This window comes from Dendrobates tinctorius, unplaced genomic scaffold (assembly GCF_039654945.1).
Source record: "Dendrobates tinctorius isolate UK_male_01 unplaced genomic scaffold, ASM3965494v1 ptg000196l, whole genome shotgun sequence".
Classification (NCBI taxonomy): domain Eukaryota; kingdom Metazoa; phylum Chordata; class Amphibia; order Anura; family Dendrobatidae; genus Dendrobates; species Dendrobates tinctorius.
Genome location: NW_027361863.1, coordinates 4,630,067 through 4,918,424, shown reverse-complemented (window position 1 = coordinate 4,918,424; position 288,358 = coordinate 4,630,067). Strand labels below are relative to the sequence as shown.

Below are 288,358 nucleotides of genomic sequence, written 5' to 3'. Positions count from 1 at the left end.
TAAACTTTTGGCCATGACTGTAGAAAAGCTAATATCTCTGATTACTTTGAGAGTAAAATCTGTCTAATTTTGACCTGCTGACATTGGTAAGAATTACCTGTAGTGTTTAAGTGGGGGCGTGTAAGGAAATTACCTCCGCCTTTTCTCTCCCTTTCAAACCTAAGAAAACCTTTATAATGTGTTCAGTTTTTTTTTTGTTTTTTTTTCTTCAGTTTTGTGTAGGTTAAAAAACAGAAACTCTCACCATATATCAGTAGTAGTCATTTGGATGGAGCTGGTCAGAATTCCCCATACTTTAAATATTAGATTTCTTCTAAGAATTCCTTAGTAATTGGACTGTGGTTCAGACCCAACCAGATAACCAAATGAGCATTACATGGTAGTACTCTTGTGATCCCAAGGCAGCTGACCTGGAAATAATGAAAACTATTCATGAGCCACAAAATGCACTTCACAAAAAAAAGTATATTTTTTCCCCAATATATTTGCATTTTTCCATTTTCTTTAGTACGCTCGCCCATCTCCAATAAATATTCAAGGGGGACGGCACATACCTCACTAAGTCCCTCCCATGAGGGACTCTGGAGCAGCTACTTGCACTGGGTCTGGAAATTTTGTTCTTCACACTTGATCCCAGTTCTTTTACCCATCTTTTTTTTAGTCTGTGGTCATGTTGCATTTTTGTTTTGTTTGTGTTTTTATTTGCAGTAGCAAAAGAGCAACAGTTTAATGTGATTTTCAAAATTTGCAGTCAAAATGATGCTTTATAGTGACCATGGCAAAAAAAAAAAAACTGCAGCCTTGGTGTGTGATCTCCGCTTTAACCTTGTATGAGCAAGCGTGTATCAGAGGTGAGATGATTGCAGATGTATAGGGGGCAGACGGCCAGTTCTTCAGACCCTCATGGTATTGTAGGAGAGGTGGGGGCTTAACGCTCCATTACAGCTGTGCTCACAGGCTCTGGGTGTTCAGATGTCTTCATGCAGATTTTCAAGATTTTTCTTTTTTCCTGATGGATAATTTTGAGCATTGAATTGTGGTGCAAATGATGTTTTAAACATTTCTTAAATGTGCAAATTTTATACATTTTTTTTTGTTTTATTTTTATAAACAGTTTAACATTTGCATTTATTATATTGATATTTTTTATGAAACTGTGATCATTTGAAAAAAAAGTGTTTTAGAAATGTTCCTTGTATTGTGTTTTTAAATTAAGATTAAACAGACGTGACGAAATACGTGTGTCAAACAAAACTTTTTTACATATTGAAAAAGAAACCGTGCCCATGCTTTTTTTTTTTTTTTTTTTTTTTTCAGAGTTACTCACATCTGTATCTGTCTATTACCGCACAACCTGTTGAAAATGTATGGTCCCGCTCGCTAATATGTCCAGTAACTGCCCTAATTCTCATGCTCTATAGCTTGCCATAAATTCTGTTTCAGGTGATGGTTCCTTTCATTAGCATTTTTCCAGCAGGAACTTCATTTCACTTCCAGCCCAATATGTGCAGGAACTTCATTTCATTTTCAGCACAATATGTGCAGGAACTTCATTTCACTTTCAGCCCAATATGTGCAGGAACTTCATTTCACTTCCAGACCAATATGTGCAGGAACTTCATTTCACTTCCAGACCAATATGTGCAGGAACTTCATTTCACTTCCAGACCAATATGTGCAGGAACTTCATTTCATTTTCAGCACAATATGTGCAGGAACTTCATTTCACTTTCAGCACAATATGTGCAGGAACTTCATTTCACTTCCAGCACAATATGTGCAGGAACTTCATTTCACTTCCAGCACAATATGTGCAGGAACTTCATTTCACTTTCAGCACAATATGTGCAGGAACTTCATTTCACTTCCAACACAATATGTGCAGGAACTTCATTTCACTTTCAGCACAATATGTGCAGGAACTTCATTTCACTTTCGGCACAATATGTGCAGGAACGTCCTTTCTGTTGAAGTGCTATGTCTCATCTACCAGCATGCCATTGGCTTGCCTGCTGTGAACTAAAGCAGGGTTCCCCAACTTCAGTCCTCAAGGCCCACCAACAGGTCATGTTTTCAGGATTTCCTTAGTATTGCCCAGGTGATAATTGCATCACCTGTACAATACAGGGGAAATCCTGAAAACATGACCTGTTGGTGGGCCTTGAGGACTAGAGTTGGGGATCCCTGAACTAAAGGAATCCCTCTATCCTGTCTGTTTGCACTTTGACTGGAGAGCTGAGGATCCACTTCCTGCAGAGGAAAAAATGCAAAGGGATGGGGGGTAAAGATGGAAATGGACGACAGTGTGAGTAAGGAAATGTGACCTTTTGTTGTGGTTTATTTTAAATTTCCGTAAATCATTTAGTATTTGAGATTTACAGCTATATACAAGCATGCACCCAGGCCCAAGAGCGGTCTTTCGTAGTTGAAGAGCACCATGCAAAGGAAACTGGCTGAGGTTCGCTAAGATACTACAGCAAGTAAAAATAACTTCCTCCAGCATGCCTTTAAATCTCAGCTAAATTCTGCAAGTCATGTCAACCAGATCTTAGCGTTTTGTTCCTTTGTATCTATACATTATATATGTCATGGCCGAAAGTGTTGGCACCCCTGAAATTGAAACAAAAAAACCCTATGACACGGTTGCTAATTTCCCTGGACATGGACGGCAGAGAAAAATTGAAGAAAGGTTGTAACGCAGGATAGTCCGGATGGTGGATAAGCAGCACCGATCAAGGTCCAAAGAAATTCAAGCTGTCCTGCAGGCTCAGAGTGCATCAGTGTCAGCTCGAACTATCCTTTGACATCGAAATGAAATGCTGTGGCAGGGCGACCCCACTGCTGACACAGAAATAAAAAAAAAAGGTAGACTGCAGTTTGTCAAAATGTATGTGAGTAAGCCAAAATCCTTCTGGGAAAGCGTCTTCTGGACAGATGAGACCAATATGGAGCTTTTTGGTAAAGTGAATCTTGTACACTCTTGGGCAGTATGGTAGCTCAGTGCTTAGCACTGCAGCCTTGCAGCGCTAGAGTCCTGGGTTCAAATCCCACCAAGGACAACGTCTGCAAGGAGTTTGTATGTTCTCACTGTGTTTGCGTGGGTTTCCTCTTTTTTCTCCCACATTCCAAAGACCTACTGATAGGGAATTGAGATTGTGAGCCCCAATGGCGACAGCGATGACAATGTCTGTAAAGTGCTGCGGAACATGATAGCGCTATATAAGAAAATCATAATAAAAAAAAAATTGTACTATTTTCCAAAAATGGAATAACGCCTACAAAGAAAAGAACAAAACCTACAGTCAAATATGGTGGCAGTTCTGATATTTTTTGGGTTGTTTTGTTGCCGCTGGGTGCCTTGATTATGTGCAAGACATCATGAATTCTGAAGATTACCAAAGGATTTTTGGTTGCATTGTAAAGCCTAGTGTTAGAAAGCTGGGTTTGTGTCTAAGGTCATGGGTCTCCCAGCAGGACAATGACCTGAAACATACTTCAAGAAGCACCCAGAAATGGATAGAAACAAAGCACTGAGTGTTTGTGTGGAATAATGGGCCAAAATTACTCCTGAGCAATGCATGTGACTAGTTTCTCCATGCAGGAGGCTTCTTGAAGCTGTGATTACCAACAACGGCTTTTATACGAAGTATTCATTACATTTCAGCAAGTGTGTTCTAGACTTCCCTGTTTCATTTCTCATTTTTACACACAACTTATGTTATGGACATCTATGACTTGATTTATTTGCCTGTGTAGATTGAATGGGTTGTTACCGATATCTGGTGAGAATGTCATGTCAATAACACCTCTAGAAAAATATATAAGTATTTGATCACCGACCAACCAGCAAGAATTCTGGCTCACAGAACTGTTAGCTTTTCTTTAAGCAACCCTCCTGTTCTGCATTTATTACCTGTATTTAAAGACACCTGTTCACACAATCAATCACACTCCAACCTCTCCTCCATTGCCAAGCACAAAGAGCTGTCTAAGGACACTAGGGACAAGGCTGGGATGGGCTACAGAACAATAGGCAAGCAGGTTGGTGAGAAGGCATAAACTTGGCACAATTATTAGAAAATGGAACAGGAAAGATGTATATCTTTGTACCTTGTTAGCCAGTAGATAGAAAAATATTCAGGATTGAGAGTCCTCAGTAGTTGATACCTTTTAATGTCTAACTGAAAAGATGGTAACACATTGCAAGCTTTCGAGACTACTCAGGTCTCTTCATCAGGCTAGACTAATACAAAATCTGAAGTCACATATTTATGCACAATACAGCCTAGTAAAAATGCAATAGATAAGACAAGTGACGTGAAGCAGAACTATCAATATGGGAGAGGGAGAAATGTTTATATTTATGTTTCTCCCTCTCCCATATTGATAGTTCTGCTTCACGTCACTTGTCTTATCTATTGCATTTTTTCTAGGCTGTATTGTGCATAAATATGTGACTTCAGATTTTGTATTAGTCTAGCCTGATGAAGAGACCTGAGTAGTTTCAAAAGCTTGCAATGTGTTACCTTTTAATGGCTAATTGAAAAGATGGTATCAACTACTGAGGACTCTCAATCCTGAATATTTTTTTAGAAAATGGAAGAAACACCAGGTGACAGTCAATCTTCCATGGTTTGGGCTCCATGCAAGATCTCACTTCATGGGGTAAGGATGATTCTGAGAAAGGTCAGGAATTAGCCCAGAACTACACGGGAGGACCTGGTCAATTACCTGAAGAGAGCTGGGACCAAACATTTCCGTTAGTAACACACTACACTGTCATGAATTAAAATCTTACAGCACATGCAAGGTCTCACTGCTCACACCAGCACATGTCCAGGCTCGTTTGAAGTTCGCCAATGATCATTTGCTGTATTTGGAGAAAGAAGGATGAGTACAACTCCAGAATCACCTTCCAAACCGTGAAGCATGGTGGGGGAAACATCATACTTTGGGGGTGATTTTCTGCAAAGGGAACAGGATGACTGCACTGTATTGAAGGGAGGATGGATGGGATCATAGTTCACAAGACTTTGTCTAGCAACCTCTTTCCTCAGTAAGAGCATTGAAGATGGGTCGTGGTCACATCTTCCAGCATGATAATTACCTCAAAGACAGCCAGAGCAACTAAGGAATAGCTCCGTAAGAAATATTTCAAAGTCCTGGAGCGGCCTAGGCACCCAATAGAAAATCTTTAGAGGGAGCTGAAACTCAATGTTGCCAGCGACAGCCCTAAAACCTGAAAGATCTGGAGAAAATCTGTATGGAGGAGTGCGCCAAAATCCCTGCTGCAGTGTGTGAAAACAGTCAAGATTAGAGATGAGCGAATATTTCAATGTTCGGTTTGTATTACGTTTGCCGAAATTGCAATATTTGCAGATTAATTAGTTGAATATTTGCCGAATGCCATTCGCCTCAATGGGAGGCAAAAACAAACGCATGAACAACACCTTAGAAAGGCCCGAAATGCTGCCAAAACACATCAAATGAGGGACAGACACCAGGAAAGTGGCCTCAATTCACCCACAACACAAATTGCAGCATGGCACTGCAGCAATCAGCCGGGCATGAGGTATTGGGGTTTGGGGCAGCATTTACAGCTTTCAATTGAAAGTCACAGTAAGACATGGTGGGTGAGGGATCGGTGTAGGACCCCTTTGCTTGGAGCCCTGATACCACATGCAACGCCTCTACCTGCTTTCATGCTGAGCCACACTCAGATGGCACAAATATGTTTTGTAGGCTACCATCATCAGAAAAATGTAAGGATAGTAACGCAGATAATTGAGTCCAAGGAGGTGGAGGCCTGACGATGTTGGAGGCCTACTGCTACAGGCAACACGTATGAAGGAGACCCAACCAGGAGTGTTCACATTTCCAAGGATTACTGGCAGACACCACAAAGTGGCATCAATTTCACTACAGTAGAAATAGTATAATAGGGACCGACAGTTCTTCCATTACACCCAATGCAGCAGATGGATCCCCAACAAGGAGTGTTCACGTTTAAAGAAATGAGGGCCTTACACCACAGAAGTGGCATCAATTTCACCACAGTATAGATAGTCTAATAGGGACCGAGAGGTCTTCCACTACACCGTATCCAGCAGATGGACACCCAACCAGGAGTGTTCACTTTTTAAAAAAATGAGGGCCTGACACCACCAAAGTGGAATAACTGTCACAAGAATCGAAATAGCATAATTGGGACCAACACGCCTTCCACTACAGCGAACCCACAGATGTAGACCAACCACGACTGTTCACATTTGCACAAATTTGTGTTAACAGCAGCAGTAGCCACAGAAGCGACACTAAAGATATCACAAAGTGCAGTAACGGGACATTAATTCATCACACTAATAAAATGCATTATCACCTAGTCTGTACAGTCTGCGATTGGGGTGCAAAAGTCCTTGGAGATGCATGACTTGTTCATGTTAATGAAAGTTAGGCGGTCTACACTTTCAGGGGGACAGCCGGCTGCGCTTATCCATCAGGTCACCACCAGCAGTGCTGAAGACACGTTATGAGAGAACGTTGGGTGCTGGGCACGATAAAACCTCCAAGTCATGTGAGGTGACCTCACTCACTCCTCCATTTTGGAAGACCAAAATGTGAAAGGGTCCAAACCCTCCCTGATGGTATTGATATTTAGTTCTAGATACTCCTGCACCATCCTCTCCATTCGTTCACCACGTGTAAGACTTGGACTCTTAGTTAGACCACAAGTTGGTCTAAAAAAAAGTCAAAGGACTCACAGAAATTGCTTCTTCCACCACTGCTCTTGATACTGCTGCTAATGTTTTGGCGTTGACGAATCGATGGGCCGGAGGTTGGAAGTGTACAGCTGCGATGTGAACTGTATGCTTCCCTGATGTCTTGGGGGAAAAGCTCTCTTAAGGTTGTATAAAAGGAGTGTTTCAATACTACAGCATTCGCGGATCCCTTTCTAGGGACGAAATCTGGCAAAATTTGGTTTTATAACGTGGATCTAATAAAGTGGCAACTCGGGAAATGCATATAAGGAGAGGCATAAGATGAACAATAAAAGTACAATACTTCATTAGAAATAATTTAAAAGACAAACAATGTTAAAAAAGTGCCAATGTAGTGCAAGGTGATGAGCCAAAGAAAGTAAGTGGCACCACCAGAAGGCAGGTGAGAGCAAGATGTAATGCTAATAAACAACGTAGTCAAAAATTGAAAATACATAAATAAGTACCAACATAAATAAAACTTGCAACCAGAGACTAGAAAAAAATCATAGTGTATTGACTATATTCCCATAACCCTCAAAATTACAGCTAAAGTGCCTGTAATACACATTGGATAGAACACTGGAGCATAGATGTGAAGACCATAGTATCCTACATTGATGTATTGAATGTAATAAACATCTTACCTTGCCATGAAATGGTGCCACTTCCCCTGCGCGCGTTTCCGCAGCGTTCCAGGGCAGATAACTACGCCTGCGCAGGAGCGTATTGCCAGGGAACCATGAAGCAAGCAGGAGGGAGGAGTCACAAGAAGATGGGAGGCACCGGACCCAGACCGCATCGGACCACCGCCCCCGGGTGAGTATAATAAAACGTATTTTTCTTATCTTGCAGGTCGGATCGGGAGCTTATCTACAGTATTATAGAATGCTGTATATAAGCCCTGAAAGGCGGTGGCCGTAACGTATATCTGCCAAAACTGCTGACAGGTTTGCTTTAAAGTCTTCCTTCAACCTTAAATACTATGTCACTATGTAAATATTAAGTTCTGTTTTCCTATTGTATCAAATACTTATTTCAAGAAGTAAAATACAAATTAATTATGTAAAGATCATAAAATGTAATTTTCGGGATTTTTGATAAGATTCTGTCTCTCACAGGTGAAGTATACCTATGATAAAAATTACAGAATTCTCCATTCTTTGTTGGCAAGAAAACTTGCAAAATCGGCAGTGTGTCAAATACTTATTTTCCCCACTGTATATGTGTGTATAGTTTGTTCTTGTTTTCATCATACTGAATAATCGGTATCCGATATTGTTTGGTCAGCTCTCTCCACACTTTGACTCTTTGATATTACCAAAATGCGCTGCACACCCCGGTCACCCTCTGGTTCTTGATCTTGCTTCCTTTATGGATTTTTTTCTACATAAACCTTTATTCGTCACTACATGGTAAGACGCCGTGTGAAATTGCTTTCTTTTATAAGTTAATTCTGTTTCCCAAGGTATATCCAATATAATTAATGCATGTCGGTGAGTTTCATTTCCTGCTTAAAGGGAATCTGTCACCTACCCTTTGGCGGGTGATGAAAACGAGGTCGGTCCAGTCCGATGGGCGGTGTTCCTGATGTGTGCTGCCTCCCCATCCTTGCCCGCCGTCCGCAGGTTATTGCAGAATTGGAGTAAGTGTACGCCATCTTTTGCGCGTGCGCTAAGCATTCATAGCTAGCGCACACGCAGTATGCTTTGCCCAACTGCGGGCAAAGCCGGACTGCGCATGCACCGGTTAACTAAGCCCCGGAACACCGCAAAATACTTCCGGGGCTTAGTTAACCGGCGCATGCGCAGTCCGGCTTTTCGGCTTTGCCCGCAGTTGAGCAAAGCATACTGCGCGTGCGCTAGCTAGCTATGAATGCTTAACGCACGTGCAAAAATTGGCGTACACCTACTCCAATTCAGCAATAACCTGCGGACAGTGGGCAAGGATGGGGAGGCGGCACACATCGGGAACACCGCCCATCGGACCGGACCGACCTCGTTTTCATCGCCTGCCAAAGGGTAGGTGACAGATTCCCTTTAAAAGAAAACTCCGCCTAAAGGGGCTCATTGATCAAAAATCAACTTGTTTTTAAGTGAGCGATCACTCTATTGGTTAGGATAATCACTATTTATATTCTGCAAGTGTAAAAATTATAGGCGAGAAGTTGAATTAATCATAACCTGCACGACAGTATTAATATACCGGCACCTCAGCATCGTCATCACGGGTGTTCTAGTGAACCTGAATTTTTTTATGTTCAGTTTCCAAGAGCCAAAACGTTTTTGTCTTTCCATTGTCGCAGCAATGGCTCCTTTAATTATCCCATATATTTAAAAAAAAAGATAAAAATATTATTTTTGGATGGAATAGAAAGAAAATTGCCAATGGTTTTTTTTTTTTGGATTCTTTTTTTTACAGACGTTTATTTTGTGGGGGAAAAAACCCCAGCAAAATCTGTAAGAACAAAACCCCCCAAAAAATGTATATTTGGTGAATGAGTTGATCAAGGAAAAACATACTTATCCAATAGTAACCTGTGTGTCAGAACACTCTAGCGGAGAAAAAAGAGAAAGAGAGCACACCCTGTGTAAGGGTGTGTGCACACGCTGCGGATTCTGCTGCGGATCCGCAGCGGATTTCTGTTGCATTGCACAGTACCTTTATTTTCTATGGAAAATGAAAAACGCAGTGCACAAGCTGCAGATTTTTCCGCACGGATTTGCTGCGGTTTCAGATCCGCAGCACGTCACTTCTTTGTGCGGAATCCGCAGCGGTTTTACACCTGCTCCATTGTACAGGTGTTAAACCGCAGGGGAAAACCGCAGGCTAATCCGCAGATAAAACGCGGGTCTTTTGACCTGCGGATTTTACCAAATCCGCATGGAAAAATCCGCAGCACAATCCGCAACGTGTGCACTTACCCTAAAACTGCAAGGTGAGTGGGAAGCTGATGGCATATGGGCCGCTTACCTGGTTGAGCTGTACGCAGCACAAACTATAATATGAAGACAAACAATGGGGGGCATCCATTGGTCCCATCCGGCACTACAGCACTGCCGAGATCCACTATAATTCCCTCATGCATTTTCCCATCTGTCTTCCTCTGTATGGAAGGAATTAAGGCACACTTCCCAAGGCCTAGTTTGAGCTGTAGGCCCCGATAGAAGAATTTTTGCTGGAAATTTTGTATGACCTCATGTCTCTAGAACGATATGTACTCTACGTGCCTCCAGCCCACTCCAGCTTCACTTCCATTTGACACGAACCTCTATAACTGACTAAACCAGGAAATGATTCCCCTTTTTACTCTATCCTGACCCCTCACATGCTGGGCTGGTCCAAAACATTTAACTGTATCCTACACTATTCCTAGCTATCACTACCTAAGCACTACACTATGTTCTCTATTTTCCCTACCTCTGCTGTGTGTACTAAAGTTACCTTCTGACTGCAATATTGATCTGAGTTGTCTCCTAATCCGGCAGATACAGAAAGTGTTACTTGAATTAGAGAATTGGCACCCACTACATTTGGGATGGACTTGTGGTCTAAATCTGCTCCATGCCTTGTGTAGATGTTCCTCACCGGTCACTAAGAGGTCAACATGTCAATTGGATAAAACATTCCAGGCCCCGTTGCATTAGGTTACGTTCACACGTATTTCATTTGCCGCGACAAACTCTTGTACGGACCTCGTTATTCTTAATCTTTCATGTTGGCACGAAGATACCTGTAATGCTGCCTGAAATGACTTTCTGATAGAAAACACAATTTTTATTTTAATGTTTAATTCCATAAATTAACAATTCTAATTATGAGCAAAATAAATGTACTAAATATACCGATACGTGAGCGATGATCGCAGGGGATGATTGATGCCCTTTGTAAAGAAGCAAGTTAAGCGTAAACTTTCTTCTCTTTGTAAGAAATGAATATGAAATTGACAAGGCATAAAAATGATTCTCGGTTGTATTCAGTAATTGCCGCGCACCCACTTGCCTGTACATCACATCATTCGGGAGAACGGCAGAGCTCTAGGTAGATGGATGTAGTGACAAAACACCTTTGCCTGTCATGCCCTCCTCCGTCACGCCACCTTCGTCGCCTCCTCGCACGTGTTTTACCTAGAGGAAAGCTTTGCTTTTTTGCACCTTAAAATTAATGTATCATGTTAATTTTTTTCTGTGTCATTGTGGAGGATGTAGTGGGCATGCTCTCCGAGCCGCAGGGGTCACTTTGCATGCAGTTGGAACTGAACTGTTACCATCATTAATCAATGGTGGATCCAGTGTTATCTGCGTCTAAAAGGCTAGTTTCACATTAGCGTTTATGGCCGCAGCGTCAGGCTGCGCACGGCCGCCGCTAAGCCCCACCTACGGGAGCATGAGAGCGCAGGTATGCATTTGGCGGCGCATGCGTCCTTTTGACGGTGCGCCGACCAGCGCCAAACGCAACCTGTAGCAATTTGGTGCTGTTGGCGCAGCGCAGCGGCTTAGTTTGAAAATATATGGAGGAGAAAGGTTATAGATGGCTTTGTAGGTCAGTGTTAGTAGTTTAAACTGGATACATTGGGAAATTGGGAGCCAGTGAAGGGATTTGCAAAGATGGGAAGCAGGAGTGTAGCGAGGAGAGAGATTAATTAGTCGGGCAGCAGAGTTAATGACGGACTGGAGGGGTGCGAGAGTGTTAGCAGGGAAGCCACAGAGGAGGATGTTGCAGTAGTCAAGGTGGGAGATGATTAGGGCATGCACAAGAATTTTGGTAGAGTGAGGGTTGAGGAAAGGACGGATTCTGGAAATCTTTTTGAGCTGGAGATGACAGGAGGTGGCGATAGCTTGGATGTGCAGTTTGAAGGACAGGGCAGAGTCAAGGGTTTCTGGGACATGGGAAAGTGTGGATTCATTTATTGTAATAGATAGATCAGGTCAGGAAGGTGTGCGAGATGGAAGAAAGATAATTAGTTCAGATTTGTCCACATTGAGCTTGAGGAAGCGAGAGGAGAAGAAGGAGGATATGGTTGATAGACACTCTGGGATTCTGGAGAGCAGAGAAGTGACATCCAGGCCAGAGAGGTAGATCTGAGTGTCATCAGCATATAGATGGTACTGGAAGCAATAGGACTTTGAGTTGTCCCATGCCAAGGGTATAGATTGAGAAAAGAAGGGGGTCTTAGGACAGAGCTTACACCAACAGAGAGGGCGAGATGAGGAGATAGTGTGGGAGTAGGAAACGCTAAATGTGCGGTTGGTAAGGTATGAGGAGAACATTACTCACCTAACTACATTGTGCCCTCTGTACAGTTTCGTGGAGGGCTTGATAACAGGGGGCGGCCTCGGCCCTTTGTTTCAGTGAAGAAAAGTCTTAATCCTTCAGTACAAGACATTGTGGACAATTCGAAACATATCCGTGCGCACAGAGCCTGGACCTCAGTCCCATCCAACACCTTCGGGATGATTTACACATTGTAGCCTGGCCTCTCCCCAACCTCACAAAAGCTTTGCTGGACGAACGGGCAAAGATTCCTACAGACACCTCCAAAATCTTGTAGAAATCCTTCCCAAAAGAGAGGAAGCGGAAGAGTGTTGTGACCGCAACATCTGCACCCACGATGGGTTTGAACTAGAGTGGAGCGACTTTTGGTTTTTTATGGTCGAGTTTCGTTTCGTGAAACCCGACTTTTCCAAAAGTCGGGTCGAGCAAGATCGGCCGATTATAGGGAAAAGTCGGGGTCGTCCCGAAACACGAAACCCAATGTAAGTCAATGGGGAATAAAAGTCGGCAGTGAGAGGAGGACAGGAAACACACCTACAGTGCTCATTTGAATGCCAAAAGCATCAATTCTTCTTACTTAAGCTGGTCAACCTTAATTAACTTCATAATACAAGTTACGCACTGAAAAATGGGGGTTATTTGGCTAAAGTTGTGGGAGGGTAGGGCTGGCTCCAGGTTTTCATGTGCCCTGGGCGAAAGAGCGCCCCTTTAACACATAATACCACAACTCATCATGCTCCGATACGGCAGAGAAATAGCGGTATAGTACAATGAAAAATACTTCACTTTTTACATCTCATGACGAGGCCCATCTATTTCTCCATACAGAATCATTGGTCCCATATAATGTTTGAAACAGTATATGATGAGCTCCACATAATGCTACAGTATATGTTGGTCCCCATGGATGAAGCTCCACTGTCTTATGGGCCCAAATAATGCTCCAAACATAATGGGCCCCATTTCTAATGCTCTAGTGTATAATGGGCCCTGTAAATGCTGCTCCAGTGTCTGATGTCCACCTTTGGAATGTTCCAGTGTATGGTGGGCCCCATCTATCATTCTCCAGAGTATAGTGCTCCCCAAAAATTGCTGTCCCAACATTGAAAACAATCAAATAAGTCTCCTCGCTAGGGAATCCCTGTACTAGTCTGGACTCCTCGTCGTCCCCATCTTCCATCTCACTGCACAGTATTTCAACCTTGCAAGTGCTGTGATCCTGAGCAAGCAGGGGGGCCCACTCGTTGGCGACGGCACTGGCACAGGGCCCCTGATAGTACGGTGGTGTGTCTGATGGCGGGTGGGCCGAACCTGCACTTTCATCTGCAGCTTCCTCTTTGTCACCGTGTAAGATGGAACTGTATATGGGAAGGGTAACCTGAGTTTCATCAGGGTCAGATTCAGGCCGGGTAGCGTGCGAGGGGAATGTAGTGGTCTGGGTCAATGTACCAGCAGATTCATCGAGCAGTGGCTGGGCATCAGTGCACTTGTGTCGCCCCCAGGAGTAGGGTCGCCACAGTGGCATTACCTTCTTCCTAGGGAGTGTGATGTCATGCTTGGGAGCAACGAAGGATCTCTCTAGCAGGTTAACTGATTGGGCGGCGTTATTCCCACGAGTCATGACCCTCCAAACAGCGTTCATGAAGACAAAGTGTTTGTTTTACGTGGGCAGTATGGTTGCAAAGCTGAACCTTAAAGGAATGTCCAGAAGGGCACCACCAGGAGTGGAGCCTACGGTGTAATTTGACTCAACACGGGCAACCTCAACCATGCCAGCTACAGAACAGATGCACACATTGCAAGCTTAATTCCGTTAACGAACGAGACTCCGTCATGCCCCGCGGTCCGAGTCTGGCTTACTAGAGGGACACGTGAGGCTCTGACACATGAGATTGGCCAATAACTGGTGTGTCATGCCCTTACATGTCCGTGGCTGCATGTGCGCTACACTGAAAAGGCCAGCGTTTGTCGCTTACAGGTGCAGATAACCCGCTGAACAACGTTAGTGATGGGGATCACTGATTACAATTATTACTCGCGAACGATGATTTCCCAGTAAGTGCAGGTCAACCGCAGTTCCGGAATTAGGCCTAACCGTCATTCCTGAAAAAAATGAAAAACTTACGTGTGCAAACCACAGGTGCTGTAGCTTGCTTTACAGCTCGCCAGCCTTTCTCACGCCCAGTATGGGTTACACGTGATTGCACAAAGGTGAGAAAGGGTACCGTATCCCCGGATAACATGTATGGATAGCGTACACATTCAAAATATATGTCTATACATCAGGAGGCAGGCTCAGACGGTGTTAGGCCCAGTATGGCTTGCACGTGATTGCACAAAGGTGAGAAAGGGTACCGTATCCCCGGATAACATGTATGGATAGCGTACACATTCAAAATATATGTCTATACATCAGGAGGCAGGCTCAGACGGTGTTAGGCCCAGTATGGCTTGCATGTGATTGCACAAAGGTGAGAAAGGGTACCGTATCCCCGGATAACATGTATGGATAGCGTACACATTCAAAAGATATGTCTATACATCAGGAGGCAGGCTCAGACAGTGTTAGGCCCAGTATGGCTTGCACGTGATTGCACAAAGGTGAGAAAGGGTACCGTATCCCCGGATAACATGTATGGATAGCGTACACATTCAAAAGATATGTCTATACATCAGGAGGCAGGCTCAGACGGTGTTAGGCCCAGTATGGCTTGCAAGTGATTGCACAAAGGTGAGAAAGGGTACCGTATCCCCGGATAACATGTATGGATAGCGTACACATTCAAAAGATATGTCTATACATCAGGAGGCTCAGACGGTGTCAGGCACAGTATGGATTTGACGGCCCAGACTACACAGCGGAGGAGCAGGGAGAGGTAAAGATTGCAAATGCTGGGGCCCTGCCCAAGCAAGGGGGGCCCACTCGTGGGCGTCGGTACTGGCACTGGGCCCCTCATAGTACGGTGGTGTGTCTGACGGCGGGTGTGCACCACCACCGTCAGAGACACTTGATTGCACTACGAGGGACCCTGTGCCAGTGCCCACGCCCAAGAGTCGGCCTACCCACCTGTCCAGGGCAACGGCACTCGCACGGTGTCGTGCGCTAGGTGGTGACCCCGGCCATGGGGGGGGGAAGGCAGCACAGTTAGGGAGTAGAAAGTGGCATATGTTGATGTTGGACATTCAGCTGATGCAAAAGGCGAAATAGGTCAAGTCCCAGGAAGAGGTGGACCAAAGCAAGCCATTTTTCTGTCACCCTATGTGTCATCAGGGGAAGGTGGTACAAAATCCTTGGAAACCCATGCATGGTTCATTTTAATGAAGGTTAGATCATCCACATTTTGGGTTGACAGACGGGTCCTTTTTTCTGTCAGGATTGATCCAGCTGCACTGAAGATTCTTTCCGATAGCACACTTGCAGCTGGGCAAGCGAGCTCCTGTAAGGCATATTGTGCCAATTCAGGCCAGGTGTCCAGTTTAGCAGCCCAATAGTCAAAGGGGAATGACCTGTATGGGAGAACATCGATATGGGAGGAAAAGTAGTTTGTAACCATAGTTGACAACTGCTGTCTCCTGTCACTTTCCATCGATGCTGTATTACCAGTTGTGTGAGCGGTACTTGAAAAATCAGTCCACAACATTGTCATGAAACCCCTGTCTCCAACGCCACTTCTGCTGTGTGCACCATGAACACCTCTGCCAATCTGCCCCCGGCCCGTACGGCTCGTGTGAGAACCATCACCGCTGCTGTGTGCTGGGAATGCCTCATGCAACCGATTTACCAGAGTTGCTTGTTTATTAGCCAATATTAGGTCAAGGTTCTCCTGTGGCATGATGTTTTGTAATTTGCCTGTATAGCGTGGATCCAGGATGCTGGCCAACCAGTAGTCGTCATCGTTCATCATTTTGGCAATGCGGGGGTCCCTTTTTAGGATCCGCAAGGCATAATCTGACATGTGGGCCAATGTTCCCGGTGTCAATGATGCACTGCGAGTGCTTGTTGGTGGAGCACTTTCTGGCAAATCCACATCCCTCCAGTCACGCACAAACCCTGTACCAGACCTTGCCACGCCAACATTTTCACTTGCCCCACGAGATGCATTCTCCTCCCCTAAGTAATCATTCCCATCATCATCCTCCTCCTCCTCTTCTTCCTCCAACTCGTCCAGGAGAGGTCCCTGAGCAGACAATGGCTGAATGTCATCAAGGATTCCCTCTTCCTCCTCGTCAACATTGGCTGCAGACGCCTGCTCCTTAAGGTGCGTCAAAGTTTGCATGAGCAGACGCATAAATGGGATGCTCATGCTTAGGATGGCGTCGTCTGCGCTTACCAGCCGTGTGCATTAGTCAAAACACTGAAGGACTTTACAGAGGTCTTTCAGCTTCGACCACTGCACACCTGTCAACTCCATGTCTGCTCTCAAAGTGCCTGGCCGTGTATCCTCCCACAAATGCATTATGGCCTGCCTCTGCTCGCACAGCCGCTCCACCATGTGCAGGGTGGAGTTCCACCTTGTTGCAATGTCGATAATGAGGCGGTGGTTGGGAAGGTGGAGCAATCGCTGCAGCTTCTGCATACGAACGGAGTGTACAGGCGACCGGCGGATGTGTGCGCACAGTCTTCGCACCTTATGGAGCAGGGCTGTTATCTCCGGATAATTTTTGAGGAAGCACTGCACCACCAGGTTCAAGGTGTGAGCCAAGCAAGGTATGTGGCTGAGTTTTGAAAGGGCTATGGCTGCCACAAAATTACCGCTGTTATCACTAACTACCTTGCCTGCCTCAAGATGTACACTGCCCAGCCATGACTCAGTTTGTCGTTTCAAGTACTCGGCCAGCACCTCGGCGGTGTGTCTGTCGCCCAAACACATCATCTGCAACACAGCCTGCTGACGCTTTCCACTAGCTGCTCGATAGGGGGACACCTCGTGTGCAACAGTGGCAGCTGCAGATGGAGTGCTCGTACGACTGCGCTCTGTGGACGAGCTTTCGCTTCTGGAGGAGGAGGAGGAGGAGGAGGGTGGAACGCCTACAGCCAACTGTTTCCTATACCGTGGGCTAGGCAGCACTGTCCCACCACCGCTGTCCCCTGTGGACCCTGCATCCACCACATTAACCCAGTGCGCAGTGATGGACACGTAATGGCCCTGGCCATGCCGGCTGGACCATGCATCAGTTGTGAGGTGCACCTTTCCACTCCCTGACTGCTTGAGTGCATGGACAATGCGGTCTTTCACATGATGGTGGAGGGCTGGAATGGCTTTGCGAGAGAAGAAGTGGCGACTGGGTAGGTCATAGCGTGGTACTGCATAGGCCATGAGTTCGCGGAAAGCTGCGCTTTCCACCAACCGATAGGGCATCATCTCAAACGAGATTAGTTTGGCAATGTGGGCGTTCAAACCCAGTGAACGCGGATGAGAGACTGAGTACTTTCTTGACCTACTCATAGTGTCTGGGAGGGTGAGCTGGACTTGAGAGCTGCATATGGTAGAAGTAGCGGTGGACAGGGCGGACTGAGAGAGGGTTGATGATGGTGATGGAGTTGGTGTTCTTTCTGATGGCCTAGATTCAGTATTTCGTTGATATAACAGTGGGATTCCCTGACTGCTGTGGCCTTGCAACGACACCTCAACATTTGCTGCTGTGCTAACCGGTGGGCTTACAGTGGGGGAAACAATGTAGCATTGCTGACTACCTTCTTTGTGATCAGTTGCACATGTGGCACTTGAGGTTTGGTGTTGTGTCCATGCTTGCAAGTGCATGCTGGTTAAATGTCTAAGCATGCAACTGGTATTCAAATTTTTCAGATTTTTCCCTCGGCTAAAGGTCTTTGCGCACTTCTTACAGATAACCTTGGCCTGATCATGAGGATTTTGTTCAAAAAAGTGCCACACTGCACTCTTCCTACTTTGGCAGACATTTTGCGGCCTAGCACGCTTGTGATGTTTTGACCCTCTGGACAAGCTGTCCAGCAACTCTTTTGATTTTTGGAACCTGTCTTTGGAGTGCTCCGGGCCTGCCAGATAACAGCTGTTGCGATGTTGATGTCTGCTGTGGATGCTCCTCATCTGAGCTATTGGAAGCAGCACCCTCTTCCCCCAATGGATGCCAATCTGGGTCAACAACTGGGTCATCCATCACCTCCTCTTCAATGTCATGTGCACCTTCCTCTGTGTCACCGTGTATGGTGATATAGTGTGCGGGAAGGGGCACCTGAGTCTCATCAGGGTCAGAATCTGGCTCTGTACACTGCGAGGACAATGTAGTGCTCTGAGTGAATGTACCAGCAGAATCATCCATCAGCGGCTGTGCATCAGTGCACTCCATGTCAGATTCATCTTGGCCTGGGTAATTCACCATTTCACTTGATAATCCAGGCATGGTATGTGTAAACAGCTCCATGGAGTAATCAGTAGTATGGCCTGCGTCATCCTTCAATCTTGGTTGTGGTGAAGGACACAAGGAAAGGTGTGGTTCATGAACATGAGCCTCCAATGACGACTCAGTGCTTTTACTTTTTACAACTTCAGAAGAGGAGGCGATAGAGCTGGAGGCTGAGTCAGCAATGTAAGACAAAACTTTTTCCTGATGCTCTGGCGTTAAAAGCGGTTTGCCAACTCCTAGAAAACTAAGCCTTCGAAGCCTTATGGAGCCAGACGATGACGCAGGCTCAACACCTCCTGCATTCGGTCCTATTTTGCTTTTGCCACTACCATCAGATCCACCACCAACACCATCATTACCAACTGCCAACCCCCGCCCAATTCCACGGCCTCTTCCACCAGCCTTCCTCATTTTTGGTAGAAATGTAGACAAAATCCAACAAACTATATAGTAATGTAAAACAAGGCACAAGGTGTCTATAGGACAGGGGAGATTTAGATTTTCTGGACACACTAGTGGACACTGGACACTTTTGGATTGTGTGAGGCCCACTGAATATCAGAGCGCTATGTCACAGGCTCGATGGCACAGGTGTGAAAAAAGTGACTACAGGATAAGGGAGATTTTGAATTTCTGGGAGATTTTGAATTTCTGCAGACACTTGTGGACACTGGACACTTGGATTGTGTGAGGCCCACTGAATATCACAGCGCTATGTCACAGGCTCGATGCAGCAGGTGTGAAAAAAGTGACTACAGGATAAGGGAGATTTTGAATTTCTGCAGACACTTGTGCACACTGGACACTTGGATTGTGTGAGGCCCACTGAATATCACAGTGCTATGTCACAGGCTCGATGGCACAGGTGTGAAAAAAGTGACTACAGGATAAGGGAGATTTTGAATTTCTGTGAGATTTTGAATTTCTGCAGACATTTGTGGACACTGGACACTTGGATTGTGTGAGGCCCACTGAATATCACAGCCCTATGTCACAGGCTCGATGGCACAGGTGTGAAAAAAGTGACTACAGGATAAGGGAGATTTAGATTTTCTGCAGACACTTGTGGACACTGGACACTTGGATTGTGTGAGGCCCACTGAATATCACAGTGCTATGTCACAGGCTCGATGGCACAGGTGTGAAAAAAGTGACTACAGGATAAGGGAGATTTAGATTTTCTGCAGATACTTGTGGACACTGGACACTTGGATTGTGTGAGGCCCACTGAATATCACAGCGCTATGTCACAGGCTCGATGCAGCAGGTGTGAAAAAAGTGACTACAGGATAAGGGAGATTTTGAATTTCTGCAGACACTTGTGGACACAGGACACTTGGATTGTGTGAGGCCCACTGAATATCACAGCGCTATGTCACAGGCTCGATGCAGCAGGTGTGAAAAAAGTGACTACAGGAAAAGGGAGATTTTGAATTTCTGCAGACTCTTGTGGACACTGGACACTTGGATTGTGTGAGGCCCACTGAATATCACAGTGCTATGTCACAGGCTCGGTGGCATAGGTGTGAAAAAAGTGACTACAGGATAAGGGAGATTTTGAATTTCTGCAGACACTTGTGGACACTGGACACTTGGATTGTGTGAGGCCCACTGAATATCACAGCGCTATGTCACAGGCTCGATGGCACAGGTGTGAAAAAAGTGACTACAGGATAAGGGAGATTTTGAATTTCTGTGAGATTTTGAATTTCTGCAGACACTTGTGGACACTGCACACTTGGATTGTGTGAGGCCCACTGAATATCACAGTGCTATGTCATAGGCTCGATGGCACAGGTGTGAAAAAAGTGACTACAGGATAAGGGAGATTTTGAATTTCTGTGAGATTTTGAATTTCTGCAGACACTTGTGGACACTGGACACTTGGATTGTGTGAGGCCCACTGAATATCACAGTGCTATGTCACAGGCTCGATGGCACAGGTGGGAAAAAAGTGACTACAGGATAAGGGAGATTTTGAATTTCTGCAGACACTTGTGGACACTGGACACTTGGATTGTGTGAGGCCCACTGAATATCACAGCGCTATGTCACAGGCTCGATGCAGCAGGTGTGAAAAAAGTGACTACAGGATAAGGGAGATTTTGAATTTCTGCAGACACTTGTGGACACAGGACACTTGGATTGTGTGAGGCCCACTGAATATCACAGCGCTATGTCACAGGCTCGATGCAGCAGGTGTGAAAAAAGTGACTACAGGAAAAGGGAGATTTTGAATTTCTGCAGACTCTTGTGGACACTGGACACTTGGATTGTGTGAGGCCCACTGAATATCACAGTGCTATGTCACAGGCTCGGTGGCATAGGTGTGAAAAAAGTGACTACAGGATAAGGGAGATTTTGAATTTCTGCAGACACTTGTGGACACTGGACACTTGGATTGTGTGAGGCCCACTGAATATCACAGCGCTATGTCACAGGCTCGATGGCACAGGTGTGAAAAAAGTGACTACAGGATAAGGGAGATTTTGAATTTCTGTGAGATTTTGAATTTCTGCAGACACTTGTGGACACTGGACACTTGGATTGTGTGAGGCCCACTGAATATCACAGTGCTATGTCACAGGCTCGATGGCACAGGTGTGAAAAAAGTGACTACAGGATAAGGGAGATTTTGAATTTCTGTGAGATTTTGAATTTCTGCAGACACTTGTGGACACTGGACACTTGGATTGTGTGAGGCCCACTGAATATCACAGTGCTATGTCACAGGCACGATGGCACAGGTGGGAAAAAAGTGACTACAGGATAAGGGAGATTTTGAATTTCTGCAGACACTTGTGGACACTGGACACTTGGATTGTGTGAGGCCCACTGAATATCACAGCGCTATGTCACAGGCTCGATGGCACAGGTGTGAAAAAAGTGACTACAGGATAAGGGAGATTTTGAATTTCTGCAGACACTTGTGGACACTGGACACTTGGATTGTGTGAGGCCCACTGAATATCACAGCGCTATGTCACAGGCTCGATGCAGCAGGTGTGAAAAAAGTGACTACAGGATAAGGGAGATTTTGAATTTCTGTGAGATTTTGAATTTCTGCAGACACTTGTGGACACTGGACACTTGGATTGTGTGAGGCCCACTGAATATCACAGTGCTATGTCACAGGCTCGATGGCACAGGTGTGAAAAAAGTGACTACAGGATAAGGGAGATTTTGAATTTCTGTGAGATTTTGAATGTCTGCAGACACTTGTGGACACTTGGATTGTGTGAGGCCCACTGAATATCAGTGCTATGTCACAGGCTTGATGGCACAGGCGTGAAAAAAGTGACTACAGGATAAGGGAGATTTTGAATTTCTGCAGACACTTGTGGACACTGGACACTTGGATTGTGTGAGGCCCACTGAATATCACAGTGCTATGTCACAGGCTCGATGGCACAGGTGTGAAAAAAGTGACTACAGGATAAGGGAGATTTTGAATTTCTGTGAGATTTTGAATTTCTGCAGACACTTGTGGACACTGGACACTTGGATTGTGTGAGGCCCACTGAATATCACAGTGCTATGTCACAGGCTCGATGGCACAGGTGTGAAAAAAGTGACTACAGGATAAGGGAGAGTTTGAATTTCTGTGAGATTTTGAATTTCTGCAGACACTTGTGGACACTGGACACTTGGATTGTGTGAGGCCCACTGAATATCACAGTGCTATGTCACAGGCTCGATGGCACAGGTGTGAAAAAAGTGACTACAGGATAAGGGAGATTTTGAATTTCTGCAGACACTTGTGCACACTGGACACTTGGATTGTGTGAGGCCCACTGAATATCACAGCGCTATGTCACAGGCTCGATGGCACAGGTGTGAAAAAAGTGACTACAGGATAAGGGAGATTTTGAATTTCTGCAGACACTTGTGGACACTGGACACTTGGATTGTGTGAGGCCCACTGAATATCACAGCGCTATGTCACAGGCTCGATGCAGCAGGTGTGAAAAAAGTGACTACAGGATAAGGGAGATTTTGAATTTCTGCAGACACTTGTGGACACTGGACACTTGGATTGTGTGAGGCCCACTGAATATCACAGTGCTATGTCACAGGCTCGATGGCACAGGTGTGAAAAAAGTGACTACAGGATAAGGGAGATTTTGAATTTCTGTGAGATTTTGAATTTCTGCAGACACTTGTGGACACTGGACACTTGGATTGTGTGAGACCCACTGAATATCACAGTGCTATGTCACAGGCTCGATGGCACAGGTGTGAAAAAAGTGACTACAGGATAAGGGAGATTTTGAATTTCTGCAGACACTTGTGGACACTGGACACTTGGATTGTGTGAGGCCCACTGAATATCACAGCGCTATGTCACAGGCTCGATGGCACAGGTGTGAAAAAAGTGACTACAGGATAAGGGAGATTTTGAATTTCTGCAGACACTTGTGGACACTGGACACTTGGATTCTGTGAGGCCCACTGAATATCACAGTGCTGTCACAGGCTCGATGCAGCAGGTGTGAAAAAAGTGACTACAGGATAAGGGAGATTTTGAATTTCTGCAGACACTTGTGGACACTGGACACTTGGATTGTGTGAGGCCCACTGAATATCACAGTGCTATCTCACAGGCTCGATGGCACAGGTGTGAAAAAAGTGACTACAGGATAAGGAAGATTTTGAATTTCTGTGAGATTTTGAATTTCTGCAGACACTTGTGGACACTGGACACTTGGATTGTGTGAGGCCCACTGAATATCACAGTGCTATGTCACAGGCTCAATGGCACAGGTGTGAAAAAAGTGACTACAGGATAAGGGAGATTTTGAATTTCTGCAGACACTTGTGGACACTGGACACTTGGATTGTGTGAGGCCCACTGAATATCACAGCGCTGTCACAGGCTCGATGGCACAGGTGTGAAAAAAGTGACTACAGGATAAGGGAGATTTTGAATTTCTGCAGACACTTGTGGACACTGGACACTTGGATTGTGTGAGGCCCACTGAATATCACAGCGCTATGTCACAGGCTAGATGGCACAGGTGTGAAAAAAGTGACTACAGGATAAGGGAGATTTTGAATTTCTGCAGACACTTGTGGACACTGGACACTTTTGGATTGTGTGAGGCCCAATGAATATCAGAGCGCTATGTCACAGGCTCGATGCAGCAGGTGTGAAAAAAGTGACTACAGGATAAGGGAGATTTTGAATTTCTGCAGACACTGGACGCTTTTGGATTGTGTGAGGCCCAATGAATATCAGAGCGCTATGTCACAGGCTCGATGCAGCAGGTGTGAAAAAAGTGACTACAGGATAAGGGAGATTTTGAATTTCTGCAGACACTTGTGGACACTGGACACTTTTGGATTGTGTGAGGCCCACTGAATATCAGAGCGCTATGTCACAGGCTCGATGGCACAGGTGTGAAAAAAGTGAATTGTAGAATTGGGCAGAATAGGAATCTCCCTAGAGTGTAGGTCTGTAAGAACGGAACAAGTCCTCCACAGTGACACATAGATAGCTTAACTGTGGCTGTGATAACAGCCGTTACACGGTACTGTGTGAGGAGCGTACACTGCTGTATGGTGTGAATAAATGCACGCTCAGTACCTTAGCAGGACAAAAAAAAAATTGGGATTGCTTTTAAAAAAGCAGTTTGCAGAGCAGTGGGGAAACAGCAATGCAGCTGTCAGGAAGCCTTAGAAGGCAGCCTAACAACCAACACCGCTGATCCACCACAATATAGCCTCCCCTTGCACTGCACACACAGTGACTGGTGTGTTGCACAGGCAAAATCGCTAGCAGCAGAAGCAGTTTTTTTTTCTTCTTCCCTGCCTAACGCTCTCCCTACAGAATCAGCAACCTCTCCCTATGCTAAGATCGGCAGAAGTAAGATGGCGGTCGGCGTGCACGCCCTTTTATAACCCCTGTGACGCCCACCAAAGCAAGCCAATCACTTGCATGCCCTTCTGAAAGATGGTGGCGACCCCTGCCTATGTCATCACGTTGCCCACAGTGTCCGTGGATCCTGATTGGCTGAAAAAGAGCGCTAAACAAACTTTTGAAACGCGACTTTGGCGCGTAAGTCGCCGACCTCGTGGCTGACCTCATCCTAGGGTCGGGTTTCGTTTCATGAAACCCGACTTTGCCAAAAGTCGGCGACTTTTGAAATTGTTCGACCCGTTTCGTTCAAAAGTATAAAACAAGCTATGTACGGAACAAGGTGTTCTTGCAGAATCATTTCAAGGTTTAGTAGGACTAGTGCAATAATATTGCCATTTTTTAGATGTACAGTCATGGCCAAAAGTATTGACACCCCTGCAATTCTGTCAGATAATATTCAGTTTCTTCCTGAAAATGATTGCAAACACAAATTCTTTGGTATTGTTATCTTCATTTAATTTGTCTTAAATGAAAAAACACAAAAGAGAATGAAGCAAAAAGCAAAACATTGATCATTTCACACAAAACTCCAAAAATGGGCCGGACAAAAGTATTGGCACCCTCAGCCTAATACTTGGTTGCACAACCTTTAGCCAAAATAACTGCGACCAACCGCTTCCGGTAACCATCAATGAGATTCTTACAATGCTCTGCTGGAATTTTAGTCCATTCTTCTTTGGCAAACTACTCCAGGTCCCTGATATTTGAAGGGTGCCTTCTCCAAACTGCCATTTTTAGATCTCTCCACAGGTGTTCTATGGGATTCAGGTCTGGACTCATTGCTGGCCACCTTAGATGTCTCCAGTGCTTTCTCTCAAACCATTTTCTAGTGCTTTTTGAAGTGTGTTTTGGGTCATTGTCCTGCTGGAAGACCCATGACCTCTGAGGGAGACCCAGCTTTCTCACACTGGGCCCTACATTATGCTGCAAAATTTGTTGGTAGTCTTCAGACTTCATAATGCCATGCACACGGTCAAGCAGTCCAGTGCCAGAGGCAGCAAAGCAACCCCAAAACATCAGGGAACCTCCGCCATGTTTGACTGTAGGGACCGTGTACTTTTCTTTGAATGCCTATTTTTTCTCCTGTAAACTCTATGTTGATGCTTTTGCCCTAAAAGCTCTACTTTTGTCTCATCTGACCAGAGAACATTCTTCCAAAATGTTTTAGGCTTTTTCAGGTAAGTTTTGGCAAACTCCAGCCTGGCTTTTTTATGTCTCGGGGTAAGAAGTGGAGTCTTCCTGGGTCTCCTACCATACAGTCCCATTTCATTCAGACGCAGATGGATTGTACGGGTTGACACCGTTGTACCCTCGGACTGCAGGGCAGCTTGAACTTGTTTGGATGTTAGTGGAGGTTCTTTATCCAACATCCGCACAATCTTGCGTTGAAATCTCTTGTCAATTTTTCTTTTCCGGCCACATCTAGGGAGGTTAGCCACAGTGCCATGGGCTTTAAACTTCTTGATGACACTGTGCACGGTAGACACAGTAACAATCAGGTCTTTGGAGATGGACTTGTAGTCTTGAAATTGCTCATGCTTCCTCACAATTTGGTTTCTCAAGTCCTCAGACAGTTCTTTGGTCTTCTTTCTTTTCTCCATGCTCAATGTGGTACACACAAGGACACAGGACAGAGGTTGAGTCAACTTTAATCCATGTTAACTGGCTGCAAGTGTGATTTAGTTATTGCCAACACCTGTTAGGTGCCACAGGTAAGTTACAGGTGCTGTTAATTACATAAATTAGAGAAGCATCACATGATTTTTCAAACAGTGCCAATACTTTTGTCCACCCTCTTTTTTATGTTTGGTGTGGAATTATATCCAATTTGGCTTTAGGACAATTCTTTTTGTGTTTTTTCATTTAAGACAAATTAAATGAAGATAATAATACCAAAGAATTTGTGTTTGCAATCATTTTCAGGAAGAAACTGAGTATTATCTGACAGAATTGCAGGGGTGTCAATACTTTTGGCCATGACTGTACGTTTAGTGATTTGTATGCACTTCAGAGAAGGGCAAAAGAAAACGTTGCATTCTTGTCTGCTGAGGTGTAAATACGTACAAAGCCCCTGTGTCACATCGGCTTCTGGAAGCGATGCCCTATTTGAGGAATGAAGATTATTTAAAATATGTGCAGACCTGAAGTGGTTACCACAACCCGGACTAAAAACTGGTTGACTTTCCTCCATTATAAGTTGATTTTCCTGCCAACACATTTAATAGCCGTTCCCAGTTACTAAGGTCCTCATTGAAGAGCTGCCTAAACCGTCTCTTCTGCCGCCCTCTGCCAACAAAAAAAATGTAGATCTTTGCCTGCGGAGAACAGAATGTATGTATAGTGTCTACTCAGATGCTTTCAATGACTTATTTTTGTGTTATTTTTTTTTTTTTGTAAAATCGTACGTGGTATTTGTAGATGTTAAACCAAAGTCAAACTTTTGGAAATGTTTTCATTGCTTTAACTTGATAAAAATGTTTGTGTTGCAGAATGTTAATATGACAGATGTTGAGTCTGTAGCGTTAGTACGTTTCCGATCTCTCCCGTGCAGGTGGTGTTGGGTCGGTAGATTAGTAGGAAGAGAACAGAAAAACTTTCTATCCTAGACAAATAAGTATTAAATGATTACAAAATAATTTGTACGGGAAGAAATAGAGATGTTATGGCCAAGTACACGCTTCGCAGATTTGCGATGCAGATTTCACATTGCAAATCCAAAAGGAATTTACAGTACAACGCAAGTAACTTGGGTTTTTCAAAGACACTCAGGGAGAACTGTTATCAGCAGTCTTTAACCTGTATGGCCATATTAATAGTTTAGATAGGTCAAATGTGGTGACAGATTCCCGTTAATGAGGTACAACCACCCCACTGTCAGCCATTATCAGCTATAACCGCCACACCGTCTACCCCTTACACCATGGCTGTCTTCTCTCCACTGTCTTCCCTAACACGCTCTATAGCTCCACACTGTCCCCCCAACTAGGTTAACCTCTCTTCATACTGTGCCCCCATTTCACACTGCCCCCACTCCATATTCATACTGTGCCCCCATTTCACACTGCCCCCACGCCATATTCATACTGTGCCCCTTTTTGCAATTGTTTCGCATGTCCCTATCTTGCTCACCACATTGTCCAAACTGTACCCTCTCCTCAAACTGTCCTCCTACACAGTATGATGGTCTCCACAGCCACCCATACAGTAAAATATCCACAGCAGCCCCCAATAAACGCTATGATGTCCACCACAGCCCCTCATTATATACTGTAGAATGATGGTCCCTACAGCACCCCATACAGTACTATGACCCCCAGTCACCAGTATAATGACCCAACAGCCCCTTATATACAGTGTAATGTCCCCCACAGCACCCTACATACTATCATATCTACCACAGCCCCATAAAATACAGTATGGTCATCCTAGCCCCCAATATAAGATCCCCAACAGCACCCAGTATGGTCACCTTATGTCCCCACAGCCTCGCTTGTAAAGTCTGCATACCAGCCCCTATTGTAATGTCCCTATTGTCAGCTCCTTATGTCCTTATAGCCAGACCCCTCTTGTAATTGCCATAGCCAGCCCCTATTGTAATATCCCCATAGCCAGCTCCTTGTGTATATGTAATAATACGGTCAGGAGGTGGACACTTCAGCACAGTCTGTACTTACTGTGCTGGCAGTTGCTTCTTACCTGGGGATCAAATGATGGGAGGCAGTGCCCAGAACAAGTTCAAACAGTTCAGCTTTATTATCTTCCGGACACAGAACATTCAATACACCATTTGCACACTCGATACGGCACCAGCAATACATCTTCTACAGCATCTCTTAGCTTCCTCAGCTACACCAGAATGGACCACAAAGTAACAGCGGAATGAGGAGCCCGGTGAAAACGGTACTTCGACCTCTCTCCCTGGAACCGACTTCAGTCCACGGAAATACTCGTCTACTAGGTCGCCCACCCCCTTTTGGTTATCCTGTCTGTGCACTCGCTGGTGGCCCACTCGACTACTTCATCAGCTCCCAAATTCTGGCTGATGCTTCCACGGTGACTCATCCACTGGCTTCCCACAGTGACTCATCCACTGGCTCCTCACAGTGACTCATCCATTGGCTTCTCTATTTCATCAGCACCCAGACTTTGGCTGACGCTTCCCACAGTGACTCAACCACTGGCTTCTTTGCTGCAGATACCATACTTCTCTGCTCTGCACAATTCTCCCACGAGATTCACCCTCAAACTTAATGTGGCAGCCCTACAGCTCAGGAACAGATACGTCCGAGCAACACATGGGTTCCACCCCCCCCCCACTGATTATAATCAGGAAATGTCTCTCACTAGTTCCCGGCCAGCACTCCTACATTTAACCCCGAAGTGAACTACAATTGTGCTCTATTCTTAAATGTGCTCAGTGCCCCATCTTGTGTCCTTTCTTACTAACTACACCGTCCCTCACTTACTTATATTAATATGGAAATAAACACATAATACACAAATAAGTAAATCAGAGACATTCAAGTATAGCAAATAGTAGTATAAACTTCTGACCCTCTTACATATACATAGCTAGTCCCCTCTTGTAATGTCCCCATAGTCAGACCCTTATGTCCCCATAGCCAGTCCTTTTTGTCCCCATTGCAAGCCCCTCTTGTGATGTCCCCATAGCCAGCCCCTTATATTGCCAACTCCTCTATTGTGGTCCCCATAGCCAGCCCCTCTTATGATGTCTCCATAGCCAGCTCCTCTTGGAATGGCCCTAGGTATAATAGCCTCCATTCATTAGGGAAATATTATAATAAATACGCTTTTACTCACCTAATTCAGGCTCCCTGCACAGCGCAGATCTGTCTTCTCTGCGACCTGGTGCAGCAGTGGGCTCTGGATGGCACGATGACGTCACTGCATCGCAACAGAGTTCCCAGCAGAGCAAGGAACTGATTACTGATTTCTGTCCTGGGAGGTGCCAACATCAATTGTATTTGTGTCGTGTCTTACAAAAGACAAAAAAAGAAACCTACAGCTCTGGCAAAAATTAAGAGACTACTTTCAAATGTTCAGTTTGTCTGATTTTTCTCTTTATAGGTATATTTTTGAGTAAAATGTAAATTGCTCTTTTATTCTACAAACTTCTGACAACATGTCTCTGAATTTCGAAGCAATAAATTTTGTTTTTTTTTCTGAAAAGGAGAAATGGTCAAAATTTAAAAAAAAAAAAACAACAACCAGTGCTTTCCGACCTCAAACAATGCAAAGAAAACAAGTTCATAATCATTTAGAAACAGCAATACTAATGTTTTACCTCAGGAAGATTTCAGAAATCAATATTTTGTGGAATAACCATGATTTTTAATCACAGCTTTCATGCGTCTTGGCTGCTTTCCACCAGCCTTTCACACTGCTTCTGGCGCAAAAATGTAAGCAGTTCTTCTTTGTTTGATGGCTTGTGACTAGCCATCATCCTCTTGATTACATTCCAGAGGTTTTCACTGGGGTTCAGGTCCAAAGAATGGGCTGCCCATGACAGGGATTTGATGTGGTGGTCTCTTAATTTTTGCCAGAGCTGGTATATCCTATTGCATGGCTGTAGAGGAGGTCAACTTTACAAATTAATATGCGGGTTGACAAATTTGACTGTCAATGGGAATCAGCAGCAAAGTGTCATGATGGGTGCGTACACCACATGATTCAATACTGTCTTCATTCATAGTTAAGAGTTGCTTTTAGAGTTTTATACACTTTTTCAACCCTAGCGTTAGTGTTATGGCTAGTGCTAGGGTCAGGTATAGATTTAGGGTAATAAAATACTTACCGTACATTAAAAAGAAATGTCATATAAAAAATGTTCCCAATGTATGTGTTTTGATTTTAAAAAGGCAAAAAAATTATCTTTGGGCATAACAGGTTCAATAAAACTGGTAGGATGAAACTAACAGTTCATGGATTAGGGGGCAGAAAATACTTACCTTGCTCCGGAAGCTGAAAAATCCACACTACTGATTGGAATGTAATTAAGAGTAATGGCTCATGCAGGCGTCCGTGCAAATCGATTCGAGGATGGACTATCCATGGCTCTAACGACTCCGTGTCGCAGCCTCATAGATATACATAAAGCTATCACACTTGGGTTGGAAGATCTGTGGCCGTGGCTTGGAGCAATTTGCTTGGATGTCAGTATGAGCCCTAAGAATTTGGGGAATAGGAAATGGAAAAGCCAAACAACAAAGTGATGGAGGATCTGATAGCATTGACCCAGATGATACGGGGAGAATGGTTGAAAGAGTCTGGAGGGTGTGGATCCCAAAAGAGGGGAATGTGGGGGACAATACTGGGGAATTGACTGATGATGTTTTTGCAAACAACATCTACATATGTAATCACCAGTTGGCCGCTGTCACCGAATCCCATAAGGCACCACGGTAGTCCCACTTGCGCAGGCGCAGTTCGTAAACGGCCTTGCGGCCATGAACTGCGCCTGCGCAAGTGACATTCACATCACCGCTATTCTCACGCAGGAGCATTAACAGCCACGTCGTTACTACGCATGCGCAAGAATAGCGGTGACGTCAATGTCACTTGCACAGGTGCAGTTTGTGCAAACTGCGCCTGCGCAAGTGACATTCACATCACCGCTATTCTCGCACAGGCGCAGTAACAGCCACGTCGTTACTACGCATGCGTGAGAATAGCGGTGACGTGTATGTCACTTGCTCAGGCGCAGTTCGCACAAACTGCACCTGCGAAAGTGACATTGACGTCACCGCTATTCTCGCGTATGCGTAGTAATGACACGGCTGTTAATGCTCCTGCGTGGGAATAGCGGTGACGTCAATGTCACTTGCACAGGTGCAGTTTGTGCGAACTGCGCCTGCGCAAGTGACATACATGTCACCGCTATTCTCGCGCATGCGTAGTAACAACACGGCTGTTACTGCGCCTGCGTGGGAATAGCAGTGACGTGTATGTCACTTGCCGTTCGTGGCCGCAAGGAACAGTCACTGCGCCTGTGTGGGGATTACCTCAAGCAGATTTGTTGGAAAGCGCAAACGGTGTGAGACATGTCCGCTGCTCCTGTCAACACCACTAAGCATACAAAGATTGTTAATTTCACCGCACTCCCGATGTGATAGCATCGGGCCTTTTTCTAGTTATTTATAATAATATATATTATTGCATAGAACCGTCAATACTAAAGGAAACCAAGCCTTAATGTGGCTATAACAATTTTTACTTTAGCATTTTTGGGGGTTTTGCTCCTTTATTCTAAGGGCGTAGCTATAAGGGATGCACATGAGGACTGAGGGCCATCTTACAGATTTTGCATTGGAAACCAAGAGCTTCACATTACATCTTTACTTTATCCCTTTGTCTTCTGGTGGCGCCATATATTTGTTTCTCTTTTTTGTTGTTTTGTTTTTTAATAAATACGTTACTGTATGATTATATAACGGAGGCGTCGAGAATTGTCATTAAGTGTCGCTCTGGGGGAAACTTCTTCCTCTGCAGATTTGAGAAGCGTCGTCTACTTTCCCCTCCTTCTCTTTGATTATTGCTATGCAAAAACTTTTTGTCCTTTTGAAGTTTATATTCTATAAAGTTTCCTAATGAGATTGTTTGATTTTATCGTTATGTACATTCAGTCTATGCCGGGGATGGTAATGCGCAGATGAACCCCAGCGAGGGGTCGCTGCTTGTTCTGTTTATTTTAATGATAATATTTTGATGTCCTTGAAGCATGTTTTGAAACGGCCTCATTATCCACTGATCACACAGTCAAATATTTAGCTGGTAGTTGCAGATAACATGTACATTTCTAAATCTATTTTTTGGTTTGTGTCTGATATTGGTAGCAGCAGAGGCGTAGCTAGGGTTTTGGTTCGGGGGGGCGAAACTTCTGAGTGGGCCCCTAACCAGGTAACTTTGATTACAACTTGGTGACGCACCCTAATAGTGGATGTAGGAGATGACTGTGCTGTTACTGAAAATGACCTTTTACATGATAGTATAATGCAGCCCCCATAGGCAGACTCTACAGTATAATGAAGCCCCTCCATAGGCAGACTCAATAGTATATTCCAGCCCCCCCCATAAGCAGACTGTAATGTAAGGCAGCACCCCCCCTATAGGCAGACTGTAATATAAGGCAGCAGTCCCCTCATAGGCAGACTGTAGTATAAGGCAGCCCCCCATCCCCTTTAGGCAGACTGTAGTATAAGGCAGCCTCCCCATCGCCTATAGGCAGACTGTAGAATAAGCAGCACCCCCCATCCCCTATTGGCAGGCTGTAGTATAAGGCAGCCTCCCCATCGCCTATAGGCAGACTGTAGTATAAGGCAGCAACCCCCATCCCCTATAGAAACAGAGAGAAAGAACAGAGAAAGAAAGAAACAGAGAGAGAAAGAAAGATTCTATAAAGATACTATAGCAGCCCGGCTCCCTGAGCCTCCCGATGCAGGACATATCATGATCCGTTCACATGGCCAGCATCCCTGATTCCAAGGCAATCCTGCTGTCTGCGCTGTCAGAGGACATGGTGATGGATCTGAAGCATTCCCTTAAGTGCCTACATGGTTCCGTCACAATCTCCTCCTAAAATTACCTCATTTCCACTTCCAGCACATGACTTCCGGAGGAACGTCACGTGCGAGTTTTAAAGTGCTCCTCGGGGCTCCGCCGTGTACTCCTGTGTCCGCGGGAAAAGTAAGCTCCCGGCCGACATAGCGTGGCAGACTCTCAAAATCGGGACGGTTGGGAGGTATGAATGCTCCCCACCATACACCTTGTACACGCACGGCTCCGCACACCTCATACACACACGGTTCCGCTTTGTATGCTTCGTACACACATGGCTCCGCTCTGTAAACCTTGTACACACACAGCTCCACTCAGTACACATATGGTTCCACTCCGTAAACCTCGTACACACACAGCTCTGCTCCGCTCCATACACACACGGCTCAGCTCTGTAACACTTCATACACACATGGTTCCGCTTCGTACACGGCTCCTCACTGCACCCCCTATACACACACGGCTCCGCTCTGTAAACCTCATACACACACGGCTTCGCTCTGTACACCTTGTACACAAACGGCTCTGCTCACCCCATTCACACAGGACTCCGCTCCGCACACCTCATACACACATCTCTGCTCCGTACACCTCGTACACACACGGCTCTGCTCTGAACACTTTGTACACATGGCTCCGCTCCGTACACCTCGTACACACATGTCTGTTCTGTACACCTTATACACACATCTCTCGTACACCTCGTACACACCCGGCTCTGCTCTGTACACACGCAGCTCCGCTCCGTACACCTCGTACACACGCGGCTCCGCTCCGTACACCTTGTACACACGCAGCTCCGCTCCGTACACCTCGTACACACGAGGCTCTGCTCCGTACACCTTGTACACACGCGGCTCCGCGCCGTACACCTCGTACACACGCGGCTCCGCTCCGTACACCTCGTACACACGCGGCTCCGCTCCGTACACCTCGTACACACACGGCTCCGCTCCATACACCTCGTACACACATCTCTGCTCTTTACACCTCGTAAACACGCGGCTCTGCTACATCCACACACACGCACTGTGAACCCCTCCTGACCCCACACAGAAACTTCACCTCATCCAGCACCATGACAACCAGCACAGCAGAGTCCTGCAGTCACTGAGGCCCCTGATCATGTGACCCCTGACTCCTCCCCTCCTGTGACCTCATCACAGGTCCTGTGTGCAGTGCACACAGAAGAGAGCAGCGCGTTATTGCTGGCAGTGAGGTGGGAGGACCACTGCTGGCACAGGGGCCCCCTGCCTGCTCAGGGGCCCATAGCGGCCAGGCGACAGAGTAAGGAGATCGATTCTCACTGCTCGCAGAATGTAAATGTATCGACGTTGGGCCCGGGGACACCCCCCTCTCTGCCCCCACGGTAGCTACTGGGTCGCCCTCCCAGGGCTGTAGGGTACTTGGTACCAGGCCGGTCTCTCAGAGGGGAATGTCACAGCAGCGGTGACCCGGTCCGTGGCCCTGGGCTCCCATGTAAAAGGGATGAAGTGATGGAATAAATTTTATGAGTGAATGATTCGTGATGCCACCTGTGGTGTTCGGCAATGAAGATGTTAAGCCGATGCTGCAGACAGATCCCCCCGGGACAGATAGTGTGGTGCAGCAGTGATGTTGTGGCCCTCCACAGGTAGGGCAGTAGTCCCAGGGCAGTGAGGATAGGTGTTGAGGAAGAGGGTGTAGTGTCTGGCACCGAGATGTAGCAGTGCTGACGGGGTTGCAGGAAGACGGCAATGACACAACAGGGTGCAGTTTCTTTACCTTTACTTTGCTTGGCAAATGCAGTCCAGGGTCCAGATTACAGATGGCACAGGAGCTGGCTAGCCTGGAAGCAACTTAGGAGTCTCTCTAGGCAGATGGGTTGTGTAGTCTCTTTCCTAGCGCTTAGTTTTAGGTACTTGCAGTACTGAGTTACACTGAAGTTCCACTTGCTTATTCTCTCTAGAACTCCCTCGCATGGCAGACAGCTGTAGCCTTCCTCTTCTGGCTCACACGTCGCTGTTGTGCCTCCAAGTCTTATATGGGAATAGAGCATTTACAGCTTCCTATTCCTCCGGTTTCTGTTGCATGACCATCAGTGTCCGTACAGCCTTGGAGACCAGATCATGCGCTATAGCTGGGAATGAGCCTGAACTCTCTGCTCAATCTCCCAGCTCTTCTCCTCACATCCACACACGTTGCCCTCCTCACACGAACTCCTAATTCTCCCTTCCCGGCCCCCAGAGAGTAGCTCCTCCCCAGTTTTGGTTCAGAGCTCCCTCTGCTGGCCTGGAGTGGGAACTGTGCTGTGTGTTGTGGTTAACTGCCAGAGAGACCCTTTATTGCTTCCAAGCAAGATATCACACTCCCTAGGAGGAAGGTAATGCCACTGTGGCGACCATACTCCTGGGGGCGCCACATTCCCCCTAGTGCAATTCAGTACTCCCGCACTGAAGGGAAAACATGTAAACATATAAACAATTATAGATACTGTATAGCAAGATGTAAAAAAAATGAAAAATTACAAAAACCACAGCTCAAAAAGAGTCATGATGACGATTAGTCTATGCGTCAATGTCCATGGTCCATTTCCTGAGCAAGTTGGTGAACTATTTACAAGTAGAGTTTTGACCACACATAGTCCTGTGGTCCAATTGTCCATCAAAACAAAATAAGATCTTCAAAAAGGTTCTTACAGAGTCTCTGTAGGCACAAAACTTGAAAACGTTGCATATTTACATTTTAACAATTGCAAAACTTATCTATATGCGGAACCTTAAGGGTGGTATACCTTGGGTACTATGGACAGACCTACGTAGCACTGGTGTTGTTGGGGATCTTACTGTTTGCCTTGTGCTAACTACTACTGGTGTAGTGTGTGTTGTACTGGCTACATGACTGTTGGTTCTGCGAAGCACAGGTAGACTAGATTTCCTAGGACCACTTCTACTCACTGTGGGCATGACAGATTCACCATTGGCAGGGTGAGAATTCTCTTGTTCCACTGCTGGTGTGCCATCTGCTGCTTGGACTTGCTGGTTTTCAGGGTGGTCTTGAGTCACTTCTTCTTGCACTACCAGTTAGGGAAAGGTCAAAACTGGCTCCACTATTGCTTGATTCGCTTCAGTCCAATTTGCAGGGATTTCTCCAAGTATAGTGCTGACATTTTCTTCTTCTTCCTCTATGGGCTGAAGGTTGCTTTGCTCTTCCATTCTGTCCTTTAGTTGGTCAGGGCACAGTTTCAGATGATCCCTCGATACTGCTGATGAGGTTTCTCCTCCATCCTTACTGATAAGGCACACTTTGGTGTTGTCAAAGTTTGATGTTAGGACGGTGTAGGTTTCAGCTTCCCATTGGCCATCCAATTTATGCATCCTCCTTTTTCTCTTTAGGACTTGTTCTCCTGGTGACAAGGGAACTGCAGGTGCATGCTGATTGTAGTTCTTTTCTTGTTTTTGTCTTGCCTGCGCTAGACTCTTTTCTACGCACTCTTGTACTCTACGGTACTGTTGCTGCCGTTCTGTATCCCAGTCAGCATCTGGTGATGTCACCTCAGGTGTCAGGACTCCCATATCCAAATCAATAGGCAACTTGCCAGGCCTCGCTCTCATTAAGTAGGCTGGAGTGCAGTTGGTGGAATTCACAGGAATGTGATTGTAGAGGTTTACTAGATCTGGCAACTTTTCTGGCCACAGATTCCTCTCCTCCAAAGGCAAGGTCTTCAGTAGATCGATCACCACCTGATTCATCTTTTCACACATGCCATTGGTCTGTGGATGGTACGGTGTTGTCCTGATCTTCTTGCAACCGTACAAGTTACAGAATTCCTGAAACACTTCTGCCTCAAAGGCTGGACCTTGATCTGTAAGCACTCGCTCGGGATATCCATGTGGTCGACAAAAGTGCTGTTGGAATGCTCTGGCTGCTGTTCTGGCTGTTTGATCCTTGACAGGCACGACTGCCAGGAATCTCGAGTAGTGGTCAACGATGGTAAGGGCATAAACGTAGCCTGAACGGCTTGAAACCAGCTTCACATCGTCCAGGGCAACCAACTCGAATGGCTGTTTGGTTATTATTGGCTGCAAAGGAGCTCGCTGGCTGTTACGGTCCTTCCTGCGCAGGTTGCATTGTCCACACTCCCGGCACCAATTTTCAATAGCCTTCCTCATACCAACCCAGTAGAATCTCTCCCGGAGCAAGGCCTCCAACTTCTTCCATCCGAAGTGTCCAGCTCCATTATGGTATGCTTCCAAGACCATTGATGCCTCCCCCTTTGGGACTACCACTTGCCAGACCAGCTCATGAGTGCGGGCATTGATACTCCTCCAACACAGCTTTCCCTCATAGATGAACAGCCGGCCTCTTTCCTTCCACAACTGCTGGGTTTCTTCAGGCGCATCTGGATATGGGCGTGAGTCAGCTTGTGACAGTAGCTCCTTTACCAGGGAGACTGCGGGGTCGTTATCCTGCGTTTCTGCCCAGTCATGATGAGGCAATGGATTTAGGGTGGCCTCTTTCTCGATAGACCATCCGTTTCTCACTCCTTGGGCACGTTGGCCTGCAATTGGCCGGTGGAAGGCAGGTAACTATTTCTTCAAGTGCCTCAGGGTCTTCTCCTGCATCTGGCAGATTGGGCATTCTGGACAGCGCATCAGCGTTGGCATTCTTGTGCCCCGCTCGGTACTTGATGGTAAATTCATAGTTAGACAGCCAGGCCATCCATCACTGCTCCAGTGCACCTAGTTTTGCAGTTTCCAAGTGAGTCAACGGGTTGTTATCCGTGAAGATGGTAAACTTGGCTGAAGCTAGGTAATGCTTGAATCGTTCAATCACAGCCCAGACTATGGCGAGGAACTCCAGTTTGAAGGAACTGTAGTTGTCAGGGTTCCTTTCAGTGGGATGAAGCTTCCTGCTGGCGTAGGATATCACTCTTTCTTTGCCATTCTGTAACTGTGACAGTACTGCTCCCAGTCCCATGTTGCTGGCATCAGTATACAAAACAAATGGTTGGTCATAATATGGGTAGGCCAGAACTTCATCTCCTGTGAGAGCCATCTTCAGTCAAGTGAAAGACCTCTCCAGTTCCTCATTCCATTCAAATGTAGGACTCTTCTTCCTGGCCTTCTTGGGCTGGCCCACCAGAAGATTTTGCATAGGCGTGGCTATTTCAGTGAAGCCTTTGATGAACCTTCGGTAGTAGCCTACCAACCCGAGGAATTGACGTACTTCATGGAGGTTGCTGGGCTTCTGCCAGTCCCGGATGACTGTGACTTTGTCAGGATCTGGTGCCACACCTTCTGCACTCACTACATGACCGAGGTACTGTACCTTGGGCTTCAGGAGGTGGCATTTGGATGGCTTCACTTTCAGGCCAAAGTTGGACAAGGCTTCAAACACCTCAGCCAGGTGCTTCAGATGGTCTTCATAAGTCTTGGAGAAAACAATGACATCATCAAGGTACAACAGGACTGTCTCGAAGTTCTTGTGTCCAAGAGAGCACTCCATTAGCCGTTGAAATGTCCCTGGGGCGGTGCAGAGCCCGAACGGCATGTAGTTGAACTCGCAGAGACCCATTGGTGTGGTAAACGCTGTTTTCTCCTTGTCTGCCTCTGCCACGGGAACCTGCCAATACCCACTTGTGAGATCTAAGGTGGAAAAATAGTTAGCAGTTTTAAGTGCGGCTAATGACTCCTCAATTCTGGGTAATGGGTAGGCATCCTTATGTGTAATGCTGTTAATTTTTCGGTTATCAACACACATTCTCATTGTACCATCTTTCCACAAAGACTATTGGGGCTGCCCAGGGGCTACAACTGTCTCTGATCACCCCAGCCTCCTTCATTTCCCGCAACATACTTTAGGCACATTGGTATTGTGTCGGGGGTATAGGCCGGTACCTTTCTTTAATAGGTGGATGATCTCCAGTGGGGATATGGTGTTGAACCCCTTTTGCCTTCCCAAAGTCTAGGGGGTGTTTACTGAATACCCGCTCATACTCCTGAGTCACTCGGTAAACCCCACTCTTTTGGTATGAAGGGGTGGAGTCAGTTCCCAAATGCAGCTGCTGACACCACTCCTCCAGCTGCTTTACAGAGCCATTGTCCTCCACCTGGTCGGATGAGACCAAGGACTCTGCTGCCCGTATTGCATTGTTACTGACAGTAAGCAGCTTAGCAACTGTGGCATACCGAGGTATTGTGGCCTCCTCCTCCCCACAATTCAAGAGGCGTACAGGTACTCTCCCTTTGCGAACATCAACTACCCCTCTGGCTGTCAGGACAGTGGGCCTGCTATCAGAGTACACTGGCTCTACCAATGCTTGGTAATCTTTTCCTCTGAGGCCTATGGCTGCCCGACACCAAATTAACATTTCACATCTGGGGGGTATTGTAATGGGGAAAGGATCACTCACTCTGACGCTGCCAATTTCTCCGCCAGAGAGTTCCACCTGTTGTCTTTGCATCAGGGCCTTGAGGGCCTTGATCTCCTTCTGCAGGACTCGTTGTTCACTGGAACCAGCAGTCTCAGCCACCTGTTGCAACAAAACAATAACCTCGGCAAGACAATTTTCAATCACATTAGTACCTAGGGTCATCATTGGGTTACATTCTCGTCGATCAATGTCTACAACTATCAGACCTTGAGATTTGAACTCTACTCGCCCCACTTTAATGGTAATCTCTTTACATCCTACTTGCGGCAAAGGCTGACCATTGCTGGCAACTACTGTCAGTTCTTCACTTGGGCCACGGGTAAGTTCAGAGTCAGCTCAATACTGCTTGTAAAGGATATAGGGCATAGTTGTCACCTGGGAGCCAGTGTCCAGCAAAGCGTTCATGGGGATGCCGTCAATCACCACTGGGAGGACCAGTCGCCCTCCAACATACTTAGCTCGCCAGTTCTTTGGGCCTTGTGGTCCTACTCCTGGGGGTTGGCCCTCTGCCCCAGGGGTTGCTCGTTTAAGTAATAGAACCTTGCGATGTGGCCGGCCTTGTGGCAGTGACGACAGATGGGACGTCCGTTCTGGTCATAGCGATCGTTGTCTCTCCCTTGGCGTGGCGGGATCCTCTTCTTCTGTAGCCACGAGACATCCTCTGGACTGGAGGCCAGCTGGATCTTCTCCTTTGGTGACACCTGCAGGGACTGCACAGTTTTGGCAAGTGCACCCATATTTTTGGTCAGCTCCTGGACATGAAGACGCAGTTCGACTGATGGGTCTTTGTCCAGAGTCTGTACATCAGCCTCCACAGGGCTGAGAGGGAAAGATGCTGATTCTTGATGGTATGTGATCACTGGGCGCCTAGGGGGCGCTGGGCGGCTGACATTTGGTTCATGCAGCACTTGAATAGCCCTGTCTTTGAAGTCTGCAAAGTCTAGGTCAGGGTTTTGTAGGGCTATGATGCGCAGCTGTGCTCTGTGGGTACTGGACAGGAGGCCCTCAATAAATTGCTCCTTTAACAGTCTGTCTCCATCTTTCACACTGTCTGGATCAATCTGCTTGATGGCTTGCAGCGCCTCCTGCAGGTTAAGAGCATAATCCCGTATACTGTCCTGCACTCTTTGCTCACACCCAAAGAATCTCATTTTTATTTCAGCTGCAGTACGGGTGTCAAAGGTGCTTCTTAGCTTAGCCAGGATCTTTTTAACAGTCTCTTTATCAGTGTCCTGCCAGGCTTTTACTTCTCTTTGTGCTGCACCAGTTAGCTGCCCAATAAGGATGTTCACTTTCTGGCTTTCAGACAGAGGATACACCTCAAACAAACTGCACAGTCTCTCTTTAAATTCACTCAGGGTATGTGACTCCCCTGAGTACTGCGGTAGCCAGGCCGCTCCCGGTATATAGGGCATGGACAGCGGCATTATGGGGACCGCTGCGGTGGGTGCTGATTCTTGTGGCACTGTGGAGGCAGCGCTGGCTGCTGGATGCAACGGCGCTATGGGAGCCGCAGCTGCGCTGGGCCCTGCGGCTTGTGGCACTGTGGGGTTTGCAGTGGCATCCGCCGCTGCGTCTGCTCTTGCTTCAGACATCCTCTTCCCCCCCAGTTAACGTTTGCCAGGCCCTGCGTTGCGCTGGCTTACCGGTTCCTGCTCCACCGGCTGGACGATCGGGGGACGCCGGGACTGCAGGCCTCGGCTTCTCACTTCTCGCGCGCTGGCCTCTTCCCGCGCGGCACTTCACTTTTTCGCGCTTTTCGGCTAGCTCCGCCCACGACGGCCCGCCCCTTTTGCTTCCCGCGCGCACCAAGCGGTGTGGTAATGGCGGCAATTACACAGATAGTCTATAGCACAAAACACAGTCTCTGGCACACAGGACCCGGGGGTACCGGGCTCCGTAAATCCTGTTCATGACGCCAAAATGGGTCAGGCCGGTCTCTCAGAGGGGAATGTCACAGCAGCGGTGACCCGGTCCGTGGCCCTGGGCTCCCATGTAAAAGGGATGAAGTGATGGAATAAAGTTTATGAATGAATGATTCGTGACGCCACCTGTGGTGTTCGGCAATGAAGATGCTAAGTCGACGCTGCGGACAGATCCCCTGGGACAAATGGTGTGGTGCAGCAATGATGTTGTGGCCCTCCACAGGTAGAGCTGTAGTCCCAGGGCAGTGAGGATAGGTGTTGAGGAAGAGGGTGTAGTGTCTGGCACCGAGATGTAGCAGTGCTGACGGGTTGCAGGAAGAAGGCAAGGACACAACAGGGTGCAGTTTCTTTACCTTTACTTTGCTTGGCAAATGCAGTCCAGGGTCCAGATTACAGATGGCACAGAAGCTGGCTAGCCTGGAAGCAACTTAGGAATCTCTCTAGGCAGATGGGTTGTGTAGTCTCCTTCCTAGCGCTTAGTTTTAGGTACTTGCAGTACTGTGTTACACTGAAGTTCCACTTGCTTATTCTCTCTAGAACTCCCTCATATGGCAGACAGCTGTAGCCTTCCTCTTCTGGCTCACACGTCGCTGTTGTGCCTCCGAGTCTTATGTGGGAATAGAGCATTTACAGCTTCCTATTCCTCCGGTTTCTGTGCAGGACCATCAGTGTCCGTGCAGCCTTGGAGACCGGGCTCCAGATCATGTGCTATAGCTGGGAATGAGCCTGAACTCTCTGCTCAATCTCCCAGCTCTTCTCCTCACGTCCACACACGTTGCCCTCCTCACACGAACTCCTAATTCTCCCTTCCCGGCCCCCAGAGAGTAGCTCCTCCCCAGTTTTGGTTCAGAGCTCCCTCTGCTGGCCTGGAGTGGGAACTGTGCTGTGTGTTGTGGTTAACTGCCAGAGGAAGGTAATTCCACTGTGGCGACCATACTCCTGGGGCGCCACACTACACTACTGGGTTGCAGTGTTTATATGTGGCACCATCAGGGGGTCCATGAGAACAGCAGCCCACCTGGGTGCCATCATGTGCAGTAGCATTTAACAAGTTAACAGCTGTGGGTAGAGCTCAAGCTAAACTCTACCCATGACTGTTATAGGCAAATAATGGCTTATTAGCACAGCCATCATATTCCGGCAATTGGGTGGGTTCAGCTCCTGAGCCCACTCCATTAATCCGCCTCCATGAGTGCTGTACGTATACGGCGCTCAGTGTTAAAGGAACTTATCCTCCAGTCAAAATGATACCTAGTTTGTAGAGATACAATGTCCCAGTCATGAGAACTCTTGTGTAGAAGACATTTGCAAACTAGGTTGAAAGTGCAGTGGCGTCATTTCATTGTAAGAAGAACCAATTCAAGTGCACTGACATGCCCCCATGCACATCCTGGCTGATTTGCATATGGCTTCTACACTAGATTGCTCATGACTGGCACATGGGATCTCTTCAAAAAGGGTATCATTTAGATTGGGGGATAAGCACCTATACAGCCATATTACTTCCTCCATATGAAAAAAGGATCTGACATATTCCCTTTAACCTCTTCATGACAAGGCGACATTTCCATTTTTTCTTTTTTGCTTTTCCTCCCCTTCTTCTAAGAGCCATAACTTTTTTATTATTATTCCACATTAAGACTCGTTTTTTGGGGGATGATTTGTACTTTTGAATGGCACCATTCATTCTGCCACATAGTGTACTGGAAAAGAGGGAAAAAAAATCCAAGTGTGTTTGAAATTGTAAAAACAAAATGTGCAATTTTATAATTGTTTTTAGGGTTTTTTATTTACCATGTTCACCATATAGTAAACCAAACTTGGCAATATGGGTCTCCAGATTAGTCTGATTATACAGATACCAAACATGTATAGTTTTTTTTATTTTTTATTTAAGTGGTGAAAAAATATTTGGAAATTTGTATAAAAAAAAAAATAAAAAAAGTTTTGGCTTTTGTCTCCATTTTCAGAGACCCTTAACGTTTTCATTTTTCGGAATCTGAGACTGGGTGAGGGCTTATTTTTTGCGCTCTGAGCTGATGCTTTTACTGATACCATTTTGAGGTTGATATGGTGTTTTGCTCACCTCTTGCTGTATTTTATTGCAATGTTGCGGTGGTCAAAAAAGCTTAAAGGGAACCTGTCACCCCCCAGGGCATTTTTAAGTAAAAGAGTCACCTTCAGCAGCACTAAGGCTGCATTCTGTGATGGTGGCTCTTATGTTTCTGATCCCTAGTAACACTGAAATATTGGCTTTTATAACTTGCTCCCCATACCTGTATTGAGTCCCATAGGTATGGTGTTTCCCCCTGTGTCTGCCGCCTCCCAGCCATCCATCATCCCCCTCATGTGTCTGTGCACCGCATCCTATGTTGCTGTTACATGCCCGGCGCCTGCGCTGTGCCAACAGTTCTCGGGCATGCGCAGTGCGCGCTGCCCAGGGACTGACATCTGGCTATCATGCCTGTGTGTTGCGGAGGCCCCAGATTCTGCCCTGCAGTGTGTTATGATGTATTCACACTGCAGGGCTGGGAATCTGGCGCCTGCGCAGTGAGCATCTATAGCTGCGTCTGCCCCGATCTCCCTCCTCCTCTTTCCTCCCTCGGCAACGTCTGATGAGCTGACCTGCCAGCTGAGCTCCCCACATGCAGTTCACTATAGCTGGGGGCAGGTGCAGCTATAGATGCCCACTGCGTAGGCGCCAGATTCCCAGCCCCGCAGTGTGAATACATCATAACACTGCGGGGCGGGATCTGGGGCCTCCACAACACGCAGGCACGATAGCCAGATGTCAGTTCCCGGGCAGCGCGCACTGCGCATGCCTGAGAGCTGTTGGCACAGCGCAGGCGCCGGGCATGTAACAGCAACACAGGAGGAGGCGGCACACAGACGCAAGAGGGGGATGATGGACGGCTGGGAGGCGGCTATTACAGGGGGAGACACCATACCTATGGGACTCAATACAGGTATGGGGAGCAAGTTATAAAAGTCAATATTTCAGTGTTACTAGGGATCAGAAACATACAGTGGCATTTAAAAGTTTGGGCACCCCTGGTCAAAATTACTGTTATTGTGACCAGTTAAGCAAGTTGAAGATGGAATGATCTCTAAAAGGGCTAAAGTTAAAGATGACACATTTTCTCTGGATTTTAGGCCAAAAAAATTATATATTGTCATTTTTTACATTTTAAAAATTACAATAAGGAAAATAGGCCAATGCAAAAGTTTGGGCACCCTGCATAGTCAGTACCTAGTAGCACTCCCTTTTAAAAATATCACAGCTTGTAAACGCTTTTAGTAGCCAGCCAAGAGTCTTTCAATTCTTGTTTGATGTATTTTCATCCATTCTTCCTTGGACAATTCTTCCATTTCTGTGAGATTCCTGGGTCGTCTTGCATGCACTGCTATTTTGAGGGCTAGCCACAGATTTTAAATGATGATCGAATCGGGGGACTGTGAGGGCCATTGAAAAACCTCTAGCTATCGCCTTTTGAGGTAGTCTATTGTGGATATTGATGTGTGTGATTATTATCCATTTGTAGAAGCCATCCTGTTTTCAAATTCAGCTTTTTTACACATGGTGTTATGTTTGCATCAAGAATTTGTTGAAATTTCATTGACTCCATTCTTCCCTCTACCTGTGAAATGTTCCCTGTGCCATTGTCTGCAACACAACTCCAAAGCATGATTGATCCATCCCCATGCTTAATGGTTGGAGAGATGTTCTTTTCCTGAAATTCTATGCAATTTTTTCTCTGCACATACCTTTGATCATTGCGACCAAAGAGTTTTATTTTAACTTCAACGATTCACAGGACTTGTTTCTAAAATGCATTGGGCTTGTTTAGATGTTCTTTTGCATACCTCTGATGCTAAATTTTATGGTGAGGGTGAGAGGGTTTTCTTCTGATGACTCTTCCATGAAGGCCATATTTGATAAGGTGTCTCTGAACAGTAGAACAATTACCGCAACTCCAGAATCTGCTAAATCTTTCTGAAGGTCTTTTGCAGTAAAGTGGGGGTTCTGATATGCCTTTCTAGCAATCCTACAAGCAGCTCTCTCTGAAATTTGCTTGGCCTTCCAGACCTTATCTTGACCTCCACTGTTCCTGTAAACTGCTATTTCTGAATTACATATTGAACTGAGGAAAGGACAACTTGAAAACGCTTTGCTATCTTCTTATAGCCTTCTCCTGCTTTGCGAGCCTCCACCATTTTCATTTTCAGAGTGCTAGGCAGCTGCTTAAAAGAACCCATGGTGGCTGTTTTTTCGCACAAGGTTAGAGGAGGCTATGTGTTTCTAAACCTGTGGAATCTGCATCAGCTGGCCTTTCCTAACATTGAGGGTGAACAAGCCATATCCCTTACAGGCTAATTAAGGTCTGAAACCTTGGTCAAAGTTATCTGAGCACACAAATCTCCAAAGGTGCCCAAACTTTAGCATCGGACCATTTTTCTTTTTGTAATTTTTAAAATGTGAAAAAATGACAATGTGTATTACTTTTTAGCCTAAAATACAAAACAAATGTGTCATCTTTAACGTTAGGCCTTTTAGAGATCATTTTATCTTCAACTTGCTTAACTGTTCACAATAACAGTAATTTTGACCAGGGGTGCCTAAACTTTTGCATGCCACTGTAAGAGCCACCTTCACAGAATGCAGCCTTAGTGCTGCTGAAGGTGGCTCTTTTACTTAAAAACGCCCTGGGGGGGGGACAGGTTCCCTTTAAACCGCTGGCTTTCACAAGAGGATTGTAATTACAGGTATGGGGAGGGTCATCAGTAGAGCCTTGGCTGTAATGACAACCCATCAGCACCCTACAAAGACATTACGACCCCCAATGGGTGGGTAGAATGACGAGAATGCATTAAATGCAGTTGTCAGAGATTGACAGCAACATTTAACTGGTTTATAGCCACGAGCAGAGCACCACTCCACTGGCGGCTGTTAGAGGCACATGATGGCTGATTAAACAAAAAAATCTGTTGGGAAAGATGCGTGCGAGCCCACATCAAAGGTAGGGATACAATATTAGACGAACGTGCCATTCTGACTCACCTTCCCCAGAAGATTCAATACAAAGTTGTCAAAATTTTGTGTACCCCAAAATGGTACCAATAAAACTACAACTTTGCACTGAAAAACTAAAAAAGTTATTTATCTAAGAAAACAGCGACTGAACAAATATTTCTTTTATCGGAATTTTTATAAAGCTGCTAAAATAATAATAATAAAAGAAAACTTTACAAGTTTGGCATCGCCATTTTCATGTGATCTGGAGAATCGAGTCACTGGGTCATTTTTAGTACACAATGAACACTGTAAAAATGGAACCTAAAAAATATTGGTGGAACTGAATGTTTTTCATCATTTCACCTTAATTTTTCCTGGCTTTCAGTAGATTATATGGTAATGAACAAAACTGGCTCTCGTCCTGCAACAATGAAGCACTCATATGGCCATGTCAATGGAGAAATAAAAAAGTTATGGCTCCTGGAGTAGGGGGAGGAAAAAAAAACAAAGCGTAAAAATTAACATTGGGAGCCCCCACCAATTGAACGATTGTTTCCAATTCAGTGCTGGTTGCCTTAAATTTAGTAACCTGCTCCCCTTTGACAATTATGTGACTGTTGTACCCCAAAGTTTGCTTGGGGATCGTCCATTTTTATCATCATTTTAATCCAGCTGGTTTGGGAGTCAATATCCTAGTTTTTCCTTCTCTGATTACTTTCCCGATGTGGAAAAGTTTCCAGTTGAGCATTAGTCGAAATTCCAGAGCAGAATCCTACTCTAGAAAATTACATCTACGGTACTTGATGAGCAAATTCTTTGGTAAAAAAAAAATTGATGGCTCAAAATCTTACTGTTAACCAGAAAAAGAATTCTAGAAGTAGGTACGCCGACTTCCAATGAGTTCGTCAGGAAGAAGTCTGCCCGATGTTATGACGTTATTTGACCCTTTTATTTTTCAATTATATTAAAAATCAGTTTGAAGAAAATTGTCAGAAAGAAAAATTTGTTCTAAATTTCAGCTTTTCAACTTTTCACCTTGCGATGGAATGGTTTTTTTAAATGGTTCAAACTCCGAGCTTCATCTTTGCCCCCGACACATCTAAAGATGTCAGAAGTGGTTGATAAATCTGACCTTCCATTCTTAGGGTACGTGCACACTTTCAGTATTTGCAGTAGAAAGATTTGTCGCAATTACTGGAGTATTGGCAGGAAAATCTTTGCATAAAATACAAGCAAAAATGTAACATGTGAACAAGTCCTTACTTTTCCTTCTTAGTACAAAAACAATGGATGTAAAATTATACCAAAACGGAACCCATAGTTTTGTGTGGGCACCGTTGTGTGTCTATCGGGGCGGGCTCAGTATTTCGGTAGGACATCATCATCACCTCTCTATGGATATTTCTCTTTTCACTATTGAAAAGTTCAAAAATTTCAGTAATGTGATTAGTTGAGACCAGTTCAGACAAAAAGTAACTGGTTGGCCACCAGTGATACGGTGGCCGAGTCCAAATAAAGAGCAACTTCTGCTGTGGTCGACCTGGCCCATCCATGAGTTACATGGTCAATCAGTCACTTGAAGTACTATGCTTCCCCTGTAGCCTTGAGATAGACCCTGAGCAAATAGGTATTTACCAAGGAGGACATTTAAAGGGACACCTAGAAGACAGTGACTGCACCTCACCTCCGAGCCCCCCTGGATCGGGTCATGATATTGGGACAATGTTATGGGGCGTCAACACTATTTTTAGAGTTTTGTCTTTTTCTCTTTATATACATCTAACGGATCAGATCAAGTTTGTTGAAGGACCATGGGAAAAAAATAAATTGGTGGGAGACAACTCCCTAAATCATTTGATCAAGCAGGAGATACATTTTCTTGCACCTGCTTCACTTACTGCAATGAAAATGCATTTTTGATCTCCAGATTTCTCTGCATTAGCAAAGACAAGGAATGAAGCGTCGGACGAAGAATAATAAAAAGTGCATAAATAGGTCAAAGGCCAAGGTCAGACTCAAACTCGCACGATTCTCGCACGTCACTACCCGGCACTGCCACCGGCACTCGGGATCGGAGTGTTCAGCTGCATAGAAATACATGCAGCTGAATGCTCCGATCCGAGTGCCGGTGGCAGTGCCGGGTAGTGACGTGCGAGATTCTTGCTAGTCTGACCCCGGCCAAATTCAGATGTCTTGCTTTTAGCTACAGAGTGGGCAGTATTAACTGTACATTTGGCCATGTATTGGTAGAGACAATTTGGTAATTTTATGACACATAACAGGCACCTGTCATTGGGTCGCCCATTCAGGTACCCTCTTCCCATTTCTTGGCTTAGTCCTGTAAGTTTTCTAAAGTTTTTCATCTACCATAATTTTCTCCATACTTCAGGGAGTTTCAAGAGTTTCAAGATGAAGGACATTTAAAGGGTTGTCCACCTTCGGGACCAATATTTATGTGTAAAAAGTAAGTAAAAAAATACATATTTATGGGAAGAGACAGATCCTCTTAAAAGAGTATATACAGTTGTAGGGGGGATGAAGAGACAACGGGTACCTGCATGCCGGGTCTGGAACTTGAGAGGTTGCATCCACTGTTCCCGGGGGGGGAAGCTTGAAGGAGGTGGCCCTTCTCCTGCAGCCTGGGGGAAACTTGAGTGAGCTGGACCTTCGTCCTGACCAAGGGGGGGTGGGGAGAGCCAGAAAAGTGTGCGCAGCAGCAGAGGGAAAGAAGGAAAAAGCACGCAAAGCCGGTCAGTGGGGCACCAGCGCAGAGCAGTGAGCAGCATGCTCTGCTTCCCCCACCAGAGAGTGCCGGGGCTCAGACAGGCCGTGCTGCAGCAGACCTGAAGAACGGGGACTGCTGCATTGAGGGGAGTAGTGTGCCCGGCAACAATCCGGAGAGAGAGACCGCTGCAGAGCAGAGCCGTGCAGAGCCGCGCACACAGAGCAGATCTGAGCGCGGTTTAACAGCAGCCACAGAGAGGAGCACCAGTGTCATGCAGACCAGCGTCGTCCTCCGCCAACAGCGGGGACCAGGAAGATCGGAATGTGCAGTGTGTGTCCAGTGACTGCCAGAGAACCGGGTGCCATACACTATGTGACCGTGAGTACCGCACACGTGCTGCCCATGAGGGACCACATATGAGACTGACACTTGCGCCCTGACGTTGGCAGCGAGTAGTTGCCCTGGCACTAGTGAGCTGACTTCACCAGTGAAAAATAGTTGTGGAGCCATGTTTGGCTCAGACAGTACCGTGACCCACACCCCTTCGGCCACAGTAGTATATGGACTAAGCGTAGCGGAAGGTGCCGGAAACCGACCGCTGTCACCAGAAGATTGGGTTTTGTTGCACACAAGACCTTCCTGGAAGATACACCATGCCAGCCATTGCCGGCGCTATTGAGCTGCAGTTTAAAGACTTCCTGAACCACGTGCTAACGAACTGCCGTTATCTGAAACATTGTTCTCCAGTTCACCATATCCTTCGCCTTTTATTCTGTTTAATCCACTGTTTAACCCTTTACCTCCTTGTGTGGAGTATTCCCTGTTAATAAACCTGTTAACCCTTGCTCTGCTTTCCGCCCCATCCGTCACTGCATCCCACGTTCTTGCTTGTATCTTATACAGTCATGGCCAAAAGTGTTGGCACCTTTGAAATTGCTCCAGTAAATAAAGTATTTCTCCAAGAAAATTATTTCAATTACACATGCTTTGTAATACACGTGTTTATTTTCTTTGTATGTGTTGGAACAATACAAAAAAACAAAGAGAAAAAGGCAAATTGGACATCATTTCACACAAAACCACAAAAATGAAATTTTTGGAAAGGTGCCAACAATTTTGTCAGGCCCATTTTTGGGGTTTAGTGTGAAATTATATCCAATTTGCCTTTATTCTCAATTTTTTTGTGTTGTTCCAAAGGAAATAAACATGTGTATAACAAAACATGTGTAATTGCAATAATTTTCTGGGAGAAATACTTCATGTTCGTTAACTATTTCAAGGGTGCCAACACTTTAAACAAAACTATTGGCACATTTTCAAAATTGTTGCTAAATAACTGTTTCAAGCATGTGATGCTCATTCAAACTCACCTGTGGCAAGTAACAGGTGTGGGCAATATTAAACTCACACCTGAAACCAGATAGAAAGGGGAGAAATTGACTAATTTTTGCATTGTGTGTCTGTGTGTGCCACTCTAAGCAGGAAGAACAGGAAGAACAGTAAGAGGAGAAGAGAACTGTCTGAGGACTTGAGAACCAAAGTTGTTGAACAATATCAACAAACTCAAGTATAAAAGTCCATCTACAGAGATCTGGATGTTCCTTTGTCCACGGTGTGCAATATTCAAGAAGTTTACAATCCATGGCACTGTAGCTAATCTCTCTGAAAATGGACGGCAGAGAAAAATTGATGAAAGGTTGTAACGTGGGATAGTCTGGATGGTGGATAAGTAGCCCCAATCAAGATGCATCAATGTCAGTGCAAACTATCCATCGACATTTGAATGAAAGGAAATGTTCTGGCAGGAGACCCTGGAGGGCCCCACAGCTGACACGGACATAAAAAAGCTAGACTGCAATTTCCCAAAATATACGTTAGTAAGCTAAAAATCTTCTGGGAATGTATCGTGTGGACAGATGAGACCAAGATAGAGCTTTTTGGTAAAGCACATCATTCTATTTACCAAAAACTGAATGAGGCCTACAAAGAATAGAACACAGTACCTACAGTCAATATGGTGGAGGTTCAAAGATGTTTTGGAGTCATTTTGCTGCCTCTGGCACTAGGATGCCTTGACTGTGTGCAAAGCTAGAAATGAACCCGGTCTAAAGGAGCGCACACACTGGAAGGGTGTTAGAAGTAAAAAATTACAGTCCTTTATTAAATATCCACACCACAACGTGTTTCGACAGACAGAAGCTGTCTTCCTCAGGTGGCACATTAGACAGGGAACAAATATTTAAAAGAATAGTGACCAATGAGGGGCAGTGGGCAATTAATGACATCATACATTTTAAAATCAGGATAAAACAAAGCCATAAAATTAATATATAAAAAGTTAAAACAATCACAATAAGCTTAAAAAGGAAATACAGCTGTAGGTAATAAAAATATTCAAAGAGATAAAAAAGAGACATATAGATAACCAGCGGGCCTCAACTAGTTTTTTCAATTGTGAGATTTAACCCCTCAGGGGTTAAAGTGCCAAGGTTGAAGATCCAAAATCTCTCTCTTCTGATAAGATTAGTATACCGATCTGTCACGTCATCTCGAATATGGTCTATAATAGTGAGTTTTAATGAATTTGGATTTTTATTATGTACTAAAAGAAAATGTTTAGACAGACTATGCAATAAAAATCCGTTCTTAATATTATGGCGATGTTTATTGAGTTTGTTGTGCATGGCCTGAATGGTTCTACCCACATATTGTAAACCACAGTCACACTCGATAAGATAAATAACATAGCTTGACTGACAAGTGACATGACAATTAATTTTAAAAGTAGTTCCAGTAGTGCGAGATTTAAAATGTTGTACCCCATTCAAAATGGAAGTACAACAGAGGCATTTTGGGGCCCTACAGGCAAAACACCCTGGGTTAGGTGAACCCTGGGAAGTGGAGAGGGATGGCTGCCTCACAGAAGTATTGCTGGGAGCCACAAGATTCCGAAGGGAACGATTTTTCCTGAAAATGGTGGTAGGTTGAGTCGGTAAGTGTCCTGACAAGATCAGATCACCCTTTAAAATAAACCAATACTTCTTGAGTAGATGTTGTATATAGGTATGGGATTTATTAAAAGTGGTGGTGAGGCTCCACTTCACAAAATCGGAAAGTTCGACCTTCTCTTGAGGGTCAATTCTGTTTTTACTTCTGTTTTTAATTCTCTCAATACAGCTTTTTTGTCTGAAACCACTAGTTGTAGTGAAAGCATCTTGCAATAGTTTCTTGGGGTAACCCTTATTTATCAATCGATCTTCCAGGATCTTGGCCTCTTTTATAAAGTCGGTGTCATTGGTACAGTTCTTGTGAACCCTCCAGTATTGCCCATAGAGGATGTTAGAGATCCTTTTTGGGAGATGGCCACAAGAGAAGCTTAGATAACTATTGACGTCCACTTTTTTAAAATGAGTGGAGGTGGAGATTCGGCCATGATGGTCAACGTTAATCAAGAGATCCAGAAATTGAATTTGTGTGTTGGATATGTTGGAGGAGAATTTCAAACCTCAATTATTCAAATTCAAAGATTGAGTGAAAGCGTGTGCTTCTGACTCGGTACCGGGCCATATTATAAAAAGATCATCGATGAAACGTCGATACATTGCTATCTTAACAACCGCCAGTGGGGACTGCGTGATGAAACTGGACTCAAAAGCCCCCATAAACAGATTGGCATAACTGGGGGCAAATCTCATCCCCATTCCGCAGCCCCTCACCTGGTGGTAACACATGTTCTCAAAAGAAAAAACATTATTATTGAGGACAAACATTATGGCCTTCTTTAAAAAATCTTTCTGTAAATGGGGTAAAAGGTTATCAGTCAAGAGAAACTGTTGAACCGCCTCCACCCCCAAATCATGAGGAATGTTGGTATATAAGGCCTGAACATCAAGGGTTAGTAGAAAGCAGTTAGCTATATTAGGTGGAGACAAAAGGAGGTCAATCAAATGGGATGAATCCTTTAAAAATGAGGCCAGGTTTGAAACATATTTTTGTAGGAACAGATCTATATAATGAGAAAGATTACAAGTAATGGACTTAATCCCTGAAATAATAGGATGGCCGGGGGGGGGGGGGTTTCTGATCCTTGTGGATCTTGGGTAAAAAATAAAAGAACGGTAATTTAAACTTGGAAATATTAAGGAATTTGAATTCCTTTAAGTTTAAAATTCCAAGGGATCTAGCATCTCTGATCAGTGCAACGTATTCGGAGAAGATGGAGGGTGATGGGTCATGTGTGAGTTTATTATAAAAATCCGAATCACTCAAAAGTCTAATACCCTCCTGATTATAATCATATCTGTTCATAATAACCACCCCACCCCCTTTGTCAGCATTTCTTATGATAATCTCTTTATTGGCTCTTAATGACTGAAGCGCCTTTTTCTAAGCAGAACTTAAATTAGAGGATTTTTTTGATATGGGGGAAAAGGAACGCAATTCTCTAAATATGAGTTGTTGAAATGTTTCAACATGTGGGCCCTTATGATGGACGGGGAAAAAATTACCACAGCTGCTTTTGGGTTTAACATGAGCATATATATCAGAGTCAGTACCGTGGGTTTTACTTCTAACACCCTTCCAGTGTGTGCACTCCTTTAGACCGCATTTCTAGCTCTGCAATTTTTTTTTTTCCTCTGTTGAGGTTCCCGGCTGGAGCTGCACCTTTTCCTTAATCACGCCTGGCTGGCGCTCCTTTTTGGACTGTGTCACTTATCGCCTTGACTGTGTGCAAGGCATCATGAAATCTGCAGATTAACAAAGGATTTTGGGTCACAATGTAGTGCCCAGATTCAGAAAGCTGGGTTTGTGTCATAGGTCTTCCAGTAGGACAATAACCCCAAACATACATAAAGAAGTCCCCAAAACTACTCCCCCCTTATCTCTTCTTCCCACAACCGCATACAAGACTTCTCCCGTGCTTCCCCCATACTCTGGAACTCCCTACCGCAACACATCAGACTCTCACCATCAATGGGGACCCACCTGTTCCGACAAGCCTACAGCCTGCCATGATCCTCGGTCTACTGAACCACCGCACGACCTGCTCTACCCTCTCCTACTGTATCCTCACCCATCCCTGTAGACTGTGAGCCCTCGCGGGCAGGGTCCCCTCTCCTTATGTACTTGTGTGTCCCTTGTCCCTTGTCTTACACTTGTGTATTACTCTTGTATATATTACCCTTGTCTATATTTCCCCTTTTCACATGTAAAGCGCCATGGAATAAATGGCGCTATATAAATGCATAACAATAATAATAATAATAATAATAATAAAAATGGATGGAAACAAAGCGCTGGAGGGTTCTGAAGAGGCAGCAATGAGCCTGGATATAAATCCCATTGATCACCTGTGGAGAGATCTTAAAATTGCTGTTGGGTAAGGCGCCTTCGTAAATGAGAGACCTGGAGCAGTTTGCAAAAGAAGAGTGGTGAAAAATTCCAGTTGAGAGGTGCCAGAAGTATACTGATGGTTATAGGAAGTGATTGATTGTAGTTAGGTATTCCACAGGGTGTGCAACCAAATATTAAGTTGAGGGTGCCAACAATTTTATCGAGATCATTTTTGGGGTTTTGTGTGAAATTATGTCCAATATGCCTTTTTCTCCTCTGTGTTTTTTTGTGTTGTTCCAATGCTCACAAAGGAAATTCTTTTTTTCCTTTTTTTCCTGTTTTTCCTTTTTATTTTTTTCCTTATATATATATATATATATATATATATATATATATATATATATATATCAAGAAAAAATGCAATTTTAATGATCCCCTCACTTGTAGAAATCACTGTCATTTTAACAGTGTGTTGACTCCTAAATAAACTGCTCCTTCAATGCATTTAGGTCTTACAAATACAAAAGCAAAAATGTAATTGTCATTTTTTTTTTAAAAAAAAGCATGACCATGATAGCTTTTTGTACAATGTTTTTATTCTTTAGTGATTTTCTTTTTCTAAAAACATTTTTCATTCTTTGTGAAAAAGTCTATGTAATAGTCTTCATCTGCAGGTTTTATTCGGTAGCTCTGATGAAGTTTTCATTACTTGTCTACAGGTTTTATAACAAATGCGGACTGCACCTTTAATAGAAACTCCGATCAGCACAAAATGTTGCTCTCTTCTCCTCCCTGTAAGACAGCAATAGATCCGGCTGGAAGACTGAAAATGTATATAAATACTATAAATACTATACTTGTGGGGTAGTTAAAGAGTAAGTAAATTCCCAGTCATTTGTTAATAATTTTGTCCTGCATATAAAGTTATTAAAGTTTTGCAAATCACTTTATTAGGAGATTTGTCTTTACTCCTGTAAAAAAAAAAAAAAAAAAATTATACAAGTGGTTTCCAAACCCCAGTTTATTTGCCGCCCTCAGCTGTATTGATATCAGTACATACTCCTGTGGTGTACAGATGATGGCAGTGAAAGATGAAAGGGGTCAGCGGTGCACTTATCTCATCCTGAGTGTTGTGCGGATCAGTGGAATCTCCTGCAGCAGTTTATTCTCAGTGTTAGTGAGACACGGGCTGACCTGAACCATCACTGCCATCATCTGTACTCCAGTTCTGATATCCATGCAGGCAGCCGTTTGGAAGCCACGTCTAATTTTTTTTGCAGGAAGACAAGTTATTTTCAATATTTCATAATTTTCCATGTAGATAACATTTTAAAAAAAGAAATGATTAAAAAAAAAATTCCAGTCTTAATTTACCCAAATTTTCTAGTTTGGGTATAATTTAGTTATCACATGATCTGTCCTGTAGAGGAAGGTAACTGACATTCGGCTGACACATTCTTAAAATAATTGTGCAATGGATTGCTTGCCAAAAACTTGTCTTCCTTCAGGTTCAATGGTAAATTTTTCCAACGAATTTCTAAAAATTTCCAATAGTTGATTGTCATCTTCCCAGTCCCAAGTTCCGTTGGCCTTTTTGTTGTTTGTCACAAGATGAATTCTTAGGGACCTTATATGAAGTAGAGGCACATGACATGCCCGCTGTATTTTAGATGGGCAAGTTTGGGGTCCAATGTCCTATATCAAATGTGATTATCAATTTTGACAATTTTGAACACCAGATGCCTCTACACGAGGTTGTTTGTAAGTCTTTGCTGGCTCTCAAATTCTTCTTCCAGGTCTGTGCTGTATGCATCACCTTATGAGAGACAAAAAAAGAGAACAATGATGCGTTTTAAGAATGTGGCATTTAAGAATCTGGTATTTTCATGAAGCCAGATCGTTGAAGAAGACCTATCACCAGGTCAAAAATGTCCAGTATCTGTTCTTACTTCATTCTTGATGTTCCCCTGAGTATTCCGTGTTTTTTTTTTCCTTTTTAATCCATCATACGGTTCCAGAGATATGGGGCTTTTTATTTACTTCTAATTTTCATTGGTCTTTAGCAATAGGGTGTGGCTTATAGGATCCTCTGGGGCGTGTCTTTATGGTGCTCTGCGTAATTACCTCTGTGAGGAAAGCCATCTTTGGTAAAGACCATAAAAAGTAGCACCAAATAACAAGGTCCCATATCTCTGGAACCGTATGGCAGATTTAATAGGAAGAAAAAAAAGATTAAAATGGGTGGTGAGAACCTCATTTTAACAGGTGGTGATAACCTTGACAGAGATGTGCGCACAAATTTTACCCGTAAAACAAGATGGGGTAGTAGGAATGTGGACTACAGGTAACTGGGAGAGTATTGGTGTCAAGCAGCTGCTGAAAGGGGCCTATTTTTTATGATTACAGTTTTGCTCCCTTCCATATAAAAGTGGCCATTAGTGTTGAGCATTCCGATACCGCAAGTATCGGGTATCGGCCGATACTTGCTGTATCGGAATTCCGATACCGACTTCCGATATTTTTTCAATATCGGAATTCGGCATCGGAATCGGAAGTTCAGTTGATTGACGGCCTGACGTCATCATGATGCGCGGTGTGTGCGCATCATGATGCGCCGTCATTTCGGGCCTTCCGGGGGTCTCTGCCGGCCTGCCGGGGGGCTGTGCCGGCCTGCCGGGGGGCTGTGTGGACTGCCCGGGGTCTGTACCGGCCTGCCGGTGGTCTGTGCACCCTGTGGGGGTCTGTACCGGCCTGCCGGGGGGCTGTGCCGGCCTGCCGGGGGGCTGTGCTGATGTCCGGGGGTCTGTGCAAGCATCGTCCGATGGGACTACAAGTCCCATCGGGCGATGCCTGCTACCATGACAGTGATTGACACATTAGCCAATGATGTGACAGTAGTAGTCCCATCATCCGGCTAATGTGTTAAATGTTAAAAAAAAAAAAAAAAAAATACTACATACATACTACATGCATGCTACATACATACTGGGAATTTCCCACGCAGCAATGGCATAAAGTGAGACTAGGGACTTTTTTTTTTTAAAGTGGCGGAGGAATACAGTGCGGAAGGATACCTACCTTCCGTCATTGGATTCCTGCAGCCCGTAGAGAACGGCAGCAACAGCTGATGCTGCAGTTCTCTACCCAAGATCGTCGTGGGACACACTCGTGGACTGCTTCGGATCGTGGGTGAGTATTTTTGTGGTTTGTTATGTTAATATTTATCCCGGAAAAGACAATGGCTTCGGGGAACAATGTGACAAGTATTGGTAAGTATGTTACTCTATGTTATATGTACTGTATGTCTATGTATGTATTGTATGAATGTATTGTATGTATGTAGTATATATGTGGTATGTATGTAGCATGTAGTATGTATGTAGTATGTATGTAGCATGTAGTATGTAGCATGCATGTAGTATATATGTAGTATGTATGTAGCATGTAGTATGTAGCATGCATGTAGTATATATGTAGTATGTAGCATGTAGTATGTATGTAGCATGCATGTAGTATATATGTGTTATGTATGTAGCATGTAGCATGCATGTAGCATGCATGTAGTATATATGTAGTATATATGTGGTATGTATGTAGCATGCAGTATGTATGTAGCATGCATGTAGTATATATGTAGTATGTATGTTGCATGTAGTATTTATGTAGTATGAATGTAGCATGTATGTAGTATGTAGTATGAATGTAGCATGTATGTAGTATGCATGTTGTATGTATGTAGCATGTAATTTTTTTTTTTTTTTTTTTTACATTTAACACATTAGCCGGATGATGGGACTACTACTGTCCCATCATTGGCTAATGTGTCAATCACTGTCATGGTAGCAGGCATCGCCCGATGGGACTTGTAGTCCCATCGGACGATGCCTGCACAGACCCCCGGAGCCTGCACAGACCACCGGCAGGCCGGCACAGCCCCCCGGCAGGCCGGCACAGCCCCCCGGAGCCTGCACAGCCCCCCGGCAGGCCGGCACAGCCCCCCGGCAGGCCGGCACAGCCCCCCGGAGCCGGCACAGCCCCCCGGCAGGCCGGCACAGCCCCCCGGCAGGCCGGCACAGCCCCCCGGCAGGCCGGCACAGCCCCCCGGAGCCTGCACAGACCACCGGCAGGCCGGCACAGACCACCGGAGCCTGCACAGACCCCCTGGCAGGCCGGCACAGCCCCCCGAAAGGCCCGTACAGACCCCAGAGAGGCTGTACAAGGGCAGGAAAGGGTTTTTCTTATTCCGATACCGGAAGTCCCATAGACTTGAATGGGACTTCCGGTATCGGAATCGGCGATACCGATACTTTTTTTTAAAGATCGGCCGATACCATCCGATACGATACTTTGAAGTATCGGACGGTATCGCTCAACTCTAGTGGCCATACAGATTAAACTAAAGTCAACCCGGCAATTTCTGTAGGACTGGACGACCACCTAATATGTCTAAGAAAGAATGCCATAGAAGCAGACTTCATGTTGAATTTCAGCATGCCCAGTCCTTCAATATGGTTAAGCTAAAATCATACGCAAAGTAGATGACCTAATATGTGTTAGTTTTTCAACTGACAGTCAAATCGAGGAAAAAAAAAAGGAACTGGGCATCATGAACTTCAACATGCCCAATCCTTCAGGTATGATAATCTAAGATCATACACAAAGTAGACCACGTGAATTGTTTGTATGACATACAAAACAAGGAAGAAAGGATTGGGTATCTTGAACTTCATGAAGGATACTCTAAGTTCATACACAGAGTAGACCACCTAATATGTATCAGTTTTTCAGATGACATTCAGACTGAGGAAACAAGGATTGGGCATGTGGAACTTCAACATGTCCAATCCTTCATGAAGGTTAAGCTAAGTTCATACACAAAGTAAAACAACCTAATATGTGAAAGTTGTTGGGATGGAATTTAAATAAAGGAAAAAAAAAAGGATTGGGTATGTTCAACTTCCACATGTCCAATCCTTCATGAAGGAATACTTACGTTCATACATGAAGTAGACCACTTAATAACTGTCAGTTTTTCAGATGTCATCCAATCGATGAAAAAAAAAGATTGGGCATGTTGAAATTTAATATGCCCAATCCTTCATGAAGGATAAGCTAAGAACACACACCACGAAATAAATCACCTAATATGTGTCAGATTTTAGATGACTTTACAAACTGAGGACAAAAGGATCGGACATGATGAACTTCAACATGCCAAATCCTTCAAGGGAAAGCTAAGGTCATACACAAAGTAAACCTTCTAATGTGTCAGTGACATTCAATCGAGGTAAAAAAAAAAAAAAAAAAAAGATTGGACATGTTGAAATTCAACATGCCCAATCCTTCAAAAAAGGATAAGCCACCACAAGAGGTATCTGATAGCAACTTAATCCAATTTCATCATTTTAAACAAATGCATGCTTGGCTGAACTGAGCGTGCATGTGTATGGGGGAAGGGGGATGGGAATACAACTAATAAACGTTAAAAATCATCTTTACCTGTGTGACAACCATGCATCCAAATACGATGGCCGTCGTACTTGCACCGACATCTCATCATGTTGTTTCTGAAATCCGATTCTGCTACTTCAAATTTTGGGTTCAATACGACCTATAAATAATGAGGAAGAAGCGGCCGCGTCTTTATATTATTCATTTTACAACGTAAGAAATAAAATTCTGCAATCTAATAGACTGGATAGGAATCCCATTCAGCCAATCTGCTAGATGCATGGAACAAGCTAATATGGCTGTAAACCTTAGACCCAAGGTCAGCACATACAGTATTCCGTTAATGGGCCCGTTATATATCAAGCAGCTGCGCCATGAATTGTATCTTTACCCCGGTGACATTGTGGGTAATGACTATAGATTTATGAAGAGTAATGCGGTGCAGGAGACCAGGCCGGGGAGAAGCTCTGGGTCATATTTATTTCATCTAACTTGCAAACTAACATAAAAAATTCTGGACTCGTGATTTACTGTCATCTCAGGGGTTTTCACAATGGATTTGGACACGTTTCTCGTTTTCTTCTCGCATCTTTTCGTATGTTATTGTTGCACCCGCAGCTCGCTTTGTCGTCTTTGGGTGGATTTTTTGGACTAGTTTGTACAGAGCTAAGTCATAGATTCATAGTGTAGGGCCCATAATGGCCCATGATGTACCCTCTGTGTGCCAACTTAACTGCCACCACCACGTAACTCCTCACTTTTATGGACATATATATAAACTTTCTAAAGGAGACACACAAAAAAAAAAAACACATTTTGGAGCATGCGCTAGACTAATAATCTGCAACCAGTCCTTTGGGCGGGTCATTCCTTTGACTAGTCACAATGTCTGGCTTGTAATCACACCCATTATGGCGTGATTGACCAGTCAAGGAGGGTCCAACATGACCAGAATATCTTCTGAAAACCTATTTGCGGGGCATGAACAGTAAAGTCAAGCTGAAGTTCATTGGCACACTGCGCATGCGCCAGGATGGAACTCTGCGACTACAATCCGACTCATGCGGTTGAAGCACAGGCAAGGGCACCCACGTTCTCATGACCTCCTCAAATCCCACTTCTTGGTCATGCCCACTAAAGCCAAGTGTATAATTCTGCTCACTGAGCATGCGCCAAGAAAGTGAGGGATGCTAGGACATTCTGACCCCTGGTGTATGTGCAACGTGCAAGTATATCCAGCTTCACATGCCAAGAAAATTCTGAGGATGTCAGACTCTCTATGATATATTGCAGGAGCCTATTCCGGCAGCCACGTCAGTAGTCCACGGCCAACCAATGGGATCCTGGTGAACCGGCATCCCCGGAACCTCTTCCAATTCGCAAGTCAGGTGCAACGCAGTCATTACTTTGGAGGTGGTATTGGCCCCCTTAACTCCAGGAACCCTGTGCGGCTGCAATGATATTTCCGCCCCTGGGCATGACCAAGAATACATGCATGTGACCATGTTTCCACCCTTTCCCAGGTAAAATGAAAAAAAAAAAACACAAGACACTATGTGCAAAATGTCAGAAACACCGCACTGAACTTGCTCACTGAGCCAGTGCACGTCCTGAGTAAAGCGAACTGTGCTCAAAGATACCAGTGGAGCGGGCAGCAGCCGAGTAGGTGCGTACTTCAGAGCCGCAGGACCTGAAGCACGTGACTGCTAGGGGCGTGGCCTAAACTCCAGAGAGCTAGGAGCTGCAAGACAATTCCTAGCAGGGTAACTGCGAGACAAAGTTACCAAGGGGCATAGACAGGGAGAATAGTCACGACGTAGCCAATGAGTCACACACAGAGATAGCTGCAAGGTACAAGAGGGGCGAGCAGAGAGCAGTCAGATCACAGGCAATGAGTCATACACAGAGAGGATAGCGCAGTACAGAATCAACAGGCAAACTCACAACGGGAAACAGAACCCGGGTCAGAACCATATAAACAAGCTATAACAACAAACAGGCACACAGAGGTCAGCACACTCGGCCAAAGGCAAAAGTATAACTGGCAGGGATTGGAGCTTCCCAGGGGTTTAAGAAGCTCTCCCAGAACCAGAAAGAGGCCACAATCATTTACCCCAGGTGTGCAGGTCAAAACCTGCACTGAGCTCCAGACATTAACCCCTGACGTGCAGCTCAAAAACCTGCACTGGGATCGTGACACAAAACATACAAAATGGTGATGATATATTTATTAACATATTTACTGAAAAGTCATAGTTGATCATAAATAATGTAGTAGCAAATCAGATAATAATCCCAGAGGTTGGGCAAATCAGGACAGTCCCTCCATGTGCAATCACAAATAATGTACATGAGAAATAGAAAAATGTGGAATACAACTAGTATCCTGGTTAAACAGAATGGTAGTGTATCCAGCATTATGTGGTGTGTATATGTAAGGGGTCACAGAAATGGTCTAATGCCCTAAACACATCCCTGTTCTGAATGTCTTACTTTGTAAATAATGTTATGTACTTTATGTTGCTATATGTATATTATTGTTCAGGGATAGCGTAGTAATCTAGTTAGCCCACCATAGGGGGCATTTTAGCAAACTTAGAATAGGATAGGCAACAGTTAACTTAGGAGGGGCCAACTGTGGGTAAGCCAGCGAGTTCCCGGCATTTTAGTCAGTAGGGCCAGGGAACCCAGACAGTCCTGTAGGGCTTAGAGCCTAGGCAACACAGTAGACCACGTAACATTTCAAGTTAGGAGCCCAGTTGTCCAGTGTTTGGGAACTGAAGGACACAGCCGCAGAGGAATGCAGGGCAGCACCAAGATGTGGCAGCTGACTATGTGGGCAGATGCCCTTATGTTTGGGGCAAAACGGATAGGGGAACTCCTGAAAGTAGTAAAGCTGGACAGAAGGAACGCTGCGGTATGACCCGGGAGCATTCTAGAAGATGTGGGGAAAAGCACAGGAATAGACAAGGATGTGTACTGTGATGTTCCACGTGATGTTGCTGTAACTGAGCTGGACGTACTGCGAATGGAGTCAAGTAAAATTGTTTGCTACAAGTTGAAATTGGACTCTGTCTCTCTTTGTGTGAAACCGACAGGAGTGAACTCACAGGAGATAAGAGGGGTCCCTGATGGTTCAAAAGGTGTTAAAGAAGGTACGCTGCAAAGGGGACATTGTATGTATGTGACGGCGGACCAGGGCGTGATTGAGCAATTTATGACAGCCAATGCAAAATTGATAAAGTGTAAGTAAAGAAAGTAGAAGGATGAATAATGGGGCCGAGATATTATAAATAAGGTATCAGGGCTAAGAAGAATACACATGATAGTGCAACGGATGATTTCTGGATATGTTGCCTCAATTGAGGAGCATCTCAAGGAACAACAGTAACGAGAACGATGCTGGCATATAAAAGGGGGAATAAGCAGAATGAGTGGTGATTAGGGAGCATTCAATGGTATCAGAGAAAAGAAGTAGCAAGAAGATCGGGTGAGACAAGGTGGAAGACACATGTCACGCCGTTCTGTTTGTATTTGGTTGTCGGCGTGACAATGCATGTTTTTTGCTTTAACCCCTTACTCCTTTCCCCCTAATTGAGCTGGGATACTGCTGGCTTTTACCTGTATGGAGCCTGCTCAGTTCCCTGCTCTGCTGCGTAGCTGCACATGTGTTGTTAGGTCTTTGCTCTGCTGCTTGACCATTCGCATGTGCAGTCCTTGATCGCCGCTGTGGAAGCTGTCCGCGGGTTGTGAGGTCATTTGCAGCCTGTGCATGACTTTCCACGTGTGTCTAGGCTTGCAGACAATGCCAGGTGCTCTAAGCTGCAGTTCCTGCACTGATATGCTGCAATGGTTTCTGTGTGTGCTTAGGGCGTGCGCAGCCACACCTTCCCTGCTTTTATCACGGTTAGTGTGTGTACTTGAAATGCTGTCCCCAGCCAATTGCTGAGGGGCAGCCCCTTTATAAACTTACCCTGCCCTATGGGCAGGGCCAGAGCTTCGTATTGAGTTCCTGAACCTAGCCATGTGAGTTTGTGTTCAGTTCCTACTCTGATTGTGATGAGTTCTGGGGGAGCTGTTGCTCCTCGTCCCTGTCTGAATTGTGTTTTGTTTGTCCACCTGCTCTGGGGCAGAAAAACCCAGACCGCCCTTCCTGGAGGCTGCATATCCAGGCCCGTCCATGTTGTGTCTTGTTTCCTGAATCCCTGATCCTGGATCTGTTTCTGCACCTGACCCTATCTGAATTGTGTCTTGTTTCTCCGCCTGCCTTGGGGGCAGAAATATCCAGACCGCCCTTCCTGGAGACTGCATATCCAGGCCTGTCTATGTTGTGTCATGTTTCCTGAATCCTGGATCTGTTTCTGCACCTGACCCTGTCTAAATTCGCCCTGGCCTATAGGCGGTGTTTCCAGGCTTGAATCCTTGATCCTATACCTATCCCGTACCTGACTATGTCTAAACTGTCTGCTGTGTTATGTTCCTGGAATCCCTCTGTGTTAGGAGCCCCGCACCCAGTGACTCTGAGACTCTTGTAACCGGTGTTCTTGCTGAGCATCTACTATCCTGTGCTCTGACTACCATGCGGTGCTAGTGTGGCGCCCCTGAGGCTTGGTCGCCACAGAGGTACTGCACCTTCTCCAAAGGTGTAGTACCCCACCATCCAGGTAAGGTGGGAACCCCTTTCCACACTCCAACACTAGCACCCCACACACAACAGGGTAGTTCTGCACAACCACATTGCGGCTCAGTGCTTAGAGAGTAGCAGAGCACCTTTGGTGGTTCCCTGCTTGGAACATTGGATGTGCTGGGAGGTGGGTGGAGTTTAGATACATAAAAGAGTTTGAAAGTGTAGGATGACAGGTCAGTCTGACAGAAGGTCAGTCGGGTAGGAAGTCACTCAGACAGGAGTGAGGATCCCTGGAAGAAGGGATGGAGGAAGGAGTGCTGCAGCTGCCTCAGTGATCTGAGCCAGCTGGCACGGGAAAGGAAAAGAAGGAGAAAGACGTAGAACTGAAACCTAAGCTTCCATAAGAGAGAGAAAGACAAGTACGGAACGAAGGAGTAGAGAGAACAGAGAGGACGTGGGTGAGAAGAGGAACCCTGCCTATAGGTTCTTAGCGCAAGGCCGGGGCCCGGTCCCCGAGGTTGTATGGACACTTATGGTTCTTCAGCAGACACCGGTGGAGTAGTTGGCTGTAAATGCATTACTCCCATCTAAGACTTGGGGCACAACAGCAATCGGATAGAGAGCCGGGACTCAGGAGAAGGGAGTCCCCGAAGCAGGCTACAGCTGTCTGCCGTACAAGTAGAGTTCTTGGGAACATCTGTCAGGAGGAACTCCAGAGTACCACGGTACTGGAGATCTTCACACCTAAAGGCGCTATAGAGGAGACGTTCAGGAAAGGCACATAAGTTGGCGGAGTGTTGGAGGGGAGCTTTCCATCTTGCCTGGAGGTTGACAGAGTCCCAGACCCGGAGGACACGGCACAGAAGCGGGCATTACTGACTGTGAGTAAAGCTTTGGAACTACATGCCCTGGTGTCCTCCATTCCTTCCTGCGTCCGTCTGCCTGACACTGCTACATCCCCTGCGCCGGACACTACACCACCTAAGTGTCCCCACATCTACACTGCCCTGGGACAACAGCCCTGCCTGTGGAGGGCTATACCATCCTCGCTGCACCACACCATCTGTCCCAGAGGATCTGTCTGCTGCGTCGGCTTAACACCTCCCTTGCCGAACACCACATGTGGCGTCACAAACTATTCCATTCCACTTAAACTACATTCCCCCCATTAATTGGGCGCCCAGGGCCATGGACCGGGTCACCGCTGCTGTGACACACTCCCCTGACACCGGCCCGGTACCGAGTACCACACCGCCCTGGGAGGGCGACCCAACTTGGCGTCACGAACAGGATGACGAGACCCGATGCCATCGGGTTCTGTGTGCCTGAGATTTGTTGGACTTTGAACTTTTGAAAATGTGCAGAAGACCCAATTTAGTAGACTGTGACATGAACATTAAAAATGGCCGCTGGTGCGGAGAAGAAGGGCGTGAAGAGATAGGAGGTCCTAGGAAAAGACCACAAAGAGTCTTGGGCCTCCCCTGCCTGAATTACTATGTGACAGCAACATGGCTCACCCCCCGAGGGGTTCGTATACTGGCTTGGTATGGAGGCGCTGGAAGAAGACGCCACCCCCGGAAGGAGGGGCAGGAGAAGCCAGTGGCAGGAAAGGGGCCAGGGCAGGGAGAAGAACGCCAGAATGCCATTTTGGAGAGAGAGGGAAGGAGGCCTGTAGAACGCGCGGAGGTTGAGTTGGATCGCCCTGGCACCATAGCTGAAGGCTCCGACCCCGTCTCTGAGATGAGCCGCCAGCAGCTAGAAGATGACATTGCCCAGCTGACGCACCGCCTGCAACTGAGGCAGGAAGCATTATGGACACTGAATCTGCAGCGCGCCCAGGAGGGGCCTACACCTGCGGTACCTGCGACACCGGTACCAGCCGCTGCTGCACCGGACCCCTTTCCGGCAGACCCAGTGGACCCTGCGACCGCTGCCATGTCGCTGGCAGCATGCCCTGTTCCCTCTCTGCCGCTACTATCGGAGGAGTTGTACACGGCCCAGGGAGCAGAGGGAGGAAGAGAAGCCCATGCCCGGACCTGACGCGGCTGCGCAGGTCCCGCCAGCGACCCCTGCGGAGCCGGTGCTGCCACTGGCTCCACCGCCGTTCCCGGTGTCTCACCGGGCAACGCCCGTTGCCACCATGCCTGCACCGGAGCGGAGGCCACACCGCCAGGAGGCACCAGGTATATATCCCGGCCCTCCTAATGGGTTGACCTCCGAATTCACGTTGTCTGAGGCGGGTTTGCGACAACTCGAAATGGGGCAGTTGGAAGAGTCCGCTGGGGGCGCTAGTCAGTCAGAGATAGGGCGGTGGAAGAGATCCCTACTGAGAAGGGTACGGCTGGAAGAGGTGCGCACGATTCGACATCTTCGGGGAATAGATGAGTCTCAGTCGCTTTGGGATAGCGACCTCGGGATCCCTTGGCGGCCGAACCCTCGTATAGTTGCTTATCAGCACCGACAAGCTGCGGAGTCCCTAGGTGCTAGGCCTCGTACCAGAGCAGAGGAATCACCTATTGAGGAGGAGCAGTTGATGGGCATTGAGATGCATCACGGGTTCCCTTTGCCACATCTTCAGTGCCCTATAGCCAGAAACCAGAATCAAGATGAAGATATGACATCTGGTAGCAGTTGCCAATCGGCTTCCAGAACCCCAGGAAGGGACCAACACTACAATAAGTTGTAACTCTTGTAACCCAGGAGGGTATTTAGCACTGTTGTGCCTTTTTGTTTCCATATCATGGTTTAGTTTTTGGTTTTCCAGAGTTGCCCTGTTTTGATTGGCAGCGTTTCTACAGTACATTTGGAACTGTGGAGATCATGAACGCTGTATGATCCAAAACTGTTATTGTAAATAGTTGCACCTCTTTAGGTGCCCTCTCTTGGTTTTACATAAGGACACTTTGCGAAGATGATGTCTACCTAAAAGGACACTGCAATAGATCCCGGCTGGGAGCGGTGTCCAGCACTTACAAGAATAATTGTTGAAAGTTTTAATGTGAAGTATTTTGATAATGATGTATCTTATGAGAGTATTAGTAACTAGGAAATGGCTTTTATATAGAATGAGAAATGTTTTGATACGGAGATGAAAGATTTTAATAAAGAGTTGAAAATGTAAATGGTGAACTAGGTCACAGTTGTCACTTGAAAGAAAACAGAAAATGTGCACTAGAAAGAGAAGAAGAAATGTGTACTAGAGAAAGAAAGATGAAGAATACTGAAGTAATAGTGAGTCACAGATAATAGCACTTAGAATTACGTAAAGTATGAAAAATTGCACTTTTGACTTGAAGTTTAGATAGTTAATTAAGAATTGTTTGCAACGTTCCAGAAACAATGCCTTCTATATTAGGAAGTTTAGTATAGGAAATGTTTATGCAGCATTACAAAAATTTTGTGTTCCTGTACTGTCAACTTTGTTTATCTTGTAGCCCGCGGACGTGCTGTGTTTAACGGGGGGGTATGTGGCACCCCTGAGGCTCGGTCACCACAGAGGTACTGCACCTTCTCCAAAGGTGTGGTACCCCACCATCCAGGTAAGTTGGGAACACCTTTCCACACTCCAACACTCGCACCCCACACACAACAGGGTAGTTCTGCACAACCACATTGCGCCTCAGTGCTTAAAGAGTAGCAGAGCACCTTTGGTGGTTCCCTGCTTGGAACACTGGATGTGCTGGGAGGTGGGTGGAGTTTAGATACATGAAAGAGTGGGAAAGTGTAGGATGACAGGTCAGTCTGACAGAAGGTCAGTCGGGTAGGAAGTCACTCAGACAGGAGTGAGGATCCTTGGAAGAAGGGATGGAGGAAGGAGTGCTGCAGCTGCCTCAGTGATCTGAGCCAGCTGGCACGGGAAAGGAAAAGAAGGAGAAAGACGTAGAACTGAAACCTAAGCTTCCATAAGAGAGAGAAAGACAAGTACGGAACGAAGGAGTAGAGAGAACAGAGAGAACGTGGGTGAGAAGAGGAACCCTGCCTATAGGTTCTCAGCACAAGGCCGGGGCCCGGTCCCCGAGGTTGTATGGACACTTATGGTTCTGCAGCAGACACCGGTGGAGTAGTTGGCTGTAAATGCATTACTCCCATCTAAGACTTGGGGCACAACAGCAATCGGATAGAGAGCCGGGACTCAGGAGAAGGGAGTCCCCGAAGCAGGCTACAGCTGTCTGCCGTACAAGTAGAGTTCTTGGGAACATCTGTCAGGAGGAACTCCAGAGTACCACGGTACTGGAGATCTTCACACCTAAAGGCGCTATAGAGGAGACGTTCAGGAAAGGCACATAAGTTGGCGTAGTGTTGGAGGGGAGCTTTCCATCTTGCCTGGAGGTTGACCGAGTCCCAGACCCTGAGGACACGGCACAGAAGCGGGCATTACTGACTGTGAGTAAAGCTTTGGAACTACATGCCCTGGTGTCCTCCATTCCTTCCTGCGTCCGTCTGCCTGACACTGCTACATCCCCTGCGCCGGACACTACACCACCTAAGTGTCCCCACATCTACTCTGCCCTGGGACAACAGCCCTGCCTGTGGAGGGCTATACCATCCTCGCTGCACCACACCATCTTTCCCAGAGGATCTGTCTGCAGCGTCGGCTTAACACCTCCCTTGCCGAACACCACAGGTGGCGTCACGAAATATTCCATTCCACTTAAACTACATTCCCCTATTATTTGGGCGCCCAGGGCCATGGACCGGGTCCCGCTGTTGTGACACACTCCCCTGACACCGGCCCAGTACCGAGTACCTCACGGCCCTGGGAGGGCGACCCACTAGCTCCATGCAGGCCCAGCAATCCTAGGTCCTATGCCCGGAGCCTGTCGACCGCAGTCTGGAACCTGATGACCGCTGCCTGGAGCCTGGAGCTGGATGACTGCAGTGGTGCCTGTAGGTCGTGTTGGATGTCCAGAACCAAACGACTCCCGTCTGATGTCTGCTGGTGACCCTGATGTCCTGATGACCTCGTGTACCCTGATGTCCTGATGACCTCGTGTGTCCTGATGTCCTGGGTTCCATGTTTGGTCTCATCTATACCCAATTTCTCAATTCCTGATCATCATGTGATCAGTTGAATAACCAACTGGAAACATTAACCTTGTGGCTTAAGTTTGCAGTCACCTTTTTGGAGCTGGAGGGAGCGTGATCAAATAAATGCGGTCACATGCCGACTAGACATGTGCGGCCTCGCTCAGTACAATGAACTGAGTGAGACTGGACATGTCTAGTTGGAATGTCGCCGGTATGCAAATCAAGTACTTGTGGTCACATGACCGCCCGATCCCGACACCGGAGAATCCTAACCTGGCAAGCACTGTGCCGGCTGTGAGAATTCACATGTTTGCAGTCATATAAAATGTCAGCAGCCTGGACAACCCCTTTAGGGGTTGCATTATTGAACGTTTGCATTTGAAATGAAGGTAGCTGTAATAAACCTCAACTTGTCTCCTGTATGCCCATCAGTCTTCATTCTTTCTCAATCGTTATACACTAATGGGGCCTAAATCCTAACTATAGTTGTGTCCACCTTTACCTTATCTAGAATTTGGTTAAAGACATCAATGTCTCAAGAAGCAAAATCGTTACAATATTTTGATTAGAGACCAACTTCACCTCCGACAGGCTGTAATGCACAGCACAACCACTAGGTGGCTACATACAGATACATATAATGCAAACCTCTCCCGATAGAGTATCATGTTTATTACAAAGCTTGTGCCACAGATCTGGGGATATTTTCAGTAAGGAATCATAGAATCGTAGAGTTGGAAGTGACCTCCTGGGCCATCTGGTCCAACCCCCTGCTCAAAGCAGGATTCGCTAAATCATCCCAGTCAGTTGTCTGTCCAGCCTCTGTTTGAAGACTTCCATTGAAGGAGAACTCACCACTAGGAAAGGTTCAGTTTTGTTCATTGATTGAATATTACCGGCAAAGTGTCTGATCACCCTGACGTGATGGCCTTACCACATCGTCCACCGATTGTTTACAGCTCGCACCCTTCTATTTGGGGAAAAGCCGATCTACAGTTACATTGTCTTGGCCAGAAGCCCCTAAAATCGCTCATCAGCAAACAAAACATTCTAAATTCTGTAGAGAACCAGTCACGGGAATGACTGACACAAACAGGCGGCTCAACGCACATTTTTGCATATTAAGTAACCCGCGAGATGTCAGTGGAATCGTCTCATTCTAGGATATTACAAACAGCCTGTAACTTTAAATAGAACAGACGTGAACATGAAACAAAGTATCTGTCACATTCACAGTATCCAAATTTTATGCTTCGCTTCTCATCGCAAAGACATGTGCATAATGAACCCCACGGATAGAAACAAAGCGGAGCAACCAATCCTATCTCAGATTGGACCTAGTGAGCATGCTAAGATTATACAGCTGCTTGCGAAAGTATTCAACCCACTAAAAATTGATGCCATTTTGTCCATATTTAAGATGTCACTAATGCAGATTATTTTTTGTCGGCAGTTGGGCTTTATTAAGAATTCTTCATTGCTTTCCTTCTACAGCCGGAGTGTTACAGTGTATATTTCCTGGCTTCAGAATGAGTTTACTTAGAATCCATCAGTGAGCTAGATCCGGCAGGGAGTTTGTAACTATTTCATTAGTCTTTTCTGAGCTCCTCTAAGTTAATTTTTCACCACAGACCACATCAAAGTTGATCTAATCTTTGATGTGGTCAAAAAAATCAACACTGAGAAGTTTGGAAAAAGACAAAGGTGTTAGATTACATTCACATAAGTGTTTTGACATTCCATTGGCATTTTATTTTATTTTTTTTTTAGAACAAATGGATTTTATGTCAAAAACTGATTCATTGTAGGGTTGATGCAATCAGAATCAGAGGGTCCCCATTGATTATTATGGGGTCTGTATATGATCGGTTATGCCTCCGTTGTAGAACAAAAGAAAAGAATGCATCATGTGGAACTTTCTCTTTCACTCCAAAAACTGACACATAACCAAACCCAGGCACACCCTAAAATGCAAGTGTGATCATAATCTTACAAATTCCCTTGTTCGAACAAGTTGACAAAAAGCCTGTAAAAAGCCAAATGGTGGAAAATTTTTAACAAATGCAGAACTTGAAAAAATGTATTTTTATCCCAATGAGCATGTATTTAAAAACTAGTCTCCAAAGTTGTTCATATCCTTTAAAGAGAATCTATCTGCCCTCTCGAATTGTTTTTTTTTTTTTAGTTATGTCTCTCATAGAAATAACAATTCTGATCTTTGTTTTCTGTAAGAGTTGATTAGACAGAGTTATATTTTGTAGCATCCACCCCCCAAATTGGTAACGCCCCATTGTCAATATATTCCCACCTTTCCTGTCCAGGTGGAACAATAGAGAAACAGCACAAAACAGAATTGTAAAGAAAAGATTTGGAATTTCATGGGGAAGACACTTATTTAGCAAAGAAAATTCATGTCAGGAGATTTCACAGATCCTCTTAAAGTGGTTGTTTAGTTATAATATATTGAGGACCTTTCCACAGAATTAGTCATCAACAAGAGACAGATAGAGGTCAGACACCTGTTTCCCCCATGTATCAACTGTTACAAGCACTGGATGGATGTAAACACAAAAAATGGAGATGTAGCAGCCTCTGCCAAGTCCTGCAGAGCAGCACCTGTTCTGTTGAATAGAAGCTTTTCTGCTGAACCTTGAAGTGTCCACTACACGTGGAATGGATGGAGCTGCACAGAGCATGTCCATGTGTTTACATCTGTCTCTAACTGGAGCTTGTAACAGCTGATTGAGGTGGTCCAAGGTATTGGACCCCCATCAGTACCACTGATGACCTATTGATCTAATATGACCCCAGTTCCTTTAAAAATTAGGGAGTATTTTAAATTATTCAAATATAACCCTACAGTTTGGGCAATATATTTCTAACAAAGGGGGTGAATTCTTCTGCAAAAAAATAAATTGAAATGTTAAAATTTAGTTTAGGATCATTCTGTCCATTTCGAACTGAATCACGTGTAATCTGAACACGTTTATTTTTGTACCTTTTTAGGTGGTTGAAAAGTATTAACACCTGACCATCAGTACTATATGTGATAGGTTTGCCCCTCACTTGTCAATGACAATAAGTGTAACCTAATGGGGGGAACCAAGCACCAGTTGGACTGGAATATTTCTTGCTAACCAACTCCATAATGCAGTGTTAGGCTATGCCTCAAGCCATAAACATGCAAGACCCTCTCACCTGGAATATATAGTCCCCAGGGCGAACGTCTGTGATATCCACCCACTGGCAGTCGATGTCGTGCCGATAGGTATCCCAACAGCCCACGGTTATCCCTTGTTCCCCGAAGTTGGCGCATTCATACCTCTTCTGTATTCCTGTATATTAAGGGCAGCATTATATTCGTTAAACGTGCAGCGTAGCATTCTCCTATTCCCAACACAGACAAGTAGTATCAATTAGCAGAAGAGATGAAAAGCAGAAAGGAGAAAGAGACGTATTCCAGTTTACAGGCGACAATGCATAAAATTATCATTGCAAAATATTAAAAGGTGATGTAAAAAGTAAAAAGTACAAGTGAAAGTGCTGAGAGAGTCATATTTTTAGAGAAAGAGCTAGGTTGCAAGTTTTCTATACTTTTTAATATAAAGGAAGAGGACAGTGGATAAGAAGAACAAAAATAATACAAACAGAATAAACAGACTTGTTATCTAACCCAACAAACTTGTCAGTATCTACCCATTAGAACAACACCTGCCTGGCATTTCCAATAACATCTAATCTGTGAATTGGCCACTTGTAATACCACAGTTCTCCTGCAGTGGCCACTGCAGAATAAACGTGTGGCTAGCCACAGGATTCCCTGGCGATCACAACTGATCAATGTGAATTTCCGCTGCCAGACCTATGAAGATAAGCTTATGTCCAGTGGGTTCTTTCCTCACATTACACATAGGGACACTGTCTTACTGAAACAAAAATAGCTTTCTCCTGGGATTATTCCTCATCCTTTAAATTTTTTAAAGGAGAGGAGATTAACTTGTTGTCCCAACATGCAAAAGTATCAGGTTTGATCTATGGTAAGGTCAACATTGTACCGACCCATGACCTTTGGTGAGAGGTCCGCTCTCTGTAATTAGAAATCGTCAACAAGTTTCATGTCAGCTATACCATAATATCTTTTCTGAGATTTTTCCTACATGAAACAAAATGCTGGCAGAGTTCAGCTCTGAAGCCTACAGTATTGTGAATTCTGCTCTTTACTATAACGAACGTTGTATTTTAGGTCCTGTATAATACGGGTATTGAATTTAACTCTTTACTTTAACAAACATTAACTTAGTACTTGTATAATATGGGAAATTTCTAAGTCACTCAACATTTTATGTTGAGTTATTTGGATCATTAACTGAAGCTGGTTCATATATGCTCTTTTAGAAGGATCTGTCTCTTCCGATAAATCTCTATTTTTTTTCACTTGGTGTAAATGTTGCTGTTCTCCTGAATCCGGCGCTGTTTTTCTTTTGTTCCTGTGCTTCTCTATTCCTGAGATATGGCCCTGTCTTAAATCTAGTCTTGTTAGCCAAGGAGGCGTGATCCTCACCTCTTTTTTGTGGGTGTGTTTTTGAAGATCGTGCCCCCTTGCTATGAAGACTACATTTAAGTACAGTGAAAAGGGCGTCATATCTCAGGAACGGAGCGGAGCAGGGGAAAAAGAAAAACAACGTCGAATTCAGGAGAATAGCGGCATTTACACCAAGTTAAAAAAAAAACATATTTACGGCAAGTGAAGGGATTCTACATTGAACTCTCTGCAGTAATAACCTCTAGGTCAGTGGTCTGAGTTCGGATCTGGTAGATTAGTGGAGGATAAGCCATATGATGCGCTATGGCATATGTTGCAGCACATACCTTTTCCACAGTTGGTGTCTTCTAGGCAAAAGCTAGCTTTATGTCCTTCAGCGACTTTGGACCCATTCAATGTCAGGAGGTCGTAGTAGGTGAAAACTTCAATACTGTGATAATGCCTATAGTATAAGATGTGACAGTCATGTCTGACGCTCGCGATTAGGTGCAGATATGGGGGCAGGGATAGCACATGTGCAGCAGAGCATCGGTTATGCTAATTGCCGGGTGTTTCAGATACTGTACTCGGAGTCTAGGTACCGAGACGTTCAGGACCAAGGAGAGAATATAAAGAGAATCCACCCACCCCGTGCTCTAAAATATCTTCCAGCATGGGTGCATTGTACAGACAGGAGGGATGTGTAATCGTGCGTCTCCTGATTTATGGGGAATAAAAATAGCGAATATCAGAGAAGGAAAATTCCAGATTTTTACAGTATCTGGTACGCTGGGGAATGGGCAGAAGGAAATCACAAAGCATGCAGCAAAATAATCACACACTATATGTTCCATCATTAAAACGGTACATGGAAAATGGTAATTAGAAAGTGTTCTTCACCTACTTGTGTTACTACAAACATCTGATTTATACAGCAAGGGAGAGAATGAGAATGAGACAGACTTCAGTAGCATTTAAATGGGTATTCCCATCTCCAAGATCCCATCTCAATATGTAGTAGGTGGAAATAATAATAATATTAGCAAATACCTCCAATTATAATTGTAGCATAGTTCTCCTGATTCTCTTTGTCCCTTACCTCCTATGCAGGGCATTGCAGTAGCATAGGTATCCACGGTTACGGCCACTAACAGCTAACTAACTGTTGTAACCGTGGATACCTAAGCTACCGCAATGCCCTGCATATGGGGTAAGCGACATAGAAAACGATAAGAACTATTTTACATTTCTAATTGAAGATATTGGCTAATATTATTATTATTACTCGTACACCTACTACATATTAGGATAGGATTTTGGAGATGGGAATACCCCTTTAAGTCTTAAAGGATTATTGTATCTTGGCAAATAAGGTAGAAACTGGTTGCTATGGATACGTTTTCTTTAACAAATACAAGACAAATTGGTTGCTATGGACTCATTTTCCCTGGAAACATATGAGAAAAACTGGTTGCTAAGGACATGCTTCTCCTGGCAAAATATGTGAAAAACTGGTTGCTATGGACTCAAAACAACCTCTGGAAACATATGAGAAAAACTGGTTGATAAAGACTCGTTTCCCCTCATAACATACGTAGGATAAAAACTAGTTGCTATGGACTCACTTCCTGTTGAAGCATATGTGACAAACTGGTTGCTAAGGACTCACTTCCTGTTGAAGCATATGCGCCAAGCTGGTTGCTATGGACTCACTTCCTGTTGAAGCATATGCGACAAACTGGTTGCTATGGACTCACTTCCTGTTGAAGCATATGCGCCAAACTGGTTGCTATGGACTCACTTCCTGTTGAAGCATATGCGCCAAACTGGTTGCTATGGACTCACTTCCTGTTGAAGCATATGCGACAAACTGGTTGCTATGGACTCACTTCCTGTTGAAGCATATGCGACAAACTGGTTGCTATGGACTTGCTTCTCCTGGCAAAATATGGGAAAAGCTGTATGCTATGAACTCACAACCCCTGGAAACATATGAAAAACTGGTTTGTATGGAGTAATTTTCCCTCTCAAATTATGAGACAAACTGGTTGCTATGGACTCCCTTTCCCTGGTAACATATGAGAAAAACTGGTTGCTAAGGACTCGTGTCCCTTCACAACATATTAGAAAAAGTGGTTGCTATGGGCTCACTTCACCTGGAAAGATATGAGAAGCGTGAGCGCTACGCCAGTCCTGATGAATCAGCAACGATGGGTATTATAGGGTCCTAAAAGGGTTCCTACAGATGTAGCAGCATGGAGCTCGTCCATTGGCACTATGTGTTAGCCATAGTTCACACTACATCTCAGATATGCGTTTAATGTCCAGTATATATGTCGGGAAAAGCTCCGTAATTTCCCATGCTACTTTCTTTTTGGCTTCTGTTGGGGTGCTGTACCTTTCCATTCTTAGGTAGCCACCTCAGAAAAAAGTTATACCATCCAGGTACATTTTATCTAATAATCGGGCAGTACAGATGAGTCCACCATTACCTTTTCTTGAATTTGGTTAAGGCCTCCACGGAATAGGTGATAACTAATAGATCTGTGGGAATCCAACCACTGGGGACCGCATCTGACCTGCCGCTCTATTTTGTAACATGGCTAAAAATGCCCCGACGGGGATAAAAAATCCACAATCTTCCATTTTTGAGTGAGTCCTAGCATTTGGACCGCCCCACGATGGTCATCACCTATCCTGCAGGAAGCCACTTTAAACGGGTTGTCTGGCCTTGGGGTTCAAGTCTTCAGTCTGACTCTATGTGACTGCGGACTTGTGAATCCTCAAACTGCGTGCTGTCAGGATTCTCCTGTACCGGTGTAGAGAGAGGGCGGTCATGTGACCGCAAGTATTCGATTTGCATGCATGCCGTCACATGCCTACTAGATGTGCACGGCCTTACTCACTACAATTGTATTGTTCGTGTCTAGTCGGAATGTGGCCTGGAATAAAATATTTGCAGTCACCTGACCGCCAGCTCCTGGCACTGGCACAGGAGAATCCTGGGAGTGAACAGCATCCGCTTTGAGGATTCACAAGTCTGCAGTCATGTAGAGTCACTTTAGGCTGAAAAACCTCTTTAATATAATATCGCAACATACTAGCTGGCTGCCATGCACATCACAATCATTAGGTGGCCGAATAGAGACACATGTAATATAAACATCTCCCGACAAAGTATCACAAAATCATATTTTTTTAAATAGCTGTTCATCTTACACCACACTTTTCAGGAGACGCTGATCTAACAATAAGGGTAGATCTGCACGCGACTACATGCCAATTGTACACAAACCCTTATCGCTGGGTTTACCTACTTCTCCTGCAGTCAAACCTACAATGAGTTAAATGACAAATCCAACTCTACTTCATTGTGTGAGTCACGTACTTTTGCTTCTTTAGTTTTTTTTGTTGTTTTTGTTATTTTGTTAAAGTCGAAAAAACAACAATAACAAAAAAACAGGCGCCATTATTTCATCTGTCACCGTCTCCAACGTCTGTTTGTTGATTTTTCAATGTGTCGAATTCAGAGCGGCGATGAAGGAGCGCAACAAAAAATATTTGTTCTTAAGAACGTCAGCCCACCATCTCGGGGTGTAATGTAGTGCTTTGTGCATTATGTCAGCTCCGGGTTTGGTATTCCTCTGAAGCTAATTGCTGGAGCAGGCAGCCGTGGGCTCGCGGCTCTGATGGAACACGCTGAGGGGAGCTTATATTAGCGATGAGCGCTTTTTTTCTGCTTATAGAAATCACTTTTCCCGGCGCTTCGACGCTGCCTGCTGCTCCCGACACGTTACTGCTGTGACAAAAGCCTCGTTAGAAAGAAACTTATCTGACATTATCACAACTTTCGTATTATTCTCTTCAGCGTGAGCTCCTTCCATGGCTGAAAATCCAATATAATCAAAGAGAAATATAATTGGACCTTTGTGCCGGTTTTGTAATTTTATCCCGGACGTTAAGACGAACGACGGGATGGAAGGGATCGGAAATGCAAAGTAATGTTTATGGAGAAAGCTGACAGATACCCTGAGGTATATACAGTTTGTCACTAATTTACATATTCATAACCTAAAACGTTTACCCCCAAATGATAAAAAAAAATAGCACTTAGATTAAGTCAGTCGCTCCATAAGGTGCCCACCATGCATTCGATTTGCCTACTTGTAATTGTGTCTTACAATCCCACTTGTCGATACTTGTAGGCGACCACTTTCACAGGTGCAAATATTCGAGAAGCTTAAGAACTTCAATCTTGAGATTCACAAGTCGCTGCGTGTTTTTTTTAGCCCCTGCCCCCCCCCAAAAAAATCACTTTTATTATCCCCCCATATGGTGCTGTTTGGTCCGATGGGTGTCGCTGGTCTTCCTTCATCGCCTCCTCTATCACTGCAATTGCTGTCCTCCTGCTTGTTTCATGTGGATGACATGTCCTACATCATCCCCAATCACGCTCCTGCGCAGGTGCACATATCTCTGCCCTGCCGAGGGCAGTGCACAGTACAGTGTATGTGCATGCGCAGGGAAAGGTCAAAGAGCACCATTGACCTGGAACTAAAGCCGTCGCATGCGCGCGACAGTACTGTGCTCTGCTTTCAGCAGGACACACCGACGTTTTCTCATCTTCTGAAATATGTAAACTTGCAAAGTGCAAAAATTTGTAAAAAAAATAAGCAAATTTGCTATTTACGCCTTATTAAAAAATCTTCTAAAAAAAAAAAAAGGTGGATTTTTAATTTCATGGTTTGACCTAGGTTATCAGCTTCTGCTGCACTCTTTCAGAAGTGGCTGGTTTCCAAGGCAAGGAGCACAGCGCTTGTAAGCTCTTTCTAATACAGCTTGCAAGTGCTGCTCTGAAGCTGGCTGGAATGATGGATCAGTGTCTCTGAACTTCTCATACTGTATGATACTTAGGGAAATGCTAAGTCCCATAGCAGAATCGTAGAGCACGCAGTTCAGATGAGCAGTGCAACCTTCCCAGTGGTCTGGACTGTCAATCATCAGGAGCGCAGCGCTTCTGCCGGGCAAGGAGGAAACTGGGAGGAAGGGGAGAGAGGCACTCCTGAAGATTGAATATTTAATTTTCTTGAATAGAGAGTGACTACAATAAGTGTTTCACCCTCTGGAGGACTCATGTGCTACACAGATAATCTCTCCTGGTGGTGCTATAGGGATTTGAAGACTTATTACCTGGTGGCCGAACATATTATTGATGGGAATCCCGAAAGCAGGACACCAAGTGATCATTGTATCGATGGGGGCTGACAGCTAGGTGGGGGGATGAGTTGTTAATTACTGGCAATCATCAGATATGTTAATTACATCGGTAGATTACCTGTGACACTCGTGCCATACCCATGTGTGTCTCCCGTTTCGAGGAGTGAAGTCCGCCCTTCCAATGTTGTGTATTTGTGAAGAGAAGCGTAAAAGTCTCCGGTGTCCGTAGGGCCAGGCCATGTCATCCGCTGATTTGGACAAGCACTCTTCCTCATGGGCGCACTCCAGCATGCTCAGAGGCCGGTCTTCGAGGTAGGACGACTCCTGCACCAAGTTTGCATTCAGGATCAGGTCGGGCGCATCTAACAGGACATTGCAGATGTTACTCTACATTTCGGGCGATAATGATATAGTGAAATATATCATTGCTGTCCGGATAAATAATTCACAAAGGAAATACAAATCGAACTCCTCCTTGTACCGCCGCCTTAAGAAGATAGTGGATAACAAGAAACCCAACAATTGGCTTGAACAAACTGGACAAATCTGGTGTTTAGCTATAGGGGATGCAGTATAGAATATGAGGGCTTTTGTTTTTTGCAGGACGAATTATAGTTTTTAATGCCACCATTCCGTTTACAATATAATGTACTGAAAAATGGGAAAAAAATTCCAATTATGACGCAATTTAACCATTTTTTAAAAATTTTGTCATGATACCAGTGCTGGGTGACCGGCACTGCTGGGGTTAATGTTCTGACCTCAGTGCAGACTCTCACCTGCACGCCTGGGACCTATTATGGTGACCTCTCATTGGTTCTGGGGAGGCTTCTTATAGCCTCAGGACGCTCCCATCCCCCGTCAGTTATACTTTCGCCCTTGGCATTGTGTGGTGACCCCTGAGTGTGTTAGTGCTGTGTTCTGGTTGCTTGATTCTCTGTATATGACTCGGTCTGTTCTCCGGATATTGGTTTGGATTCTGCTTGGTACCTTCTACGTCTGTTTGGTTTTGATCTCTGCTTGGCCCTGACTATCCATTCTGTCTCATCCCTGGTACTTTACTGATATCTTGTGTATGACCTTTGGCTTTGTCTGACCTTCCATCTGTTTATCCCTCCTGTACCTCGTTTGCCTGTACTGTGCATGACCCCTGCTTTGCCCGACTTTGAGTTTTCTACCATCTTTGAAAGCAGGACGCTAAGCCCCGCCCCCTTGCAGTCACATGACCGTAGGTCCTGTGCCGGCTTGCTAAACTTCAATATATTGTATAAAAAGGTGTGGGGTGCACCAAACAATCAATGGGTTCTATATATGAGGGTGCAAAAGCCTTGCATGGAGAGAACCATGAAATGTAAGAGAAAAAAGACCAAGCAAAGAATGGCCTGCACAACAATTAAATCTGATAACACATAATAACCGTAGAAAAATGCTTTATTGGAAAACACAACACACGTGTTAAAAACAATTAAAAAGGACAAAGGAAGTCCATGTAACACCCCTGCATATAATGGTCACATACAGCCATAATAGGTATAGAGCCCTTTTTGTATCATTAAGAGTACAGACAATGAAAAGCCATCACAATACACCATGTGTGCAGAGTTTTTTCTGAGAAAAAACCCTGAAAGCCATGTGTGCAGTTGTAGCTACATATACTCAATGAAAGTGACTTCCCCTGATGAAGCTGCTTTAAGCAAGCGATACGCGTGGGGTTGCTCCTCACACCCCAGCTCCATGTCTTCAGCCCTGTGTTAGCTTTATTTTGGATGCCTATGGGCATTATTCCCTTGGCTATCCACAGACTTCATGGGTGCCTGGCCATCCACCAGCACATCATCTGGCAATATTGAGCTGGCTTTAGGGTTTTTGCTCATTAGGTGGTTTAGTGAGTATGTAGCTACAACTTCTCTTACATTTTAACAGCCTTATTTGTTTGCAGGCTCCTGAATTGTGGTCCTGGAAAGTTTGTACATTGGGCTGGTATATAGGAATCAATTTGGAGACTACATATGTCTCAGAAAAAACTCTGCACACATGGTGTATTGTGATGGCTTTTCATTGTCTGTACTCTTAATGATACAAAAAGGCTCTATACCTATTATGGCTGCATGTGATTATTATATGCAGGGGTGTTACATGGACTTCCTTTGTCCTTTTTAATTGTTTTTAACACGTGTGTTGTGTTTTCCAATAAAGCATTTTTCTATGGTTATTATGTGTTGTCAGATTTAATTGGTGTGCAGGCCATTCTTTGCTTGGTCTTTTTTCTCTTACATTTCATGGCTTGCTAAACTTCTACATTCAGGTCCTGTGCATCTTTATTTTCCGGCTGTTCTTGTCCCCAGGGGTCCCTACGGTGCGGGTGAGTTCCTTGCTTAGCGGAGGCTGTACGCCGGCGCTGTCAGGACCCTGACATTATAACTGACCATTAAGTTTTTGGGGTTTTTTTTTATGCAAAGAGTTATGGATCCCATACAGTCTCTGGCTGACCAGATGAAAAGTCTGAGTCAGATGTTTCAGGGTTTATCCCTGGAGCAGCAAGCTCTGGCTCGTTCTCAGCAGCAGGTTTCTGAAACAGTGCGGGGAGCTCTAGCTGCTGGGTCTCTGGGGGCTGGGGCGAGTGATGTTATTTTGGTGTCCCCAGAACCACCTGTTAAACTGCCTGACTTTTTTTCTGGAAACAAAAAGGAGTTCAGGGTCTTCATGGAGGGGTGCAAACTTTTTTTTAGTTTGAGACCACGTTCCTCTGGGGACGAAAGTCAGAGGGTTGGGGTCATTATGTCTCTGTTAAGAGGGTCCCCACAAGCTTGGGCTTTCTCCCTTCCTCCCACTGCCCCTGAGAGAGTGTCTGTGAATGCATTCTTTGAGGCCCTCGGGCACATTTATGATGAGCCTGACCGAGTTCGATTGGCAGAGGACATGGTGATGAGCGTCTGTCAGGGGAAACACTCGGCTGAGTGGTTTTGTACTGAATTCCGCCGCTGGGCAGCAGAGGTCTCTTGGAACGATGCCGCACTCTGAGGACTCTTTCGCAGAGGCTTGTCTGAGCGGCTGCAGGCCTTGGCGGTACATCCCCCACCTGACTCTCTCGAGGATGCCATGACCCAGGCCGTCCGGATGGACCGCAAGCTGCGGGCCAGAGGGGTGATGCAGGTGGAAACTCCATTGTTCCCCAGTGGAAAAGAGACTGCCCCTGAGCTCATGGATGTAGGCGCCCTATCCCTGAAGGATACAGAGAGGAAACGCCAGAAGGACAAGCAGTTATGTTTTTACTGCGGTAAAACGGAACATTGGAAAAGGGAGTGTCCTTATTGCCCGTCTTCAACCCGGACGGCGGGAAACGACTAGGTCTGGGTAGTCAACGGGGAGACTACTCAGACCCTCTGGTACCCTTTTCCTCGTTTTCTAAAGTGTTACTGCATGTGGAACTGTTTGTGGACGGTAGTTCTTTTTCCTCTACGGCCTTCGTGGACTGCGGATCATCTATTAACCTCATTGACTCCCAATTGGTCACACACTGTAAGATAGGGACAGTTAGGCTCAAGGTTCCGATCAAGGTGATGGCCATTGACTCCTCTCCCCTCTCTAAGGAGGGAATTCTCTTTATGTCTGACTTGTTTTCGCTCAGAGTGGGCGCTACTCATGTGTAAAACCTAAGTTGTTTTGTTCTGGACAATCTACCAGCAGGATTGGTGTTGGGCATGCCCTGGTTACAACGCCATAACCCAGTTATTAACTGGAAAACGGGGGAGATTGTTCAATGGGGGTTTAAAGATTTTAAGTTATGTGATAAATCCGCACTGCTGGTTGAACCTGTTAAATCTGTGTCTGTATCATCTGTCGAGCTGGAAGGTATTTCGGAATGCCTGAAGGACTTCGAAGATGTATTCTCCGAAAGCGAGGCCGAGACATTACCGCCACATAGACCCTTTGACTGCGCTATTGAGCTGGTCCCGGGGGCTAAATTACCTAAAGCCCGTCTGTATAATTTGTCCGGTCCTGAGTAGAGTTGAGCGATACCGTCCGATACTTCAAAGTATCGTATCGGATGGTATCGGCCGATCTTTAAAAAAAGTATCGGTATCGCCGATTCCGATACCGGAAGTCCCATTCAAGTCTATGGGACTTCCGGTATTGGAATAAGAAAAACCCTTTCCTGCCCTTGTACAGCCTCTCTGGGGTCTGTACGGGCCTTTCGGGGGCTGTGCCGGCCTGCCAGGGGGTCTGTGCAGGCTCCGGTGGTCTGTGCCGGCCTGCCGGTGGTCTGTGCAGGCTCCGGGGGGCTGTGCCGGCCTGCCGGGGGGCTGTGCCGGCCTGCCGGTGGTCTGTGCAGGCTCCGGGGGTCTGTGCAGGCATCGTCCGATGGGACTACAAGTCCCATCGGGCGATGCCTGCTACCATGACAGTGATTGACACATTAGCCAATGATGGGACAGTAGTAGTCCCATCATCCGGCTAATGTGTTAAATGTAAAAAAAAAAAAAAAAAAAAAATTACATGCTACATACATACAACATGCATACTACATACATGCTACATTCATACTACATACTACATACATGCTACATTCAACATACATACTACATATATACTACATGCATGCTACATACATACTGCATGCTACATACATACCACATATATACTACATATATACTACATGCATGCTACATACATGCTACATGCTACATACATAACACATATATACTACATGCATGCTACATACATACTACATGCTACATACTACAAATATACTACATGCATGCTACATACTACATGCTACATACATACTACATATATACTACATGCATGCCACATACATACTGCATGCTACATGCATGCTACATACATACTACATACATACTACATGCTACATACATACTACATATATACTACATACATACTACATACATACTACATGCATGCTACATACATACCACATACATAACACATATATACTACATGCATGCTACATACATACTACATGCTACATACATACCATATACATACTACATGCATGCTACATACATACTACATGCATGCTACATACATACTACATGCTACATACATACTACATATATACTACATGCATGCTACATACATACTACATGCTACATACATACTACATATATACTACATGCATGCTACATACTACATGCTACATACATACTACATACATACTACATGCTACATACATACCACATATATACTACATACATACAATACATTCATACAATACATACATAGACATACAGTACATATAACATAGAGTAACATACTTACCAATACTTGTCACATTGTTCCCCGAAGCCATTGTCTTTTCCGGAATAAATATTAACATAACAAACCACAAAAATACTCACCCACGATCCGAAGCAGTCCACGAGTGTGTCCCACGACGATCTTGGGTAGAGAACTGCAGCATCAGCTGTTGCTGCCGTTCTCTACGGGCTGCAGGAATCCAATGACGGAAGGTAGGTATCCTTCCGCACTGTATTCCTCCGCCACTTAAAAAAAAAAAAGTCCCTAGTCTCACTTTATGCCATTGCTGTGTGGGAAATTCCCACGCAGCAATGGCATAAAGTGAGACTAGGGACTTTTTTTTTTTTAAGTGGCGGAGGAATACAGTGCGGAAGGATACCTACCTTCCGTCATTGGATTCCTGCAGCCCGTAGAGAACGGCAGCATCATCTGATGCTGCAGTTCTCTACCCAAGATCGTCGTGGGACACACTCGTGGACTGCTTCGGATCGTGGGTGAGTATTTTTGTGGTTTGTTATGTTAATATTTATCCCGGAAAAGACAATGGCTTTGGGGAACAATGTGACAAGTATTGGTAAGTATGTTACTCTATGTTATATGTACTGTATGTCTATGTATGTATTGTATGAATGTATTGTATGTATGTAGCATATATGTGGTATGTATGTAGCATGTAGTATGTATGTAGTATGTATGTAGCATGCATGTAGCATGTAGTATGTATGTAGCATGCATGTAGTATATATGTAGTATGTATGTAGCATGCATGTAGTATATATGTAGCATGTATGTAGTATGTATGTGGTATGTATGTAGCATGTAGTATGTATGTAGCATGCATGTAGTATATATGTAGTATGTATGTAGCATGTAGTATGTATGTAGTATGTATGTGGTATGTATGTAGCATGTAGTATGTATGTAGCATGCATGTAGTATATATGTAGTATGTATGTAGCATGTAGTATGTATGTAGTATGTATGTGGTATGTATGTAGCATGTAGTATGTATGTAGCATGCATGTAGTATATATGTAGTATGTATGTAGCATGTAGTATGTATGTAGTATGTATGTAGTATGTATGTGGTATGTATGTAGCATGTAGTATGTATGTAGCATGCATGTAGTATATATGTAGTATGTAGTATGTATGTAGTATGTATGTGGTATGTATGTAGCATGTAGCATGTATGTAGCATGCATGTAGTATGTATGTAGCATGCATGTAGTATGTATGTAGCATGCATGTAGTATGTATGTAGTATGTATGTAGTATGTATGTAGCATGCAGTATGTATGTAGCATGTATGTAGTATGTATGTAGTATATATGTAGTATGTATGTAGCATGTAGTATGTATGTAGCATGCATGTAGTATATATGTAGTATGTATGTAGCATGCATGTAGTATGTATGTAGTATGCAGTATGTATGTAGCATGTATGTAGTATGTATGTAGCATGCATGTAGTATGTATGTAGCATGCATGTAGTATGTATGTAGCATGTATGTAGTATGTATGTAGTATGTATGTAGCATGTAGTATGTATGTAGCATGCATGTAGTATGTATGTAGTATTTTTTTTTTTTTTTTAACATTTAACACATTAGCCGGATGATGGGACTACTACTGTCCCATCATTGGCTAATGTGTCAATCACTGTCATGGTAGCAGGCATCGCCCGATGGGACTTGTAGTCCCATCGGACGATGCTTGCACAGACCCCCGGACATCAGCACAGCCCCCCGGCAGGCCGGCACAGCCCCCCGGCAGGCCGGTACAGACCCCCACAGGGTGCACAGACCACCGGCAGGCCGGCACAGCCTCCCGGCAGGCCGGTACAGACCCCGGGCAGTCCACACAGCCCCCCGGCAGGCCGGCACAGCCCCCCGGCAGGCCGGCAGAGACCCCCGGAAGGCCCGAAATGACGGCGCATCATGATGCGCACACACCGCGCATCATGATGACGTCAGGCCGTCAATCAACTGAACTTCCGATTCCGATGCCGAATTCCGATATTGAAAAAATATCGGAAGTCGGTATCGGAATTCCGATACAGCAAGTATCGGCCGATACCCGATACTTGCGGTATCGGAATGCTCAACACTAGTCCTGAGCGCTTGGCTATGAAGGAGTACATTGCTGAAAGTCTGCGCAAAGGACACATACATCCTTCAGTCTCACCTGTGGCGGCAGGTTTCTTTTTAGTAAAGAAAAAAGATGGCGGGTTACGTCCCTGTCTCGATTTTCGGGAGCTTAATCAGATTAGATTATGGTACGGAATACGTACCCCCTTCCGTTGATTCCCGATTTGTGTAACCAACTATCAGGGGCAAAGTGGTTTTCTAAACTGGATCTTCGAGGGGGGCATATAATTTGATAAGGGTCCGAGAGGGGGATGAATGGAAAACCGCGTTCCTCACGACCGAGGGACTGTTTGAAAATTTAGTCATGCCGTTTGGTCTTACCAACGCCCCTGCCATATTTCAGAATTTCATCAACGTGGTATTCTCGGATCTCATTGGTCATTTTGTCGTTATCTACTTAGATGATATTTTGATATACTCCTCCGACAAGCATTCTCATTTGGAACATGTACGAACTGTTCTCCAAAAACTGAGAGAAAATCATCTGTATGCCAAATTGGAGAAATGTGTATTCTGTGTGCAAGAATTGTCTTTTTTGGGATTAATTGTATCCGGTGAAGGTTTTCGCATGGACCCCAAGAAGGTGCAGGCCATTGCGGATTGGGTGCAACCCCGAGATCTTAAGGGTCTTCAGCGCTTCTTGGGGTTCGCCAATTATTACCACAAATTTATCCGGGGGTTTTCGCAAGTGGTCAAACCTCTCACGGATCTAACATGCAAAGGTGCGGATGTGAGAAATTGGTCCTCACTCGCAAAAGAGGCCTTTGCGACACTAAAAAAATGTTTTATGTCTGCTCCTGTCTTGGTACAGCCAGATCCTTCCAAACCATTTGTGGTGGAGGTGGATGCCTCCGAGGTGGGGGTGGGGGCAGTGTTATCCCAAGGGTCTGCCACTCTAACCAACCTCAGGCCATGTGCTTTCTTTTCCAGGAAGTTCTCTGCTGCTGAAAGAAATTATGATGTAGGCAATAGAGAGCTTCTTGCGGTCAAGTTGGCGTTTGAGGAATGGAGGCACTTTTTGGAGGGGGCCAGTCACCCGGTTACTGTGATCACTGATCACAAAAATTTGTCATACATTGAGTCTGCTAAAAGATTAACGCCCAGACAGGCCCATTGGTCACTTTTTTTTTCTCGTTTCCAGTTTACTATTACATTCCGTCCAGGGTCAAAGAATGTCAAGGCTGACACCTTATCTCGTAGTTTTCACCCTGTGTCTGCCCCTGAGCCACCGTCCTCCATCCTGCACCCTGGGGTGGTGTTAGCAGGGATCTCGTCTGAATTGGAACAGGAAATTCAGGGGGCCCAGTCGCTGGCTCCTGCGGCCAAGCCAGGGGGCAAGTTGTTTGTCCCAGAGCAACTTCGCCTTAAACTCTTGCAAGAGTTCCACGAATCCAAGTTGTGTGCTCACCCTTGTATATCAGCCACGCGACTGGCGGTGGCTAGGATCTTCTGGTGGCCTACCCTTGGTTCTGATATAAAGAAATTTATTTGTGGTTGTGGGGTCTGCGCTCGTTCTAAAAGCTCCCATAGCCGGCCGGCGGGGGAGCTGATGCCCTTGGAAGTTCCCGAAAGACCGTGGATCCATCTGTCCATGGATTTTATTACCAATCTTCCCTCTTCCAGGGGTAATACGGTGGTATGGGTAGTGGTGGACAGATTTTCAAAGCAGGCTCATTTTGTACCCCTGTCCGCATTACCTTCTGCTGAGACCTTATCCAGATTGTTTGTGCAGCATGTGGTCCGCTTGCATGGGGTACCCCTGAATGTGGTGTCTGATCGTGGTGTGCAGTTTGTGGCTAAGTTTTGGCGTGCTTTCTGCAAAAAATTAGGGATATCTCTGTCCTTTTCGTCTGCATACCATCCTGTGAGTAATGGTCAGACGGAACGCACTAATCAGTCTCTGGAACAGATCCTCAGATGTCTGACTTCTGCTAGACAGAATGACTGGTGTGATATACTGCCGTTGGCTGAATTTGCCTTCAATAGTCGGGTGAGTCAATCCACTGGTATGTCCCCTTTCTTGATCAACTATGGGTTCAGTCCTCATTTTGGTGAGTTTTCTCATCTGGATACGGGGTGCCCCGGGTCTGAGGACTCTGTTCAGCGGTTAAAAGATACATGGGCAGAAGAACAGCGGCGTATATCTAGGTCCCAAGGCAGGTATACGTTTTTCGCGGACAGGAAATGAACACCTGGTCCCATGTTTCAGGTTGGAGAGAAAGTTTGGCTCTCCACGCGAAACATTAAGTTAAAGATTCCGTCAGCCAAGTTGGGCCCCAAATTCATTGGCCCGTACAAGATTGTGGAAAAAATCAATCCAGTAGCGTACAGGCTGTGCCTTCCACCCTCTTTCAAGATCCCTAACGTCTTCCATAGATCTCTACTGAAACCGTTTGAAGCAGTCCGGGGAGAATCCGAGTCCGCTGCTCCTCCGGTTTCGGTTGAGGGACATGTGGAATATGAGATTGGTCACATCGTAGATTCTAGGTTGGTACGGCGGTCAGTACAGTACCTAGTTCATTGGAAGGGGTATGGGCCGGAGGACAGGTCCTGGGTGCCGGCCCGGTTGATGCATGCAGATCGTCTGGTTCGGGCTTTCCATGCTAGATACCCGGGCAAGCCTGGGGGTCCAGAGGCCCCCCGTTGAGGGGGGTACTGTCATGATACCAGTGCTGGGTGACCGGCACTGCTGGGGTTAATGTTCTGACCTCAGTGCAGACTCTCACCTGCACACCTGGGACCTATTATGGTGGCCTCTCATTGGTTCTGGGGAGGCTTCTTATAGCCTCAGGAAGCTCCCATCCCCCGTCAGTTATACTTTCACCCTTGGCATTGTGTGGTGACCCCTGAGTGTGTTAGTGCTGTGTTCTGGTTGCTTGATTCTCTGTGTATGACTTGGTCTGTTCTCTGGACATTGCTTTGGATTCTGCTTGGTACCTTCCACGTCTGCACGTCTGTTTGGTTTTGATCTCTGCTTGGTCCTGACTATCCGTTCTGTCTCATCCCTGGTACTTTACTGATATCTTGTGTATGACCTTAGGCTTTGTCTGACCTTCCGTCTGTTTATCCCTCCTGTACCTCGCTTGCCTGTACTGTGCATGACCCCCGCTTTGCCCGACTTTGAGTTTTCTACCTTCTTTGAAAGCAGGACGCTAAGCCCCACCCCCTTGCAGTCACATGACCGTTCACATGACCGTAGGTCCTGTGCCGGCTTGCTAAACTTCTACATTCAGGTCCTGTGCATCTTTATTTTCCGGCTGTTCTTGTCCCCAGGGGTCCCTACGGTGCAGGTGAGTCCCTGCTTAGCGGAGGCTGTACGCCTGCACTGTCAGGACCCTTGCAAATTTATTTTCTTTTATTGATTGTTGATTTTTCGGATCAGTTTGATTACGGTGATACCAAACTTATTTATATATATATATATATATATATATATATATATTTTAGTGGTTAAAACCTTTCCGAACTTTGTTACCTAAAGTTTGGTATTGCCATTTTCAGGGACCTGTAACTTTTTCTTTTCTCCATTGATTTTGGTATGTGTCCTGGCTGCAATACCTTCATCACCCATCTCTCCTGAACCCCAATCAATCACCCCTGTATCTGTTTCCTATCAATGCTTTATCTGTCCTTTTAGATCTGACCTTTTTTTTTTTCTGAGTTCTAATTAATTGTCTCCTGTGTCTGGCCGGTCTCCCTACTGCTCTCCCCTCCTGATCACACCTGGCTTGTTTGATGTGCAATTGACTTCTTATAAATTCAGACTCAGAGGTCTGGCTGTCATTCCAAGGATGTCTTCTAAGGATAATATCTGAAATAATGCCTGAAATGAGCCTGAAGTGACCAGAAGGTACGTCTAACCGCTGCGTTTAAATGTACTAAATTTCTTTTGCCTTCTAAATTACTCTCACCATGCTGACATACGCTCTAACAGTTTTGGCTCCTTTAACCCTCACTCTCCTTTACTATCCGCAAACCCCAGCACCCGCTAACCAAATAATAATCTTTCCTTCCCTCTTGTCTCCCCACCTGACCTCTGCTGACCTGATCCTCAACCTCAGAGCTCTCCTAATAAAATACAAAACAAGCCACCCACTCTCCTTCTCCCACATGCTCTCCCTCTCTCTGCTTCTCCTCACTGCTGGCGACATATCTCCCAACCCTGGACCCCCACAGCTCATACTTCCCATTACTACCCCCTTCTATCGTTCCCAATTCAACACAAACACCAAAAATCTTTCCCACCTCAAATCCGTGCCCCTGACAACCACCACCCTGCTCCCATTCTCTGGATTACTCTGGAATGCTCGCTCCGTCTGCAATAAATGCCATGTGATTCACGACCTCTTTACCTCTCGTAACTTTTCCTTCCTTGGCCTCACCGAAACATGGCTGACACCCTCCGACACCGCCTTCACTGCTGTGCTATGTTACGGCGGCCTCCACTTCACCCACACTCCTCACCCTGGCAACAGACATGGCGGAGGAGTGGGCCTTCTCCTTTCTTCCAACTGCACCTTCAACCCAATCCCACCTCTTCCCTCCCTAATCCTCCCCTCTTTTAAAGTCCACTCTGTCCACATCTACTCCCCCTCCAACCTCCAAGTGGCCGTCATATACCAACCTCCAGGCCCGACCACTGCCATCATTGACCAATTCGCTACCTGGCTCCTTCACTTTCTCTCTGCTGACATTCCCACCATCATCATGGGTGACTTCAACATCCCCATCGACACCCACCAGTCGGCAGCCTCCAAACCCCTGTCCCTTACTTCATCCTTTGGACTTACTCAGTGATCCTCCTCAGCTACCCACGCAGACGGACATACACTAGACCTGGTCTTCACCTGCCTCTGCTCTCTTTCTAACTTCACCACCTCCCCTCTATCTGACCACCATCTACTCACTTTCTCATCCCTGTCCTCCTCACCTGTCACCCATGTCCAGCAGCATGCACACCCCCACATAAAGCTTGCACATCTAGACACTCACACATTCTCTGACTCTATTCTACCACTGTCCTCCACAGCTTCACTCCACGACACTGACACTGCCACTACTACTGTCATGCATAACAGAGTGCGACGAATCAATAGACATCCCTGGCACAATGACACCACTAAAAAGCCTCGGCAAGCATCAAGAATTGCAGAACGGCGCTGGAAGAAAACGCATTCACAAGACGACTTCACTGCACTCAAACAAGCAACACTTGCATTCAAATCAGCTCTCACCTCTGCTAAACAGGCCTTCTTTACATCCCTTGTTTGTTCCTTATCCCACAACCCCAAACAGTTGTTCAATACTTTTAACTCCCTCCTCCACCCACCACTGCCCCCTCGGACTTCCCTAATCTCTGCCGAGGACTTTGCTGCACACTTCAAAAACAAGCTAGACCAAACACGGCAAGTCTTTATTGCTCAACCACCACAACCCCTTTGTATACCAGACCAATGCCCAAACCCCATAACCTCCTTATCTAACATCACTGAAGGGGAACTTGCTCATCTTCTCTCCAAATCACACCTCACCACTTCTGCACTTGACCCTATCCCATCCCACCTCCTCCCCAATATCACCACCACTCTTATCCCATCCCTAACCCACCTCTTCAACCTATCACTAACTTCTGGTACCTTCCCTTCTGCTTTCAAACATGCCACAATCACGCCTATCCTTAAAAAGCCAACCCTCGATCCAACAGCCACGTCCAGCTATCGCCCAATATCGCTGCTCCCATTCAATTCTAAACTACTTGAGCTGCACGTCCACACTGAACTTTCCTCCCACCTCTCATCTAACTTGCTCTTTGACAATCTGCAATCTGGCTTCCACACCCATTCCACTGAGACAGCCCTGACCAAAATTACCAACGACCTATTTACAGCCAAAGCAAACGGACAATACTCTATACTCCTGCTTCTAGACCTGTCCTCTGCTTTCAACACAGTTGACCACTGCCTCCTACTACAGATCCTCTCCTCCTTTGGCATCAAAGACCTCGCCCTATCCTGGATCTCTTCATACCTTTTCAACCGCATATTCCTCCCAAGACCCCCTTCTCTCCTCCACACTTATTCGCTCCTCACCCAACCGCATCCAGAACTTTTCCCGAATAGCCCCCATCCTATGGAATTCCCTACCCCAACACGTCCGGCTATCAACCACACTCGGATCCTTCAGACGGAACCTGAAAACCCACCTCTTCAGGAAAGCCTACAGCCTGCAATGATCCCGCTACCTCCTCACCACTACTGGAGCTACCGCCTCACCATCACTGGAGCTGCTGCAACCCCCCAACCTACTGTCTCCTTCCCCACCATCCTGTAGCATGTAAGCCCGAAAGGGCAGGGTCCTCTCTCCCCTCCATATCAGTCTGTGATTGTTAGTTTGTTTACTGTAAGTGATATCTGTAATTTGTATGTAACCCCTTCTCATGTACAGCACCATGGAACCAATGGAGCTTTATAAATAAATAATAAAAAAAATTTTGCAGTGAGAGAGCTTGTTTGCTATCATTTTTATTAGCATCATTTTAGGATACATATTATATTTTGATCACTTTTGATTTAATTTTTGGCGAAAAGACACCAATAAAATTGGCAAATCTGCATTTTGATTTTTTATTCTTTACATAGTTTACTGCATGGGTTGATTCATTTTATATTTTGATAGACTGGACTGTTATGTTTTTTATTATTTTTAATTAGGAAAAAAAATAAGTGATTTTGTTTTAAATATTTTTTTTATATTTTTATTATATTTTATATATTTTATTTTTTAGTCTTCCTAAGAGTCTTGAACCTGCAATTGTTTGATCACTTGTATTATATACTACAATAATCCGATATTGCAGTATATCGGAATATTACTGATCTCCTATGAAGCTTCATAAGGGCACCAAGATAGCGAAGGCAGACCCCCGGCTCCCATGGCATCCCACAGTCTCCTCAGATAGCGGCATTTTCATGATTGTTAAAAAGCAACGTTTTGAGCTTGCTACCTGCAGAGTATGGATTAATAGGCTGAAGAATCAAAGAGGAATTGATGGGATTTAAAGGGAAAGTCCTCACTTTTGCCCTAAATGTCTGATAGCTGTTGATCCCACACCAAAGGTCCAAAACAATTTTCCATAGAAGTGAATGGAGAGAATCGTACATGTATTGCCACATTCCCGGAGCCTTGCTTTCGTTGTTCGGCGGATATGCCATAAAATTCTAAAATAAGAACACCCCTTTAAACAATCTGCCTATTATAGACTCCCCTCTTTGTAATGACCGGGCAGGGTCTGGGACAACCCTAGATGGATCATAGGCAGATGCAGGCATCTCAAAGGCTGCAATTTGTGTGTTATTTCAGAAATCTGGAGCCAAGAGACTTGGGCTCTGTGCCCGCGGTGCCAGGTGCTACCAATGTCTCAGCTACTGCCGTCAATACGGAGGAAATTCTGAGACCACCACATCACAGCGTTTACTAAAATTACTCATCCAACTTACGCTCAGTGCAGGTAACTCCGGCGGATCGGCGCCCCCCTCCTCGCGGACAATGTACCACACTATGGTGGCGGCACTGCTGAATAAACATCTCTGTGCCAGAGCAGCGCACACCGCTCATCACAACGTCCTCGGCACCAGGAGTTCCTTGCCAGTACCAGGTCTCCTAGAGTGATCATAGGGAAACACAATGTCATAATCAGACTCCATATCCTTCTGCTCAGTATGAGCTTGTTATGTCTGTACAAAATATAATCCCACCTTATGTTCTCAGTGCCATGTAAGTTACTGTTTAATTGCTTCCCCCTTTCAATTACAATCATTTTTATATATGATACATATACTACAATGTATATATCGTTTGTTGGATGTGAGGCTACAAATTATGCCACTTTCTTTTCCTTCCTTCCTTCTACTTCCTTTTCCTTTCTTCCATATTTTATTTTCCTTCCTTCCTTTCTTCCTTTATTTTCCTTCACATTCCTTCCTTTCTTTTTTCCTTAATTCTCCTTCCTTTCATCCTTTCTACATTTCCTTCCTTTCTTCTTCCCTCATTTTCCTCCTTTTCTTCATTTTCCTTCAATTCTTTCTTCCTTCACTTTCCTTCTTTTCTTCCTTTTCCTTCCTTACTTGCTTTTCCTTTCTTCCTTCATTTCCTGTTAGGAACGGCGTAACGCACTAAATAAAAATAATAATAAAGTGCGTTCGCCGCTCGGGGTCCACCGTGCAGTAGGTGATATAACCGCTGCTAAGTGGTGGCAGGAGCAATATGGCGGCAATGCGCACAGGGTTAAACATCACCAAGATGTGCAGGGCTATCTCTGTTAAGTCACAGAGATGCCACATAAACACAAATACAAAGACTGACTGTTGAGGTCACAGTACTCAGTATAAATACACACACCGTATCAGGTCACAGGAGTAGCCCAAGACGGCGGCACTATGCCCGTCTAGACCTACCGTTTGTGCGGCGTCGCAGCTGCGGACGCTAAGGAGAGCTGCTACTGCAGCGTGGCGTGGACAATGCCGCTAAACAACAAAGCTATGACGCAAGCGCAATGTCGGGCGCTAGCAACTGTGGATGTTGCCGCAGAGGAGCGCTGGCGCTGATTCTAACTCAGTCCCTGACAACATGCGTAATATCAGAGGGAAGGGATTTTATCGCATGGCGCGCATTTTAGATCAGCCGGGACCTTCTGCAAGCCTCCAGATCTCTGAGATGGACCAATGAGATCTGGAGCAGGACCTGAGCACATGACTCCCGATCTCCAATGGGAGATCGTCTCATGAGCATGCTCAGTAGGAGGGCAGAAGGACAGCCTCAGGAGAGATTTTCTGCAAGGCAATCTCCTCTGCAATCTCCTCTGCAGTAGATAAACAGCAGGAGGCTGCAGAATGTGAGGGTCTGGATCCCTGCAGAGTAAACGCAGAAATCCGACGCCTAACATTTCCCTTCCTTCCTTCCTTCCTTCATTTTCCTTCCTCTATTTTCCTTTCTTCCTTCATTTTCCTGCCTTTTCCTTCTTTCCTTCCTTTATTTTTCTTTCTTCCTTCCTTTTCCTTCCTGCCTTTCTTTTCGTTCCTGCCTGACCTGTTTCTTCTGAGATCCATCTGCTCCCTCCTGTCACACATGATCGATGGGACTGGAGTAAGGCTATGTGCACACGGTGCGGATCCTCCCGCGGATTTTTCCGCGCGGATTTTACTAAATCCGCAGGTCAAATGAGCTGCATTTTTCCTACGGATTTCTTCCTTTTTTTTGCGGTTTTACTGCCGTTTTTGTGCGGTTTTCCACTGCGGTTTTCCACCTGCGGATTTGTAGAATGGAGCAGGTGGAAAACTGCAGCAAAACCGCACAAAAGAAGTCACATGCTTCCTTTTTTTTTCCGCGCAAAAACCGTGCGGAAAAATCTGCAGCATGTGCGCAGCGTTTTTTTTTTTTCATAGGCTATAATGGTACTGTACATCCCCTGCAGTTCTGCTGCAGATCCGCAGTAGAAACCGCACCATGTGCACAGACCCTTAGAAGAGATTTCTCATCTGTATAAACACTGTGTATACAGTGATCAGGAAGGCAGCGATGGTAATAAACTCTCTCTGTCTTCTCCTTGGGGAGTCCGGCTGTCTCTAGCACTCGGCTCTTGGTTGCATGCAGCTGTCAGATCTCCATCTATAATTATAGCTGCATTGTCTGGATGGTTTGTACACCCTTGTTTCCATCTGATACAGATCCCAGCTAAGAGCATCATATCTTTTGTAAAATATCACAATAAGATTGTGTAATACTCCCAAGTCAAGTGACAGTGTTCCTTAAAGGGACAGACATTGACTTGTAGAATAGCTACCTACAATAGGTGGCACTACAGAGACAACTTTATTGCTCTTAGAGTAAAGCTAATTTTTCATATTTTTTTCCCAGTGATTATTCTCTGGTCTATAATTCTCCCATCTTGGTGGTTTCCACCTTGACCTGTAAGGTCTCTCACCCAGCCTATCAGTATCCTGATCTGCACTGATGAGCGGCAATAATCAAGAAGCCGCTGTCTGCAGATGGAGGTCTTTAGATTTTGGAGAAGACTCTGGTTTAGTTTCACAGATCTATGTCATTAGGTAAGACTTGTTAAAGGGTCAGACATTGACTTATCGGGTGGTGACCTCCATTGGTTGGCACTGGACGGCCAGCTTTCTTCGACCTTGAGGAGACCTAATTTGTATGGTGTTTCGTAAAAGGATGATAATATTTTCTACTTTCACACATCATGATTATCAAACATACTATAGATCGGTTCCTTACTTGTATGGCATGATTGGCAAATCCCAGTCCTAGCTGCCGACACACGACCATGGCTTCATTAATTCCCCAAAGTTCTCCACATACGGCTCCCCATTTCTTTACACCTCTAACAACCATCTGGACCTCCACTTTACCTTCGTCTGTTGACCTTCCGCCTACCAGGCGTATCTGAAATTGTAATATTAGGAACTTATTACATCTCAACACTGGATATTACATACATTACTGTATTCAGTCTGCAAGTGACGCACGGTGACCGACACTAACCTGGTCGCTATACCCCATCTGAGCAACATTACACCTCACAGCCGCATCCTCTTCATGTTGGCAGCCGGCTATACTTGCCTCCTTGAATTTGCATTCAGTAATGGACTTTTCTTGACCCGTGCAGAGCACCTCATTCATGTGTATGGGACCTAATCCTAAAAATGCAGGGACATACAAACAAGAAGATCAGAAGAAGCAGAGGCTACAAAAACACAAATCCCATCCTCCTACAGTAATATTGCATGTAATGTAAAAGGAGCTTAGAAAACTACTATATCACTGCATCACGCATTTCTACCACTAGGCGGACTATTATACATGTTTCTACCTAACAGCACACCATGTGGCCAGAAATGGTATTACATACTCAATACCATATTGTCCAGTGCAACTCTTTGCCAGATTTTGGCCTGTTATTATCTCTGTACGCGTCCTACATGATTGCTCCCTTGCCCTCCAGACCTTAACTGAGCCTCTGGTGTTTCCAGACTGCTTGCACTTCTCAGCATTTCTGCAATTCTAACTTACATACAGAAAGTAGATGGCAACACATCGACACCCTGCGATCAAGTCTTGGGTGCACTAATGGGCACGTGGAATGATCTGCCCCTCTGCTAGCATGTGTTAAATGCTGCTATCAGGTATTGATAGCAGGAATTAACAGATTAACAGCCACGGGTGGAGCACTGCTCCACCTGTGGCTGTTAAAAAGCACATGATGGCTGATTAAAACAATCATCATGTGCGGGGAAAGATGCGGGCTCAGTGCCGGAGACCGCACCAAAGGCAGGAACACAACATATGACATAAATATACATCATATGTCGTGAATCGGTTAATGTATTTAGTTAGAAAAGAAACTTTGAGATTCTGCAAAAAAAGATGCAATTTGCCAATTGTGCACACAATTTTTTCAGTTTTCCTATGGGGACAAAATGCACCAAAAAATTAACAGTCTTTAAATGAATTTTCATGAAATCACATCCACTTAAACTGTCAAACTCTGCAAAAAAAAATGCAGCCGGAAAAACTGCAGCATTTATGCTATGTGGGAACAAGGGAACAAAGTGCTACTGGGGCCTATTAATTTTCTTTGATTTGATATCGCTGAACGCTGCGATCTTGGGGGAATCTGATGAGAAAAGTCTGTACTGCTAGGAAGGATATAAGGCAAAGGCATTAGACGTGGCAGCAATAGAAGGGTCGCCCCCATTGCTGCGCGCCTTGTCAGTACAGCCTTATAGGGCTGCCCAGCAAAATGAGTTTTATTGCAGCCACGTCTACGACAAAAATAAAAACGATACGTTCTATTGAATAATTTGCTTCTATTTCTAATTCACCCCCGGCACAAATAAATTGCAGGCCTTTCTTGTAACACAGGGATAACGAGGAAAAATGGCAGCTACAAAACAGATAATAAACACTCTGTGAAGATAAAAGCCGCGCGCATGGAAAACATTTCCAAGTAGAAAGAAAAATTAATGGTTGAAATGTGATTTGATTAAAAGCCACTTTCTCTAGGAAACTGCGACGAAGAAGTAAGTCTTATTGTGGATAGTTTTTTTTATAGTTTTTTTTTTTTAATAAATATTTGCATAGAGCCATTTAGCAATCGTGGATATTTCTGCTTCTCACATCCGCTGCCAAGTCTAATACTTTACTGCTCACTGTATAATTACTGGCCCGCTGTAATGCGCGCGATGTTAGTGTTGTAATTATATTATCATAAAAGTTATACTACTCATTCATTACCGCGGAACAGGCCGGGTTAATAAAGTTTCACAGGCAGTGTGTTAATAAGAAATATTACAAGCATTGTGATATTATATTCTTACCTTGTCCCAATTGGGCTCCTAAAACGGCCTCTTTAGCGGATCCATAACCGAGCTCGCGACACACCACGCTCGCCGACAGGAGATTCCATTTATCGTCACATATGGTTCCCCATTTCCCATTTTTTAACACCTCTACCCTGCCCTCGCCGGCATGGGGCCCGGATCTCAACCGAACAAGGGGCTCCTACAGACAAACAGATCAAAATGTGTGAGGACGTGAATATTTAAAGTGGATCTGTATGAGGACAGCACAGGCTGCAGGAGAAACTCTGAGCTTTGAGATGTATTTATGTATTTCATGTAGCTTGTATCTGTCACTAGAATTACAGAACAAGCCTGTGAGTCCTCCACCCACTCATATAGAAAGCCTGTGAGTCCTGCTTCCTCCTCCCACTCATATAGAAAGCCTGTGAGTCCTGCTTCCTCCTCCCACTCATATAAAAAGCCTGTGAGTCCTGCTTCCTCCTCCCACTCATATAAAAAGTCTGTGAGTCCTGCTTGCTCCGCCCTCTCACATAGAAAGCCTGTGAGTCCTGCTTCCTCCTCCCACTCAGAGCAAGCCTGTGAGTCCTGCTTCCCCCATCCACTCATATAGAAAGGCTGTGAGTCCTGCTTCCCCCACCCACTCACATAGAAAGCCTGTGAGTCCTGCTTCCACCTCCCACTCAAAGAGAAAGCCTGTGAGTTCTGCTTCCTCCTCCCACTCATAGAGAAAGCCTGTGAGTTCTGCTTCCTCCTCCCACTCAGAGAGCAAGCCTGTGAGACCTGCTTCATCCGACCACTCATATAGAAAGCCTGTAAGTTCTGCTTCCTCTGACCACTCATATAGAAAGCCTGTGAGTCCTTCTTCCTCCACATACTTATAGAAAAAGGCCTTCTTCTTCAACCCTGCTTTCTATATGAGTGGGTGGGAAAAGCAGGATTTACATGCTTTCTATATGAGTGGATGGACGGATGTACAGACTTTTCCTATGAGTGGGCGGGGGAAGCAGGGCTCACAGGCTTTCTATATGAATGGTTGGGAGAAGCAGGACTCACAGACTTTCTATATGAGCGTGGAAGAAGCAGGACTCACAGGTTTTCTATATGAGTGATCAGGGAAAGCAGGACTCACAGGCTTTCTATGTGAGTGGGCAGGGGAAGCAGGACTCACAGGCTCTCTATATGAGTGGGCAGGGGAAGCAGGGCTCACAGGCTTTCTATATGAGTGGGCAGGGAAAGCAGGACTCACATGCTTTCTATATGAGTGGGCAGGGGAAGCAGGACTCACAGGCTTTCTATATGAGTGGGCAGGGGAAGCAGGGCTCACAGGCTTTCTATATGAGTGGGCAGGGGAAGCAGGACTCACATGCTTTCTATATGAGTGGGCAGGGGAAGCAGGACTCACAGGATTTCTATATGAGTGGGCAGGGGAAGCAGGACTCACAGGCTTTCTATATGAGTGAGTGGAAGAAGCAGGACTCACAGGTTTTCTATATGAGTGATCAGGGAAAGCAGGCCTCATAGGCTTTCTATATGAGTGGGCAGGGGAAGCAGGACACACAGGCTTTCTATATGAGTAGGCAGGGGAAGCAGGACTCACAGGCTTTCTATATGAGTGGGTGGGGGAAGCAGGTATCATAGGGTTTATATATGAGTGGGCAGGGGTAGCGGGACTCATAGGCTTTCTATATGAGTGGGTGGGGAAGCAGGACTCACTGGCTTTCTATGAGTGGGCGGGGAAGCAGGACTCACAGACTCTCTATGAGTGGATGGACAAAGCAGAATTCACAGGCTTTCTATATGAGTGGGTGGGGGAAGCAGGACTCACAGGCTTTCTATATGAGTAGGTGGGGGAAGCAGGACTCACAGGCTTTCTATATGAGTGGGCGGGGAAGCAGGACTCACAGGTTTTCCTTATGAATCTTGACAGTATTTTCCCAGAAAATAGTGAAAGGACAGAAGAGTATAAATCCTCTAGCTCAGCATCTTGCCCTCTATACTGCTCTCAGACATGAAAAAAAACGCAGTCACTTTGACATAGAAATACAGAAATGCTGCAGGAGCTGAAATTGCGATAGGTTGTAACTACCAAAGGCTTTGTACCTGTGTGTTAGGCCTCATTCACACGTCTGTATTTAACCCCTTCATGACCTATGACGAATATTTATGTTTTATATCGTGTCTCTGCCTGTTAACTAGTTAAATTCTGCTGTCAGTCTTTGACAGTGGCATTTAACACAAGCCGACAGGGGCGTACGTTAATCTACCTGCACATGGGATCAACCGTGACATGATCGCGGGGCGCCGATGAGTTGTCAGGATAGCAGTGGGTCTGCTGATGACCCCCGTGCCTGCGGCTGGGGACTGTCTCTGGATGTAGCAGTGCTGATGTTTTCACCATCAGTGTGTCATCAGTGCAATCCGATTATCGGAGGCTAATTGTGCAGTTTTTTTTCCTCTGTGGACACCACCAGTACTTGTCTGAGATATATGACTGAGCCGTGATCATGACACTGATGGTGAAAACAGACACACGGATGACACACTGATGGTAAAAACAGACACACGGATGACACACTGATGGTGAAAACAGACACACGGATGACACACTGATGGTGAAAACAGACACACGGATGACACACTGATGGTAAAAACAGACACACGGATGACACACTGATGGTGAAAACAGACACACGGATGACACACTGATGGTGAAAACAGACACACGGATGACACACTGATGGTGAAAACAGACACACGGATGACACACTGATGGTGAAAACAGACACACGGATGACACACTGATGGTGAAAACAGACACACGGATGACACACTGATGGTGAAAACAGACACACGGATGACACACTGATGGTAAAAACAGACACAGGGATGACACACTGATGGTGAAAACAGACACACGGATGACACAGTGATGGTAAAAACAGACACACGGATGACACACTGATGGTGAAAACGGACACACGGATGACACAGTGATGGTGAAAACGGACACACGGATGACACAGTGATGGTGAAAACGGACACACGGATGACACAATGATGGTAAAAACAGACACAGGGATGACACAGTGATGGTGAAAACAGACACAGGGATGACACACTGATAGTGAAAACGGACACACGGATGACACACTGATGGTGAAAACGGACACACGGATGACACAGTGATGGTGAAAACGGACACACGGATGACACAGTGATGGTGAAAACGGACACACGGATGACACAATGATGGTAAAAACAGACACAGGGATGACACACTGATGGTGAAAACAGACACAGGGATGACACAATGATGGTAAAAACAGACACAGGGATGACACACTGATAGTGAAAACGGACACACGGATGACACAGTGATGGTAAAAACAGACACACGGATGACACACTGATGGTGAAAACGGACACACGGATGACACAGTGATGGTGAAAACGGACACACGGATGACACAGTGATGGTGAAAACGGACACACGGATGACACAGTGATGGTGAAAACGGACACACGGATGACACAGTGATGGTGAAAACAGACACACGGATGACACACTGATGGTGAAAACAGACACACGGATGACACACTGATGGTGAAAACAGACACACGGATGACACACTGATGGTAAAAACAGACACAGGGATGACACACTGATGGTGAAAACAGACACACGGATGACACAGTGATGGTAAAAACAGACACACGGATGACACACTGATGGTGAAAACGGACACACGGATGACACAGTGATGGTGAAAACGGACACACGGATGACACAGTGATGGTGAAAACGGACACACGGATGACACAGTGATGGTGAAAACGGACACACGGATGACACAGTGATGGTGAAAACAGACACACGGATGACACACTGATGGTGAAAACAGACACACGGATGACACACTGATGGTGAAAACAGACACACGGATGACACACTGATGGTGAAAACAGACACAGGGATGACACAATGATGGTGAAAACAGACACACGGATGACACAGTGATGGTGAAAACGGACACACGGATGACACAGTGATGGTGAAAACGGACACACGGATGACACACTGATGGTGAAAACAGACACAGGGATGACACACTGATGGTGAAAACAGACACACGGATGACACACTGATGGTGAAAACAGACACAGGGATGACACAATGATGGTGAAAACAGACACACGGATGACACACTGATGGTGAAAACAGACACAGGGATGACACACTGATGGTGAAAACAGACACACGGATGACACACTGATGGTGAAAACAGACACAGGGATGACACAATGATGGTGAAAACAGACAGACGGATGACACACTGATGGTAAAAACAGACACAGGGATGACACACTGATGGTGAAAACAGACATACGGATGACACACTGATGGTGAAAACAGACACACGGATGACACAATGATGGTAAAAACAGACAGACGGATGACACACTGATGGTGAAAACAGACACACGGATGACACAATGATGGTAAAAACAGACAGACGGATGACACACTGATGGTGAAAACAGACACACGGATGACACACTGATGGTGAAAACAGACACACGGATGACACAATGATGGTAAAAACAGACAGACGGATGACACACTGATGGTGAAAACAGACACACGGATGACACACTGATGGTGAAAACAGACACACGGATGACAAAATGATGGTAAAAACGGACAGACGGATGACACACTGATGGTGAAAACAGACACACGGATGACACACTGATGGTAAAAACAGACAGACGGATGACACACTGATGGTGAAAACAGACACACGGATGACACAGTGATGGTAAAAACAGACAGACGGATGACACACTGATGGTGAAAACAGACACACGGATGACACAGTGATGGTAAAAACAGACAGACGGATGACACAGTGATGGTAAAAACAGACACACGGATGACACAGTGATGGTAAAAACAGACATACGGATGACACACTGATGGTAAAAACAGACACACGGATGACACACTGATGGTAAAAACAGACATACGGATGACACAGTGATGGTAAAAACAGACAGACGGATGACACAATGATGGTAAAAACAGACACACGGATGACACAATGATGGTAAAAACAGACAGACGGATGACACACTGATGGTGAAAACAGACACACGGATGACACAATGATGGTAAAAACAGACAGACGGATGACACAATGATGGTAAAAACAGACAGACGGATGACACACTGATGGTAAAAACAGACATACGGATGACACAGTGATGGTAAAAACAGACAGACGGATGACACAATGATGGTAAAAACAGACACACGGATGACACAATGATGGTAAAAACAGACAGACGGATGACACACTGATGGTAAAAACAGACATACGGATGACACAGTGATGGTAAAAACAGACAGACGGATGACACAATGATGGTAAAAACAGACACACGGATGACACACTGATGGTGAAAACAGACACACGGATGACACAGTGATGGTGAAAACAGACAGACGGATGACACAATGATGGTAAAAACAGACACACGGATGACACACTGATGGTGAAAACAGACACACGGATGACACAGTGATGGTAAAAACAGACAGACGGATGACACACTGATGGTGAAAACAGACACACGGATGACACAGTGATGGTAAAAACAGACAGACGGATGACACAGTGATGGTAAAAACAGACAGACGGATGACACACTGATGGTGAAAACAGACACACGGATGACACAGTGATGGTAAAAACAGACACACGGATGACACAGTGATGGTAAAAACAGACACACGGATGACACACTGATGGTAAAAACAGACATACGGATGACACAGTGATGGTAAAAACAGACACACGGATGACACAGTGATGGTAAAAACAGACAGACGGATGACACACTGATGGTGAAAACAGACACATGGATGACACAGTGATGGTAAAAACAGACAGACGGATGACACACTGATGGTAAAAACAGACACACGGATGACACAGTGATGGTAAAAACAGACAGACGGATGACACACAGATGGTGAAAACAGACACACGGATGACACACTGATGGTAAAAACAGACATACGGATGACACAGTGATGGTAAAAACAGACAGACGGATGACACAATGATGGTAAAAACAGACAGACGGATGACACAGTGATGGTGAAAACAGACACACGGATGACACAGTGATGGTAAAAACAGACAGACGGATGACACAGTGATGGTAAAAACAGACAGACGGATGACACAGTGATGGTGAAAACAGACACACGGATGACACAGTGATGGTGAAAACAGACACACGGATGACACAGTGATGGTAAAAACAGACACAGGGATGACACAATGATGGTGAAAACAGACACAGGGATGACACAGTGATGGTGAAAACAGACACAGGGATGACACAATGATGGTAAAAACAGACACAGGGATGACACAGTGATGGTAAAAACAGACACAGGGATGACACAGTGATGGTAAAAACAGACACAGGGATGACACAGTGATGGTAAAAACAGACACAGGGATGACACAGTGATGGTAAAAACAGACACAGGGATGACACAGTGATGGTAAAAACAGACACAGGGATGACACAGTGATGGTGAAAACAGACACAGGGATGACACAGTGATGGTGAAAACAGACACAGGGATGACACAATGATGGTGAAAACAGACACAGGGATGACACAGTGATGGTAAAAACAGACACACGGATGACACAATGATGGTGAAAACAGACACAGGGATGACACAGTGATGGTGAAAACAGACACAGGGATGACACAATGATGGTGAAAACAGACACAGGGATGACACAGTGATGGTAAAAACAGACACACGGATGACACAATGATGGTGAAAACAGACACAGGGATGACACAGTGATGGTGAAAACAGACACAGGGATGACACAATGATGGTAAAAACAGACACAGGGATGACACAGTGATGGTAAAAACAGACACAGGGATGACACACTGATGGTAAAAACAGACACACGGATGACACAGTGATGGTAAAAACAGACAGACGGATGACACACTGATGGTGAAAACAGACACAGGGATGACACAGTGATGGTGAAAACAGACACACGGATGACACACTGATGGTGAAAACAGACACAGGGATGACACACTGATGGTAAAAACAGACACACGGATGACACAGTGATGGTAAAAACAGACAGACGGATGACACACTGATGGTGAAAACAGACACAGGGATGACACAGTGATGGTAAAAACAGACACACGGATGACACAATGATGGTGAAAACAGACACAGGGATGACACAGTGATGGTGAAAACAGACACACGGATGACACAATGATGGTGAAAACAGACACAGGGATGACACAGTGATGGTAAAAACAGACACACGGATGACACAATGATGGTGAAAACAGACACAGGGATGACACAGTGATGGTGAAAACAGACACAGGGATGACACAATGATGGTAAAAACAGACACAGGGATGACACAGTGATGGTAAAAACAGACACAGGGATGACACACTGATGGTAAAAACAGACAGACGGATGACACACTGATGGTGAAAACAGACACAGGGATGACACAGTGATGGTGAAAACAGACACACGGATGACACACTGATGGTGAAAACAGACACACGGATGACACACTGATGGTGAAAACAGACACAGGGATGACACAGTGATGGTGAAAACAGACACAGGGATGACACAGTGATGGTAAAAACAGACAGACGGATGACACACTGATGGTAAAAACGGACACACAGATGACACACTGATGGTAAAAACAGACAGACGGATGACACACTGATGGTGAAAACAGACACACGGATGACACAATGATGGTAAAAACAGACACACGGATGACACACTGATGGTGAAAACAGACACACGGATGACACACTGATGGTGAAAACAGACACACGGATGACACAATGATGGTAAAAACAGACAGACGGATGACACACTGATGGTAAAAACAGACACACGGATGACACACTGATGGTAAAAACAGACACAGGGATGACACACTGATGGTAAAAACAGACACACGGATGACACACTGATGGTGAAAACAGACACAGGGATGACACAATGATGGTAAAAACAGACACAGGGATGACACAGTGATGGTAAAAACAGACAGACGGATGACACACTGATGGTAAAAACGGACACACGGATGACACACTGATGGTGAAAACAGACACACGGATGACACAATGATGGTAAAAACAGACAGACGGATGACACACTGATGGTAAAAACAGACACACGGATGACACACTGATGGTAAAAACAGACACAGGGATGACACACTGATGGTAAAAACAGACACACGGATGACACACTGATGGTGAAAACAGACACACGGATGACACACTGATGGTGAAAACAGACACACGGATGACACAATGATGGTAAAAACAGACACACGGATGACACACTGATGGTAAAAACAGACACAGGGATGACACACTGATGGTAAAAACAGACACACGGATGACACACTGATGGTGAAAACAGACACACGGATGACACAGTGATGGTAAAAACAGACAGACGGATGACACACTGATGGTGAAAACAGACACACGGATGACACAGTGATGGTAAAAACAGACAGACGGATGACACACTGATGGTAAAAACGGACACACGGATGACACAATGATGGTAAAAACAGACAGACGGATGACACACTGATGGTGAAAACAGACACACGGATGACACAGTGATGGTAAAAACAGACAGACGGATGACACACTGATGGTAAAAACAGACACACGGATGACACACTGATGGTAAAAACAGACACACGGATGACACACTGATGGTGAAAACAGACACACGGATGACACAATGATGGTAAAAACAGACAGACGGATGACACACTGATGGTAAAAACAGACACACGGATGACACACTGATGGTAAAAACAGACACAGGGATGACACACTGATGGTAAAAACTGACACACGGATGACACACTGATGGTAAAAACAGACACACGGATGACAAACTGATGGTGAAAACAGACACACGGATGACACAATGATGGTAAAAACAGACACACGGATGACACACTGATGGTAAAAACAGACACACGGATGACACACTGATGGTAAAAACAGACAGACGGATGACACAATGATGGTAAAAACAGACACACGGATGACACACTGATGGTAAAAACAGACACAGGGATGACACACTGATGGTGAAAACAGACACACGGATGACACAGTGATGGTAAAAACAGACAGACGGATGACACACTGATGGTAAAAACAGACACAGGGATGACACACTGATGGTGAAAACAGACACACGGATGACACACTGATGGTAAAAACAGACACACGGATGACACACTGATGGTGAAAACAGACACACGGATGACACAGTGATGGTAAAAACAGACAGACGGATGACACACTGATGGTAAAAACGGACACACGGATGACACAATGATGGTAAAAACAGACAGACGGATGACACACTGATGGTGAAAACAGACACAGGGATGACACAATGATGGTAAAAACAGACACACGGATGACACACTGATGGTGAAAACAGACACACGGATGACACAGTGATGGTAAAAACAGACAGACGGATGACACACTGATGGTAAAAACGGACACACGGATGACACAATGATGGTAAAAACAGACACACGGATGACACACTGATGGTGAAAACTGACACACGGATGACACACTGATGGTGAAAACAGACACACGGATGACACAGTGATGGTAAAAACAGACAGACGGATGACACACTGATGGTAAAAACGGACACACGGATGACACAATGATGGTAAAAACAGACACAGGGATGACACACTGATGGTAAAAACTGACACACGGATGACACACTGATGGTGAAAACAGACACACGGATGACACAATGATGGTAAAAACAGACAGACGGATGACACACTGATGGTAAAAACAGACACACGGATGACACACTGATGGTAAAAACAGACACAGGGATGACACACTGATGGTGAAAACAGACACACGGATGACACAGTGATGGTAAAAACAGACAGACGGATGACACACTGATGGTAAAAACAGACACAGGGATGACACACTGATGGTGAAAACAGACACACGGATGACACACTGATGGTAAAAACAGACACACGGATGACACACTGATGGTGAAAACAGACACACGGATGACACAGTGATGGTAAAAACAGACAGACGGATGACACACTGATGGTAAAAACGGACACACGGATGACACAATGATGGTAAAAACAGACACAGGGATGACACAATGATGGTAAAAACAGACACACGGATGACACAGTGATGGTAAAAACAGACAGACGGATGACACACTGATGGTGAAAACAGACACAGGGATGACACAATGATGGTGAAAACAGACACACGGATGACACAGTGATGGTAAAAACAGACAGACGGATGACACAATGATGGTGAAAACAGACACACGGATGACACACTGATGGTAAAAACGGACACACGGATGACACAATGATGGTAAAAACAGACACACGGATGACACAATGATGGTAAAAACAGACAGACGGATGACACACTGATGGTGAAAACAGACACAGGGATGACACAATGATGGTAAAAACAGACACAGGGATGACACAATGATGGTAAAAACAGACACAGGGATGACACAGTGATGGTAAAAACAGACACACGGATGACACACTGATGGTAAAAACGGACACACGGATGACACACTGATGGTAAAAACAGACACAGGGATGACACAGTGATGGTAAAAACGGACACACGGATGACACACTGATGGTGAAAACAGACACAGGGATGACACAGTGATGGTAAAAACAGACAGACGGATGACACACTGATGGTGAAAACAGACACAGGGATGACACAATGATGGTAAAAACAGACAGACGGATGACACACTGATGGTGAAAACAGACACACGGATGACACAATGATGGTAAAAACGGACACACGGATGACACACTGATGGTGAAAACAGACACAGGGATGACACAATGATGGTAAAAACGGACACACGGATGACACACTGATGGTGAAAACAGACACACGGATGACACACTGATGGTGAAAACAGACACAGGGATGACACAATGATGGTAAAAACAGACAGACGGATGACACACTGATGGTAAAAACAGACACACGGATGACACACTGATGGTGAAAACAGACACACGGATGACACACTGATGGTGAAAACAGACACACGGATGAGACACTGATGGTGAAAACAGACACAGGGATGACACAATGATGGTAAAAACGGACACACGGATGACACACTGATGGTGAAAACAGACACACGGATGACACACTGATGGTGAAAACAGACACAGGGATGACACAATGATGGTAAAAACAGACACACGGATGACACACTGATGGTGAAAGCAGACACACGGATGACACACTGATGGTGAAAACAGACACACGGATGAGACACTGATGGTGAAAACGGACACACGGATGACACACTGATGGTGAAAACAGACACAGGGATGACACAATGATGGTAAAAACGGACACACGGATGACACAATGATGGTAAAAACGGACACACGGATGACACACTGATGGTGAAAACAGACACAGGGATGACACAATGATGGTAAAAACGGACACACGGATGACACACTGATGGTGAAAACAGACACAGGGATGACACAATGATGGTAAAAACAGACAGACGGATGACACACTGATGGTGAAAACAGACACACGGATGACACAATGATGGTAAAAACGGACACACGGATGACACACTGATGGTGAAAACAGACACAGGGATGACACAATGATGGTAAAAACAGACACAGGGATGACACAATGATGGTGAAAACAGACACAGGGATGACACAATGATGGTAAAAACGGACACATGGATGACACACTGATGGTAAAAACGGACACATGGATGACACACTGATGGTGAAAACGGACACATGGATGACACACTGATGGTGAAAACAGACACAGGGATGACACAATGATGGTGAAAACGGACACATGGATGACACACTGATGGTAAAAACGGACACATGGATGACACACTGATGGTGAAAACGGACACATGGATGACACACTGATGGTAAAAACAGACACATGGATGACACACTGATGGTGAAAACGGACACATGGATGACACACTGATGGTAAAAACGGACACATGGATGACACACTGATGGTGAAAACGGACACATGGATGACACACTGATGGTGAAAACAGACACAGGGATGACACAGTGATGGTAAAAACAGACAGACGGATGACACACTGATGGTAAAAACGGACACACGGATGACACACTGATGGTAAAAACAGACACAGGGATGACACAATGATGGTGAAAACGGACACATGGATGACACACTGATGGTGAAAACAGACACAGGGATGACACACTGATGGTAAAAACGGACACACGGATGACACACTGAGGGTAAAAACAGACACACGGATGACACACTGATGGTGAAAACAGACACACGGATGACACACTGATGGTGAAAACAGACACAGGGATGACACAATGATGGTAAAAACAGACACAGGGATGACACAATGATGGTAAAAACAGACACACGGATGACACACTGATGGTAAAAACAGACACACGGATGACACACTGATGGTGAAAACAGACACACGGATGACACACTGATGGTGAAAAGAGACACACGGATGAGACACTGATGGTGAAAACAGACACAGGGATGACACACTGATGGTAAAAACGGACACACGGATGACACACTGAGGGTAAAAACAGACACACAGATGACACACTGATGGTAAAAACAGACACACGGATGACACACTGATGGTGAAAACAGACACACGGATGACACACTGATGGTAAAAACAGACACACGGATGACACACTGATGGTAAAAACAGACACACGGATGACACACTGAGGGTAAAAACAGACACACGGATGACACACTGATGGTAAAAACAGACACACGGATGACACACTGAGGGTAAAAACAGACACACGGATGACACACTGATGGTAAAAACAGACACACGGATGACACACTGATGGTGAAAACAGACACACGGATGACACACTGATGGTGAAAACAGACACAGGGATGACACACTGATGGTAAAAACAGACAGACGGATGACACGCTGATGATAAAAACAGACACACGGATGACACACTGATGGTAAAAACAGACAGACGGATGACACGCTGATGATAAAAACAGACACACGGATGACACACTGATGGTAAAAACAGACAGACGGATGACACGCTGATGATAAAAACAGACACACGGATGACACACTGATGGTAAAAACAGACACACGGATGACACACTGATGGTAAAAACAGACACACGGATGACACACTGATGATAAAAACAGACACACGGATGACACACTGATGGTAAAAACAGACAGACGGATGACACACTGATGGTAAAAACAGACAGACGGATGACACACTGATGGTAAAAACAGACACACGGATGACACACTGATGGTAAAAACAGACACACGGATGACACACTGATGGTAAAAACAGACAGACGGATGACACACTGATGGTAAAAACAGACACACGGATGACACACTGATGGTAAAAACAGACAGACGGATGACACACTGATGGTAAAAACAGACACACGGATGACACACTGATGGTAAAAACAGACACACGGATGACACACTGATGGTGAAAACGGACACACGGATGACACACTGATGGTGAAAACAGACAGACGGATGACACGCTGATGATAAAAACAGACACACGGATGACACACTGATGGTAAAAACAGACAGACGGATGACACGCTGATGATAAAAACAGACACACGGATGACACACTGATGGTAAAAACAGACAGACGGATGACACGCTGATGATAAAAACAGACACACGGATGACACACTGATGGTAAAAACAGACAGACGGATGACACGCTGATGATAAAAACAGACACACGGATGACACACTGATGGTAAAAACAGACACACGGATGACACACTGATGGTAAAAACAGACACACGGATGACACACTGATGGTGAAAACGGACACACGGATGACACACTGATGGTAAAAACAGACAGACGGATGACACGCTGATGATAAAAACAGACACACGGATGACACACTGATGGTAAAAACAGACACAGGGATAACACACTGATGGTAAAAACAGACACACGGATGACACACTGGTGGTAAAAACAGACTCACGGATGACACACTGATGGTAAAAACAGACACACGGATGACACACTGATGGTAAAAACAGACACACGGATGACACACTGATGGTAAAAACAGACACAGGGATGACACACTGATGGTGAAAACGGACACACGGATGACACACTGATGGTAAAAACAGACAGACGGATAACACACTGATGGTAAAAACAGACACAGGGATGACACACTGATGGTAAAAACAGACACACGGATGACACACTGATGGTAAAAACAGACACACGGATGACACACTGATGGTAAAAACAGACACAGGGATGACACACTGATGGTAAAAACAGACACAGGGATGACACACTGATGGTAAAAACAGACACACGGATGACACACTGATGGTAAAAACAGACACACGGATGACACACTGATGGTAAAAACAGACACACGGATGACACACTGATGGTAAAAACAGACACACGGATGACACACTGATGGTAAAAACAGACACACGGATGACACACTGATGGTAAAAACAGACACAGGGATGACACACTGATGGTAAAAACAGACACACGGATGACACACTGATGGTAAAAACAGACACACGGATGACACACTGATGGTAAAAACAGACACAGGGATGACACACTGATGGTAAAAACAGACACAGGGATGACACACTGATGGTAAAAACAGACACACGGATGACACACTGATGGTGAAAACAGACACACGGATGACACACTGATGGTAAAAACAGACACAGGGATGACACACTGATGGTAAAAACAAACACACGGATGACACACTGATGGTAAAAACAGACACACGGATGACACACTGATGGTAAAAACAGACACACGGATGACACACTGATGGTAAAAACAGACACACGGATGACACACTGATGGTAAAAACAGACACACGGATGACACACTGATGGTAAAAACAGACACACGGATGACACACTGATGGTAAAAACAGACACAGGGATGACACACTGATGGTGAAAACGGACACACGGATGACACACTGATGGTAAAAACAGACAGACGGATAACACACTGATGGTAAAAACAGACACAGGGATGACACACTGATGGTAAAAACAGACACAGGGATGACACACTGATGGTAAAAACAGACACACGGATGACACACTGATGGTGAAAACAGACACACGGATGACACACTGATGGTAAAAACAGACACAGGGATGACACACTGATGGTAAAAACAAACACACGGATGACACACTGATGGTAAAAACAGACACAGGGATGACACACTGATGGTAAAAACAGACACATGGATGACACACTGATGGTAAAAACAGACACACGGATGACACACTGATGGTAAAAACAGACACATGGATGACACACTGATGGTAAAAACAGACACACGGATGACACACTAATGGTAAAAACAGACACATGGATGACACACTGATGGTAAAAACAGACACACGGATGACACACTGATGGTGAAAACGGACACACGGATCACACACTGATGGTGAAAACAGACACACGGATGACACACTGATGGTAAAAACAGACACACGGATAACACACTGATGGTGAAAACGGATACACGAATGACACACTGATGGTAAAAACAGACACAGGGATGACACACTGATGGTAAAAACAGACACACAGATGACACACTGAGGGTAAAAACAGACACAGGAATGACACACTGATGGTAAAAACAGACACAGGGATGACACACTGATGGTAAAAACAGACACACGGATGACACAATGATGGTAAAAACAGACACAGGGATGACACACTGATGGTAAAAACAGACACACAGATGACACACTGAGGGTAAAAACAGACACAGGAATGACACACTGATGGTAAAAACAGACACAGGGATGACACACTGATGGTAAAAACAGACACACGGATGACACAATGATGGTAAAAACAGACACAGGGATGACACACTGATGGTAAAAACAGACACACGGATGACACACTGATGGTAAAAACAGACACACAGATGACACACTGAGGGTAAAAACAGACACAGGAATGACACACTGATGGTAAAAACAGACACAGGGATGACACACTGATGGTAAAAACAGACACACGGATGACACAATGATGGTAAAAACAGACACAGGGATGACACACTGATGGTAAAAACAGACACACGGATGACACACTGATGGTAAAAACAGACACAGGGATGACACACTGATGGTAAAAACAGACACATGGATGACACAATGATGGTAAAAACAGACACACAGATGACACACTGATGGTAAAAACAGACACAGGGATGACACACTGATGGTAAAAACAGACACACGGATGACACAATGATGGTAAAAACAGACACACAGATGACACACTGAGGGTAAAAACAGACACAGGAATGACACACTGATGGTAAAAACAGACACAGGGATGACACACTGATGGTAAAAACAGACACAGGGATGACACACTGATGGTAAAAACAGACACACGGATGACACACTGATGGTAAAAACAGACACAGGGATGACACACTGATGGTAAAAACAGACACACGGATGACACAATGATGGTAAAAACAGACACACAGATGACACACTGAGGGTAAAAACAGACACAGGAATGACACACTGATGGTAAAAACAGACACAGGGATGACACACTGATGGTAAAAACAGACACACGGATGACACAATGATGGTAAAAACAGACACAGGGATGACACACTGATGGTAAAAACAGACACACGGATGACACACTGATGGTAAAAACAGACACAGGGATGACACACTGATGGTAAAAACAGACACATGGATGACACACTGATAGTGAAAACGGACACACGGATGACACACTGATAGTGAAAACGGACACACGGATGACACACTGATGGTAAAAACAGACACATGGATGACACAATGATGGTGAAAACAGACACACGGATGACACACTGATAGTGAAAACGGACACACGGATGACACACTGATGGTGAAAACGGACACACGGATGACACACTGATGGTGAAAACGGACACACGGATGACAAACTGATGGTAAAAACAGACACACGGATAACACACTGATGGTAAAAACAGACACAGGGATGAAACACTGATGGTGAAAACGGACACATGGATGACACACTGATAGTGAAAACGGACACACGGATGACACACTGATGGTGAAAACGGACACACGGATGACACACTGATGGTGAAAACGGACACACGGATGACAAACTGATGGTAAAAACAGACACACGGATAACACACTGATGGTAAAAACAGACACAGGGATGAAACACTGATGGTGAAAACGGACACATGGATGACACACTGATGGTAAAAACAGACACAGGGATGACACACTGATGGTAAAAACAGACACAGGGATGACACACTGATGGTAAAAACAGACACACGGATAACACACTGATGGTAAAAACAGACACAGGGATGACACACTGATGGTGAAAACAGACACACGGATAACACACTGATGGTAAAAACAGACACAGGGATGAAACACTGATGGTGAAAACAGACACATGGATGACACACTGATAGTGAAAACGGACACACGGATGATACACTGATGGTAAAAACAGACACAGGGATGACACACTGATGGTGAAAACAGACACACGGATGACACACTGATAGTGAAAACGGACACACGGATGACACACTGATGGTGAAAACGGACACACGGATGACACACTGATGGTGAAAACGGACACACGGATAACACACTGATGGTAAAAACAGACACAGGGATGAAACACTGATGGTGAAAACGGACACATGGATGACACACTGATGGTGAAAACAGACACATGGATGACACACTGATGGTAAAAACAGACACAGGGATGACACACTGATAGTGAAAACGGACACACGGATGACACAGTGATGGTGAAAACGGACACACGGATGACACACTGATGGTAAAAACAGACACAGGGATGACACAATGATGGTAAAAACAGACACAAGGATGACACACTGATGGTGAAAATGGACACACGGATGACACACTGATGGTAAAAACAGACACAGGGATGACACACTGATGGTAAAAACAGACACACGGATGACACACTGATGGTGAAAATGGACACACGGATGACACACTGATGGTAAAAACAGACACAGGGATGACACACTGATGGTAAAAACAGACACAGGGATGACACACTGATGGTGAAAACAGACACACAGATAACACACTGATAGTGAAAACGGACACACGGATGACATACTGATGGTAAAAACAGACACAGGGATGAAACACTGATGGTGAAAACGGACACACGGATGATACACTGATGGTAAAAACAGACACATGGATGACACACTGATGGTGAAAACAGACACATGGATGACACACTGATGGTAAAAACAGACACAGGGATAACACACTGATAGTGAAAACGGACACACGGATGACACAGTGATGGTGAAAACGGACACACGGATGACACACTGATGGTAAAAACAGACACAGGGATGACACAATGATGGTAAAAACAGACACAAGGATGACACACTGATGGTGAAAATGGACACACGGATGACACACTGATGGTAAAAACAGACACAGGGATGACACACTGATGGTAAAAACAGACACAGGGATGACACACTGATGGTGAAAACAGACACACGGATGACACACTGATAGTGAAAACGGACACACGGATGACACACTGATGGTGAAAACGGACACACGGATGACACACTGATGGTGAAAACAGACACACGGATGACACACTGATAGTGAAAACGGACACACGGATGACACACTGATGGTGAAAACGGACACACGGATGACACACTGATGGTGAAAACGGACACACGGATGACAAACTGATGGTAAAAACAGACACAGGGATGACACACTGATGGTGAAAACAGACACACGGATGACACACTGATGGTGAAAACAGACACACGGATGACACACTGATAGTGAAAACGGACACACGGATGACACACTGATGGTGAAAACGGACACACGGATGACACACTGATGGTGAAAACGGACACACGGATGACAAACTGATGGTAAAAACAGACACACGGATGACACACTGATGGTAAAAACAGACACAGGGATGAAACACTGATGGTGAAAACGGACACATGGATGACACACTGATGGTGAAAACGGACACACGGATGACAAACTGATGGTAAAAACAGACACACGGATGACACACTGATGGTGAAAACGGACACACGGATGACACACTGATGGTGAAAACGGACACACGGATGACAAACTGATGGTAAAAACAGACACACGGATGACACACTGATGGTAAAAACAGACACAGGGATGAAACACTGATGGTGAAAACGGACACACGGATGACACACTGATGGTGAAAACGGACACACGGATGACAAACTGATGGTAAAAACAGACACACGGATGACACACTGATGGTAAAAACAGACACAGGGATGACACACTGATGGTGAAAACGGACACACGGATGACAAACTGATGGTAAAAACAGACACACGGATGACACACTGATGGTAAAAACAGACACAGGGATGAAACACTGATGGTGAAAACGGACACATGGATGACACACTGATGGTGAAAACAGACACATGGATGACACACTGATGGTAAAAACAGACACAGGGATGACACACTGATAGTGAAAACGGACACACGGATGACACAGTGATGGTGAAAACGGACACACGGATGACACAGTGATGGTAAAAACAGACACAGGGATGACACAATGATGGTAAAAACAGACACACGGATGACACACTGATGGTAAAAACAGACACAGGGATGACACACTGATGGTAAAAACAGACACACGGATGACACACTGATGGTGAAAATGGACACACGGATGACACACTGATGGTAAAAACAGACACATGGATGACACAGTGATGGTAAAAACAGACACAGGGATGAAACACTGATGGTGAAAACGGACACACGGATGACACACTGATGGTGAAAACGGACTCACGGATGACACACTGATGGTGAAAACGGACACACGGATGACACACTGATGGTAAAAAGAGACACACGGATGACACACTGATGGTGAAAACGGACACACGGATGACACACTGATGGTAAAAACAGACACAGGGATGACACACTGATGGTGAAAACAGACACACAGATAACACACTGAGTGAAAACGGACACACGGATGACACACTGATGGTGAAAACGGACACATGGATGACACACTGATGGTGAAAACGGACACACGGATGACACACTGATGGTAAAAACAGACACAGGGATGACACACTGATGGTGAAAACAGACACACAGATAACACACTGAGTGAAAACGGACACACGGATGACACACTGATGGTGAAAACGGACACACGGATGACACACTGATGGTGAAAACGGACACACGGATGACACACTGATGGTAAAAACAGACACACGGATGACACACTGATGGTGAAAACGGACACACGGATGACACACTGATGGTAAAAACAGACACACGGATAACACACTGATGGTAAAAACAGACACAGGGATGAAACACTGATGGTGAAAACGGACACACGGATGACACACTGATGGTAAAAACAGACACAGGGATGACACAATGATGGTAAAAACAGACACACGGATGACACACTGATGGTGAAAATGGACACACGGATGACACACTGATGGTAAAAACAGACACAGGGATGACACACTGATGGTAAAAACAGACACACGGATGACACACTGATGGTGAAAATGGACACACGGATGACACACTGATGGTAAAAACAGACACATGGATGACACACTGATGGTAAAAACAGACACAGTGTTAAATATTAATAATCCGTTAATTTCTTATAAGACCCAGTTCTGTAGAATGCTTTAGCTTACATGACATAGGCTATTTTTAAGCTTGGCTCATGGTAGAAATGTCAGCTCACTACATATTTAAGTTTAGCCTTGAGGTAAATGTCAAACTCCATATATACCGAGATCACGTGTTTCAAGAGACGTATATAATTCATGGCTAACTGTAGAGGTCGCTCTTCTTCTTCCCTCACCATCATGAGAGACAGACGCAAGATGACATGACATAACAGCTGGTATATTATTTGACGGCGATGTGAGAAGCCGAACTGAGACACGGCAGCCATTTGCTATTCAGGATCTCGGAGAGAAGAAGAATACATGTTGCTTTTGCCATTTGGGATCTCAGAGCATGATCTAATGGACAATTTCTCTTTCACCTATTTTTATTCACCTGTTTTTCTGTAATAACCTTTCTTTGATGGAAGAAACCAAATAAACCACTATATTTTTATCTGGTAACTAGTCCTGAGTATTTTACAGGATATGCATTATTTTACATTGGAGAGCCAGCCAGATCTGAATTTTTGTACTTTTTTGCGGATTTCCTTCAACTTGCCCACACGGGGGATTGGACTTTGCTAACGTCAAATCATATGTGCAAGTTATCGGGAATTCCACTACTTACAAGAATCACATAGAACCTAGAAGTAAGAAGTACCAGATAGATTGAGAAGTACTACAAGTGCCAAAAGTACCAGACCTAAGCCAGACGTGTAAAGACAGGAACCCAGCGTTGTCCATCAAAGGGAACAAGCTGAGACATTTCAAGGTAAGAGAAATGGATGTCATTAATTGTCTTGCTAAGCAGAGTAAATTGAAATTTAAGTCTGTAGACAATTCTAATTCAGAAGTTTTATGGTTAAGTTTATATGCCGAGTGTGAACTCGAGAATCAGAGGTTAGATTCTAAGTTTTTCAATAGAGAAAGAGAGAGATTAAAAAATATTCTACAGATGGTAGATATATTTCATAGATCTGTGTCAGAGAAATCTAAAAATGATTGTGTAGAGGATAGTGATATTCCCGAGATTCACTGTAATGTGGAGAAACAGTTACAAGTAGTAGCAGCTATTGAAGGTGACCTTGCAGACGTGGAACAAGATGGAGAAGTAGGAGGAGACTTCAGAACTGACGTAGAGGACGTACAAGGGAAAGACGTACCACTAAAAATAGAAGACTCACAGGCCCAAATCCGAAGTAGCGTGAGGAAGGATTTGATAAAGATATGCCAAATAATTCCTGCTTATGACAACAAAATAGATGTTTATAGAAACTCTGAGATCTTTGAAAGTTGTTCTGGAAAATTTGATTTATCTAACGAGGAGAAGAATCAGTTGTTCAAAATGTGGATCCCTGTAAATTTTGCAAGGAGATTGTCTTTAAAGTTATCTGGTGAAACACATGAGAATTTAACTGATAAAGACAGATTAAAAATTCTCATTTTTTGTTCATCAAATGAAAATCATCCAGATATTGATATTCTTCAAAAATTAAGGATTGGTCGGAAGGAATGTATTTTTACGTTCATGTCCATATATGAACGTTTGTACAAAATGCTGAGTGAGAATGTCAAAACACCGTCCCTCATAAGGAGTTTTGTAAGCAAATTTTGGTTTCTAAATCCTGCATCTCGTGTTATTGCGTCACAAAAAGATTCTTTGTTTGAATGTGCGCAATTCCTTGATTTTGCCAGGAAACACGAGAATCGTGAAAGGAAAGTAAATTGTGCTAATTTTGGAAAGACAGGCAGAGTAAAATCTTATCAGAAGCCTGTATTAGCAAAACCTTCTAAAATGAGTTTTCCCCAAATCTACGAAGAAAGAAAAAGAAAATCACATGTTTGTTATAAACCATATGGAATGATGCAAAAGAACACCGAAAAGACACAAATTGAATTAAGAAAAATGATGAGTTCTGATTTTCTTTCTGTAACAAAGATGGCCGAATTTAACAGACAGAAACAGGTGGTGAGTGACATCATGGCCTGTAAACTGAATACTCTGCTCCAAGAATCTATCAGCTTTAAAATGGCAAGAACCTTTCAGGATATTTTTTGCAGAGAAATAAGTATGGGTGTAGGAATTGGCTAGAAAAAGTAATATATATTGTGTAACAGTGTTATACAATTAGTGAGTTATAGAGTATAATCCTGTAGTTTTATGGTTTGTGGATATATACATAGTCATACAGTATATATATAGAGTGTTTGTAGAAGTAGAAATAGTAGAACTGTATTTTTTAATGAAAATTAAAATCTACATCAGTAATAATATTTAGAATATGAATATGATATTAACCTTATTTTTTATGTTTCCTTAGAATTTTCATTTCAAAGCAGGACTTAATCGAGAAAAATTCTCTTCCAAGGATTTATGCCTTTATTTACACAGGATGTTGCAATAATTGCATGATTTTATATATCTAACCCTTAAAAGGAAATAACCAATTGCTTTTTAAAATGTTCTGGGTGTGTGCTTTTTTACTGCATGGTTTGAATGACAACCTCAACAGGTGAAAATTTCAACCTTGTTCTAATAATAAGTATACCAGACCAGTATACTATGTCCCTGTTCCTTAGGAAAAGAATTTTAAAGGGGGTCTCAACTTTTGCAAAGCAATGGAATTTTTTTTCCAGGCCTAAATGTCAAGTATAGCTATACATATATTTATGTCATGTGTATTTGGGGAATATTCAAAGAAATATTAAGAGACTAAATTGAAATAGTTTACAATGCATTGATAATTAGGATAATTTGGGTTAAAATACGTGTATTCATCACACTTTCATATGTGAGGTATAAAGTTAATATGTGACACAGTCTGAGTGACAGTGACTGAGTGTATGAGCAGCTGCTGAGCGAGTAATGTGATACGTTTGTGAGACCTCAGGATCCTGAATGCATGAGAGAAAGAAAAAAAAAAAAAACCCCAAAGCTTTTATCTTTAGGAAATTATTAGAATATTAAGATACATAATGAAATATTATCTATACAAACATATATTTCTATATTTCTATAGTAATTATTATTTCTTGATTTAGTTAATTGTGGATAAGTGCAATCGCACAACAAAATAGAAAATAGTTTAGGAAGAAAATCTATTCTTTCCTTATCAGCTTTAGCTCTTTTAAACAGGCACCAGCACAGAGCCTGGTATTCACCAGCTGCAGCTGGGAATAGTGGACCTTCCTTCTCTGTCCAAGTGTGTTAATCTTAAACTACATTTAAATTAATTTTTCCAAAGGATAATTTTATGATATTCAAATTAATTTTAATGGTTACACATCTTCAGACAAATAATGGTATAAGCAAGTATAATATTTACACAATTTATTAATTAATTATTTTTAATTTGGTTTTGATAATGAATTATTTCATGAAACAATATTTTTTGGTATTAAGGGGGAAAATATGTTTTTTATCCTGACTACATCATCACATTTGATTAATACCTCTTCTTCACACATTTTAATAGGAAAAAATATTAATAAGGTACAATGGTATAAGTATTGGGTATAATAACAAGTATTATAAAGAGTCATTTCTTTACACTAAGAGGAATTACATGCAAAGTTGCATGATTTGAATATTTTGATAACACAAGTGTATGACAATTATGAGATAATCCAGATCATGGAAATATTAAGGGTATATGTTACTGAAGACATAACTACTCTGCATCAACATAAAGGCCTTATTCTTATTCTTATTTTTCATTCTTATTTTTCATTATTTTTAATTCTTTCACCAATATTTAGTAAAGTAATATCTGCTGAGAATATTGCTTCATTAAATATAGCAATTATATGGTTCTATTACTAAGGAAAATGTTTCACTTTTGAGTTATATGCAACAATTCTTTTATTCATTCATTCGCTCACTCATATATTCTTATTTTGGTTCATGGCTTTACATTCCTACATATTATTAGTATAATAAATATATTCCTTATTAATAAAGATGAAAACACTGGTTACATAAAACACAGTGACACCTATGGGTTGAAAAAGGTAATTACACCTATGACATAAAAATGTTCTATCACATGAAAAAAATGGATAATAATGTATTATCACTTATTATTGGTTTATTATTTCAAATATTGAAATCCATATACAGTACAAATTCTGATAATAATTATATGGATATTACTGATTGCTATGGTACGCTGTGATATTATGGGATAGGGAAATTACCAGATTTGGTATAGAATAGGGAATGAAGACTTCAAGCAAGATACTGAAATTATGTTAATAAAGACTTTTCACATTTCTAAACTTCATTGATTTTTATCAGTTGCAAGAAGAAGAATGCCGCGATCCAGAAATCCCAGAAGGTAACAAAGCTATGATTACTGAGTAATAGACTGTTAATTACAAATGCAGTATTCACCACTGACAGTCACAAGTGCAGTATTCACCACTGACAGTCACAAGTGCAGTATCCACCACCGACAGTCACAAGTGCAGTATCCACCACCGACAGTCACAAGTGCAGTATCCACCACCGACAGTCACAATTAAAGTGTCTAACCTGACAACCAGAGGACGATGATCCTATGATGCTGAGATGAACTGTGTTATCACGTTCTTATCAAGTTCCAGAGGTTTTCAATCACCTGAAAAGCTTCGATGAAAGCTGGTGAACAATGAAGGTAATTAACCCTGACATATGTCCTGTGCATTAGGACAAGGACTGGTTATGGTGCTATGTTTAGCAAGGAAGAGTCATTTTAACCCTTGCTTTGCTGACCAAAGACGTCACACCTGTTCAAAGACCAGTACCGATGGAGGATTCCAGAATATCGAAGGCGAGCCAATGTAAGCCCAGGTTTTTAAAGATGACACTGCACAGATATTAAAGCTGCATTTCATCTATAGACTTTGTTTCTTATCAACATTTGAATTTATGGACTTTGATTTGATACACCACACAATTCCTACAACATCTATATGCTATAAGAAAACTGTATTTTTAAAAGAACCAAGAAGAAGACAGAAGACATCAAAATGAAGACCAGATGACATCAGATGATGATGACTGGACCTGAGATGCTTCAATTTAGACTTAGGGAAGTATAATTATACATATTTTATATGAATATTGTTCACGGCTTACCATAACATGAATTCACATCAATTATGTCATTGAGTACTTATAACGGTAATCTAATATTATTATTATTATTATTATTATTATTGATATTAAATTATTTTGTCAAAGAAGAAGAAAAGAAGAAAAAAGATCGTTATATTTGAGGGTTCCAATTAATGTCTGTCTCCCTCAAAAGGGGGAATTGTTAAATATTAATAATCCGTTAATTTCTTATAAGACCCAGTTCTGTAGAATGCTTTAGCTTACATGACATAGGCTATTTTTAAGCTTGGCTCATGGTAGAAATGTCAGCTCACTACATATTTAAGTTTAGCCTTGAGGTAAATGTCAAACTCCATATATACCGAGATCACGTGTTTCAAGAGACGTATATAATTCATGGCTAACTGTAGAGGTCGCTCTTCTTCTTCCCTCACCATCATGAGAGACAGACGCAAGATGACATGACATAACAGCTGGTATATTATTTGACGGCGATGTGAGAAGCCGAACTGAGACACGGCAGCCATTTGCTATTCAGGATCTCGGAGAGAAGAAGAATACATGTTGCTTTTGCCATTTGGGATCTCAGAGCATGATCTAATGGACAATTTCTCTTTCACCTATTTTTATTCACCTGTTTTTCTGTAATAACCTTTCTTTGATGGAAGAAACCAAATAAACCACTATATTTTTATCTGGTAACTAGTCCTGAGTATTTTACAGGATATGCATTATTTTACACACAGGGATGACACACTGATAGTGAAAACGGACACATGGATGACACAGTGATGGTGAAAACGGACACAGGGATGAAACACTGATGGTGAAAACGGACACACGGATGACACACTGATGGTAAAAACAGACACAGGGATGAAACACTGATGGTGAAAACGGACAAACGGATGACACACTGATGGTGAAAACGGACACACGGATGACACACTGAAGGTAAAAACAGACACACGGATGACACACTGATGGTGAAAACGGACACACGGATGACACACTGATGGTAAAAACAGACACATGGATGACACACTGATGGTAAAAACAGACACAGGGATGAAACACTGATGGTGAAAACGGACACACGGAAGACACACTGATGGTGAAAACGGACACACGGATGACACATTGATGGTAAAAACAGACACACGGATAACACACTAATGGTAATAACAGACACACGGATGACACACTGATGGTGAAAACGGACACACGGATGACACACTGATGGTGAAAACAGACACACGGATGACACACTGATGGTAAAAACAGACACACGGATGACACACTGATGGTGAAAACGGACACACGGATGACAAACTGATGGTAAAAACTGACACACGGATGACACACTGATGGTGAAAACGGACACACGGATGACACACTGATGGTGAAAACGGACACACGGATGACACTGATGGTAAAAACAGACACACGGATGACACACTGATGGTAAAAACAGACACACGGATGACACACTGATGGTGAAAATGGACACACGGATGACACACTGATGGTAAAAACAGACACACGGATGACACACTGATGGTGAAAATGGACACACGGATGACACACTGATGGTAAAAACAGACACACGGATGACACACTGATGGTGAAAATGGATACACGGATGACACACTGATGGTGAAAACGGACACACGGATGACACACTGATGGTAAAAACAGACACACGGATGACACACTGATGTTAAAAACAGACACACGGATGACACACTGATGGTGAAAACGGACACACGGATGACACACTGATGGTAAAAACAGACACACGGATGACACACTGATGTTGAAAATGGACACACGGATGACACACTGATGGTGAAAACGGACACACGGATGACACACTGATGGTGAAAACAGACACACGGATGACACACTGATGGTAAAAAAAGACACACGGATGACACACTGATGGTGAAAACGGATACACGGATGACACAATGATGGTGAAAACGGATACACGGATGACACACTGATGGTGAAAACAGACACACGGATGACACACTGATGGTAAAAACAGACAAACGGATGACACACTGATGGTGAAAACGGATACACGGATGACACAATGATGGTGAAAACAGACACACGGATGACACACTGATGGTAAAAACAGACACAAGGATGACACACTGATGGTGAAAACGGATACACGGATGACACAATGATGGTGAAAACGGACACACGGATGACACACTGATGGTAAAAATAGACATACGGATGACACACTGATGGTTAAAACAGATACACGGATGACACACTGATGGTTAAAACGGACACACGGATGACACACTGATGGTGAAAACAGATACACGGATGACACACTGATGGTTAAAACGGACACACGGATGACACACTGATGGTGAAAACGGACACACTGATGGTGAAAACAGACACACGGATGACACACTGATGGTAAAAACAGACACACGGATGACACACTAATGGTAAAAACAGACACAGGGATGACACACTGATAGTGAAAACGGACACACGGATGACACAGTGATGGTGAAAATGGACACACGGATGACACAATGATGGTGAAAACAGACACCCGGATGACACACTGATGGTGAAAACAGACAAACGGATGACACAATGATGATGAAAACAGACACACGGATGACACACTGATGGTAAAAACGGACACACGGATAACACACTGATGGTGAAAACAGACACACGGATGACACACTGATGGTGAAAACGGACACATCGATGACACACTGATGGTAAAAACGGACACAAGGATGACACACTGATGGTAAAAACAGACAAACGGATGACACACTGATGGTGAAAACGGACACATGGATGACACACTGATGGTAAAAACGGACACACGGATGACACACTGATGGTAAAAACAGACACACGGATGACACAATGATGGTGAAAACGGAAACACGGATGACACACTGATGGTAAAAACAGATACACGGATGACACAATGATGGTGAAAACAGAAACACGGATGTCACACTGATGGTGAAAAAGGAAACACGGATGACACACTGATGGTAAAAACAGACACACGAATGACACACTGATGGTGAAAACAGACACACGGATGACACAATGATGGTGAAAACGGAAACACGGATGACACACTGATGGTAAAAACAGACACACGGATGACACGCTGATGGTGAAAACAGACACACGGATGACACACTGATGGTGAAAATAGACACACGGATGACACAATGATGGTGAAAACGGAAACACGGATGACACACTGATGGTAAAAACAGACACACGGATGACACACTGATGGTGAAAATGGAAACACGGATGACACAATGATGGTGAAAACAGACACACGGATGTCACACTGATGGTGAAAAAGGAAACACGGATGACACACTGATGGTAAAAACAGACACACGGATGACACACTGATGGTAAAAGGGGATACACGTATGACACACTGATGGTGAAAACAGACACACGGATGACACACTGATGGTGAAAACAGACACACGGATGACACACTGATGGTAAAAACAGACACACGGATGACACAATGATGGTGAAAACAGACACATGGATGACACACTAATGGTAAAAACAGACACACGGATGACACACTGATGGTAAAAATGGACACACGCATGACACACTGATGGTAAAACCGGACACACGGATGACACACTAATGGTAAAAACAGACACACGGATGACAAACTGATGGTAAAAATGGACACACGGATAACACACTGATGGTAAAAACAGACACACGGATGACACACTGATGGTAAAAACAGACACATGGATGACACACTGATGGTAAAAATGGACACTCGGATGACACACTAATGGTAAAAACAGACACATGGATGACACACTGATGGTAAAAACAGACACACGGATGACACACTGATGGTGAAAACAGAAACACGGATGACACACTGATGGTAAAAACAGACACATGGATGACACACTAATGGTAAAAACAGACACACGGATGACACACTGATGGTAAAAATGGACACACGGATGACACACTAATGGTAAAAACAGACACATGGATGACACACTGATGGTAAAAACAGACACAAGGATGACACACTGATGGTAAAAATGGACACACGGATGACACACTAATGGTAAAAACAGACACATGGATGACACACTGATGGTAAAAACAGACACACGGATGACACACTGATGGTAAAAACAGACACATGGATGACACACTAATGGTAAAAACAGACACACGGATGACACACTGATGGTGAAAACGGATACACGGATGACACAATGATGGTGAAAACAGACACACGGATGACACACTGATGGTAAAAACAGACACACGGATGACACAATGATGGTGAAAACAGACACAGGGATGACACACTGATGGTGAAAACGGATACACGGATGACACACTGATGGTAAAAACAGACACACAGATGACACACTGATGGTAAAAACAGACACACGGATGACACACTGATGGTGAAAACGGATACACGGATGACACAATGATGGTGAAAACGGACACACGGATGACACACTGATGGTAAAAACAGACACACGGATGACACACTGATGGTAAAAACAGACACACGGATGACACACTGATGGTAAAAACAGACAAACGGATGACACACTGATGGTGAAAACGGATACACGGATGACACAATGATGGTGAAAACAGACACACGGATGACACACTGATGGTAAAAACAGACACACGGATGACACACTGATGGTGAAAACGGATACACGGATGACACAATGATGGTGAAAACGGACACACGGATGACACACTGATGGTAAAAATAGACACACGGATGACACAATGATGGTGAAAACAGATACACGGATGACACACTGATGGTTAAAACGGACACACGGATGACACACTGATGGTAAAAACAGACACACGGATGACACACTGATGGTGAAAACGGACACACTGATGGTGAAAACAGACACACGGATGACACACTGATGGTAAAAACAGACACACGGATGACACACTAATGGTAAAAACAGACACAGGGATGACACACTGATAGTGAAAACGGACACACGGATGACACAGTGATGGTGAAAATGGACACACGGATGACACAATGATGGTGAAAACAGACACCCGGATGACACACTGATGGTGAAAACAGACAAACGGATGACACAATGATGATGAAAACAGACACACGGATGACACACTGATGGTAAAAACGAACACACGGATAACACACTGATGGTGAAAACAGACACACGGATGACACACTGATGGTGAAAACAGACACACAGATGACACAATGATGGTAAAAATGGACACACGGATGACACAATGATGGTGAAAACAGACACACGGATGACACACTGATGGTGAAAACGGACACATCGATGACACACTGATGGTAAAAACAGACAAACGGATGACACACTGATGGTGAAAACGGACACATGGATGACACACTGATGGTAAAAACGGACACACGGATGACACACTGATGGTAAAAACAGACACACGGATGACACACTGATGATGAAAACGGAAACACAGATGACACAATGATGGTGAAAACGGAAACACGGATGACACACTGATGGTAAAAACGGACACACGGATGACACACTGATGGTAAAAACAGACACACGGATGACACACTGATGGTGAAAACGGAAACACAGATGACACACTGATGGTGAAAACGGAAACACGGATGACACACTGATGGTAAAAACAGACACACGGATGTCACACTGATGGTGAAAAAGGAAACACGGATGACACAATGATGGTGAAAACAGAAACACGGATGTCACACTGATGGTGAAAATGGAAACACGGATGACACACTGATGGTGAAAAAGGAAACACGGATGACACACTGATGGTAAAAACGGACACATGGATGACACACTGATGGTAAAAACGGACACACGGATGACACTGATGGTAAAAACAGACACATGGATGACACACTGATGGTGAAAACGGAAACACAGATGACACACTGATGGTGAAAACGGAAACACGGATGACACACTGATGGTAAAAACAGACACACGGATGTCACACTGATGGTGAAAAAGGAAACACGGATGACACACTGATGGTAAAAACAGACACACGGATGACACACTGATGGTGAAAACAGACACAGAGATGACACAATGATGGTGAAAACGGAAACACGGATGACACACTGATGGTAAAAACAGACACACGGATGACACACTGATGGTGAAAACGGAAACACAGATGACACACTGATGGTGAAAACGGAAACACGGATGACACACTGATGGTAAAAACAGACACACGGATGTCACACTGATGGTGAAAAAGGAAACACGGATGACACACTGATGGTAAAAACAGACACACGGATGACACACTGATGGTGAAAACAGACACACGGATGACACAATGATGGTGAAAACGGAAACACGGATGACACACTGATGGTAAAAACAGACACACGGATGACACGCTGATGGTGAAAACAGACACACGGATGACACACTGATGGTGAAAATAGACACACGGATGACACAATGATGGTGAAAACGGAAACACGGATGACAAACTGATGGTAAAAACAGACACACGGATGACACACTGATGGTGAAAATGGAAACACGGATGACACACTGATGGTAAAAACAGACACACGGATGACACAATGATGGTGAAAACAGACACACGGATGACACAATGATGGTGAAAACGGAAACACGGATGACAAACTGATGGTAAAAACAGACACATGGATGACACACTGATGGTGAAAAAGGAAACACGGATGACACACTGATGGTAAAAGCGGATACACGGATGACACACTGATGGTGAAAACAGACACACGGATGACACACTGATGGTAAAAACAGACACACGGATGACACAATGATGGTGAAAACAGACACATGGATGACACACTAATGGTAAAAACAGACACACGGATGACACACTGATGGTGAAAAAGGAAACACGGATGACACACTGATGGTAAAAGCGGATACACGGATGACACACTGATGGTGAAAACAGACACACGGATGACACACTGATGGTAAAAACAGACACACGGATGACACAATGATGGTGAAAACAGACACATGGATGACACACTGATGGTAAAAACAGACACATGGATGACACACTAATGATAAAAACAGACACACGGATGACAAACTGATGGTAAAAATGGACACACGGATGACACACTAATGGTAAAAACAGACACATGGATGACACACTGATGTTAAAAACAGACACACGGATGACAAAATGATGGTGAAACCAGACACATGGATGACACACTGATGGTGAAAACGGAAACACGGATGACACAATGATGGTGAAAACAGACACACGGATGTCACACTGATGGTAAAAATGGACACACGGATGACACACTGATGGTAAAAACAGACACATGGATGACAAAATGATGGTGAAACCAGACACATGGATGACACACTGATGGTGAAAACGGAAACACGGATGACACAATGATGGTGAAAACAGACACACGGATGACACACTGATGGTAAAAATGGACACACGGATGACACACTGATGGTAAAAACAGACACATGGATGACACACTAATGGTAAAAACAGACACACGGATGACACACTGATGGTGAAAACGGACACACGGATGACACACTGATGGTGAAAACAGACACACGGATGACACACTGATGGTGAAAACAGACACATGGATGACACACTGATGGTGAAAACGGACACACGGATGACACACTGATGGTGAAAACAGACACACGGATGACACACTGATGGTGAAAACAGACACACGGATGACACACTGATGGTAAAAACAGACACATGGATGACACACTAATGGTAAAAACAGACACACGGATGACACACTGATGGTGAAAACGGACACACGGATGACACACTGATGGTGAAAACAGACACACGGATGACACACTGATGGTGAAAACAGACACACGGATGACACACTGATGGTGAAAACGGACACACGGATGACACACTGATGGTGAAAACAGACACACAGATGACACACTGATGGTGAAAACAGACACACGGATGACACACTGATGGTAAAAACAGACACACGGATGACAAAATGATGGTGAAACCAGACACATGGATGACACACTGATGGTGAAAACGGAAACACGGATGACACAATGATGGTGAAAACAGACACACGGATGACACACTGATGGTAAAAACAGACACATGGATGACACACTAATGGTAAAAACAGACACACGGATGACACACTGATGGTGAAAACGGACACACGGATGACACACTGATGGTGAAAACAGACACACGGATGACACACTGATGGTGAAAACAGACACACGGATGACACTGATGGTAAAAACAGACACATGGATGACACACTGATGGTAAAAATGGACACACGGATGACACACTAATGGTAAAAACAGACACATGGATGACACACTGATGTTAAAAACAGACACACGGATGACACAATGATGGTGAAACCAGACACATGGATGACACACTGATGGTGAAAACGGAAACACGGATGACACACTGATGGTGAAAACAGACACACGGATGACACACTGATGGTGAAAACAGACACACGGATGACACACTGATGGTGAAAACAGACACACGGATGACACACTGATGGTGAAAACAGACACACGGATGACACACTGATGGTGAAAACAGACACATGGATGACACACTAATGGTAAAATCAGACACACGGATGACACACTGATGGTGAAAACGGACACACGGATGACACACTGATGGTGAAAACAGACACACGGATGACACACTGATGGTGAAAACAGACACACGGATGACACACTGATGGTAAAAACAGACACACGGATGACACACTGATGGTAAAAACAGACACATGGATGACACACTGATGGTAAAAATGGACACACGGATGACACACTAATGGTAAAAACAGACACATGGATGACACACTGATGTTAAAAACAGACACACGGATGACACAATGATGGTGAAAACGGAAACACGGATGACACAATGATGGTGAAAACAGACACACGGATGACACACTGATGGTAAAAATGGACACACGGATGACACACTGATGGTAAAAACAGACACATGGATGACACACTAATGGTAAAAACAGACACACGGATGACACACTGATGGTGAAAACGGACACACGGATGACACACTGATGGTGAAAACAGACACACGGATGACACACTGATGGTGAAAACAGACACACGGATGACACTGATGGTAAAAACAGACACACGAATGAAACACTGATGGTAAAAACAGACACACGGATAACACACTGATGGTAAAAATAGACACACGGATAACACACTGATGGTAAAAACAGACACACGGATGACACACTGATGGTGAAAACGGACACACGGATGACACACTGATGGTGAAAACAGACACACGGATGACACACTGATGGTGAAAACAGACACACGGAAGACACACTGATGGTGAAAACAGACACACGGATGACACAATGATGGTGAAAACGGACACACGGATGACACACTGATGGTGAAAACAGACACACGGATGACACACTGATGGTGAAAACAGACACACGGAAGACACACTGATGGTAAAAATGGACACATGGATGACACACTGATGGTGAAAACAGACACACAGATGACACACTGATGGTGAAAACAGACACACAGATGACACACTGATGGTGAAAACAGACACATGGATGACACACTGATGGTGAAAACAGACACCCGGATGACACACTGATGGTGAAAACAGACACACGGATGACACACTGATGGTGAAAACATACACACGGATGACACACTGATGGTGAAAACAGACACACGGATGACACAATGATGGTGAAAACATACACACGGATGACACACTGATAGTAAAAACGGACACACGGATGACACAATGATGGTGAAAACAGACACACCGATGACACACTGATGGTAAAACGGACACATGGATCACACAATGATGGTGAAAATGGACACACGGATGACACAATGATGATGAAAACAGACACACGGATGACACACTGATGGTAAAAACGGACACACGGATGACACACTGATGATGAAAACAGACACACGGATGACACACTGATGATGAAAACAGACACACGGATGACACACTGATGATGAAAACAGACACACGGATGACACACTGATGGTGAAAACAGACACACAGATGACACAATGATGGTAAAAATGGACACACGGATGACACACTGATGGTGAAAACAGACACACGAATGAAACACTGATGGTAAAAACAGACACACGGATAACACACTGATGGTAAAAATAGACACACGGATAACACACTGATGGTAAAAACAGACACACGGATGACACACTGATGGTGAAAACGGACACACGGATGACACACTGATGGTGAAAACAGACACACGGATGACACACTGATGGTGAAAACAGACACACGGAAGACACACTGATGGTAAAAATGGACACACGGATGACACACTGATGGTGAAAACAGACACACAGATGACACACTGATGGTGAAAACAGACACACAGATGACACACTGATGGTGAAAACAGACACATGGATGACACACTGATGGTGAAAACAGACACCCGGATGACACACTGATGGTGAAAACAGACACACGGATGACACACTGATGGTGAAAACATACACACGGATGACACACTGATGGTGAAAACATACACACGGATGACACACTGATGGTGAAAACATACACACGGATGACACACTGATAGTAAAAACGGACACACGGATGACACAATGATGGTGAAAACAGACACACCGATGACACACTGATGGTGAAAAAGGAAACACGGATGACACACTGATGGTAAAAACAGACACACGGATGACACACTGATGGTGAAAACAGACACACGGATGACACAATGATGGTGAAAACGGAAACACGGATGACACACTGATGGTAAAAACAGACACACGGATGACACAATGATGGTGAAAACAGACACACGGATGTCACACTGATGGTGAAAAAGGAAACACGGATGACACACTGATGGTAAAAACAGACACACGGATGACACACTGATGGTAAAAGCGGATACACGGATGACACACTGATGGTGAAAACAGACACACGGATGACACACTGATGGTAAAAACAGACACACGGATGACACAATGATGGTGAAAACAGACACACGGATGACACAATGATGGTGAAAACAGACACACGGATGTCACACTGATGGTGAAAAAGGAAACACGGATGACACACTGATGGTAAAAACAGACACACGGATGACACACTCATGGTAAAAGCGGATACACGGATGACACACTGATGGTGAAAACAGACACACGGATGACACACTGATGGTAAAAACAGACACACGGATGACACAATGATGGTGAAAACAGACACACGGATGACACACTGATGGTAAAAACAGACACACGGATGACACAATGATGGTGAAAACAGACACACGGATGACACAATGATGGTGAAAACAGACACACGGATGTCACACTGATGGTGAAAAAGGAAACACGGATGACACACTGATGGTAAAAACAGACACACGGATGACACACTGATGGTAAAAGCGGATACACGGATGACACACTGATGGTGAAAACAGACACACGGATGTCACACTGATGGTAAAAACAGACACACGGATGACACACTGATGGTAAAAGCGGATACACGGATGACACACTGATGGTGAAAACAGACACACGGATGACACACTGATGGTGAAAACAGACACACGGATGACACACTGATGGTAAAAACAGACACACGGATGACACAATGATGGTGAAAACAGACACATGGATGACACACTGATGGTAAAACCGGACACACGGATGACACACTGATGGTAAAACCGGACACAGGGATGACACACTGATGGTGAAAACAGACACACGGATGACAAACTGATGGTAAAAACAGACACACGGATGACAAACTGATGGTAAAAACAGACACACGGATGACAAACTGATGGTAAAAACAGACACACGGATGACACACTGATGGTAAAAACAGACACATGGATGACACACTGATGGTAAAAATGGACACACGGATGACACACTAATGGTAAAAACAGACACATGGATGACACACTGATGGTAAAAACAGACACACGGATGACACACTGATGGTGAAAACGGAAACACGGATGACACACTGATGGTAAAAACAGACACATGGATGACACACTAATGGTAAAAACAGACACACGGATGACACACTGATGGTAAAAATGGACACACGGATGACACACTGATGGTAAAAACAGACACACGGATGACACACTGATGGTGAAAACGGAAACACAGATGACACACTGATGGTAAAAACAGACACATGGATGACACACTAATGGTAAAAACAGACACACGGATGACACACTGATGGTAAAAATGGACACATGGATGACACACTGATGGTAAAACGGGACACACGGATGACACACTGATGGTAAAACCGGACACACGGATGACACACTAATGATAAAAACAGACACACGGATCACAAACTGATGGTAAAAACAGACACACGGATGACAAACTGATGGTAAAAACAGACACACGGATGACACACTGATGGTAAAAACAGACACATGGATGACACACTGATGGTAAAAATGGACACACGGATGACACACTAATGGTAAAAACAGACACATGGATGACACACTGATGGTAAAAACAGACACACGGATGACACACTGATGGTGAAAACGGAAACACGGATGACACACTGATGGTAAAAACAGACACATGGATGACACACTAATGGTAAAAACAGACACATGGATGACACACTGATGGTAAAAACAGACACAAGGATGACACACTGATGGTAAAAATGGACACACGGATGACACACTAATGGTAAAAACAGACACATGGATGACACACTGATGGTAAAAACAGACACACGGATGACACACTGATGGTAAAAACAGACACATGGATGACACACTAATGGTAAAAACAGACACACGGATGACACACTGATGGTGAAAACGGAAACACGAATGACACACTGATGTTAAAAACAGACACACGGATGACACAATGATGGTGAAACCAGACACATGAATGACACACTAATGGTAAAAACAGACACACGGATGACACACTGATGGTAAAAATGGACACACGGATGACACACTGATGGTAAAAACAGACACATGGATGACACACTAATGGTAAAAACAGACACACGGATGACACAATGATGGTGAAACCAGACACATGGATGACACACTGATGGTGAAAACGGAAACACGGATGACACAATGATGGTGAAAACAGACACACGGATGACACACTGATGGTAAAAATGGACACACGGATGACACACTGATGGTAAAAACAGACGCATGGATGACACACTAATGGTAAAAACAGACACACGGATGACACACTGATGGTGAAAACGGACACACGGATGACACACTGATGGTGAAAACAGAAACACGGATGACACACTGATGGTAAAAACGGACACACGGATGACACTGATGGTAAAAACAGACACACGAATGAAACACTGATGGTAAAAACAGACACACGGATGGCACACTGATGGTGAAAACGGACACACGGATGACACACTAATGGTAAAAACAGACACACGGATGACACACTGATGGTAAAAACGGACACACGGATGACACTGATGGTAAAAACAGACACACGAATGAAACACTAATGGTAAAAACAGACACACGGATGGCACACTGATGGTGAAAACAGAAACACGGATGACACACTAATGGTAAAAACAGAAACACGGATGACACACTGATGGTAAAAACGGACACACGGATGACACACTAATGGTAAAAACAGACACACGGATGACACACTGATGGTAAAAACGGACACACGGATGACACTGATGGTAAAAACAGACACACGAATGAAACACTGATGGTAGAAACAGACACACGGATGGCACACTGATGGTGAAAACGGACACACGGATGACACTGATGGTAAAAACAGACACACGAATGAAACACTGATGGTAAAAACTGACACACGAATGAAACACTGATGGTGAAAACGGACACACGGATGACACACTGATGGTGAAAACGGACACACGGATGACACACTGATGGTGAAAACAGACACACGGATGACACACTGATGGTAAAAACAGACACACGGATGACACACTGATGGTGAAAACGGACACACGGATGACACACTCATGGTGAAAACGGACACACGGATGACACACTGATGGTAAAAACTGACACACGAATGACACACTGATGGTGAAAACGGACACACGGATGACACACTGATGGTGAAAACGGACACACGGATGACACTGATGGTAAAAACAGACACACGAATGACACACTGATGGTAAAAACAGACACACGGATGACACACTGATGGTGAAAATGGACACACGGATGACACACTGATGGTAAAAACAGACACACGGATGACACACTGATGGTGAAAATGGACACACGGATGACACACTGATGGTAAAAACAGACACACGGATGACACACTGATGGTGAAAATGGATACACAGATGACACACTGATGGTGAAAACGGACACACGGATGACACACTGATGGTAAAAACAGACACACGGATGACACACTGATGTTAAAAACAGACACACGGATGACACACTGATGGTGAAAACGGACACACGGATGACACACTGATGGTAAAAACAGACACACGGATTACACACTGATGGTGAAAACAGACACAAGTATGACACACTGATGGTGAAAACGGATACACGGATGACACACTGATGGTGAAAACGGATACACGGATGACACACTGATGGTAAAAATAGACACACGGATGACACAATGATGGTGAAAACAGATACACGGATGACACACTGATGGTTAAAACGGACACACGGATGACACACTGATGGTAAAAACAGACACACGGATGATACACTGATGGTGAAAACGGACACACGGATGACACACTCATGGTGAAAACGGACACACAGATGACACACTGATGGTAAAAACTGACACACGGATGACACACTAATGGTAAAAACAGACACACGGATGACACACTGATGGTGAAAACGGACACACGGATGACACACTCATGGTGAAAACGGACTCACGGATGACACACTGATGGTAAAAACTGACACACGGATGACACACTAATGGTAAAAACAGACACATGGATGACACACTGATGGTAAAAACAGACACACGGATGACACACTGATGGTGAAAACGGACACACGGATGACACACTGATGGTGAAAACGGACACACGAATGACACACTGATGGTAAAAACAGACACACGGATGACACACTGATGGTAAAAACAGACACACGGATGACACACTGATGGTAAAAACAGACACACGGATGACACACTGATGGTGAAAACGGATACACGGATGACACTGATGGTAAAAACAGACACACGGATGACACACTGATGGTAAAAACAGACACATGGATGACACACTGATGGTAAAAACAGACACACGGATGACACACTGATGGTGAAAACGGACACACGGATGACACTGATGGTAAAAACAGACACACGAATGACACACTGATGGTAAAAACAGACACACGGATGACACACTGATGGTGAAAACGGATACACGGATGACACATTGATGGTGAAAACGGACACACGAATGACACACTGATGGTAAAAACAGACACACGGATGACACACTGATGGTAAAAACAGACACATGGATGACACACTGATGGTAAAAACAGACACACGGATGACACACTGATGGTAAAAACAGACACATGGATGACACACTAATGGTAAAAACAGACACACGGATGACACACTGATGGTGAAAACGGAAACACGGATGACACACTGATGGTGAAACCAGACACATGGATGACACACTAATGGTAAAAACAGACACACGGATGACACAATGATGGTGAAAACAGACACACGGATGACACACTGATGGTAAAAATGGACACACGGATGACACAATGATGGTAAAAACAGACACATGGATGACACAATGATGGTGAAACCAGACACATGGATGACACACTGATGGTGAAAACGGAAACACGGATGACACAATGATGGTGAAAACAGACACACGGATGACACACTGATGGTAAAAATGGACACACGGATGACACACTAATGGTAAAAACAGACACACGGATGACACAATGATGGTGAAACCAGACACATGGATGACACACTGATGGTGAAAACGGAAACACGGATGACACAATGATGGTGAAAACAGACACACGGATGACACACTGATGGTAAAAATGGACACACGGATGACACACTGATGGTAAAAACAGACACATGGATGACACACTAATGGTAAAAACAGACACACGGATGACACACTGATGGTGAAAACGGACACACGGATGACACACTGATGGTGAAAACAGAAACACGGATGACACACTGATGGTAAAAACGGACACACGGATGACACTGATGGTAAAAACAGACACACGAATGAAACACTGATGGTAAAAACAGACACACGGATGGCACACTGATGGTGAAAACGGACACACGGATGACACTGATGGTAAAAACAGACACACGAATGAAACACTGATGGTAAAAACAGACACACGAATGAAACACTGATGGTGAAAACGGACACACGGATGACACACTGATGGTGAAAACGGACACACGGATGACACACTGATGGTGAAAACAGACACACGGATGACACACTGATGGTAAAAACAGACACACGGATGACACACTGATGGTGAAAACGGACACACGGATGACACACTCATGGTGAAAACGGACACACGGATGACACACTGATGGTAAAAACTGACACACGAATGACACACTGATGGTGAAAACGGACACACGGATGACACACTGATGGTGAAAACGGACACACGGATGACACTGATGGTAAAAACAGACACACGGATGACACACTGATGGTAAAAACAGACACACGGATGACACACTGATGGTGAAAATGGACACACGGATGACACACTGATGGTAAAAACAGACACACGGATGACACACTGATGGTGAAAATGGACACACGGATGACACACTGATGGTAAAAACAGACACACGGATGACACACTGATGGTGAAAATGGATACACGGATGACACACTGATGGTGAAAACGGACACACGGATGACACACTGATGGTAAAAACAGACACACGGATGACACACTGATGTTAAAAACAGACACACGGATGACACACTGATGGTGAAAACGGACACACGGATGACACACTGATGGTAAAAACAGACACACGGATGACACACTGATGGTGAAAACAGACACAAGTATGACACACTGATGGTAAAAAAAAAACACACGGATGACACACTGATGGTGAAAACGGATACACGGATGACACACTGATGGTAAAAATAGACACACGGATGACACAATGATGGTGAAAACAGATACACGGATGACACACTGATGGTTAAAACGGACACACGGATGACACACTGATGGTAAAAACAGACACACGGATGACACACTGATGGTGAAAACGGACACACGGATGACACACTCATGGTGAAAACGGACACACAGATGACACACTGATGGTGAAAACAGACACACGGATGACACAGTGATGGTGAAAACAGACACATGGATGACACACTAATGGTGAAAACAGACACATGGATCACACACTGATGGTGAAAACAGACACACGGATGACACACTGATGGTAAAAATGGACACACGGATGACACACTGATGGTGAAAATGGAAACACGGATGACACTGATGGTAAAAACAGACACACGGATGACACACTGATGGTGAAAACAGACACACGGATGACACACTGATGGTGAAAACAGACACATGGATGACACACTGATGGTGAAAACAGACACACGGATGACACACTGATGGTAAAAATGGACACACGGATGACACAATGATGGTGAAAACAGACACCCAGAAGACACACTGATGGTGAAAACGGACACAAGGATGACACAATGATGGTGACAACGGACACACGGATGACACACTGATGGTAAAAACAGACATACGGATGGCACACTGATGGTGAAAACGGACACACGGATGACACACTGATGGTAAAAACGGACACACGGATGACACACTGATGGTAAAAACAGACACACGGATGACACACTGATGGTAAAAACAGACACACGGATGACACACTGATGGTAAAAACAGACACACGGATGACACACTGATGGTAAAAACAGACACACGGATGACACACTGATGGTAAAAACAGACACACGGATGACACACTGATGGTGAAAATGGACACACGGATGACACACTGATGGTAAAAACAGACACACGAATGACACACTGATGGTAAAAACAGACACACGGATGACACACTGATGGTGAAAACGGATACACGGATGACACAATGATGGTGAAAACGGACACACGGATGACACAGTGATGGTGAAAACAGACACACGGATGATACACTGATGGTGAAAACGGAAACACGGATGACACACTGATGGTGAAAACAGACACACGGATGACACACTGATGGTGAAAACAGACACACGTATGACACACTGATGGTAAAAATGGACACACGGATGACACACTGATGGTGAAAACAGACACACAGATGACACACTGATGGTGAAAACAGACACAAGGATGACACACTGATGATGAAAACAGACACACGGATGACACACTGATGGTGAAAACAGACACACGGATGACACACTGATGGTAAAAATGGACACACGGATGACACAATGATGGTGAAAACAGACACCCGGATGACACAATGATGGTGAAAACAGACACACGGATGACACAATGATGGTGAAAACATACACACGGATGACACACTGATAGTAAAAATGGACACACGGATGACACACTGATGGTGAAAACAGACACACGGATGACACACTGATAGTAAAAATGGACACACGGATGACACAATGATGGTGAAAACAGACACACCGATGACACACTGATGGTAAAACGGACACATGGATGACACACTGATGGTAAAACGGACACATGGATGACACAATGATGGTGAAAATGGACACACGGATGACACAATGATGGTGAAAACAGACACCCGGATGACACACTGATGGTGAAAACAGACAAACGGATGACACAATGATGGTGAAAACAGACACACGGATGACACACTGATGGTAAAAACGGACACACGGATAACACACTGATGGTGAAAACAGACACACGGATGACACACTGATGGTGAAAACAGACACACGGATGACACACTGATGGTGAAAACAGACACACGGATGACACACTGATGGTAAAAATGGACATACGGATGACACAATGATGGTGAAAACAGACACACGGATGACACACTGATGGTGAAAACGGACACATGGATGACACACTGATGGTGAAAACGGACACACGGATGACACACTGATGGTAAAAACAGACACACGGATGACACACTGATGGTGAAAACGGACACATGGATGACACACTGATGGTAAAAACGGACACACGGATGACACACTGATGGTAAAAACAGACACACGGATGACACACTGATGGTAAAAACGGAAACACGGATGACACACTGATGGTGAAAACGGAAACACGGATGACACACTGATGGTAAAAACAGACACACGGATGACACAATGATGGTGAAAACAGACACACGGATGACACACTGATGGTGAAAACGGAAACACGGATGACACACTGATGGTAAAAACAGACACACGGATGACACAATGATGGTGAAAATGGAAACACGGATGACACACTGATGGTAAAAACAGACACACGGATGACACAATGATGGTGAAAACAGACACACGGATGTCACACTGATGGTGAAAAAGGAAACACGGATGACACACTGATGGTAAAAACAGACACACGGATGACACACTGATGGTGAAAACAGACACACGGATGACACAATGATGGTGAAAACGGAAACACGGATGACACACTGATGGTAAAAACAGACACACGGATGACACGCTGATGGTGAAAACAGACACACGGATGACACACTGATGGTGAAAATAGACACACGGATGACACAATGATGGTGAAAACGGAAACACGGATAACACACTGATGGTAAAAACAGACACACGGATGACACACTGATGGTGAAAACAGACACACGGATGACACACTGATGGTAAAAACAGACACACGGATGACACACTGATGGTGAAAACAGACACACGGATGACACACTGATGGTAAAAACAGACACACGGATGACACAATGATGGTGAAAACAGACACATGGATGACACACTGATGTTAAAAACAGACACCTGGATGACACACTGATGGTAAAAATGGACACACGGATGACACACTGATGGTAAAAATGGACACACGGATGACACACTGATGGTAAAACCGGACACACGGATGCCACACTGATGGTAAAAATGGACACACGGATGACACACTGATGGTAAAAACAGACACACGGATGACACACTGATGGTGAAAACAGACACACGGATGACACACTGATGGTAAAAACAGACACACGGATGACACAATGATGGTGAAAACAGACACCTGGATGACACACTGATGGTAAAAACAGACACACGGATGACACACTGATGGTAAAAATGGACACACGGATGACACACTGATGGTAAAACCGGACACACGGATGACACACTAATGGTAAAAACAGACACATGGATGACACACTGATGGTAAAAACAGACACACGGATGACACACTGATGGTAAAAACAGACACATGGATGACACACTGATGGTAAAAATGGACACACGGATGACACACTAATGGTAAAAACAGACACACGGATGACACACTGATGGTAAAAAACAGACACATGGATGACACACTGATGGTAAAAATGGACACACGGATGACACACTGATGGTAAAAATAGACACACGGATGACACACTGATGGTGAAAACGGAAACACGGATGACACACTGATGGTAAAAACATACACATGGATGACACAGTAATGGTAAAAACAGACACACGGATGACAAACTGATGGTAAAAACAGACACACGGATGACACACTGATGGTGAAAACGGATACACGGATGACACAATGATGGTGAAAACGGACACACGGATGACACAATGATGGTGAAAACGGACACACGGATGACACACCGATGGTAAAAATAGACACACAGATGACACAATGATGGTGAAAACGGACACACGGATGACACAATGATGGTGAAAACGGACTCACGGATGACACACTGATGGTAAAAATAGACACACGGATGACACAATGATGGTGAAAACAGACACACGGATGACACAATGATGGTGAAAACGGACACACGGATGACACACTAATGGTGAAAACAGACACACGGATGACACACTGATGGTAAAAACAGACACACGAATGACACACTGATGGTAAAAACAGACATACGGATGACACACTGATGGTAAAAACAGACACACGGATGACACACTGATGGTGAAAATGGACACACGGATGACACACTGATGGTGAAAACGGACACACAGATGACACACTGATGGTAAAAACAGACACATGGATGACACAATGATGGTGAAAACGGACACAGGGATGACACACTGATGGTGAAAACAGACACACGGAAGACACAGTGATGGTGAAAACAGACACACGGATGACACACTGATGGTAAAAACAGACACATGGATGACACACTGATGGTGAAAACAGACACACGGATGACACACTGATGGTAAAAATGGACACACGGATGACACACTGATGGTGAAAATGGAAACACGGATGACACTGATGGTAAAAACAGACACACGGATGACACACTGATGGTGAAAACAGACACACGGATGACACACTGATGGTGAAAACAGACACATGGATGACACACTGATGGTAAAAATGGACACACGGATGACACAATGATGGTGAAAACAGACACCCAGAAGACACACTGATGGTGAAAACGGACACAAGGATGACACAATGATGGTGACAACGGACACACGGATGACACACTGATGGTAAAAACACACACGGATGGCACACTGATGGTGAAAACGGACACACGGATGACACACTGATGGTAAAAACAGACACACGGATGACACACTGATGGTAAAAACAGACACACGGATGACACACTGATGGTAAAAACAGACACACGGATGACACACTGATGGTGAAAACGGATACACGGATGACACAATGATGGTGAAAACAGACACACGGATGACACACTGATGGTAAAAACAGACACACGAATGACACACTGATGGTAAAAACAGACACACGGATGACACACTGATGGTGAAAATGGACACACGGATGACACACTGATGGTAAAAACAGACACACGGATGACACACTGATGGTGAAAACGGATACACGGATGACACAATGATGGTGAAAACGGACACACGGATGACACAGTGATGGTGAAAACAGACACACGGATGATACACTGATGGTGAAAATGGAAACACGGATGACACTGATGGTAAAAACAGACACACGGATGACACACTCATGGTGAAAACGGAAACACGGATGACACACTGATGGTGAAAACAGACACACGGATGACACACTGATGGTGAAAACAGACACACGGATGACACACTGATGGTAAAAATGGACACACGGATGACACACTGATGGTGAAAACAGACACACAGATTACACACTGATGGTGAAAACAGACACCCGGAAGACACACTGATGGTGAAAACAGACACACGGATGACACAATGATGGTGAAAACAGACACACGGATGACACACTGATAGTAAAAATGGACACACGGATGACACACTGATGGTGAAAACAGACACACAGATGACACACTGATGGTAAAACGGACACATGGATGACACAATGATGGTGAAAATGGACACACGGATGACACAATGATGGTGAAAACAGACACCCGGATGACACACTGATGGTGAAAACAGACAAACGGATGACACAATGATGGTGAAAACAGACACACGGATGACACACTGATGGTGAAAATGGACACACGGATGACCCACTGATGGTAAAAACAGACACACGGATGACACACTGATGGTGAAAACGGATACACGGATGACACAATGATGGTGAAAACGGACACACGGATGACACAGTGATGGTGAAAACAGACACACGGATGATACACTGATGGTGAAAATGGAAACACGGATGACACTGATGGTAAAAACAGACACACGGATGACACACTGATGGTGAAAACAGACACACGGATGACACACTGATGGTGAAAACAGACACACGGATGACACACTGATGGTGAAAACAGACACACGGATGACACACTGATGGTGAAAACAGACACACGGATGACACACTGATGGTGAAAACAGACACACGGATGACACACTGATGGTGAAAACAGACACACGGATGACACACTGATGGTGAAAACAGACACACGGATGACACACTGATGGTGAAAACAGACACACAGATGACACACTGATGGTGAAAACAGACACCCGGAAGACACACTGATGGTGAAAACAGACACACGGATGACACAATGATGGTGAAAACAGACACACGGATGACACACTGATAGTAAAAATGGACACACGGATGACACACTGATGGTGAAAACAGACACACAGATGACACAATGATGGTGAAAACAGACACACGGATGACACAATGATGGTGAAAACAGACACACGGATGACACACTGATAGTAAAAATGGACACACGGATGACACACTGATGGTGAAAACAGACACACAGATGACACACTGATAGTAAAAACAGACACACGGATGACACACTGATGGTGAAAACAGACACACGGATGACACACTGATGGTGAAAACAGACACACGGATGACACACTGATGGTGAAAACGGAAACACGGATGACACACTGATGGTGAAAACAGACACACGGATGACACACTGATGGTGAAAACAGACACACGGATGACACACTGATGGTGAAAACAGACACACGGATGACACACTGATGGTAAAAATGGACACACGGATGACACACTGATGGTGAAAACAGACACACAGATGACACACTGATGGTGAAAACAGACACCCGGAAGACACACTGATGGTGAAAACAGACACACGGATGACACAATGATGGTGAAAACAGACACACGGATGACACACTGATAGTAAAAATGGACACACGGATGACACACTGATGGTGAAAACAGACACACAGATGACACACTGATAGTAAAAATGGACACACGGATGACACACTGATGGTAAAACGGACACATGGATGACACAATGATGGTGAAAATGGACACACGGATGACACAATGATGGTGAAAACAGACAAACGGATGACACAATGATGGTGAAGACAGACACACGGATGACACACTGATGGTAAAACGGACACATGGATGACACACTGATGGTAAAACGGACACATGGATGACACAATGATGGTGAAAATGGACACACGGATGACACAATGATGGTGAAAACAGACACCCGGATGACACACTGATGGTGAAAACAGACAAACGGATGACACAATGATGGTGAAAACAGACACACCGATGACACACTGATGGTAAAACGGACACATGGATGACACACTGATGGTAAAACGGACACATGGATGACACAATGATGGTGAAAATGGACACACGGATGACACAATGATGGTGAAAACAGACACCCGGATGACACACTGATGGTGAAAACGGACAAACGGATGACACAATGATGGTGAAAACAGACACACGGATGACACACTGATGGTAAAAACGGACACACGGATAACATACTGATGGTGAAAACAGACACACGGATGACACACTGATGGTGAAAACAGACACACGGATGACACACTGATGGTGAAAACAGACACACGGAAGACACACGGATGACACACTGATGGTAAAAATGGACATACGGATGACACACTGATGGTGAAAACAGACACACGGATGACACACTGATGGTGAAAACGGACACATGGATGACACACTGATGGTGAAAACGGACACACGGATGACACACTGATGGTAAAAACAGACACACGGATGACACACTGATGGTGAAAACGGACACATGGATGACACACTGATGGTAAAAACGGACACACGGATGACACACTGATGGTAAAAACAGACACACGGATGACACACTGATGGTGAAAACGGACACATGGATGACACACTGATGGTGAAAACGGACACACGGATGACACACTGATGGTAAAAACAGACACACGGATGACACACTGATGGTGAAAACGGACACATGGATGACACACTGATGGTAAAAACGGAAACACGGATGACACACTGATGGTAAAAACAGACACACGGATGACACAATGATGGTGAAAACAGACACACGGATGTCACACTGATGGTGAAAAAGGAAACACGGATGACACACTGATGGTAAAAACAGACACACGGATGACACACTGATGGAGAAAACAGACACACGGATGACACAATGATGGTGAAAACGGAAACACGGATGACACACTGATGGTGAAAACAGACACACGGATGACACACTGATGGTGAAAATAGACACACGGATGACACAATGATGGTGAAAACGGAAACACGGATGACACACTCATGGTAAAAACAGACACACGGATGACACACTGATGGTGAAAATGGAAACACGGATGACACACTGATGGTAAAAACAGACACACGGATGACACATTGATGGTGAAAACAGACACACGGATGACACACTGATGGTAAAAACAGACACACGGATGACACGCTGATGGTGAAAACAGACACACGGATGACACACTGATGGTGAAAATAGACACACGGATGACACAATGATGGTGAAAACGGAAACACGGATGACACACTGATGGTAAAAACAGACACACGGATGACACACTGATGGTGAAAATGGAAACACGGATGACACACTGATGGTAAAAACAGACACACGGATGACACAATGATGGTGAAAACAGACACACGGATGTCACACTGATGGTGAAAAAGGAAACACGGATGACACACTGATGGTAAAAACAGACACACGGATGACACACTGATGGTAAAAGCGGATACACGGATGACACACTGATGGTGAAAACAGACACACGGATGACACACTGATGGTGAAAACAGACACACGGATGACACACTGATGGTAAAAACAGACACACGGATGACACAATGATGGTGAAAACAGACACATGGATGACACACTGATGTTAAAAACAGACACATGGATGACACACTTATGGTAAAAACAGACACACGGATGACACACTGATGGTAAAAATGTACACACGGATGACACACTGATGGTAAAACCGGACACACGGATGACACACTAATGGTAAAAACAGACACATGGATGACACACTGATGGTAAAAACAGACACACGGATGACACACTGATGGTAAAAATGGACACACGGATGACACACTAATGGTAAAAACAGACACACGGATGACACAATGATGGTAAAAAACAGACACATGGATGACACACTGATGGTAAAAATGGACACACGGATGACACACTGATGGTAAAAACAGACACACGGATGACACACTGATGGTAAAAACAGACACACGGATGACACACTGATGGTGAAAACGGAAACAGGGATGACACACTGATGGTAAAAACAGACACATGGATGACACACTAATGGTAAAAACAGACACACGGATGACAAACTGATGGTAAAAATGGACACACGGATGACACACTGATGGTAAAAACGGAAACACGGATGACACACTGATGTTAAAAACAGACACACGGATGACACACTGATGGTGAAAACGGAAACACGGATGACACACTGATATTAAAAACAGACACACGGATGACACAATGATGGTGAAAGCGGAAACACGGATGACACAATGATGGTGAAAACAGACACACGGATGACACACTGATGGTAAAAATGGACACACGGATGACACACTGATGGTAAAAACAGACACATGGATGACACACTAATGGTAAAAACAGACACACGGATGACACAATGATGGTGAAAACAGACACGGATGACACACTGATGGTAAAAACAGACACACGGATGACACAATGATGGTGAAAACAGACACACGGATGACACACTGATGGTAAAAATGGACACACGGATGACACAATGATGGTGAAAACAGACACACGGATGACACACTGATGGTAAAAACAGACACACGGATGACACACTGATGGTAAAAATGGACACACGGATGACACAATGATGGTGAAAACAGACACACGGATGACACACGGATGGTAAAAACAGACACACGGATGACACACGGATGGTGAAAACGGACACACGGATGACACACGGATGGTGAAAACGGACACACGGATGACACACTGATGGTAAAAACAGACACACGGATGACACAATGATGGTGAAAACAGACACACGGATGACACACGGATGGTAAAAACAGACACACGGATGACACACTGATGGTAAAAACAGACACACGGATGACACACGGATGGTGAAAACGGACACCCGGATGACACACTGATGGTGAAAACAGACAAACGGATGACACAATGATGATGAAAACAGACACACGGATGACACACTGATGGTAAAAACGAACACACGGATAACACACTGATGGTGAAAACAGACACACGGATGACACACTGATGGTGAAAACAGACACACAGATGACACAATGATGGTAAAAATGGACACACGGATGACACAATGATGGTGAAAACAGACACACGGATGACACACTGATGGTGAAAACGGACACATCGATGACACACTGATGGTAAAAACAGACAAACGGATGACACACTGATGGTGAAAACGGACACATGGATGACACACTGATGGTAAAAACGGACACACGGATGACACACTGATGGTAAAAACAGACACACGGATGACACACTGATGATGAAAACGGAAACACAGATGACACAATGATGGTGAAAACGGAAACACGGATGACACACTGATGGTAAAAACGGACACACGGATGACACACTGATGGTAAAAACAGACACACGGATGACACACTGATGGTGAAAACGGAAACACAGATGACACACTGATGGTGAAAACGGAAACACGGATGACACACTGATGGTAAAAACAGACACACGGATGTCACACTGATGGTGAAAAAGGAAACACGGATGACACAATGATGGTGAAAACAGAAACACGGATGTCACACTGATGGTGAAAATGGAAACACGGATGACACACTGATGGTGAAAAAGGAAACACGGATGACACACTGATGGTAAAAACGGACACATGGATGACACACTGATGGTAAAAACGGACACACGGATGACACTGATGGTAAAAACAGACACATGGATGACACACTGATGGTGAAAACGGAAACACAGATGACACACTGATGGTGAAAACGGAAACACGGATGACACACTGATGGTAAAAACAGACACACGGATGTCACACTGATGGTAAAAACAGACACACGGATGACACACTGATGGTGAAAACAGACACAGAGATGACACAATGATGGTGAAAACGGAAACACGGATGACACACTGATGGTAAAAACAGACACACGGATGACACACTGATGGTGAAAACGGAAACACAGATGACACACTGATGGTGAAAACGGAAACACGGATGACACACTGATGGTAAAAACAGACACACGGATGTCACACTGATGGTGAAAAAGGAAACACGGATGACACACTGATGGTAAAAACAGACACACGGATGACACACTGATGGTGAAAACAGACACACGGATGACACAATGATGGTGAAAACGGAAACACGGATGACACACTGATGGTAAAAACAGACACACGGATGACACGCTGATGGTGAAAACAGACACACGGATGACACACTGATGGTGAAAATAGACACACGGATGACACAATGATGGTGAAAACGGAAACACGGATGACAAACTGATGGTAAAAACAGACACACGGATGACACACTGATGGTGAAAATGGAAACACGGATGACACACTGATGGTAAAAACAGACACACGGATGACACAATGATGGTGAAAACAGACACACGGATGACACAATGATGGTGAAAACGGAAACACGGATGACAAACTGATGGTAAAAACAGACACATGGATGACACACTGATGGTGAAAAAGGAAACACGGATGACACACTGATGGTAAAAGCGGATACACGGATGACACACTGATGGTGAAAACAGACACACGGATGACACACTGATGGTAAAAACAGACACACGGATGACACAATGATGGTGAAAACAGACACATGGATGACACACTAATGGTAAAAACAGACACACGGATGACACACTGATGGTGAAAAAGGAAACACGGATGACACACTGATGGTAAAAGCGGATACACGGATGACACACTGATGGTGAAAACAGACACACGGATGACACACTGATGGTAAAAACAGACACACGGATGACACAATGATGGTGAAAACAGACACATGGATGACACACTGATGGTAAAAACAGACACATGGATGACACACTAATGATAAAAACAGACACACGGATGACAAACTGATGGTAAAAATGGACACACGGATGACACACTAATGGTAAAAACAGACACATGGATGACACACTGATGTTAAAAACAGACACACGGATGACAAAATGATGGTGAAACCAGACACATGGATGACACACTGATGGTGAAAACGGAAACACGGATGACACAATGATGGTGAAAACAGACACACGGATGTCACACTGATGGTAAAAATGGACACACGGATGACACACTGATGGTAAAAACAGACACATGGATGACAAAATGATGGTGAAACCAGACACATGGATGACACACTGATGGTGAAAACGGAAACACGGATGACACAATGATGGTGAAAACAGACACACGGATGACACACTGATGGTAAAAATGGACACACGGATGACACACTGATGGTAAAAACAGACACATGGATGACACACTAATGGTAAAAACAGACACACGGATGACACACTGATGGTGAAAACGGACACACGGATGACACACTGATGGTGAAAACAGACACACGGATGACACACTGATGGTGAAAACAGACACATGGATGACACACTGATGGTGAAAACGGACACACGGATGACACACTGATGGTGAAAACAGACACACGGATGACACACTGATGGTGAAAACAGACACACGGATGACACACTGATGGTAAAAACAGACACATGGATGACACACTAATGGTAAAAACAGACACACGGATGACACACTGATGGTGAAAACGGACACACGGATGACACACTGATGGTGAAAACAGACACACGGATGACACACTGATGGTGAAAACAGACACACGGATGACACACTGATGGTGAAAACGGACACACGGATGACACACTGATGGTGAAAACAGACACACAGATGACACACTGATGGTGAAAACAGACACACGGATGACACACTGATGGTAAAAACAGACACACGGATGACAAAATGATGGTGAAACCAGACACATGGATGACACACTGATGGTGAAAACGGAAACACGGATGACACAATGATGGTGAAAACAGACACACGGATGACACACTGATGGTAAAAACAGACACATGGATGACACACTAATGGTAAAAACAGACACACGGATGACACACTGATGGTGAAAACGGACACACGGATGACACACTGATGGTGAAAACAGACACACGGATGACACACTGATGGTGAAAACAGACACACGGATGACACTGATGGTAAAAACAGACACATGGATGACACACTGATGGTAAAAATGGACACACGGATGACACACTAATGGTAAAAACAGACACATGGATGACACACTGATGTTAAAAACAGACACACGGATGACACAATGATGGTGAAACCAGACACATGGATGACACACTGATGGTGAAAACGGAAACACGGATGACACACTGATGGTGAAAACAGACACACGGATGACACACTGATGGTGAAAACAGACACACGGATGACACACTGATGGTGAAAACAGACACACGGATGACACACTGATGGTGAAAACAGACACACGGATGACACACTGATGGTGAAAACAGACACATGGATGACACACTAATGGTAAAATCAGACACACGGATGACACACTGATGGTGAAAACGGACACACGGATGACACACTGATGGTGAAAACAGACACACGGATGACACACTGATGGTGAAAACAGACACACGGATGACACACTGATGGTAAAAACAGACACACGGATGACACACTGATGGTAAAAACAGACACATGGATGACACACTGATGGTAAAAATGGACACACGGATGACACACTAATGGTAAAAACAGACACATGGATGACACACTGATGTTAAAAACAGACACACGGATGACACAATGATGGTGAAAACGGAAACACGGATGACACAATGATGGTGAAAACAGACACACGGATGACACACTGATGGTAAAAATGGACACACGGATGACACACTGATGGTAAAAACAGACACATGGATGACACACTAATGGTAAAAACAGACACACGGATGACACACTGATGGTGAAAACGGACACACGGATGACACACTGATGGTGAAAACAGACACACGGATGACACACTGATGGTGAAAACAGACACACGGATGACACTGATGGTAAAAACAGACACACGAATGAAACACTGATGGTAAAAACAGACACACGGATAACACACTGATGGTAAAAATAGACACACGGATAACACACTGATGGTAAAAACAGACACACGGATGACACACTGATGGTGAAAACGGACACACGGATGACACACTGATGGTGAAAACAGACACACGGATGACACACTGATGGTGAAAACAGACACACGGAAGACACACTGATGGTGAAAACAGACACACGGATGACACAATGATGGTGAAAACGGACACACGGATGACACACTGATGGTGAAAACAGACACACGGATGACACACTGATGGTGAAAACAGACACACGGAAGACACACTGATGGTAAAAATGGACACATGGATGACACACTGATGGTGAAAACAGACACACAGATGACACACTGATGGTGAAAACAGACACACAGATGACACACTGATGGTGAAAACAGACACATGGATGACACACTGATGGTGAAAACAGACACCCGGATGACACACTGATGGTGAAAACAGACACACGGATGACACACTGATGGTGAAAACATACACACGGATGACACACTGATGGTGAAAACAGACACACGGATGACACAATGATGGTGAAAACATACACACGGATGACACACTGATAGTAAAAACGGACACACGGATGACACAATGATGGTGAAAACAGACACACCGATGACACACTGATGGTAAAACGGACACATGGATCACACAATGATGGTGAAAACGGACACACGGATGACACACTGATGGTGAAAACAGACACACGGATGACACACTGATGGTGAAAACAGACACACGGATGACACTGATGGTAAAAACAGACACACGGATGACACACTGATGGTGAAAACGGACACACGGATGACACACTGATGGTGAAAACAGACACACGGATGACACACTGATGGTGAAAACAGACACACGGATGACACTGATGGTAAAAACAGACACATGGATGACACACTGATGGTAAAAATGGACACACGGATGACACACTAATGGTAAAAACAGACACATGGATGACACACTGATGTTAAAAACAGACACACGGATGACACAATGATGGTGAAACCAGACACATGGATGACACACTGATGGTGAAAACGGAAACACGGATGACACACTGATGGTGAAAACAGACACACGGATGACACACTGATGGTGAAAACAGACACACGGATGACACACTGATGGTGAAAACAGACACACGGATGACACACTGATGGTGAAAACAGACACACGGATGACACACTGATGGTGAAAACAGACACATGGATGACACACTAATGGTAAAATCAGACACACGGATGACACACTGATGGTGAAAACGGACACACGGATGACACACTGATGGTGAAAACAGACACACGGATGACACACTGATGGTGAAAACAGACACACGGATGACACACTGATGGTAAAAACAGACACACGGATGACACACTGATGGTAAAAACAGACACATGGATGACACACTGATGGTAAAAATGGACACACGGATGACACACTAATGGTAAAAACAGACACATGGATGACACACTGATGTTAAAAACAGACACACGGATGACACAATGATGGTGAAAACGGAAACACGGATGACACAATGATGGTGAAAACAGACACACGGATGACACACTGATGGTAAAAATGGACACACGGATGACACACTGATGGTAAAAACAGACACATGGATGACACACTAATGGTAAAAACAGACACACGGATGACACACTGATGGTGAAAACGGACACACGGATGACACACTGATGGTGAAAACAGACACACGGATGACACACTGATGGTGAAAACAGACACACGGATGACACTGATGGTAAAAACAGACACACGAATGAAACACTGATGGTAAAAACAGACACACGGATAACACACTGATGGTAAAAATAGACACACGGATAACACACTGATGGTAAAAACAGACACACGGATGACACACTGATGGTGAAAACGGACACACGGATGACACACTGATGGTGAAAACAGACACACGGATGACACACTGATGGTGAAAACAGACACACGGAAGACACACTGATGGTGAAAACAGACACACGGATGACACAATGATGGTGAAAACGGACACACGGATGACACACTGATGGTGAAAACAGACACACGGATGACACACTGATGGTGAAAACAGACACACGGAAGACACACTGATGGTAAAAATGGACACATGGATGACACACTGATGGTGAAAACAGACACACAGATGACACACTGATGGTGAAAACAGACACACAGATGACACACTGATGGTGAAAACAGACACATGGATGACACACTGATGGTGAAAACAGACACCCGGATGACACACTGATGGTGAAAACAGACACACGGATGACACACTGATGGTGAAAACATACACACGGATGACACACTGATGGTGAAAACAGACACACGGATGACACAATGATGGTGAAAACATACACACGGATGACACACTGATAGTAAAAACGGACACACGGATGACACAATGATGATGAAAACAGACACACGGATGACACACTGATGGTAAAAACGGACACACGGATGACACACTGATGATGAAAACAGACACACGGATGACACACTGATGATGAAAACAGACACACGGATGACACACTGATGATGAAAACAGACACACGGATGACACACTGATGGTGAAAACAGACACACAGATGACACAATGATGGTAAAAATGGACACACGGATGACACACTGATGGTGAAAACAGACACACGAATGAAACACTGATGGTAAAAACAGACACACGGATAACACACTGATGGTAAAAATAGACACACGGATAACACACTGATGGTAAAAACAGACACACGGATGACACACTGATGGTGAAAACGGACACACGGATGACACACTGATGGTGAAAACAGACACACGGATGACACACTGATGGTGAAAACAGACACACGGAAGACACACTGATGGTAAAAATGGACACACGGATGACACACTGATGGTGAAAACAGACACACAGATGACACACTGATGGTGAAAACAGACACACAGATGACACACTGATGGTGAAAACAGACACATGGATGACACACTGATGGTGAAAACAGACACCCGGATGACACACTGATGGTGAAAACAGACACACGGATGACACACTGATGGTGAAAACATACACACGGATGACACACTGATGGTGAAAACATACACACGGATGACACACTGATGGTGAAAACATACACACGGATGACACACTGATAGTAAAAACGGACACACGGATGACACAATGATGGTGAAAACAGACACACCGATGACACACTGATGGTGAAAAAGGAAACACGGATGACACACTGATGGTAAAAACAGACACACGGATGACACACTGATGGTGAAAACAGACACACGGATGACACAATGATGGTGAAAACGGAAACACGGATGACACACTGATGGTAAAAACAGACACACGGATGACACAATGATGGTGAAAACAGACACACGGATGTCACACTGATGGTGAAAAAGGAAACACGGATGACACACTGATGGTAAAAACAGACACACGGATGACACACTGATGGTAAAAGCGGATACACGGATGACACACTGATGGTGAAAACAGACACACGGATGACACACTGATGGTAAAAACAGACACACGGATGACACAATGATGGTGAAAACAGACACACGGATGACACAATGATGGTGAAAACAGACACACGGATGTCACACTGATGGTGAAAAAGGAAACACGGATGACACACTGATGGTAAAAACAGACACACGGATGACACACTCATGGTAAAAGCGGATACACGGATGACACACTGATGGTGAAAACAGACACACGGATGACACACTGATGGTAAAAACAGACACACGGATGACACAATGATGGTGAAAACAGACACACGGATGACACACTGATGGTAAAAACAGACACACGGATGACACAATGATGGTGAAAACAGACACACGGATGACACAATGATGGTGAAAACAGACACACGGATGTCACACTGATGGTGAAAAAGGAAACACGGATGACACACTGATGGTAAAAACAGACACACGGATGACACACTGATGGTAAAAGCGGATACACGGATGACACACTGATGGTGAAAACAGACACACGGATGTCACACTGATGGTAAAAACAGACACACGGATGACACACTGATGGTAAAAGCGGATACACGGATGACACACTGATGGTGAAAACAGACACACGGATGACACACTGATGGTGAAAACAGACACACGGATGACACACTGATGGTAAAAACAGACACACGGATGACACAATGATGGTGAAAACAGACACATGGATGACACACTGATGGTAAAACCGGACACACGGATGACACACTGATGGTAAAACCGGACACAGGGATGACACACTGATGGTGAAAACCGGACACACGGATGACAAACTGATGGTAAAAACAGACACACGGATGACAAACTGATGGTAAAAACAGACACACGGATGACACACTGATGGTAAAACCGGACACACGGATGACACACTGATGGTAAAACCGGACACAGGGATGACACACTGATGGTAAAACCGGACACACGGATGACAAACTGATGGTAAAAACAGACACACGGATGACAAACTGATGGTAAAAACAGACACACGGATGACAAACTGATGGTAAAAACAGACACACGGATGACACACTGATGGTAAAAACAGACACATGGATGACACACTGATGGTAAAAATGGACACACGGATGACACACTAATGGTAAAAACAGACACATGGATGACACACTGATGGTAAAAACAGACACACGGATGACACACTGATGGTGAAAACGGAAACACGGATGACACACTGATGGTAAAAACAGACACATGGATGACACACTAATGGTAAAAACAGACACACGGATGACACACTGATGGTAAAAATGGACACACGGATGACACACTGATGGTAAAAACAGACACACGGATGACACACTGATGGTGAAAACGGAAACACAGATGACACACTGATGGTAAAAACAGACACATGGATGACACACTAATGGTAAAAACAGACACACGGATGACACACTGATGGTAAAAATGGACACATGGATGACACACTGATGGTAAAACGGGACACACGGATGACACACTGATGGTAAAACCGGACACACGGATGACACACTAATGATAAAAACAGACACACGGATCACAAACTGATGGTAAAAACAGACACACGGATGACAAACTGATGGTAAAAACAGACACACGGATGACACACTGATGGTAAAAACAGACACATGGATGACACACTGATGGTAAAAATGGACACACGGATGACACACTAATGGTAAAAACAGACACATGGATGACACACTGATGGTAAAAACAGACACACGGATGACACACTGATGGTGAAAACGGAAACACGGATGACACACTGATGGTAAAAACAGACACATGGATGACACACTAATGGTAAAAACAGACACATGGATGACACACTGATGGTAAAAACAGACACAAGGATGACACACTGATGGTAAAAATGGACACACGGATGACACACTAATGGTAAAAACAGACACATGGATGACACACTGATGGTAAAAACAGACACACGGATGACACACTGATGGTAAAAACAGACACATGGATGACACACTAATGGTAAAAACAGACACACGGATGACACACTGATGGTGAAAACGGAAACACGAATGACACACTGATGTTAAAAACAGACACACGGATGACACAATGATGGTGAAACCAGACACATGAATGACACACTAATGGTAAAAACAGACACACGGATGACACAATGATGGTGAAAACAGACACACGGATGACACACTGATGGTAAAAATGGACACACGGATGACACACTGATGGTAAAAACAGACACATGGATGACACACTAATGGTAAAAACAGACACACGGATGACACAATGATGGTGAAACCAGACACATGGATGACACACTGATGGTGAAAACGGAAACACGGATGACACAATGATGGTGAAAACAGACACACGGATGACACACTGATGGTAAAAATGGACACACGGATGACACACTGATGGTAAAAACAGACGCATGGATGACACACTAATGGTAAAAACAGACACACGGATGACACACTGATGGTGAAAACGGACACACGGATGACACACTGATGGTGAAAACAGAAACACGGATGACACACTGATGGTAAAAACGGACACACGGATGACACTGATGGTAAAAACAGACACACGAATGAAACACTGATGGTAAAAACAGACACACGGATGGCACACTGATGGTGAAAACGGACACACGGATGACACACTAATGGTAAAAACAGACACACGGATGACACACTGATGGTAAAAACGGACACACGGATGACACTGATGGTAAAAACAGACACACGAATGAAACACTAATGGTAAAAACAGACACACGGATGGCACACTGATGGTGAAAACAGAAACACGGATGACACACTAATGGTAAAAACAGAAACACGGATGACACACTGATGGTAAAAACGGACACACGGATGACACACTAATGGTAAAAACAGACACACGGATGACACACTGATGGTAAAAACGGACACACGGATGACACTGATGGTAAAAACAGACACACGAATGAAACACTGATGGTAGAAACAGACACACGGATGGCACACTGATGGTGAAAACGGACACACGGATGACACTGATGGTAAAAACAGACACACGAATGAAACACTGATGGTAAAAACAGACACACGAATGAAACACTGATGGTGAAAACGGACACACGGATGACACACTGATGGTGAAAACGGACACACGGATGACACACTGATGGTGAAAACAGACACACGGATGACACACTGATGGTAAAAACAGACACACGGATGACACACTGATGGTGAAAACGGACACACGGATGACACACTCATGGTGAAAACGGACACACGGATGACACACTGATGGTAAAAACTGACACACGAATGACACACTGATGGTGAAAACGGACACACGGATGACACACTGATGGTGAAAACGGACACACGGATGACACTGATGGTAAAAACAGACACACGAATGACACACTGATGGTAAAAACAGACACACGGATGACACACTGATGGTGAAAATGGACACACGGATGACACACTGATGGTAAAAACAGACACACGGATGACACACTGATGGTGAAAATGGACACACGGATGACACACTGATGGTAAAAACAGACACACGGATGACACACTGATGGTGAAAATGGATACACAGATGACACACTGATGGTGAAAACGGACACACGGATGACACACTGATGGTAAAAACAGACACACGGATGACACACTGATGTTAAAAACAGACACACGGATGACACACTGATGGTGAAAACGGACACACGGATGACACACTGATGGTAAAAACAGACACACGGATTACACACTGATGGTGAAAACAGACACAAGTATGACACACTGATGGTGAAAACGGATACACGGATGACACACTGATGGTGAAAACGGATACACGGATGACACACTGATGGTAAAAATAGACACACGGATGACACAATGATGGTGAAAACAGATACACGGATGACACACTGATGGTTAAAACGGACACACGGATGACACACTGATGGTAAAAACAGACACACGGATGATACACTGATGGTGAAAACGGACACACGGATGACACACTCATGGTGAAAACGGACACACAGATGACACACTGATGGTAAAAACTGACACACGGATGACACACTAATGGTAAAAACAGACACACGGATGACACACTGATGGTGAAAACGGACACACGGATGACACACTCATGGTGAAAACGGACTCACGGATGACACACTGATGGTAAAAACTGACACACGGATGACACACTAATGGTAAAAACAGACACATGGATGACACACTGATGGTAAAAACAGACACACGGATGACACACTGATGGTGAAAACGGACACACGGATGACACACTGATGGTGAAAACGGACACACGAATGACACACTGATGGTAAAAACAGACACACGGATGACACACTGATGGTAAAAACAGACACACGGATGACACACTGATGGTAAAAACAGACACACGGATGACACACTGATGGTGAAAACGGATACACGGATGACACTGATGGTAAAAACAGACACACGGATGACACACTGATGGTAAAAACAGACACATGGATGACACACTGATGGTAAAAACAGACACACGGATGACACACTGATGGTGAAAACGGACACACGGATGACACTGATGGTAAAAACAGACACACGAATGACACACTGATGGTAAAAACAGACACACGGATGACACACTGATGGTGAAAACGGATACACGGATGACACATTGATGGTGAAAACGGACACACGAATGACACACTGATGGTAAAAACAGACACACGGATGACACACTGATGGTAAAAACAGACACATGGATGACACACTGATGGTAAAAACAGACACACGGATGACACACTGATGGTAAAAACAGACACATGGATGACACACTAATGGTAAAAACAGACACACGGATGACACACTGATGGTGAAAACGGAAACACGGATGACACACTGATGGTGAAACCAGACACATGGATGACACACTAATGGTAAAAACAGACACACGGATGACACAATGATGGTGAAAACAGACACACGGATGACACACTGATGGTAAAAATGGACACACGGATGACACAATGATGGTAAAAACAGACACATGGATGACACAATGATGGTGAAACCAGACACATGGATGACACACTGATGGTGAAAACGGAAACACGGATGACACAATGATGGTGAAAACAGACACACGGATGACACACTGATGGTAAAAATGGACACACGGATGACACACTAATGGTAAAAACAGACACACGGATGACACAATGATGGTGAAACCAGACACATGGATGACACACTGATGGTGAAAACGGAAACACGGATGACACAATGATGGTGAAAACAGACACACGGATGACACACTGATGGTAAAAATGGACACACGGATGACACACTGATGGTAAAAACAGACACATGGATGACACACTAATGGTAAAAACAGACACACGGATGACACACTGATGGTGAAAACGGACACACGGATGACACACTGATGGTGAAAACAGAAACACGGATGACACACTGATGGTAAAAACGGACACACGGATGACACTGATGGTAAAAACAGACACACGAATGAAACACTGATGGTAAAAACAGACACACGGATGGCACACTGATGGTGAAAACGGACACACGGATGACACTGATGGTAAAAACAGACACACGAATGAAACACTGATGGTAAAAACAGACACACGAATGAAACACTGATGGTGAAAACGGACACACGGATGACACACTGATGGTGAAAACGGACACACGGATGACACACTGATGGTGAAAACAGACACACGGATGACACACTGATGGTAAAAACAGACACACGGATGACACACTGATGGTGAAAACGGACACACGGATGACACACTCATGGTGAAAACGGACACACGGATGACACACTGATGGTAAAAACTGACACACGAATGACACACTGATGGTGAAAACGGACACACGGATGACACACTGATGGTGAAAACGGACACACGGATGACACTGATGGTAAAAACAGACACACGGATGACACACTGATGGTAAAAACAGACACACGGATGACACACTGATGGTGAAAATGGACACACGGATGACACACTGATGGTAAAAACAGACACACGGATGACACACTGATGGTGAAAATGGACACACGGATGACACACTGATGGTAAAAACAGACACACGGATGACACACTGATGGTGAAAATGGATACACGGATGACACACTGATGGTGAAAACGGACACACGGATGACACACTGATGGTAAAAACAGACACACGGATGACACACTGATGTTAAAAACAGACACACGGATGACACACTGATGGTGAAAACGGACACACGGATGACACACTGATGGTAAAAACAGACACACGGATGACACACTGATGGTGAAAACAGACACAAGTATGACACACTGATGGTAAAAAAAAAACACACGGATGACACACTGATGGTGAAAACGGATACACGGATGACACACTGATGGTAAAAATAGACACACGGATGACACAATGATGGTGAAAACAGATACACGGATGACACACTGATGGTTAAAACGGACACACGGATGACACACTGATGGTAAAAACAGACACACGGATGACACACTGATGGTGAAAACGGACACACGGATGACACACTCATGGTGAAAACGGACACACAGATGACACACTGATGGTGAAAACAGACACACGGATGACACAGTGATGGTGAAAACAGACACATGGATGACACACTAATGGTGAAAACAGACACATGGATCACACACTGATGGTGAAAACAGACACACGGATGACACACTGATGGTAAAAATGGACACACGGATGACACACTGATGGTGAAAATGGAAACACGGATGACACTGATGGTAAAAACAGACACACGGATGACACACTGATGGTGAAAACAGACACACGGATGACACACTGATGGTGAAAACAGACACATGGATGACACACTGATGGTGAAAACAGACACACGGATGACACACTGATGGTAAAAATGGACACACGGATGACACAATGATGGTGAAAACAGACACCCAGAAGACACACTGATGGTGAAAACGGACACAAGGATGACACAATGATGGTGACAACGGACACACGGATGACACACTGATGGTAAAAACAGACATACGGATGGCACACTGATGGTGAAAACGGACACACGGATGACACACTGATGGTAAAAACGGACACACGGATGACACACTAATGGTAAAAACAGACACATGGATGACACACTGATGGTAAAAACAGACACAAGGATGACACACTGATGGTAAAAATGGACACACGGATGACACACTAATGGTAAAAACAGACACATGGATGACACACTGATGGTAAAAACAGACACACGGATGACACACTGATGGTAAAAACAGACACATGGATGACACACTAATGGTAAAAACAGACACACGGATGACACACTGATGGTGAAAACGGAAACACGAATGACACACTGATGTTAAAAACAGACACACGGATGACACAATGATGGTGAAACCAGACACATGAATGACACACTAATGGTAAAAACAGACACACGGATGACACAATGATGGTGAAAACAGACACACGGATGACACACTGATGGTAAAAATGGACACACGGATGACACACTGATGGTAAAAACAGACACATGGATGACACACTAATGGTAAAAACAGACACACGGATGACACAATGATGGTGAAACCAGACACATGGATGACACACTGATGGTGAAAACGGAAACACGGATGACACAATGATGGTGAAAACAGACACACGGATGACACACTGATGGTAAAAATGGACACACGGATGACACACTGATGGTAAAAACAGACGCATGGATGACACACTAATGGTAAAAACAGACACACGGATGACACACTGATGGTGAAAACGGACACACGGATGACACACTGATGGTGAAAACAGAAACACGGATGACACACTGATGGTAAAAACGGACACACGGATGACACTGATGGTAAAAACAGACACACGAATGAAACACTGATGGTAAAAACAGACACACGGATGGCACACTGATGGTGAAAACGGACACACGGATGACACACTAATGGTAAAAACAGACACACGGATGACACACTGATGGTAAAAACGGACACACGGATGACACTGATGGTAAAAACAGACACACGAATGAAACACTAATGGTAAAAACAGACACACGGATGGCACACTGATGGTGAAAACAGAAACACGGATGACACACTAATGGTAAAAACAGAAACACGGATGACACACTGATGGTAAAAACGGACACACGGATGACACACTAATGGTAAAAACAGACACACGGATGACACACTGATGGTAAAAACGGACACACGGATGACACTGATGGTAAAAACAGACACACGAATGAAACACTGATGGTAGAAACAGACACACGGATGGCACACTGATGGTGAAAACGGACACACGGATGACACTGATGGTAAAAACAGACACACGAATGAAACACTGATGGTAAAAACAGACACACGAATGAAACACTGATGGTGAAAACGGACACACGGATGACACACTGATGGTGAAAACGGACACACGGATGACACACTGATGGTGAAAACAGACACACGGATGACACACTGATGGTAAAAACAGACACACGGATGACACACTGATGGTGAAAACGGACACACGGATGACACACTCATGGTGAAAACGGACACACGGATGACACACTGATGGTAAAAACTGACACACGAATGACACACTGATGGTGAAAACGGACACACGGATGACACACTGATGGTGAAAACGGACACACGGATGACACTGATGGTAAAAACAGACACACGAATGACACACTGATGGTAAAAACAGACACACGGATGACACACTGATGGTGAAAATGGACACACGGATGACACACTGATGGTAAAAACAGACACACGGATGACACACTGATGGTGAAAATGGACACACGGATGACACACTGATGGTAAAAACAGACACACGGATGACACACTGATGGTGAAAATGGATACACAGATGACACACTGATGGTGAAAACGGACACACGGATGACACACTGATGGTAAAAACAGACACACGGATGACACACTGATGTTAAAAACAGACACACGGATGACACACTGATGGTGAAAACGGACACACGGATGACACACTGATGGTAAAAACAGACACACGGATTACACACTGATGGTGAAAACAGACACAAGTATGACACACTGATGGTGAAAACGGATACACGGATGACACACTGATGGTGAAAACGGATACACGGATGACACACTGATGGTAAAAATAGACACACGGATGACACAATGATGGTGAAAACAGATACACGGATGACACACTGATGGTTAAAACGGACACACGGATGACACACTGATGGTAAAAACAGACACACGGATGATACACTGATGGTGAAAACGGACACACGGATGACACACTCATGGTGAAAACGGACACACAGATGACACACTGATGGTAAAAACTGACACACGGATGACACACTAATGGTAAAAACAGACACACGGATGACACACTGATGGTGAAAACGGACACACGGATGACACACTCATGGTGAAAACGGACTCACGGATGACACACTGATGGTAAAAACTGACACACGGATGACACACTAATGGTAAAAACAGACACATGGATGACACACTGATGGTAAAAACAGACACACGGATGACACACTGATGGTGAAAACGGACACACGGATGACACACTGATGGTGAAAACGGACACACGAATGACACACTGATGGTAAAAACAGACACACGGATGACACACTGATGGTAAAAACAGACACACGGATGACACACTGATGGTAAAAACAGACACACGGATGACACACTGATGGTGAAAACGGATACACGGATGACACTGATGGTAAAAACAGACACACGGATGACACACTGATGGTAAAAACAGACACATGGATGACACACTGATGGTAAAAACAGACACACGGATGACACACTGATGGTGAAAACGGACACACGGATGACACTGATGGTAAAAACAGACACACGAATGACACACTGATGGTAAAAACAGACACACGGATGACACACTGATGGTGAAAACGGATACACGGATGACACATTGATGGTGAAAACGGACACACGAATGACACACTGATGGTAAAAACAGACACACGGATGACACACTGATGGTAAAAACAGACACATGGATGACACACTGATGGTAAAAACAGACACACGGATGACACACTGATGGTAAAAACAGACACATGGATGACACACTAATGGTAAAAACAGACACACGGATGACACACTGATGGTGAAAACGGAAACACGGATGACACACTGATGGTGAAACCAGACACATGGATGACACACTAATGGTAAAAACAGACACACGGATGACACAATGATGGTGAAAACAGACACACGGATGACACACTGATGGTAAAAATGGACACACGGATGACACAATGATGGTAAAAACAGACACATGGATGACACAATGATGGTGAAACCAGACACATGGATGACACACTGATGGTGAAAACGGAAACACGGATGACACAATGATGGTGAAAACAGACACACGGATGACACACTGATGGTAAAAATGGACACACGGATGACACACTAATGGTAAAAACAGACACACGGATGACACAATGATGGTGAAACCAGACACATGGATGACACACTGATGGTGAAAACGGAAACACGGATGACACAATGATGGTGAAAACAGACACACGGATGACACACTGATGGTAAAAATGGACACACGGATGACACACTGATGGTAAAAACAGACACATGGATGACACACTAATGGTAAAAACAGACACACGGATGACACACTGATGGTGAAAACGGACACACGGATGACACACTGATGGTGAAAACAGAAACACGGATGACACACTGATGGTAAAAACGGACACACGGATGACACTGATGGTAAAAACAGACACACGAATGAAACACTGATGGTAAAAACAGACACACGGATGGCACACTGATGGTGAAAACGGACACACGGATGACACTGATGGTAAAAACAGACACACGAATGAAACACTGATGGTAAAAACAGACACACGAATGAAACACTGATGGTGAAAACGGACACACGGATGACACACTGATGGTGAAAACGGACACACGGATGACACACTGATGGTGAAAACAGACACACGGATGACACACTGATGGTAAAAACAGACACACGGATGACACACTGATGGTGAAAACGGACACACGGATGACACACTCATGGTGAAAACGGACACACGGATGACACACTGATGGTAAAAACTGACACACGAATGACACACTGATGGTGAAAACGGACACACGGATGACACACTGATGGTGAAAACGGACACACGGATGACACTGATGGTAAAAACAGACACACGGATGACACACTGATGGTAAAAACAGACACACGGATGACACACTGATGGTGAAAATGGACACACGGATGACACACTGATGGTAAAAACAGACACACGGATGACACACTGATGGTGAAAATGGACACACGGATGACACACTGATGGTAAAAACAGACACACGGATGACACACTGATGGTGAAAATGGATACACGGATGACACACTGATGGTGAAAACGGACACACGGATGACACACTGATGGTAAAAACAGACACACGGATGACACACTGATGTTAAAAACAGACACACGGATGACACACTGATGGTGAAAACGGACACACGGATGACACACTGATGGTAAAAACAGACACACGGATGACACACTGATGGTGAAAACAGACACAAGTATGACACACTGATGGTAAAAAAAAAACACACGGATGACACACTGATGGTGAAAACGGATACACGGATGACACACTGATGGTAAAAATAGACACACGGATGACACAATGATGGTGAAAACAGATACACGGATGACACACTGATGGTTAAAACGGACACACGGATGACACACTGATGGTAAAAACAGACACACGGATGACACACTGATGGTGAAAACGGACACACGGATGACACACTCATGGTGAAAACGGACACACAGATGACACACTGATGGTGAAAACAGACACACGGATGACACAGTGATGGTGAAAACAGACACATGGATGACACACTAATGGTGAAAACAGACACATGGATCACACACTGATGGTGAAAACAGACACACGGATGACACACTGATGGTAAAAATGGACACACGGATGACACACTGATGGTGAAAATGGAAACACGGATGACACTGATGGTAAAAACAGACACACGGATGACACACTGATGGTGAAAACAGACACACGGATGACACACTGATGGTGAAAACAGACACATGGATGACACACTGATGGTGAAAACAGACACACGGATGACACACTGATGGTAAAAATGGACACACGGATGACACAATGATGGTGAAAACAGACACCCAGAAGACACACTGATGGTGAAAACGGACACAAGGATGACACAATGATGGTGACAACGGACACACGGATGACACACTGATGGTAAAAACAGACATACGGATGGCACACTGATGGTGAAAACGGACACACGGATGACACACTGATGGTAAAAACGGACACACGGATGACACACTGATGGTAAAAACAGACACACGGATGACACACTGATGGTAAAAACAGACACACGGATGACACACTGATGGTAAAAACAGACACACGGATGACACACTGATGGTAAAAACAGACACACGGATGACACACTGATGGTAAAAACAGACACACGGATGACACACTGATGGTGAAAATGGACACACGGATGACACACTGATGGTAAAAACAGACACACGAATGACACACTGATGGTAAAAACAGACACACGGATGACACACTGATGGTGAAAACGGATACACGGATGACACAATGATGGTGAAAACGGACACACGGATGACACAGTGATGGTGAAAACAGACACACGGATGATACACTGATGGTGAAAACGGAAACACGGATGACACACTGATGGTGAAAACAGACACACGGATGACACACTGATGGTGAAAACAGACACACGTATGACACACTGATGGTAAAAATGGACACACGGATGACACACTGATGGTGAAAACAGACACACAGATGACACACTGATGGTGAAAACAGACACATGGATGACACACTGATGGTGAAAACAGACACACGGATGACACACTGATGGTGAAAACAGACACACGGATGACACACTGATGGTAAAAATGGACACACGGATGACACAATGATGGTGAAAACAGACACCCGGATGACACAATGATGGTGAAAACAGACACACGGATGACACAATGATGGTGAAAACATACACACGGATGACACACTGATAGTAAAAATGGACACACGGATGACACACTGATGGTGAAAACAGACACACGGATGACACACTGATAGTAAAAATGGACACACGGATGACACAATGATGGTGAAAACAGACACACCGATGACACACTGATGGTAAAACGGACACATGGATGACACACTGATGGTAAAACGGACACATGGATGACACAATGATGGTGAAAATGGACACACGGATGACACAATGATGGTGAAAACAGACACCCGGATGACACACTGATGGTGAAAACAGACAAACGGATGACACAATGATGGTGAAAACAGACACACGGATGACACACTGATGGTAAAAACGGACACACGGATAACACACTGATGGTGAAAACAGACACACGGATGACACACTGATGGTGAAAACAGACACACGGATGACACACTGATGGTGAAAACAGACACACGGATGACACACTGATGGTAAAAATGGACATACGGATGACACAATGATGGTGAAAACAGACACACGGATGACACACTGATGGTGAAAACGGACACATGGATGACACACTGATGGTGAAAACGGACACACGGATGACACACTGATGGTAAAAACAGACACACGGATGACACACTGATGGTGAAAACGGACACATGGATGACACACTGATGGTAAAAACGGACACACGGATGACACACTGATGGTAAAAACAGACACACGGATGACACACTGATGGTAAAAACGGAAACACGGATGACACACTGATGGTGAAAACGGAAACACGGATGACACACTGATGGTAAAAACAGACACACGGATGACACAATGATGGTGAAAACAGACACACGGATGACACACTGATGGTGAAAACGGAAACACGGATGACACACTGATGGTAAAAACAGACACACGGATGACACAATGATGGTGAAAATGGAAACACGGATGACACACTGATGGTAAAAACAGACACACGGATGACACAATGATGGTGAAAACAGACACACGGATGTCACACTGATGGTGAAAAAGGAAACACGGATGACACACTGATGGTAAAAACAGACACACGGATGACACACTGATGGTGAAAACAGACACACGGATGACACAATGATGGTGAAAACGGAAACACGGATGACACACTGATGGTAAAAACAGACACACGGATGACACGCTGATGGTGAAAACAGACACACGGATGACACACTGATGGTGAAAATAGACACACGGATGACACAATGATGGTGAAAACGGAAACACGGATAACACACTGATGGTAAAAACAGACACACGGATGACACACTGATGGTGAAAACAGACACACGGATGACACACTGATGGTAAAAACAGACACACGGATGACACACTGATGGTGAAAACAGACACACGGATGACACACTGATGGTAAAAACAGACACACGGATGACACAATGATGGTGAAAACAGACACATGGATGACACACTGATGTTAAAAACAGACACCTGGATGACACACTGATGGTAAAAATGGACACACGGATGACACACTGATGGTAAAAATGGACACACGGATGACACACTGATGGTAAAACCGGACACACGGATGCCACACTGATGGTAAAAATGGACACACGGATGACACACTGATGGTAAAAACAGACACACGGATGACACACTGATGGTGAAAACAGACACACGGATGACACACTGATGGTAAAAACAGACACACGGATGACACAATGATGGTGAAAACAGACACCTGGATGACACACTGATGGTAAAAACAGACACACGGATGACACACTGATGGTAAAAATGGACACACGGATGACACACTGATGGTAAAACCGGACACACGGATGACACACTAATGGTAAAAACAGACACATGGATGACACACTGATGGTAAAAACAGACACACGGATGACACACTGATGGTAAAAACAGACACATGGATGACACACTGATGGTAAAAATGGACACACGGATGACACACTAATGGTAAAAACAGACACACGGATGACACACTGATGGTAAAAAACAGACACATGGATGACACACTGATGGTAAAAATGGACACACGGATGACACACTGATGGTAAAAATAGACACACGGATGACACACTGATGGTGAAAACGGAAACACGGATGACACACTGATGGTAAAAACATACACATGGATGACACAGTAATGGTAAAAACAGACACACGGATGACAAACTGATGGTAAAAACAGACACACGGATGACACACTGATGGTGAAAACGGATACACGGATGACACAATGATGGTGAAAACGGACACACGGATGACACAATGATGGTGAAAACGGACACACGGATGACACACCGATGGTAAAAATAGACACACAGATGACACAATGATGGTGAAAACGGACACACGGATGACACAATGATGGTGAAAACGGACTCACGGATGACACACTGATGGTAAAAATAGACACACGGATGACACAATGATGGTGAAAACAGACACACGGATGACACAATGATGGTGAAAACGGACACACGGATGACACACTAATGGTGAAAACAGACACACGGATGACACACTGATGGTAAAAACAGACACACGAATGACACACTGATGGTAAAAACAGACATACGGATGACACACTGATGGTAAAAACAGACACACGGATGACACACTGATGGTGAAAATGGACACACGGATGACACACTGATGGTGAAAACGGACACACAGATGACACACTGATGGTAAAAACAGACACATGGATGACACAATGATGGTGAAAACGGACACAGGGATGACACACTGATGGTGAAAACAGACACACGGAAGACACAGTGATGGTGAAAACAGACACACGGATGACACACTGATGGTAAAAACAGACACATGGATGACACACTGATGGTGAAAACAGACACACGGATGACACACTGATGGTAAAAATGGACACACGGATGACACACTGATGGTGAAAATGGAAACACGGATGACACTGATGGTAAAAACAGACACACGGATGACACACTGATGGTGAAAACAGACACACGGATGACACACTGATGGTGAAAACAGACACATGGATGACACACTGATGGTAAAAATGGACACACGGATGACACAATGATGGTGAAAACAGACACCCAGAAGACACACTGATGGTGAAAACGGACACAAGGATGACACAATGATGGTGACAACGGACACACGGATGACACACTGATGGTAAAAACACACACGGATGGCACACTGATGGTGAAAACGGACACACGGATGACACACTGATGGTAAAAACAGACACACGGATGACACACTGATGGTAAAAACAGACACACGGATGACACACTGATGGTAAAAACAGACACACGGATGACACACTGATGGTGAAAACGGATACACGGATGACACAATGATGGTGAAAACAGACACACGGATGACACACTGATGGTAAAAACAGACACACGAATGACACACTGATGGTAAAAACAGACACACGGATGACACACTGATGGTGAAAATGGACACACGGATGACACACTGATGGTAAAAACAGACACACGGATGACACACTGATGGTGAAAACGGATACACGGATGACACAATGATGGTGAAAACGGACACACGGATGACACAGTGATGGTGAAAACAGACACACGGATGATACACTGATGGTGAAAATGGAAACACGGATGACACTGATGGTAAAAACAGACACACGGATGACACACTCATGGTGAAAACGGAAACACGGATGACACACTGATGGTGAAAACAGACACACGGATGACACACTGATGGTGAAAACAGACACACGGATGACACACTGATGGTAAAAATGGACACACGGATGACACACTGATGGTGAAAACAGACACACAGATTACACACTGATGGTGAAAACAGACACCCGGAAGACACACTGATGGTGAAAACAGACACACGGATGACACAATGATGGTGAAAACAGACACACGGATGACACACTGATAGTAAAAATGGACACACGGATGACACACTGATGGTGAAAACAGACACACAGATGACACACTGATGGTAAAACGGACACATGGATGACACAATGATGGTGAAAATGGACACACGGATGACACAATGATGGTGAAAACAGACACCCGGATGACACACTGATGGTGAAAACAGACAAACGGATGACACAATGATGGTGAAAACAGACACACGGATGACACACTGATGGTGAAAATGGACACACGGATGACCCACTGATGGTAAAAACAGACACACGGATGACACACTGATGGTGAAAACGGATACACGGATGACACAATGATGGTGAAAACGGACACACGGATGACACAGTGATGGTGAAAACAGACACACGGATGATACACTGATGGTGAAAATGGAAACACGGATGACACTGATGGTAAAAACAGACACACGGATGACACACTGATGGTGAAAACAGACACACGGATGACACACTGATGGTGAAAACAGACACACGGATGACACACTGATGGTGAAAACAGACACACGGATGACACACTGATGGTGAAAACAGACACACGGATGACACACTGATGGTGAAAACAGACACACGGATGACACACTGATGGTGAAAACAGACACACGGATGACACACTGATGGTGAAAACAGACACACGGATGACACACTGATGGTGAAAACAGACACACAGATGACACACTGATGGTGAAAACAGACACCCGGAAGACACACTGATGGTGAAAACAGACACACGGATGACACAATGATGGTGAAAACAGACACACGGATGACACACTGATAGTAAAAATGGACACACGGATGACACACTGATGGTGAAAACAGACACACAGATGACACAATGATGGTGAAAACAGACACACGGATGACACAATGATGGTGAAAACAGACACACGGATGACACACTGATAGTAAAAATGGACACACGGATGACACACTGATGGTGAAAACAGACACACAGATGACACACTGATAGTAAAAACAGACACACGGATGACACACTGATGGTGAAAACAGACACACGGATGACACACTGATGGTGAAAACAGACACACGGATGACACACTGATGGTGAAAACGGAAACACGGATGACACACTGATGGTGAAAACAGACACACGGATGACACACTGATGGTGAAAACAGACACACGGATGACACACTGATGGTGAAAACAGACACACGGATGACACACTGATGGTAAAAATGGACACACGGATGACACACTGATGGTGAAAACAGACACACAGATGACACACTGATGGTGAAAACAGACACCCGGAAGACACACTGATGGTGAAAACAGACACACGGATGACACAATGATGGTGAAAACAGACACACGGATGACACACTGATAGTAAAAATGGACACACGGATGACACACTGATGGTGAAAACAGACACACAGATGACACACTGATAGTAAAAATGGACACACGGATGACACACTGATGGTAAAACGGACACATGGATGACACAATGATGGTGAAAATGGACACACGGATGACACAATGATGGTGAAAACAGACAAACGGATGACACAATGATGGTGAAGACAGACACACGGATGACACACTGATGGTAAAACGGACACATGGATGACACACTGATGGTAAAACGGACACATGGATGACACAATGATGGTGAAAATGGACACACGGATGACACAATGATGGTGAAAACAGACACCCGGATGACACACTGATGGTGAAAACAGACAAACGGATGACACAATGATGGTGAAAACAGACACACCGATGACACACTGATGGTAAAACGGACACATGGATGACACACTGATGGTAAAACGGACACATGGATGACACAATGATGGTGAAAATGGACACACGGATGACACAATGATGGTGAAAACAGACACCCGGATGACACACTGATGGTGAAAACGGACAAACGGATGACACAATGATGGTGAAAACAGACACACGGATGACACACTGATGGTAAAAACGGACACACGGATAACATACTGATGGTGAAAACAGACACACGGATGACACACTGATGGTGAAAACAGACACACGGATGACACACTGATGGTGAAAACAGACACACGGAAGACACACGGATGACACACTGATGGTAAAAATGGACATACGGATGACACACTGATGGTGAAAACAGACACACGGATGACACACTGATGGTGAAAACGGACACATGGATGACACACTGATGGTGAAAACGGACACACGGATGACACACTGATGGTAAAAACAGACACACGGATGACACACTGATGGTGAAAACGGACACATGGATGACACACTGATGGTAAAAACGGACACACGGATGACACACTGATGGTAAAAACAGACACACGGATGACACACTGATGGTGAAAACGGACACATGGATGACACACTGATGGTGAAAACGGACACACGGATGACACACTGATGGTAAAAACAGACACACGGATGACACACTGATGGTGAAAACGGACACATGGATGACACACTGATGGTAAAAACGGAAACACGGATGACACACTGATGGTAAAAACAGACACACGGATGACACAATGATGGTGAAAACAGACACACGGATGTCACACTGATGGTGAAAAAGGAAACACGGATGACACACTGATGGTAAAAACAGACACACGGATGACACACTGATGGAGAAAACAGACACACGGATGACACAATGATGGTGAAAACGGAAACACGGATGACACACTGATGGTGAAAACAGACACACGGATGACACACTGATGGTGAAAATAGACACACGGATGACACAATGATGGTGAAAACGGAAACACGGATGACACACTCATGGTAAAAACAGACACACGGATGACACACTGATGGTGAAAATGGAAACACGGATGACACACTGATGGTAAAAACAGACACACGGATGACACATTGATGGTGAAAACAGACACACGGATGACACACTGATGGTAAAAACAGACACACGGATGACACGCTGATGGTGAAAACAGACACACGGATGACACACTGATGGTGAAAATAGACACACGGATGACACAATGATGGTGAAAACGGAAACACGGATGACACACTGATGGTAAAAACAGACACACGGATGACACACTGATGGTGAAAATGGAAACACGGATGACACACTGATGGTAAAAACAGACACACGGATGACACAATGATGGTGAAAACAGACACACGGATGTCACACTGATGGTGAAAAAGGAAACACGGATGACACACTGATGGTAAAAACAGACACACGGATGACACACTGATGGTAAAAGCGGATACACGGATGACACACTGATGGTGAAAACAGACACACGGATGACACACTGATGGTGAAAACAGACACACGGATGACACACTGATGGTAAAAACAGACACACGGATGACACAATGATGGTGAAAACAGACACATGGATGACACACTGATGTTAAAAACAGACACATGGATGACACACTTATGGTAAAAACAGACACACGGATGACACACTGATGGTAAAAATGTACACACGGATGACACACTGATGGTAAAACCGGACACACGGATGACACACTAATGGTAAAAACAGACACATGGATGACACACTGATGGTAAAAACAGACACACGGATGACACACTGATGGTAAAAATGGACACACGGATGACACACTAATGGTAAAAACAGACACACGGATGACACAATGATGGTAAAAAACAGACACATGGATGACACACTGATGGTAAAAATGGACACACGGATGACACACTGATGGTAAAAACAGACACACGGATGACACACTGATGGTAAAAACAGACACACGGATGACACACTGATGGTGAAAACGGAAACAGGGATGACACACTGATGGTAAAAACAGACACATGGATGACACACTAATGGTAAAAACAGACACACGGATGACAAACTGATGGTAAAAATGGACACACGGATGACACACTGATGGTAAAAACGGAAACACGGATGACACACTGATGTTAAAAACAGACACACGGATGACACACTGATGGTGAAAACGGAAACACGGATGACACACTGATATTAAAAACAGACACACGGATGACACAATGATGGTGAAAGCGGAAACACGGATGACACAATGATGGTGAAAACAGACACACGGATGACACACTGATGGTAAAAATGGACACACGGATGACACACTGATGGTAAAAACAGACACATGGATGACACACTAATGGTAAAAACAGACACACGGATGACACAATGATGGTGAAAACAGACACGGATGACACACTGATGGTAAAAACAGACACACGGATGACACAATGATGGTGAAAACAGACACACGGATGACACACTGATGGTAAAAATGGACACACGGATGACACAATGATGGTGAAAACAGACACACGGATGACACACTGATGGTAAAAACAGACACACGGATGACACACTGATGGTAAAAATGGACACACGGATGACACAATGATGGTGAAAACAGACACACGGATGACACACGGATGGTAAAAACAGACACACGGATGACACACGGATGGTGAAAACGGACACACGGATGACACACGGATGGTGAAAACGGACACACGGATGACACACTGATGGTAAAAACAGACACACGGATGACACAATGATGGTGAAAACAGACACACGGATGACACACGGATGGTAAAAACAGACACACGGATGACACACTGATGGTAAAAACAGACACACGGATGACACACGGATGGTGAAAACGGACACACGGATGACACACTGATGGTGAAAACAGACACAGGGATGACACACTGATGGTGAAAACAGACACACGGATGACACAATGATGGTGAAAACAGACACAGGGATGACACACTGATGGTAAAAACAGACACACGGATGACACAATGATGGTGAAAACAGACACATGGATGACACACTGATGGTAAAAACAGACACACGGATGACACAATGATGGTGAAAACAGACACATGGATGACACACTGATGGTAAAAGCGGATACACGGATGACACACTGATGGTGAAAACAGACACACGGATGACACACTGATGGTGAAAACAGACACACGGATGACACACTGATGGTAAAAACAGACACACGGATGACACAATGATGGTGAAAACAGACACACGGATGACACACGGATGGTGAAAACGGACACACGGATGACACACTGATGGTAAAAACAGACACACGGATGACACACTGATGGTGAAAACAGACACACGGATGACACACTGATGGTAAAAACAGACACACGGATGACACACTGATGGTGAAAACGGACACACGGATGACACACGGATGGTGAAAACGGACACACGGATGACACACTGATGGTAAAAACAGACACACGGATGACACAATGATGGTGAAAACAGACACACGGATGACACACGGATGGTAAAAACAGACACACGGATGACACACTGATGGTAAAAACAGACACACGGATGACACACGGATGGTAAAAACAGACACACGGATGACACACTGATGGTGAAAACAGACACAGGGATGACACACTGATGGTGAAAACAGACACACGGATGACACACTGATGGTAAAAACAGACACACGGATGACACAATGATGGTGAAAACAGACACATGGATGACACACTGATGGTAAAAACAGACACACGGATGACACAATGATGGTGAAAACAGACACATGGATGACACACTGATGGTAAAAGCGGATACACGGATGACACACTGATGGTGAAAACAGACACACGGATGACACACTGATGGTGAAAACAGACACACGGATGACACACTGATGGTAAAAACAGACACACGGATGACACAATGATGGTGAAAACAGACACATGGATGACACACTAATGGTAAAAATGGACACACGGATGACACACTGATGGTGAAAACAGACACACGGATGACACACTGATGGTGAAAACAGACACACGGATGACACACTGATGGTAAAAACAGACACACGGATGACACACTGATGGTAAAAACAGACACAGGGATGACACACTGATGGTAAAAACAGACACACGGATGACACAATGATGGTGAAAACAGACACAGGGATGACACACTGATGGTAAAAACAGACACACGGATGACACAATGATGGTGAAAACAGACACATGGATGACACACTGATGGTAAAAACAGACACACGGATGACACAATGATGGTGAAAACAGACACATGGATGACACACTGATGGTAAAAGCGGATACACGGATGACACACTGATGGTGAAAACAGACACACGGATGACACACTGATGGTGAAAACAGACACACGGATGACACACTGATGGTAAAAACAGACACACGGATGACACACTGATGGTAAAAACAGACACATTGATGACACACTAATGGTAAAAATGGACACACGGATGACACACTGATGGTAAAACCGGACACACGGATGACACACTGATGGTAAAAACAGACACATGGATGACACACTGATGGTAAAAATGGACACACGGATGACACACTAATGGTAAAAACAGACACATGGATGACACACTGATGGTAAAAACAGACACATGGATGACACACTGATGGTGAAAACGGAAACACGGATGACCCCCTGATGGTAAAAACAGACACATGGATGACACACTGATGGTAAAAACAGACACACGGATGACACACTGATGGTGAAAACGGAAACACGGATGACACACTGATGTTAAAAACAGACACACGGATGACACACTGATGGTGAAAACGGAAACACGGATGACACACTGATGTTAAAAACAGACACAGGGATGACACACTGATGGTGAAAACGGAAACACGGATGACACACTGATGGTAAAAGCGGATACACGGATGACACAATGATGGTGAAAACAGACACACGGATGACACACGGATGGTGAAAATGGACACACGGATGACACACTGATGGTAAAAACAGACACATGGATGACACACTGATGGTGAAAACGGAAACACGGATGACACACTGATGGTGAAAACGGAAACACGGATGACACACTGATGGTAAAAACAGACATACGGATGACACAATGATGGTGAAAACAGACACACGGATGACACACTGATGGTGAAAATGGACACACGGATGACACACTGATGGTAAAAACAGACACACGGATGACACACCGATGGTGAAAATGGACACACGGATGACACACTGATGGTAAAAACAGACACACGGATGACACACTGATGGTGAAAACGGAAACACGGATGACACTGATGGTAAAAACAGACACAAGGATGACACACTGATGGTGAAAACAGACACACGGATGACACACTGATGGTGAAAACGGAAACACGGATGACACACTGATGGTGAAAACGGAAACACGGATGACACACTGATGGTAAAAACAGACACACGGATGACACACTGATGGTGAAAACGGAAACACGGATGACACTGATGGTAAAAACAGACACAAGGATGACACACTGATGGTGAAAACAGACACACGGATGACACACTGATGGTGAAAACGGAAACACGGATGACACTGATGGTAAAAACAGACACAAGGATGACACACTGATGGTGAAAACAGAGACATGGATGACACACTGATGGTAAAAACAGTGACACGAATGACACACTGATGGTGAAAACAGACAAAAGGATGACACACTGATGGTGAAAACTGACACACTGATGGTGAAAACAGAGACATGGATGACACACTGATGGTGAAAACGGAAACACAGGATGACACTGATGGTAAAAACAGACACACGGATGACACAATGATGGTGAAAACAGACACATGGATGACACACTGATGGTGAAAACAGAGACACGAATGACACACTGATGGTGAAAACAGACACAAGGATGACACACTGATGGTGAAAACTGACACACTGATGGTGAAAACAGAGACATGGATGACACACTGATGGCAAAAATGGACACACGGATGACACACTGATGGTGAAAACAGAGACACGGATGACACACTGATGGTGAAAACGGACACAAGGATGACACACTGATGGTGAAAACAGACACATGGATGACACACTGATGGTGAAAACAGACAAACGGATGACACAATGATGGTGAAAACAGACACACGGATGACACACTGATGGTAAAAGCTGACACACGGATAACACACTGATGGTGAAAACAGACACACGGATGACACACTGATGGTGAAAACAGACACAAGGATCACACACTGATGGTGAAAACAGACACACGGATGACACACTGATGGTGAAAACAGACACAAGGATCACACACTGATGGTGAAAACAAACACACGGATGACACACTGATGGTAAAAATGGACACACGGATGACACAATGATGGTGAAAACAGACACACGGATGACACACTGATGGTGAAAACGGACACATGGATGACACACTGATGGTAAAAACAGACACACGGATGAAACACTGATGGTGAAAACGGAAACACGGATGACACACTGATGGTGAAAACGGAAACACGGATGACACACTGATGCTAAAAACAGACACATGGATGACACACTAATGGTAAAAACAGACACACGGATGACACACTGATGGTGAAAACGGAAACACGGATGACACACTGATGGTAAAAACAGACACACGGATGACACAATGATGGTGAAAACAGACACACGGATGACACACTGATGGTGAAAACGGAAACACGGATGACACAATGATGGTAAAAGCGGATACACGGATGACACGCTGATGGTGAAAACAGACAAACGGATGACACACTGATGGTGAAAATAGACACACGGATGACACAGTGATGGTGAAAACGGAAACACGGATGACACACTGATGGTGAAAACGGAAACACGGATGACACACTGATGGTAAAAACAGACACACGGATGACACAATGATGGTGAAAACAGACACACGGATGACACACTGATGGTGAAAACGGAAACACGGATGACACAATGATGGTAAAAGCGGATACACGGATGACACGCTGATGGGGAAAACAGACACACGGATGACACACTGATGGTAAAAACAGACACACGGATGACACACTGATGGTGAAAATGGAAACACGGATGACACACTGATGGTGAAAATGGAAACACGGATGACACAATGATGGTAAAAACAGACACACGGATGACACACTGATGGTAAAAACAGACACACGGATGACACACTGATGGTGAAAATGGAAACACGGATGACACACTGATGGTAAAAACAGACACACGGATGACACACTGATGGTAAAAGCGGATACACGGATGACACACTGATGGTGAAAACGGACACACGGATGACACACTGATGGTGAAAACAGACACACGGATGACACACTGATGGTGAAAACAGAGACACGGATGACACACTGAAGGTGAAAACAGATACAAGGATGACACCCTGATGGTGAAAACAGAGACATGGATGACACACTGAAGGTGAAAACAGATACAAGGATGACACACTGATGGTGAAAAGAGAGACATGGATGACACACTGATGGCAAAAATGGACACACGGATGACACACTGATGGTGAAAACAGACACAAGGATGACACACTGATGGTGAAAACAGACACATGGATGACACACTGATGGTGAAAACAGACACATGGATGACACACTGACACGGATGACACACTGATGGTAAAAACAGACACACGGATGACACACTGATGGTGAAAACGGACACACGGATGACACACTGATGGTGAAAACAGACACACGGATGACACACTGATGGTGAAAACAGATACAAGGATGACACCCTGATGGTGAAAACAGAGACATGGATGACACACTGAAGGTGAAAACAGACACATGGATGACACACTGATGGTGAAAACAGAGACATGGATGACACACTGATGGCAAAAATGGACACACGGATGACACACTGATGGTGAAAACAGACACAAGGATGACACACTGATGGTGAAAACAGACACATGGATGACACACTGATGGTGAAAACAGACACATGGATGACACACTGACACGGATGACACACTGATGGTAAAAACAGACACACGGATGACACACTGATGGTGAAAACGGACACACGGATGACACACTGATGGTGAAAACAGACACACGGATGACACACTGATGGTGAAAACAGACACATGGATGACACACTGATGGTAAAACCGGACACACGGATGACACACTGATGGTGAAAACGGACACACGGATGACACACTGATGGTGAAAACGGACACACGGATGACACACTGATGGTGAAAACGGACACACTGATGGTGAAAACGGACACACGGATGACACACTGATGATGAAAACGAACACACGGATGACACACTGATGGCAAAATCAGACACACGGATGACACACTGATGGTGAAAACGGACACAAGGATGACACACTGATGGTGAAAACAGACACATGGATGACACACTGATGGTGAAAACAGACACATGGATGACACACTGATGGTGAAAACAGACATGGATGACACACTGACACCGATGACACACTGATGGTAAAAACAGACACACGGATGACACACTGATGGTAAAAACAGACACATGGATGACACACTGATGGTGAAAACAGACACACGGATGACACACTAATGGTAAAAATGGACACACGGATGACACACTGATGGTGAAAACAGACACATGGATGACACACTGATGGTAAAACCGGACACACGGATGACACACTGATGGTGAAAACGGACCCATGGATGACACACTGATGGTGAAAACGGACACATGGATGACACACTGATGGTGAAAACGGACACACGGATGACACAGTGATGGTGAAAACGGACACACGGATGACACACTGATGGTGAAAACGAACACACGGATGACACACTGATGGTGAAAACGGACACACTGATGGTAAAAACAGACACACGGATAACACACTGATGGTGAAAACAGACACATGGATGACACACTAATGGTAAAAACAGACACACGGATGACACACTGATGGCAAAAACAGACACACGGATGACACACTGATGGTAAAAACAGACACACGGGTGACATACTGATGGTGAAAACGGACACACTGATGGTAAAAACAGACACACGGATAACACACTGATGGTGAAAACAGACACATGGATGACACACTAATGGTAAAAACAGACACACGGATGACACACTGATGGTAAAAACAGACACACGGATGACACACTGATGGTAAAAACAGACACACGGATGACACACTGATGGTGAAAACAGACACACGGATGACACACTGATGGTGAAAACAGACACACGGATGACACACTGATGGTGAAAACAGACACATGGATGACACACTGATGGTAAAACCGGACACACGGATGACACACTGATGGTGAAAACGGACACACGGATGACACACTGATGGTGAAAACGGACACACGGATGACACACTGATGGTGAAAACGGACACACGGATGACACACTGATGGTGAAAACGGACACACTGATGGTGAAAACGGACACACGGATGACACACTGATGATGAAAACGAACACACGGATGACACACTGATGGCGAAATCAGACACACGGATGACACACTGATGGTGAAAACGGACACAAGGATGACACACTGATGGTGAAAACAGACACATGGATGACACACTGATGGTGAAAACAGACACATGGATGACACACTGATGGTGAAAACAGACATGGATGACACACTGACACGGATGACACACTGATGGTAAAAACAGACACACGGATGACACACTGATGGTGAAAACGGACACACGGATGACACACTGATGGTGAAAACAGACACACGGATGACACACTGATGGTGAAAACAGACACATGGATGACACACTGATGGTAAAACCGGACACACGGATGACACACTGATGGTGAAAACGGACACACGGATGACACACTGATGGTGAAAACGGACACACGGATGACACACTGATGGTGAAAACGGACACACGGATGACACACTGATGGTGAAAACGGACACACTGATGGTGAAAACGGACACACGGATGACACACTGATGATGAAAACGAACACACGGATGACACACTGATGGCGAAATCAGACACACGGATGACACACTGATGGTGAAAACAGACACAAGGATGACACACTGATGGTGAAAACAGACACATGGATGACACACTGATGGTGAAAACAGACATGGATGACACACTGACACCGATGACACACTGATGGTAAAAACAGACACACGGATGACACACTGATGGTAAAAACAGACACATGGATGACACACTGATGGTGAAAACAGACACACGGATGACACACTAATGGTAAAAATGGACACACGGATGACACACTGATGGTGAAAACAGACACATGGATGATACACTGATGGTAAAACCGGACACACGGATGACACACTGATGGTGAAAACGGACCCATGGATGACACACTGATGGTGAAAACGGACACATGGATGACACACTGATGGTGAAAACGGACACACGGATGACACAGTGATGGTGAAAACGGACACACGGATGACACACTGATGGTGAAAACGAACACACGGATGACACACTGATGGTGAAAACGGACACACTGATGGTAAAAACAGACACACGGATAACACACTGATGGTGAAAACAGACACATGGATGACACACTAATGGTAAATACAGACACACGGATGACACACTGATGGCAAAAACAGACACACGGATGACACACTGATGGTAAAAACAGACACACGGGTGACATACTGATGGTGAAAACGGACACACTGATGGTAAAAACAGACACACTGATAACACACTGATGGTGAAAACAGACACACGGATGACACACTAATGGTAAAAACAGACACACGGATGACACACTGATGGTGAAAACGGACACACGGATGACACACTGATGGTGAAAACAGACACACGGATGACACACTGATGGTGAAAACAGACACATGGATGACACACTGATGGTAAAACCGGACACACGGATGACACACTGATGGTGAAAACGGACACACGGATGACACACTGATGGTGAAAACGGACACACGGATGACACACTGATGGTGAAAACGGACACACGGATGACACACTGATGGTGAAAACGGACACACTGATGGTGAAAACGGACACACGGATGACACACTGATGATGAAAACGAACACACGGATGACACACTGATGGCGAAATCAGACACACGGATGACACACTGATGGTGAAAACAGACACAAGGATGACACACTGATGGTGAAAACAGACACATGGATGACACACTGATGGTGAAAACATACACATGGATGACACACTGATGGTGAAAACAGACATGGATGACACACTGACACCGATGACACACTGATGGTAAAAACAGACACACGGATGACACACTGATGGTAAAAACAGACACATGGATGACACACTGATGGTGAAAACAGACACACGGATGACACACTAATGGTAAAAATGGACACACGGATGACACACTGATGGTGAAAACAGACACATGGATGATACACTGATGGTAAAACCGGACACACGGATGACACACTGATGGTGAAAACGGACCCATGGATGACACACTGATGGTGAAAACGGACACATGGATGACACACTGATGGTGAAAACGGACACACGGATGACACAGTGATGGTGAAAACGGACACACGGATGACACACTGATGGTGAAAACGAACACACGGATGACACACTGATGGTGAAAACGGACACACTGATGGTAAAAACAGACACACGGATAACACACTGATGGTGAAAACAGACACATGGATGACACACTAATGGTAAATACAGACACACGGATGACACACTGATGGCAAAAACAGACACACGGATGACACACTGATGGTAAAAACAGACACACGGGTGACATACTGATGGTGAAAACGGACACACTGATGGTAAAAACAGACACACTGATAACACACTGATGGTGAAAACAGACACACGGATGACACACTAATGGTAAAAACAGACACACGGATGACACACTAATGGTAAAAACAGACACACGGATGACACACTGATGGTAAAAACAGACACACGTATGACACACTGATGGTAAAAACAGACACACGGATGACACACTGATGGTAAAAACAGACACACGGATAACACACTGATTGTAAAAACAGACACACGGATGACACACTGATGGTAAAAACAGACACACGGATGACACACTGATGGTAAAAACAGACACACGGATGACACACTGATGGTGAAAACAGACACACGGATGACACACTGATGGTAAAAACAGACACACGGATGACACACTGTTGGTGAAAACAGACACACGGATGACACACTGATGGTAAAAACAGACACATGGATGACACACTGATGGTAAAAACAGACACACGGATGACACACTGATGGTAAAAACAGACACACGGATGACACACTGATGGTGAAAACAGACACACGGATGACACACTGATGGTAAAAACAGACACACGGATGACACACTGATGGTAAAAACAGACACACGGATGACACACTGATGGTAAAAACAGACACATGGATGACACACTGATGGTAAAAACAGACACATGGATGACACACTGATGGTAAAAGCAGACACATGGATGACACACTAATGGTAAAAACAGACACATGTGTTATGAATGAGTCACCGTAGGAGGCAAAAACAGAAATGCTAGCTAAGTCCAGAAAAGCAGAGAAGTTGGCAGCTGTCGGATTGCAGACCCCTGAACCTATCAACAACAACTAGCAGTAGCCGTGGGGCGTTCCTACGGTGCCCTAGACCCCTCGATCACAGTCGGAGAACTACATAGCCTAAAGACAGAAAGGGAAATCTAAACTGCCCCAGAGCAGACCCCAAAGCAATAGGCAGCCCCCAACTTATAATGACGGTGAAGCATGAAGAAAAAACACTAACACAGATAGAAAGATAGACTGAGCAAATGATGGGGCCCAAGCTAACTAGATAGGACAGGATAGGAAAGCTGCTGTCTGCAATCCGCCAAAACCCTATCAAAATAAGAGCCAACAGACTGACAGGGAAAAAGGCCCTGAACACGCTAGGCTTCAAAAAGACTATGTCAGTACTCAGGTATTTTCTGAAGACAGAGCAAAAAGACACAAAGGAATTAAGCTCACCCCAGAAGGGAATGGAAGAATCCAGAAAAGCAAGGCAAAATAAAACCAAAACACAAATGCAAAAAGCAAGGCAGAAAACTTAGCTTTTGAGGAGCAGGAATCAGACTGGTCTCCTAGAATCCCTCAGAGAAATCACCATCGAGGCAGAAGGGCGTCGGCTGCCTTATATCCAGTCAGCAATTCCCGTCACCCAGTTATCCTCTACCAGCTCAGGTGTTTGGTAATCAGCCTCACTACCTTCCTTCACCAGAAGAGTGAGTTCATCAGAACTCAACGGTGAAGGGGAAAATGAACACATAACACACATGGATGACACACTAATGGTAAAAACAGACACATGGATGACACACTGATGGTAAAAACAGACACACGGATGACACAATGATGGTGAAAACAGACACATGAATGACACACTGATGGTAAAAACAGACACACGGATGACACACTGATGGTAAAAACAGACACACGGATGACACACTGATGGTGAAAACGGACACACGGATGACACACTGATGGTAAAAACAGACACACGGATGACACACTGATGGTAAAAACGGACACACGGATGACACACTGATGGTAAAAACGGACACACGGATGACACACTGATGGTGAAAACAGATAAGCCGGAAGAAACCTGTGCGAAATGCGCGTAGGGGTGAGGGAGGACACGCTACACTGCGCCACCAATGCTCCATTAATTGAGGTAATATCATAGATGTCCCATTTTTTATACTTACATCGGAATTACCCTGGCTATTTAGTGTTTTTTATTTTCATGGCCGTGATATTTCTTAGTGTATAGCTACGGGTACGATTGATTTTTAATGATAATGGGTTCCGTTTTGGAAGTGATATGTATTGGGTCCCTTTATATTAGGGAAAATGTGGCACATGAATGAAGTGTTTATAGACATTGTTCCTTAATATTTATATCTATTCAAGTTATACAATATTTATGCTGCTTGATTTGGTATATTTATATACAAAAGATTATAGTGGCGATACTTAAATCCGTGTTTGTTTGTGTCTTTTACTGGGCATTGCTGTTTATTGCTTTTGAAAATATTGTAATAATAAAATTATTATTTTTTGTAATATTGCTGGATCTCTTGATTTTCGGGTACCTTTGGGTGTTATTCCGAATAAGGATGATTTACACGTGTTGTATGAGATACTGGGCTCACCATCGTCCTAAACGCCTTATTGAAGCCATTTGTGCTTCCAATTCCAGAGTTGGGGGAAGCCACGCATTTCACGACAGCGTGCATCCCACTCCTGCACGCAGGCTTGAACGCCTTGGGAGAAACTTGGACTTTGCAGTTCGCCAGATGAGGTTCTGTCCCTGAGCAGAACACTTTGTGGATCCAGAACATCTTCCTCTGACTTTGCATCTTCAACCTAAAGCGATCAGATCAGCATATTGAGTAAAGAACAAGACGACATGTCCCAAGACGGCGGCCCCTGCTGCTTCCCCTCCGTGTTAGCAATTCTGCTTGCTGTCACTGAACAGAACCATTCCTGTGCACCCAACCAAGTCCTTTCACGCAACGTCGCTGTGTTACAATGTGTTTGCACAGGTAAGAGACTTCCATCTGCGCTCGGTTTTACTGATGGACTTAGGGATTTCCAGCACGGATACATTACAAACGTCAAGAGTGTTTCCATTCACTGACAACCAACAGAGATTTTGAAAAAAAAAAACGCTGATTATAATTGATTGGGAAGGCATTTCTTATGAGTTTCCCAGGCCTTAAAGGTACAGTACTTTCATTTGAGTTAACTAACCACACCCAATGACATAAAAGTTTTAAAAAGTTTTTACCTGGACTTTGGTGCTTTGATCTTCATATTCCAGAGTTTCCTGTGATAATAAATAAAAATCAGTGTAATTATGTCGAGATGAGTTTGAAATCAGCAACTGCGCTCTGCATAGGCTGCAACCAGTATAGAAAAGCTGTTAGCATTATGAAGTGAGCTTTGTTATCTCAGTTACTGCCTATGCAGAGCGCAGTTCACTAAAAAGTGCATGAAACCCAAAAACATCACAGAGAAAAAGCACCCTATAGCTTATTGGCCACATCTATACTATTAGATCAGATGAGCTGCACAGCCCTCTATAAGTGCACCCCAAATACGCAAGTCTTATCTGTGTGTATTTAGAATATTAGGCAACCACTCGTTCATGAATGGTCGGTGTGAGTGGTTGTATGATCTGTAGTTTGCACCTGCGCTGCCTTCACCTTTTATCATGGCGGCTTTCTGCATCTTGCAGTGCAGTATTATGACCAGGTATCTGCAGAGCGCAGCAGGCGCTAAATTCATCATCACGGCTACTACGCTCTGCACCTGCAGCAAATGAGATGACAAAGGCTGCACTGTGATCTGCCCACAGACTCTTATCTCACTTGTCATTTTTTAAGAGGAGAGACAGAGACTTGCTGGGGAAGCCGTCTTGAATTTTAAAAAGTGTTCCTGGTAAAAAATAAAAAAAATAAAAAATTTAATAAACTAAGTTTTTCTAAACTTTTTGTAACCTTAAGTAGAGTTAGGATTAAGATTAGGGTTAGCACTAGAGTTAGGCTCTGTGCACACGGTGCGGATTCTACTGCAGGTGATGTACAGTACCATTATTGGCTATGTAAAAAAAAAACGCTGTGCACATGCTGCGGATTTTTCCACGCGCATTTCGTGCGGAATAAAATAAGCAGCATGTGACTTCTTTTGTGAGGTTTTGCTGCAGTTTTCCACCTGCTCCATTCTACAAATCCGCAGGTGGAAAACCGCACAAAAACGGCAGTAAAACCACGCAAAAAATGCACTAAATCCGCAGGAAAAATGCGCGGGAGGATCCGCACCGTGTGCACATAGCCTTAGGGTTAGAGTTAAGGCTAGGACTAGAGTTGGGAACAGGACTAAAGTTTGAGGTAGAACTAGATTTAGGACTATGGTTAGGACTAACGTTAAGGATAGGACTAGTCATTACAGATAGCACAAGGGTTAGAGATAGGACTAAAGTTAGGGATAGGACTAGAGTAAGAGATAGGACTAGAGATAGGGATATGGGTTGCCCCTCACACCCAGGGCAGCGGGGTACCCGGTACCCGGCCGGTGTCAGGGGAATGTGTCACAGCTGCAGTGACCCGGTCTGTGGCCCTGGGCGCCCAATATCAATGGCGGTGATGTTAATGATGTTAAAGTTTATTTGAATAGTTCGTGATGCCACCCGTGGTGTTTGGCAAGGGAGATGGTAAGCCAATGCTGCATACAGATCCACTGGGACTGATGGTGTGGTGCAGCAAAGATGGTATAGCTCCCCACAGGTGGAGCTGTAGTCCCAGGGCAGTGTAGGTGCAATGGATGAGGAGAGGCGCAGAATGGTATAGATGCTGGTACCCAGATGTAGCGGTGCTGAAGGTGTTAACAGCGAATGAATGGAGGACACCAGGGCTTGCAGTTTCAAAGCTTTACTCACAGTTCGTGGTACCCACTGGTGCCTGCCTCCGTGCCGTGTCCTCCGGGGTAGAGGCTCAATCAACCTCCCGGGCAAGTCAGGGTTCTCCTCTCCAACACTCCGCCAACATGTACCTCTCCTGAACGACTCCTCTATTGCGCCTTTTGGTGTGAAGAACTCCAGTACCGTGGTACTCTGCAATTCCTCCTGTCAGATGTTCCTAGAACCTTACTTGTATGACAGACAGCTGTAGCCTCTATCGGGGACTCCATTCTCAGAAGTCCTGGCTCTCTATCCAGTTGCTGTTGTGTCCCAAGTCTTTGATGGGAGTAGTGCATTTACAGCCAACTACTCCACCGGTGTCTGCTGCAGAACCATAAGTGTCCATACAACCTCGGGGACCGGGCCCCGGCCTTGCGCTGAGAACCTATAGGCAGGGTTCCTCTTCCAACCCACAACTCCTCTCTGTTCTCCTACTGCTTCGTTCCGCGCTGTTCCTTCTCTCTCTTATGGAAGCTTAGGTTGCAGGTCTACGTCTTTCTCCTTCTCTTCTCTTTCCCGTGCCAGCTGGCTCAGATCACTGAGGCAGCTGCAGCACTCTTTCTAAACTAAACTCAAACTGAACTCAAACTAACTTCAGAACTGAACTTCTCTAGGACTCACCCAAGACTGACCTCCCATCAGACTGACCTACACTTCTTCACTTTCCCCCTCTTTTATACTAACTCCACCCACCTCCCAGCACATCTTGTGTTACGAAGTAGGGTTCCACGAAGGGTGCTCTGCTACCCCCAGCCTGAAGCTGCTAGGTGGACCTACTGAACTATCCTGTGTGTGGGATGCAGGTGTTGGAGTGTGGAAAGGAGTACCCAACTTACCTAGTTGGTGGGGCACTACACCTTAGGAGAAGGTGCAGTACCTCTGTGGCGACTGAGCCTCAGGGGCGCCACAGATAGGACTAGATATATGGATAGGACTAGAGTAAGAGATAGGACTAAAGTAAGAGATAGGACTAGAGATAGGGATAGGTCTAGAGTTAGGGATAGGACTAGAGGAAGAGATAGGACTGGAGATAGGGATAGGACTAGAGTTAGGGATAGGACTAGGGTTAGGGACAGGCCTAGAGAAAGGGGTAGGACTAGAAATATGGATAGGACTAGAGTTAGGGATAGGATTAGAGTTAGGGATAGGACTATAGTTAGGGATAAGACTAGAGTTAGGGATAGGACTAGAGTTAGGGACATGCCTAGAGAAAGGGTTAGGACTAGAAATAGGGATAGCACTAGAGTTAGGGACTTGACTAGAGTTAGGGATGGGACTAGAGTTAGAGATAGGACTAGAGATAGGGATAGGACTAGAGATAGGGATAGGACTAGATTTAGGGATAGGACTAGAGTTAGGGATAGGACTAGAAATAGGGATAGGACTAGAGTTAGGGATAGGATTAGAGTTAGGGATAGGACTAGAGCTAGGGATAAGACTAGAGTTAGGGATAGGACTAGAGTTAGGGACTTAGCTAGAGTTAGGGATAGGACTAGAGATAGAGATAGGACTAGAGATAGGGATAGGACTAGAGATAGGGATAGGACTAGATTTAGGGATAGGACTAGAGTTAGGGATAGGACTAGAGTTAGGGATAGGCCTAGAGAAAGGGGTAGGACTAGAAATAGGGATAGGACTAGAGTTAGGGACTTAGCTAGAGTTAGGGATAGGACTAGAGATAGAGATAGGACTAGAGATAGGGATAGGACTAGAGATAGGGATAGGACTAGATTTAGGGATAGGACTAGAGTTAGGGATAGGACTAGAGTTAGGGATAGGCCTAGAGAAAGGGGTAGGACTAGAAATAGGGATAGGACTAGAGTTAGGGACTTGACTAGAGTTAGGGATAGGACTAGAGTTAGAGATAGGACTAGAGATAGGGATAGGACTAGATTTAGGGATAGGACTAGATTTAGGGATAGGACTAGAGTTAGGGATAGGACTAGAGATAGGGATAGATATAGGAATAGGACTAGAGATAGGGATAGGACTAGAGATAGGGATAGGACTAGAGATAGGGAGAGGACTAGAAATAGGGATTTGACTAGAGTTAGAGCTAGGACTAGAGTTAGAGGTAGGACTCGAGTTAAGGACATGAGTAGAGATAGGGACAGGACTAGAGTTAAGGATAGAACTAGAGTAAGAGATAGGACTAGAGTTAAGAACAGGACTAGAGTAAGAGATAGGACTAGAGATAGTACTAGAGTTAGAGATAGGACTAGAATTAAGGTTAGGACTAGATTTAGGGATAGGACTAGAGTTAGAGATAGGACTAGAGATAGGTATAGAGATAGGGATAGGACTAGAGTTAGGGATAGGACTAGAGTTAGGGACAGGCCTAGAGAAAGGAACAGGACTAGAGAAAGGGATAGGACTAGCGAAAGGGATAGGACTAGAGAAAGGGATAGGACTAGAGATAGGGATAGATATAGGGATAGGACTAGAGATAGGGATAGGACTAGAGATAGCGAGAGGACTAGAAATAGCATTTTGATTAGAGTTAGAGTTAGGACTAGAGTTAGAGGTAGGACTCGAGTTAAGGACATGAGTAGAGATAGGGACAGGACTAGAGTAAAGGGCCTGTCACACTAAGCGATATCGCTAGCAATATCGCTATAACTAGTGACGTTATAGCGATATTGCTAGCGATATCGCTGTGTGTGATACTTACCTACGACCGGCTCCACCGCTGGTTATCGCTGATCGCGCGAGAACGTCCTGGACTGTTTCTCGTCGTCAGCTTCCTGCGGCGCTTCCTGTGGAGAGATGAGCGACGAGCGTGGAGCAGGGCGGGAGGACGCAGGATCGCCTAGTGTGACAGGTAAGTAGCGACCCCCGTCCCCAGCGATGTCGCTGGTGAGATCTGCCTGTGTGGCAGCTCACTAGCGACCACTTAGCGATGTACCAGCGATCCTGACCGCGTCATATCGCTGGTCGGGATCGCTGGTACATCGCTATGGCTAGTTTCACACTTGCTTTTTTTTGCAGCGCGTTTTTCCCGCAAAAAAACGCATTGAAAAAACGCATACAAAAGCATACAACTGCTGCGTTTTTTTCAAGCATTTTTATGAGCATGCATGAAAAAAATGCAGCGTTTTTATGCTTTTGTATGCGTTTTTAGTGCGTTTTTACCGCGTTTGCGGTTTTTTCCAACATTAGGTGGCCCCTCACACTAACCCAAACCATGACTTTACTAACCCTAACCCTGACCCTAACCCTAACCCTAACCCTGACCCTAACCCTTAACCAAATCATACTTAACCCTAACCCAAACCCTAAACCCTAACTAACCCTAACCCTAACCCTAACCCTAACCCTGACCCTAACCCTAACCCTGACCCTAACCCTGACCCTAACCCTTAACCAAATCATACTTAACCCTAACCCAAACCCTAAACCCTAACTAACCCTAACCCTAACCCTGACCCTAACCCTAACCCTGACCCTAACCCTTAACCAAATCATACTTAACCCTAACCCAAACCCTAAACCCTAACTAACCCTAACCCTAACCCTGACCCTAACCCTAACCCTGACCCTAACCCTAACCCTAACCCTGACCCTAACCCTTAACAAAACCATACTTAACCCTAACCCTGACCCTAACCCTGACCCTAACCCTAACCCTGACCCTAACCCTAACCCTAACCCTGACCCTAACCCTTAACCAAATCATACTTAACCCTAACCCAAACCCTAACTAACCCTAACCCTAACCCTAACCCTGACCCTAACCCTAACCCTGACCCTAACCCTTAACAAAACCATACTTAACCCTAACCCTGACCCTAACCCTAACCCTGACCCTAACCCTTAACCAAACCATACTTAACCCTAACCCTGACCCAAACCCCAACCCTAACCCTGACCCTGACCCTAACCCTAAACCCCCTTAACTAACCCTAACTCTAACCCAAACCCCTAAATTCCATGGTTAACAAAAAAAAACGCATGTGCAAAAAAACGCATACATGAGCATGCCAGTGCGCACATATGCGCATCCATAGGCTATAATGGCCATTTTTAGCGCAAAACGTGCGCATATGTGCGCATGCGCTTTTTTGCAGGGCCAAAAAATGCAACATGCTGCGTCTGGAAAATACAAACGCACACCCCAAAAAAAACGCAGCGCATGAAAATCGCATACATGCGCTTACAAGCGCGCAGGTATGCGCACCCATGTTAAATATAGGGGAAAAAACGCATGCGCACATATGCGTTTTTTTCCAGCGCTAAAAAACGCAAATGTGAAACCAGCCTATGTGTGACAGTACCAAGAGATAGTACTAAAGTTAGAGATAGGACTAGAGTTAGAGATAGGACTAGAGAAAGGCATAGGACTAGAGTTAGGGATAGGACTAGAGTTAGGGATAGGACTAGAGTTAGGGATAGGAGTAGAGTTAGGGATAGGACTAGAGTTAGGGATAGGACTAGAGTTAGGGATAGGAGTAGAGTTAGGGATAGGACTAGAGTTAAGGATAGGACTAGAGCTAAGGATAGGACTGGAGTTAGAGGTAGGGGGTAGGGCTAGAGTTAGGGACATGAGTAGAGATAGGGACAGGACTAGAGTTAAGGTTAGGACTAAATTTAGGGATAGGACTAGAGCTAGAGATAGGACTAGGTTATCCTCTATACCCAATATCCAGTGGCGGATTATAATGAGGTCAATTTGGGCAGTTGCCCCGGGCCCAGTGGGGTTAAGGGGCCCACAGCCCAGGCCAGTAAATTGCCCCATTATAATCCGCCACCGCGCAGGGCCGGATTATAGGCAGGGCAGGCGGGGCTTCAGCCCCGGGGCCCCCACCACAAGAGCTTCTAAGGGGGCCCCCACCACATTCCTGCTGGCTGCTGCAATGGCACTCCATCTTCTCCCCACCTAAAAGTGAGTGACCGTGGGGGCGGCATTATGTGCTCTGCTACCAGCAGCATCTACAAGTAGCGTGAACGCTGATGCTGCTGGTAGCGTGCAAAGGCTTGTGATGAGATCACAGGAGGTAAGGTGTCAGGACCCCCGATCATGTGACCCCTGTCTCCTCCCCTCCTGTGACCTCATCACAGGTCCTGTGCGCACAGCACTGAGAGCAGCCATGTATGTGGAGTGGGGCTCTGCGGGTGGAGGTCGGTGCTGGAGGCTCCATTATTCTCTATGTGGAGTGCGGCTCTGCGGGTGGAGGTCGGTGCTGGAGGCTCCATTATTCTCTATGTGGAGTGCGGCTCTGCGGGTGGAGGTAGGTGCCGGAGGCTCCATTATTCTCTATGTGGAGTGTGGCTCTGCGGATGGAGGTCGGTGCTGGAGGCTCCATTATTCTCTATGTGGAGTGTGGCTCTGCGGGTGGAGGTCGGTGCCGGAGGCTCCATTATTCTCTATGTGGAGTGCGGCTCTGCGGGTGGAGGTCGGTGCCGGAGGCCCCATTATTCTCTATGTGCAGTGTGGCTCTGCGGGTGGAGGTAGGTGCTGGAGGCTCCATTATTCTCTATGTGGAGTGCGGCTCTGCGGGTGAAGGTCAGTGCTGGAGGCTCCATTATTCTCTATGTGGAGTGCGGCTCTGCGGGTGGAGGTCGGTGCTGGAGGCTCCATTATTCTCTATGTGGAGTGCGGCTCTGCGGGTGGAGGTAGGTGCTGGAGGCCCCATTATTCTCTATGTGGAGTGCGGCTCTGCGGGTGGAGGTAGGTGCTGGAGGCCCCATTATTCTCTATGTGGAGTGCGGCTCTGCGGGTGGAGGTCGGTGCTGGAGGCTCCATTGTTCTCTATGTGGAGTGCGGCTCTGCGGGTGGAGGTAGGTGCTGGAGGCCCCATTATTCTCTATGTGGAGTGCGGCTCTGCGGGTGGAGGTAGGTGCTGGAGGCCCCATTATTCTCTATGTGGAGTGCGGCTCTGCGGGTGGAGGTCGGTGCTGGAGGCTCCATTGTTCTCTATGTGGAGTGCGGCTCTGCGGGTGGAGGTCGGTGCTGGAGGCTCCATTATTCTCTATGTGGAGTGCGGCTCTGCGGGTGGAGGTCGGTGCTGGAGGCTCCATTATTCTCTATGTGTAGTGCGGCTCTGCGGGTGGAGGTCGGTGCTGGAGGCTCCATTATTCTCTATGTGGAGTGTGGCTCTGCGGGTGGAGGTCGGTGCTGGAGGCTCCATTGTTCTCTATGTGGAGTGTGGCTCTGCGGGTGGAGGTCGGTGCTGGAGGCTCCATTATTCTCTATGTGGAGTGCGGCTCTGCGGGTGGAGGTCGGTGCTGGAGGCTCCATTATTCTCTATGTGGAGTGCGGCTCTGCGGGTGAAGGTCGGTGCTGGAGGCTCCATTATTCTCTATGTGGAGTGCGGCTCTGCGGGTGGAGGTCGGTGCTGGAGGCTCCATTATTCTCTATGTGGAGTGCGGCTCTGCGGGTGGAGGTCGGTGCTGGAGGCTCCATTATTCTCTATGTGGAGTGCGGCTCTGCGGGTGGAGGTCGGTGCTGGAGGCTCCATTATTCTCTATGTGGAGTGCGGCTCTGCGGGTGGAGGTCGGTGCTGGAGGCTCCATTATTCTCTATGTGGAGTGTGGCTCTGCGGGTGGAGGTCGGTGCTGGAGGCTCCATTATTCTCTATGTGGAGTGCGGCTCTGCGGGTGGAGGTCGGTGCTGGAGGCTCCATTATTCTCTATGTGGAGTGTGGCTCTGCGGGTGGAGGTCGGTGCTGGAGGCCCCATTATTCTCTATGTGGAGTGCGGGTGGAGGTCGGTGCTGGAGGCTCCATTATTCTCTATGTGGAGTGCGGCTCTGCAGGTGGAGGTCGGTGCTGGAGGCTCCATTATTCTCTATGTGGAGTGCGGCTCTGCGGGTGGAGGTCAGTGCTGGAGGCCCCATTATTCTCTATGTGGAGTGGGGCTCTGCAGGTGGAGGTCGGTGCTGGAGGCTCCATTATTCTCTATGTGGAGCGCGGGTGGAGGTCGGTGCTGGAGGCCCCATTATTCTCTATGTGGAGTGTGGCTCTGTGGGTGGAGTTCGGTGCTGGAGGCTCCATTATTCTCTATGTGGAGTGCGGCTCTGCAGGTGGAGGTCGGTGCTGGAGGCTCCATTATTCTCTATGTGGAGTGCGGCTCTGCGGGTGGAGGTCAGTGCTGGAGGCCCCATTATTCTCTATGTGGAGTGGGGCTCTGCAGGTGGAGGTCGGTGCTGGAGGCTCCATTATTCTCTATGTGGAGTGCGGCTCTGCGGGTGGAGGTCGGTGCTGGAGGCCCCATTATTCTCTATGTGGAGTGTGGCTCTGTGGGTGGAGTTCGGTGCTGGAGGCTCCATTATTCTCTATGTGGAGTGGGGCTCTGCAGGTGGAGGTCGGTGCTGGAGGCTCCATTATTCTCTATGTGGAGCGCGGGTGGAGGTCAGTGCTGGAGGCCCCATTATTCTCTATGTGGAGTGCGGCTCTGTGGGTGGAGTTCGGTGCTGGAGGCTCCATTATTCTCTATGTGGAGTGCGGCTCTGCGGGTGGAGGTCGGTGCTGGAGGCTCCATTATTCTCTATGTGGAGTGCGGCTCTGCGGGTGGAGGTCGGTGCTGGAGGCCCCATTATTCTCTATGTGGAGTGCGGCTCTGCGGGTGGAGGTCGGTGCTGGAGGCCCCATTATTCTCTATGTGGAGTGCGGCTCTGCGGGTGGAGGTCGGTGCTGGAGGCTCCATTATTCTCTATGTGGAGTGTGGCTCTGCGGGTGGAGGTCGGTGCTGGAGGCCCCATTATTCTCTATGTAGAGTGTGGCTCTGCGGGTGGAGGTCGGTGCTGGAGGCTCCATTATTCTCTATGTGGAGTGCGGCTCTGCGGGTGGAGGTCGGTGCTGGAGGCCCCATTATTCTCTATGTGGAGTGCGGCTCTGCGGGTGGAGGTCGGTGCTGGAGGCTCCATTATTCTCTATGTAGAGTGTGGCTCTACGATTCGTGACCCCCGTCACGTGACGAGGGGGGCCCACAGAGTCTGAACTGCCCCGGGTCCTGGCTACCCTTAATCCACCCCTGCCAATATCCTAACATTTCTAATATTTTGCTGATTGGCTGCAGTGGTCATTTTACTTTCCTGACATATGTTGTTTCCAGGAGACTGACAGTGGAGGAGCCGCTGGGCCACTAGGAGAGTATTGTTCTCTTTATTTTCACCTCTTTGGGTCTATTAATAAGAGATTGTCTTGGGTGAACAGTGAAATCGGTCCGATCGGTCCCTATCCTACGGGATTGTCTACGAGGCCGTATATCTGTGGCTGCGATCCATATGGCCTCATTACTTCCCACGAGACCCCTGCAATCAATACGACCGCCAGAAACCACACAACCGCTATACATCATTCATAAGATATAAGCAGCTTATTTACAGCTGCCGAACATCCGCACGGAGCGAGAAACTATCCCGTTAATGAATGCATCCATAAACATTTTGCTTTTCCTGAAACTTTTAATTAAATGTGTATTAATATTTAAGACTTGTGATATTTAATTTACTTTCAGTGATGAGAACGGTAAATGTTAATTGTTCCTGAAGAACGGGCTCCTGACAGAAACCGAAGCCACCAGATTAAAGCGATATCACTCCATAAATCCGCACGTAAGAAAAACATCTGTAGGAAAGTGAAGTGTGATACGTCAGTCACAAGGGCGCGCGGAAATCCATCGGGAGGGAATAAAAAAGCATAAAGGTGGTAACTACAGAAGGCAGAGATTCCCTGCAAATCATCATCATTGTAAGTATGGCCAGCAGCACCTACTAGAGAATGGCTGATAACAGAGAACAATAGAAAACACCGACAGCTTCAGGTTGTGTCCCACAGGGGAAGGCTGCATCCACCGCACCAGGTCTACAGGGCTCAGGTGCAGCAACACCTCTCTCCTCTCTGCTCCGCAACCCAAATATTGTGTATAAATAGCGCTTGGGGCAAAGCAAGTACTGCATCCCCAACCCAATAATGCCCCGAGTGCCTCCTTAAAATGAATAATGCTTCGAGTGCCTCCCAAAAAATAATGCCCCGAGTGCCTCCCAAAAAATAATGCCCCGAGTGCCTCCCAAAAAATAATGCCCAAAGTGCCTCCCAAAAAATAATGCCCAAAGTGCCTCCCAAAAAATAATGCCCAAAGTGCCTACCAAAAAATAATGCCCCGAGTGCCTCCCAAAAAATAATGCCCCCTGAGTGCCACCATAAAACAAATAATGCCCCCTGAGTGCCTCTCTAAAAAAATAATGCCCCTTGAGTGCCTCTGTAAAATGAAAAATGTCTTCTGAGTGCCTCTCTAAAAAAAACCTGCTGAGTTCCTCTCTAAAATGAATAATGCCTCCTGAGTGCCTCCCAAAAAAGAATGCCCCTTGAGTGCCTTCATAAAATGAAAAATGCCTCTGAGTGCCTCTCTAAAAAAAGCCCGCTGAGTTCCTCCCTAAAATGAATACTGCCCTGAGTGCCTCCCAAAAAAATAATGCCCCCTGAGTGCCTCCCTAAAAAATAATGCCTCCCGAGTGTCTCCCCAAAAAATAATGCCCCCTGAGTGCCTCCCCAAAATATAGCCTCCTGAGTGTCTCCCTAAAAAGAATAATGCCCCCTAACTACCTCCCAAAAAATAATTCTCCGAGTGCCTCCTTAAAACAAATAATGCCCCCGGGGTGCCTCCCTAAAGAAAAAAATACCCCCCCTGTGTGCCTCTCTAAAAAATAATGTTCGCGGAGTACCTCCCTAAAAAAAAAAACAATGCCACGGGAGTGTCTCCTTAAAAAATAATGCTTCTGAGCACCTCTCTAAAAAATAGTGTTTTCCTAAAACAAATAATGCCGCCGTGAGTGCCTCTCAAAAATGAATAATGCCCCCGAATGTAATTTAAACACAAATAATTCCCCTTAGTGTCCCCTTAGAACATATATACACCCTGAATGGCCCCCTTTAGAAAGTATTAAAGCCCCTTAAAAAGTAATAATGCCTCCAGGAAGTAAAAGTGTCGGCCCCCTAAAAAAAAACAAAAATCCCGACTACCTGCAGCCACCACTAGGGGGAGCTTGGGAGCTAACTGCATACTTAATACTTTCAACACATTGCAGTTCGCTCCCTCTAGTGGTGGCTGCTAGTACTCTATTTTTTATCATTTCATTTCCTAACTATGCAGGGGGTTTGGAGCTTTGTATCAGGAATATGAAGGTCCAATCGCTTTAAAGATTTTTAAGAAATGAATCTGCACAAAATGTGAGCCCTAAATGTAACATGGTGTTATAAGGTTGAGATTCTCCCGACTTCCTAGTTCCCATTTCTCATGCCAATAGAGGATATTTTGAGCATGTTCTGAATGTTTATACTGGGAATGTAAATTTGTGATTCCACCTTTGTAAATTAGTTAAACGCTCAACTAGATTAAAATACCTCTGAATATAAGCAACGAAATTGTCAACCACGGCCCCTGCCGAGAGAACGTGGAGAACTGCTTACTTCACATTTTCCCTATCATAGGAGAGAAGAAATACTGTGACCAGATGGTTCTCTCCTTCTCCTCCTCTTATTCAGTTTGAAGTTTCTATAGCAACTTTTCCAGCAGAAAACCAAATGTCTAATGAAACCTGGAACAGGACTATTCATCTGTGATGAGACGCCGTAAAACTAATTTACTCCAAAACGTAGAATTTTTATGAAAACTAATTAGTGTCAGATAAATACCAGCAAATAATACCGTACATTAATAGATAAATGGGAAATAGAGCGATGAAAGAAAGATAGATAGATAGATAAATAGATAAAATATAGATAGATACAGCTGCTTCTCACTAAATTAGAATGTCATTAAAAAGTGAATTTATTTCAGTTCTTCAATACAAAAAGTGAAGCTCATATATTCTATAGAGTCATTACAGAGTGATCTATTTCACGTGTTTATTTCTTTTAATGTTGATGATTATGGCTTACAGCCAATGAAAACCCAAAAGTCATTATCTCAGTAAATTAGAATAATTAACAAAAAACACTTGCAAAGGCTTCCTAAGATAAAAAGGTCCCTTAATCTGTTTTGGTAGCTCAACAATCATGGGGAAGACTGCTGACCTGACAGATGTCCAGAAGGCAGTCACTGACACACTCCACAAGGAGGGGAAGCCACAAAAGGTCATTGCTAAAGAATCCGGCTGTTCACAGAGTGATGTATCCAAGCATATTAATGGAAAGTTGAGTGGAAGGAAAAAGTGTGGTAGAAAAAGGTGCACAAGTAACCGGGATAACCGCAGCCTGGAAAGGATTGTTAAGGAAAGACCATTCACAAATTTGGGGGAGATTCACAAGGAGTGGACTGCTGCTGGAGTCATTGCTTCAAGAGCCACCACACACAGACGTATCCAGGACATGGGCTACAAGTGTCACATTCCTTGTGTCAAGCCCCTCATGACCAATAGACAACGTCAGAAGCGTCTTACCTGGGCCAAGGAGAAAAAGAACTGGACTATTGTCAGAGGTCCAAGGTGTTTTCAGATGAAAGTAAATTTTGCATTTCATTTGTCCCATTCATTAGTCTGGATGAAGAGTGGAGAGGCCACAATCCAAGCTGCTGGAGGTCTGGTGTGAAGTTTCCACAATCAGTGACGGTTTGGGGAGCCATATAATCTGCTGGTCCACTGTGTTTTATCAAGACCAAAGTCAGTGCAGCCGTCTAGCAGGAAATTTTAGAGCACTTCATGCTTCCCTCTACCAACAAGATTTTTGGAGATGGAAATTTCATTTTCCAGCAAGACTTGGCACCTGTCCACACTGCCAAAAGTACCAATACCTGGTTTACACACAACAGCATCACTGTGCTTGATTGGCAGCAAACTCACCTGACCTTAACCCCATAGAGAATCTATGGAGTATTGTCAAGAGGAAGAGGAGAGACACCAGACCTAACAATGCAGACGAGCTGAAGGCTGTTATCAAAGCAACCTGGGCTTCCATAACCCCTCAGCAGTGCCACAGGCTGATCGCCTCCATGCCACGCCGCATTGATGCAGTAATTGATGTCAAAGGAGCCCCAACCAAGTTTTGAGTGCATTTACTGGACATACATTTCAGTAGGCCAACATTTCGGATTTTAAAATCATTTTTCAAGCTGGTGTTATAAAGTATTCTAATTTACTGAGATAATGACTTTTGGGTTTTCATTGGATGTAAGCCATAATCATCAACATTAACAGAAATAAACAGAAATAGATCACTCTGTGTGTAATGACTATATAATATATGAGTTTCACTTTTTGTATTGAAGAACAGAAATAAATTAACTTTTTGATGATATTCTAATTTTGTGAGAAGCACTTGTACCTAGAGAGATGATAGAATAATGCAGGAAGCGATTATAGAGTTTGAGAGCTACTGTTGGGGCCATCATAAAGCGTGGGGACAACTGTGGAGCCCATTATGCAGTGTGGTGCTATTTGATATAGTGTGGGATCTACAGTGGGGCCCATCATTGTTGTGAGCTCTCTTGAGCCGACTTTTGAGGCAAGGCTCCCTCTGGTGGATACTGCTGGTACTGGTGCTGGTCAACATGATGTTAACCCAACAGCTGCAGAAGATAATTGGAGGAGTGGTGGTAGCGACTGGGACTACATAAGCGAGCAGACTTCTCTCAGTGACTGCCGGTGATACTCCTTTCTTTGCTTACTGAGGATTTCTGTCTGCTGTGTAATCCTGCATTTTTTCAGCTAAGTGTCATTTGCTAAACCCTTTGCTTCTGTTTTTGCCTTGCTGTCAGGGGTCAGCTTGCTCCCCTTGGGGCTGCTGGCTCCTGCCCTGTATTTTTGTATCTTGTGCTTGTTTGCTCAGTCCCCTGCTGTTTTCGCCTGTTGCTAGCCGCCAGTTCACACCTGAGTGCTGATATAGTGGGGGCGAGGTTTGTGCAAACCTCAGTAATTTTGTACATCAGTCGTGTTGGAATTATTAGGGTTTTTGCGTGATTGCAGACAGTGCCTTTTCTGTCCTGTCCTATCTAGTCAGTGTGGGCCCCATCATTTGCTCAGTCTATTTTCTGTCTGTGTTTGTGCTTCATCTTGTCTCACCGACAATATATGTTTGGGGGCTGTCTATTCCTTTGGGGATCTGCTCCGGGGCAGTTTTGATTTCACATTTCTGTCTTTAGGCTTAGTTAGTCCTCCGGCTGTGACGAGGTGTCTAAGGTAACGTAGGAACGCTCCACGGCTACTGCTAGTTGTATTATTAACATCAGGGGTCTGCAATCCGCTGAGCGACCAACCTCTCTGGTGTTCTGGTGGCATAGCCTATTGCGCTCTCCTCTTCGGTGACCCATTCATAACACATCATACTGTGTTTTGGGGTAGCAGTGGGGCCATCATACTGTGTATAGAGGAGCTGTGGGCCCATCATACTGTGTATAGGGGAGCTGTGGGCCCATCATACTGTGTATAGGGGAGCTGTGGGCCCATCATACTGTGTATAGGGGAGCTGGGGGCCCATCATACTGTGTATAGGGGAGCTGCCAGTCCATGACACTGTACACAGGAGAGCTCTGGGGACATCATACTCTGTGTAAGTGTGCTGTGATCACACCATGCTGTACATAAATTTTAAGTGGGCACTTAAGAAGCATTATTGTTATTGGGGCCCTCAGTGTATTGCCGGCATCAAAGATGCACAGGGGGCATTATTACTTTCTAGGCGCAATATGTGGACACTGTTTTCTAGAGCATTTGCATTTTTTTACTTTCTAGAGGGCAATTTTACCATCAAGAGGGCACAAAGGGGGCATTTTTACTATGTAAGCGGCACAGCGGCAGGTATTGCTATGTGGGGGTGTTGTCCATTATGATGAGCACACTATATTGTTCTTATGCAGGGACCTCTTCTGCCTGTGTGCAGGACTACGGTATATGGCAGTGGTATGAGACCTCTGTGCGGTACTATTATAGATGCATTATTACACATGACACGGGGTCAATATTACATGTTTTGTGTGGACCGTGTATACTGCTATTATTTGTGGCTTTGTATCCATCATATCAATGTTTCTTTGATTGGTATTGTTTGTGGTCTGTAACCCAGCTGCTGCCAAACTACAACTCCCATCATGCACTGAATGCTGGTGTTAGCTGGAAAGCCCTAAGTTGCGGACCACTCAATGCAAAATCCCCCCACTGGTTCAATTAGACCGGACTCAACAATGGATTCAATGAGCAACAATTTGCTACATGATCAATTGGCTTTTATAATAAAAATCCCACCAAGTACCCCAGACTGCCCTTCTGAACCGCTGAGGGGCATTGTCCTTCCAGCCATTTAAAGCACATTGTGGTGCGGGGAAACACATACAATTACAGCTAACCATACACTGCACTCAGCACTTGCCAAAAGCACTCAGCGAAATAACAGGCCAGCCGGCTAATGACACCTCACTGAAGGCGACCAGCGGAGTCTGAAAGGTCACACAGTGTCCGCAGAGGCCCCCCCCATGCCACACAATAGCCGCTATTACTCCTTATATTATTATTATGCTTTGATATTTAGCTCTACTTTTATTATGTTATTAAGCTCCTTTGAAAATTCCGGATTGAGTTCTGGCAATAGAGCAAGCACATAACATGTTGTGGACGGCAGTAAGTGGTGCTCCGTGGGGCCGTCCTGAGAGCCGACACCATAATAAGGTCACATTAATTCAGCAAAAAATACCATTTCTGGGATAATACGATATAACTGGAAGTCAAAAAAGTCAAAATGAAAACTTTTTTTTAATTTCAAAACTTTACACAACTTTCTCAAACTTTTGATTTCTTTATAGAAAAAAGTTTGGTGGCTACCAATATGGCCGCCATTACCACTCCTTCTCATATCTAGTGTATAAGTCTGAAAAGATAATCAGATCTTTGTCTGGGGGGGGGGTCTAAAAAAAGCTAAGTGGCCACTGCAGGAAGAAAAGGCAATGGACCCCATTAATTTATTAAAAAGCTTTTTCAGAAACTGCATAAATAAATTTGATTTTAGAAGAAATGCTCAGCAAAATGCACCTTAGGCTAGTTTCACACTAGCGCTTTTGAGCGCAGCGTCGGCCTGCGCACTGAGTTCCTCAGTGCTCCTACTGGGCATGCTCACGAGACGATCTCCCATTGGAGATCGGGAGTCATGTGCTCAGGTCCTGTTCCAGATCTCATTGGTCCATCTCGGAGATCTGGAAGGTCCCGCACGGCTATAAAAAGCACGCATGGCCGTTCCGCCATGTGCTAGTATAGACTATACTTGCTATGTGTGAATGGTGACGGATGTATGTTTCTGGTGACTGACTCATTATAAAACCCCTTCCCTCTGATATTACGTATGTGGATAGGGAATTAGTTCACAAGTCAGCGCCAGTCAGTGGCAAGCCTTAGGCCACTGTGCTCACCACTACGCTAGCGTCTGACATCGCGCTTGCCTCCAGCCTTATCGTCGAGCAGCAGTGTGTCCTACGCCGCGCTGCAGATGCAGCCCTTCTTGGCGTCCGCAGTAGCGACACCGCACACACGGTAGGTCTAGACGGACACAGCTCCTCTGCCTTGGGTCCTGCTTCTGTGACCAGATACCGTGTGTGCATTTCCTTGTGGTCTGTGACACTAACAGGCTCAGCGTTTTTGTATGTTTATGTTGCGGCGCCTCTGTGTGTGAACAGGGCCCGCTCTGCGCACTTCGGGTGAAGTTGAACCCGTGCGCATTATACCGCCATATTGCTCATCTGTCATTACCTAGCAGCAGTGTAACACCTACTGCACGGTGGACCCCAAGCAGCGAATGCACTTTATTATTCATTTTTATTTAGTGCATTCCGCCATTTCTAACACATTGTACAGGAGGAGGAGGTGAGCTGTGACATCACCTATTGTGGATGGTGGATCCTGTGTTAAATACTGTATGTAGAGGTGTTATCAGTCATTGTACAGGAGGAGGAGGAGGTGAGCTGTAACATTGCCTTGTGTGAATGGTGGATCCTGTGTTTTCTACTGTGTATAAAGGGGATATCAGTGCTTGTACAAGAGGAGGTGAGCTGCGACATATATCGTGAATGGTGGATCCTTTGTTATCTACTCTATATAGAAATGTTATCAGTCAATTTACAGGAGGAGGCGGCGAGCTGTGATATTGCCTATTGTCATTGATGGATCATGTTTTATCAGCTGTGTATTGAAGTGTTACCTGTTATGTAATCCTGCCTGTGATGATAATGAGCCAGCTGAAAACTCTCCCTAAAAGGGAAAACATTCTGAGTCTATCTTATCCCCATGGGCCACTATGAAAATTGAAAGATTTCTAATTTTCTTTTAATACAGGTTGTAAAGCATAAAAAAAGTGTCAAATTTAAAAAAATAAAATACAGTAATGTAATACAAAAAAATTGATGTAAACTATAGGTAATTTTTGTGATCATCCTCTCCCTTTAATCTTCAGTAGTCAGCTCTTTGGGTCAGTTTTCTTTATCAAATATACACACAAAAAAAGTTAATCGTATCAAAACGAGACGACTATGGATTTCACGAGGCAAAAAAAAATTGTGTAGAACTTGGCGATTCAGAAGTGGAAGCAGAGAAATCAGAGGCCGGTGAACTATATCAGGGTTCAATTTTAACTTCAACTAAACACTTCAGGTTCTCCAGATTCTCAGTTTTCAGACGGAAACTTTATTATAAATTCTCAAGCAGATAGCAATGAATCGAAGATGAGAGGAGGCCTATGATGTGGCCAAATCTATTTGTCGGGAGAACAATTCTGAGGTTTGCTCAGATAATTAATGTTCCAGTCTCGCTTTGGAGTTATCTCCTGCAAGACAGAAATTGACCTGTCTCCTGCTACAGTATTGGAAATGTACATCCACCTCATTCTGCTGACTCAGTCCTTGGCAGCCATTTCCACCCTGACTGCAGAAAAAGTCATCTCCATCCCCCTCCGACGGTAATCACACAATGACTGTCCTCTGCAACACGCCAACAACATGCTACTATGTGGAAAGAAGGAAACTAAGAGGATCCGGAAGGACGTGAAAATTGCAGGTGGAGGAAAGGAAAACTGCACAGGAACGTAACAGACCCGCAGAAAATGGTCAAAGGGAAGATTCATGTTGCCCAAACCGCGGGCAGGATGAATCCCAACATGGCTGCACAATGGAAGGCATGTGTATTGGTCCCTGAAACGTTCCGGAATTTCACTGAACATACTTAAAAGAACTTTCTTGAGGACCCCCTTTGGCCGGCTCTTCACAACGCTAATATGTAAAGACAAAAGAGAGACTCGTCAGTCACTGGGAAGAGCCGGCCAGGGGAGGGGTGGCGATGCCAGACTATTATGGTCTCCAACAATGGCAGGACTTTCAAAGTACATCTTCTCTGGACTCGCATTGCAGTTGCAAGTGTGACCCCGGCCTAACCGATCTTATATTGGTGACCTATCCCACGGATATTTAGTCAATATAAAAGTAGTGGATAACCCCTAAATTATTTCTTTGCTTTTCCTTAAAGCTCAACTTTTCTGGGAGTTAAACTCCAGACATCTGTTATGGAAGGCTGTAGCTCTAACGTTGAACCAAAGGCTTCACTGCTGTGTATGAGAGAATTTACTCTGCCTAAAAAAATAAAAACAGAGCTCTTTCTTCTTTACAGGCACTATGTGCTAATATTTACAAACATATCTCTATAGATTAAAAAAAGTATAATTTAAGACCAAAGAAAAAGCAAAGCAGTACCAATAGGCATCAATGGGATATAAATTTCTTAAAAAGTAAGTAAAGTACAAACGAGCATGACTAGGATGGTGTGAATCAATATACTCTGAAAGGAAGAGCATGGGGAATGAAAGGTAAATATGGCGGCCATAAATTACAACTGGCAGAAGTATGGAAAAATCCAAACCAAATAAATATTCCCAGCTCAATTGGCCAGATGGAAGATCGGAGGTCCGCCGCACCCGACATGCGTTTCGCTTCTATGCTTCTACCCCTTTATAAAGGCCAGAAAAAATACTATACACTATTTGGCTAACCATATGGAACCATATGACTGATTAAAAAAACAAACATAAAACACTATACTCAGGGAGGCAGCAGGAAGAAAAATAGGACCAAAAATTGTCCGCTTATGACCTGGTGACAGGTCCTCTTTAAAAGGGTTAGAGAAAGCGGGCAATCTCACAGATAAGAAATACAATAGTCGTGCGCATGTGCAGCCATTGCTCCATTGAAACGGAGCACTCCAGACCCCTGTTCTTGAGATCGGTGGGGAACCCAAAGGTAGGACCCCCAATAATCAGCAAGTTAACATTTTTCCACAGGATAGTTGATAAATGGAATGTTCAAACTCAGAATGTTAATTACATTTTTGACAACTTTCTGGATAGGCGAGATTCTGAAAAATGTAGTTGTATATCCATGCCTCCTATTTAAAGCCCAGACCACTTATGTGCCCCTCTGAACTTCTGAATGAGTAGCTGGAAGCTGGGGCTCTGTCTGATGGTGGATTACTTGCTTTCTAGGACATTTGGGAGGCTTCAGCAGCACCCGGCCGGGACATTTGCCAATGCAGTTGGCATGTTTCCCATTTCTCTGGGAGCCAGTCGGCATGTCTGTACGCATTATGGCTACCATTCAAAGCATCCCATCACATGGCATTCAAGGTCCATGGAAAGGTGGCTGACAACCCCTCCGGGTACTATCATGCCTCCCATGAATGTTGTCACCCAGTGTCTCATATTTATAGAGGAATCCAACATATTCGGGCACACGATGCCATGACGTGTTCTGTCTGGACGGAATGTGACAATAAGTTACAATCAGCTTCCAAGAAAGGCTTTAAGGATAAAAAAACAAGCAGGACAAGAGTAAATTACATAGGACTGCCCATAAGAATAGCACATTCATCTGATGCAGGAATTAGACGCCGAGCTCTTCCCAACCGCAGGCGTTTCCTGTGAGATCAGATGTATAATTATACTTTGCCGCTGATGGAGGGTTTACAGAAATTGCGGACAACAAACGTGGCGTCCGACACTGCGTCCTCACAAGACATCCGGCCTGCAGGATCATGCGGCGCTTCATGGTCCCATCAGACAGATGTGTTCTGTAAACATCTATTGGAAGTAGCAATCCTTAAAGTCAATATCGACCCTATAACGACCTTAGGATAAAAGCCAAACTAGAATCTCAGTCTATAGACACGTGTTTTGGGGTTTTGCCCCTCGTCAGTGCAAAGCATGATATCTGATTTGCCTGTCTGAGAAGCTTTCCTCTGAAGAGGAAATTTGCATATTTAATTTCCTAGAGGATCATTGCATGGCCTATAAGTCTCCTTACACTGGCACGTCACTCTCTATAAGGAGAACCCTTACCCCTTAGATCCTATGTAAGTGCTCTGTACTCTGACCAAGAGATGAGGATCCCAAGAAAAGTAAATAGGGGATTCACTAATTGGGTATATAATCATTTTTTTGTTTCAATTCTTATTTTTTCAGATTATGTAAAGTTTTTTTTTTCTTTTTACCGTGTATGGATACAAATTTATAGAAATTCATTCACTTTTTTTCCACATTTCTTAAAGCCTATTAAATGATTTTAAAGGAATTTTCCCATCCAAAGGATTGACGAGATAACCTGCAGATTGGTGGGAGTACGACCACTGGGACCCCCATGGATTCCAAAAACTTAACTATGAGATGACCCATTGGAATGGAACAGTGGCCGCGTATGCGCATCATTGCTCCATTCGTTCTCTTTGGGACTTTTTTCCAGCAGTCCCATAGAGAGTGCATAGAGCGATCACGCGCATGCTCACTATTTCTCTGCTCGTTGTCTATGGGACTTTTTTTCCCAGCAGTCCCATATAGAGTGTATAGAGCGATGAAGCACATGTACACCATTGCTCTATTCATTGTCTATGGCACTTTTTTCCAGCAGTCCCATAGAGAGTGTATAGAGCGATCACGTGCACCATTGCTTCGCTCATTGTCTATGGGACTTTTTTCCCAGCAGTCCCATAGAGAGTGTATAGAGCGATGACGCACACCTGCACCATTGCTCCGCTTATTGTCTATGGGACTTTTTTCCTCAGTAATCCCATAGATGGTGGATAGAGCGATGACGCACATGCGAAGCCACTGCTCCATTCCCAATGGCCGATTTAAAACCCCGTTCTTGGGATTCTTTGAGGGGTTCAGTGGATGTACCCCAACAATCTGCAAATTATCACCTCTTTATGGATAGTTGAAAACTTTTAAGAGCTTCAGGAGTTATTGATCGCAACATCTAAGGGGTTCAACAGAATCGGCAATGCTGTCAATATTTGCCATTGCAGCTGGATAACGACCGGATATTGCAGCGGGCACCCGCGGGGGGCGGCACAGGCGTGGCTCCTGTTTATTAAAATTGGTGAAGCAATAGGTGGGAAACTTTACCTGTAAAAATTGATGTTGGGTTGAACTTCTCCAGGAAACCCCATCATTCCGCACACCACCCTGCTGTTGTCGATGGTCCAGCCGTGGTCACACACCTGCCGCCACCTGCCGTGATGTTTCACTTCCACGATGCCCTCAGTGACGGGGAGGCTGGCCTTGGCACGGGCAGAGATGGGCTTAATTCTGACCTCCTCGATTTTCTTTGTGTGCTGAAAGAGTTAAATAAATGATCGTGACGAGATCAGTGCACAGGAATCGCTGGAGTATTGTAGCCCTGCTTAAGGGACAGAACACCACTATGGCAGTGAAGACCGACACTGCACTCTCTTTTGTGTCCAGTATCACAATATTTAGATGAAACGTGTTTCATAGCGTTGTATTTGCCTTCTTTAGATACCGTAATCAGCGACGGTCGGGTGGGTTTAGGTAGTGGGGTCTATTCCTGGAATCACATTACGGCAGATGGAAAACGTTATATTTGTGTTTATAAGTCTTGTTCTGATGTAGCAGAGTTAAGTTTGTTAGGCGTTGCTATTTTAACACCGCATGCTACTTTTTGGGCAGTGTATTAGGGCATTATTTATGTACTTGAGTATTATATGGCGGTATTACTTTGCAAAATAATAATTTAATAGGACTAATAAGAATTGCCAATGTGTACTGTAGCAATATTTCAACTTTATGTAGTACTAATATTTTTTATACACTGCATGCAGAATTATTAGGCAAGTTGTATTTGAGAGGATTCTTTTTATTATTGAATAACAACTATGTTCTCAATCAACCCAAAAGACTCATAGATATCAAAGCTTTGTATTTTTGGAAGTTGGAGTGGGTTTTTTTTAGATTTGGCTATCTTAGGAGGATATCTGTTTGTGCAGGTAACTATTACTGTGCAGAATTATTAGGCAACTTAAAAGAAAACAAATATATACCCATCTCATTTATTTTCACCAGGTAAACCAATAGAGCAACACAAAATTTAGAAATAAACATTTCTGACATTCAAAAACAAACAAAAAAAAATCAGTGACCAATATAGCCACCTTTCTTTACGATGACACTCACCTTCCTTCCATCCATAGATTCTGTCAGTTGCTTGATCTGTTTACGTTCAACATTGCGTGCCGCAGCCACCACAGCCTCCCAGACACTGTTCGGAGAGGTGTACTGTTTTCCCTCCCTGTTGATCTCACATTTTATGAGGGACCACAGGTTCTCTATGAGGTTCAGATCAGGTGAACAAGGGGGCCATGTCATTATTTTTTCTTCTTTTAGACCTTTACTGGCCAGCCACGCTGTGGAGTATTTGGATGCATGTGATGGAGCATTGTCCTGCATGAAAATCATGTTTTTCTTGAACGATACCGACTTCTTCCTGTACCACTGCTTGAAGAAGGTGTCTTCCAGAAACTGCCAGTAGGTCTGGGAGTTGAGCTTCACTCCATCCTCAACCCGAAAAGGTCCCACAAGATCATCTTTGATGATACCAGCCCATACCAGTACCCCACCTCCACCTTGCTGAAGTCTGAGTCGGAGTGGAGCTCTCTGCCCTTTACTGATCCAGCTTCGGGCCCATCCATCTGGCCAATCAAGAGTCGCTCTCATTTCATCAGTCCATAAAACTTTAGAAAAATCAGTTTTAAGATATTTCTTGACCCAGTCTTGACATTTTATCTTATGTTTCTTGTTGAAAGGTGGTCATTTTCCAGCCTTCCTTACCTTGGCCATGTCCCTGAGTATGGCACACCTTGTGCTTTTTGATACTCCAGTAACGTTGCAGCTCTGAAATATGGCAAAACTGCTGGCAAATGGCATCTTGGCAGCTTCACGCTTGATTTTCCTCAATTCATGGGCAGTTATTTTGCGCCTTTTTTTATCAACACCCTTCTTGCGGCCCTGTTTGCTATTTGCCATGAAACGCTTGATTGTTCGGTGACCATGTAGGAAGGGTTACCGACAGGGGGAGTGACCCACTTCTTGCCGCAGACACAAGATGGAGACAGAATTTGTATTCAACAGGTCCGTTTTTATTGGCCGCCCTTCTGACGACCACAGCAATTCACCACAGCAGCTTCACATTTCTCCATACACTGGCCCGGGTACCTTCACTTCTTTTTCACTGTAGTCGTGGCGTCTTTCGTGGCTCTTTTCACTGTGGCTGCCCTAGGCCCATCCACCACAGTGCTTCACCAGTCTGAGTACGTCGTGCGTTTGGTACCCCCAGGCCGTCTTCGTCAGCGGCTACTGTCCTCTGGGCCACCCCCGTGACCGTCTCAATTTTCAGTCCCCTCCGGAGCCTTTCTGCTGTCTCTTTCTCCTCAGCAGAACTTCTCTACTGTGCTCCTATCGCTGACTGACCTTTCCAGAACCTTCCCTCAGCCTTTTATACTTCCAGTTCTGATAACTCCACCCACCATCTCCTGACAGTTTCTCTGACCAATGGCAGTTATTCAGTCCCACTCTTACACTCTCCACTGCCCTCTAACGGTCAAGTTACAATACTGCACCCTTTCTCTTTATCTCAGCGGATTCACACCTACACTGCGCTTCACCTCCGACTACCCACTACAGACAGGTCTGTCCGTCAGTCCACCTTCCCTACAATCACGCTTCAAAAGTTTGGCAATTTCAAGACTGCTGCATCCCTCTGCAAGACATCTCACAATTTTTGACTTTTCATAGTCCGTCAAATCTTTCTTCTGACCCATTTTGCCAAAGGAAAGGAAGTTGCCTAATAATTAAGCACACCTTATATAGGGTGTTGATGTCATTAGACCACACCCCTCCTCATTACAGAGATGCAAATCACCAGATTTACATAATTGGCAGTTGGCTTTCAAGCCTATACAGCTTGCAGTAGGACAACATGTATAAAAAGGATGATGTGATCAAAATACTCATTTGCCTAATAATTCTGCACACAGTGTATGGATATTGTATGGCGGTATTACTTGGGTGCTACCATACAATTGGACCGCTATACGGTTCTTGTACTGCAATGCCATATAGTGTCTACATAATACTAATTCCACTATGTAGTACCAGTGTATTACCTCTATATAGTGCCCAAATATCAGTCCCAGATAGTGTTTCGATAATATTTCCACATGGTGCTTATACTACAGTACCATACATTTCCCACATAGTCTTGTGTACATATAGTACCACCGTACAATAAGCCACCACATGGTTCCTATACTGCAATACCAATGACGTGCATATAACCAATATCACTAGACCCTCCCGATAAATTAATTCTGTATATCACCTATATAATAGTGCTACGCAGTGTTCAAATATTACCAGTATGATGTAGTGTATAAATAATACCGCAAGACACCAATATTTGGAAAGTGTTTGCATTATTTGGCCAATGACTAACCTTACTATATTTGTGGTTTATTGTTATTGCTACACTAAGTAGCGGTATTTGAAAATGTGGGAGCACTGTTATTTCGGCTACAGTATATGAAGTTTACACATGAGTACTATCTACAGTAGTATTGGTGTTATGCAAGTACTGTATGGCACTGCAGTAGAGGACTCACATGGCAGTGTTATTTTATGGCAGTATTCTTTGTACACTTTATAATACTGTTTTTAGGTACAGTATGGTGGGATTATGTGGGCACGGTATGGTACTGTTATATGAGGAAATATGGTGCCATTATTGTTTGGTGATGTAATTTATATACTGCACACTACTGTATTTTTGGCCACTTTCTGACATTGCAGTATATTAGTATCAGTTGAATTTTTGGTGGTACTGATATTTAGGCACTATATAAAATAAATGTATGGATACTGTATAATGGTATCGGTATTACGTAGACATTGAGTATGGGAAAATATATGTAAGTCTTATTGTTTGGTATTATTTGTATACTTTATGATACTGTTTTTTGGGGCACTGTATAGTGGGACTGTGTGGGCACTGTATGGGGACCATATACTGGCTTCAGTAGACTTCTGGGAGGTACTGTTACTTAGGCAGTATATCATGGGTATTGTAGGCAGTATTATGTGGGCATTGTAGTATGGGAGCATACGATGATATTACTGTGTGGGGTATAATTAGTGTACTGAATGTTATGCTTTTAAGGCGAACTGAAAAGTGGCGTTATGTGGGCACCGTATGACACTGTAGTATGAGTAAACAGTGGTATTGTGTGGCGGTGGTATTTGTCCACTGAGTGGTACTACCTTTTATGCACAATGTATAGTTAAGTTTTATGGGCACTGTATGGCCCTGCAGTATGGGAAACATTTGATCCTATTATTTGGACACTGCATGGTTGTATTATTTTTTTTTTTCCATTTGGCGGTATTATTTACCAGCTGTATTTTGTTTTTTAATGTTTGGTGATGCGGTTTGTGATCATTTATAATGTACTTACAATGTATCCCATTTTTCCTTTCCCTTCTAACACCCCCTCACCATACAATTCCCCATATATGCATTTGCTAATGAGGACCCCCAGGTCTTGATCCATCACTGATCAGTTGCCACAGAGCAGAGTTTGTCATTTCCTCACACTATTCTATCATTTGATGGCGAACCTTGATAATCACCGTGACGATGAGTGGTGTGACATATTCAGCTCTGCTACATCTTCGGCAGCGATTTCATCAATGTGTCATCATGAATGTTCCGTGATTGAACCCGGAGCCCATATTCCTCGACGAGTAAAACCTTCTGGTTTGTCATGTAATGACTGATCTAATCCAGTGTGAGCTTTGGAGACGTTTTTGGAATGCCTCCGAGGCGAGGAAACACCACTGGTATGTCAGGCAGGGGTGGAGTGAGGTAATGCAGGCACTATGCACTATGACACTATTCATACACACAAGTCTCGGCTTTTATACCGTCGGGCGGACGCTGTGCACGCGTATTGCTCTTGGAATTCCGCCAAAGTGAACATTTCTATTTTCATGCAGCCAGATCGGGCGCAGCGTGCCAGAAAGCCATATTTTAGTGACATGTCCCATGTGCAACTGCACTTCCCTGAAAAACACGTCAATTTAACCCCTAAATTCTGCTGGTGTTTGTGGCCTTAGTGGCCATACACTTTCTGTACAGCTGTACTCGCATCTTATAGTGGTATATGGTTGTATATGGCGGTATTAACTTGGCACCATATGGTGGTATTATGCAGGTGGTATATGGCAGTATTATCTTGGCACCATATCTTGGTATTATGCGAGTTGTATATGGCAGTATTATCTTGGCAACATATGGTGGTATTATGTAGGTTGTATATGGCAGTATTATCTTGGCACCATATGGTGGTATTATGCGAGTTATATATGGAAGTATTATGCAGGTGGTATATGGCAGTATTATCTTGGCACCATATGGTGGTATTATGTAGGTTGTATATGGCAGTATTATCTTGGCACCATATGGTGATATTATGCAGGTTGTATATGGCAGTATTATCTTGGCACCATATGGTGGTATTATGTAGGTTGTATATGGCAGTATTATCTTGGCACCATATGGTGATATTATGCAGGTTGTATATGGCAGTATTATCTTGGCACCATATGGTGGTATTATGTAGGTTGTATATGGCAGTATTATCTTGGCACCATATGGTGGTATTATGCGGGTTATATATGGAAGTATTATCTTGGCACCATATGGTGGTATTATGCGAGTTGGTTTATGGCAGTATTATCTTGGCACCATATGGTGGTATTATGCAGGTGGTATATGGCAGTGTTATCTTGGCACTATATGGTGATATTATGCAGGTTGTATATGGCAGTATTATCTTGGCACCATATGGTGGTATTATGCAGGTGATATATGGCAGTATTATCTTGGCACCATATGGTGGTATTATGCAGGTGGTATATGGCAGTATTATCTTGGCACCATATGTTGGTATTATGCTGGCTGTATATGGAAGTATTACCTTGGCACCATATGGTGGTATTATGCAGGTGATATATGGCAGTATTATCTTGGCACCATATGGTGGTATTATGCAGGTGGTATATGGCAGTATTATCTTGGCACCATATGGTGATATTATGCTGGTTGTATATGGCAGTATTATCTTGGCACCATATGGTGGTATTATGCAGGTGATATATGGCAGTATTATCTTGGCACCATATGGTGGTATTATGAGGGTTGTATATTTCAGTATTATCTTGGCACCATATGGTGGTATTATGAGGGTTGTATATTTCAGTATTATCTTGGCACCATATGGTGGTATTATGCGGGTTGTATATGGTAGTATTATCTTTCCACCATATGGTGATATTATGAGAGTTGTATATGGCAGTATTATCTTGGCACCATATGGTGGTATTATGCAGGTGGTATACGGCAGTATTATCTTGGCACCATATGGTGATATTATGCAGGTGGTATATGGCAGTATTATCTTGGCACTATATGGTGGTATTATGCAGCTGGGTTGTATATGACAGTAGTATATTGGCACTATACAGTTGCAATATGTATATTGTATATGGCAGTATTATTTTGCTACTATATGGTAGTATTATACGGGTTGTATATGACAGTATTATCTTCCCTTTATATAGTGGTATTATGCGGGTTGCATATGGCAGTATTATCTTGGCACCATATGGTGGTATTATGCAGGTTGTATGTGGCAGTATTATCTTGGCACCATATGGTGGTATTATGCAGGTTTTATATGGCAGTATTATCTTGGCACTATATGGTGGTATTATGCAGCTGGGTTGTATATGACAGTTATATAATGGCACTATACAGTGGCAATATGTCTTGCCAGTGTTATCTGGCACTATACAGTGGTATTATGTGATCTTATGTGAGCATATGGCAGTATTATTTTTACACTATGTAGGTGGTATATGGCAATATTATTTTGGCTCTATATCATGGTACTATGTGAGTTATACAGTTGTGGCCAAAACTATTGACAACCCTGCAATTCTGTCAGATAATACTCAGTTTCTTCCTAAAAATGATTGCAAACACAAATTCTTTGGTATTATTATCTTCATTTAATTTGTCTTAAATGAAAAAACACAAAAAGAATTGTCCTAAAGCCTAATTGGATATAATTCCACACCAAACATAAAAAATAGGGTGGACAAAAGTATTGGCACTGTTCGAAAAATCATGTGATGCTTCTCTAATTTGTGTAATTAACAGCACCTGTAACTTACCTGTGGCACCTAACAGGTGTTGGCAATAACTAAATCACACTTGCAGCCAGTTGACATGGATTAAAGTTGACTCAACCTCTGTCCTGTGTCCTTGTGTGTACCACATTGAGCATGGAGAAAAGAAAGAAGCCCAAAGAACTGTCTGAGGACTTGAGAAACCAAATTGTGAGGAAGCATGAGCAATCTCAAGGCTACAAGTCCATCTCCAAAGACCTGAATGTTCCTGTGTCTACTGTGCGCAGTGTCATCAAGAAGTGTAAAGCCCATGGCACTGTGGCTAACCTCCCTAGATGTGGACGGAAAAGAAAAATTGACAAGAGATTTCAACGCAAGATTGTGCGGATGTTGGATAAAGAAACTCGACTAACATCCAAACAAGTTCAAGCTGCCCTGCAGTCCGAGGGTACAACAGTGTCAACCCGTACTATCCGTCGGCGTCTGAATGAAAAGGGACTGTATGGTAGGAGACCCAGGAAGACCCCACTTCTTACCCCGAGACATAAAAAAGCCAGGCTGGAGTTTGCCAAAACTTACCTGAAAAAGCCTAAAACGTTTTGGAAGAATGTTCTCTGGTCAGATGAGACAAAAGTAGAGCTTTTTCGGCAAAGGTATCAACATAGAGTTTACAGGAGAAAAAAAGAGGCATTCAAAGAAAAGAACACGGTCCCTACAGTCAAACATGGCGGAGGTTCCCTGATGTTTTGGGGTTCCTTTGCTGCCTCTGGCACTGGACTGCTTGACCGTGTGCATGGCTTTATGAAGTCAGAAGACTACCAACAAATTTTGCAGCATAATGTAGGGCCCAGTGTGAGAAAGCTGGGTCTCCCTCAGAGGTCATGGGTCTTCCAGCAGGACAATGACCCAAAACACACTTCAAAAAGCACTAGAAAATGGTTTGAGAGAAAGCACTGGAGACTTCTAAGGTGGCCAGCAATGAGTCCAGACCTGAATCCCATAGAACACCTGTGGAGAGATCTAAAAATGGCAGTTTGGAGAAGGCACCCTTCAAATATCAGGGACCTGGAGCAGTTTGCCAAAGAAGAATGGTCTAAAATTCCAGCAGAGCATTGTAAGAAACTCATTGATGGTTACCGGAAGCGGTTGGTCGCAGTTATTTTGGCTAAAGGTTGTGCAACCAAGTAGGCTGAGGGTGCCAATACTTTTGTCTGTCCCATTTTTGGAGTTTTGTGTGAAATGATCAATGTTTTGCTTTTTGCTTCATTCTCTTTTGTGTTTTTTCATTTAAGACAAATTAAATGAAGATAATAATACCAAAGAATTTGTATTATCTGACAGAATTGCAGGGGTGTCAATACTTTTGGCCACAACTATATATGTCAGCATTATGTTGCCACTATATGACTGTATTATGCTGGTTGTATATGGCAGTATTATGCTGGCATAGAATGGTGGTATTATGTTAGCTGTATATGGCAGTCTATTCTAGCACAATATAGAGTTATTAAGTAGTCTGTGTATGGCAATATTATCTTGACACTATATGGTGGTATTATGTAGGGTGTATACAGCAGTCTCTTCTAGCACAATATAGCAGTTTATGTAGGGTTGACTTATAGAAAAAAAAGTGGTTGGGGATCCTTTGCTAATTTATAAAATTGGCCCTTTAATCATCCATGCACACAGATATATTACTCAATACTGAACACTGCATATTGTTACAGCACTACATGGCAGTATTATGTGGGCCGTATAGCAGTATTATCTTGCAGAATGATGTACACTGTAAATAGCAGTATCATCTTGATATTATATGACAGCGTGCAGAAATTATGGAAAAGTGCATGCAAATAGCAAGTGGATGGGGGGTGACCTTTTCTATAAAAACAACTTCTTGCATAGTTTTGTTACAGTCCTGAGACGTAACATGGTCCCTGTGATAATGTATGTAACCTTACTATACATCTGTACGCCTCCAGCAGAAAATCAGATCAGGTCACGATCCATTGTCTACTTCCCACTACTGGAGCAATAGATTATAGATGGTGTCCATATACATGAGTAAGATCATTAAACGGGTTGTCTCACCATACAATCCCTGAGTTTCAGAAATCCCTAGCTTAAGGATAAGCTGCAGCGTCAGGTGAATGGTCGTCCACCTTCTTCCACCTTATTTAGCGCTCACGATCTCATGATCTCTGAGGTGCTGCTACTGTCAGGAGATCTGAACCTATTGTGATGGCACAAAGTGGTCCTGGCTGCTGACATGGAGGAGGATCTTCATGAGATGTTTTATTGCTGCGCCCATATGAGCTTAAATTGCTGATTACGGAAGGGTTTTGGTAATGTAGATGGAACTGTGAGATTTGCTGAATCTTGTGAGTCTGAGAAGTCTGCCCTTCTGTCTGAGAAGTCTGCCCTTCTGTCTGAGAAGTCTGCCCTTCTGGAATGTTCCAGGAGAGTTAGCACATATGGCGATATGCCAATCCTTAAGCCGGCCTTACACATTAGATGGCTGTCAGACGAACAACCTATAGAAAACCATCTTGGCTGAGCGGTCCTGTGTTCTCCAGGAGGAAGCTGCCAACAGTTATCTCTGTTGTCGGCTTATCTTTGGGGGAACAAAGCAATCGACTGTCCAATTTTGGACATACCCAATCAACATTTCCCACTACAATCAGTTGGCCGGTGCCCCATTACACATTAAATTGTTGGCCAAACCCATCAATATAAACAGAATGGTGGCCTCCTGACTCTCCTCCGATAGGAGACAAGGATCCGGCATGTTGGATTTCCAACTGATCCTTATGTTTCCTATGAGATATGCAGCCGCCAGAGGAGATCTTAACGCAGGAAATATGGGCAGGAAGCTGTGTATGAAGGTGTTTATCTGACCAGTCATAGCACCAACGCCTACTGCCGAGAGAGGCTGCAATGGGCATGTGAACATCAGAACTGAACAATGCAACAATGGAAGAGGGCGGCCTGGTCTGATGAATCATGTTTGCAACATGTGGATTGCCAGAGGCATCACTTACCTAGGGAAGACATGGTGAAATGATGGGGAAATGTTCTTCTGAGAAACTTTGAGTCCTGGCATCATATGGATGTGACACTTGCCACTTACCTGACCTTGTAGAGACTAAAAGCCCTGTCTCACATAACGAGATCGTTAGCGAGATCGCTGGAAAGTCACCGATTTTGTGATGCAACAGCGATCTCGCCAGCGATCTCGCTACGTGTGACACATAGCGGTGACCGGCCCCCCCGCTGGATATTGCTGATCGTGCTCGAATGTCCTGGGCCATTTTTTGATCGTTGGCCTCCCGCTGGCCAGCGCGCATCGCTGTGTTTGACGCAGATGAGCGACCGCGTTGGCGATGCAGAACTCATGGATGCAGGCGTGAGTCATCAGAATAGCTGCTGTGTGCAAGGTCCCAATGACCGCCGAGGTCGTTATACAGATTGCCGCATCGTTGCGTAGATCTGCCTGTTTGGCAGCTTACTAGCGATCATTTAGCGACGTACCAGCGATCCTTACCAGGTCGTATCGTTGTCGGGATCGCTGGTGCGTCGCTTAGCGTAATGGTACCCTATGAACAGTCCATCATGGTAGAGGGATTCCTTAACAGCAGTGGTGATTACGGGCAAAGGAATAACTGAGCAATTTGACAAGGTTATGATTTGTCTCAAAATCCCTCAAATCTCAATCTGATCTGTGGGGTGTTCTGGAAAAACAAGTCACCGCACCAAACACCTTGCAAGACCTAAAGGATGTGCTGATAATTAGATTTCAGCAAAAACATCTGCAGGATCCTGGTCCAGTGGCCATACTGAGAGTCTGTTGCTGTTGGATGAGGCTCCTCCAGACCTCCTCTTACCAGCTGACATCTGACAACCCCAGTGTTTTGTTTTATTAATAGACAGAGCACAATGTCATCATGTCAGCGTGAAGCTTAGATGGCATCGTGCTGGACTTACTAATCAGAAGAAACACCGTGGAAGCCAGCACGTAGGGGTGGTCACCAGGTGTCTCCAGTCTGTCTGTCATGGAATAACATATACACTTATGGGCAAAAAGATGTAACTAATTTGCCCAGAATGAAGCGAACCAAAAATTATATGTAATAAAATCACACAATTTTATTGGGTACAAAAAATTAAATATGAAAGACTACATATCCATATAATCGTAACATACCCCAAGGGGGCAAATGCACAGACCAAGAGAAACAAGGGAATAAATGATAATAATCCTATTATGGTAGAAACATCAGTTAATTGTGTCACAGTCACTGTGTGTCTGGGCGCAGGTGTTACCGCAAGGCGAACCCATAACACACGTGACCCTGGACACAGCGCCTCCAGTGGGGCGAATTTAAATAATAAAACGTGCAGATGGATACACCGCCTCCACCTGGCGAATTTAGGTATTACACGTTAATATAAATTCTGGAAACCCCGCCTCCAGTACGGCGAATTTAAATAATAAGGGGGACCTGGGAAACATTAACAATGGTGAGCCCTGCGATAGGGAAAAGGGAATTGGAGACCTCCTGAGCTCCCCTGAGCCAGTGTCCCTGCACTCCTAACGTTCCCTATGCCGGTTCCGCACCGGGCGCCGCACGTGTACCTCAACGCCCTTGCTCGCCCTGACCCTAAACCCTCACTAGGGAATTGGTCGGTGCGGAAACTAATCCCACCACTGCACTAACAACACACATGAGGGAAAGAGACAATACAGGGGGACACCACTTAGCTTTATGCTCTGTGCTTATGCTCCTGCAACAGAGCCCTCCACCTGCGTGCGTCTTCTCCTCCACCCGGATCCATCACCATAACAGGATCCTTCACCATAGAGCAGCCTTGGAGCAGAGTCCACCACCAGTTGCTGCTGCTTAGTAACAGAGTCCCAAAGACGAGTTCAGCTTCTGACACGAAGTCAAGCATGCTTGAGTCCAGCTCAGCAGCCAAGTCCCACATGGTGAGTGCCACTCTCCATAGTCGCCACTCCACCAGTCCATGCAGACACTTCCCGCTGACACCATCACTGCGACCCCACCACGCCATGCCAGCCCTTTGTCCAGACACCATAGCTGACACACGTCCCCCCTGGCTAAGCTGCACAGGACTCCTCCTCAGCTCCATCCTTCCACCAGGCTCTCACCACTTCAGAATCCATGAAAGAATGAATATCACCAGCAGTGATTACACACCCTGAGACTCATTTATAGAGCCCCACACCTGAATCATAATTACAGAGAACTTTAAACTGAAAACCTAAGGTGCGATACCACTAACCACCACCGGGGACAGTCAAGTCACCTTGGCAACTTGCCAAAAGGAAAAAAAGTTCACTCTGTGCTTTTAAAACTGTCAGATCACTTCAGATCATGACAAATTGTTAACGTAGTATACATTAGATAACACAATATATTTCAATATACTCAATATCATTAAATTCCCCCACACCACCACTGGAACAAATCTCCTACATCAGCATCCCTTTAAGGAAGTACTGTAAGAGACACCCCCAGAAGAAGCATGAGGGCGAAACGCACGTCGGGGCACAGGGGGTCTCTGCACTGGACCACGATCACCACTACACTCTGGCTAAGGTATTTATAAGCTACATCGCCATTAGATTTTGGCAATAACTGTCTTTGTGGTTATTTATAAATAGACCTCTTTAGGTCAATCAGGCACTGGCACTTTACATATGACTATGATGTGGTAACCCCTTACAGTACTGCCTTAAAGGGATACTGATGTAGGAGATTTGTTCCAGTGGTGGTGTGGGGGAATTTAAAGACATTGAGTATATTGAAATATATTGTGTTATCTAATGTATACTACATTGACAATTAACTGCTGTTTCTACCATAATAGGATTATTATCATTTATTCCCTTGTTTCTCTTGGTCTGTGCATTTGCCCCCTTTGGGTATGTTACGATTATATGGATATGTAGTCTTTTATATTTATTTTTTTGTACCCAATAAAATTGTGTGATTTTATTACATATATTTTTTGGTTCGCTTCATTCTGGGCAAATTAGTTACATCTTTTTGCCCATAAGTGTATATAATTGTGGTTGAAATGCCAATATATTACTTTTAGGACACTATAGTGTTTTGTCATGGAATAACAGCCTGACCAACGGACCGGTCCTAATAATGTTTTTTTTCACCTCTTCTGCTAATGTCTCGGTGCCAGATACCACAGAACGCTTTAAGAGATCTGGCAAAGTCCATGGCCCAATGGGTAAAATCTGTTTTGTAGGCACAAGGAAGGGTCTACACAATGTAAAGTGGTAATGTTATAATGTTATAGCTGATCACTGTATAATATACAGGTGCTTCTTACAAAATTAGAAAATCATCAAAAAAGTTAATTTATTTCAGTTCTTCAATACAAAAAGTGAAACTCATATATTGTATAGAGTCATTACAAACAGAGTGATCTTTTTCACATGTTTATTTCTGTTAATGTTGATGATTATGGCTTACAGCCAATGAAAACCCAAAAGTCATTATCTCAGTAAATTAGAATACTTTATATCACCAGCTTGAAAAATGATTTTAAAATCTGAAATGTTGGCCTACTGAAATGTATGTTCAGTAAATGCACTCAATACTTGGTCGGGCTCCTTTTGCATCCATTACTGCATCCATACGGCGTGGCATGGAGGCGATCAGCCTGTGGCACTGCTGAGGGGTTATGGAAGCCCAGGTTGCTTTGATAGCAGCCTTCAGCTCCTCTGCATTGTGGGGTCTGGTGTCTCTCATCTTCCTCTTGACAATACTCCATAGATTCTCTATGGGGTTAAGGTCAGGTGAGTTTGCTGCCAATCAAGCACAGTGATACTGTTTTTAAATCAGGTATTGGTACTTTTGGCAGTGTGGAAAGGTGCCAAGTAGAGATGGGCGAACTCGAACAGTAAAGTTTGACGTCTGTACCGAACACTTACTGTTCAGGCACGGACACCGAATACAGACTTCATCAGGAAGTCCGTGTTATTGTTCAGGTTCGGCTGCCCGAACACCGGGTGATTGTCACGCTGTCATGTGCATGACAGCGCAGCAAACACAGCTTTTGATTGGCGGTGAAATCATCCCCACCGGTTAGAGAACCACGGCTCCCGCGCTATCAAGAGATAGCATGAGCGCTCAGCTGTGATTGGAGGTATAAAGTTTACCTCCGGTCACTGGTGTCAGCTGATGGGACTACAGCTCCCATCATCCGACACCTGCTGCAGCTAATAACAGCGCAAGGAGGATCGGCTGATGGAGTATTCATTAGCCGATTCCTGCACTGTAAATAAATATCTATTTTTTTAAAACGGCGTGGGTTCCCCTGTATTTTTGATAACCAGCCAGGCAAAACTCATAGCTGGGGGCTGCAACCCTCAGCTGTCAGCTTCAACAAAGCTGGTTATCAAGAATAGAGGTGTCCCCATGCCGTATTTCTTAATTATTTAAATAAATAATTTAAAAAATCGGCATGGGGTTCCCCTCATTTTTGACAACCAGCCTTGCTAGGCTGACAGCTGGGGGGCTGGTATTCTCAGGCTGGTAAGGGGTCATGGATATTGCCCCCTCCCCAGCCTAAAAATAGCAGCCCACAGGTGCCCAGAAAAGGCACATCTATTAGATGCGCCAATTCTGGCGCTTTGCCCGTCTTTTCCCACTTGCCATGTAGCGGTGGCAAGTGGGGTTCATATTTGATGTAATCTGTTTTGTGACACATATAATCCCTTAAAATATATATTATTAATTTTTCAAAAGAACACCATCCAGTTTGTAAAACCAAAATAATGTAGAGATAAAAACAATTAAATTAAAAAATTCTAATAGAACACATAGACTGATAACAGCTATAGATTAACCTAATAAGTCCCTGGTTTAAGCCTAACTAATCACTACCTAGCTGTGGAGACTGGCACCCTAAAGAGAACAATTGTTTGTCGCCCCGACTCTATAGGAGTTTTCCCTATCTATCCTTGGTACTTCCTGTACTAAACAGGTGGAACAGCATAGATTTATTTATTTAAATAATTAAAAAATATGGTGTGGGACCCCTCTATTCTTGATAACTAGCCTTGTTGAAGATGACAGCTGAGGGTTGCAGCCCACAGCTGTGAGTTTTGTCTGGCTGGTTATCAAAAATAGGTGGGAACCCACGACAGGTTTTTTTTTTAAATATTTATTTACAGTGCAGGAGCCAGCTAATGAATACTCCCATCAGCCGCTCCTGCTCTCGCTGTTATTAGCGGCAACAGGTGTCGGATGATGGGAGCTGTAGTCTCATATGCTGGCACCAGTGACTGGAGGTAAACTTTATACCTAAGATCAAAAGCTGAGTGCTTTCTGACAGGCGGGGATGATTTCATCACCGATCAGAAGCAGTGTTTGCCGCACTGTCATGAAGCGGGTTCGGGTCCGGGTACTGTTCTGGTACCCGAACTTTTTGTAACTGTTCGGCCCAACCCGCCTGACCTGAACATCCAGGTGTCCGCCCAAATCTAGTGCCACATCCTGCTGGAGAATGACATTTCCATCTCCAAAAAGCTTGTCGGCAGAGGGAAGCATGAAGTGCTCTAAAATTTCCTGTTAGACGGCGGCGCTGACTTTGGTTTTGATAAAGCACAGTGGACCTACACCAGCAGCACCTTGGACCACTGAGAAACAGTCCAGTTCTTTTTCTCCTTGGCCCAGGTAAGACGCTTCTGGCATTGTCTATTGGTCATGAGTAGAGTTGAGCGAAACGGGTCGAAAAATTTCAAAAGTCGCCGACTTTTGGCAAAGTCGGGTTTCATGAAACGAAACCCGACCCTAGGATGAGGTCGGCCACGAGGTCGGCGACTTACGCGCCAAAGTCGCGTTTCAAAAGTTTGTTTTGCGCTCTTTCAGCCAATCAGGATCCACGGACACTGAGGGCAACGTGATGACATAGGCACGGGTCACCACCATCTTTCAGAAGGGCATGCAAGTGATTGGCTTGCTTTGGGGGGCGTCACAGGGGGTATAAAAGGGCGTGCACGCCGACCGCCATGTTACTCATGCTGATCTCAGAATAGGGAGAGCTGCTGCTGATGATGATTTTGTAGGGAGAGCGTTAGGCAGGGAAGAAGACACCAAAAACTGCTTCTGCTGCTAGCGATTTTGCCGGTACAACACACCAGTCACTGTGTGTGCAGTGCAAGGGGAGGCTATATAGTGGTGTATCAGTGGTGTTGGTTGTTGGGCTGCCTTCTAAGGCTTCCTGACATTCCTTCATTGCTGTTTACCCACTGCTCCGCAAACTGCTTTTTTAAAAGCAATCCCAATTTTTTTTTTTGTCTTGCTGAGAAGAAAAAAAAACTGCTTCTGCTGCTAGCGATTTTGCCTGTACAACACATCAGTCACTGTGTGTGCAGTGCAAGGGGAGGCTATATAGTGGTGTATCAGTGGTGTTGGTTGTTGGGCTGCCTTCTAAGGCTTCCTGACATTCCTGCATTGCTGTTTACCCACTGCTCCGCAAACTGCTTTTTTAAAAGCAATCCCAATTTTTTTTTTTTGTCCTGCTGAGGTACTGAGCGTGCATTTTTTCACACCATACAGCGGTGTACGCTCCTCACACAGTACCGTGTAACGGCTGTTATCACAGCCACAGTGAAGCTATCAGTGTGTCACTCTGTGAGAATAAAACGAGGACATGTTCCGTTCTTACAGACCTGCACTCTAGGGAGATTCCTATTCTGCCCAATTCTACATACACCTTGTAGTTTGTGATACACTAGCCAATTTCTGCCTGTGACATAGCGCTGTGATATTCAGTGGGCCTCACACAATCCATAAGTGTCCAGTGTCCACAAGTGTGTGCAGAAATTCAAAATCTGACTTATCCTCTAGTCACTTTGGTCACAGCTGTGCCATAGAGCCTGTCACATAGCGCTCAGATATCAGTGGGCCTCACACAATCCAAAAGTGTCCAGTGTCCACAAGTGTCTGCAGAAATTCAAAATCTCCCTTATCCTCTCGTCACTTTTGTCACAGCTGTGCCATCGAGCCTGTCACATAGCGCTCAGATATCAGTGGGCCTCACACAATCCAAAAGTGTCCAGTGTCCACAAGTGTCTGCAGAAATTCAAAATCTCCCTTATCCTCTCGTCACTTTTGTCACAGCTGTGCCATCGAGCCTGTCACATAGCGCTCAGATATTCATTGGGCCTCACACAATCCAAAAGTGTCCAGTGTCCACAAGTGTCTGCTGAAATTCAAAATCTCACTTATCCTCTAGTCACTTTGGTCACAGGCACAGCTGTGCCATCGAGCCTGTCACATAGCGCTCAGATATCAGTGGGCCTCACACAATCCAAAAGTGTCCAGTGTCCACAAGAGTGTGCAGAAATTCAAAATCTCCCTTATCCTCTAGTCACTTTGGTCACAGCTGTGCCATCGAGCCTGTCACATAGCGCTCAGATATTCATTGGGCCTCACACAATCCAAAAGTGTCCAGTGTCCACAAGTGTGTTCAGAAATTCAAAATCTCCCTTATCCTCTAGTCACTTTGGTCACAGCTGTGCCATCGAGCCTGTCACATAGCGCTCAGATATTCATTGGGCCTCACACAATCCAAAAGTGTCCAGTGTCCACAAGTGTGTGCAGAAATTCAAAATATCCCTTATCCTCTAGTCACTTTGGTCACAGCTGTGCCATCGAGCCTGTCACATAGCGCTCAGATATTCATTGGGCCTCACACAATCCAAAAGTGTCCAGTGTCCACAAGTGTCTGCTGAAATTCAAAATCTCACTTATCCTCTAGTCACTTTGGTCACAGCTGTGCCATCGAGCCTGTCACATAGCGCTCAGATATTCATTGGGCCTCACACAATCCAAAAGTGTCCAGTGTCCACAAGTGTGTGCAGAAATTCAAAATATCCCTTATCCTCTAGTCACTTTGGTCACAGCTGTGCCATCGAGCCTGTCACATAGCGCTCAGATATTCATTGGGCCTCACACAATCCAAAAGTGTCCAGTGTCCACAAGTGTGTGCAGAAATTCAAAATCTCCCTTATCCTCTAGTCACTTTGGTCACAGCTGTGCCATCGAGCCTGTCACATAGCGCTCAGATATTCATTGGGCCTCACACAATCCAAAAGTGTCCAGTGTCCACAAGTGTCTGCTGAAATTCAAAATCTCACTTATCCTCTAGTCACTTTGGTCACAGCTGTGCCATCGAGCCTGTCACATAGCGCTCAGATATTCATTGGGCCTCACACAATCCAAAAGTGTCCAGTGTCCACAAGTGTGTGCAGAAATTCAAAATCTCCCTTATCCTCTAGTCACTTTGGTCACAGCTGTGCCATCGAGCCTGTCACATAGCGCTCAGATATTCATTGGGCCTCACACAATCCAAAAGTGTCCAGTGTCCACAAGTGTCTGCTGAAATTCAAAATCTTACTTATCCTCTAGTCACTTTGGTCACAGCTGTGCCATCGAGCCTGTCACATAGCGCTCAGATATTCATTGGGCCTCACACAATCCAAAAGTGTCCAGTGTCCACAAGTGTGTGCAGAAATTCAAAATCTCCCTTATCCTCTAGTCACTTTGGTCACAGCTGTGCCATCGAGCCTGTCACATAGCGCTCAGATATCAGTGGGCCTCACACAATCCAAAAGTGTCCAGTGTCCACAAGTGTGTGCAGAAATTCAAAATCTCCCTTATCCTCTAGTCACTTTGGTCACAGCTGTGCCATCGAGCCTGTCACATAGCGCTCAGATATTCATTGGGCCTCACACAATCCAAAAGTGTCCAGTGTCCACAAGTGTCTGCAGAAATTCAAAATCTCCCCTGTCCTATAGACACCTTGTACCTTGTTTTACATTACTATATAGTTTGTTGGATTTTGTCTACATTTCTACCAAAAATGAGGAAGGCTGGTGGAAGAGGCCGTGGAATTGGGCGGGGGTTGTCAGCTGGTAATGATGGTGTTGGTGGTGGATCTGATGGTAGTGGCAAGAGCAAAATAGGACCGAATGCAGGAGGTGTTGAGCCTGCGTCATCGTCTGGCTACATAAGGCCTCGAACGCTTAGTTTTCTAGGAGTTGGCAAACCGCTTTTAAAGCCAGAGCATCAGGAAAAAGTTTTGTCTTACATTGCTGACTCAGCCTCCAGCTCTATCGCCTCCTCTTCTTCAGCTGTAAAAAGTAAAAGCACTGAGTCGTCATTGGAGGCTCATGTTCATGAACCACACCTTTCCTTGTGTCCTTCACCCCAACCAAGATTGAAGGATGACGCAGGCCATACTACTGATTACTCCATGGAGCTGTTTTCACATACCATGCCTGGATTATCAAGTGAAATGGTGAATTACCCAGGCCAAGATGAATCTGACATGGAGTGCACTGATGCACAGCCGCTGATGGATGATTCTGCTGGTACATTCACTCAGAGCACTACATTGTCCTCGCAGTGTACAGAGCCAGATTCTGACCCTGATGAGACTCAGGTGCCCCTTCCCACACACTATACCACCATACACGGTGACACAGAGGAAGGTGCACATGACATAGAAGAGGAGGTGATGGATGACCCAGTTGTTGACCCAGATTGGCATCCATTGGGGGAAGAGGGTGCTGCTTCCAGTAGCTCAGATGAGGAGAATCCACAGCAGACATCGACATCGCAACAACTGTTATCTGGCAGGCCCGGAGCACTCCAAAGACAGGTTCCAAACATCAAAAGAGTTGCTGGACAGCTTGTCCAGAGGGTCAAAAGATCACAGTGTGCTAGGCCGCAAAATGTCTGCCAAAGTAGGAAGAGTGCAGTGTGGCACTTTTTTGAACAAAATCCTCATGATCAGGCCAAGGTTATCTGTAAGAAGTGCGCAAAGACCTTTAGCCGAGGGAAAAATCTGAAAAATTTGAATACCAGTTGCATGCTTAGACATTTAAACACCATGCACTTGCAAGCGTGGACACAACACCAAACCTCAAGTGCCACATGTGCAACTGATCACAACGAAGGTAGTCAGCAACGCTACATTGTTTCCCCCACTGTAAGCCCACCGGTTAGCACAGCAGCAAATGTTGAGGTGTCGTTGCAAGGCCACAGCAGTCAGGGAATCCCACTGTTATATCAACGAAAGACTGATTCTAGGCCATCAGAAAGAACACCAACTCCATCACCATCATCAACCCTCTCTCAGTCCGCCCTGTCCACCGCTACTTCCACCATATGCAGCTCTCAAGTCCAGCTCACCCTCCCAGACACTATGAGTAGGTCAAGAAAGTACTCAGTCTCTCATCCGCGTACACTGGGTTTGAACGCCAACATTGCCAAACTAATCTCGTTTGAGATGATGCCCTTTCGGTTGGTGGAAAGCGCAGCTTTCCGCGAACTCATGGCCTATGCAGTACCACGCTATGACCTACCCAGTCGCCACTTCTTCTCTCGCAAAGCCATCCCAGCCCTCCACCATCATGTGAAAGACCGCATTGTCCATGCACTCAAGCAGTCAGTGAGCGGAAAGGTGCACCTCACAACTGATGCATGGTCCAGTCGGCATGGCCAGGGCCGTTACGTGTCCATCACTGCGAACTGGGTTAATGTGGTGGATGCAGGGTCCACAGGGGACGACAGCGGTGGTGGGACAGTGCTGCCTAGCCCACGGTATAGGAAACAGTTGGCTGTAGGCGTTCGACCCTCCTCCTCCTCCTCCAGAAGCGAAAGCTCGTCCACAGAGCGCAGTCGTCCGAGCACTCCATCTGCAGCTGCCACTGTTGCACACGAGGTGTCCCCCTATCGAGCAGCTAGTGTAAAGCGTCAGCAGGCAGTGTTGCAGATGATGTGTTTGGGCGACAGACACACCGCCGAGGTGCTGGCCGAGTACTTTCAGCGACAAACTGAGTCATGGCTGGGCAGTGTACATCTTGAGGCAGGCAAGGTAGTTAGTGATAACGGGCGTAATTTTGTGGCAGCCATAGCCCTTTCAAAACTCAGCCGCATACCTTGCTTGGCTCACACCTTGAACCTGGTGGTGCAGTGCTTCCTCAAAAATTATCCGGAGTTAACAGCCCTGCTCCAGAAGGTGTGAAGACTGTGCGCGCACATCCGCCGGTCGCCTGTACACTCCGTTCGTATGCAGAAGCTGCAGCGATTGCTCCACCTTCCCAACCACCGCCTCATTATCGACATTGCAACAAGGTGGAACTCCACCCTGCACATGGTGGAGCGGCTGTGCGAGCAGAGGCAGGCCATAATGCATTTGTGGGATACACGGCCAGGCACTTTGAGAGCAGACATGGAGTTGACCGGTGTGCAGTGGTCGAAGCTGAAAGACCTCTGTAAAGTCCTTCAGTGTTTTGAGGAATGCACACGGCTGGTAAGTGCAGACGACGCCATCCTAAGCATGAGCATCCCACTTATGCGTCTGCTAATGCAAACTTTGACGCACCTTAAGGAGCAGGCTTCTGCAGCCAATGTTGATAAGGAGGAAGAGGAGTAGGGAATCCTTGATGACATTCAGCCATTGTCTGCTCAGGGACCTCTCCTGGACGAGGTGGAGGAAGAAGAGGAGGAGGAGGAGGATGATGGGGATGATTACTTAGGGAAGGAGGATGCATCTCGTGGGGCAAGTGAAAATGTTGGCGTGGCAAGGTCTGGTACAGGGTTTGTGCGTGACTGGAGGGATGTGGATTTGCCAGAAAGTGCTCCTCCAACCAGCACTCGCAGTGCATCATTGACACCGGGAACATTGGCCCACATGTCAGATTATGCCTTGCAGATCCTAAAAGGGACCCCCGCATTGCCAAAATGATGAACGATGACGGCTACTGGTTGGCCAGCATCCTGGATCCACGCTATAAAGGCAAATTACAAAACATCATGCCACAGGAGAACCTTGACCTAATATTGGCTAATAAACAAGCAACTCTGGTAAATGGGTTGCTTGAGTCATTCCCAGCACACAGCAGCGGTGATGGTTCTCACACGAGCCGTACGGGCCGGGGTCAGCTTGGCAGAGGTGTTCGTGGTGCACACAGCAGAAGTGGCGTTGGAGACAGGGATTTCATGACAATGTTGTGGACTGATTTTTCAAGTACCGCTCACACAACTGGTAATACTGCATCGATGGAAAGTGACAGGAGACAGCAGTTGTCAACCATGGTTACAAACTACTTTTCCTCCCATATCGATGTTCTCCCACACAGGTCATTCCCCTTTGACTATTGGGCCGCTAAACTGGACACCTGTCCTGAATTGGCACAATATGCCTTACAGGAGCTCGCTTGCCCAGCTGCAAGTGTGCTATCGGAAAGAGTCTTCAGTGCAGCTGGATCAATCCTGACAGAAAAAAGGACCCGTCTGTCAACCCAAAATGTGGATGATCTAACCTTCATTAAAATGAACCACGCATGGGTTTCCAAGGATTTTGTCCCACCTTCCCCTGATGACACATAGGGTGACAGCAGGGCTGCCACTAGGAATTTCAGGGCCCCATACTGGCAAAATTCTCGGGGCCCCCTTGAGACTCCGCCCAGGCTCCACCCCTCAACCTATGGTGCCTGTACCGCCATATAGTGCACAGTCACAGCTGTAAGGTGCCTGTAACGCCATATAGTGCACAGTCATACTGCTATGAGGGGCCAGTAACATCAAATAGTGCACAGTCACACAGCTATGAGGGGCCTGTAGCACCATATAGTGCACAGTCACAGAGCTATGAGGGGCCTGTACCGCCATATAGTGCACAGTCACAGAGCTATGAGGGGCCTGTACCACCATATAGTGCACAGTCACACTGCTATGGGTGGCCTGTAACGCGATATAGTGCACAGTCACACAGCTATGGGTGGCCTGTAACGCGATATAGTGCACAGTCACACAGCTATGAGGGGCCTGTAGCACCATATAGTGCACAGTCACACTGCTATAGGTGGCCTGTACCGCCATATAGTGCACAGTCACAGAGCTATGAGGGGCCTGTACCGCCATATATTGCACAGTCACACAGCTATGAGGGACCTATACCGCCATATAGAGCACAGTCACAGAGCTATGAGGGGCCTGTACTGCCATATAGTGCACAGTCACACTGCTATGAGGGGCCTGTAGCACCATATAGTGCACAGTCACACTGCTGTGGGTGGCCTGTACCATCATATAGTGCACAGTCACACTGCTATGAGGGGCCTGTACTGCCATATAGTCCACAGTCACACAGCTATGAGGGGCCTGTACCGCCATATATTGCACGGTCACAGTGCTATGAGGGGCCTGTACTGCCATATAGTGCACAGTCACAGAGCTATGAGGGGCCTGTACCACCATATAGTGCACAGTCACACTGCTATGGGTGGCCTGTAATGCCGTATAGTGCACAGTCACACATCTTTGAGGGGCCTGTAGCGCCAAATAGTGCACAGTCACACAGCTATGAGGGGCATGTACCGCCATTTAGTGCACAGTTAGACAGCTATGAGGGGCCTGTACTACCATATAGTGTACAGTCACAGAGCTATGAGGGGCCTGTACCGCTATATAGTGCACAGTCACACAGCAGTGAGGGGCCTCTAGTCCTGTGCTGCCAGTCACCACTGTCTAGGAGCAGGCTGATAACTTCAGAGGATTTGGAGCTGTTTGGGTGGAAACTTTCCTGCAGCTCATTCCTGGTGCCTCAGTGTTAGTGCTGCAGCAGTGCAGGACATGTGACTTCTGGGGGTCCTACCTGAAAGGAGTGTGTGACCACTTTCCCTGACACCATGATGAGGCTGCCCGACTATGTGCTGCTGCCTACTGCTCCTTGTGGCTAGAACCAGAGGTAAGCCTGGCAGTCCTGGGGTGGGCTCGTCTCTGAGACAGCTGAGCTGCTATGTATAGTTGTGTTGTGCACCTGCCTTCTGTCTCCTGCGACTCACTGCTCCCAGTCCTCACGTGGCACGCACACAGCACTCTGCTGTATGAGGAAGTGGAGCAGAGTGGCGTGTGATGCCGTGTGAGGGTGGCGCTCAGGCGCTGGACCATGGTGCACGGGGGGAGGAGCCCAGCAGCGCTGCCTGAAAAAGTGGAGAAGCCTGAACAAAATGTAGGGAGGGGGCCCGGGGCCCGAGAGCGGACTGGGTTGTCTGCGTGCTGGGGCACCGGGTGGGCCCCCTCAGTCATCAGGCCCCATACACCTGTAAGGGCTGTCATGCCCTGATGGCGGCCCTGGGTGACAGAAAAATGGCTTGCTTTGGTCCACCTCTTCCTGGGACTTGACCTATTTCACCTTTTGCATCAGCTGAATGTCCAACATCAACATATGCCACTTTCTAAAACTCCCTAACTGTGCTGCCTCCCCCCCATGGCCGGGGTCACCACCTAGCGCACGACACCGTGCGAGTGCCGTTGCCCTGGACAGGTGGGTAGGCCGACTCTTGGGCGCGGGCACTGGCACAGGGTCCTTCATAGTGCAATCAAGTGTCTCTGACGGTGGTGGTGCACACCCGCCGTCAGACACACCGCCGTACTATGAGGGGCCCAGTGCCAGTACCGACGCCCACGAGTGGGCCCCCCTTGCTTGGGCAGGGCCCCAGCATTTGCAATCTTTACCTCTCCCTGCTCCTCCGCTGTGTAGTCTGGGCCGTCAAATCCATACTGTGCCTGACACCGTCTGAGCCTGTCTCCTGATGTATAGACATATATTTTGAATGTGTACGCTATCCATACATGTTATCCGGGGAAACGGTACCCTTTCTAACCTTTGTGCAATCACGTGCAATCCATACTGGGCCTAACACCGTCTGAGCCTGCCTCCTGATGTATAGACATATATTTTGAATGTGTACGCTATCCATACATGTTATCCGGGGATACGGTACCCTTTCTAACCTTTGTGCAATCACGTGCAATCCATACTGGGCCTAACACCGTCTGAGCCTGCCTCCTGATGTATAGGCATATATTTTGAATGTGTACGCTATCCATACATGTTATCTGGGGATACGGTACCCTTTCTAACCTTTGTGCAATCACGTGCAATCCATACTGGGCGTGAGAACGGCTGGCGAGCTGTTAAGCAAGCTACAGCACCTGTGGTTTGCACACGTAAGTTTTTCATTTTTTCAGGAATGACGGTTAGGCCTAATTCCGGAACTGCGGTTGACCTGCACTTACTGGGAAATCATTGTTCGCGGGTAATAATTGTAATCAGTGATCCCCATCACTAACGTTGTTCAGCGGGTTATCTGCACCTGTAAGCGACAAACGCTGGCCTTTTCAGTGTAGCGGACATGTAAGGGCATGACACACCAGTTATTGGCCAATCTCATGTGCCAGAGCCTCATGTGTCCCTCTAGTAAGCCGGACTCGGACCGCGGGGCATGACGGAGTCTCGTTCGTTAACGGAATTAAGCTTGCAATGTGTGCATCTGTTCTGTAGCTGGCATGGTTGAGGTTTCCCAGGTGGAGTCGAATTTAACCGTAGGCTCCACTCCTGGTGGTGCCCTTCTGGACATTCCTTTAAGGTTCAGCTTTGCAACCATACTGCCCACGTAAAACAAACACTTTGCCTTCATGAACGCTGTTTGGAGGGTCATGACTCGTGGGAATAACGCCGCCCAATCAGTTAACCTGCTAGAGAGATCGTTCGTTGCTCCCAAGCATGACATCACACTCCCTAGGAAGAAGGTAATGCCACTGTGGCGACCGTACTCCTGGGGGCGACACAAGTGCACTGATGCCCAGCCACTGCTCGATGAATCTGCTGGTACATTGACCCAGACCACTACATTCCCCTCGCACGCTACACAACCTGAATCTGACCCTGATGAAACTCAGGTTACCCTTCCCATATACAGTTCCATCTTACACGGTGACAAAGAGGAAGCTGCAGATGAAAGTGCAGGTTCGGCCCACCCGCCATCAGACACACCACCGTACTATCAGGGGCCCTGTGCCAGTGCCGTCGCCAACGAGTGGGCCCCCCCGCTTGCTCAGGATCACAGCACTTGCAAAGTTGAAATACTGTGCAGTGAGATGGAAGATGGGGACGACGAGGAGTCCAGACAAGTACAGGGATTCCCTAGCGAGGAGACTTATTTGATTGTTTTCAATGTTGGGACAGCAATTTTTGGGGAGCACTATACTCTGGAGAATGATAGATGGGGCCCACCATACACTGGAACATTCCAAAGGTGGACATCAGATACTGGAGCAGCATTTACAGGGCCCATTATACACTAGAGCATTAGAAATGGGGCCCATTATGTTTGGAGCATTATTTGGGCCCGTAAGACAGTGGAGCTTCATCCATGGGGACCAACATATACTGTAGCATTATGTGGAGCTCATCATATACTGTTTCAAACATTATATGGGACCAATGATTCTGTATGGAGAAATAGATGGGCCTTGTCTTGAGATGTAAATGTGAAGTATTTTTCATTGTACTATACCGCTATTTCTCTGCCGTATCGGAGCATGATGAGTTGTGGTATGTGTTAAAGGGGCGCTCTTTCGCCCAGGGCACATGAAAACCTGCAGCCAGCCCTCCCCCCCCACAACTTTAGCCAAATAACCCCCATTTTTCAGTGCGTAACTTGTATTATGAAGTTAATTAAGGTTGACAAGCTTATGTAAGAAGAATTGATGCTTTTGGCATTCAAATGAGCACTGTAGGTGTGTTTCCTGTCCTCCTCTCACTGCCGACTTTTATTCCCCATTGACTTACATTGGGTTTCGTGACGACCCCGACTTTTCCCTATAATCGGACGATCTTGCTCGACCCGACTTTTGGAAAAGTCGGGTTTCACGAAACGAAACTCGACCCTAAAAAATCAAAAGTCGCTCAACTCTAGTCATGAGTGGCTGACACAAGGAATGTGACACTTGTAGTCCATATCCTGGATACGTCTGTGTGTGGTGGCTCTTGAAGCAATGACTCCAGCAGCAGTCCACTGCTTGTGAATCTCCCCCAAAATTTTTGAATGGCCTTTTCTTAACAATCCTTTCAAGGCTGCGGTTATCCCGGCTGCTTGTAAACCTTTTTCTACCACACTTTTTCCTTCCACTCAACGTTCCATTAATATGCTTTGTAGTGCAGTGGTAGCACACTTATGCAGTGATGAGGCAGTGACCCAGCAAAGTTCAAAGCAAAAGTCTCTTTAATGTGTTTACTTCACACAATGTTAATGTCCAACTCATATAAATGCATAGCATTAATGTCCATTTCACATAAACACAGCAAACAATATCTTCTGGATCGCAGCTGGGCTCATATCCTCTTGATTACAATCAGTAAACATGCTAGTCCTCCTCTGACCAGTTGCCATGGGTGACTGCACCGCTGTGTTAATGTCTCTTTACTCACAGCATTTCACAGTACACAATATCTTTCAGTTTACAGTTACTAAACATGCTAGTCCTCCTCTGACCAGTTGCCGTGGGCGAATGCACCCCCCGTTTCAATATTCTAGTCACAGCATTACTGTTACACCCGGTTCCTGTCCTGACTCTGCGCCCCAGTCTGCTGCTCCTCCCTGTTCAGGGCACTCACCTCGTGTAATACTATTGTAGGAACTCGAGGATTCTGAGGCAATGATCAGACAGAAGCGGGTTACTTTAGTGCAAATAGTGTATTTTTATAACAGCAGTGACACCCAAAAACAATATGCTGATAACCTGAAATGAGACAAGTCCTGAAGCTATATAGCCATTCAGTAAAGTTCCTAAGACAGAGTCCTCATAAACATGTGATCCAAAGGTGAGTGTAACACTCAGGTGACGTGGCACAGTTCACAACTTAGTAATGCAGAGAGAGTCCAATCCAGGTATGTAGCAAGCACAGGGAAGTCCAGAACAAGTCTATAGGTAAGTCCCAGATGAGCAAAAGCACAGGACAGTCCAAAAGCTGATTTACAAGCTGATCCCAGGAGCGGCGTGAACACAGGTGAGTCCAGGAACAGGTTCACATTACAGCATACGGTTGGTGACAGTTCCGACTGCTCTCACTGGGGAGAGTGAAGGGTTAAGAACAACACATAGTTCAGGAACACAGTTCTTACCAGATACAGTGAACCAAGGGTTAAGTTCCAAAAATGAGTGCAGCTTTCCCTACAGAGAACAGGGAATGTCCAGAGCCACATCAGAAGCACACTAAGAAACAAACAGCACACCTGAAGGAAGCAGAATACTCCAGCAAGGAAGGCAGCACCTGAGCCGGGTTTTATACACATGAACAGGAAGTAGGGCAAACAAGAACAGCAACCTCCATCTTGACAAAGGGCATATTCATTCACAAGGTGATTTAGAAAACCCAGAATACTGACACCTCGTGTCTTGCACGCTGTCCCTGTGCAGCAGCCGGCTCCCTGTGTGCCCCATGCTGCTTCTCAGCATCCTGTTCTCTCCCCTTCCCCCACCTCCTGGCTTCCCATCGGCAGGTCTTCAGCTAAAGCTATTAGGGCACGCACACGCGCTCCCCTGGCCTCTTAAAGGGACAGCGTGCATTTTTCAAAAATTAGCAATTATCCAATGGTGACAAGGTTTCCGGAGCCTGCTATCTACCAACTACCTGGATCCAGGTCCCGTCTCATTATGGACTCTGCTATTATTCCTGTTATCTCTTTTGGCCCCGCTGGGACAGCTGCCACATGTCCGGGGTCTAACTGGAGGTTGCACCTGTGTCATCCGGGTATTCCATTCTAGTCCCGTCTGAGGAACTTTACTATGGGTACCCGGGGCTCACTAGTTACGCCCCCTTCGGACCCCCCGGACCGTGGTCCCAAGGTTCCACTTTAAAAATAAAAAACAAATGTGAACTTCACCATCTCTGCCTCCGCTTCCATTCGTTACAGATTGCTCTGGCCATGGAATCCGCTGGACCCCAGAGGCCTCCGACAATGGAACTGTGCCAAGAGGTGACCCGTTTAAGAGATCAACAGGACAAGATCACGACGTATCTACGTAACCTGTCCACCCATATAGATTCTCTGCTGACCTCGGCTATTCCCGATTCATCTACCAGCACCCAGGTACCTGCCCTCACGGCAAGCAAGGGTCCTCGCCTGGCGGCTCCTACCCGCTTCCATGGTGACCCCACTCAGTGTCGGGGTTTTCTCAATCAATGCACCCTACACTTCGAAATCTTGGGGCATATGTTCACTTCTGACCGTGCCAAAGTGGGCTTCATTATGTCACATCTAGCAGGAGAAGCTCTCGCCTGGTTAAACCCGTTATGGGAGGGAGGAGACCCGCTGGTTAATAATCTTCAATCTTTCCTAGAGACTTTTCGCAGGACCTTCGATGAACCTGGCCGTGTCACGTCGACCGCTTCTGCCTTGCTTCACTTACGCCAAGGAACGGTGGCTCAGTATGCTGTTAAGTTCCGCACTCTGTCATCTGAGTAATCCTGGAACGATGAGTCCTTGGTGGCTACCTTCTGGGAGGGACTATCTGGAAAAATTAAGGATGAGCTGGCGGGACGAGACAGGCCTACCACCTTGGATGATCTGATATCCCTGGCAACCCGGATTGACCTGCGTTTTCAGGAGCGTTCTATGTAGATCAAGTGAGACAAGAGGTCCTACCACCCAGACTAGTTCTTCCAAAATGGCTACCTCACCTTCTTCTCCCGAAGCTATGGAGGTTGACCGAGTAAGTTTAGCCAGCCGCCGCCAGGAGGTGCATCGCAAAGAGGGAAGTTGTCTTTATTGTGGTAGATCCGAACACCTGATCCGCTCCTGTCCAAAGAAGTCAGGAAACTCCAGTGCCTAGGCTCGGTAGGAGAGGCCACCTTAGGTAGAGAATATTCCTCTGCTTCGCTGCAGATCTTGGTCTCCGTATCCTGCAGAGCAATAATGTTTTCTGGACTCTGTCTGTTGGATTCCAGAGCCGCCGGGAATTTTATCCAGCAGACGCTTGTGTATCATTACCGCTTACCAGTCCAGGCTCTTCCCAATCCGTTGCGGGTGACCTCTGTCGATGGCAAGCCACTGACCGAACCCCACCAGTTCCAGACTGAGCCAGTGAAACTTCGGGTAGGTCTCATGCATTCTGAAAGAATCCGTTTTTATGTGTACCCTGGCTTGTCTCACCCCTTGCTTTAGGTTTGCCTTGGTTCCAGAAACACGAACCAGTCCTTAATTGGAGAACAGGTGAAATTCTGCGTTGGGGAGATTCCTGCTCTGACTGTTGCTTAACCCGGATTGAACGAGTTTCACCTCCTGTCCAACCTGCTACCCTGCCGGGGATACCTTCCGCTTACTGGTCCTTCTCGGATGTGTGGTGCCCCTGAGGCTCAGTCGCCACAGAGGTACTGCACCTCCTCCTGAGGTGTGGTGCCCCACCATCCAGGTAATTTGGAGGATCCTGACCATGCTCCAACACTTGCATCCCACACAACACAGTAGTTTAGCAAAGCCACATTGCGGCTCCCTGCTTGGAGTGTAGCAGAGCACCTTTGGTGGCTCCCTGCTTGGAACACTAAACGTGCTGGGAGGTGGGTGCAGTTAGAATACATAAAAGAGCGAGAGGGTTTAGAATTAGAGGTCAGTCAGTCAGAAGAGTCACTCAGAGAGGAGTGAGGAGAGAAGATCCCTGGGAGAGGGATGGAGGAAGGAGGTGCTGCAGCAGATCTCAGTGACCTGGGTCTGCTGGCACGGGAAAGGAAAGAAGGAGAAAGACATTGAACCAAAATCTGATCTTCCATAAGAAGGAAAGACTAGCACAGAACGTAGGAGTAAAAGGGAACAGAGAACGTGGGTTAGAGGAAGAACCCTGCCTAGAAGTTCTAAGCTCAAGGCCGGGGCCCGGTCCCCGAGGTTGTATGGACACTAATGGTTCTTCAGCAGACACTGGTGGAGTAGTGGGCTGTAAATGCACTACTCCCATCTAAGACTTGGGGCACAACAGCAACATTGATAGTGAGCCGGGACTCAGGAGTAAGGAGTCCCCAAAGCAGGCTACAGCTGTCTGCTGTACAAGTAGAGTTCGTGTGAACATCTGTCAGGAGGAACTCCAGTGTAACTCAGTACTGGGAGTACTTCACACTTAAAGGCACTATAGAGGAGACGTTCAGAAAGGCACATGTTGGCGGAGTGTTGGAAGGGAGCATTCCATCTTGCTTGGAGGTTGACTGAGTCCCTGACCCGGAGGACAGAGCACGGGGGCAGGCACCAGTGTGTACTACAGACTTGAGTATAGTTTTGGAACTACAAGCCCTGGTGTCCTCCATTTATTCTTGCGCCAACGCACTCTGTACCGCTACATCTGGGTACCAGCCTCTACACCGCTTGCGCCTCTCCTCTCCCCCTACATCTACACTGCCCTGGGGCCACAGCTCCACCTGTGGGGAGCTTCACCATCTTGGCTGCAACACACCACCAGCCCCAGAGGATCTGCATGCAGCGTCGGCTTAACATCTCACTTGCCGAACACCACAGGTGGCGTCACAAACTATTCATTTAACCACATTCCACCATTTCAATTCCCCTTTTTACATTGGGCGCCCAGGGCCACGGACCTGGTCACCGCTGCTGTGACACATCAAGCCGACACCGGCCCGGTACTGAGTACCCCACAGCCCTGGGAGGGTGACCCAGATGTCTTCAGGAAAAAGGAGGCTGAAAGCCTTCCCCCCCCACAGGTCGTATGACTGTCCAATAGATCTTCTTCCTGGAACATCTCCTCCCCGTGGGAGAGTTTACCCTCTTTCCCAAGCAGATACTCAAGCTATGTCAGACTACATCCAGGAGAATTTGGCCAGAGGATTTATCCGAAAATCATCATCACCGGCAGGAGCAGGATTCTTCTTTGTGAAGAAAAAGGACGGATCCTTGCGACCCTGTATTGATTACCGGGGACTAAACCAGATCACGGTAAAAAACAGGTACCCTTTGCCTCTCATTTCAGAACTGTTCGACCGCCTCCGAGGGGCCAAAATCTTCACCAAGCTGGATCTCAGAGGTGCCTACAATTTGATCCGAATCCGGGAAGGAGACGAATGGAAAACAGCCTTCAACACCCATGATGGTCACTACGAGTACCTGGTAATGCCATTTGGCCTAAGCAATGCACCCGCTGTTTTCCAAGAGTTCGTCAGTGACATTTTCAGGGATCTGCTCTATACCTGTGTTGTTGTCTACCTGGACGACATTCTGATTTTTTCCACTAGCTTGGCCGCGCATTGGAGGCAAGTGTGCCTAGTCTTACAGAGGCTCAGAGAGAACAGACTGTATTCCAAGTTTGAGAAATGCCTCTTTGAACAATCCTCTTTGCCTTTCCTTGGTTACATTGTTTCCTCCACAGGATTGAAAATGGATCCAGAGAAGTTATCGGCTGTATTCAGGTGGCCTCGTCCGTCTGGGCTGAAGGCCATACAGCGATTCCGGGGCTTCGCCAACTACTACAGACAATTCATTCCTAACTTTTCCACCCGAGTGGTGCCCATCTCAGCTCTAAGGTACAAATCCCAAGGATTGGCCTCCTGATGCTGAGGAGGCTTTTGTTTCTCTCAAAAAGGCCTTTGCTGTCGCACCTGTCCTCCATCGTCCTAACTCTAATGATCAATTTTTTCTTGAGGTCGATGCTTCCTCGGTAGGTGCGGGAGCAGTAATTACCCAGAAATCGTCCACTGGTCGAATGAACTCATGTGTTTTTTTTCCAAGGTTTTTTCTTCTGTAGAGAGAAATTATTCCGTTGGAGATCAGGAATTGTTGGCTATCAAATTGGCTCTGCAGGATTGGAGGCATCTTCTTGAAGGAGCTCTTCATCAGGTAGTCATATACACCGATCACAAAAACCTTGCTTACCTCCAAACCAAGCAGATTCTGAATCCCCGTCAAGCCCGCTGGTCTTTGTGTTTTGCTCGATTTAATTTTGTTCTTCATTTTCGTCCAGCTGACAAGAATGTCAAAGCAGACGCACTTTCCAGAGCCTTTTTACCTCCTGATCAAGAGGAGGAACCTCAGCACATCATTGAACCCTCAAGATTAGTTGCTGTCGCTTCTGCTGATCTTACCAGGCTTCCCCCTGGAAAAACTTTCGTGTCTGCTCCTGAACATACTCGTGTCCTTCGGTGGGGTCACTCTTCCAAGTTGGCTGGTCATGTCGGTCAGAGGAAGACTCTGCAACTCATCACCCGATACTGCTGGTGGCCTGCTATGGCTAAGGATATCCAGGAGTACGTCACAGCCTGTCCTTCCTGTACCCGTAATAAGACTGTCAAACGTCTACCTGCAGGTAGGCTTCAGCCTTTACCAATTCCGTCCGCTCCCTGGCAGCACATCGCGATGGACTTCATCACAGATCTTCCAATCTCATCAGGCTGGTCTGTGATGTGGGTAGTGGTGATTCGCTTTTCTAAGATGGCTCACTTCATTCCGCTACCCCGTCTTCCAACTGCTCCTGAACTGGCGGATCTGTTCATTCGGCACATCTTCCGTCTCCATGGTTTCCCTCTCCACATCATGTCTGACAGTGGAGTCCAGTTCACCTCAAAGTTCTGGAGAGCACTTTGTAAATTGAACTAGACTTTTCCTCGGCATACCATCCCCAATGCAATGGACAAGTTGAGAGGATTGATCAAATCCTGGCTGGATTTCTGCGTCACTTCGTCAATGCGCATCATGACGACTGGGTAGACTTACTGTCCTGGGCTGAATTATCCTACAATAACCAAGTAAGTTAATCTTCTGGAAAGTCTCCCTTTCATATTGTCTTTGGACTGCAACCCGGAATACCTCTGCCCATTTCCGGATCATCTGGCGTTCCGGTTGCCGATACTTTCTCTGAAGATTTTTCCAAGGTTTGGACGGACACCAAAACTGCTCTGGAGAAAGCCTCCCAGCGTATGAAAAGGCATGCAGACAAGAGACGTTTGGATGCGCCTACCTTTACCCCGGAGACAAGGTATGGCTCTCCTCCAAGTATATCCGTCAGAAGTTGCCATCCTACAAATTGGGTCCCCGGTTCATTGGACCATTTGAAGTCTTGGGACAGATCAATCCAGTCACTTATAAGCTGAAGTTACCTACTTCTTTATGTGTGCCTAACTCTTTTTATGTTTTTCTCCTCAAACCAGTAGTTTTGAGCCCCTTCTTTAAGGACCCGGGCATCACTACTGATCCTGTCTCAGAGGATGATGTTTTTGAGGTAAAACATATCCTGGCCATTAAGAGAGTGAGGGGTAAGACCTATTACCTGGTGGACTGGAAGGGCTTTGGTCCTGAGGAGAGATCTTGGGAGCCTAAAGAGAACATCCAGGCTCCTCTTCTTCTTAAAAGATTTCACACAGGCTTGAAAAAGAGGGGGCATAAAGAAGGGGGATACTGTTACACCCGGTCCCTCTCCTGGCTCTGCGCCCCGGTCTGCTGCTGCTCCCCATTCAGGGCACTCACCTCGTGTCTTGCACGCTGTTCCTGTGTACGGCCGGCTCCCTGTGTGTCCCATGCTGCTTCTCAGCATCCTGTTCTCTCCCCTTCCCCCACCTCCTGGCATCCCGTCGGCAGGTCTTCAGCTAAAGCTATTAGGGCGCGCGCACGTGCTCCCCTGGCCTCTTAAAGGGACAGCGTGTATTTTTAAAAAATTAGCAATTATCCAATGGCAGCGCACTGGCTGCTATTTCTGGCCTCTCCTCCATAGGGAGAGCGCTGGAGCAACGAGTATCAATCATTGCTACATCCGGTTCTGTTGCTAATCTGTCTGCGCTGTGTTTACAGTCTCTGTGCCTTCTCTCATGCAATCTGTCTCCACATAATATCTGTATCCTGATAACCCTGGCTATCTCGGCAATCATCTGTGGAAACGCCATCCCATTCCGCCAACAGCCATCCAAGTTCGAGGACGGTGACAAGGTTTCCGGAGCCTGCTATCTACCAACTACCCGGATCCAGGTCTCGTCTCATTACGGACTCTGCTATTATTGCTGTTATCCCTTTTGGTCCCGCTGGGACAGCTGCCACATGTCCAGGGTGTAACTGGAGGTAGCACCTGTGTCCTCCGGGTATTCCATTCTGGTCCTGTCTGAGAGACTTTACTACGGGTACTCGGGGCTCACTAGTTACGCCCCCTTCAGAGCCCCCGGACCACGATCCCGAGGTTCCACTTTAAAAATAAAAAACAAATGTGAACTTCACCATCTCTGCCTCCGTTTCCATTCGATACAATTACACAGTTCATGATATCCTTCAGTTTACAGTCATTAAACATGCTAGTCCTCCTCTGCCCTGTTGCCGTGGGCGACTGCACCACTGTGCAAGTTGTGGGTGACAGGCGTCTCAGCACCACTGGCTGTTTGGCTCCGCTGGCCTGTGTTGCCTCCCATAGGTGGAGCGCTGCAGAGCCGACTGCTCTGTCCTCCTCCAAACACCAGACTGACACTGACTTTGACCCTGACACACCAAACCCTTTCCTGCAGGGCTTTTAACAAAGAAACCTGTGGACTTCAGCCACATGGAAATCCCGGGCCTGGAATGAAATGAACTGCACGACTACCATCCTGCAGTCTGTTTCACAACACAACATCAAAGAGCAGATTTTCCCTACATCTGCCTTGGACAGTAGCATGTCCAAGACTAACACTTATTTTTATTTTTTGTCTGCATTGCAGTCACCGATACACCCGTGACTGCTATGCACTCCTATGGCCTTCATATGCCTCCATGCACATCCTGGGGAGAACACACAGTGACCTCTACCTGTGACACCGGTCACTGCTTCACCATTGCAATCACAGCTACACCTGCAACTGCAATGGCCCCTCATGACCTCATTACACCTCAGTGCGCATATTGGAGAGCACAAACAGCGACCCCTACATGTGACACTGGTCACTGCCTCAGATATCCTCCCCCCTCGTTCATACCTATGGAGCTGAACACTTGCCACTCCATATGGGCGCGAGACAGGGCATCCGCATGACCCTGAGACATCCCTATCTCCTCACTGCATAAGTGTGCTACCGCTACACGACAGCTTGGATACAGCACTCTGTGAACATCCAGCTTCTTTAGCAATGACCTTTTGTGGCTTACCCTCCTTGTGGAGTGTGTCAGTGACTGCTGTTGGGAGCTCATTTTCAGGATTGCCTCTGGCTTCTAGTGAGGGTTATGGAGCTGGCTGTGCTGACAGAGGAGTAGTGAGTTCTCTATCTGGATTCCCTCTGTTGGTGAAGGGAGGTAATGAAGCTGATCTAAATGGCAGAGATCGGCTACCTGAGGAAGAGGACTGCGATTGGTCATCAGGAGTTTCTGATTGGATTTAAGGCAGCCGACTCCCTAGTTTCTTGCTGGTGATTTTTCCTGACTGTGGCTCTGGTTTCCAGTTTGGTTCCTGCCTTCCTAAAGCTACGTTTTCTCTGCTATTGTTCATATGAGTTTTTGTCTGGTTTACTTAGTTTTTGTGTTCAGCCAGCCCTGGCTGGGACTGGGCTGAATCCCCATTTTGTCTCTGATCAGTTGATCTCTTTGCTCTGTCTTCAGAATATACCAGAGTGCTGATATAGTGATTTGAAGTCTAGCGACTTCAGGGCCTTTTTCTATCAGATGTGTTGGACCTTCTTTTTGGCAGGGTTTTTTGCATGATTGCAGACAGCAGCTTTTCTTTCCTGTCCTTTCTACACTGTGTTCCAAATTATTATGCAAATTGGATTTAAGTGTCCTAAAGATGTAATTTTTTGTTTTTCAAATAAACTCATAGATGGTATTGTGTATCAGGGCTCTTTGGATCACTGAAATCAATCTCAAACGCCTGTGATAATTAGTTTACAAGATGAGCTCAATTAAAGGAAAACTACTTAAGAATGATGTTCCACATTATTAAGCAGGGCACAGGTTTCAAGGAATTTAGGAAAGAAAAATGATCTCTCTGCTGCTGAAAAGCATCAAATAGTGCAATGCCTTGGTTCAGAGATGAAAACATTAGATATTTCCCAAAAACTTAAACGTGATCATCGTACTGTTAAGAGATTTGTGGTTGATTCTGAGCACAGACATGTTGTGCTGATAAAGGCAGAATGAGGAAGGTTTCTGCCAGGCAAGTTCATCAGATTAAGAGAGCGGCTGCTAAAAAGCCATTACAAACCAGCAAACAGATATTTAAAGCTGCTGGTGCCTCTGGAGTCCCTCGAGCCTCAAGGTGTAGGATCCTTCAAAGGCTTGCTGTGGTGCATAAATCTACTATTCGGCCACCCCTAAACAGTGTTCACAAGCAGAAATGGTTGCAGTGGGCCCAGACATACATGAAGACTAATTTTCAAACAGTCTTGTTTAATGATGAGTGTCGAGCAACCCTGGATGGAGTAGTGGATGGTTGGTGGATGGCCACCATGTCACAACAAGGCTGCGACGTCAGCAAGCAGGTGGAGGAGTCATGTTTTGGGCCGGAATCATGGGGAAACAGCTGGTAGGGCTCTTTAAGGTTCCTGAAGGTGTGAAAATGACCTCTGCAAAGTATATAGAGTTTCTGACTGACAGCTGTCTTCCATGGTATAAAAAGCAGAAACATGCCTTCAGGAACAAAATCATCTTCATGCATGACAATGCACCATCTCATGCTGCAAAGAATACCTCTGAGTCATTGACTGCTATGGGCATAAAAGGAGATAACTCATGGTGTGGCCCTCATCTTCCCCTGACCTCAACCCTGTAGAGAACCTTTGGAGTATCATCAAGCAAAAGATCTATGAGGGTGGGAGGCAGTTCACATCAAAACAGCAGCTCTGGGAGGCTATTCTGACTTCATGCAAAGAAATACAAGCAGAAACTCTCCAAAAACTCACAATTTCAATGGATGCAAGAATTATGAAGGTGATATCAAAGAAGGGGTCCTATGTTAACATGTAACTTGGCCTGTTAGGATGTTTTGAAGTTAAATAGCTTTTTTGTTCAGTGAATGTGACCTCCTAATGCTGCAAATTCCACAAATGAGCATTTTCAGTTCTTTAAAACATATCAAATGTTTAGAAATTCTAATGTGCGTAATAATTTGGAACAGTGCAATTTGAGTTTTTGTTCATTTTGGAGATTATACTGTTATCATTGGGAGGTTTCTTCAATAAAATTTGATGTATACTCTAACCGGTGATAACCTTTATTAGACTGATTGTCATTTGTACCAACTATTTAGGAAAATCAGAGAAAAATATCATTTGCTTAATAATTTGGAACACAGTGTAGTTAGCGAGGGCTCCATCCTTTGCTCAGCCTATCTTTCTACCTGTGTCTGTGTTTTCATCTTGTTTCACCGACAATACATGTTGGGCGCTGTGTATTGCTTTGGGGTCTGCTCTGGGGCAGTTTAGATTTTCCCTTTCTTTCTTTAGGCTTATTTAGTTCTCCGGCCGTGACGAGGCGTCTAGGACCACCGTAGGCACACTCCACGGCTACTGCTAGTTGTTGTGGATAGGATCAGGGGTCTGCAATCCTCTAGTTACCAACCTTTCCGGCTGCTGAAGTGCGGGGAATTTCCGCCTATCTCACTCATTCACATGCTGTTGAACCAAGGATCCCTGCTCCTGATGTGTTTTCTGGGGATCGGTCTAAATTTTTGAATTTTAAGAATAATTGTAAATTATTTCTTGCCTTGAAGCCTGACTCATCGGGGAGCTCTGCACAGCAGGTTAAAATTGATACTATGGTGGGATTTCCTGTTCCCTCTGGTCTTGACGATTCCATGTCATTAGCCATTCAAGTTGATTGGCGTTTACGTGAACGCAAGACTACACGGGAGGCGCTGCCACATTTTGAACAAATGTCTGAACCTATGCAATGTGATGGAGTTTTGTCTAGGGCGCAACGTCAGGAGTTTAGAAGGCGTAATAAGCTGTGTTTTTTCTGTGGAGATGCCTCTCATGTTATTTCTGTCTGCCCTAAATGAGAGAAACGTTTTTCACACACATTTGCTGTTGGTGGTGTACAACCTAAGTTTCTTTTGGCAATTACTCTGATCTGCTCCTTATCCACATTTTTCGCAAAGGCTTTTGTGGATTCAGGAGCGGCCTTGAATCTAATGGACTTGGATTTTGCTAAACGTTGTGGTTTTCCTATGACACCTCTGCGGACGCCTATTCCTTTGAGGGGTATGGATGCTACTCCTTTGGCGAAGAATAAACCTCAGTTTTGGACCCAGGTGATAATGCGGGTCGCCCCAGACCACCAAGAAAATTGCAGATTTTTGGTGTTGCATAATTTACATGATACCATTTGTTCTGGGTTTTCCCTGGTTGCAAATCCATAATCCGGTTTTGGATTGAAAATCTGTGTCTGTGGTGAGTTGGGGTTGTCGGTGTGCTCTTGGTGACACTCTTGTTTTCTCCACCTCTCCCCAGTCGCATGATGTTCCTGACTATTTGGCTGATTTTTATGATGTATTTAGTGAGAGTAAGTCTGCGTCTTTGCCTCCTCATAGGAGTTATGACTGTGCAATTGAGTTGAAACCTGGGTGTAAATTTCCCAAGGGTCGACTTTTCAATTTATCTGTACCCGAACATGAGGCTATGCGATCTTATATTAAGGAGTCGTTGGAGAAGGGTCATATTAGACCATCCTCTTCGCCCTTAGGTGCTGGGCTTTTTTTCGTGGCCAAGAAGGAAGGTTTATTAAGGCCTTGTATTGACTATCGTTCCCTCAACAAAATTACGGTTAAATTTCAGTATCCGTTACCCCTAATTTCTGATTTCTTCTCCAGAGTTAAAGGTGCTTGCTGGTTTACTAAGCTTGACCTAAGGGGGGCGTATAATCTTAATCGCATCAAGCATGGGGATGAATGGAAGACGGCGTTTAATACTCCGGAGGGACATTTTGAGTACCTGATGATGCCTTTTGGGCTCACTAATGCCCCTTCTGTCTTCCAATCCTTCATGAATGATATTTTCCGGGACTTTGTGGACAAGTTTTTGATCATTTATCTGGATGATATTTTGATCTTTTCCAGGGATTGGGATTCTCATGTGGAACATGTTCGGACTGTGTTCCGGATTTTGAGGGAGAATTCCTTGTATGTTAAGGGATCGAAGTGCCTTTTTGGTGTACAGAGGATTTCATTTTTGGGATTTATTTTGTCTCCGTCAACTATTGAAATGGACCCGGCCAAGGTACAGGCCATTTATGATTGGGTTCAACCCACTTCTTTGAAGGCTCTCCAGAAGTTTTTGGGTTTTGCTAATTTTTATCGTAAATTTATAGCTAATTTTTCTGGTATTGCTAAACCACTGACTGATTTAACAAAGAAGGGTGCTGATGTGCTGAATTGGTCTTCAGAGGCTGTTTCGGCCTTTCAGGAGCTGAAGCGGAGGTTCACTTCTGCTCCGGTTTTGCGGCAACCTGATGTCTCACTTCCTTTTCAGGTGGAGGTAGACGCTTCAGAGATTGGTGCAGGAGCTGTTTTGTCTCAAAAAGATCCGGTGACGTCTAAAATGAATCCCTGTGCCTTCTTTTCCCGAAAGTTCTCCCCATCTGAACGCAACTATGATGTGGGGAATCGGGAATTGTTAGCCATGAAATGGGCATTTGAGGAGTGGAGACATTGGTTGGAGGGAGCTAGACATCAAGATGTGGTCCTCACTGACCACAAGAATTTGATTTACCTTGAGTCGGCCAAACGCTTGAATCCTAGACAGGCTAGGTGGGCCTTGTTTTTTTACGCGTTTTGATTTTGTGGTCTCCTTTCTTCCAGGCACTAAGAATGTTAAGGCAGACGCCCTTTCTTGGAGTTTCTTAGCTGATTCTTCTATTGTGACCAAGCCTACTAACATCCTAGGTGAGGGGGTAGTTCTTTCTGCCATCTCGCCCGATTTAAGACGTGCTCTGGAAGAATTCCAGGAGGACAAACCTGAGCATTGTCCTTTGGGAAAATTGTATGTTCCTGACCAGTGGAGGAAGAGAGTGATGTCTGAAGTTCATTGCTCCGCATTGGCTGGTCATCCAGGTATTTTTGGTACCAGAGATTTGGTGAGTCGGTCTTTTCGGTGGCCAGCCTTATCTCGTGATGTCAGGAATTTTGTGCAGTCCTGTGGGACTTGTTCCCGGTCTAAACCCTGTTCTCGCTCTAGGGGGTTGTTGATGCCCTTGCCGGTGCCTAAGAGGCCATGGACCCATATTTCAATGGATTTTATTTCTGATCTTCCTGTCTCTCAGAGAATGACTGTTATCTGGGTGATTTGTGATAGATTCTCTAAGATGGTCCATCTTGTACCACTCCCAAAGTTGCCATCTTCCTCAGAGTTGGTACCCTTGTTTTTACAACAGGTTGTTCGGTTGCATGGGATTCCTGAGAATAGTTCAGTTTGTTTCCAGATTCTGGAAAGCCTTTTGTTCCAAGCTGGGAATTCAGTTGTCCTTCTCCTCTGCGTTTCGCCCTCAGACCAATGGGCATACGGAAAGAGCAAACCAGACTTTGGAGTCCTATTTGAGATGTTTTATATCTGCTGATCAGGAAGATTGGGTTTCATTTTTGCCCTTGGCCGAATTCGCTTTAAATAATACAGCTAGTTCTGCCACCTTGATGTCGCCTTTTTTCTGTAACTTTGGGTTTCATCCTCGATTTTCTTCAGGGCAAGTGGAATCTTCAGCCTGCCCAGGTGTTGACACTGTGGTAGAGAGAATGCAGCAGATTTGGGACCAAGTAGTGGATAATTTGTTTCTCTCTCAGGAAAAGGCCCAGCGGTTTTCTAACGGCATAGGACCATTGGTCCCCGGTTTAAAGTGGGTGATATGGTTTGGTTGTCATCAAAGAATATTTCTATGAAGGTGGCTTATCCAAAGTTCAAGCCAAGATTTATTGGACCTTACAAGATTTTGGAGATTCTTAATCCGGTTTCTTTTCGATTGGCTCTTCCTGTTACGTTTAAGATCCATAACATGTTTCATAAGTCGTTGTTGAAGAGATTTGTTGAGCCAGTAGTTCCTATGGCTGCACCTCCTGACTCTGTATTGGTTGAAGGTAATGAGGAATATGAGGTAGAGAAAATACTGGATTCTCGTCTGGCTAGACGGAGTCTCCAGTATTTGGTCAAGTGAAAGGGTTATGGCCAGAAGGACAATTCTTGGGTCTCTGTCTCTGATATTCATGCCGATAGATTGGTTCGTGCTTTTCATCGGGCCCATCCTGATCGTCCCGGTGGCGTCGATGAGGGTTCGGTGACCCCTCTTCAAGGGGGGGTACTGTTGTGAGCTCATTTTCGGGTTTGCTTCTGGTGAGGGTTATGGAGCTGGCTGTGCTGACAGAGTAGTGAGTTCTCTATCTGGATTCCCTCTGTTGGTGAAGGGAGGTAATGAAGCTGATCTAAATGGCAGAGACCGGCCACCTGAGGAAGAGGACTGCAATTGGCCATCAGGAGTTTCTGATTGAATTTAAGGCAGCTGACTCCCTAGTTTCTTGCGGGTGATTTTTCCTGACTGTGGCTCTGGTTTCCAGTTTGGTTCCTGCCTTCCTAAAGCTAAATTTTCTCTGCTATTGTTCATATGAGTTTTTTTCTGGTTTACTTAGTTTTTGTGTTCAGCCAGCCCTGGCTGGGACTGGGCTGAATCCCCATTTTGTCTCTGATCAGTTGATCTCTTTGCTCTGTCTTCAGAATATACCAGAGTGCTGATATAGTGATTTGAAGTCTAGCGACTTCAGGGCCTTTTTCTATCAGATGTGTTGGACATTCTTTTTGGCAGGGTTTTTTGCGTGATTGCAGACAGCAGCTTTTCTTTCCTGTCCTTTCTAGTTAGCGAGGGCCCCATCGTTTGCTCAGCCTATCTTTCTACCTGTGTCTGTGTTTTCATCTTGTTTCACCGACAATACATGTTGGGGGCTGTGTATTGCTTTGGGGTCTGCTCTGGGGCAGTTTAGATTTTCCCTTTCTTTCTTTAGGCTTATTTAGTTCTCCGGCCGTGACGAGGCGTCTAGGACCACCGTAGGGACGCTCCACGGCTACTGCTAGTTATTGTGGATAGGATCAGGGGTCTGCAATCCGCTAGTTACCAACCTCTCCGGTTTTCTGGGCTTAGCTTGCTTTTTGTTTTTTCCTCCTCAGTGACTCATTCATAACAGACTGCCTTCTGGACATCTGTCAAGTCCGCAGTCTTCCCCATGATTGTGGAGCCTATTGAAACAGACTAAAGGACCTTTTTAAATGCTTAGGAAGACATGTTTTTTGTTAATTATTCTAATTTACTGAGATAATGACTTTTGGGTTTTCATTGACTGTAAGCCATAATCATCAACATTAACATAAATAAACACATGAAATAGATCACTCTGTGTGTAATGCTTCTATGTAATATATGAGTTTCACTTTTTGTATTGAAGAACTCAAATAAATTCACTTTTTGATTATATTCTAATTTTGTGAGAAGCACCTGTATATTTGCACTAGATACGATACAGAGGTGATTTCCATCATTCCTAACTGTCCCTTAATCAAATTACATCTAAATACTCCTGTGGGCAGAAAGGTCATGACTGATACCAGACGGCACGCATCAGGTGGGCCTGTATTTTTTCAGTACTACTTTTGCAGAGAATTGGTGGCCATTAGTCGTGTTCGCTGTGCGCTGCTTACCTGTGCAGCGATGGCTTGGGGCACTTCCGATGGTCTCAGCCGAGTAGCTGAACACAGGATGCCAACATCCTCAGAATGCTTGCAGTCCGTGACACCCCAGCCGTTAGATTCACATTCTGCCAGAGAGCTCTCAGCACCGGAGCAGCGGATGTTATCCAGCCAGATGGGACCTGAAACAGAAAAGAGAGAGCCATTCTTAGCATCTCCTATATACTGTAATCTATACATAGTAACTTCTACACCTGTATAATATCATATGTCCTGTGAGAATCATGTGGGAATGGTGGATGAGGGCAGGTATATCTCGCCCAGATTCCTTTCCTATGTGGCCTAGTCTGGTCAGTATCGCACCTGCTTACTAATGGATAATGGGAGGTGGATATATAAGGATGCAAGGTGGTTGTGTGAGTGTCTCAGCCTGGGAACACAGAGAGCCTGTCTGTGTGAGAGACACACACGTGAGTGGAAGCAGTGCCCACTGCAACTGTGGTTTGGCTGGACGGGAGAAGCCCGCCAGTTGGTAGTTAGGTTGTCCATTGTTTAGTTAGTGCCGGACAGGCAAGGATTTGTTTTATGTTTTATTTCCTTTTGCATTGCTTTCACCGTTAATAAACCTGACCCAGGGTCAGTTATACACACGAATCCCAGCTCTGCGCCTGAGTTTGATGCTGACTGCACGTGACCTTTGACCCCAGCAAAGGCGATCCCGGAGTGTTTTATCACATTGTGGTGGAGAATGCGTGCATCACGTTGCAAGCATGAGCATGGAGGACGTGGTGAAAGCGCTGGTACAGTCCACCGCCGTCCAGCAAGAAGCTAATCGGGTGATGATGGCCCAGCTGAAGGAGTTGGTGGACATGACAGCTACCGATCGTTCGCTTCTCCAGCAGGTGGCGCAGCGCTTGGCAAGCTTACCTGAGCTTAACCTGGAAGCCGAGTCGAGAGTGATTCACGTGAGTCGGTACTGGCAGAAAATGACGCCTGATGATGACGTCGAGGCATACCTGACCACGTTTGAACGGACGGCGGTGCGAGAAAAATGGCCGAAGGCACGATGGGCCGGCCTGATTGCCCCGTTTCTTTCCGGTGAGGCCCAAAAGGCGTATTATGACCTGGAACCTGAAGCTGCGCAGGACTTTGACAAATTGAAAGCCGAGATCTTGGCCCGGCTGGGAGTGACGACCGCTGTCCGGGCACAGAGAGTGCATCAATGGACTTATCAGCCGGATAAACCACCGCGGTCCCAGATGTTCGACCTGATCCACGTGACGAAGAAGTGGCTACAACCCGAGGTGTTGACAGCGCCAGAGATAATCCAGAGAGTCGTCCTGGACAAGTACCTGAGAGCTCTACCGCCAGCCCTGAGGAAGTGGGTAAGCCATGGAAATCCTACGACGGCAGATCAACTGGTGGATCTGGTTGAACGTTACTCCGTGGCGGAAGGACTCCGAGACGACGCTACCCCACCTCGTTCTTCATCGTCTCCACGTGGAACCGGTAAGACTGTTCCAGGGAGTAGGGGAGATGGAAAAATCCCTAAGACAGTGGGGGAGGAAAACGGGACTGCCCGCACTGCGAGGCCGAGAGTAACGAACTATGGTCTAAGCAAGGGGCCCGTTAGGTGTTTCCGCTGCCAAGAGATGGGACATATTGCTGCGAACTGTCCGGTCACTACTGAACCCATGCAGTGCGACGTCACAGACTTTAAAAACCGCATGTCTATGGTTGCACGGGTAGTGAGTGTGAATGCCGGTCAAAAGGATGTGGAAAAACACTTGTGTGATTTAACTGTTGATGGCAAAAATGTGGTGGCATTGTTAGACTCGGGAAGTGTGGTGACTCTGGTGAAGGCCAGTCTGGTGCCAGCCCCGACTGGGCCATCAGACAAATTCTCTGTAACGTGTGTGCATGGAGACACCTGTTCGTACCTCACCACAGTCATATGCATTACAACTTCCTATGGGTCTGTGCAACATAAAGTGGGACTCGTCCCGGCGTTATTGCATGATGTTATCCTGGGCCGGGATTTTCCCCACTTCTGGCAATTGTGGGAGAATCAGTTGATGCCCTCGGGTAATAGTGTACATGATTCTTCTCCCAGGGAGCGTGTGGGTCCCGAACCCCTGGAAGAGGTCTCCCTGGAAGACTCGGGGGAAGAGTCTGCGGGAAATGACCTGCAGTTCCCGTTTTCAGTCATGGCGGGTGATAATGAGGAGACCGGGGAAGAGGAGGAGGCTGACAGCCGTCCACCTCCCCGTTTGCCGGATTTAGAAGTTCAGAAAGATGACTTCCAAAGCGAGCAAATAAAGGATCCTACCCTTTCTCAGGCTAGGACAAATGTGAAAGTGATAAATGGGGTGCCCGTAGAACCTGGCTCTAGGCTGGCATATCCTTACATGGTTCTGGAGAATGATTTACTCTATCAGATAGAGAAAAAGGGGGAAGATACGGTGCAACTATTAGTCGTGCCAAAACCCTACCGGCGGCAGGTCCTGGACCTGGCCCACGGACATGTGATGGGAGGTCACCTGGGAGTCCAGAAAACCACCGAAAGGATATTACACTGTTTTGTTTGGCCAGGCATGCATCACGATATTCGTGTATATTGCGAGTCTTGTCCTGACTGCCAAGCCTCTGCACCTAAGCCCCGGTTCTGTAGCCCTTTGGTACCCCTACCTATTATTGAAGTCCCGTTTGAGAGGATTGGGATGGATTTAGTTGGGCCCCTTCCACGGTCTGCACGTGGACACCAACATATCCTGGTCATCTTGGATTATGCCACTCGTTACCCGGAGGCCATCCCTTTGCGTAACACGGCCACCAAGACGATTGCCAAGGAGCTGGTGCATGTGTTTAGTCGGGTCGGTATACCAAAACAGATACTCACCGACCAGGGGACCCCCTTTATGTCCAGGATAATGAAGGAGCTCTGCCGATTGTTACAAATCGAACCGTTACGCACATCCGTGTATCACCCTCAAACAGACGGGTTGGTCGAACGGTTCAATAAAACTCTGAAGCAGATGCTGAGAAAGGTGATAGACAAGGATGGGAAGAACTGGGACTATTTACTTCCGTATTTGCTTTTTGCCATCAGGGAAGTACCCCAGTCTTCCACGGGATTCTCGCCTTTCGAGTTATTGTACGCCCGACGTCCTCGCGGACTGTTAGACATTGCAAAAGAAACCTGGGAGGGTCAGGTCACTCCATTTAAAACAGTGATAGATCACGTCACACAAATGCAGGACCGTATTGCGGCTGTTATGCCTATCGTCAAAGAACACATGATACGGGCTCAAGGAGCCCAAAAAAGAATTTATGATAGGGGCGCCAAGATCCGTATGTTTGCACCCGGAGATAGGGTGTTGATCCTGGTCCCCACGGTGGACAGTAAGTTCCTGGCAAAGTGGCAGGGCCCCTTTGAGATCAAGGAAAGAGTTGGTGAAGTAAACTACAAAGTATACCAGGCAGGTAAACGGAAACCTGAGCAGATTTATCATGTAAATCTGATAAAGCCCTGGAAGGATCGGTCTGCCTTGTCAGCGGAGCTGGCCCGTCCTGTCTGCTCGCATACCGTACCGGAGGTACGGGTTACAGAGACTCTCTCGGAGCGGCAAAAGACGGAAGTCAGGCAGTTTCTACTTCACAACCAAAAGTTTTTCTCAGAAAAACCCGGGCAGACTATGCTAATGAAACATGACATCGTAACGGAACCTGGTGTCACAGTTCACGTAAAGCCCTACCGAATCCCGGAAGCGCGCCGTGAAACCGTTTCCCGAGAAGTGAAGGCAATGTTAGAGTTAGGAGTCATTGAGGAATCGCACAGTGCGTGGTCCAGCCCGATTGTGCTAATTCCTAAACCAGACGGCACCATCCGGTTCTGTAATGACTTCAGGAAACTGAATGCGGTCTCAAAATTTGATGCCTACCCTATGCCCCGGGTCGATGAGTTAATAGATCGGTTAGGAAAAGCTCGGTATATTACGACGCTAGACCTAACAAAGGGGTATTGGCAGATCCCTCTGGAGGAGGCTGCCAGAGAAAAGACGGCATTTGCTACCCCAGAAGGTCTATTTCAGTATGTGTATATGCCGTTTGGACTGCACGGAGCACCAGCGACCTTCCAGAGACTGATGGATCGAGTCCTGAGGCCACATAGGCAGTACGCTTCGGCCTATTTGGACGACATTGTCATTTACAGCTTGGACTGGGAGACTCATCTCCAGAAAGTACAAGCTGTGATTGACGACCTGTGGGAGGCAGGTCTAACCGCGAACCCCAAGAAATGTCACATCGGGCTAGAAGAAGCCCGGTATTTGGGGTATGTAATTGGGAGGGGTGTTGTTAAACCCCAGGTTGATAAGATTCAGGCGGTTCAGGACTGGCCACAACCTGTCAACAAGAAGCAGGTGCAAGCCTTCCTGGGGATCGCCGGTTATTATCGCCGGTTCATACCCAATTTTGCAGCCATCGCTACCCCCCTGACGGATCTTACAAAAGGGAAAGACTCCGTCATGATTAAATGGAGTTTAGCGGCTGAAGAAGCCTTCCATAGCCTAAAACGGGCACTTTGCTCTCAGCCCGTACTGGTGACTCCAGACTTCCGCAGCGAGTTTGTGGTACAAACGGATGCCTCTGATACCGGTATCGGGGCCGTACTCTCACAAGTGAGGGACGGAGTGGAACACCCAGTCCTCTATCTCAGCAGGAAGCTGAATAAACACGAGCAAAGGTATGCAGTCGTGGAAAAAGAGTGCCTAGCCATTAAGTGGGCTCTAGAGGCCCTCAAATATTACCTGGTGGGCCGAAAGTTCAGGCTGATCACTGACCATGCCCCTCTCAAGTGGATGCACTTGAACAAGGAACGGAATAGCCGGGTGACCCGGTGGTTCCTTTCCCTGCAGGCCTACACTTTTACGGTGGAGCACCGCCCAGGGGTACAGATGGGGAATGCAGATGCCCTGTCCCGAGTGCACTGTTTGGCGGGTGTCATTGCTCGACCAGAGTGGTCTGAGCAGAAGGGGGGGATATGTGAGAATCATGTGGGAATGGTGGATGAGGGCAGGTATATCTCGCCCAGATTCCTTTCCTATGTGGCCTAGTCTGGTCAGTATCGCACCTGCTTACTAATGGATAATGGGAGGTGGATATATAAGGATGCAAGGTGGTTGTGTGAGTGTCTCAGCCTGGGAACACAGAGAGCCTGTCTGTGTGAGAGACACACACGTGAGTGGAAGCAGTGCCCACTGCAACTGTGGTTTGGCTGGACGGGAGAAGCCCGCCAGTTGGTAGTTAGGTTGTCCATTGTTTAGTTAGTGCCGGACAGGCAAGGATTTGTTTTATGTTTTATTTCCTTTTGCATTGCTTTCACCGTTAATAAACCTGACCCAGGGTCAGTTATACACGAATCCCCGCTCTGCGCCTGAGTTTCATGCTGACTGCACGTGACCTTTGACCCCAGCAAAGGCGATCCCGGAGTGTTTTATCACAGTCCTTAGATATTTCACAATTCTCCCTCTCTGTTTCTTCATATTTCCATTCTAAGCCATTGATTGACACAAATAATAAGCAACTATTTTTTATATATTATATTACTTATCTAGTGAGGCCGTACGGAGCCCCCGGCCATCAAGGGAGGCCGGCATGACGGGGTAACATGTGAATTTTAGTGAGCCTTAATGTTTGGAAGGCATTTCAGGGTTAATAGGGGGGGCTTGGGTGCTGAAAGGGTGAAGGGCATGGGGGAAGGAGGAGTTAGAGGTGGGGTGTAGGGCTTGATACAGGGGATCAGCCATCTTGTAGGGGAACCATTTCACGTACCTCCACTGAGTGGACAAGAAGCTAGTTAAAGTCTCTTGTTTTTATTTGTAAAGGGGAGGGTTTATAGGTGAAGTAAGATTTTACAAGTTAAGGGTTAAATAGGCGATTACGTGGGACTCACATGAATCACGTGTACCCCCTACGTCATGTATTACACTCCAGAGCTGCACTCACTATTCTGCTGGTCACTGTGTACATACTGTACATTATATTACTGATCCTGAGTTACATCCTGTATTATACTCCAGAGCTGCACTCACTATTCTGCTGGTGCAGTCACTGTGTACATACATTACATTACTGATCCTGAGTTACATCCTGTTTTATACTCCAGAGCTGCACTCACTATTCTGCTGGTGAAGTCACTGTGTACATACATTACATTACTGATCCTGAGTTACATCCTGTATTATACTCCAGAGCTGCACTCACTATTCTGCTGGTGCCGTCACTGTGTACATACATTACTGATCCTGAGTTACATCCTGTATTATACTCCAGAGCTGCACTCACTATTCTGCTGGTGCAGTCACTGTGTACATACATTACATTACTGATCCTGAGTTACATCCTGTATTATACTCCAGAGCTGCACTCACTATTCTGCTGGTGCAGTCACTGTGTACATACATTACATTACTGATCCTGAGTTACATCCAGTATTATACTCCAGAGCTGCACTCACTATTCTGCTGGTCACTGTGTACATACATTACATTACTTATGCTGTATTCAATCCTGGGTTCCATCCTGTATTATGCTCCTGAGCGTTCCAAGAATTGTTCATCTAGCACCAAAGGTAACGTTCAAAGCCCAAAACTTTATCTAATACGTATTTGATAAAGACACTATAACGTTTTGGGATTTTAATATTACTCCTTGTGTTGGATGTTCAACCCTTTTTATTTACTGCAAGACAATAAAGCAAATTTTATCCAGATTCTAAATGTAGCACATTTTTAATAAAATTATTTATATATTTAATTAAAAAATGTCCTAAAATTTCCCATGTCTTTTAAAGACGACCTGTCACCAGGTCATAAGTGGCCAGTTTTTGTTATTGTTTTATTCCCATTGTTCCTCTGTGTAATCCATTTTTTACTTTTTTTTTAAAACTCGCCTTTTGGTTTCATAGATATGGGCCTTTTTATTTAGTGATAATTTCTATGATGTATGGGGCGTGGGTCACAGGATCCTCTGGGGCGTGTCTTTATGCTTCTGTGCACCGTACTCTGTAAGCCCCGACCCCTTTGTAAAGATCATAAAAACAAGCACTAAATAAACAGACCCATATTTTTAGAACCATATTTCAGATTTGAAAAAAAAAACAAAATTCTCAGGAAAAGCGGGAATAAAACAAGAGCAACAACTGTCTGCTTTTGACCTAGCGATGGGTCCACTTTAAGTGTGACATTATATTTAGTCTGCTGATGGACACTTGTATCTTGTTATACTTAAAAAAGGGTGCAAATTATTAATGAAGTTAAAGCCATAAAAGGTGCCTGCTGAGTGCTGACATTAAGTCCCAAATACTCATTAAATAGCTATTGGCCAACAGTTGATTCAGCAAATCCTTCATACACAGGAACACTCTTCTGGCCGAGAGCTCTTTTGTTTTCTATGAGAAAGCCTCTGCCAGATTCTTCTGGCGACTGCTTATTTCCGAGAGAGCAAAACGATTGGACAATGAGAATACAACATGCTGGATGCTTCTCTTCCCTGACCTTATCTGTTGAGTAAGGGTTTGGATGCCCCATACACTTTAGATTGATTGGTGGGTTCAGCCAACATTAGTCTAATATGTATGGGGGTATTCAGGGTCTAGAAGTCAGACACATTTCTTGTAAGGAAGGGATGGGACAGGTTGCATTTTACTCCTCTGTCTAACCCCTTAGATGATGCAGTTTCTATTGACCGTTGCATCCTAGGAGTTGAACCGTTTTATTCTCAGCAATTACCGGAGGGTGTTAGCCGACGACCCTTATAAAAGGAGCAGGCCTCCAACATCTAGTAGATCCATAACAGACACATGTTTTACCTTTATGGTAGATGCACCCTAGTTCTTACCTCTCATATGTATAATATGTACAGTGGGGAAAAAAAGTATTTAGTCAGTCAGCAATAGTGCAAGTTCCACCACTTAAAAAGATGAGAGGCGTCTGTAATTTACATCATAGGTAGACCTCAACTATGGGAGACAAACTGAGAAAAAAAAATCCAGAAAATCACATTGTCTGTTTTTTTTTCATTTTATTTGCATATTATGGTGGAAAATAAGTATTTGGTCAGAAACAAGCAATCAAGATTTCTGTCTCTCACAGACCTGTAACTTCTTCTTTAAGAGTATCCTCTTTCCTCCACTCATTACCTGTAGTAATGGCACCTGTTTAAACTTGTTATCAGTATAAAAAGACACCTGTGCACACCCTCAAACAGTCTGACTCCAAACTCCACTATGGTGAAGACCAAAGAGCTGTCAAAGGACACCAGAAACAAAATTGTAGCCCTGCACCAGGCTGGGAAGACTGAATCTGCAATAGCCAACCAGCTTGGAGTGAAGAAATCAACTGTGGGAGCAATAATTAGAAAATGGAAGACATACAAGACCACTGATAATTCCACCATAATATGCAAATAAAATGAAAAAAAAAAACAGACAATGTGATTTTCTGGATTTTTTTTTCTCAGTTTGTCTCCCATAGTTGAGGTCTACCTATGATGTAAATTACAGACGCCTCTCATCTTTTTAAGTTGTGGAACTTGCACTATTGCTGACTGACTAAATACTTTTTTTCCCCACTGTAGATACGCACTTCTAATTATAAGGTTAGTTTGTATTATCATTTGATATAAATGATGCATTTACCTTCTCCTTGTCCATATTTTGCACTATGTGCCCAATTCATGGCCAGTTCAAAGCCCAGCTGCTTGCAGATCACATGAGCCACTTCTATGTTGAAGTCGTCATCGCATACACTGCCCCATTGACCATTATACAGAACCTCCAGGCGGCCTTCATTAGGGACCCTCGACGTCCCGGCCAATCTCAGCTGGATTTGTGGTGCCCCTGCTTGGAGCTGTTGCCAGCATAAATCTACCAGCGATATAATAAATAATAATATGAGCTGGGACACTTCCATGGCTCACAGGGAATAGTGGATGAAGGATTTTGGAATTTGCACCTATGAACAAAAAGAAGAAAATGAATCGTAATAAATAAAAATATAACATCGCAGCCACTAGATCTTTGGTTTGCTATTGACTGTGATATCCAAACTATTTTGTCTATTAATATTAGGTCCTGAGTTTTTCAACTTTTTCATAAAGTTTTCACCTAGTGTCAATATTTTATACGTGACAACTTTTGGAAGAGGTCGCGCAGGATATCCTGTAGTGCGGCGTCTGCACAAACAACATTCCAAAAGTTCTTCATTCCAGAAAGTTTCAGTCCGGGATCCAAGGGGTAACGTTTCTCCTTGAGGAGAGTGACATGTCAAGCCTGGCATGCCAAGGTGAGGAGACTTTTAAGTCTTACAATGCTCCTCTGGGAAATTAAATATGCAAATTGTGGTTTCAGAGAGGAAGAAAACTAGAACTCTAGTGACATCTATTGGAAGTAGCAATCCTAAAAAGTCAATGTTGACCCTTTAACGAGCCTTATCACATGACTTAAGGTAATGGTGGAACTGGAGTTCTAGTCCTCTTCCTCTCTGAAGAGACAATTTGCATATTAAAGTTTTCAGGAAACATTGTGCCACGTGGGAGATTTTACAACATTTTCGGGAATCTAGCAGATCGCACCTTTTTTCAAGGAGGCATGACTTACCGGTATTTAAATGAGCACCATGTAATACTTTATCTCCCCTGGAGTGGATATTAATACTAACTTCCATAATTTAAAATAATCAAGGGTCTCAGGTCCTCAACAGAGATCAACAGACTTAAAGGGAAGTTATAATCAGAAAATAATTGTTTAAAATCAGGCTTAAATGTTAAATGGATTTTATAAAAACTTTTGCCATTTTTTTTTTTTACCTAAGACAGTCTGTATAAAAAATAACAGATTCTTTTCACATCGGCGACTGAGACTTTTTTGATCCATATTTCATATTGTTCAGAAAATGTACATGTACATTAGCCACAATGAATGAACAGACTCTCACAATATCTTTTGTACTAAAGCAGCTAATGAGCATGTGCAAAGGTCACTGGGAGGGGGAAGAAGTGAGCTATGATATGGCTTATTGTGATTGATGGTGAATCCAGTGCCATCAGCTGTGTACTACTTGTCATTGTATCCTGCCTCTGATGATAATGAGTCTCTTGAAAATTCTTCCTGAAAGAACATTATGTATGGGTCTATAAAAGTCCCAGGAGCCAGTGTGAAAATTGCAAGAGTACTATTATTTATTTTTCAATAAAGATTGTGATATTAAAAAAAAAAAAAAAAATTGCCAACATTTATCTAAAAATACATAAGACACAAAAACCTGATTTAAACAATAGGTCATTTTCTGATAAATCTTCCCTTTAATTTGTAAAGGCCCCCATACACATTAGACTAAAGTCAGCTAAACTCAGCCAAGTGTGTGTGCAGAAGTCAGGAGGAGATATCTGTCCTACAAAAGATTGTATGGTCAACAGCTATCTAATTTGTATGGAGACTTAAAGTGGGTTTTTAGCAGTGAGATAACCCCCTTTAAGGGATCGTGTAAAGGACAAGGTAATAAGTATGTGAGCAAAGCATTGGAAACTAGAGTTGAGCGAAACGGGTCAAAAAATTTCAAAAGTCACCGACTTTTGGCAAAGTCGGGTTTCATGAAACGAAACCCGACCCTAGGATGAGGTCGGCCACGAGGTCGGCGACTTACGCGCCAAAGTCGCGTTTCAAAAGTTTGTTTTGCGCTCTTTTTCAGCCAATCAGGATCCACGGACACTGTGGGCAACGTGATGACATAGGCACGGGTCACCACCATCTTTCAGAAGGGCATGCAAGTGATTGGCTTGCTTTGGTGGGCGTCACAGGGGGTATAAAAGGGCGTGCACGCCGACCGCCATCTTACTTCTGCCGATCTTAGCATAGGGAGAGGTTGCTGCTGATTCTGTAGGGAGAGCGTTAGGCAGGGAAGAAGACAAAAAAACTGCTTCTGCTGCTAGCGATTGTGCCTATACAACACACCAGTCACTGTGTGTGCAGTGCAAGGGGAGGCTATATTGTGGTGTATCAGTGGTGTTGGTTGTTGGGCTGCCTTCTAAGGCTTCCTGACAGCTGCATTGCTGTTTACCCACTGCTCTGCAAACTGCTTTTTTAAAAGCAATCCCAATTTTTTTTTTTGTCCTGCTGAGGTACTGAGCGTGCATTTTTTCACACCATACAGCGGTGTACGCTCCTCACACAGTACCGTGTAACGGCTGTTATCACAGCCACAGTGAAGCTATCTGTGTCACTCTGTGAGAATAAGTCGAGGACATGTTCCGTTCTTACAGACCTGCACTCTAGGGAGATTGCTACTCTGCCCAATTCTACATACACCTTGTAGTTTGTGATACACTAGCCAATTTCTGCCTGTGACATAGCACTCAGATATTCAGTGGGCCTCACACAATCCAAAAGTGTCCAGTGTCCACAAGTGTCTGCAGAAATTCAAAATCTCCCTTATCCTCTAGTCACTTTGGTCACAGCTGTGCCATCGAGCCTGTGACATAGCGCTCAGATATTCAGTGGGCCTCACACAATCCAAAAGTGTCCAGTGTCTGCAGAAATTCAAAATCTCCCTTATCCTCTAGTCACTTTGGTCACAGCTGTGCCATCGAGCCTGTGACATAGCGCTCAGATATTCAGTGGGCCTCACACAATCCAAAAGTGTCCAGTGTCTGCAGAAATTCAAAATCTCACTTATCCTCTAGTCACTTTGGTCACAGCTGTGCCATCGAGCCTGTGACATAGCGCTCAGATATTCAGTGGGCCTCACACAATCCAAAAGTGTCCAGTGTCCACTAGTGTGAGCAGAAATTCAAAATCTCCCCTGTCCTATAGACACCTTGTACCTTGTTTTACATTACTATATTGTTTGTTGGATTTTGTCTACATTTCTACCAAAAATGAGGAAGGCTGGTGGAAGAGGCCGTGGAATTGGGCGGGGGTTGGCAGCTGGTAATGATGGTGTTGGTGGTGGATCTGATGGTAGTGGCAAGAACAAAATAAGACCGAATGCAGAAGGTGTTGAGCCTGCGTCATCGTCTGGCTCCATAAGGCTTCAAAGGCTTAGTTTTCTAGGAGTTGGCAAACCGCTTTTAAAGCCAGAGCATCAGGAAAAAGTTTTGTCTTACATTGAAGGATGACGCAGGCCATACTACTGATTACTCCATGGAGCTGTTTTCACATACCATGTCTGGATTATCAAGTCAAATGGTTTATTACCCAGGCCAAGATGAATCTGACATGGAGTGCACTGATGCACAGCCGCTGATGGATGATTCTGCTGGTACATTCACTCAGAGCACTACATTGTCCTCGCAGTGTACAGAGCCAGATTCTGACCCTGATGAGACTCAGGTGCCCCTTCCCGCACACTATACCACCATACACGGTGACACAGAGGAAGGTGCACATGACATTGAAGAGGAGGTGATGGATGACCCAGTTGTTGACCCAGATTGGCATCCATTGGGGGAAGAGGGTGCTGCTTCCAATAGCTCAGATGAGGAGCATCCACAGCAGACATCGACATCGCAACAGCTGTTATCTGCCAGGCCCGGAGCACTCCAAAGACATGTTCCAAAAATCAAAAGAGTTGCTGGACAGCTTGTCCAGAGGGTCAAAAGATCACAGCGTGCTAGGCCTCAAAATGTCTGCCAAAGTAGGAAGAGTGCAGTGTGGCACTTTTTTGAACAAAATCCTCATGATCAGGCCAAGGTTATCTGTAAGAAGTGCGCAAAGACCTTTAGCCGAGGGAAAAATCTGAAAAATTTGAATACCAGTTGCATGCTTAGACATTTAAACACCATGCACTTGCAAGCGTGGACACAACACCAAACCTCAAGTGCCACATGTGCAACTGATCACAACGAAGGTAGTCAGCAACGCTACATTGTTTCCCCCACTGTAAGCCCACCGGTTAGCACAGCAGCAAATGTTGAGGTGTCGTTGCAAGGCCACAGCAGTCAGGGAATCCCACTGTTATATCAACGAAAGACTGATTCTAGGCCATCAGAAAGAACACCAACTCCATCACCATCATCAACCCTCTCTCAGTCCGCCCTGTCCACCGCTACTTCCACCATATGCAGCTCTCAAGTCCAGCTCACCCTCCCAGACACTATGAGTAAGTCAAGAAAGTACTCAGTCTCTCATCCGCGTACACTGGGTTTGAACGCCCACATTGCCAAACTAATCTCGTTTGAGATGATGCCCTTTCGGTGGTGGAAAGCGCAGCTTTCCGCGAACTCATGGCCTATGCAGTACCACGCTATGACCTACCCAGTCGCCACTTCTTCTCTCGCAAAGCCATCCCAGCCCTCCACCATCATGTGAAAGACCGCATTGTCCATGCACTCAAGCAGTCAGTGAGCGGAAAGGTGCACCTCACAACTGATGCATGGTCCAGTCGGCATGGCCAGGGCCGTTACGTGTCCATCACTGCGCACTGGGTTAATGTGGTGGATGCAGGGTCCACAGGGGACAGTGGTGGTGGGACAGTGCTGACTAGCCCACGGTATAGGAAACAGTTGGCTGTAGGCGTTCGACCCTCCTCCTCCTCCTCCTCCAGAAGCGAAAGCTCGTCCACAGAGCGCAGTCGTACGAGCACTCCATCTGCAGCTGCCACTGTTGCACACGAGGTGTCCCCCTATCGAGCAGCTAGTGGAAAGCGTCAGCAGGCTGTGTTGCAGATGATGTGTTTGGGCGACAGACACACCGCCGAGGTGCTGGCCGAGTACTTGAAGCGACAAACTGAGTCATGGCTGGGCAGTGTACATCTTGAGGCAGGCAAGGTAGTTAGTGATAACGGCCGTAATTTTGTGGCAGCCATAGCCCTTTCAAAACACAGCCACATACCTTGCTTGGCTCACACCTTGAACCTGGTGGTACAGTGCTTCCTCAAAAATTATCCGGAGTTAACAGCCCTGCTCCAGAAGGTGCGAAGACTGTGCGCGCACATCCGCCGGTCGCCTGTACACTCCGTTCGTATGCAGAAGCTGCAGCGATTGCTCCACCTTCCCAACCACCGCCTCATTATCGACATTGCAACAAGGTGGAACTCCACCCTGCAAATGGTGGAGCGGCTGTGCGAGCAGATGCAGGCCATAATGCATTTGTGGGAGGATACACGGCCAGGCACTTTGAGAGCAGACATGGAGTTGACAGGTGTGCAGTGGTCGAAGCTGAAAGACCTCTGTAAAGTCCTTCAGTGTTTTGAGGAATGCACACGGCTGGTAAGCGCAGACGACGCCATCCTAAGCATGAGCATCCCACTTATGCGTCTGCTCATGCAAACTTTGACGAACCTTAAGGAGCAGGCTTCTGCAGCCAATGTTGATGAGGAGGAAGAGGAGGAGGGAATCCTTGATGACATTCAGCCATTGTCTGCTCAGGGACCTCTCCTGGACGAGGTGGAGGAAGAAGACGAGGAGGAGGATGATGGGGATGATTACTTAGGGGAGGAGGATGCATCTCGTGGGGCAAGTGAAAATGTTGGCGTGGCAAGGTCTGGTACAGGGTTTGTGCGTGACTGGAGGGATGTGGATTTGCCAGAAAGTGCTCCTCCAACCAGCACTCGCAGTGCATCATTGACACCGGGAACATTGGCCCACATGTCAGATTATGCCTTGCTGATCCTAAAAAGGGACCCCCGCATTGCCAAAATGATGAACGATGACGACTACCGGTTGGCCAGCATCCTGGATCCACGCTATAAAGGCAAATTACAAAACATCATGCCACAGGAGAACCTTGACCTAATATTGGCTAATAAACAAGCAACTCTGGTAAATCGGTTGCTTGAGGCATTCCCAGCACACAGCAGCGGTGATGGTTCTCACACGAGCCGTACGGGCCGGGGGCAGCTTGCCAGAGGTGTTCGTGGTGCACACAGCAGAAGTGGCGTTGGAGACAGGGGTTTCATGACAATGTTGTGGACTGATTTTTCAAGTACCGCTCACACAACTGGTAATACTGCATCGATGGAAAGTGACAGGAGACAGCAGTTGTCAACTATGGTTACAAACTACTTTTCCTCCCATATCGATGTTCTCCCACACAGGTCATTCCCCTTTGACTATTGGGCCGCTAAACTGGACACCTGTCCTGAATTGGCACAATATGCCTTACAGGAGCTCGCTTGCCCAGCTGCAAGTGTGCTATCGGAAAGAGTCTTCAGTGCAGCTGGATCAATCCTGACAGAAAAAAGGACCCGTCTGTCAACCCAAAATGTGGATGATCTAACCTTCATTAAAATGAACCACGCATAGGTTTCCAAGGATTTTGTCCCACCTTCCCCTGATGACACATAGGGTGACAGAAAAATGGCTTGCTTTGGTCCACCTCTTCCTGGGACTTGACCTATTTCACCTTTTGCATCAGCTGAATGTCCAACATCAACATATGCCACTTTCTAAAACTCCCTAACTGTGCTGCCTCCCCCCCCCATGGCCGGGGTCACCACCTAGCGCACGACACCGTGCGAGTGCCGTTGCCCTGGACAGGTGGGTAGGCTGACTCTTGGGCGCGGGCACTGGCACAGGGTCCCTCATAGTGCAATCAAGTGTCTCTGACGGTGGTGGTGCACACCCGCCGTCAGACACACCGCCGTACTATGAGGGGCCCAGTGCCAGTACCGACGCCCACGAGTGGGCCCCCCTTGCTTGGGCAGGGCCCCAGCATTTGCAATCTTTACCTCTCCCTGCTCCTCCGCTGTGTAGTCTGGGCCGTTAAATCCATACTGTGCCTGACACCGTTTGAGCCTGCCTCCTGATGTATAGACATATATTTTGAATGTGTACGCTATCCATACATGTTATCCGGGGATACGGTACCCTTTCTCACCTTTGTGCAATCATGTGCAATCCATACTGGGCCTAACACCGTCTGAGCCTGCCTCCTGATGTATAGACATATATTTTGAATGTGTACGCTATCCATACATGTTATCTGGGGATACGGTACCCTTTCTAACCTTTGTGCAATCATGTGCAATCCATACTGGGCCTAACACCGTCTGAGCCTGCCTCCTGATGTATAGACATATATTTTGAATGTGTACGCTATCAATACATGTTATCCGGGGATACGGTACCCTTTCTAACCTTTGTGCAATCACGTGCAATCCATACTGGGCCTGACACCGTTTGAGCCTGCCTCCTGATGTATAGACATATATTTTGAATGTGTACGCTATCCATACATGTTATCTGGGGATACGGTACCCTTTCTCACCTTTGTGCAATCACGTGTAATCCATACTGGGCGTGAGAACGGCTGGCGAGCTGTTAAGCAAGCTACAGCACCTGTGGTTTGCACACGTAAGTTTTTCATTTTTTCAGGAATGACGGTTAGGCCTAATTCCGGAACTGCGGTTGACCTGCACTTACTGGGAAATCATTGTTCGCGGGTAATAATTGTAATCAGTGATCCCCATCACTAACGTTGTTCAGCGGGTTATCTGCACCTGTAAGCGACAAACGCTGGCCTTTTCAGTGTAGCGCACATGCAGCCACGGACATGTAAGGGCATGACACACCAGTTATTGGCCAATCTCATGTGCCAGAGCCTCACGTATCCCTCTAGTAAGCCGGACTCGGACCGCGGGGCATGACGGAGTCTCGTTCGTTAACGGAATTAAGCTTGCAATGTGTGCATCTGTTCTGTAGCTGGCATGGTTGAGGTTTCCCAGGTGGAGTCGAATTTAACCGTAGGCTCCACTCCTGGTGGTGCCCTTCTGGACATTCCTTTAAGGTTCAGCTTTGCAACCATACTGCCCACGTAAAACAAACACTTTGCCTTCATGAACGCTGTTTGGAGGGTCATGACTCGTGGGAATATCGCCGCCCAATCAGTTAACCTGCTAGAGAGATCCTTCGTTGCTCCCAAGCCTGACATCACACTCCCTAGGAGGAAGGTAATGCCACTGTGGAGACCGTACTCCTGGGGGCGACACAAGTGCACTGATGCCCAGCCACTGCTCGATGAATCTGCTGGTACATTGACCCAGACCACTACATTCCCCTCGCACGCTACCCGGCCTGAATCTGACCCTGATGAAACTCAGGTTACCCTTCCCATATACAGTTACATCTTACACGGTGACAAAGAGGAAGCTGCAGATGAAAGTGCAGGTTCGGCCCACCCGCCATCAGACACACCACCGTACTATCAGGGGCCCTGTGCCAGTGCCGTCGCCAACGAGTGGGCCCCCCCCTGCTTGCTCAGGATCACAGCACTTGCAAAGTTGAAATACTGTGCAGTGAGATGGAAGATGGGGACGACGAGGAGTCCAGACAAGTACAGGGATTCCCTAGTGAGGAGACTTATTTGATTGTTTTCAATGTTGGGACAGCAATTTTTGGGGAGCACTATACTCTGGAGAATGATAGATGGGGCCCACCATACACTGGAACATTCCAAAGGTGGACATCAGACACTGGAGCAGCATTTACTGGGCCCATTATACACTAGAGCATTAGAAATGGGGCCCATTATGTTTGGAGCATTATTTGGGCCCATAAGACAGTGGAGCTTCATCCATGGGGACCAACATATACTGTAGCATTATGTGGAGCTCATCATATACTGTTTCAAACATTATATGGGACCAATGATTCTGTATGGAGAAATAGATGGGCCTCGTCATGAGATGTAAAAAGTGAAGTATTTTTCATTGTACTATACCGCTATTTCTCTGCCGTATCGGAGCATGATGAGTTGTGGTATGTGTTAAAGGGGCGCTCTTTCGCCCAGGGTACATGAAAACCTGCAGCCAGCCCTCCCCTCCCACAACTGTAGCCAAATAACCCCCATTTTTCAGTGCGCAACTTGTATTATGAAGTTAATTAAGGTTGACAAGCTTAAGTAAGAAGAATTGATGCTTTTGGCATTCAAATGGGCACTGTAGGTGTGTTTCCTGTCCTCCTCTCACTGCCGACTTTTATTCCCCATTGACTTACATTGGGTTTCGTGTTTCGGGACGACCCCGACTTTTCCCTATAATCGGACGATCTTGCTCGACCCGACTTTCGGAAAAGTCGGGTTTCACGAAACGAAACGCGACCCTAAAAAACCAAAAGTCGCTCAACTCTATTGGAAACGATAGACGTCTGATGGAGCTAAAGTTCAGGTGAAAAAAATACCACCCTTCTTCAACTCCTCCCATCATATCTACTTTGACTTACTAAACCCCATCCCCAAGGTCCCTTGGTCTCTTGTGTCAGCACGGCTGCGACTGGTCCCACTGCCCCTGCCGCCTCCGTACTCGTCGCTGGCCCCGCCGCCGCTTCTGCTTCCGGCCTGGGTTCCTCCTTCATCCGCCAGCTACACTCCCTCCTTTCCCTGGACCCTGGTTCCTCCGGACGTCTCGCTAGGTTCTCCTCTGCTCCTCTGCTGCTCATCTTCTCGAGCCGACCCCTGGTCCTGGCTGCCGTGACGTTTGAACTCCTTGAGCCTGCTCCCAAACAGTCCCTGTATAGGGGTCGGTCCACCTGGTGCGCTCGCTCGGGGAGGGTTCGACGTCACGTTCCAGTGGGTCCACTCTTGCTCCCGTCTCCAGTAGCGTAACATCTTATCTATTGATTGGGCAATCATTTTAATTATTTTGTCATACTTAAAATGTTGCCTGTTGTGAACGATGCCTTTTAGTTACAAGGATCTGTTGAAAACAAACTGATCTCAAGGTATCATTTAGCTGGGATCCCCCAAGGGATCGATTGCAATTTGCTTGGGAATCTGAAGGTAAGAGCTTCATTTCCCTGCATTGCCTCCACAGGGCAAACAAAGTATTATATGTCGCTCATTAAAAGTAATTAGTTGTCCGTATAATGCATGAAAGCGCTGGTGTCACAATCCATTTTTGGATTCATGGCAGATCTGGCTAAGTTTGGTGTTTCTTCCTCGTCTATCTCGTGTTTTTCACTGTCCCTTGTGTTCCATCTGCAGTGGCAAAGCCACTTGCCAGCCAGTGTGAGGTGATAGCGAGGGACAAAGTTCCTGATGGCGGTGGGGGGAAGGACCCGCTTAGGGCGCTAGGGGAGTGCAGGCTCAGGTTTGAGCTCAGGAGGTCTCCATCCCTCATTTCCCCATCAGTAGGGCCTTCCTCACGCCATTTCCATCCCATTGTGTGTGTGTCGTGCCGTCCGCTGACCGACCCCTGGTTGGGTCATTACATATCGTGACAGCTGGGTCCTCCAAAGTTGAGAACAATTAAAAATAGTTGAGACTTGATAGTTCTACCCAAAATTCTCAAGTGTTTTATTTAAAAATGAATTTTTGAAAAACCGACAAAAAAATGGGCAATTTTCCCCGTACATTTAGGGATCAAAAGTCTGTAAGCTACTGAGGAGGAGAGAGGTCAGAGCCCAAATGGAAACCACATTGGCCCTTGCTCTGCGTTCCCAGGAATTGATGTTTCTAAGAAATGACTGAGCAGAACTTTTAACACCAGGATAAAGCAAAGATTTTTAATTACTGGGGAATCTTTTTCTATCACAGGTGGAAATGCTCTTTAATTTAATCCTCTTTTTAGCATTAGTCCATTAACTACTGTACTTCAGTCAATAACTGGACAGGAAAGTGGACTCCAGCTGATGGGCAATAATCGTCCTGGTCACATTTATTACTTTGCTTAACAAACCATTCCTCCATGTTTTTTAGAAGGGAGCCGTTATGATGGAACGGCAATACGTTAGGATCATTAGGGACTGAATAACCCATACAGACGCTCGTAACAGATCTGACCCTGTGCCTGCCAGGCTTCATCAAATCACATAACTAGAAAATATGCTCCAAAAAGCACAGCATCGCCAACAAATGAGAGCAGCTCTGATGGTTGCAGGACACAGCGAGGACATAAAATCAGAATATACTCTGTGTGATACCGCAATATAAATGTTTCACACAGTCGTTCCTTGGAATGTATTACATGTAATGGGTAATAGGTGGAAACCATTCCATAAAATGCTCCTGTTTTGGGGAGTTTTTGGTGAAATTTTTCTTTTCCTGAAGAAGTTTTGAAGAGTTTTGGGGGGGAGTTTTTTCTTTTCCTGTAGGGTTTGTGCACACAGGGTCTTTTTCCAGAGTCTTCGGAGGAGAAACTGATCAGATCTTCCAAGTTTTTGAGAAATTGTGAGTTTTTGAAGAGGATTTGGAAAGTTTCAACTCAATGGCTCTGCACACGCAAAGTCTTTTTGCGGTGTTTTTGTAGCAGAACGTGAGCACAACTTCCATGTTTTTGAAGCGCTTTGAATTTTTGAAGAGGATTCGGAGAGTTTCCCATCAGTTTCTTCTCCAAAAACTGAAAACAGTGCCAAATTTAGAGAGGTTGACTCATTCATTAATGAGGCATTTAATTAGCTTATAGCATTCTGGATGCTTTGTGTTCTACAGCAAGTGTGAAACTACAACTCCCAGCATGTTGTGACAGCCTGTGGCTGATGATCCTTCAGTAGTCGATCGGTTCAGGGTAAAACGTAATATCACGAGTAAAATATTAGGATTATCCCAGTTGATAAAACAGTTCTCCAGTGAAAAGAAGTAATCACCATATCCGAGGCATTGGTGATACTTTACTGGGATCTGGAACCACTGGCCGAACGGAGAACTTTGAGGCCCCTTTCCAAATTGGAGAGGCAGATTGATTGTCGATCTGTCGCTTACTTCATTCTCTAGTGCTGCGCTTGGATATTTCTGACAGCCCCATAGGGAATGAATGAATGAATGAATGAATGAATGAATGAATGAATGGAAGTTGGCTGTAGAGAAAGTAGTTCCCGGTGTGCCGTTCAGTGCAAGTCCCAGCAGTTGGACCTCCACCGATCAACAAGTTATCACTTATCCTGGGGAAAGGTGAATGAAAGACCTGATAAACAGCCAGCAGTAAGGGAATTTAATCCATGCCCGTTCTCCGGTTAGGCTTAAATTTCAGGAAGATCTTACATCTTGTAATTATATTGACCTGAATGCTGCAGAGTATGGACAAGAGGATGCATACCATAGAAGAAGAGTGTGGGACTGCTATGGGGTCTATGGAGAGAGGGGATCCCACCCTTGTTGGTCCTATCTCCTTTGCTACGAGCTAGTGAGTACTTGGGCAAGCCCTCGTAAAAGAAATGCATACAGAGAATTTGCCCCATGGTCACGGAAATGGTTTGGATTGGTATTGCCAAAACCCCAGAGTTATTTGTTGTATGGCCTCTCTGTGTGCCAATAATAAATATACATAAATATATAGATCTTAAACACAAAGGTCTCGGCAGGCACAAAACAAGAATATTTCAAATCACCTGCCGAATGGTCCTTTTAGATGGGATTAGATCGGCCGATGAATATACAATGATAAAAATCATTGCACTCAATGAACGATTATTTTGCTTGTTCGTTGGGTGAATACTGGCTTATGTAGGCGGGCCAATAGTTGGAACGAGCCTTTCTATATACGCTCATCCAACCAAGGGTGAACTTGCAAGTTTCCCTACTGTATAAGTCATGGATGGTTTCTATCAAGTTGTGACATTCCTTTGAAAAAAAAAATAGAAACCATAAAGGTTTGGCAGGTCTATAAATGTAGGAGTTTGAACGACCACAAGTCAGAATAGAAGGGAACAAACACAAGAATGATATACATAGAGACGAGGGAGGAAAAAGAAAAAGCAAGAAAGGGTGTTTATATCTGTGTCTCTAGAGTTGATAGGAAGATTCAGCTCCATAACTCCAAAATATGTGTTAATCCAATGGTCAACTTTGGAGCCTTCTCAATCCTATATATTGTGAGTGTCAATCACAGCTGAGCACCAGGAGGTACTGCTGCTGTGCCCATGGGAATATTACTACATACCAGCTCATCCAAATACCTTTTCCCTTTTAGACGTAGACTAATGTCTGTCCCTGTCTGCATAGTAAGTGACCTTCATGTTGGGGTGTGCGGAGTCCTGTGTTGTCTCTGTGTGTCTCCTCTTGGTGGTGGTCTGTATGTGTTATGTATGCCCCAATTGTGGTCTGTCTGGTGCCTTTGTGCACCCGCCCTTACATTCACATCACCTAATGAGGCAGCAGAGAATCATAGAATGTTAGAGTTGGAAGGGACCTCAAGGATCATCCTGTCCAACCCGCTGCTCAATGAGCTCCCACGCCAATGGGCCACTGAGACTCCAACCCAATAAGAGTGAAAGAAACAATGTTCAAGTTTCCGGGGCTCTAGAGATAGATGAAAACTTCATATTTTATTCATTCCATCAGGTTAAAAGACAAAAGGAGTAGCGAAACAATGTAGCTATATTTATAGGGATGAATCAATGTTGAAGGTTTAACCTATCTCTCGTACCAGCGAAACTTGGACATTATTTGCTTCTTCAGGGAATGGAAGGATGAGACAAGTTTGCACAGAGTTTTCCTTTGTGATTCATAGGACTTTTTATTTTAAATACAAATAAGTGTAGAAATCATTCGCAGTTAATGGCCCCAAACTTTGCAATTGACCGATCAAATAAATGCGAGTTTACAGTTACTTCCTATCTTTCTGCCTTAGATCAGTAACTGTCTACACCCTATACAAACTAAAGATGCATAAAGGGGTTCAAATGGGTTATCCCATTATAGCAACGTATGGCATAGAACCATAACCCACTGATTGGTGAGACTCAAACCTCAAGGACCTCACAGTCCAAAGACTGAAGGGGCCACAACATTAGTAAAGTTTAGGGACCTCACTATAGGACATGGCTGTAAGAGACTCTCGGACACCAGATTAGAACATATAGAAGAAAACCCAAGTGGAAATACTTGAGGACTCACCTGCTCAACCTTTCTCACAGCACTTAGAGGTCTCTTCAGTGTAAGACAATAAAATTTGCGACTTCTTCCCTTTACATGGAGGATTTCATGGTCCCATTAATGACAATGTAAACTTCCCTCAAGTTGAGTTACTTCCATGAGTTGTACTTCTAGAGGGTCAGGCAGAAGTCTTGCACACATTCGCAGGCTCTATAATAAAGAATATGAGATGAATCAGGGCTATTGTTTCATGACAACTGGAGAGCAACAAGTTGAAGGCCACCATTACCGAGGTCGGTGCTATAAAGGGAAGTCTTGGTCAACCTCTGCCCTCGATATCTTCTAGAGCAGAGAGCCGCTAAAGTGCCGGACTTATAATGTTTCATGCTATAGCTCCATACTGTTCTTCAGTAAATAGATTGAGGTTGGCTGAACTTTCCATTTTTAGCAGGATCTAATGTGTAGGAGGGTGTCCTGACATTCGCTTACTAGCAGAACTCAGAGGGACAAAAGGATTGGGCTGTTGGATTTCAGCATGCCCAATTCTTTTTCAAGAAGGATAAACCACCACCAAAAATGTCTGATAAAGACTTACCCTTTCCTTCTCGATTGAGAATACATGACAATGTGAGCAGATATACGGAAGGAAATAGCTGAGCCAACAGCTGTGTATAGTGAATGCCCAGGTTATGAGGAATAGTTCACCTGATAGACTGACAATGAACATGCATACACTCTGGGCACCTTCTTAACTATGGATTTAATAACACAATAGTTAAAGGGGTTGTCTGGGATTTTAACATTGATGGCCTATCCTTAGGATCAATGTATGATCAGTGGGGGCTGCGACACCCTGCACCGCCACACATCTGCCGTTCCTGGTGTCGGCGGCAGCTGTTCAGTTATGGAGCTGTACAGCGCCATTGACAGAATAGTGGCTGCGGCTGGGTACTGCACCTCCGCCCACAATTCAAATCAATAGTGGGCAGATGTGCAGTATTCGGCCACATCCACTACTCCCTCGATGGAGCTGTGCTATGTAGTTCGATAATAGAGCAATTCTGGCTGGGACTGACACCTAGAAGAGCTGATCAGTCTAAGGATAGGCCATCAATGTTAAAGTCCCGGACAACCCCTTTAAAACACATTGAATACTACAGTTATGATGACCCTGCACCACTTTTGTCCATGCAACATGAAAGTAAATTAGGATGAGCTACAAAACTAGACACAAAATGTGGTGAGGTTCTGGAAGAAAGCAGCCGGGTTTTGCTAATATGATTCATAAAGTGGCTCCCCATTCAGAACCCATAACTAGTGACTATGGAAGAGTTACAGAAAGCATCTCTCATTCCGGACGATCCGACATACCTGTTAATTACATGAAAACTCATTGATTTTAAAGGGTTATTCCCAAAATAATAAACTAACTTGCTGATCGCTGGGGATCTGACTGCTGGACACGCTGGTAATCCTGTAAATGGGGTTCTGGATCCTCAAGAATGCAGCCCCATTTTGAATGTAGTGGAGGTGCTCTATTAATTGTGTATCAGACCATCGGAGAAAGAAGAACTCCGACGATGATATTTCCATCAGTCCCATAGACAATGAATAGAGCGGAGATTGTGCATGTTCTGGGATAGCGGGAGCACCAAGGAGTTGGATCCACCAGTGGTCAGCAGGATAACTTGCTAATATTTAGTGAATAACCCTTTTATGAGAATTGTGTAATGCTTCATTTCTCCTTTAGGGGCGCTAAAGAACAATGGAACACAAACTGGCAGGTTCTATTTACTTAAAGTTTTCAGCCAATTATTAGATGCTGATTGGCTGAAGTGATCACGTGACACAATGTCATATGACTGTGATTTGTCATTACAGAAGGGGCTCCGGTCCGGAAGGAAAATGTGTTGGGTTTTAATTGTACATAGGACATTACATTATTTGAGAAGAGGGTAGTCCAGTACTGAACAATCCCTTCAAATGATCATTGAAAGTCTCAGAAAGCAGGAAACCCTGTGATCAGCTTATTTTTGGGTGACCCCTTTATCAAAAAGGGATTGTCCAAAGTGGATAACCCCTTGAAGAAAATTAGGAATTTCTATTAAAAATGTTTCCACCCCATATTCATTATATAAAAAAAATCAACTAGTATTTGGAAATCTGAATATTTTTCCGCGAAACCCCCTTGGGAAGTTATTCTAGGAATCGGATTGAAACACGCAGAGCCGACCACAAACCTCGGCGGCTCCGCTCCATTAATTAATTATAATATTTATTCTTCGTATTACGCAGCTTTTCATTCCAAATCCAAATTTTTTTTATTTTCTTCTCACATTTTTTTTTTCTTTTAATTTATCTGCTTACCTGGAACCTGAATGGAATAGAAAATCGACTTTGGGCTATTATTAACTCTTTTTCAAATTTTTTTTTTTTCCGAGAAGATGCCGCCTTGTTCAGACATAACTCATAAGGGTCAATTTATATCAGTTTTGTAAGTCTCTCGGCACCGTATTTCATAAAGACGTTTTACCCAATACACAATGCAGAAAGCTTTTGAACTTCATTCTATTTCCCAGGGATCACGTCTAGAATATTAAGACAATGGCAAAACTCATATAGAAGAAGAATAAGAAGTAAAGCAGCACATTGTGAATACAAAGCAAAATGACAAAAAAAAAAGGCAAAAAATATATATAATTCAATAAAGTGAATGCAAAAAAGTGTAAACTCACGATGAAGTGGTTAGGAGCAGCCGGGAAGCTCGGAGAGATTCTTGCTGGATGCCAAAATTCCAGCTTCGTTCCCTCTTCCTCAAATATACACTCGCAGGCGGGGATGACTGGTTGGCTTTCACAGGGATGTTTGTTCCTTCAGTCTCTGAGTAGCTTTCGGTGCCCTCCCACTTAATTCAAGGTAGACGGTCAGAACTTCCACGGAAAGGTATTCTACAGCCTCTTATTGCCCCCTCAAGGCCCAGCACCCTGTGACAAAAATGTTCCAGCAAGTGGTAAACCGCAGTCCTTTCGCTCTAGCAGACCTGAGATTGTCAGGTGCAGCCAAGTTAGTTTTAGATTGGTCTAAGAATTAAAAAAAAAAAATGCAAATAACTCCACCATTACTTTACTTGTAAGAAACACTTAAAAGAGCAATTAAGCTCTGCTACATATTGTCAATACAGCTTCTAAAGGGTGAAAACAAGCAAGCTACCCAACCAGGAGGTTATATTTATCGATCAATTGGGGTCTTTCCGCTGGGACCAGCACATTCATAGAACGGAGTGGTAGTGCCAATGCTTAACCACTGCAGGAAAAAGCATGGAGCTCTGCTTTTTACAGCAGCCCCCTAGACAATGAAAGGAGCGACTGTCGGGCGTCCGACCTGCCATTGTCAGGAACACCGCACTGCACTTGCTAACTGAGCCAGAGCGTGTGTCCTGAGTACAAAGACTGTGCACAAAGATACCGGCGGAGCGGGCAGCAGTGGTGACAATGCATGCTCCAGGACCTGAATCATGTGACTGCTGGGGGCGTGGCCTAAGTTCCACGGAGCTAGGAGCTGCAGGGAAACTCCTAGAACGCTAACTACAGGACAATGTTAACAAGGGGCATAGACAGAGACAGAAACCAGATCAAGCCGAGGTCAGAGCACGAGATAGCAATACAGTACCAAAGGATTAGAAAGAATGGATAGTCAGGACGTAGCAATAGATCAGAAAACCAGAACGGGCATTAGACGGTACAATAGGGGTAAACTGTAATGGAGTAATGATAGCCAAGCCAGGAGGTCAGAACCAGAAAAGACAATGGTACCAAAACGAGAGACGGAGTACAGAGTGAAGGTACAAGTCGGGTCATACATGGGAAGCAAACAAACAATGCAGAGTACACGCACACCAGGAGTCAGACACACCAGAACAGCAGTATAACTGACAGAGAATGCTAGTTTGCAGTGAGTATAAATACCCCTCCCAGATCCAAAGAGAGGCCGGCAAAAGTTAACCCTGTGAGAACAGGACATTAACCATGTCCTAACCATGACAGCCATTTCATTTTCTAACGGTAAAAAAATTCCCCAATGTGCCGATCACGATCGGTGCAAGTCCCAACGGTAAGATATCATTTGTCCTGCGGATAGCTAATGGGTTGTTTTCACTGGATAAACCCTTTAAGGCTGGGGCTACACCACAGTGTTAGCCGCTACACAAGTTGTATGGTTGCAGATCGCTACAGCACAGCGTAATGAAAGTGAATGGGGTTGCAGTGCTGCAAGCAAGGTACCACAACCACAGCAAGCAAGGCAAACAAGGTACAAAAGATCCAACTGGTTCTGACTTGCTTGTCTTGGTCATGGATCCTTGCGGGTCACAAAGAGACACCAATCATTTGCATTATGCTTCGATGTAAATGCAGCATTCAACGATCCTTGGCCTGTGTCGCGGGCAATGTTGCCGTATATCTCCATTAGGCTGAGCTCACACATGCGAGAAACTCGGATGAGTCTCGCATCTTAATACCTGGCACTGCCGCCAGCACTCGGGAGCAGAGCGTGTGGCTGCATAGGAAGACAATGCCGGGTATTAAGATGCGAGACTCATCCAAGTTTCTCGCATGTGTGATCCGGCCTTATAAAAGTTATTATCATCATCCATGCAGGGGATTGTTATTAGGAGCTGAGACCTTTGCTGATCTAGAATCTATTCGCTGATCGGAATGGCATGTGCTTGGCAATCTCAGACAACCCCATAAATAGTGAAAGAAGTGGAGGTCAGGGGTCAGCAAACACCTACTACCAGTGTCATAGAATGGTTTGCCTTTTCTCAGGTGCGGTTCCTCCGATGGATGATCAATCTCAGCGCCGGCATTCTGTTCCATCTATTTGGCTATTGCAATGATTTTCTTGCTCGGTCACAAGGGACCTAACTAAGTTCAAACTATTTTCTTGCTGTCGGTGAATGAAAAGATGCAGTGAATGAAAATCTGACCTGGTCCTGTTTAATCTGCAACGGTCTGTTAAAGGGAACTATCAACTGATTCACGCTGTCCAAAGGTTCCCTATAAAGAATATGAAAAAAAACAATCTACTTTCTGGAAAAAAAAAAAAAACAGGAGCACAAATCTCTCTGATAAATTGTAACAAACTGAAGCTTTTTATTATGGGACCTTAAAAGGGAATCTGTCAGTAAAGTTAACCTACCCAAACCGCATATCTGGGTACCCAAGTCTATGAAATGTAAATCCATCAACACCTTTAATCTTCTATCTGTTGCTGCAT

At 45.1% G+C, this 288,358-nt stretch overlaps 1 protein-coding gene across 1 annotated transcript; it reads right to left on the bottom strand.

Annotated features, from left to right (window-relative positions):
* Window positions 1-54,920: 54,920 nt before the first annotated feature.
* LOXL4 (lysyl oxidase like 4) lies at window positions 54,921-269,252 on the bottom strand. The gene is made up of 14 exons (XM_073552740.1): window positions 268,979-269,252; window positions 260,293-260,462; window positions 216,646-216,854; window positions 194,621-194,659; window positions 193,983-194,196; window positions 98,967-99,150; window positions 97,132-97,286; window positions 96,865-97,032; window positions 94,074-94,236; window positions 79,287-79,530; window positions 74,299-74,414; window positions 72,628-72,764; window positions 59,823-59,934; window positions 54,921-56,139 (listed from the first exon to the last, which is right to left on the bottom strand). The coding sequence occupies exons 1-14, from the start codon at window positions 269,250-269,252 to the stop codon at window positions 56,069-56,071; spliced, it is 2,256 nt and encodes a 751-aa protein (XP_073408841.1). The 3' UTR covers window positions 54,921-56,068.
* Window positions 269,253-288,358: the final 19,106 nt, after the last annotated feature.

Bases quoted from the DNA above. Each gene is read 5' to 3' on its own strand.
- LOXL4 (XM_073552740.1), bottom strand. From the start codon at position 269,252: ATGGAAGTGTCCCAGCTCATATTATTATTTATTATATCGCTGGTAGAT. The intron at 194,660-216,645 runs GTAAAGTTTCCC...TTATTATCACAG, and splicing joins CCCAACATCAATTTTTACAG to GAAACTCTGGAATATGAAGA. The intron at 99,151-193,982 runs GTGAGCCCAGTA...GTTTGTCTGTAG, and splicing joins ATAAGGCGTTTAGGACGATG to GAGCCCCTTGTTCGGTTGAG.